Source organism: Furipterus horrens, unplaced genomic scaffold (genome assembly GCF_987537825.1).
Source record: "Furipterus horrens unplaced genomic scaffold, mFurHor1.1.pri manual_scaffold_17, whole genome shotgun sequence".
NCBI classification, from domain to species: domain Eukaryota; kingdom Metazoa; phylum Chordata; class Mammalia; order Chiroptera; family Furipteridae; genus Furipterus; species Furipterus horrens.
Window position 1 is genome coordinate 39,765,717 of NW_028327187.1, and position 265,220 is coordinate 40,030,936.

At 41.6% G+C, this 265,220-nt stretch overlaps 2 protein-coding genes, 1 non-coding gene and 6 pseudogenes across 7 annotated transcripts; 5 read left to right on the plus strand and 4 right to left on the minus strand.

Annotated features, from left to right (window-relative positions):
- The first annotated feature begins 41,483 nt into the window (after window positions 1-41,483).
- KIAA1210 (KIAA1210 ortholog) lies at window positions 41,484-70,717 on the plus strand. The gene is made up of 12 exons (XM_090264044.1): window positions 41,484-41,517; window positions 46,555-46,723; window positions 52,499-52,625; window positions 52,925-53,056; window positions 54,284-54,433; window positions 58,673-58,873; window positions 61,400-61,505; window positions 63,485-64,383; window positions 64,465-67,033; window positions 67,965-68,128; window positions 69,028-69,133; window positions 70,551-70,717. The coding sequence occupies exons 1-12, from the start codon at window positions 41,484-41,486 to the stop codon at window positions 70,715-70,717; spliced, it is 4,824 nt and encodes a 1,607-aa protein (XP_090120170.1).
- A 3,682-nt stretch (window positions 70,718-74,399) lies between these two features.
- Window positions 74,400-150,802, minus strand: LONRF3 (LON peptidase N-terminal domain and ring finger 3). 4 transcript variants are annotated; one of them, XM_090264785.1, is made up of 12 exons: window positions 149,863-150,802; window positions 147,057-147,175; window positions 142,849-142,971; window positions 136,076-136,337; window positions 135,194-135,284; window positions 126,791-126,905; window positions 124,284-124,405; window positions 122,299-122,457; window positions 121,475-121,637; window positions 120,379-120,528; window positions 76,118-76,259; window positions 74,400-74,704 (listed from the first exon to the last, which is right to left on the minus strand). In XM_090264785.1, exons 1-12 carry the CDS (start codon window positions 150,659-150,661, stop codon window positions 74,637-74,639), a joined length of 2,313 nt encoding a protein of 770 aa, XP_090120911.1. In that variant the 5' UTR covers window positions 150,662-150,802; the 3' UTR covers window positions 74,400-74,636. The 4 variants fall into 4 exon arrangements, with proteins under 4 accessions (XP_090120911.1, XP_090120913.1, XP_090120914.1 ...); XM_090264787.1 differs by lacking the exons at window positions 74,400-74,704; window positions 76,118-76,259 and adding an exon at window positions 108,967-109,342; XM_090264788.1 differs by lacking the exons at window positions 74,400-74,704; window positions 76,118-76,259 and adding an exon at window positions 110,912-113,182.
- On the plus strand, window positions 78,227-84,274 carry LOC149990872 (60 kDa heat shock protein, mitochondrial pseudogene; annotated as a pseudogene).
- Window positions 85,637-86,880, minus strand: LOC149990873 (hsc70-interacting protein pseudogene; annotated as a pseudogene).
- An 18,724-nt stretch (window positions 150,803-169,526) lies between the features above and the next one.
- Window positions 169,527-170,260, plus strand: LOC149990874 (peptidyl-tRNA hydrolase 2, mitochondrial-like; annotated as a pseudogene).
- A 31,056-nt stretch (window positions 170,261-201,316) lies between these two features.
- LOC149990875 (U6 spliceosomal RNA) lies at window positions 201,317-201,420 on the minus strand. The gene has a single exon (XR_016508717.1). It is a non-coding gene; the product is annotated as a U6 spliceosomal RNA (small nuclear RNA).
- A 12,468-nt stretch (window positions 201,421-213,888) lies between these two features.
- Window positions 213,889-214,690, plus strand: LOC149990876 (polyadenylate-binding protein 2 pseudogene; annotated as a pseudogene).
- Window positions 214,691-225,736: 11,046 nt separating this feature from the next.
- Window positions 225,737-225,927, plus strand: LOC149990877 (translation machinery-associated protein 7 pseudogene; annotated as a pseudogene).
- Window positions 225,928-246,662: 20,735 nt separating this feature from the next.
- LOC149990878 (ubiquitin-ribosomal protein eL40 fusion protein pseudogene) lies at window positions 246,663-252,378 on the minus strand (annotated as a pseudogene). Its single transcript, XR_016508568.1, has 2 exons — window positions 252,313-252,378; window positions 246,663-247,184 (listed from the first exon to the last, which is right to left on the minus strand). The product of XR_016508568.1 is annotated as a ubiquitin-ribosomal protein eL40 fusion protein pseudogene (transcript).
- Between the last annotated feature and the right edge of the window lie 12,842 nt (window positions 252,379-265,220).

Sequence of the window (265,220 nt, forward strand, 5' to 3'; positions counted from 1 at the left end):
ATTAATGAAGATAACTAACATTTTCAAAGTGTTCAACCTGTGCCCAGGCCCTGTTCTGAAGGCTTTGAGTAGTTAATCTCACTTAAACCTCACATTCAGCCTCTGAGGTAGGAACCATTGTCAGCCCCACTTTCCAAAGAAGCTACAGTAGCAAAAGGACATATGCTGTAAAAAAAAAAAAAAAAAATGAAGGTATAGTTAAGCCAACTCTGCAAATTTCTGTAGGTAAGTAAGAGCCACAACACTTGGGGGATCCAAGGGAGGGAGCCCCTTCAGGCATCACTGGCACCTGGAGGGAAGAGGGGACTCTTTGCAGATGTTTACATACAGGCAGTAATGTCACTCCTCACCCCACCCCCATAACCTCCTGTATAGAAAACTTGTTGGTGATTATTCTGATCTCTGTGTTGTTAACAAACCTCATCACCAATTGCCAGCGTTAAGAACTTTTAAAATCCATTCAGGAAACCTCTTTCTTATTCTAAGCTTTAGACAGCAGGGAAGTTGGCTTGTTAATGGTTGGCTGCTATTTTTTTTTTTTTTTTTTTTTGCCTCTTGCGAGAGTATTGGTTATTCTCAGTTAAGTTTCTCTTTGTAAAGTGCTCTAAACATCGAATGTAAGTGATAATTATGATTATTATGCTCATTATTAGCAGAGTAATGCCTATTAGTTGAGGCAATTAGGTATCCTGCTTGTGGCCGTTCTTATGCAGCAACTAGTCTTCCCAACCCCCAAAGTGGTCTGCTTATTAGCAAAGTATTCCTGCTAGCTTAGCAAGACCAAGATGTTTTAACGAGCTGTTAATGCAACCTGAAGGATCAGAACGCAGAAAAGTAAGTGGGTCTCACTTGGTCCTTAGTGAATCCATTGGCAGTGTTAGGCAGCTCCAGAACTGGAGGTTAATTAAAAAACAGCTTTGTTGAGAATATAATTCACGCGTCATGCAATTCAACCTAATTTGTATAGCGTCTTATCATGGACATTTCTAAACAGGCATAAAAATAGACAGAAAAAGAGAAAACCTAATGAACCCATCTCTCAATTTCAGCAATGAACAACTCATGGCTATCTTGTTATATATCTAGCCTTTCACTCTCCGTGTCCTCACCCCCACATGCCTGGAGCATTTTAAAACAAACCCCAGACAACGTATCATCTCACCTGTCATACTTCAGTGTGCATCTCCAACACAGAGAGCATTAGAAAAAAAACATAACCCCAGGACCTAGTCTGTATTCAGATTTCTAGATCAGAAGTTTCTGTAATATGGGGTCCTGGGGCTGGATGGACTCTTGTCTTATGAGGGAGCTTAAGGGAATCTACATACCCCCCTGAAACTATGCAGAGGATTGTGTATGTGAATATTTTGTGAGGGGGCCACCAAAGGAGTGCAGGCCTCCGTGTGTGGCTGTGTCAAGGGGATGAGGGGGAATGAAGGGGAAAATCCAGAGCATTGGACAAATTCTCAAAGAGATGTGTGACCCCATAAAGATGTAGAGTCCCTGGTCTAGGTCAAGGGGCTAAATTATGCTGGTCTGACTAACAGAGTCCTGGTTTTTAGTGATCAGTATTGGGCAACCAATGTGCTGGGAAAATCGCTAAGCAGTCAGGCCTGGCATGGAGGCTTTAGCGTTCTAACCTTCTCTGTGTGCCAGATCAAGAGGCAGAGTGTCAGCCAGCACTCTGAAACTTCCCAGTGCCTCAGAATCCTGTGGTGTGGTTCAAAATATGGAGATTCCTGGGTCCACTCCTAGGATTCTGAGACAATAGATCTGCGGTGGGGCCCCGAGAATCCACTCATGTTAACTATGCTCCTGCTTTGGGAAACAGTGGCTAAGAGCCTAGGCTTTGGAGTTCCATAGCCCTGGGTTTGAATCTTAGCTGTGCCTCATATTAGCTGTGTGGCCTTGGGTAAGTCATTAAACCTTTCTGTGAAGTGGACCTACTTATAGCACCTCTGCTCTAAGGTTGTAGTAAGAATTAGGTTAGATAATATATGTAATGCACACACATAGAGCCCTGTAGGAAGAACAATGCCCAAATGGATGGTAGTTCTTTTTATTTGTGTTTAAAATGTCCCAGAGAAACAGAACTTGGAACTGTTCTCCTTCCTTCTCCCAGCATTATAACGGTTTATTGTCCTTCTTATAGGATTGTAGAGATTTAAAAAGTATCGGAAGATTGACCTGATTCATGAGTCTTCTGGGTTCAGTGACTTCAGCTGGCAATATAAAGCCCAGAAAACAAAAGGGCTCAGATGGTATTTTAATCAAGCTGCATGGGCCTGGGGGAAAATGGCATGTTTCTTTTCTAGGTACTTTCTGGGCACTGTCAGTTGTTTGTAACATGAGGCATCAGTCAGAAAACGCTTGAAGCCACCCTGATTTGGTAAATATGCTTCCTGAGCCACACTGAAGATGTAAGGATAGACTGTGGTGACTCAGGGACAGATCATCTTACTGTAGGAACACAACTCAAAACTCATATGCAGTTAATGGGGGAGTCATGAGCACTCACAGGCACGAGGGCTCACTCTAATGCCTATGACCTTTTCCAGCTTCAAAACTGTGGTGGCTTGGGGAGAACAGGGCTGGGAAGCACTGTTGTTTGGTCTGAATTTCTTTCTCTGAGGCAAAAGCCCTGCTAGACGTCCAACTCCATGAGGGCAAGTCCACTTGAGAAAACTAGCATCCACCCTTTAATTTAGGATGATCTGCCCATGAACCCACGCCTAGGATTATGCTCACCTACCCTGCTTCCAACCTTCTGCAATGTAATTGGATTTTCTGCCCTTATTTTCCAATCCTACCTCCATCCTAGTGTCTACCTGCTGTCTGACTTTTCAGGTCTCATTTCTTGTTTCTACCTCTGCACTACCCCTCGGAAATGAATAACTGAACATGGCCTTCCCCATGCAGACGCTCTGGTCTCCCAGGATACAGCTAATACTTTCTTAGAGACTTAACTAATTGTCCTGCTGCTTGGCCTCCTGCTCAGGAGAACTTGCCTGGTTCTTTCCATCACCAGAGGGTTGACTGGCAAGTTGTGGATACAAATGAGTAGTAATGGGCTCCAGAGAACACTTCTTGTCTATGCTGCTGCAAGTGGATGACTAGTCAAATGAGTGAGGGGGTGAGCAACCCTTCCTTTCTCTACCCAGTGCTCCCACCTGTCCAACTGTGCTCAAAGATCCAGGCACAGGTCAGTGAACTTTTGGTACTAGAAGAAACTTTGTGGGCCATGCTGAGGCTGGTCTTGTGTCTGTTCATGACGGCTGACAAGCATGTAGGCCATTTTTTTCCCCAGGGGCCTCTGGTTGCAGGATCATTGGAGCCAGTGGGGAACTAGGCCTGACGTATCTTACCTTCTCAGCCAACTGAAACCTCGACTGTCAGAATCTTGGGGAAGGGGCTGAGTAGGAAAGTCTGTAAAACTGAGGCTTGAGCAGAAAACCTATTTTGCCATCCTCCTTGCTGGAGAAGTTACCATAGTGTCTGAGGCTACTTTCCTGCCTTAAGAGCTCATCCTCATGACTGCAGTGAGCCTTTGTGTGGTGATTAACCATTTCACCTGAGATCACTGCCCAGGCCGGGGATAGACTCCAACGGAGTGTGAGATTGTGATCCGAGTGGATGCATTTATGTGTATATTTTAGAAAGTTGATTTTTCTCCAAAAAGGAGAGTTAAGAAAAATGTCTGATGGAGGTCCAAGTAATTAACCCTCTATCCTCCTAGGAAATAGAATTTTCCAACCTGAAATCATTTTGCTCAGGAATGACCATGGCACGTTGAAAACTAGACAGAAAGCAGAGTTTGGGGAGGGTTGCAAACATGACTTCTTCCTTGGTATCCTCAGCTAGACTAACCTCAAGTTGAGTTTCTTTGTTCATCTAAGTTTTCTCATGGGGAAGCACTCCATGGGATAAACACTGAAAAAAAAAACTTTATAGGGCACTGCTGTACTGAGTGTTGTGGGGGACACAGAGAGCTAGAAAAAAAGACTCCCTACCGTCAGGTAGCCTCTGGTGAGCCAGTTGAGGACAGACAATATAGATGTAGTACAGGGTAGTTTGCGGTTTCTCAAATGATATCCCCTGTATCCTTATTTCAGATTTCATGGATCTAGGATGGGGCCCAGAAATCTATATCATCCCAATCCCTAGGAGACTTGGGATATATGGTAAGCGACTTCTCCTTCAAAGCTGCAGGGCCCTTGGCACAATGAGACAGTCAGACAAGATCATCTTCGAGGGCTGCTCTTGCTCTGACATTCTGAGGTTATCTGGAAAGCCAACTAAACTAACTGAACAAGGTGGTCTATAATGGGTGCCAGACTTGCCCAGGCAAATAACCTTTCAAACTAGGCCTCTGGGAATGGGGTGGGGGAGATTGGGACAGAGCGGAGGAATTATGTGACCAAAGTCTCAAAGACATGTGGACTGCTTCTTTCTGTTTCTCACTGTGCTTCTTATATGGGGGGGGGGGATGGATATGGAGGAGTTGAGTTGGCGATAAGGAGTCACTCTGAGTACCAGCTGAGGCCAGAACTCAAATTCCTTGACATTTCTCAGATCTTGTTCTGATCAAAGTCAAAGACCTCTTTTTAGGCATTGACCTGTTGGTATTGGGTATAGAGACTCAGTAAGGCCATTAATTCATTCCACAAACTTTTATTGAATGGCTCCTTTGGCTAGGTGTGTTGAGTGCTAAATATACAGACGTGAATAAGATAGTATTCCTATCTTGGAGAGACCTCAGCTTGAGCAAACAATTAGTGTGACAGGTGTGTTTAGGGCCTTATATGGGACACTAGTGTGCAAAAGAAAGGCTGTACTGGAGAGGGAGAGGACAGGGCAGACCTCACAGAGAAGGTAGGTAAGATTCATCAAGTTGGAGGAGGAAGAAGGGGCATACTTTCTGAGTAGAGATGGTATAGAAGTAGAAAATAGTATGGCACACTAATAATGAATTAGGACAGTTAATAGGCCTATAATATGTCCCTCTAATTGGTGTACAGTAGTCCCTCTCTATATCGCGGTTCACTTATCGCTGCCTCACTGCATCGCGTGATTTAAAAAAATATTATATTTAATTATTTATCGTGGATTTTTAGCTATATCACGGGATTTTGCAGTATCGTACAGTAAATACTAAAATAAATGTAAGGTTCCTATTTCTCGGATTTTCACCTATCGCAGGGTGGGGTCTAGAACGTAATACCCTCGACAGGTGAGTAAACACTGTAAACAGTGTGAGGCCCCCAAGGGAAGAGGGAGTGATAGGAACAATTTAGCTGGGGTCAATGCTTATATGTCACTAAGTGTTTCCACTTTACCTTTAAGGCTCCAAGGAGATAAGGAAGAGTTTTGAAGGCAGGAGTTAACTTGGGCAGATTTAAGTTTTAGACTTCCCTTTGGAAGTTTTATAGATGGTGGAGATAATGAGTTGAGTAATAGCAAAAGAAATATTGAGAAGACTATTTCTGTGGTCTAAGGAGAGTTGATGAATTGGGGATGTGCAGTGGAGAGGATGAGCTATGGTTGGATTGGATAGCTATTTAAGAGTTCAAATCTACAGTTTGTTGATTAGTTGACAGTAAAGTGTTTAGGGAGAAGGTATAGCTGAGGATGACTTCCCAGTTTTTGACTTGAAAAATTTGGTGGAGGAGAAGGTTTAGAGGACGTAGATTAAGGAGAGAAAATTAGTTCTGTTTTAGAGAAGATGAGTTAAATTGCCCATGGGATATCCAGGTGGAGATGTCCAACAAGCAACTAGATAACAAGAGAGATGCCCAGCTTAGAGTCTTTCTGAGGAGGGACTTATGGATCCTGTATATTCCCTTCTTATGCATTTCTTTGTGCTCTAAATATACTTCCAAGAACAGATTTTGGTGCTATACAAGGTTCTATACTTTCTCCTTCCAAACACCCCTGTATCCACCAATTATAACATTCATAACACATCATACATTCACTCATGAATTCCCATCGTGCCTAAAGACATTTTCATAAATCATTAGGGCAATTAGAAGATCTTAGACCATCACTTCCTGATCCTTTATAGTGAAGTGTAGATATTCTAGAAGTCACTTGCAATGTTTTGAGAAGGGGAAGGAAGTAACAGTGGGTCAAATCTATGGACATTCTGCCTTGAAGCCTGGCCTCCTGGGATGGGTTGACGTAATTTTTATCATCAACATCACCATCATTATCATCATCACTAAAGAGCTAATAGCTTATAGCACTTTTTATATGCAAGACACTGTGCTGAGGACTTTTTATGCATCATCTCACTGAAACTTGGTCATAGCCCCAAGGTAGTACTATTGCTATGCCTATTTTCATAGATGAGAAAACTGAGGTTAGGAGTATGAATGACTTGCTTACAAACCCAGTTAGTACTCAATAGAGCTGGGTTTTGAACCCCTGTCTACCACCATCTGACTCCAGAATCTTTGTTCATTTTAAAATTTATTTTTATTAATTGATTTTTACAAAGAGAGGGAAGGAGGGAGGGAGAGAGAGAGAAACATCAATTTGTTGCTCAATTCATTCATGTATTCACCAGTTGAATCCTATATGTGTCCTGATCAGAGATGGAACCTGCAACCGTGGCATATTGGGACAGTGCTCTAACCAACTGAGCTACCTGGGCAGGGCCAGAGTCCTTATTTTTAACCATACTTGGCGTACTTAGGAAGACTATTTAACTGTAACCACTGTTGTTCTTTCAGAAAGTCTTCTAGTTTTCTTTAATCTTGAGTAGGTAACCACATGCTTAGTCACCTAGCCAATCAACAGCTTGGATCGCATACCAGTTTTAAAAGGAGAACTATATAACTTGCTGAGGGTGGACTGTGAGACAGAAGAACTAGAAAACACAGTTCCTGTACTCTGTCAAGGACCTAGCTAGCGAAAGAAACCCAGGAGGTGACTTGAATGAGATGATGCAATCTGGGGTTAGGGTTGGGTGGAATCCATAATAAGCCAAAGCTTCCTGGAGGAAATGAATGCTGGCTGTTTCTCCACATAGAAGGAAGAAATAGACAAATGGGGCATGGCATTCTCGGTTTATCTGAGGAGAATTCAGAAGTCATCAGAGCTTGGGGGGACCAGAGAAAACATCTGGTTAGTAGATTCTGGCCAAACTTCTCACTTCCTAGATGAAGAAATACAGCGAGAAGGGAGTGGGGACCTGCTAGTTTTGGGGTCCCTGATACCCCAGCCAATGTTTTCTTTCTGGGTCAGGGGAGATGGGAGACCAGCAGGAACAAAGTCCTAGAGGTGCTAAGAGGTCACCTGCAGGTAAGAATCAGGCCAGGAGCAGCCACAAAGCCTCTTTGTTCAGAACACATTTCAGCAAAGTCTGGGAAGTTAAGTTTTGCTTTGATTTCCACCTACTCTATGGGCTTCCCTCAACTCTGGAGAAAGTGTATAGCTTGCTCTTGCCACGTGCCTCCAAAGTCCAGTGTGACAGTGTACGTTTCATTGACCTTTCCATGTCAAAGCTCTACTGTCAGTGGAACATGCTTATAGCTTCTGTTTACCTAGCACAGAACATTTCCAAAAAGAAACTAAAGCTTCTTTATTCCCACACCTTACATATTCTCAAACAAAAGAACCATAGAGTCTTAATTTATAAACTTCTGGCTGCCCTGGTGTTTGGTCAGGAAATACCACTTTTTTACATGGTGTCAAAAATTGACTTCCATCTCCTCCTGCAAAAATGTTGCTCCTTAGACATAAATAAAGACATGGGAGTTGGAATCCCAACTCTCTTGGCTCCCAGACTACCTTGTCATAAATCAGAAGGCAACCCTTTCTGTTAGGTTGTATTTATCTTTGCAGATAAACAGAGGTGCCAAGTTATGGAGGAAAAAACTTCTCTTTCTGACTCCCATCTGGAATCTTCCAGCATTTCCCACCTTCCTCCAGTTAAGCAAGTCTTAAGGGCTGCATGGATAGCAGAGGACTTGTATTCCTTGACTCCAGAGTAAGGATTCTGGGTGCATCTTCCCATCTCCCCAGTCCCGAGGCTTTGCCCCTCACCTGAGCTTTTTGCATTCCAGGTGCACAGGATTTAACCATCTATCCTTGTCCTTTTAGCCTTTTGGCCCTGCGTGGGGAGCTCAAAGGAACTGGCATCTTCTTGTAGTAGCTGCAATGATTCTGGATCCTGCGTTGTTTACTGGGCTAAAGGGTTGCCCTCCTCTGGATGAGTATCAGCAGAATGCACCTCTGACATGGGGGGAAGTGACAACAAGGGCCATAGGACTGGAGAGCAAGTTGGGATATGGAAGGAGGAAAGTAGATTTAGTTTTTGTGAACCTGTTCCACCTAATCAGAATGTAGTCATCTTAGGAGAAATGATTTTGAAGAACTTTAAGACCTGGGGAAACATGCCACTGCTTTTATTTTGGCATCCTTAAAATCAGAAATTTGTATTTTAGAAACCTGGTTGTATACTATTTTAATGTTCTTTTGAATTTTATTTTATTTGTTTATTTTTAGAGAGAGGGGAAGGGAGGGAGAATGAGAAGGAGAGAACCATCAACGTGTGGCTGCCTCTCACATGCCCCTAACTGGGGCCCTGATCAAAAACCCAGACATATGCCCTGACCAGAAATTGAACCTGCAACCTTCCAGTTTGCAGACCAGTGTTCAATTCACTGAGCCACACCAGCCAGGGCAATTTTAATTTTTAAAAATATTTTATTTTGAACTTTCATTCAATCAATGCATATTTGTTAAGCTCTCTTCTATGGCCAAGGCCTGTGCTGGCTATAGTGAAGAGCAAAACCACATATGGTCCCAGCCCTTGTGCAACTTATAGTCTAGTTGGCGAGCGAGACATTAATTACATAATCAGAGAACTGAATGTTAAAATACAGTTGTGAAAAGTTCTGGAAACGAGACTTATATGTTATGAAAGCATACAATAAGGAGGTTCTGATTTGTTGCGAAATCAGGGAGGGCTTCCTGGAGGCAGTGATAATTTTTACCGAGACCTGAGGGATGAGTAGACTTTAACTAGGTTAAAAGTAGAAGGAAGAGTAATGGGAGCAGTATATGCAAGAAAGCCAGTGTGCTAGAGTAGAGAGATGATCAAGGGGAAGTATGGTAGCAGTTGAGGCTGCAAAGTGAGCAGGTTACCAAGGCCAAGCCATCCAAGGCTTTGAAGGCCTTACTAAAGAGTTTGTTATCTTTTAAGCGCCATGGGAGGTTATTGATCACGTAGTTTTTTGAAGTGTTAGCCTGTTGGAGGGGTAACTTACTACTCAGGAAAGAAAAGAGTTGTTTTCTTTTTTGAACCCATGTGGGTATATTAACATGTAAATAAATTTCATTTCTTACTGTCTTGATTTCCAAGGGAAAAGTTCTCCTGAAATAGAGGAGAAGTGTTTAGGCTTGGAGGAGCCTAACAAAAATGATGAGACCTATGGCATGCTGGGCATGGTGACTTGTGGCTGTTCTTTTAACAGCACTTTCCCAAGTGTGCTCTTTCTTTTATACTCTGGCCCACGTCTCTATCTCCCCTCCAGCCACTGCTCTCATTACATTTTTAAAAAGTGGTGTTACAATACACATAACATAAAGTTTACCATCTTAACCATTTGTAAGTGTACAGTTCAGTGGCATTATCCCGGTTCACTTATCGCAACCTCACTGTATCGCGGGATTTTAAAAAATATATTTAATTACTTATCGCGGATTTTTCACTATATTGTGGGAGTTTGCAGTACTGTATACGTATGTTGTTAAAGTTATGTAGGTTTAAGAGTGTAGAATATGTTTAAGAACAAAGGTAGGTTTATAAAAGTGTGGAAAAGGTTAATAAGGGAGTGAAAAAGGTTAATAAGGGTCTGGGAACGGTTTATAAGTGTGTGGAAGGGTTTATAAAGCCTTAAAATATATACAAATACTAAAATAAATGTGAAGTTCCTACTTTGTGGATTTTCACCTATCGCAGGGGGTCTAGAACGTAATACCTGTGATAAGTGAGGGAATACTGTACATTTGTATTGCTGGGCTACCATCACCACCATCCATCCATTCACAGAACTTGCATCTTAGAAAACAAACACAATACCCATTAAACGATAACTCTCCATTCTCCCCACCCTGAGAGTCCCCAGTAACCTTACCATTCTGATTTTTGTCTCTATGAATTTGACTGCTCTAGGTACCTTGTATAAGCAGGATCTTAGAGTATTTCTCTATTTGTAACTTACTTCGCTGAACAAAATGTCTTAAATGTTCATCCATGTTGCAACATGTGTCAGAAATTTCCTTTTTTTTAAGGCTGAGTGATATTCCATTGTATGTACATACCACACTTTCTTTATCCAATATGCCAATGGACTTTTGGATTGCTTCTAGCTTTTAGCTATTGCAAATAATGCTGCTATGAACGTAGGTGTACACAACTCTTCTCAAGTCCCTGTTTTCAGTTCTTTTGGGTATATACCCAGTACACTTGCTGGATCATATGCTAATTCTAGGTTTTTTTGAGGAACCACCATACTGTTTTTCATATGCTGCACCATGTTACATTCCTACCAACAGTGCACATCCTCAGAAACCTTTGTTACTTGCTATTTTTGATAGTAACCATCCTAATAAGTGTGAGGTGGTATCTCATTGCTATTTTTTTTTCATTGCTGTTTTGATTTACATTTCCCTGATAATTAGTGCTGTTGAACATCTTTTTATGTGCATGGTAGCCATTTGTACATCTTCTTTGGAGAAATGTCTAGTCAAGTACTTTTCCCATTTTTAATTGGGTTTGGTTTTTATTGTTGATTTGTACAAGTTCTTCATATATTCTGGATATTAATTCCTTATCAGATATGGGATTTGCAAATGTCTCTTTCCCATTCCATGGGTACATTCATTTTATAGAGTGGCTTTTCTTAGAACAAGGTTCTCAGTTCTGCTTCCAATTCTACAGGTGACTAAAATGGTAATAACACAACTCCCAAACCCAGTATCCTTTGAACATATACCCAGAAATGGGATTGCTGGATCATATGGTAGTTCTCTTTTTATTTTTGAGGAACCTCTGTGCTGTTTTCCATAGTGGCTGTACCAATTCTGTATGATTTTATTTATATAACGTTCTTGAAATGACACAGTTATAGAAATGGAGAATAGATTAGTGGTTGTCAGGGGTTGAGAAGGGATTAGGAATGGGAGGAAAGTAGATATAACTATAAAAGGGCAACGTGAGGGGTCATTGTAGAGATGGAAATGTTCTCTGATTGTATTGATGTCAATACCTGGGTTGTGATAGTGTGCTATAGTTTTGCAAGCTGTTACCATTGGGAGAAACTGGGTAAAGGGCACATGGAATGTCTGTATTATTTCTTGCAACTCCATGTAAATCTAGCTCAAATTTAAAAAATTAATTAAAAAAGAACAACTCTTCTTCCCCTGTGTTTATCCCCTTCTTCTGGGTCCTTGTTTGGGTCAGCACTGAGGTGTAAAAGCTGAGTCAACTTGTCTTGAGGCTTGTGGTCATTCACCAGAGCAGCTAAATTCAGCAGTCAAGTAGGTGGCATATAGGAAGTGGCATGAACAGCTACATGTTTTCCCCATTCTGCTTCAACTCAGATAGCGTCTGCGTTGGACCTGCCACGATACCTGAATCTCCCAACATTAACACCGCTCTTCGGGACCCTCTTAGTAGGCCTATGCTCTTCGTTACTTGAGACAAGTAACATGTTGGTATGTTGGTATGATTACTACTACCAGCTATTGTCATCTGGCACAGAGAAAACAGCACAGAGACTTTGGGGGTGAGTATAAGAGAGAGGTCAGTGTAGCAGTCCTCACATTTTCATTCCCGATGGTCTGTTGATGTGCAGTTGCAAAGAATGAGGGACACCTTCCTGGCTCGGGAGAGACTGTGTGAAGATAAGATTATTAGGTAGAACAAAAGCAAATGAAAAAGCAGTGTAGAGTATAATTTGGGGTATTTTTTGGTTTGGTTGGTTGGCTTTTGTTTTTGTAAATAAAAAAGAAGCAAAAATATATATGAATACAACTTTTTGTTTCCTGGAAGGGACCCAAGACGTAGAGTATGGACTTGCTGGGGATGAAGAGTAGAGAGGGGCTTTCATGTTTCGTCATTTTATAACTTTGTGTGACTTTAGAATTTTTTCGAACATCTTTTTCTTTCTTTTGGGGAAGTTCTTGGAGGCCAGCTGCCCTGGATGCATGCCTTTACTTGTCGCACTGACCAGTCATTCAACTCAGGATGCCAGTGGCCTGGGAGGAAGGACTAGGAACTCCTCCAGGATGTTAGGTAATGAAGGAAATAAAATGACAGCAGGGGGTTGTTTGGGTAGGCCGGTGTGAATCACTAATTCCAGACCCAGGGGGTCGCTTCCCTCTCAGCTGCCTGGCCAAGGAAGCCAGTACACTTCTGCCTGGCTAGGTGGTTTAAACCCCATTTACTGTATAAAACAAGTCTCCCTTCTTCAGCGGGGGTGGCATCCCTGACTAGACTTTTGCTCCCTGGTTGCTGGTTGGGAGAAGGAGGGCACAGAGGCTTTGGACAGTGCTGATTGTAGGGGAAGTGCAGCTTGGCAGTGCTTCTGACTCCGGAGATGGCAGCTGTGGGGCCCCAGCCGCCTCACACCTCTAAGCTATGGGCTAAGTGAAGTGTAATAAATGTGTGTGCTTCTCTTTCCTGGTGATTTTCAGGTTGGGGATCATTATTTTGGTCATGACTGGAGGTGAGGGAAAAAAATGGGATTCCTCCTGTTTCCTGAGCACTGTTACATTCTCAGGATCTTGAGGGCTAGGAAACTAGGGGGAGTGAAGGGAATTAGTTTTGTAGTTTTCACATAGACAAGGAAAGAAAATGAATGCATCCAAGCGAAACTGGCAAGGATCTTCCACATCCTTGCACCTTTGCTCCCAACACCATTGGCCCCATCTGAGCTCCAGTTTTTACTTAAGAGAGGGAAAATCTCAAACAAGGGCAAATTAACCAGGTAGAAGGATAGAAGGACATGCATTTAGAAACATTTCAGGATGTTGGCTTACAAATGCTTGTCATCTCTGTTCAGTCAGGCATGTCCCCTAGGACCACACCTGGAGCCAAGTTTGTGTTATTGGATATATAGCCTGAGAGTAATAAAACGACATTCTAAACATTCTGTATAAGACAGACTACCTCCAAATCTGGTTGCTCTGCTCTACCACAATCATAAGAATGCAGTGTGGCTAGTGAAGGTGACTTTCCTGCTGTCCCCTCCCCCAATCCAAGGTGTCCATGCAGGAGATGCTGAATGACACTGAAGTCTGCCTGGTGGAGAAAGAGGATTGGGAAGAGGATTTGAAGGAAGAAGTCGTCTGGACTGGGCACTACAATTAGCAAATAAATGCCTTTGTAAGAGGCATTATGTAAGCATTCCTTCCTTTAATCCTTCCAGTCCCAGGGAGGCATCCTCTCCCCCCCCCACCTTAGGATTTACTGGCTTTCTCCTCCCCATTCCTATCTCCTCCATCCTTAATGTTAATTTGCATCAGACTTAACCTGTTTACAAATGTTGGGGGTTGGGAAAGGTCCCTGTCCCACCTCGCTTGTAGTGTTCCCTAGTCCAGCTCCCTTAGAGATGGTTCTGGCTCTGTTGGTCTTTAGTTCCTGAATGTCAGTCGCCCCCCCCCCCAGAGTCCCTGGGGCGCAGTTAGGACAGATATTCTGAAGGCACTCTGAGATATCTGGATGAATGACCCCATAGAAGCCATAACTCAGCTCTCTAGCTTATCCTCCCAGGCTTTGTGAGATGTCACTCCATGTGGGATGCTGTGATCAGCATGGTCACAAGGATTTCGACACTAAACTGCTTTGTCTATCTCATTCCTAACCCCTAAAACCATTGTTTCTTTGTCATACTTTAGTGGGAAGTGGTTGAGTTAGCCTCAGGAGGTAGACTGATGGAATAGGGAAATAGGAAAGAGGGAGACAGAAACCAGAAGGAAAGGGAGGAGAGACAGGGACCGAGAAGAACCTTCTGGAATGGCTTGCATCTGCTCTGAATGGAGTCTTGCCATTCTCCATTTCAGGCCCTAGTGATTACAGTGATTTTTTTTTTTTTTTTGAGAGCCAGATGTTTAGAAGTCCTGGCAAAGGTTTTTGAGTCTATCCTGGAAGTTTTAGTCAAATTTACCTCGAATGTTTCAGAACTGGAATTATCGATTAAAGCCAGGAAGATCGGATTCCCTCCAAAAGCAAAAAAGGCATTTATCCAAGATGTGGGGGTCACTCACAGTGTTTGCACTTTTCCTTTTGTTGCAGCAGTTGAAATCTTGCCCTGAAATCTTGGAAATCTGCCTTATTGTACGGGCATTTAAGGAATGCCTAACTTGCTTAGTAATGGCCATCCCTATCCTGAAAGCCAAGTAATGAAATGTATGCCCTCTTGGAACTTACAAAAGGAGGACACTTTTTCCCAAAAGTCTAGCTGTGTGTGAAGGTATCTACCTTCAATTTTAAAAGGTAAAAAAAAATTCTATTCCCAAAACAGATGTTTTTGCAGTGCTATCTTTTTACCCAGATCCCACCATGCTATGATAACATTCTCTTCTACTGGTCTGTCATAAATAATGACTGGCCTTTGGGCATGTGATCATTTTCAAGTCAATGCTATGACCAAAGACCTCACAAAACTGTAGCCTCAAAGTCAGCTCAACAAGGTATACTATTGACTATGGCTCACAAACTGCTGTACCAGATACTATGGTAGGTACAAGAAAAAATGTAACAAATGTGTCTTGCCCTCTAGAAGCTTAAAGTCCAAGTTCAGAAGACAAGATATATGCATTTGAAATACTTTGAGAACAATAAAAGACAGTGTGCAATCAAATATTAAATGACAATGGCATGATAATAGCGATTCCTATCAGTTATTGAGGCTTTTCTAAGCAACAGGCATCATGCTGAGGGCATTACATATGTTGTCTCATTTTTATCCTCATAACAACCCTATGGGGATAGGTTCTATTAATATCTCTGTTTTAGAGCCAAAGGAATTCAGATTTGCAAGGAATAAATAATTCACTGTTACACAGTTGATAAGGCAGGCAGAGCTAAGATTTTATTTCTGATTTTTAATTTTGAAAACACTTCAAAACTACAAGAAAGTTGAAAGAATAGTATAATGAACACCCATATAAGCTTCACTTAGATGCACCAACTGTTAATACTTTACCACATCTGCTTTATCTCTCTTCCTCTTTCTCTTTTTCTCACTCTCTCTCTCTCCATACACACACGTTTTTCTCACCTATTTGAACATGCATTGCAGACATCATTACACTTCACCTCTAAATACCTCAGCACGTATTATCTCGTAAGGATAAAGACATTTTCCCACAAAATGCCAACGCAGATATCACACCTCTTACACTTAGTAAAAATTTGAACCCAGCTCTGACTCCGTAGCCCTGACTATAAGTGCTGTGAGAGTTCAGGAGAAGGAGCCATCGGTATAGTTTGGAAATTGCAGACTGGGTTTTCTGTGGACCTTCTACTCCTGATTATTCACAGCAATGAAAGAAAGGAGGCCAAGTAAACACAACGCATGCATAATCAAAAAACAAAATTCCATGTGTGTTCTATTTGGGTGGGAAGGGGATGACACAGATTTGCCTTCCGAATTAGTTTCTTCTCCAGCCAATATTAAAATTGGTCTTTCCTAACCACCCTCTGGGGTAGGTACCCTATAAGTTATTTTTTGATTAAAATGTAATTGTAAAAAAAATCCACTAAATGAGTAAATGACATACAAATAGAGAAATGACCATGAATTCTAGCTAGGAAGGAATTAGAGCTAGAAATTTAAGCCACAGTTAAGAATTCAATATCTATAATGTAAATCTAGTCCTCGGTCTACTCACCCAATGGAATTCCAGAAGCAGGGTGTTGCCTATTGCCCACTAAAGAAGGAAAACAGGTCCTCTGCTACAGACTGGCCAAGACTACCCCCAGAAGGGGTCCCGACCTGTCTTTTTTCCTTCTTTGTATTAAGGGAAGTCAGACTTAGATCAGGTCCAGTCCCACTGTATTTAATGACTGCTCCCCACTCCCTGGCCTGCTCAGGAAAAATCTTGACCTTTTTAAATTCTTGATTTCTCTCAGTAATTAAAAGAAGCCAAAAACCTGCATCTGTATTTGCTTTGCTTTTGCACATTCTTACTAGACACTTTAAAAATCACTATATTGTAAATCTCTGCATCTCAGATGCTAGGGCAGGGACTGGGGTTGGGAAAGGTGCCTATTGGATCTTCCAGGCAGCCTTTTGTTCACATTAGGTCACACTTCTGTTCTCTCTCCCGTTCTTGTGGTTTTCTGCAGAGACAATGTGATCAGCAATATCTCTGAATCCATGTCATGTAAGCCATGTTATAACTGGGATCCACTGTGTTTATATGATCTTTGGTGGGGACTGGCATCTCAAGGAAATTAAAATTTCTTTCACAGCTTTAAGGACATTCTTGGTGTCCCCTTCCCCACTTGCTTAGGGAGTAAATTGGTTTCCTTGGGATTAAACAAAACAATTTAGATGGGTCAAAAATAGTGTTCAGATTGAGGTGGGAATGCTTGCAGCTTTGCTATTTAAATTCCCTTTCGGGCTTTCCCAACCCCCACTCCCCATGCCCCCCCCTCCTGCAGAATCAAAAGTCCCAGAAAGCGACTAATTTACATTTGCTTCCCAAAGCTGTGGAGTGCCCCTCTCTGCTTGGGTAAAAGTCTCTACTAATTCATTAGGACTTCTTCCCCTCCAAACTCCTCCTCACACTCCGTGGCCTGCAGGGATACAGAGAGCCTAAAAAAGAGCATCTGGTATTTTGCACTGAGGATACTGTGGTCGCTGGAAATTGGAGGCAGGGGGAAAAGGGGAGTTGGCTGTTCTAACTATGTAAGGAGCAAGCCCAGCCTTCTTTAGACCTAGTTCAGAAGACAGCAGGAAGCCACGGAAAAGAAACTTCATCTGGCTGGTTGCTGCATCGACTGACTACTTTGGAGCGGCGTGCGCGTGAGCTCTGGTCCTTCAGGTCTCCCGGCACGCGGCAGCCCCACCCATCCGCCCGAAGTGCCCGCTCCTATAACTCCAGCAATCGAGGCTCGCGACCGGCCGCCAGCTCCGTCGGAAGCAGGATGGCTGGGTTCTATGGCTGTCTAAAGACTCCAGAGTAAGTGGCGGGTGCCTTAAGGGCTTCAACTGAACTTCATGGAAAGGATGGTGGCAGAGCGCTGGCCTTGGGTGCAGGGGCCTCCACCTGTCCAAGTGGGGCGCTCGACGGCAAGAGGGACATCTGGGAGTCACCTGAGGCTGGGCGGCGGGCATGGAGAGGATCCGGGGTTCGAATTCCCTACATCGCACCCGCGGGTTGGAGGCGGGACGCTCTGGGAGGGCTCCAACAGGTGTGCGTGCGTGTGCATGGGGAAGCGGCGGGGCACGGGGCGCGACGCGCAGGCTTCCAGGATTCTGTGGCCAGGAAAGCTGTGCGGGGAGTCTGGACGCCAAGCAGCTCCTGACTTTCATGCTTTCTCCTTCCCACCGCCGTCCCTACCTGGCTCACCTGTGTCCTAGAAACTAAGGAACCGGGTCGGGCAGGCGGGACAGGCGGGACAACCGGGACATTTTCCCAAGCCTGCTGCGGTTAACTTACTTGCCAAGGCAAGGAGGGAAACACCAAAGGCAAAATTTAGCCGAGACTCAGTGATTGACATGAAAATACGCAGTCATTCCTGGGCTTTTCTTTCCTGTGCATGGTGATTCCCGACCTCTCGGTGTAAGGCGTCCTTTGTGGCACCCCTCCGCCTTCCTTGAGTTTGTAAGGAATGGCTCAAGGGTCTGAGAAGGGAGAGTTGCACAGAGGAAGGAGGGTGTTCATATAACCAGATGGGCTAGGGAGAGAGACTGGGACAAAGCTATAGTTTCCAACTTGCACGTGTCCTAGCCCACGTCGTCTTAAAATAAAGCATCCCACAAACTGGGATTATACGAGGCTAATTTCATTGACTAGTAACACTATTAAAACAACGTCCTCAGTAACAACTCAGTTAAAAATGTATTTCGGTTACACCGAGACATTTTGCTCTGGCATCAGTCAGCAACCAGTGTGATTGAAAATAAAGATATAAGGGGGTGGTTGGGCGCTGAGGGCAAGAGATGGGAGAGAGGAGAGCAAGGAGGAGAGAAGAATAGAAAGAGGGAGGGAAATTTGAATGAGTAGAGAAAATCACCTTAAATTTTTTTGACTTAATTTTCTAAATTTGTCCCAAGCTGTACAATGTGCAGTATCCCAGTTATTTCATGTGGTGTTAGGTCCTCTTTTCTGAGCTTTTCTCCTAGGCTGGGAGGGGGAGAGGGTAGGGGGAGAGGAAGACCGGAAAGGAAATCTTACTGCCCAAACATTCACTGCTCCCCATGCAAGCCTTTGTTTTTTTTCCATCCTCCATCCTCTCCAACACCCTCCAACGAGGGGGTGGTCCTAGAATCACAACTTAGCCATATCAAGAGGATGGCACCCTTTCAAGGAACTCCAGTGGGCCTTGAAATTTGAATTTAGGTGGAAACACAGGATTGGGTCACAGTTTCCTCTCCAGATCACAATTACATTCTAATATATATAGGTGTATATGTTTGGTATATGAGTTGGAGATGTTTGGTCAATGGTGGAAACTGGTATACAGAATTCTCTCCCCTTATCCTTGAAGGATATGTTCCAAGACCCCAGTGAACCCAGCCTAATAGGTTTTTCCCTTTACATACATACCTATGACAAAGTCTCATTTATAATGGGCACAGTAAGAGATTAACAACAATAACTAAAAATAAAATAGAACAATTACAACAATATACTGTATTAAAAGTTATGTGAATGGTTTGGGGGTCATTATTAATTAAAATACAGCTTACTTTAACACAACCATGACAGTCAATCTGATAACCAAGATGGCTGAGTGACTAAATGGGCAGGTTGTGTATGCAGTGAGGATATACTGGACAAAGGGAAGATTCATGTCCCAGGTGGGATGAAGCAGGACAACGTGAGATTTTATCATGGTACTGAGAACAGCAAGCAATTTAAAACTTATGAATTGCTTATTTCTGGATTTTTTCAATTAATATTTTCAGACTACAGTTGACTGCAGGTAAGTAAAACTACGAAAAGAAAAGCCACAGATAAGGGGGTACTAATAACACGTGTGGTATTCAGAGTCATACATATCCTTGTTGGACTCAACTCCATTTCACTAGCCTCATTGGCACCTTGCTCTAATCAAGTAAATTGCTAGGGTACCAGTTTTGGTGTTTAAATTCTCAACTGGTTATTGTATATATAGCTCTGGCTTCAGATAACTAGCTATTAAGTTCTGCTATTTTCATAGACATAGAATGACAGCAGGTGACAGAATCATCATGGGATCAGTGAATATGCTTTTTTGTAGAAGGGAAAAAATAGCAGTAGTCTTGAATTATGTGATACTATTTTAAGCGAGCATATGAGGAGATGAAGGAAAAGCAAAATAACTTTCTTAACCAGACAAGATCCTGTAATGGTGGGATGGGAGAAAATGCCTTCATTTTAAGGGTGTGGAAACTAGATCAATGATGTTAAGTGATTCTCTGTATGTCACAGTCAATGATAATTCCAGGATTAAAATCTTGAGTACTCTGCCTTCCAGTGTAGAGTTGTATAGCTTGGGATAGAGGAAAGACCATCCTCTGAGTAAAGGACCAAAAGCCTGCATCCCTGAATACTGTGGCTGGGACTGCTGCAGAAGTGGATTTGGCCCAAGGCAAAATAGTGACCTAGGGCAGCTTTACTTTTGGGAACTCCAAAATTTCCTGTTATAACCCCCTTCACATTTCAAGCATCCTTTCCACTCCAGGTGTCCTGGACACTTCTGTCCAAGCCTCTCTTCTCAAGCCTCTGACATCCTAGGCTGTGGATGTCCCTTTGGTTAACACATTGCCATCCTGTGGTCCAGGGTCTAACTCTTAGTTAAACTGACCTGTGATGATAGGTTAGTGGGCATGAATGAATTACTCCTGACAATGTGCATTTCAATAATACCTGGATGCTTTTATGTCACTGTGATGCTTGGTCATCTGGGGGAGCTTGCTAAGTTGGTTGGGCCCCTCACATCATGCTAGTCAGTTTTTTTCCTACTCTTTTAAAAAAAGTTTTTAAAGATATTTTATTTATTAACCTATAGAGAGAGTGAGGAAGGGAGAGAGAAAGCGAGGGAGAAACATTGATGTGTGAGAGAAACATCAACTGGCTGCCAACCAGGAACCTGACCTGTAACCCAGGCACATGCCCTGACTGGAATCAAACCAGTAACCCTTCGGTTCACAGGATGGCACTCAATCCAGTGAGCCACAGCAGCCATGGCTTTCCTATTCTTAAGAACAGGTTTCAGGAAGGTGAGGCTGAGCACTTATGCAACAGGCTGCTGACATTTTACAAGGGAAGAACTACTGCTCCCCTTGGCTGCAAAACTTCCCTGATGCCCCCCTCAAAAAAAGCAGTGTGGACTGCTGTTTGAGATTAGAGGCCACAAGTACTGACTTTTTTTTAATAAAAAGATTTTATTTATTTTTAGAGAGAGAAGGGAGGGAGGGAGAAAGGGAGAGAAAGATCAATCAGTTGCCTCTCGTATGTGCCCACCAAGCCTGCAACCCAGGCATGTGCCTAGATTGGGAATCAAACCAGAGACCTTTCACTTTGTGGGACAATGCTCAACCAACTGAGCCACACCAATCAGGGCCAAATACTGTCTTTTTATGAGTTCCAGTTGCTGGTGCTCAGGGGCCCATGCATTCTTTCTTGGTCCTGGGTAGCCCCTGGTACTCAGACGCTTGAGGAGAGCCAATCCTGTAGGTCCCTCCAATGGCTGACAGTCTCACCACCCTATCTGCAACCTGTTCTCCTGAACCCAAGGCCTATCTGCACCCGGGGAGCAATGATGAATGTGAAGCCTGGCCCTATGTGAGCTTCCAGTTGGGGAAGGCAAATACAAGCTAGTGAAAAGCACCGGATATATGTAGCTGCATCTATTCAGCTTGCCAGCTCAGACCCAACTTCTTTCTACTCCTCACTGTAGTTGATAGTGTTTAATGTAGTCATTAGAGATCCCTGTGGTACTTCACTTAGTTTTCTCCTTCCCATCTTCCATTACATTTTTTTTTCCATTCTAGTTTTAGAAGAAAGAGTGTTAACTCCAGCTCCCTGGACAGAGGCTCACAGTGGGTATTGCATTTTGATAACCTGCATTCACTCTGTGGAGTCTGCCAGAAGTACTTTCTTTCCATTCTATTAGCGCACTCTAGGAGAGCTGATGAAGTGGCAGGTGTCCACCAGGGGGCGACACTGTTCCAGGCCCCCAGCTTCACTTTCTGCAGGGTACGTTAGTAGCGTGAGGGTGGGGTTGTAAAGCCCACACTTGGCAAAGTTCTTGAGAAAACTACTTGCTATATTTATCAGTTTACCAAAAGTTTGTCTCTTTTGATATTTATAACATAGTTAAAATAGTTAACTCTGTAAAAATTGATTTAGGGGCAATGGTTTTAAAATCTTTTGGAAATTTCTCTAAAGATGTAGCTGGCAGGTTTCATTTGGTCTTTACCAGCATTAGAAAAAGTGTTCCATATGTTGTGGGGAGGTTTAGTTTCCTTGGGAATATATTCCAAATGTGGAGAAGTATATCATTTCATAAGTAACCAAAATTTTAGCATTTTATATGGGAATGTTTCCACTAGTTTGTCTTGAATCCTTTAAGAGCTTATTTTTTTGTTGGGCCAACTTTAGCATTTTGGGAATTCTTTCCCCAATTTAAGAAGTAGCATAATTGTTTTGAGTTTTTAAAATTAATTAATTAATTTGTTTAATTTGGGTGGACCCCTGCTCTGTAACAATTCCCACCTCTCAGACTTAAGACTCTTTATAATCTTATAAGGGACAATGGACTAAGGTCTCGTGCTCCTCTAGCTGCTTCAAGCTGGACATGGTGGTCGTCCTATCTACCCTTGGGTCCAGAAATCTGTAATAAGAGTAGGGGTGTGTGGCTTAGTGGATTGAGTGTCAACCTGCGAGACAGGTGTTGCTGGTTTGATTTCCAGTCAGGGCACATGACTAGGTTGCACGTCAGGTCCCCAGTTGGGGGCTCGAGTGAGAGACAACCACACAGTGATGTTTCTCTCCCTCTCTTTCTCCTTTCCCCTCTCTCTAAAAATAAATAAATAAACAAACAAATAAATAACTAAATTATAAAAAAAAGAGTAGAGGTGGAGAGGGGAGGGTGGCCTTCCCACATGGAGAAGGATCTTGAAGACTCCAGGTCAGTTGGCTGGCATCCTTGTTGTATTTCCTCTGCCATCTTGGATCTCTTGCATAACTTTTTGTTGTTTGTTATTTCTGGAAATTAGTAGCCAAAATGTAGTATGCGATTTGGTTGCTCCTGTCGTTTTACTAATTGATTTTCTACTTTAACATTCAATAAAGCAGTTCATTTCTTTTTAAAAAAATATTTTATGTATTTATTTTTAGAGAGAGGAGAGTGGAGGAAGAAAGAGAGGGAGAGAAACATCCATGTGTGGTCGCTTCTCACACGCCCCCATCTGGGGACCTGGCCTGCAACCCAAGCATGTGTCCTGACCAGGAACCGAACTGGTGACCCTTTGGTTTGCAGGCTGGCACTCAATCCACCAAACCACACCAGCCAAGGGAAAACCAGTTCATTTCTTATCTTTCCTTCACAATTTCATAGTTATGGGTAATGGATAGGAAATTTGGGCGGCTAATTGTATAGTACATTAAAGTAATTCGTCATTTGCATCTCTACTCTCATTCTGCTGCTTCATATTTATATTTTTTATTGATTGATTTTTAGAGAGAGAAAGGGAGGAAAGGAGGGAAAGATGGTGGGAGAGAGAGAGAGAGAGAGAGAGAGAGAGAGAGAGAGAGAGAGAGAGAGAGAGAGATTTGTTGTTCTACTTATTTGTGCATTCATTGGTTGATTCTTGAATGTGCCCTGACTGGGAATGAAACCCACAACCTTGGCATATCAGGGCAATACTCTTAACCAACTGAGCTACCTGGCCCGGGCTCCTTCTGCTGCTTTAAATGGTTTTTACTCTTTCATAAAATCTTCAATAGCTATTAAAACCACCCATACAGCCTTGACTGGTGTGGACTGACCGCAAGCCTGCAAACCAAAGTGTCACCGGTTCGAATCTCAGTCAGGGCACATGCCTGGGTTACGGGTCAGGTCCCCAGTAGGGGGCGCGCAAGAGGCAACCACACATGGATGTTTCTCTCCCTCTCTTTCTCCCTCCTTTCGCCCCTCTCTAAAGATAAACAAATAAAATCTTTAAAAAACGAACCACCCATTCAATACTAATTGCTGTAAACTATGATTGACTAGAAGAAATGAGTTGTTTTCAAAAGGCCAATCTAGGCAGTAAAAGGATTTGCTGTTTGATTACTTTGAATACAAACACTAACTTTAATCCCGCCCCACCCCGCCCCCCACCCCTGGTTCTCAGCAGTGATGTGGGATCAGAACTAGAGGGAAGGTGTACTACTGACATCTAGTGGGTAGAGGCCAGGGATGATGCTCAACATGTGGGCTCTTTAAACAATGCACAGGAACGGTCAACAACCAAGAATTTTCCACTGCAAATGTCAATAATGTCAAGAGTGAGAAACTCCACCTTAAACTAATAACACTTTACTAAAGTAGAAGTTTGAGGAGGACCACCCTTAAGTATTTTAGATCAGCACTATCCAAAAGAAGTTTTTGTGGTGATGGAAGTTTTTGTGTTCCTGAGAACCACTAGCCATGTGTGGCTATTGAGCACTTGCAATGCAGCTAGTGTGACTGAGGAGCTGGCTTTTAATTTTAATTAATTTAAATTAATTTAAAGTTAAGTAGCTATAAGTGCCTAGTGGCTTCTCTGTTGGACTCAACTTTAGAGGTACTGCAGTCTAGTGGAACATGGTTCTGGAATCAGACAGTCCTAGGTCTGTGTCCATGGTCTGCCACTTCTAGCTTTAGTCTTGAGTATGTCATCTAAGCCTTCTCAGCTTCAGTTTCCGCATCTGTAAGATGGGAGTAATAATGGTACTTACCCCTTGGAGGATTATGAATATTTAATGATTTGTTGCATGAAAAATAAAGCATGTAGCACAGTGGCCAGCACAGTAAGTATTTGAAAGATGGTAATAATTATTGCCAGAGATTTGTGATTAACATAGTAATTGTCATCATGTAAATGTAAATAAAGCTTCAGCAGGGCTTACAGAAGAGACCTCACACGGGATATTATTTAAAGGCTACTTCAGAGGTAGAACCCTAACTCTCAGCCTTCATAGTATTAACATAGGCATGTCCCCATGCCTCTTTGTGAGCCTTGGTTTTCTCATCTGTAAAATGGGAATAATAAAAAGGATAACCATAGTAATGCAACTTCCCTAACTGTCTATATCACAGAATTCTTAGGAGGGTCAAATGGCTGCAGAAGAGCTTTGAAGAGGCCAAAGCTCTCCGTAAGTGTAAGGTTTATGTTATGAATTGGAACACAAGAGTGCATTTTAGATTCAGTGCTAAAGTTCTGTCTTGGTAGAACTATCTTAAATTCAGAATGAGAGTACCTGAATTGAGAAGGTTATGTTACAGAACAGGAGAAAGCCAGGAGCTCTTCATAATGTCAGGTCTACCCCTGTTATCATTCAGCCAGTAGCGTGGCAGGAAAGCCCGGGCACCATTTTAAGGATGCATGGAAGCTTGGCATTTGGGGTTGGGGAACCAGAGCAGTATATGAACCAGTTTGGCTACCAGGATTCCCATGCCATCTAATGTTGATAATTAAACAAAAAGCAACTTTTAACTGATTAATTAGTCATAATCCCATTTCTGTTCCTCTAGGATCAAAAAAGGAAGTGAAAATTTATGCTGATGGTGTGGGAAAACTACATAATTCTTTCTAGAGAAGAGGAAAAGGAGAAAATGATCCTCCTTGCTGTGCCACTACCATGTCTAGAAAAGCAGTCTGCTGTTTATGGATAGACTAGGATGGAAGGCAAAGCACAGGGTTCTGAGTTAGTCACAAATAGAGTGTTAATGAGGAGTCTGAACAGCCTTATCTGCACTTGGGAGTTCCCTATAAGAATTCATCATATTCTGTGTACCCAGGGAGAGATTTTCTGGAGACAGTGGGTTTCCCAGGCACCTGTAATTTAAATTCAAGCCATATCTGTGGCTGGTTAATCCACTGGCAGCTAAGAAACAAAGGGCACAGACTGGTTCCAGTTGCCTTTGCCCTCACAACCATGGACCCCAGTCCTCAATGCAAATAGCCATTTACAAAGCTGCTGGTCACCAGGGCCTGCTGGAGAGAATATGGATAACTGGAGGAAGTCTCATCCCCTACTTTTGAGAAACCGATATGAAAAGCAGGGGATATATATAGGTCATTAACAACATGGGAGAGTAGTAATGATATTAGCTAACATGTATTGAATGCTTTCAATGTGTTGCATTCCATGCCAATAACTTTATATGAGTTAGTTCACAAAATTCTTAGTGAGAACTGGGCCCTTCTCTTTTTGAGCACTCTTCTGATATCAGCACACAGTAGGTACTCAATAAATAGTCAATAAGTGAATGAGTCTTCACAGTTAGCCTATGTTGAGGTACTACTCTTAGCCTCACTTAACTGATAAGGAAATTTAGAATTTGAACATTTATTGACTTGCCCAAGATCACAGGCTAGTAATTGACAAGAACCAGGAGTCAAACCTAGATTTGTATAACTCCATAGCCTAACCCTTTTGCAACTATCTTTCCTCCTCAGGAGGTCAAGGTGCCAGATTTCTCTTTCTGTGACAAAGGAACATCTACTCAGAAACTACTAAACAGAGAATAAAAGCCACTGCAAAAGGACTTGATATTGTAACATTCATAGCTCCTTCATCCTTGGGAGGAGAGAGGAGGTTCATTTTATGGCTAAGGAAATGAGGCATAAAAAAATCACATGACTTGTGCAAAGTCACACAGCTTGTGATGATCTTCATTAGAGGTTCCAGTTCTCACAAAACTCAGCCTGAATTAGAAGAGGGAAGAAAATCTTTTGGATGAGGTAATTAGCTTTCTGATAGGGATGAACTCCTGATTTGAAGAATTTTTAAAAATTGCTTTCAAAGGGAAAGAAAGAATGAGTTGAGAATTTTAAGTCAAATCTCCTGAAACGCTGTGCATTTATTAAAAGGGAAAAATAGCTTAGGTTTCTAAATCTGAAAGCAGGAGAGTTTTCTAAAACTACTGTCAGGCTTCTGAAGAGCTGATCTGAAGGCTGGTCCCCTGTTGGCCAATTCAAGCATAGCTTATAGTGGTCCTCTGCAAAGTCTGGCCTCTCTGGGGATGAACTGATAACAGAATCTTAGAATGCCTTAACTAAAAGGAACCTTGGGCTCCAAGTCTAGTTCAATCCCTTAGGTCTTAGGTGAGGACACTGAGGCTTAGAGAAAGGACTTGATGCGCCTGAGGCCTCACAGCTAATTAATAGCATAACTGGGGTGTCAAGTCAATGGTTGAATTGGTCTCGTTGAAGGCTCAAGTCTTAGAGATGTTTATTAACAAAACAAAATACCTTCTTTTGAAGTCACAATTCTCTCTAGATATCAATCAGTCAAGTTTTTTCTTTACCACCCTTGCCCTGCCATCCATTAAATTTTTTTCAACACTTTATTCTGAAAAATCTCATGCCCTGGTCAGTTGGTTAGAGTGTTATCCCACAGACCAAAAGTTTGTGGGTTTGATTCCCAGTCAGAGCATATACCCAGGTTGCAGGTTCAATCCCCGGTCGAGGTATGTACAAATAAGAAGGCAACCAATCAATGTTCCTCTCTAATCTCTCTTTCTCTCTTTCTTTCTTTCTCTTCCCCCTTTTCTCTCTCCCTTACTCTCTTTCTAAAAGCAATGAAAAAATGTCCTTGTGTGAGAATTAAAGAGAAAATCTAATATATGGAAAAGTTTAAAGAATTGTATCTTGTACAATGTTGTATAATTGTACATCAAACACTCCTAACCCACCATTTCATTTCAACAATTCAAATTTAGTTTCATAAACTTAAATGCAGAATCTTTTAGGCTAAGTTCTTTGCATTTTTAACCCTGCCCAGGATCTAGAGTGTTAACGCAGCATGAGTTGAGTCTTTCTGAGTTTCTACGGGTTTATTCCAGGGATGAGGTGCCATGAGGAGAAAGGGAAAGCAAAGCTGTAGTCAAAGCTAAACGCCTTTTAACTGGAAGCACTGAAGGAGGAAAAGGAAAAAGAATCATAACAGGAGGAAAAGGAGAAGAGGCAGTTACTGTGGCTATTGTAGCAGCATCTCTAAAGAGTAACTCTTCCTTTTGCTCTCTTCTGATAATGGGATGCATCACCACTGCAATTTTAAGCAGTCTTCCAGTCAAGACAACCTATCCTTTTGAGGTTACCTCCAGCCTCCAGGACAAGGCTATGCTCCCTGGATGACAATCAGGTTGTTAAGAGGTATTCTTGAAAAGGGCTTCCCTATGGTGGGAAAGTGGAGAGTGGTAGCTTTTTCTTTTCTTCTGGCCTCCTAGAGTGGAAGAAAAGCCTGGGTGACAATTACTCTAGAGCAGGCAGCTGAAGCAGAAACCCCTACAATGTGTTTGCATGTTTGGGCATCTGCTTGATGTTTTAGGCAGTCAGATGGCCATTGTGAGAGAATGGAGTGTAAAAAAGTGCCTTTCTATCCCTTGTATGTCTTCCTACTGACACCCATGGGCATTTGGGGGGTTGGTGTTGCATAAGTTGCTGAAAATGTCTTTTAAAAATATCTTATTTATTTATTTATTTTCCTTTTTAATTTTATTTTATTGATTCTGCTATTACAGTTGTCTTATTTTTTTCCTTTTCCCCCTTCCACCCAACACTCCCACTCCCTCAGGCAATCACTCCACCATTGTTCATGTCCATAGGTCATGCATATAAGTTCTTTGGCTGCTCCATTTTCTATACTGTACTTTACATCCCCATGGCTGTTCTGTAGCTACCTATTTGTACTTCTTAATCCCTTCACCTTTTCATCCATTCCCCCACACCTCCCATCTCGCAGCCATCAAAACAGTCTCTGTATCTATGATTCTGTCTCTGTTCTTCTTGTTTGCTTAGTTTGATTTTTAGACTCAATTGTTAATAGACATGTATTTATTGCCATTTTATTGTTCATAGCTTTGATCTTTTTCTTAAATAAGTCCCTTTGACATTTCATATAATAATGGTTTGGTGATGATGAAGTTCTTTAGTTTTTTCTCATCTGGGAAACTCTTTACTTGCCCTTTGATTCTAAATGATAGCTTTGCTGCATAGAGCAATCTTGGCTGTAGGTTCCTGCTTTTCATGACTTTCAATATTTCTTGACAATTGCTTCTAGCCTGCAAACTTTCTTCTGAGAAATTAGTTGACAGTCTTATGCGGACTCCCCTGTAGGTAACTAACTTTTCTTGCTGCTTTTAAGATTCTCTTTTAATTTTTTACCTTTGGCATTTTTTTAATTAATTTTTTAACAAGGTTACTTTATTTTATTTTTATTATTTTATTTATCTGTTTTTAGAGAGAGGAGAAAGGAGAAAGAGAGGGAGAGAAACATCAATGTGCAGTTGACTCTTACGTGCCCCCAACTGGGGACCTGGCCTGCAACCTAGTCTTGTACCCTGACTGGGAACTGAACCAACGACACTTGGCTTGCAGGCCGACGGTCAATCCACTGAGCCACAGCAGACAGGCTACCTTTGGCATTTTAATGATGATGTGTCTTGGAGTGGGCTCTTTGCATCCATCTTCTTTGGGACTCTGTGCTTCCTGGACTTGTATGTTTATTTCCTCCACCAAATTAGGGAAGTTTTCTTTCATTGTTTTTTCAAACAAGTTTTCAATTTCTTGCTCTTCTGCTTCTCCTTCTGGCGTCCCTATGATTCAGATGTTGACACTTTTGGAGGTGTTCTAGAGTCTTCTTATTCTCATATTTTTGAATTCTTGTTTCTTTATTCTGTGCTGGTTGACTGTATTTCTTCTGTATGTTACAATTCATTGATTTGAACTCCAGTTTTTTTCCCTTCACTATTAAAAATTTTTTTCCACTTAGTGTAGCTTTCATTTCTTCCCTTAGACATTTGCCATACTCAATCATTTCTCTGAGCATCGTTTATCACCAGTGTTTTGAACTCTTCACCTGATAGGTTGGCTGTCTCCTCCTTGCTTAGTTCTTTTTCTGGAGTTTTGATCTCTTCTTTCATTTGGGCCATATTAATTGTCTCCTCAATTTGTCAGCCTCCGTATATTAGTTTATGTGTATTACGTAGAAGTTCTTTGATTCCCTGTCTCAGTGCACCTGTTACGTTGTAAGGGCAGTACCTTGGGTATTTGTCAGTGTGGGGCAACCCGTTTCGCCTTTGTGGATCTGTATGTGGAGGAAGGGTTAGAGAGGGAATAATGCTGCTTGCTAGGCACTTACCCCTTTTCCAGTCACTTCACCCACTTCCTATATGCAACTGGCACTCCTCTAGCTAATGCCCTGGTGATGTTCCCAGAGGGAGTGAGTTTGTGTAAGTTCTAAGACCCTAGGGGCCCTCTAAATGGACTCTCTTGAGGGGTGGGCACTTTCTTCTGCCACTCCAACCCTCAATGATGTGAGACTTTATTTTCCCAGGGCTGGAACCCTAGCCTGCACAATCTGGCCTGTGGCTGGGATTGCTCTCAAGGTGTCCCTCCTGGCTTATATCTACCATGGGTGAATGTGGGACTGCCTGTCTGCTGGTCGCTGCTGCTGCCTTGGTGCCACTGCCTTGCTGCCTCCACAGTGTGTCCTCTCCACCCCAGGTCCTCATCTCTGCCCCTCCTATCCATCTGGACGAATATTTCTCCTTTAAATCTTTGGTTGTTGGACTTTCATACAGTTTTATTTTTTGGTAGTTCTGGTTGTTTTTTGTTTTGAGATTAATTGTGATCCTTCTTATGGCTGAATGAGGAGGCAAAGCGTCTCTCTCTCTCTCTCTCTCTCTCTCTCTCTCTCTCCCTCCCTCTCTCTCTCTCCCTCCCTCCCTCCCTCCATCCCCCTCGCCCAAAAAATTAAGAAATATTTTTTTAAAGAGCCAAGGCAAAAGTGTTTTTGGCAGGGTGAGCTGGGCCAAGGGAGCCAACAATAATATCCTCATTGGCTTCTAACTGCGTTCTGTATTGTAGCTTTCATGGTTCCAAACCTACCCCACTTTTTCCTTCTTCCTCAATTATAGGCAGGGCCTGGAGGACTTGCATTTGTTTTCCATTGCTGTGTAAAAAATGTCAAAAATTTTAGTGTCTTACAACAACACAAATTATCTCTTAGTTTTTATAAGTCAGGAGTCCAGCTGAGTTCTCTGCTCAGGGTCTCACAAGGCTGTATTCAGTGTATCAGCCAGAAATGGGGGTTCATCAGAGGTTCCATGGTGTCTTCCAAACTGATTGGTTGTTGTCAGAATTCAGATTTTTGAGGTTGTAAGATTGAGATCTCTCTTTTTTTTAAAAAAAATGACTTGTAAAAGTGATTTGGGGGTGCAGAGAGAGACAGACATTGATTTGTTGTTCCACTTATTTATGAATTCATTTGTTGATTCTTGCATGTGCACTGACGGGAGGATCAAACTTGAAACCTTGTCATATTGGGACGATGCTCTGACCAACTGAGCTACCCGGGCAGGGTGTGGTCTCTGCTTTTTTTATAGCTATCGACCAAGTGTTGCCCTCAGCTACTAGGGGCCACCTGCCATTCCCTGTCACTTGATCCTCTACAGCCTGGAAGTTTGATCATTTAAGGCCAACAGGAGAGTATCTGCTGTAGTTTCAAATCTCTCTGATGTCTATGTCTGACCTCTAGATACTCTTTTAAAAGAGCTCACCTGATTAGGAAAGACCCACTTACACTCAAGGTGTGAGGATTGATAAGACATACACAGCGGGGGGGGGGCAATAATCCTGGGGGGCCATCTTAGAATTCTGCTTACCACAGACTCTGAAAAGTATTTCAGCCTATCAGTTTTTTTTTAAATGAGGCCAGCTGTTCTTTTCCTTGTCATTCTTTTATTCCCATTTTTTTCAATTTTTTTTTAGTAACCTTTTAAAATTTGTGCTGTTGTGTTTTGAATTTCTAAGAATTATTTCTCATCCTCTAAAGCATTCCCCACTCTGGGAAGGTAGCAAAGTTGTCAAACAGTCTTCTAAATCTTTAACTTGAACAAGACCATGGTCAGAAAATGTCAACAAACTTGGAAGATAGGCCTTTCCCTTTTCTTCTCTCTCCTTCTCTCTTTTCCCCTAGAGCCCTTAAGTCAGACAGTCTGAGAAGGAAAAGGCAACTCTGGGACTTAAGCATCTGGGTTTGGCCCAGAGAGAGTGAGTAAGTAAGCATTTAAACAAATTAACTTTAAACTTTCATTAACCATAATGAGACAGATGAAAGATATGCAATGATGAATAACGAAACTTTATATATCTGCTGGGCCAGACTTTCTGATGACCATTATTACATGACTTTAATGCTCCTTGGAAGTGGTTCTGAAGGCCTCTCATCATTTACTGGATAAAAACCTGCATTAATTCCTCTTTCTTTACTCAGCTTGCCATCTTTTTCATAGGACTTAATGCAGAAGGGTCCTTTACTGAAAGTGTGTCTCAAGTTGTCCCCATATGTTTTAAAAAGGGGACTACTTTTCCGACTGATTCTAACTTGTCACTTCAACCCCCTCTCCCACTCCTGCATTCATCCACCAATAAAACACCTAGTGAGCACCTTCTGTGTGCCTGGTTTCAGGATAGGTGCCGATGATATATCCTCATAAGCAAAATGTGTCCCCTGTCTTCAAGGTGGTGTCAGCTATGACAGAGACATATGCAAATGGCTGAAAGCTTGGAGCATGGGTGGTAACTTTTGAGGTGGGTCTCGAAGAATGTGTAGGATTTCAAGGGCATGGGGATTAGGGGGTGGTATTACAGACCAAGTGGACAGCCTGTGCAGAGCCTGAAGAATGTGAAGGAGCGTGGTATATTTAGGGAATTACTGGTGATTTTGGGAGACCAGAACATGGGGGTGTGAGAGTGGGTGGACTGCTGGTAGAATGGAGTGGGGCAGGAAACACCAGATTGCAGAGGGCCTTGAGAACTTGGCTTTCATCCTGTAGGGAGCAGGAACATGGTGAGCTAGTTCAAGCAGGGAGGCTCATGGTCAGATTGGTATTTTGGAGAGAACATTGTTATTTTTTTGAGATACCAGTGGGGCGACAGTAGTTTTTGCTAAATAGCATAAATAAAATTATAGACTAAAGGAGGCAAATCCAAGGCCACTGTTAAAAATCCCTGGTACAGTTAAAAAACAAATTAACTTTAAACTTTTCTTTGCTATAAGGAGACGCCTGACAGAAATAACAATGATCCATCTATGAGGGGATACTGGTAATACAGAGCTCCAGTTAGTAAAGTCATTCTGAGGGTGAACGGAAACAGGTTTTGCCAGTGATGGTGGCTGTAAAGTAGGAGGGGGAAGGGTGTCTGTTCCTGAAACCTCCTCCATGAGGGTCAGGGCCTAGCTCAGTTGAGTGGGGCTCCACTCCAAGGGGTTTTGTGGCTTGTACACCTAAGAATAGACTCTATGCACCAAGGACAAGAGGGGCCCAAGAATACTTGGTTCTGCACAGGTGAATAATCTTGGGGTGAGGTCCACCTTGCTGGGAGGGAAGGCAGATCCTGCTAAGTTGGGAAATAAGAAGGTTCCTCTCTCAGGACAAGTCTTCCTCTGCCTCTCATAGTACGCCTCTACTTCTAAGAAATTGCTGACCACAAGATGGTGTTTGCATTACCGCCCCCCCTTTTTTTTTTACTGAATTTAGGTATGCAACAAACATTTATTGAGTGCCTGCTATGTGCCAAGTACCACTGTAGGTGCTAGGAGATCAGTGATGAACAAAATAGGGCAAGGTCCTTTCCCTTAGGGAATTTACCTTCTGGTAGAAGAGACAGACAAGAAACCAGTAATGAAATTAATATAGAATATACCTTCAGGTAGTGACGTGTGGTATGAAGACGTTATAGAGGATGATGTGATGGAGACAGACTGGGAGGGCTTTAACTAGGATGATCATGAAGGTCCTCTCTGGAAGGTAGCATTTGAGCTGACTTGAATGCTACAAAAGAATCAGCCATGCAACTAACTAGGGAAAGAACTCTCCAGGCAGCAGGAGCAGCAAATGCAAAGACCCTGAGATTGATAGGGGTGAGTGTATTGGGCATTAGTAAGAAGGCCAGTGAGTTTGAAGAGAAGGGAGAAAGTAAGAGGGTAGCAGGATCAATGTGTAGTGGGATATTGGCATGGGGTCAGATCACATAAGGCCCAATGTAAGGAGTTGGGATTTGCTCTGAATGTGATGGCAAACCACTGGGAGGATTTGAGCATAGGGCTCACATAACTGATGCGGTTGCTGTGTGGAGAATAGGCTCACAAAGATGGAACCGGGGAGACCAGTTATTGCAGTGATCCAGCAACAAGATAATGGCAGTTCAAACAAGGCAAGAAATGGTTGGATTATAGAAATATATTGAAGGAAGAGTCATAGGATTTACTATTGGATTAGATGTGGTATGGAAAACAAAATATAGGAATCAATGATTCCTAGATTTTAGTTGGAGCATCTGGTTAGTGGCATTTCCTGAGATGAGGAAAACTGGAGGAAGATTGAGTGTAAGAGAAACCAAGAGTTTGCTATGCACCATGAGGTGGAGATGGTGGCTGGGCAATTGGTTAGAGGAATATGGATTTCCGCAAAGAGGTCCAGTTTAGATACAGAGATTTTGGAGTCCAGAATGTAGATAGCATTTAAAGCCTGAATGAGATAATCTAGGATATGGTAGCCACATGCCACATGTGTCTATTGAGCACTTTTGAAATGAGGCTAGCCCAAATCGAGATGTGCTATATGTTTAAAATACAAATCAGATTTCAAATGCTTAGTGTAAAAAAATATAAAATATCTCATTGATATTATTTTTGTAATGATTACATGTTGAAATGAAAATAATTAGGTTCTATGAGTTAAATAAAATATTATTAAAAGTAACATCACCTGCTTCTTTTTGCTTTTTAAAATGTAGCTACTAGAAAATTAAAAATTGCATATGTGGCTCATAGTACCAGTCTCAGAAATGCTTGTACATAAATAAGAGGGTGGAGGACAGAACCCTTGAGTGCTACATTTCAAATTCAGTGAGGAGAAACAGGAGGTTGAGAAGTAACAGCCAATGAGAAAAATTGTAGGTGGTGTTGGTGATAAAGGCAAGTGATAAAGTTATTCAGAAAGAAGGAGTTGTCAGATGCTGCTGGGAAGTCCAGTGTGCTTGCTGACTTTCACAGGAGCCGTTTTGGTGGGGTGGTTTGGAAGTCATTCGATTTGGAAGTCTGATTTGAGAGCTCAGGAGAATGAAAAATGAAGACATAAAGGCAGTAAGTATAGATAACTCTTGAATTTTGCTTTAAAGAGATGCATAGAAATGTAGTGGTAGCAGGAAGAAGATTCCCACTAAAGGGAGGTTTGTGCGTTTTGCTGTGGTCATTGGTTTGTTTATTTAGAAGGGAAGACAACTCGGCTGATGGTGGTGCCGTCCTCAGGGCCTTAGGATTCAGTTGGGGAAATAAGGTAAGTATACCAGACAGAATTTGAGACAATCTGAACTCAAGAGCTAGTTAAATGGAATGATAGTTAAATTGAATAATTCTGTTAGTGCGCCAGGGATTCGGATGCTGCCAAGATGCTCCCTTTCTTTGTTCTCCCATTAGTCTTTCATACTGGGTGGGGAAAAAGCAAGTTTACAGTTGTGAGTACAGGAAACAGAGTTTATTCTTGTATTATTATTTATTCATTATTGTATTTTTTTTCCTTATGAAAAATTATTTTTTAAAAGATTTTATTTATTTATTTTTTGAGAGAGGGGAAGGGAGGGAGAAAGAGAACGGGGAGAAACATCGATGTGCAAGAGAAACATTGATCAGTTGCCTCTCGCACACCCCTAGCTGGGGGCCTGTCCCGCTACCCAGTCATGTAACCTGACTGGGAATCAAGCCAGCGAACTTTTGGTTCATGGGATGATGGCAAACTCACTGAGCCATACCAGTCAGGGCTATATTTCTGGTTCTATAAACAAACTGCTTGTTGTATCCTTTGCTCCCTTTTATAATGGATTGTTTGTTTTTTATTGGATAGTGTATGCTCTTGAAAAATTAAGAAAATTGAGCCCTATATCTATATCTATTTCAAGTATTGTTTCCTAGTTTGATAACCTTCTGTAACTGTTTTTATGGTGGAAGTTTTAAATTTTGATGTAGTCAAATGCCTTTATATTTTGTGCCTTATCAATACAATTTTGTCTCCCTGGGTGCACCCTGCAAAAGGAGTGGGCCCCAACACAAGGTAATAGAGCAAGAATTTTACATTTGGGGGGGGTGGGGCTAGGTAACAGCTTTATTGAGATATAATTTACATACTGTACAATTAATCCATTTAAAGTATAAAATTCAATGCATTTTAATGTATTCAAAGATTTGTATGACCATCACCACAATTAATTTTTGAACATTTTCATTACCTCAGAAAGAAACCCTGTAGTGTCACTCAACTGCCCCCGCCCCAAGAAATCCTATCTCCTCAGCCAAAAGTAGGACACTTTCTGTGACTGTCGTCGTCGTCGGCAGCCGTCCGTCTCGAGAGACGATGGCGTAGCTTCTTGAGAGTCTATCTGCACCGCCGAGAATGGCTGTGCAGTCCGACTCGGGAGTGATAATCCCTGCCGCACTTGTTACAGGTGAAGGCAGATGGCTGTTGTTGCTGCTGTTGACGCTGCTTCCGCCTCGATCTTTTCTGGACCGCCTCCTCATTGCGCGCAGCCTCCGCGCGTGACGTACCTTGCCTGACCGCGAGCCTGCAGGCTAGGCGGTCGTCTGCTTGAACTTCCCATGTGTTGAGATTGATGGAGCATTGTGTCATATCCTTTTTGCAGATGTCTTTGAACCGCAGTTTTGGGCGCCCTGTCATCCTCTGGCCTTCTGCTAGCTCGCCGTAGAGGAGGTCTTTGGGAATACGGCCTGCATCCATTCTTTTGACATGGCCGAGCCACCTGAGGCGTCTCTCACTAAGAACTGCATGCAAACTGCTCATGTTGGCTCGCTTCAGCACCTTGGTGTTGGGGACCTTATCCTGCCAGGCGACATGCAGGACGCGTCGCAGGCACCTCATGTGGAAGCTGTTGAGTTTCCTTTCGTGCCTTGCGTAGGTGGTCCACGACTCGCTGCCATAGAGGAGAGTGCTGAGTACGCAGGCTTGGTAGATGCGCAGTCTGGTTTTCTCAGTGAGGCTGGAATTGTTCCACGCTCGCCGGTTCAGTTTGGCCATAACTGTGGCTGCCCTGGCGATTCTCCGGTTGACCTCCAAGTCGACTGACAGAGAGCTCGAGATTGTGGACCCGAGGTAAGTGAAGTCGTTGACAACCTCCAGGGTGTATCCGTCGATGGTGATGCATGGGGGAGTCCCCGTGCCTTGAGCCATAACGTTCGTCTTCGTCAGGCTGATGGCTAGTCCGAACTCCTTGCATGCGTGGGAAAGGCAAGTGAGTAGCTGCTGGAGTCCCTCTTCGGAGTGTGATGTCAAGGCTACGTTGTCGGCAAAGAGCATCTCACGGATGAGCACCTCTTTGACTTTGGTGTTGGCTCGTAGACGGGCCAGGTTGTAGAGCTCGCCATCGGATCTGGTGTGAATGAAGACACCCTCGCTGCAGTCCTTAAAGGCGTAGTGGAGGAGCATGGAGAAGAAGATTCCGAACAGCGTAGGCGCGAGGACGCAGCCCTGCTTTACTCCGCTGCTGACTGGGAAGGCCTCAGAGGTTGCGCCGTTGTAGGACACCGTGCTGTGCATGTTGTCGTGAAAGGACATGACCACAGCAAGCAGATGTGGTGGACAGCCAATCTTCCGTAGCAAGCCGAAGAGTCCGCTTTGACTGACCAGATCAAACGCCTTCGTGAGGTCGATAAAGGCGAGGTAGAGTGGTTTATGCTGCTCGTGACACTTCTCCTGCAGCTGGTGTAGGGAGAAGATCATGTCCACTGTTGATCGGCCAGCTCTGAAGCCACACTGGGACTCTGGGTAGACGCGGGAAGCAAGGGTCTGCAGGCGGGCAAGAGCGACCCGGGCGAATACTTTGCCGACGACGCTGAGGAGAGAGATGCCCCGGTAGTTGTTGCAGTCGCTGCGGTCTCCTTTGTTCTTGTACATGGTGATAATGTTGGCGTCTCTCATATCCTGAGGGATGTAACCCTCCTTCCAGCAGAGACAGAGTAGATGGTGGAGCGGCTGTAGCAGGACTGGTTTCCCGCTCTTTAGGATTTCTGGAGGGATTCCGTCGCTTCCTGGTGCTTTCCCGCAAGCGAGGCGGTCGATGGCTTTGCCGAGCTCTGCCGCAGTAGGTGGGGTGTCTAGCTCCTCCATGACTGGTAGGTCTGGGATGGCGTTAAGAGCAGTGTCTGTTACGGTGTTCCTCGTCGCGTACAGCTCGAGGTAGTGCTCGGTCTACCGCCGCATTTGCTGTTCCTGGTCAGTGATGACCTCACCTGTCTTGGACTTAAGGGGGGCGATCTTGGAGGGGATTAGGCCTGTTGCCTTCTTGATACCCTCATACATTCCTCGTGCATTGCCTATATCGGCGGCTTCCTGGATGCTTCTGCACAGGTTTAGCCAATAGGTGTTGGCACAGTGGCGGGCGGTCTTCTGGACTTTGTTCCTGGCAGCCTGTAGAGCTTGAAGTGTACTGGGAGTGGGCGTGGCCTTGTAAGCCAGTAGGGCCTTCCTCTTAGCCTCGATCACGGGTTCCATTTCTTCCCAGTGAGCCTCGTACCAGTCAGCGTTCTTCCGCTCTTTCTTCCCGTAAGCAATAATGGCGGAGTTGTATATGGCGTCGCGGAGACGTGACCAATTGGATTCGATAATGTCGTCTGCCGCCATTCCCTCGCCAAGTGCATCTTCCATCCTGTTGATGAATTGCTGGGTCTTAACTGGGTTGCTGGCACAACTGGTGTTGATGCGTGGGCGACCCTTCATCTTGGAGTGGTGCAACCTCTTCGGCGTTATGCGCACCTTGCTTACCACGAGGGCATGGTCCGTGTCGCAGTCTGCACTGTGGTAGCTGCGGGTGAGGAGGGTGCTGCCAATATCCGTTCTTCTGGTGATGACGAGGTCAAGCTGGTGCCAGTGGCGGGAGTGGGGGTGCCTCCATGACACCTGGTGGATCTCTTTGCACTTGAAGAATGTGTTTGTCACGCACAGGCCGTGGTGACACGAAAGCTCAAGCAGTCGCTGACCATTCTCATTGATCTTTCCTCTCCCAAAGTTTCCGAGGCAGGTAGGCCAGGCCATGTGGTCGGCTCCTACTCTTGCGTTGAAGTCTCCAAGGAGATAAAGAGCGTTACTTCTGGGGATCTTGGATAACGCTTCGTCCAGTGCATGGTAGAACTGTTCTTTCTCTTCGGTGGTGGCGCAGAGGGTTGGGGCATACGCGCTAAGAATGCTGACTGGGCCGAAAGTTGTTGACAATCGGAGGGTAAGTAATCTCTCTGTGCCTCCTGTGGGTGGCTCTATGGAGTTAACAAGCGTGTTCTTCACAGCGAACCCAACACCGTGCTGTCTTGGTTGGTTCGGAGACTTCCCTTGCCAGTAGAAGGTGTAGTTGGTTTCTCTGATAGTTCCGTTGTCGGCCAACCGGGTCTCCTGTAGAGCCGCAATGTCGATGTTTAGTCGTGCCAGTTCCCTGTCGATGACGGCGGTTTTCCTGGCACCATTGACCCACGGAAGGTCTGCAGTAAGTCCAGGACACATGGTCCTGATGTTCCAGCTAGCGAGGCGAAGAGCTGGAGGCTTCTTTCTTGTTGTTTGCTTGGAATTGCCTGGTGCGAGTGTTTTGTGGCCCACTTTTCGAGAGATGCCTCTCTGATCCCCACGCACCCAGTGGGGCAGGTGAGCCATGGCGAGACGGCACCTAATTGGCTGGGGGCTGCCCAGCTTGAGGCGGGCGGTAGCTGTCCAGTGAGGTGTGATGACCTCTCCCACCGTCAGAGGAGACCCCTGGCGCTCGTTTCCTTCGCCAATCGGATGAGCTTATAACCGGTATCTGTCTCCTCCCGTGTTGAGTGGACATCTTGCGATGATGCTGGAGTGTCCTCTCCAGTGAAGCTACAAAGCCCGGGCAGGGTGATATGGAGGGCCAGCTGTTGCCCATGCAGCAGACCCCCCCTCTCTTCGCAGCTGAAGGATCCAAGGGGAAAGACAGAGTCAATACAGCTTGGCTTCAGGTGCGACTATGTATTTGTCTATTCTGGACATTTTATTTCAATGGACTCATTGTCTTTTTTTAAAGGAAAGATAATTCTCTTTGTATACTTTGTACACAGTACTTTTCTTCTTGAATAATTTGAGGCTCTAACTCAGCGCTTTTCAACATTTTTTTATCTCATGGCGCACATAAACGAATCACTAAAATTTTGTGGCACACCAAAAAATATATTTTTGCCCATCTGACAAAAAGTAGGTATAATTTTGATTGATTTACAAAAAAATAATAATAGTAATTACCTACCCTTGTTGTTCCGCAGTGAATTCCAAAAAAAAATCAGGTGCCTTTACTTGTATATAAGGATTTCTGCTACTAAGAATTAACCAATCAGATGCAACCTTATTATGTGATGTGACCAGTACAATGCAAGTCTATTATATATGACTTATATATGGTTCAAGACAGGGCAGTCACACCATATAGCTATTGTTGTGTTGGCTGTTGTCATTTTTTTGTTTTACAGTCTAAGGGAAAACAGGTCAGTGTCCCTCACTAAATAGTCCGGTATTGAATATTTTAAAAATTCTTGTCGTATACCGGTTGAGAACTGCTGCTCTAAATGAAGGATAATGAGTAGCGTAAAATGATTGTGCTACATTCTGGATATCAAAAGCTGATCTTTTTCTTTTCCGTTGTATATTTTACTTTAGCGATCCTACTGTGACTGAATCAATAGACGATACTTTTGATACCTTGGAAGTTCTGGAAGCTAGTGACGAGGGTAAGTAACCCAATAAAATCTTTCTCTTAAAGATATTTTTACAATTTTATTTATTTGTTTATTTTCAGAGAGAGAGGGGAAGGAAGGGAGAGAGACATTGATGTGTCAGAGAAACATCAGTTGGTTGTCTCTCACATGCCTCCAGCCAGGGACCTGGCCCATAACCCAGGCTGCCCTGACTGGGAATCAAACCAGCAACCTTTTAGTCCACAGGCCTGCACTCAATCCAGTGAGCCACACCAGCCAGGGCCCAATAAAATCTTGATAACTGGAACTAGATTCGTTTACTGTATTTAACAACCAAGAATTAACCAATCAAGAAAGATAATCCAGTCACAAGCAAATAAGTTCATACCAAATTTCTAACAACATTAAGCTCAGTCCACATTTACTTTTTAGCCTTCTATACTCTTCACTTTCCTTTCCAATCTAATAGTCAAAAGGTTTGTCTGAGGCCCTGCAATCTTCTCTGGGTATGATTATCAGGTTCAACTTACTAAGGCAGGGGAAGTATTTCTGCTTACTCAGAAAAATCAGAGCAGCCCATGATCGGAAAGATTCAACTGAGGTTTTACTGTAGTTAGTAATCTAAATTTAACCAACAATAAAGAGGGGATAGAAACAAAAAAATGCCATCATAGGCTTCTGCTACGTAGGATTCCACTTACAAAAATTTCCTTCTTGGAAAACTTACTCAGATGGGTATCTATTGCCTGTATTATGGTGCCAACTATATGTGTAATAGGTGCCCATGAGTGATAGAAAGGGAGGCCAAAATCACTAAACAATGATAAGCTTTATTGACATCAAAAAATGGATAAAAAGAACCTAAGACTTAAAATGAAATATTGAACTTAAAGACAGAACTGCATTTAACAGTTCACTGGGTTGTTCTTCAATTTTCGCTGAGTTTTTTCAGTAGTATATGCTGAAGAAGATTTGCTATGGAAAGACAGAAATAAGGGAACCTTTTTGTGGCTTCCTGGAGGCCTGACCTCACTGATCATATAGGGCAAGGGAGAGTGAGTCTGGTGCATGGATCTTTTAGGAGGAGAATTGGGTCTTCATCTGTGTCACCATTGTTTAGTATTAGGCCTCAGAGAGAATGATTAGACACTCAAAATTACTTAATTAGTGAGTGAGTAAATAAATAAATAAATAAATAAATGATAAGCCTCCTCACCTAGGCAACCCCAACCACTAAACCAACTACCTATCTTTCTGAATATGAGTTAGATAGGTGCCTACAAAAGAAGATGCCAATGCAGTGCAGCTTGGCGAAGAATGGAGGTAAGAAAATGCCTTTCTTCTGTTCCCAAGATTTTTTAAAAAGTCCAAACATGTGAGTAATTTTTAGTATTACTTATTGTTAGCCAGACACTAAGGTGACTGTTTGGAGGTCGAAAAGAAGAAGAGCTCGTTAGAAATGTTTTCCTTCCAAGCAGGAGTGCAAGAGAACAAGGTCATCATTATGTGACACATTTTTAAAGCTCAGTTCAGCTTATGTGGGCTGCTTGTGTGCATGGCGGATAAGCAAATGTACAACCCAGCAGCAATGATTCCATCATTGGATTTAACAATGTTTTCTTCTCTGGGGGGAAACCTGCCTGCCATGAGCCATTTTCTGGCACGTGACACACTACAGGCCCTGATTGGATGAAGATGTTGAAAGCTACTTCCTGTTTGGGAATACATAGTCCTTGGGTTTGGACCCAGAAATGAATGGCTTTGTTATAGGAGAAGTCTAGACAGCTGTCAGCTCACTGACCACCACTGCTGTACCTTATGGGACATAAGGTATCCAGTGTATAGGTGACCTACATAGACATCACTGGACACAACTGTGGGTTTTCACCCAAAACTGCTGTATAGGTCTATCTGCCCATTATACTTTTAGCAGCTCTTTAAACCAGCCCACTCAGGACTCAGCTGCTGGCAATTTAAAGGTACTCCTTTACAAAGAAAGCTTGAAAGATCAATTTGTACATTTGAATACATGGCAAATCTCTTGGATTCCATTAGGGTTCAAAAGTAATACAGCATGTGGACAGCTCCCAGCTTTGTAACTCACTCTCGGTTCATCTCCATAGATGGTGTCTGATGTGGTAAGGGATGGGGAGGTCTAATCTAGAGTAGGCTGAAGACTTGGAATCTTGCAGCTGACATTGACTGTCTGGCAATGGTAAGGTCATCCGTCTCAAGCTTCTAAGTCACTGACCTAGATCAATGAGCATCCCACCCACCATGTGTAATCATTACTATCTCTTGGTGCTCCCCCAACTCCCCACTGACAAAGCTATACCACCACCATAACCAGAGCTATGCTACAGGGAAGATGGAAACATTCTTTTCCGTCTAGTGCCCATAAACGAAAGAGACACACATTGCTTAAGGCACTTTGAATCCTCATGGAAAAATAAGTTGTTTTGCCCAGTAAAAATGGAAAATTGGGGGGAAATTGGAATGCATGCATACTTAATTTTACAGTTCTACAGTTACTAGTAATTTTGTTAGTTTAGGAACGTAAAAATGTGTTAATGCATACTTTTGTTTGGTCATATAATGGTAATGGCAGGTACATTCAGTTTTGCAGCCTGAAAAGTTTCTTTGAAGTGCTTTGATTCAGTTATGAAGTGTTTATAAATTGTGTGACAAATATCTCTGCTGGGTTATGAGAAGCAGGCTTGCAACTCCAAATCCTCCAGCTTCGCCCTCGTCTCTTCCGTTCTGGCATTTTGAAGCAAGAGAGGCAATAATCACTGTTTCCAAAGACTCTGAACATAAAATTTCTCCCCTTTCCAAAGGCCAGAAAGAGATCCATCTGTCAAGAATTAATCAATCATATTAATTCTGTTTGAAAAAATGGCAATGCCTGCAAAGGCTAAAATACAGGATGCTCCTTCCTGTTTGTGAAGGGACACTTCCCAATTCATCCTCACTGGGTGGGAATTACTTACTGGCTCACAGTAGCTTGAGAGACTGTGCATCTCTCTTCCCAAATGTCATGTTGGTGGCTTGAAATTGACTGAGGTGAGTATTTACACCACAAAAATAGGAAAATACTCAAGAGCATGTTCCCCAGAGATCCACTTGGTAAAAATTTTTCAGTAAAAAAACTAATTATAGCCCTGGCTGGTGTGGCTGAGTGGACTGAGCACCACCCTGCAAATAAAAAGGTCACTGGTTGGATTCCCAGTCAGGGCAAATGCCTGGGTTGTGGGCCAGGTCCCTGGTCCCTGGCTGGGGGTATGGGAGAGGCAACCAACTGATGTTTCTCTCAAACATCGATGTTTCCTTCCTCTCTCCCTCCCTTCTTTTCTCTTTAAAAATAAATAAATAAAATATTTTATAAAGCTAATTATAATAATTAGTATAGTATAGTAATGAGGATTTTACATAAAAATCTCACTATTTCATAGATTTTAGAAATCACTTTGGGGTGGGGAGATTAAGAGAAGGCAAGATAACAAAATGTCGATTACTTTAGAGCCAACATTTTCACATTGAATCCTCATAGTAGTTCTCTGAGGTCAAAGATTTTAAATATTTTCATTTTATTGTCATAGAAATTAGTTTAATTTTTCTTGTAGAAAATTAAAGAAAGGAACTTGGAAAATATGTGTTTTCTATTGTATCTTCATGTTTTATTTTTTATATCTCTAGGTAGAATTACCAAGTATGTCCCAACCATGACTCTATATAAACACTTCTTAGTAGATGAGAATGGCCCAAATCATACAAAACTGAAATTACTTAAGAAACGATTACCAAGCAAACAGTCCTACAGTTTGTCTTTTTCAAATCCTCACCCAAGGACATTTTGTCCCATTGCTTTTAGAGAGAGAGGAAGGGGCAGGGAGAGAGAAACATTAATGTGAGACAGAAACATTGTTCGGTTGCCTTCTACTATGTGCTCTGACCAGGAATTGAACCCACAACCTGAGTATGTACCCTGACAGGGGATCGAACCCATGACCTTTAGGTCTGTGGGATGATGCTTCAACCAACTGAGCCATACCAGCCAGGGCTACAGTCTTTTTTTTATTTTTTATTGCCCTTTCCATGCTAGCTTCTTTTTCTCTAATCATGTATATTTTAGAGCTCACTATTGACTTAGAGATGTGGGGCTGCTTCCCTTTATCTATAGATTAGATAGATAGAATTGAATCTGGTCTTAATAAACAACTAATTATTGATTACCTAATACAAGCTCAAATTTACTAACACTTGCTACACACTGGATATTATGCTAAGCTCTTTACCTACATTATTTGCAATTTACATCAACCCCAATAAAAGCCAGTGTTTTTAAATTATAGGATGTTTAAGGATGACTGCTCAGTGATCTCAATGTAAGGGAAGTGACAAACTGTTGGTAGTCTGTGCCCCTCAATGGACTCAGTTGTCTCTTGAATGTCACAGCTTGCCTTGCATTGTGTTAGTTGCTAAAGGGATGCTAATGAGGGCCTACCTACAGCTTTGATGGGGGGGATAATACCTAAGATGTATAATTATATCTTCTTATTTTCTCATGACACCTAAAATGTAGTACTTGATCTTAATGAATATTTATTGAATGGATGAATCAATGTGCAGACTAGAGAGCATTCAGACACAAAACTTTTGGTGCCAACACTCAAGTTTTAGATGTACAGAGAGAAACATGAATTATAATAATTGGTCGGCAACTGGACTTTAGGCAGGCCTTGAAGTTTAGAAACCTCTCTAATAGGCAGGCCCAGTAGTAATCAATACATGAATAGGTCATACCATTTCAGAACTAGAAAAAGCTCTAGCATTTCCCAAGTATATTTTTCCAGACATTCTGCCAACGTGTATTTGGGAGACAATATTGTTGTCCAGTTTCTTGGAGCTTCACTATACACGTAGGGATGTTGGAAGTTTCAGGAAACTTGCTGGAAAGCAGACCCCTAAACTTTGTCTAATCCAGTGTCTCCCGGGTTGAATGAACTGCAGATCCATTTTCCAGGCAACAGATCCATGTGTAGCCCTCTGAACATATTTTGGGAGAGGCTGATTAGTGTGATCCCCTCATGTTTCTGCTGAGTGCCAGAGGCTGAGTGATTTACCCAAGGTCACAGAGTTAATTGACAGCAGATCCAAACCAAAAACTCTAGAGTTTTCTGACTTTTGGGTGGTGCTTTCCATTATATCACTAAGCCTTTGTAATACCAGCCCTGTTGGCAACTCCCTTGCTGGGTCCATCACTGCCAGCAACATGGTTGTGCTGGCAAGAGTACTTCCAGAGACCAGATTGTTGGGAATGGCAACGAGACACCTCAGTTGGTAAATAAATCACTGCATGTGACAGAAATAAGAGCTAATTCCTTCCTTCTGAAGAATGTAGTGCTAACTTTCCCCCTCTTTCCTCTTCTATGGAGCCCCGATAAAGACATATGCGCTTACTAGGAAACTAAAGAAAGCCCAATCAGAGCCTTAGGAACAGTTAAAGCTCACATTCCTCACTACTGTCCTGGTAGTTATTATATTATATATAAAGCAACCTTTCAATTATCTACATGTGCAGAGGGCAGCAGCCCTGTAGATAATCCAAACCAATCAGCAGTGATTGAAGAAGACATATAATGCACGTAATACACATGCATGCACACACATGCCTGCCCCTTGTAAAACCCTGTGGTATCCAATTTTGTCATGCCTTTTGCACAGATGGCTTTTCTTCTTTTTGATTCTCAGCCTTCTCCCTTGTTCATAAATTCCTTCCTCAAGAAACTCTTCCCTGAATGTATCAACTGACTGCATTGACTCTTTGGGTCTGCATTCTTTCAGCACACAGGCTGGGCAATATCAACTCACATACAGGGTACTGAAGCCTTGGGTAGTACCAGCTCCTGCTTGGATTCCACATGTGGGAGCTTAGCTCCCCGACTGGATTGTGATGACTCCAGCCACCAGGGTGGAGTTTGGGGGGTAACAAGTGCTTATGTTGGCTCAATAATTGCTGCATATGAGTTAACTTCTTAGGGCCAGAAAACAGGTGTATATTAAGAGTCGACATTGAGAGAAAAGTGAATGCCTGGTGAGTTGGGCCTGAATCGAGGCTGCCCAAACACCATACACAAGCTGGGGACTGAGCTTCTGCTCTCACCAGCAACTCAGATACTTTATCATTGAGTATTAAGAAGAGAACAAACCAAATGAATTGTGCTGTGGCCCCTGGGAGCAAGGGCCAAGGTCTACAGGACACTTGTGATCATGGTCCTCCTTCGTGTCACGAAGACCCTGTTTTCTCTTCTCTCCTCCCTTCCACCATCACACTGTTTCACTTTCATTTATAACTTTCAGGAAAGAAGAAATCCAAGTTTAAAACCTTGAGGGACTTCTTTGCTAAGAAGAAGAAGAAAGAGCCTGAATATATCTACAGAGGGAGGAGCCTGAAACCAAGCTTGTCCATCAGCAGTGTTAACAGCTCTTCTCTGGATCTGGTTCAAGAAGGTCAAGAATATCAGTCTAGGTAAACTTGGGGGCATCACGTGAAGGGGTTGAAGGGGGATAGGGACAAGGTAAGGGCAGGTAGCTAGATCTGGATCCCCCTTTGGCAACTAATCACCGGTGGACCTTTGGTTCCAGGGACTCTTGGCTTCCATGCTTATGGGGGCAGGGTCAGTGGCCACTGCCAATAAAGCCATTTTCCTGTGGCCTTTCTCTGTGCTCATGTGTAGATTTGTCATCTGGGCCACACAGCTCAGTGGGTTGGAACGTGGTAAGTGCACATCCATTCCCCAGGAGGTTTTGGTGGAGAGTGAAGTAGATCAAAGAAATCCTTCCCTGTCATAGCTATGAGAACTTGAGAAATAGGGCCTACAACTAAAGAGGAGCTGGAGACCTCTGTTTCGTAAGGTAAGGATAGCCTATTTTATTCAGGAGCTTGGTCTGGTTTGCTTGCCTGGCCCTCAAACTGCAGTTCTGTGATTACTGGGCAAGGGAAGCTAGATCTCAGAATGTGTGATTAAAGTCTCAGTGAAGCCATCTCACTGTGTTGGGGCATAAGTGTGAAGTCACTGTGTTAATGTAAAAATGAATAAATAAATAAGCGGAGAACCCAAATCTAGTTTCCCCTCCATCTCAGGAGACTAGGGGAAATGCTGCAGCTGGTCACAGAAGGGATGGGGAAGTCATACCATTCCTGCCACTGCCACCCCTATTCCAAATTCATCTGTGATGCCCCAATTTCCACATCCTATTGTGGAAAGTCTGGATACCCAGTACCCCCAGCTCTTCCTGGCTCAATTGGATCCCCTTCTATGGAATTCCACTTGAACATATTCTCTTGACCTTAAACTCGACTTATCTGGACTTTCCACACAGCTCACCTGTGCTTCTCCCCTTTCCCTCAAGGCTTTGCTTGGTGGTGATTGGACAGTTAGAAAACATGTTAAATTGCCCCTTAACAGTTAGCACATAGGTCGCCTCAAGGAGGACCTTAATGAGTGCATTGAATGTGAGGAATTTCAGATAGCTTTTCTAGTGGGAGAGATGGTTTTGGACAGAGGGGCTTGTTTCATACCTCACAGGTCATACTGTTATAGACCATTGCCTTATAGCTCTAAGTAAGGTTAAGACTAGCCATTCTAAAAACTGCAGGCTGGGATGGGGAGGGAAGGGGCATTTGGATTTACTCTACATTGTCTCTACAAATTGGTAAGAGTTGTCTCTACTAAACTTGTACATTTCCCCTTCTTACTTACTTGTCCCCCTCAAAAGTGGTCCATTTAGTCTGATGAATTTTCAATACAGAGAAGGTTTGTGCATGCACAGCTCTGTGAAGTGGGTGGTGAAAGGAAGGAAGAACAAAGAATGAGAATGAGAGGCAGAGGGAGTGCGTACAAGTGCGTAAGCAAACTCTTATATATGTGGAAGGGTGCTTTTCTAAGGACCTGAAATAGGTCTTTGTTCTGCAAGGAACATCAATTAATAGTTATAATTTAGGAGGCCTGAAGGTCACCCCTGATCTCAGTCTCTTGCTTAATGTGCTAGGGGACAAACCCTGGAGAATGTTATTGAGTTAAGAAGGGAGATCAGCTCCTTTGTAATTAATTGAAGCAATCAATCATTTAAAAAAGCTGAGACTCAGCCGTCCCCTGAGCTGTACAGTGGGTAGGAGTAGTATCTATTTTCAAGACTGTATTAAGCTATATCTGGTTGACGGGCGAATTCAATTCCTCCATTGGATTTTTTTAATGGCTGCTGATGTAATGTGCTTTATTGCCTTTAACTAAGGTGAAGCTTTTATTTTGAGTTTTGGATGTGTTTCTTATTTTTGCCAGTAGAGGGAAGATCGATAAGCACTAGATATGTCCTGTAGACAGGAGGTTTCGTTTCTGATGAACTTGGCCACAGCTGGTGCTGATGTAATTCTTTCACCAGGGATAGCCAATTCAACAGCTGTACTCTGGTGCATGCACAGCCTGGAAATGACAAGTTTCTAAGCCTACTAATGGCTTAAGAATTCCTTGCAGTTTTTCTGCACAAAACAGGGAGGCAAGGTAGTCACAGATGCTGCACTGGTCCCAGCCTGATGTGAGCCAGCAAGTTACAGAGAAACAATGAGTGAAAGTGTTTTTGTCAGCAAATGTCTGTATATAGAGATGTCTGGAAATATTGCTCTCAATGCTGACTCAGTCCTATAGGCTCATTAAGTGTTTATCTGCAGTCACACTAATTTCCTACTAGACTGCTATTTTACTAAAGCAGAGCATGTTGCCTTCACCTCCAGGGCCACTGAGTAGCAGAGTTTTACAGGGAAAAGGTGAGTAGGAGTTGAGTACAAAAGACATCTGCCTCTTCACCTCTCTTGCTGGCCCACAAGCCACATTAACTTGGTGTCATTTTAATCTTCATAACACCAGATTGTCCTCAGGGTGTGTCATGATCAAATGTACCCATGTGCATGTCCAGTAACCAGATAGGCTCACAATGACAGGGTCAGTGTTAGCCCTACAGTGCTTGAGCTGCTACTTTAGTTACCATTGTTTTTAAAGTGCCAACTTAATGTGCACTGTTTTATAATAAAGGTGATAAGTGCAAAAAATCTTTGACATTTAAAATTTTATTTTATCCAATTTTATGACAATTCAATCCCTCCCTAAAAGAAACTATACTCATTAGCATTCAATCCCCACTCTATCTTTACTCCCACTCCAGCCCTAGGTGACCACTTACCTACTTTCTGACTGGCTTATTTCCCTTAGCATGTTTTCAAGGATCATCCACAATGTAGCATGTATTCCTTTATACTCCCCAATAGTAGTATTCCATTGCATGGATATATACCACATTTTATCTATTTTTCGGTTGACAGATATTTGGGCTGTTTCCACCTTTTGGCTATTTTAAAGAATGCTGTGATGAATATTTGTGTAGAAGTTTGTTGTGGGATATATATTTTTATTTCTCTTTTTTAAAGTATATTTTATTGATTATGCTCTAACAGTTGTCATAATTTTTTCCCCTTGCCCCCTTCCTTCTGGTATCCCCCTTCCCTCTAGCAATCCCATCTCTTGGTTCATGTCCATGGGTTGTGCATATAAGTTCTTTGGCTTCTCCATTTCCTATGCTGTTCTTAATATCGCCCTGTCTATTTTGTACCTACCAATTATGCTTCTTAATCCCTGCACATCTTCCCCATTTCTCCCCTTTCCCCCTCCCAGCTGATAACCCTCCAAATGATCCCCATAGTTATGAGTCTGTTCCTGTTCTGCTTGTTTGCTTAGTTTGCTTTTGTTTTTATTTTTTAGGTTCAGTTGTGAGTTTGTTACCATTTTTTATTGTTTTTATTATTGTCTTTTTCTATTACAGTTGTCCCACATTTTCCTCCATTACTCCCCCCAACTCTGCCCACCCCTTCTCCCACAGTCCATCTCCACCTCATTACCCCATTGTCCATGTCCATGGGTCATTTATACTAGTTCCTTGACTAAGCCCTTCACCTTATTTCCCTGCTTCTCCTGCCCTCCTCCCCTCTGGTCACTTTCAGTCTGCTCCTTGATACGTGCCTCTGGTTCTACTTTGCTCATTTGTTTGTGTTGTTCATTAGTGTCCTGTATTAGGTAATATCATATGGTATTTGTCTTTCGTTGCCTGACTTATTTCACTAAGCATAATACTCTCCAGTTCCATCCATGTTGTTGCAAATGGTAGGAGTTCCTTCTTTCTTTCTGCTGCATAGTATTCCATTATGTAAATTTACCCAACTTTCTTAATCCACTCATCTACAGATGGGCACTTAAACTGTTTCCAGCACTTGGCTATTGTAAATAGCACTGCTATGAACATAGGGGTGCATAAGTTCTTCTGAATTCGTGTTTCAGGATTCTTCAGGTAAAATCCTAACAGTAAAATCAATGGATCAAAAGGCAGCTCCATTTTTAGTTTTTTTGAGGAAGTTCCATACTGTTTTCCACAGTGGCTGCACCAGTCTGCATTCCCACCAACAGTGCACTAGGGCTCCCTTTTCTCCACATCCTCACCAGCACTTGTTTGTTGATTTGTTGATGATGGCCATTCTGACTGGTATGAAGTGGTATTGCATCTCTCTGATGGCTAGTGATGTTGAGCATTCTTTCATATGCCTATGGGCCCTCTGTATGTCCTCTTTGGAGAAGTGTTTGTTCAGGTCCTTTGCCCATTTGTTACTATTTTAATGTTAAATTTATTCCTAAGTATTTTATTCTTTTTAAACTATTGTAAATAAAAGTTTTCTTTCTTTTATTTTCCAAAGTAACCTTTTGGATTATTCATTTTGAATATATAGAAATAAAATCAATTTTTGTGTAATGATGTTGTATTTTGCAGCCGTGCGGAACTCATTTATTAGTTCTAGTAGTTTTAATGGATTCCTTAGCAGTTTTATACAGAAGATTAACTTACGTGATTAGAGATCATTTTAATTCTTCTGTCTAATATGGATGCATTTTATTTCATTTTCTTACCTAACTTCCCTGGTTAGAATTTCCAGGACAATGTTAAATAGAAGTGATAAGAACAGACACCCTTATCTTGTTCCTGATCTGAGGGAGAAAGCATCCATTCTTTCATTATTAAGTATGATATGAGCTGTGGGCTTCTCACAGATGTCTTCAGTCAAGGTTGAGTGTCTTGAAACATGAAAGGGTATTGGATTCTACAAATGCTTTTTCTGCATCTATTGAAATGACTGTGTGGTTTTTGCTTTTATTGTATTGATATGATATATTTCATTAATTGATTTGCATATAGTAAAGCATCTTTGCATTCCTTGTAAATCCTACTTAGTCATAATGTATAATTCTCTTTGTATGTTGTCAGATTCAGATTGCTAGTATTATATTGAGGATTTATGCATCTACATTTATAAGAGATATGGGTATGTAGTTTTTTCCCCGATGATGTCTTTGGTTGAATTTTTAAAAGATAAAATATAACTCCAAGTCCCAAAGGGAGTTTTTTTGTGCCTTTGGCCTTTCATTTTTTATAACTTGCCTCTGATTTGTCTTAATACATAGTTGTCATTAACCTGGCCCTGTTCCCAATTGGAAGGTATTTCCACCAGGGTTTAGCAAGCTCTGTGGGTGTGTATTGGGGAGTGGTGGGTTCATAAGAAGACTTTAAAAATAGGATAGATGTATTACAGAACCTTGGAGTGAAAGAAAAAAAAAACCTGGTGAATGAAAGTCCCCAGCACCTGGGCAGATACCTGATATTTTATAACAAATCAAAACAAAATCACTAGAGAGAAATTTGGGTATGAAAGGTCTTTTGTAACTCTCAGCTTAATAACAGCAAGATTCAATGTCTTCCCTCCCATTTCACAGGGTTGGCACTATTGAATTTTACACTTTAAATGGCTGAATTGTATGGTATGTAAACCATATCTCAATGAAACTATTATGTAAAAAATATATGTGCTAATAATTTTAAAAATCAAAATTATATGAAAGTACATAAAGTAGAAAATTAAAATCCCCTTCCTATCCTTAGTTACATTCCTCAGAGGGAACCATCACTAAGAATTTGGTGACTACCTTTCCACACATTTTTCTATTAGCATAAATGATATGTATGTAATTATAGGTATATATTAAATGAGATGATACTATTTTTGTCCTTAATATCTCATGAACAACTTCCTGTGTTAGCACATATGCATCTCCACTTTCTTCTGTGATATCTTTGATAGGCCATATTATAGATATACATGTGTCTTTGGTTTCTATGGCTGCTTTTACAACACCTTTTGCTTCATTTCCAGGATTAAGGGAAGCATGGTGACCAAATCCCTGTCTCATGAGAGCATCTTCATGTTGGATTCTGAACCTGAAATACAAGAAACTAAAAAATACCCTTCTCCAGAACTCCAAAGAGGCAGAACTCTGGAGGTAATAATGAATTTGAACATCAGTGCCTTATTGGACTACTCCTATTCCATTTCCTATTCCTAAGCCACCAAAAAAAATGGGGGGTGGTATTTGGCCCTACATCTCAGCTGATTCTACCTCCACAGGGCTGCTGTAAACATTGAATGAGGGAATGGACAAATAAATGATGTGCTCACCTAGTGTCTGGCACATATTCACTTCTTTAGACACACCTAAGAATGCTTTAAGTATTATGACAGTGAGAGTCCATTGTTAATGTGCATGCATTCCAGCCCCCATGTTTTTTCTTTCTTCCACAGAGAGGTCATGTTTCCAGAGCTCTGGCTGGCTTTGGTACTATGCAAAGAGCTGTTTCTGGCGCTCTGTTGGAAGTAGCGCCACATTATGTGTCCAGAAGTGGAATCTGGGTTGCAGACTCCAGGGTCACTGAGGTAATGGAATGTAATTGTTTAAAATATGGGAGCTGAATCATACATACAGACATATGCTTGAAATCTTTCTCTGCTACTTACTGGCTCTGTAACCTTGGATTGATTGCTTAAATTTCTGAGCCTTCTTTTCATTATCTACCTTAAAGGGTTGCTTGTGAGGATTGATTAAAGACTCATAGAAGTTAAAGAAATTGCTCAAACTCACCCAGATAGTAAGTGATAGACCTGGAAAACTGACCCACTTGTGTTGACTTTAAAACCCATGGTCTTTCCATTATCATAGCATTCCTCTTAAGAACAGGAAAAAGACAGAGATGTCTGCTTTCATCATTGTTATTCAACATAGTACCGGAGGTCTTAGCCACAGCAATCATAAAAGTTGAAGTAATAAAAGGCACCCAAATTGGAAAGGAGAAAGTCAAACTGTCATTATTTGTAGATGACATGAATCATATTGCATATAGAAAACCCTAAAGACTCTACCAAAGGTTACTAGATCTAATAAGTGAATTCAGCAAAGTAGAGGGATACAAAATTAAGATTCAGAAATAGATGGCATTTGTATACACCAATAATGAACTATCAGAAAAAGAAGTAAAGAAAACAATCCCTGCCTTGGCTGGTGTGGCTCAGTGGGTTAAGTGCCAGCCTGCGAACTGAAAGGTCACCTGTTGGATTCCCAGTCAGGGCACATGCCTGGGTTGCAGGCCAGGTCCCCAGTTGGGAGCCTATGAGAGGCAATCAATTGATGTCTCTCTTTCTCTCTCCATCCCTTTCCCACTCTATAACTAACTAAATAAATAAATAAATAAATGAAAACAATCCTGGTTACTATAGCAACAACAACAACAAAAACAAAAAACAATAAGGTACCTAGGCATAACTTTCACCAAAGGTGTAAAAGACCTATACTTGGAGAATTACAAGATGATGAAGAAAGAACCTAAAGAAGATACAAATAAGTGGAAGTACATACCATGTTCATGGATAGGAAGAATTAACATCACTAAAATGTCCATACCACCCAAAGCAATCTATAGATTCAATCCATTTCCTATTAAAATAACAATGACATATCTCACAGATCTAGAACAAATATTCCAAAAATTTATAAGGAACCACAAAAGATCCCTAATAACCACATCTCACAAGCAACAAGAGATCACTTGTAATTTGGAGGAAAGCTCACAAGTTTTAACTTTCTCCTTTTATACTCCTCCTTAACAGATCCCACCACTGCGCCCACACCAGCCCAGTCTCAGTCAGCCTCATATACAATCTGGCACAATCTCTAAGGACTTTGAAGGACTCTCTGTTGAACCACGGTTACCCAGGGCCCCACAAAAGGCTGAATCACAGAAGATCTTGGCATTGAAGGTGAGTGTCAGCCCCATCCTAAATGGCAAGTTGCTAGGGGCAGGGGTGGAGAGGGTTCGGTGAAGCACAAGTCAGGCACAGTTTCCTGAACTTTCTTTTCTCTTGCTGTAACTTAATACTAGGGAGATGTTTGGGGAAGGAGATGCTTTTGATTTGCATTGTGGTTTACAGTTTTTGTCAAATTCTAAAAGTCAAATAATTAGCCTTCAATTTGTAAGCAATGGAAGGCGACATCTGAACAAAAAATACTTTTCAGTTGTTTTCAGTTATTTCAGGAAGAAAACAATGGAGATTTGTATGCAAGTACAGCCTCTATAGTTTTAAATGCCAAAACCTCAAATGTTAGGGCATGAGGTATTGTTTGATAGACACGTATCTATATGAAGAAATCATTTGATACGTGAGGGCATGCATGTGTACTCATACATCTAAATTTGTCAACCAAAAATATGCATCAACAATTGGAATATGGATATATTGTGCCCATATCAACATTTTGAGTCTCAAACTAATGTTTAGTTAATCTAATTGGTTGTTATTGAACTTGAGAGGGCTTTTAGAGTGAAGTAGAATTTTGAACAATTAACATTAGGAATTAAAGAGTAAACAGAAATGTAATTTATAATGAAGATAATTGGCCAGTCAGTAAAAAACTGTTCAGATGTTAAAATATTGTAGGGAGGGGAAGAAGCCTTCAGTTAGAAATGTCAACTGAAACAAACAAACAAACAATTAAATTAGGACCAAAGGTAAGCACAGGCTGACAATAGGGGGATGGATGCTCACTGATTTATAGATTTAGTCTATGACTGTAAGTATTTTCTGCAGGATACCACTAAAGCAGATTAATTGGGACAGGCAGTGCGAATTGGTGGAAGGATTGAATTAGGTAACATTTTTATTGTGGTAAAAATTCATGTAATATATACTTTTGCATATTAAAGTATATGATTCAACTCACAACTATCAACAACTGAATCTAAAAAATAAAAACAAAATCCAACTAAGCAAACCAGAATAGGAACAGAATCATAGGTATGGAGATCATTTGGAGGGTTATCAGCTGGGAGGGGGTAGGGGGAGAAATGGAGAAATGGTGCAGGGACTAAGAAGCATAATCGGTTGGTACAAAATAGACAGGGGGATATTAACAATAGTATAGGAAAGGGTGAAGCCAAAGAACTTATATGCACGACCTATGGACATGAACCTAAGGGTGGTGGGATTGCTGGAGGGAAGCAGGGTACTGTGCAGAGGGGAGCAAAGGGGAAAACAATTGGGACTACTGTAACAACATAACAAAATATACTTAAAAAATAAATAAAATATATCATTCAGTGGCTTTAAGTACATTCACAATATTGTGCAACCACCATCACTATCTAGTTCCAAAATAGTTTTGTTTCCCCCAAATGGAAGCCACATACTTATTAAGCAGACCCTCATCTTTCTTCTTTTCTGCATACTTCATATAAATGTAATCATACAGTATATGGCCTTTTGTGTCTGGCTTGTTTCACTTAGCATAATGTGTTGTTTAATCCTCACCTGACCAATACAGCTGAGGGAAGAAAATGTAGGGCCTTCAAAAGAGCCCCACTTCCCAGAGGGAATCCAGATATTGCTGGTTCCTGTTTTAAGGCAACTGATAGGATTATTTAGAAATTTTCTGTACTTCTATTTGGAAATGGGATACTTTCTCTTCATGCCAGAAGACTAGACAGTGGTTTGCAATGCTAGTCCCCAGAAGACTAATTTAGAGAACCTGTGAAGCCTGTAGCAAGGCCTCTCCTATGATAATCTTATTCATCAGGTCTTGATATGTCCTTAAATGTGGTTTTTCAACACCCACTTCAGGGGATTCTGATGCTGGGAGGTTCTCAGACCACACTTTGAGACACGGTCCAGTGATCCAGAGAGTTTAATTGAATGTAAGGGAAGTTATAAAATATACAAAATATATACATACTCTGTACTCATACAACATACTCTAAACTCAACAACAGAGATCCTCTTAGTGCCGTTTTGAATTACATGCCTGAGCTTGAGTGACACAGTCAGATGGGAATAATGGTTGATGGTTTGGAATGCCAACTGAATTGAAAATGTTTCTTTATTAAGTGGGTATTTATTTGCTGTCTAGGCATCATAAATTAGTTTTCGTGCAAAGCAAGTTGTTTCTTGTCCTTTTATGGTTCTAGATCTAGACCTCCTTGACTTTTTCCATTTATCTTTTGCTGGAGCTAATGAGGTCTCAGAAAAAATAACTAAAATGATACAGAGAACAGAGATGAGTTTTCTTTGATAGTTTCTCAGGAAGGCAGCTTCTGGTGGGAGTTTTAACATAATTAACTCAGCAGTTCAACAAACATTTATTGAGCAATTACTGTGGAGCAAGCATAGTTCTAGGTGTTAGGGATACAGTAGTAAATAAAACAGATGAAAACCATTTGTCATTGACTTTATATTTGTAGTGGGGAATATGGACAATAAACAAGATAAATAAAATATACAGAATTTTAGTGATAAAAGTACCAAGGAGAAAAAATTAACATAGGAAAGGGGATTATGAAATGTCAGGGTGGAGAGGGCAAATTGCTTGGTCAGCAAGATGTCATTAGAAGGTGGCTTTTGTATTAAGATCTGAAGGAAGTGAGGGAGCTAGCTACACAGACATGGGGCGGGTGGTGGAGGAACAGCATGTCTAGCACAGGGAACAGCAAGTGCAAATGCCCTAAGGGAAAAGCACACATAGGATATTTGAGGAATAGCAAACCAGAAGTATGTCTGGAACATAAAGTGGTAAGGAGTATGGTCAGAGAGGCAATGGGGAGACATCAGTCTAGGTCAGAACTACAGGAACACCCTGAACCATGAAAAGTTTTGAGAGCAGTAAAACAAGACATAGTACTCCGTACATTAAGTATTAAATGCATAATTCCAAGAGATAACATAGCCAAATATATAGTACCAATAAGCAGTATTAGATAAATCAATGGACAACAGTTGCAGAAAGAAATCAGGAAAGGTTTAGGACCACTCCTCATTTTGTGTGATTGACTCCACAAAGTGTAACTACTATTCCTCTCCCTTTTCCTAGAATCCAAAACAGAGTGTTGAACTGGCTGTATCATCAGCCTGATATCATTAGCACTGCATTAAATTCCAAGGCATTGGACTCACAGGCTAAAAAAAGAACTATATTTGGAACCAAGATAGTAGCAAAGGTTATCACTGGATCAACATACAATGGTGGTGGGGAACTGTGAAGGGATGTGAGAGCTGCAAATACCAGAGAAGTCCCTGGTTCTGCATAGAGCTGGTTTGAAAAGAAGCAGTGAGTAAACACAAATGGGAATTCTATCCGCCTGCTAAACTACATCATTTGCCACTGGTGTCCAGGAGAGAGATGGCTTATCACCTAGCCTTCAAAGGGGTTTCTGCTAACACAAATACCTGGAGATTCTTAGGAATGAGAGGTGCTCTGGGGTGTCTCTTTGAGGTGTAAAAATGCTATGTCAGGGATCCCAGAGGAGACTGTTTTGAAATGCCTACAGAGGAACCCAACTAGGAGCTCTCCAGGATCAGATAGTTTGAGAAGGTGGAAGCCAGCCATAATGAGGACAAGGTAACATTCTCCATCCCCACACCACTGGGGGTGGCAGCACTCGGTTCCTCAGGGTTCTCCCATCAGCATCACACCCATGAACAGTAGTATAAGTAAAGGCTGTGTGCTGCCTTTGTAAACTCAGTTTGTACACAAGACTTTTTTCTAACCCGATTTTCTTCCCTCTACTGAGCCCTCCTATGGAGAAATCCCAGAACCCTGATGGGTTTTATGATGCAGATAGTTCCTCTCACCCCAATCAGCCTTTCCTGTTAACAAAACAAGGGTATAGGACAAGAGGACATGGTAACCCTCTGACTTTGTAAATTCTATTAAATGGTTGGGCTCCTATCCTGAGGGCAAAGGGGAGCCCCTGAATGCTTCCTAAGCAAGGGAGCAACCTGAATTTCTTGTTTTGTGTTTTCACCCGCCAGGGAACAAGTAGAAAGTGTGTACCTTGCCACTAATGAGCCTATTGATGTGAAGTGTCAAATTGCTTTATAAAGAGGGACAATGGTTCGTGAAGGATTTCTGTTTAAGGAACTCTTAAGCCAGAAGAGTGTCCAACTTTGGAGACCAGTGCAGTGATAGCATGCAGAGTTGAGTCATTTCTTTTCTTCTACTTTCTCCAGAGCTCCTTTGAGCCCTCATCTCAACCCATTCGCTCACAGTCCTTGACCACGTTTGGCACGCTCACCTCTCCCAGCAGCACCCAGCTGCCTATTGGTTTCAGCACCCCAGCTATCATGCACACCCTTTTGGATTCTTCAGCTGCTCGACATAAGATGGCTTTAAACCCCCGAAAGCAAAGAAAGAGGAACCCTCAAGCGACTGTAAGTTCTTAAAGAGGCCTGGGAATAAACTCATCTATAATAAAAGATGAGTTCCAAGCTTTGCAAAATGCACCTAGGGAAGTGGTATGGTCTGGGGGATCTTAAGTAGGGATGGTAACATCAAAATCACTGTGCCAGCCCTGGCTGGCGTGGTTCAGTGGATTGAGTGCCAGCTTGCAAACCAAAGGGTCACTGGTTCAATTCCCAGTCATGGCACATGCCTGGGTTGCAGGCCAGGTCTCCAGTTGGGGGCACATGAGAGGCAACCACACATTGAGGTTTCTCTCCCTCTCTTCCTCCCTTCTTTCTCTAAAAATAAATAAAACCTTTTAAAAAAATGCACTGTGCCAGGCTTGACACTCCCAGAGAGGTGAGCAAACATGCATCTAGTGATTGGGATGTCTTATATATGTGGAACTTACATAAAAGGGATTGAAGAAAGTAGAAATAACCTCTAAACTCTCAGAAACTGTTTAGCATCAGGGAACTCACTCAACCTTCTTTGTAGAGTATATTCAACCATAGCCCAAATCAGTATTCTCTTAATTATTAACCAGGTAAGACCCATACATTATAAATTCTAGCACTGTTCCATTCATTTGGGACAATTCCAAGCACTCAAAATTCAGCTATTGACACCTCCAAAGATCACCCAGTATCACATTGATGTCACAAATTCCTGTCACATGACTTTCTTGAGGTAGAGCTGCATATAGTGAGCCAATTCTGTTAAAAACATGACCACAGATCAGACTCAGATCTGACAGCAAAGAGAAGTTATAGTTGATAGCAGAGACAGGTCATTTAGTATAGGAATTGAGAACCTTGCCCATCTTTAAAGTCCCTCAGGGCTGGCTACACTGTATCATAGTCCAATGTAATAGGTAATGTTCATTATTTGCCTGAGTCATCAAGGAAAGTTAAACTATGTTCCCTGGTCTCTGGTTAGAAAGGCAGGGAAGTAATGCCTTTGGAAAACATTTTTACTAAAAACTAAGAATTAAAATATATTGATGCTTATAAGGATGTGTCACTTAGTTGGAATATGGATTCACTTTTGTCAGACACCTAATTTCTCAGTAACTATGGGCTATAAATAAAGGGCTGTAAATCTGAACTGAAAGAGACTAAATGATTTCATAGTTACAGCATTGTATAGGGAAGGAAATAAAAGCACAAATAGTTGGCCAAGGTCAGACATTCCTGTGGTTGTAGAGCAAGGGCCAGAACCCATTCTTCTAACTTCCAACCCGGTACTCTTTCACCCCACCATGTTGCTTCTCACTTAAATATCTCAATTTAGCTTTAGAGAAATAACAGATACAAGTTGAAAGAACAGTAGGTAGGGCAGCAGGCCTGGGGGGCCCTCTGGTGGCCCTGAGAGAATTTCCTTGGCTCTGTGTCACGCAGAGGGTGACCAATTACTATGTACTAAACCCTATATATGCATTATCGCCTGGACACTTCATCACAACCTGGGAGACAGGGAATGTTGGCTAAGGGAAGCTTAGTGTGACCCTTACTGAGTTCCTTCTGCATAGCCTAATTGAGGAAGGGCACTCTCTAAGAAGGCTGGGGTAGCTGCTTCTTCCTTGTGACACTCAAATGAGTATGAAAGGGTCTAGGATCACATGAAACAAAAGCTGCTGCCACTTGCTCCCTGCTTCAGAATTTCTTAGGTCTTCAAGTACCACGGGAGGTTCCCCTTATCCCTAATTTATAGATGTGAACATGGAGATTTAGAAAATAATCTGCCCAGGGATCTACAGAGAGTAAATGATGGAGCAGAGCTTTGAACCCAGGTCTATCTGACCTCATTTGCTCAGAAATAATTTTGAGCTGAGTGTTTGCAGAGGTACATCAAATGGGAGCATAAAAAATTGTATGTTTGTCTTTAGATGCAAGTCATAAAGGCTTTTGTTAAGCAAATTCTGGACACTGTTCAATATGGTGCTACCCTGACATGTCTAAAGCTGCACTGTAGTTATCTGAAAACCTTGTTTATTCTAAACCAATTTCAGCCCCTTCAGTATAAAGGCTAAACCTTTTCCTCTCTTTCTTCCCCAAAACCCTGATCCTCTTTCTTCTTTTAAGCTGGAAAGACATAATTCATGTTCTCGCTAAATTCCTGGAAAAAAGTCAAGCAGGATTTGAATTTGGCTCCCAGGTCTGATGAAGCAAATTTTGTAATTCCAGTGTTGCCAAGAATATGATTGTTGTCAGGCCCAACACACCATTTTCAGATTTATTGCCTTGCAGTGCGTTTCAGTGTTTTAGAGAGTTCCTTTAAGCATATCACTCAGAGATTAGAAACTTCAAATATAGGTGAATCACTTCCAATAGGTAAAATGATCACCAGGTGATGGGTGCCCTTGGAAATACTTTTAATTATTAATGGTATTGTTGTGCTTCCAGCAGAACCATTTGTATATCAGGGATGTTTTTCTGATTTTTTCCCCTTTGGAAACCATGCAGGGGTGCATGAGCACTATAGTCTTATTCAAGCTCTTTCTTTCCCTCTTTTAGGTGAAGCCAAAGCAGGAGGAGGCGAGCCTTCTGCTGGTTTCTGAAGAGAAGAGTAAAACCAAACCAAAAGCAGCTGACCAAAAGAAGCCCAAAAAAGACAGTGCAGGTTGGCATATCTTCACCCTCACCCAAAAGCATGTACTACAAGCTTAACTGCACAGTGCTATGTGACAGGAGCTATATAATGATAATTCGCCAGACTTGTTGTCCTTGGTTTTCAGAGAGATTTCAATTTAAGATGCATACTAATGTGAAATAGGTTTCTCCACTAAACTACTTAATGAATACAATTGTCACTTGCGTGGGATTTAGGTAAAGGTTCGTAACTGAATCCCTAGTTTGTCTAAATGAATTTCCAACCAGAGGTATATTGTGTTTTTCAGTTTCTTTAATATTCTCTAAATCTAATGTACATGCTAAGTTACTTAGTGAGCCCAGATACCTGAGGGCAGCCAATGATTCCCACTTCAGCATTCCCCCTCAGCAACAGAACCAGACAATAATAACAGAATTGGCACAAAACTAGTTTTTTAAAGTTGTTTTTTTCTTCCATTAGAGAAAAAAGGTGGTCATACATGAATAGTGAGACCAGTTCTAATATTCATGGGCAAAGAGGGCTGGGGCAGCTGCAGACAAATGTCCTTGGCAGGCAACATTCATCAGATCCCCAAACAATACCACAGGAGTGAGAATTTCTCTGTGTGTATACATGGATGTTGGCTCCAGCTGATAGAAACCTAATTTCAAACAATACTCGATAAAACAAAATTCTAGTTCCACAAATTAAGTCAAACAGTTATTTCATACTTTTTCCATAAAGGATTTCACATGTGTGTTCACAGATAGGATATTCCTAAACAAAATTTCCCCTGAAAACTAACAATACTGTTGTCAGAGAAGGAGGGAGGGAGAGAGAAAGGGAGAGAGGGAGAGGAAGAGGGAGAAAGACAGAAGAAAAGAAAAAGAGACTGTGGCTCAGTGGATTGAGCATCGGCCTGCGAGCCAAGTGTCACTGGTTCGATTCCCAGTCAGGGCACATTACTAGGTTACACGTCAGGTCCCCAGTTAGGGGCACAAGTGAGAGACAACCATACAGTGATGTTTCTCTCCCTCTCTCCTTTCCCCTCTCTCTAAAAAATAAAAACAAACAAGAAAAAATAAATTATTTTTAAAAAATGTGTTTAAAAAAAGAAAAAGAGAGATGAGTAATCTCTTTTACTTTCTTTTTATCTTTTCTCATATTTATTTTTAATAGTTGTCCCTGTTATGCAGAAGATAGAACTTATTCAGTGTCCATGGGGGCAGATACTGATTGGTTTTCCATATAATGGGAATGGTTTTGAGTGCATCCAGCTATGCTCAGTGCTGCATGTTGTATTTGAAGCCACTAGGTGGAACTAGGGATGCAGTGGAGGATGGGGGAGGGTAAGCAGCTGGGCATTAGGCTGAGTTCCTTCCTAAAAGTATGGAGAGAAGAGGAACATCTAGATAACTGTTGCCTTGTGCTTGACTTGAAGCTTATGGACCACCAAAACAATGCGCTCTTTCTACGAGTTTATTTGTATGCGTGTTACATCAGCTTATTTTAATACAGGAGAGTAGAAAGCAGAAGAAAAGGGGACCATAATTTTACCTCCCAGATAACCTCTGTTGACACCTTGCTACAAAAATAAACCAACACTTGCACATGATATGAAAATTAAGTAGAATTAAGTAGAAAATATAAATACTAATCAGAAAGTAAAGTTTCCCTTTGCCCTGCCTCACTTGGTTTCCTAAGATAAGCATTGCTGCAAGTATAAAAAATGTCTTGATGTTTCTCACCCTAGTAGTGCACCCAGATATTGATATAATGGTGATAAGTCAACCTTGGAACTAGTTTATAAAACTGTATTTCACTAGGATTTTAAAATTTTCAACTGCAGAAAGCTAATAGTGACCAAGTTGCTCTCTGTCTTCTGAATAGCTACTTCATACTAGGGAATACAGTAGCATGTGGGTACCCATTAGTTTGAGGTAAATTGTTCTTATTTAGGAATTCAAAAGCACACATATTTTTCCTTTCCTTATTTCTGTTTGGTACAGGTCCCTTGAGTCAGGAACAGAGCAACGACACTGAGATTTCAAAGACAACAGATGAGGCTTCAAAGACAGATGTTGCTAAGAGTCAGGACTACTCATGGCCAGCATCATATGGAAAAAGAAGTGGCAAAAAAGAATCAAGTGCTTTAGGAAAGAGGGAGAGTAGACCCAGAGGAAAGAGCTCTAAACAATCTAGTGGAGGGCATGGCTTAGGTAGCAGAGCTAGGTCCCCATCTATCGATAATACTGCCAGGAATAGTCGTTTGTGGTGGTTGTCCTTGGAGAAGCAAGTTATGGAGCAGGCCATAGCTCCACGAGCAGAAGCCGCTATTCCTCTGGAGTTGCTTTTGGTTAAAAATGACAAGGAAAGGAGAAAGGGCCGTTTAGACTTTGAAACCAGAAAAGCATCGGTATCACATCCCATACCTAAAGACAAGAAAGAGTCCATGATTAGGCATCCATCACAATACCGTAAAGGTGGGGCTTCTGGAACTAAGTCAGAACCCAGAGCTTCTCTTTTACCAGTGGTGGAAAGCCCCTCTATAACCCAAGAAGATGTCACGTTCTCAATGGCAGGGCAGGTTCAGGGTTGTATGGATCCTTCTCATATCCAGTCAGAAGAGGAAGATGCTTCTAGTTGTGATTCACAAAGTATCAAATTTAAAATGGAGTCAGCTCAAGATATGTCAACTGTCTGCAAAGAGAAGCCTCCTGGAGATGGCCTCCAGGCCTTTACAGCAAACATTTTGGATATGGCAAGTAATTTACCAGAGGGAGGCATTTCTGTAGAGAGGCTGCCTCCCAGAAGCCTTTCCCAGTACTTGGGGAAGCCGAAAGCTGAGAAAGACTCCTCAGATTCAGACAGTACTTCAGAGATGGAAAGGGGTTCTAAGCAGCAGCTGGCTCCTGGATACTATTTCCAGTCCTCAGGGGAGCCCAAAGATAAAAAAGTCTTTTCAGACTCAGAGAGTGCTTCAGAGGAGGGCAATTATTCTTTCCAGTCCTTGGGGAATCTGAAAGGTGATCAAGAAGGCTTCACAGAATCAAGCAGTTTTGTTGGGAAGCTGAGCAGTTCTCATGAGCAGTGGGCTCCTGGTTGTGCATCCCAAGCTTTGGGGGAGCCTAAAGACGAAGTGTCCACAGAATCAAATAGTTATTTTGAAAAATACAGTGATGCTAAGGATTGGAGCAGCTCTGAGGAAGATCTGCCTCTCAGATACCCTTCCCTGGCCTTGGGGAAGCCCAAAGATCGAAAGAAAGTCTCCTCAGTTTCAAAGAACATACCCGAGAAGTGGGATGTTTCTGTGAAGCAGGTTTCTCCCAGACGTCTTCCTCAGCCCTTACTGAGGCCATTTGTTCAGCAACAACTATCTACAGGTTCAATGAATACTTCTTCAGAATGGGTGCCTATGCCTTCCAGGCACCTTTATCAGCCTTGGGTGAAACCTAAATCTAAGCAACAAGCCTCTGCTGGTCCAGAGAGCACTGCTATTGAAGGGAGAAGTTCTATGGGACCTCTGCCTCCTAAACAGTTTGCCCACCCCTTGGTGAACCTGGAAGTTGAACAGAATGTGTTCTTAGGTTCAGAGGGTGCTGAGAAGGTCATTTCAGTGGAGCCACCGGAATATTGTCCCCAATGCTTGACAAGTCCTCAAGCCTCAGAGAACACTACTGGGAATGAAAGCATGTTTTTGGAGCTGCTGCCTCCAAAAACCACTTGCCAGCCCTCAGCGAAGCTTAAATTCCAGCCACAGACTGTTACCCACCACTCAAGGAGCGCTTCTACAGGATGGAGCAGTTCTGCGGAGGTGATGCCTCCAAGATACATCTTCCGCACCAGTGTGAGCAGCGTCTTTAAACAACAACCCTCTGCAGGTCCAAAGAGCATTGCTGTGGAGTGGGGCATTCCTCTGGAGCCACTGCCTCCCAGCATGCCTTCTCAGCCTCTGATGAAACCAGTTGCCCAGCAAAATGTCTCACATTCATTTAGTGATCCTGCAGAGTGGAGCGGTCTTGTGGAGCCAATGCCTCCCACGTCCACTTTCCAGTCCTTGGTGAGCCCTGAATTCGAGCAACAAGCCTCTGCTGGTCCAGAGAGCACTGTGGCTGAGAAGAGCATTTTGGTGGAGCCTCTGCCTTCCAAATTGCCTTCTCAGTCTCTGAGAAAACCAATCTCTGCAGGTCCAGAGAGTGTTGCCATTGAGAAGGACACTTCTACAGAGCCGCTGCCTCCCAAGCATTGGTCCATTGTTAGACATAAAGTTCAGAAAATGTCACCGCGTTTTGAGAATGCTGCCGAGAGGGTCATTTCTGGGACAGCAAAGCCTACTGAGTATCCCATCCACTTCTTACGGTCTAAAGTTCAGGGAACATACTCACATCTAGAGAGCACTGCTGTTGAAGGAGGCACGTCTAAGAAATCGCTACTTCCCAGCTCTCCTTCCAAGTCATTTGTGAAGTATTTGGCACAGCATATCTTTTCAGAGAGCCCTAATAGAGAGCAGCATGTTTATGTGGATCCTCTGGCTTTAAATCAACCTTCCAAATCTTTGCTGAAGCCTAAAGTTGAGCACCAGGTCTCAGGTTGGGAGAGTGCTGATATTGAGAAAGGCATTTCTTTGAAAGTACTGCCTACAAAATGCCCTTTACAGCCCTTGGGAAAGTCTGAAGACCTGAAAGAAGAGAGCACTCCTGTGAAGTGGAGCCATCCTCAAGAGCAACTGCCTCCTAGATACCTTTCCCAGACACGGGGGAAGCTTGAGCACCAGCAAGAAGTCTCAGTTTCTGAGAGGTCTCTTGAAGAATGGAAGTATTCTGAAGAGCAGCTGCCTTCAACATGCCCTTTCCAAGCTGAGGGTGGGGCTGAATTCCAGCCACAGATTTTGTCAACAGGCTCAGTCAGTGTACCTGTAGAGTGGGGCAGTGCTGAGGATCGCCTGCCTCCCAAACACCCTTTTCAGGCTTTTGCAGACCCTGAATATCAGCAACCAATTTATTCAAGTTCCATGAGTGATGCTACTAAGGGAACCATTTTTGAGAGCAATCCTAGCAGCTGTTCCTTACCAAGAGGTCCAGCTTCTCCAAATGAAACTGGAAAACACAGCCAAGGCTCTGAAGAGCTCATTAAGAACATCCCGACTCCTGCTACCAAATCTGTGAAGTTCACTATCACTTCTGCCTTGCCAACATCCATTTCTGGAGACAGTTATCCTCAGGAGGAAGATATTGAGAGTAATGATCAAAAGGCTGGCTATTCAAAGTTATCGACCCGTGAGGCTAATGTTGAAAACCTTTTTGGAGTCCGACTGAAGAGGATCTCTTCCTTGCAGAAGTACAAGAGCAAGGAAGAAGAGCATTTTACCAAGCTTCCTTCAGTCTCCTTGGGCCCAATTTCATCTCCTGTAGGTAGAGAACCACAAATTAGAGGTGCTTCCGAGGGGCTCCTTGGCATCGCAGAGAACCTCACCACAATATCTGATTTTGAAAAGAAGCAACAGAGCGAGCCCAAATCTGACAGCATACTCAAGAAGCAACCTGCTTACAAGATCCCAGGTAAGACTACCTTTAGATACCAAATGGAGGGAAGAACTGGAAATCTGTCTTTAATAGGAAGAAGTCTGTTCTAGCCTTGCCTGCTGAATTGTTCCTTTGATATGGCTGGCTTGTTGATTTAGGGGCAAGATAGTGCTCCATTCTATCTATATTAATGGATTCTCTAATGGACACATGATCATTTTCCCATTACCTCTTCCCACCTGTACACCTTACATTTAAGTGGAATTTTATGCTTTTCTCAAAAACACTTGTACATGTATAACATTATACTTCTCCCAACACCATGTGGATTTTTAAAGCCAGCTCACTAATAGAGCACTATGTTCAGACTCTCAGTTTGAAAGCTTCATTTTCTGTGTTTGTTCTTCCATAGCTTCTTCGCTCAAATGAAATGTTTAAGAATCCAGAGCTAGGTGATCTTTTGAGCACTAATCTCTTACAAAAGTCTTTGCAATTTTCACACCACCACATAGTCTTGTATATGCCTATAACCACACCCATGCACCCCCATACTTGCACGAGGAACTATGAAGTAATGTACTGTAAGCATTTCCTTGGAGTTAGAGGAATGACATCAATTGCCTGAGCCTCTGGCTTCCTAAGAAATTTTCCAGCCCACCTGGAAACTATTGTCCTATAATTATTTGGAGATAGAAGAGGGATGGACAAGGGAGGGAAAGGGACCAGTAAGAGGACAGTATGCGAACTTTGAAATACAACTTCTTATCTACCCAGGGAACTCCTGCATTGCCAGGTTGTGGGGACGGCACAAAAGAAGGAGGCCCTTCCTTCTCTATGTGATATCTATTTATTTTTATTTGACAATTCACAAGGATCCCATTGGGACTATATTGTGGGTTTGGCCCCAGCCAGGCTCAAGACTCTGCCTGCTTTGCTTCAGTTCTAACTCCTTGAATTCTTTTCTCAGGAAAGGCTCCTGGTCAACAGTCAGATTACATCACCCCAGAGCCAGCTTGGATAACCATGGCAAAGCTGAAGCAGAGGAATTTCCAGATTGTGCTTCCTATGAGAAAGCCGAGAACCAGACATAGACCTGGACCAAAGATTGACACTATATTGGTTGGATGTGAGGTAGGACCTGGGGTAGCCCACAAAATGCTCCAAAAAGTTTCTGGAAGGAATTGATTAAGCTTGTATTAGGAACTTTGCCAGACATGTAGCTCCCCACTTCTTTGGCTGCATTAATCAAAGCAGGGGGACTCTTCAGGGGAAGACTTCCTTTGTACTGAAACAAACGTGTCCCACTTTGTGCTCTTAAAGGGTGTGTGAAAGTAATGATTATGAGAGGATTCTGTAAATCAAATCCTGTCCTAAATATTCTAGAAGAGGATTCCATGAAATTGGTTATGAAATAAGGATTAAGTCATAAAAACCCTTAAAGGTAACCACTGGGATGACAGTTGAGTAACTATCCTTAACAGAATTTTATGCCTATAAGCATATGTATGTATAAACTCTTAATTTATACCAGTTGTGGAGAGATTAATCTTGAAAAGCTTAAACTGTACAATTTTGAAAAGACCTATAGTTATAGTATTTTCTAATGCCAGGAGTGCAAGTCAGATGTCAACAAGTTTTGCTAAGTAGAAATCCTATGGAACTCCAATTAATTGATAAGATTTCTTTGTAACTACCACATTCTGTTAGCTTGCAGTTAATTGCTAGGTGAAAGGTTGTTCTCAAGTTAAGTAATTCTCATGTTAACTTGTTTACACTATTCATATGATTAGGCAACCTTTTCTTCCAGATCTGAAAAGTGGTAAACTTGAACCAGCTTAGGTTTTGTGAACCTAAATTCTGAACTAGGGTGCTCTTGGTGCCATTTCTTTCATTTTCTATCTCTTTCCTTTTGATTAATGTTGAACCATAATACCCAGGACAGGGTTTACACCTTGTGATCTTATGAGTAAGTAATTTGCTATTTTCATGTTAGGACTTACAAACTTCCTGTTTTCATTGCTGTATTAAAGGGAGAAGGCTGTCTACCTCAAAACCAACAAAGAGAGATTGTCACTTCCAATGCCAATAGAGAGGAGGAGATTGCACAGATGGCACTGCCGACATCTACCAGTGCAGGTAAAAAAACCAAACAAACAAAAACCACACCCCAGCAGTCACCCCCAAATAGCCCTGGCAGAATGCTGTGAAACTTTTGCAAATTTCAAGCCCAGACAATATGTCTTCCCCTGACTCCAAATCAGCTTCATGGTTCTCTCATGGCTCTTCCATTAGATACAGATATTAGCTTGTTTTAGGAAAATCAAATCATCATGACTACTATAAGTCCAGTGCATAACTTCCAGATTAGCTTCCAGTCTTTTACCCCATCGAGGTAGGTGCAATTGTGTAGGCACAAAATTGTGATCATTTACTAAAGCGTTCCTGAGGCTAGTATTCAAGAGGAAAGAATCAAGCTACTTTCCAGTTCATAGTGAAGCAGTGTTTTCTCACCTTCCATATTCGCAATGAAACTGTTAAGAATAATCCACTATAAAGACCCAATGGTATTGAATTTTTTAAAACTATTTAAAAGACTTGTTTCAGCCCCTATGTATTCTGAGCAGGGTCATGAGAGATGGGAAAATGTTGAAAGCTGAAAAAAAAATTATACTGGCATAGAATAGGACATGATTTCATCAGTGGTTATATGCCAGAGGGATTTTTTTTTCCAGCAGGAGCAGGGGGCAGGGAGGATGGATTTATAATGAACCATCTTTGTCCTTTCCCTCAGTCCCCCTAACGAAGAAATTAGGCCATGAAATAGCAGCCCCTGACCTGCTCATAGCTCTTGATAGTCTCATGGGCACTATACTCTTGTCAAGTGGTTCTCAACTCACTGTGCATTAGAATCAGCTGGTGAGCTTTCAAAAAATTACAGGTGGTCCTGGATCCATGGCTAGATATCCTAATTCAGTTAATTTAGGAAATTGCAAGGGACTTGATATTTTAACAAAGAACTCTAGGTAATTCTAATGTGTAACCAGGGTTGAGAACCACTGGTTGAATCTAAGCTACTAAGTCAATCAGCCATAAAACAGGAGGTGGGAAGGAGTAGAATTGGGGAATAGGGAGGTAGTCTGCTTGGTCAGAGTAGTTGGTACAGTTATTTAGCATAGACTTTGACTGGATGGAGTTATGTTGTCAGCATTCATGTCACACATCATCATGGATTACCAAAACAAAAATAATAAGTTATTTGAAATTTTAAAAAGTGAATCGATACCATACAATATGATTTCTCAATTCAGTAATAACCACCCAACATTGGCAGTTATAGCTGTAAGCATTTTCTCTCAGACCTTCTCTTGTCCAGGTCCCTGTGGCCATAGCCATACCACTCATGGCATTGTCCATGCACTGAGTTTTAGAAACCAGAATAAACATGAAAGAAGGAAAATTTTTATTGCATTCCAAAAACATGGCTCAGTACCTCTAAGGCTTCTCCACCTCTTCTGGGGCTTTTTACTCATTGTGTCATTTTCTGTGGTTCCAGTAGAATATGAAAATGAGAAGATACTGCAAGTGCCTGCCATGAGAAAAGAAACCAGACAATCTTCAGCTCAACCAGCCATGTTCCAAGAGCCAGTCGAGCCAGTCTGGCTCTCCATGGCCAAGAAGAAAGCCAAAGCATGGAGCCATATAACAGAAACCATGAATTAAATAGATCCTTGGTGGAACATCAGCATTTCAAATGATATTTTCTAAGAGCTGTTTTAATTCCATGTACTGCTTTATTTGCTGTTAACTATTTGTAGTAAGCAAAAGAGCCTTAAAATGCAAAGTGTCTTCAGTATACCTTTCACTGTGTCTGTCTCTGCCACCTTGGGGTTACTTTTCTTAAACAGAAATGCAGAGAAAGACATAACTGTGCCTTTTAAGTTCTGAGTGGAGTGTTGCTTCATGCAAAAAAGAATTAGAGGAGCCAGAGCTAATTAAAACACTAGTTTAGTTTTGCTGATGCTATAACATTACATTGTATAATCATATGCTGGATTTTGCATTTTGTCTATATAACATCTTTTGCTCTCAATACTGTATCTTTCCTTTTTTGATAATGCTAGGTTTTTTATTGATTGCATTTGATTTCCTTTGTATTCTTATAGTGAATAGTTAATTAAGGTAGGTGCCCTTTACCCAGGTAACCCTGTAGATTAGTTGATATACCTTTTTCCCCTTTTCCTCTGAGTGAACCACTATTATGTTATTCTCAATCTAAGAACTCTCCATTGACAATTTCTTTTCCAGTTAATAACAAAACTTTGTTTTTAAGTAGAGGTTAAGTTTTTTAATGCTTAGAAGCACATTTTGACAAGTTTTCAGCTTTTTGCATTCTTGATTTTGGCTGTATGCAAAGCAAATAAACTCAATAAAGCATGTTCTGTAGTCCGTCTCTGTCTGTCCCATGGGGGTGGAAATCAAGTATAATATCAACAGTTCAGACAGGAGAAGCAAAATTATCTTTAAGAGCTTGTGTGCAGCATGAATAAGTTGTGCCTGACTGAGCTGATGGCCTCCAGTTGGGTGTTTGTACAGGGGAGAGTGGAATTAAAGAGGAGGTTCTCATCTGTGTAAACACATGGGGAGCAAAGAGACTGGTAGGAGAGAATGCTGATGGGGATGAGTAGGGGAGGCAAGATGGTGGTTGTTATATTCTAGCCTGGCCCAGGAACTGGGTCCAAGCTCTATAGCAATATGGGCTATTGAAACAAACCATTATCAAAAGGAAAGGGCTCTGTGCTTAGTTAACAAAGCGTAACATGGAGTGAGCAAGGGGAAGTGGTGATAGATCAGATATTTAACCTGACCCTCCTGTAGCATTTGTAAAATTTGTGGGGTTCAGAAAGAGTTCAATTAGGGAGCCACATATCCATGTGTATAAAAATATTTGAAATATTTGAAACTAATAAACCATTAAATAAGGGTAAGGTATATATTCTTTCATGAGAAACATACTTTCGCAACTACCTGAAAGTCCAGGTTGGGATTTAGAATTGTCAGTCTTCTAAATTCTGCTCCAACAGTGAGGGAAGAGCTGTTCCCCTCTCACCACCACCCCGCCCAGTTCCTGGACAAGGCCCCATCCCCTGTCCCATCCCTCAGGCCTGGGCGTACAGACCCCAGCCGTGTAGTCAGCCCTCCCAAGGAGAGCCCCAGCAGGAGCACACAGGCCCTGGCAGCAGGCTTGGGGGCTGCTCAGGGGTGCTAGGCACCTGGAGCATGGGCTAGCAGGGGCACACGCCTTGTCCGGCGGGCTAGGCTCCTCCTGGCCCCTTAGGGATGGGCATGGCTGGAAGAGAACAAAGTGGGGCCTGTAACGCCTGGAGCTCAGGACAGGGATCCCTTTTGCCTGGGTCTAAAAGCAAAACTATAGTATCAACTTTTACAATGTAAACACTGAAAAATCGGAACCATTTGAAGGTGCTCAAATCATACAACTTGGCCTGCTCTTTCAGTTCAAATAATGGTGAAAAGGAGCCTTTTTGTCTCTGTCTCACCATGTGATTCTAGTCATGTGATGCTACATGAAGTACATTTTAAAATGTCAACATTGGTGACCAAAAAAGGAATGTGGGAGTGTTGAGCTTCCTTCACTTTAATAAACAGTAAGTACCTACTAAGGAAAACTTGTTGCCTAGGGGTGTAGGAAAGAAAGATATATAAATAAAACCCTTCAAGTTTCCAACCGTTCAGACGTTCAAGCCAGGGGTTGGTGTTATGGACATTACATATACGTGTGTGTGTGTGTGTGTAATATTCATAAGGATATGAGATGTGCTACCACAGAATACCGCATGAGGGAAGGTATCAGTGCTACCAAGGAGGCACTTAGGAAGCCTTAACTAAATGCAGAAATGAGGCTGTCTAGTCTCAAACCCCTTTCCCCTTATTTGATCCTTTCCTCAGGTCACCTATGACTTTATCTTTTTTTCCTTGAGCAGATTTCAGAGATTAAGTTCATTCTCTCCTTTTCCTCTTATTTTCCTAATCACTTATGTTTCAGATCTATACAAAATTATAGAGAATACTGTTATAAACATCAATTTACCCACCACCCAGCATATGAAATGTAACATTACACATGCGAGCCAAGTGTCACTGGTTCGATTCCCAGTCAGGGTACATGACTAGGTTGCACGTCAGGTCCCCAGTTGGGGGCACGAGTGAGAGGCAACCACACAGTGATATTTCTCTCCCTCTCTTTCTCCTTTCCCGTCTCTCTAAAAATAAACAAACAAACAAATAAATTATTTTTAAAAAATTATCTTATTAGAAAAAAAAAGAAATGTAACATTACAAATATAGCTGAAAGCCACAGTGGAGCCCTCCCCAATAAAATTCCCCTTCTCTTTCTTTTCCCAAAAGGTAACCACCATCCTAAATGTGTTTCTCTATCCAAGCATGTGTTTCTGTATGGTACCTTTGTATATACACTTTTACATGCATGGCTTATTCTATTTGTATCTACAGCCAACAGACGGTGATCATTTTGCATGTTTTTTAGACTTCATACATGTGGTATTGTCTGCATCCTTCTGGAACAAGAGTTTTCCCTTATGCATTTTTTTTGCTTCCATCACCCACTCTAAGCCCCTGTGCCTCTCAGCCCCTGTGAGTTCTGGTCTCCTCCCCAGTCCAGACATTGCCATCCTGTTCAGTTTACCTGCAACAGTCCCAAGCCATTGAGTTAAGCCTGGTCCTAACATGGGTGAGTCTCAGCTTCCTTCCCTGTGGCTTTACACTAGTGCTTCTCAAACCTGAGCTGCATCAGAATCCCCTTGAGGGTTTGTTAAAATACAGGTTGCTGGGCCCACCCTCAGAGCTTCTGACTGAGTAGGTCTTGGTGGAGCCTAAGAATACCTGGGTGATTATGCTGATGATGCTGTTTTAGGGACCGAACTTTGAGAACCACTGCTCCAAATCAATGGCAGCCCAGGATCAGCAGCACCATCTGGCATCCAGGCAAGCTGGGCCTATGAGGTTTCCTTTGAAACTGTGCTCTAGAGCCTCTCTGTCTAGCAGACATACAATGCAAGTCACGGAGTAAGTTTGTTTTCTAGTAGCTACATCAAAAAAGACACAGGCAAAATTAATTTTAATAGTATATTTTAACTCAATATATTGTCATCTAAACAGGCAATCAGTATACACTTTATTAGTGAGACAGGTAACATTTTTTATAATTACAGCACATCTCAAATCAGACTGTATTTCAAGTGGCTAGTGACTAACAGGGGACAGTGCAGCTCTAAATGCTTAATGTCCATCTGTAATTTACAAAAAATTGTTAAAATTGACACTTTATTTTGGGCTGCCATAAAATAATTTAAAATAGGCTTACAAAATGGTGGAAAATGATACTTTTCAAAACAAAGAGGTAAGAGAGAGATTTGAGTCAGGATTATTTATCTAAATAAAATCTGCCTGCATTTCAGTTTATTAATGAAAACAAACTTATTTTTAACTAAAACAAATGCTGTCAAACATATCTATAAAAAGAAGCTAGATATCATTGGGTAACATTTTTTGGGTGATGAACTTTGGAATGATATCAGTGTTTAATAAAACCCCCATGGACTTCTTACAAGCATAGAAAGAGTGAACAACGGGGTCTTTCTTCTTTCTCCATCTTTTTTCTATTCTTCCAAGCTGCAGGATGAAATGAGAGAATATTAGCAATTGCACAGCATTAAGCAGCTCCAATGACTTTCTAAATCTAGGGAAATAGTCCTATGTGTATCTGCTGCATTTGTGTGCTGTATCTCAGCAAGCAGAAAAGAACAACATGTTTCCCTCTTGTAACCTGCTGTGCAGAACATCAGGCCTGTCTGAAAGATCCATTGAGACATTTGGTCCACACTAAAAGGTCCTTGATATTTGGTCCTATGCAAAATGTCCATGCTTACAAAACATGCTGGGTTCAAATAACCCATAATGTTTATTTACACTTCTGGTTTACAGGATTTATACATAAAAAATACCATCATGTTTTACTGGTCCAATAATTATATTGTGGCTGTACTGCCAGTAATAACCCTTCTTGCCTTGGTAGCCTACCTGGCAATGGCACATGGGGTTAGGTAGGTGAGCCAGGGTTCAAATCTTGCAGAAGAGCGGAATTTAAATATCAAGGACCTTTTGGCGTGGACCAGATGTCTCCATGGATGTTTCGGACAGAACCAAATGTCTGCTCATCATAACCTGCACCCTCGGATATAGGGTGCTCCTGTAACCCATGGCTGCAATCATGTGATCAGACCATCCTTGTCTGTTGCCTAACACCATAAATTTTTACTTCTTGGGAGACCATCCTGGGATTTAAATTAATCTCTCGACCTTAAAAGCCTGTGCTCACTCCAAAAATGATACTCCCTTACCCTCCCAAGCCCTCAGTTTCTATACCTCTCATACGAGAGGTTGTTATGATAAAATACACAGTTGTGAAAGAGCAAAAAAAGAGAAAATGTTAATCACTGAAATATACTCAAAGATGAACCTTGAGACTTAATCACCAATTCAGTGATAAACAATAATTATACTATGACTACGTTTCTTTTGACTGTCACATAAAATACAGAAATCTACAACTAAACCAATGTTTAGGCATTTGTCATTAAATGTGGTCCTTCTTGAAATTCCTAACTTTTTGCTATCTGTAAGTAGTCCTTGTCTCCTTCCTAGCTGGTACAGGAGACCGCATTTCTGCGGCCAAGTAATGAAGACCCAGACAGTGCACAGCCCAGCTACTTCAGCTGCTGCGTCTAGTAACTTTTCTAAATGAATACTGGTCTTAGGTACTGATGCAGTTACCATTTGTTAGTGGTCTTTAGAGCTAGAGCACAGAAGATCTCATAAGACTGATGAGGTGCCATGAAGTGCATTTCAGTATGCAATGCATTTTAGATGAACATGAGTACTCTATTAACATTCTAAGTAAATAAAATGGCATCTTAAAACTAATTTTGAACACATTTCTTCCCTAATTAATTTACTGGGAGAATTAAAAAAAAAAAAAAAAAAAGCTATCAGTAACCGGTGATATTCAAAGCTGCACGCAGATACCTGGATTCTCCGGGCCCGCTCTCCGCTGGATCCTCATCCCCTTCTGGTCCTTCTTGTTTCTTGTTAAACTCCTCCTTTTCTCCCTTAGTCTCAGCATCTTGGGCCTCTTCCTCGGAGTTTTCATACTGGTATTTAGTTGTTTCTTTATTAAGGAATAAGACAGTCTTTAGGACCAGACATTCACAGAAAAAAATCCCAATTCATGACGAATGGGGACAAGTAGCACTCCAGCCTCTGGCCACGCAGGAGGATGGAAGTAACTAGGAATAGCAGCCAGGCACCTTCCTACCGGTTGATACAACACTCCCACGGCCCTCACATTTCTGCTACTTGATCGTTTTTACAGTGACATTATTCTTCCAGTTCAGCTGTGCTGCTGGTGACTTCTGGCCCTTCAGAGAAGATGGGATCAGAATCATCACGGTTTAGGTCAGAGGTTCTCAACCTGTGGGTCGTGACCCCTTTGGGGGTCAAACGACCCTTTCACAGGGGTCGCCTAAGGCCATCGGGAGACACATATATAATTACATATTGTTTTTGTGATTAATCACTATGCTTTATGTTCAATTTGTAACAATGAAAATGCATCCTGCATATCAGATATTTACATTATGATTCATAATAGTAGCAAAATTACAGTTATGAAGTAGCAATGAAAATAATTTTGTGGTTGGGGGTCACCACAACATGAGGAACTGTATTAAAGGGTCGCGGCATTAGCAAGCTTGAGAACCACTGGTCTAGGGCATTCTGTACGTTTTGGTCAGATTCAGAACTTTTTGTGAAAATATTTTTGCTTCCGCTATAAATCCTATGGTGAAGCTCATTAGTTCTCAACCCCCTGAACCCTTCATTTTTATAATGTCCTCCTGCATAGTTCTAATGTTTGGGGACCCACATTCAAGACTCTTGACACTTTCAAAGCCATGAACCAAGCATGAGATACACCATTTGTTATTCTTAGCCTTCAGATTCTCCTTCCATGTCACCCCCCCCTCCGCCTCCGCTCCCACTTGCTCTGGAACATCTGCCTCCCCAGGACACTTGGACATTTCGGCTATGGACCATGAACTGGAATAAGGAGCTCCAATCTCTTAGCAGAAATCGGGAGAGGGTAATGTATCATTTTTCAAAGTGGGGAAAACCAATATGCTGTAGCGTTTCTCCTCAGGCCCACCTGGCCTGCTGTGTGTTGAGGGCCCCGACCCACATGACTGAGTGTGACCAGCCAGAGTTCCTGCTGTGCTCAACCACCAGCTGAGAGGCTGCCCGCCCACCTTGGGGCCTCCTCAGCCCTTGGGTCTCGCCACCCCAGCGCCCACTCCGCCCAATCCTCACCCTCCAGAGTTTCAGCCTTCTGCTCAGGCTCCTCTTCGACTTCGACCTCGATCTCGGCCTCAGGCTGGTCCTTGGGCGCTATGGCTGGGGCCCCCTCTCCGGAGCCCTGGGGCACCACGGCTGCGGCTCCCTCTCCGGAGCCTGGGGGCAAAATGGCTGCCGCCCCCTCTCTGGAGCCCCAGGACTCCATGACTGGAGCCCTCTCTCCGGACCTCCCGGGCACCGAGAGCACGCGGACGCGGCCCTCGGGCGTGGGCATCCGATACCGGGGCTGAACTACTCCTACGCCACCGTGGGGAGGCCAGAACAGGTGGTCATTCTGGTACACGCGGTGCAGCATTGATCGCACCACATCCATGAACATAAAGCGAAGGCCCGGCACAGGGGTCCAGGGGCCACCCCGTGCCACCGGTCTGGGCACCCCGCGCCACTGGCCTGGGCCCTGCTCTATCATCTCCTCCCCCTCTTCTGCCGGCCCGGTTTCAGAATCCTCCTCGCTGGTACTTCCCCCCGGGCCTCTGGTTTCCATGGCCTCCTCACCCAGACCGCCCACGGCGCCTGCAACTCCCACCGCCCCGGCTTCGTCATCACCATGGGGCTCGGTGTCGTGCATCACCACGGCCTCAGCTTCCTCCTCCCACACTCCGGCTTCCGCCTCGGCCAAGGGTTCCCCCTGGCCCCGCAGGGCAGGGTTTTCATCACCAGTGTCAGACATGGCACCAGGCAGTACTTCAACCGAGCAGCGACGAGGCTGTGGTGTCAACCGTCAAGATGGTGGCCACCGACAGGAAGTGGAAGACCTTGCGGCGGAAGACCTTGCGGCGGATGACCCCGCGGCGGAAGACCAGGCCCTCCAGGGGAGAGCAGTCTCCGTTGGTGCCTGAAAAGTCCTCACAACCGGAAACGCAGGGAGCAGGTATCCATGGGAGGCGGTGCCAGAGAACTGAACGAAGGGCCATCGTCTCCTCACAAACATTGAGTTCATTGGCTGAGAAGCGAGGATTGACATGCCATGTGCCCAATGAATGGCTAAGGCTTTTAGATTCTAAGGTGGGTCTACAATCACCTCTTTCCTTTGAGGCCTTGGGGTCCTGAGCTACATTTAGGTCCACGCAAGTCCTGCCTACTTTTAATTATGCAGTTGTCTGAAAAACTAGCAGCCTGACGTGGAGACACCCTGGGTTGGTGACACTTATTCTATAAAGCAGTGATTTTCAACTGGTGTGCAGCAGGTATTTTTAAAACATGCAATACCTGATTAGTCAGGGGCACTGGACTCTTTTCCCTTAGATTGTCAAATATAGAAAAGACAACAGCCAACACAACAATAGCTGTCCAGTGTGAGTGAATCAAAACTACCTATCTTTTGGTCAGAGCAGCCAAAAGTACATGTTTTTGCTATGCTGCGGAATTTTAGTAATTAGTTTATGTGTGGCAGGAGATGAAAAAGGTTGAAAATTGCTGCTGTAAAGGGCAGACAGTACACATGTTGGGTTTGGAAAAACTCAGGTACATTTGAAACCACTATGTACATACATAATTATACAACAAGAGGGAAAATTTTTTGATAAATATTTTATTGTTGAAACTAAAAATATATACTAATTGCATACAATTTTTTTATGATAAAGGTCTATTAATGAAAAGAGTGGACTTCTTTTGAGAGTAACATTTTTGCTTAATTGGGGTTCAAAGTTAGTGTTCTCTGTCAAAATTGATTGCATATGTTGATCTGTTGACCTGTAATGATTTGTTTTTAGTTTGTTGTCATTTTGATGTTCATAATTTTGATTTTCTTTTTCTTAAGTAAATCCCTTTAACATTTCATATAGTAATAGCTTGGTGGTGAAGAACTCCTTTAGCTTTACTTTGTCTGGGAAGCACTTCAGCTGTTCTTCCATTCTAAATGATAGCTTTGCTGGATAGAGTAATCTTGGTTGTAAGTCCTTGCTTTTCATAACCTTGAATACTTGTTGCCAGCCCCTTCTTGCCTGCAAAGTTTCTTCTGAGAAATCAGTTGATAGTCATGTAGGTACCCCTTTGTAAGTGACTCTCTGCTTTTCTCTTGTTGCTCTTAAGTTTCTCTCTTTATGTTTAACTTTTGGCATTTTAATTATAATGTGTCTTGGTGTGGTCCTCTTTGGGTCTAGCTTGTTTGGGACTCTCTGTGCTTCCAAGACTTGTATGTCTATTACCCTCGCCAAGTTTGGGGAGTTATTCTTTATTATTTTCTAAGATAAGTTCAATTTCTTGCGTTTCCTCTTTTCCTTCTGGCACCCCTATAGTTGGGATGTTGGCACAATTAAAGTTGTCCCAGAGATTCTTAAGCTTCTCCTCATTTTAAAAATTTCTTGTTTCCTCGTTCTGTACTGGTTAACTGTTTTTTTCTTCCTTATGTTCCAAATTATTGATTTGAACCCTGGTTGCCTTCCCTTCACCATTGGTTTTGTGTGTATTTTCCTTTATTTCATTTAGCATAGCTTTCACTTCTTCCCTTATGTGTTTGCTGTACTTAAGCATATCTGTCAAGCCTGTGAGCATTTTTATCACCAGTGTTTTGAACTGTACATCTGTTAGGTTGGCTATCTCCTCAACGCTTAATTCTCCCACTGGAACCTTGATCCGTTCTCCCTTTTGGGCCATACTTCTCTGTCTCCTCATCTAGACAGGCTCCTCTGTTTGTTTGCCTCTGTGTCTTAGGTAGAGCTGTCACTCCTGTTACATTGTAAGGGGTGGAACCTTAGGTATTTGTCAGTACAGGGTGACCTGTTTCACCACATTGTGGCATTATATGTGGGGGATGGGTCTGAGAAGGAACAATGTCACTTGCTCAGCACTTGCCCATTTTCCAGGCACTTCTTCCACTTCCATATGGGATTTGCATCTCTCTAGCTGTTGCCCTGGCTGTTGTTCCCAGAGTGGGTGGGTCTTCAGATGTTCTAGGACCATGGGGGCCCTCTAAACAAGCAGACTTTGCTTAGAGACTGGCAGATTCTTCCTCTACCCCAACCCCACTGGTTTGCACAATCAGAAGCAATGAGGCTTGATTTTCCCCGCTGCTGGGACTATGAGTTGCATGGTCTGGTCTGGTATGGTGCTGGGAGCGCTGCCCAGGTGTCCCTCCCAACTTTTTAAAACATGTGACTGAGCTTTCCACCAGCCTTCTGCTGCCACAACTGCTGCTGCCACCACACCGTGTCCTCTCTGCCCTGGCTCCTCCCCTCCTACCTGTCTGGATGAGTATTTCTTTTTTATATCTTTGTTGGACTTCCATGCAGTTCAATTTTCTGGGACTTCTGGTTGTCTCTAGTTTTTAGGTAGTTGTATTCCTTCTTAGTTGTGGAGGGAGATGCAGCGTGTCTGTCTAGGCCTCCATCTTGGCCGGAAGTTCAAGTTTTTACGTAGTTTATCTTTTAAAAGAATATTCTGAGTATTTTTAAAGGATTTAAAAAGCACTCTCAATTAGCATACAGCTTTTCTTATTTATGTAACAGATGCATCTTCATCTGCTTGAGTATAGCAAAGGGTTATTTATAATCTGAATCAACTTATGAATTCAGAAATGTGCTATTTCAGAATTGTATTTTATAGAATGTACTTCACTGCTTCTACCACTGATCCTTTCAATATGCAAAGTACAGATAGTATCCCTTGAAATTGCTTTAAAACACTAGCATTTTAATTGAAATACAGTTAAAAACCTAGAACTTCCTACTATGGTGCCTGGACTTAGTATTAATGAATATAGAAGTTGAACTATACAGCAAAAATTTTGCCATTTCTTTTTCCTTGAAGCAGAAGAAAGGAGAGAAAGGGGATGTGAAAACTTTTACGTATTTCCTGTCTCAATAATTGCCTGAGATACAACTGTAGTATCTCCTCATGATAGGAGTCATGAGGTAGGGCACCTGCATGGCCAATCTGCGGGCCAGGAGCATCCATTACCTTTGCACCTGCCACCATCCATATCCTTTACTTTGGAGGATGCTGGGGCCATCACCTCTTTTGTGTCCAGGGATAGAAATCTGTGTTATTCTTTGTCTCATATACTTCAAATAAATTTTCTTCTGTTTCAGAAAAAATTATTGAGACAGGAAATATTTAAAAACTGAATAGGATAACAATGAATCTTTCATAATACCAACAACTGCACAATGACGAACAACCATGTAGCTCATCAATTTTATAATTTATGTTGGATTCAGTATCTCTTCTATGTATCTCAACTAATTCAAACCACATACCCCCCAAATACAAAGATAAACTTATCCTTCATTGTCGCTATATGTATTATATATTAAACCAAACCCAGCATCGAATATGCTTGCATAATTATGCTGTGAAAGATGATAGCAGTGATGATGATAGTGAAAAAGGACTGTCTTTAGCCCAAGAAGAATGAGGGGAAAAATGTGAAAACAAGTAGAAAGCTGACAAAGAGTTGGTCATCTTCTAACCAGGGAAGGTCATTTTAAACATAGGAATATAAAAATAAAAATATTTCCTTATTCCCGCTGTGTGGCAATATTATGAAATATTTATTTTATATATCAAATAAGAACAGGACTAAGTAATCCAACTCTACTGCAGCATTATAAAAATCATCCTACCTCCTCACTCATCACTGAAGGCCTGCTTTGTTGCTGGCACACCCTGCCACTGCCCTGCAGAAATCCTTAGATTACACAAAGTCCTTCACCAGATTAGGCCAATGTCCAGGGCACTGACTCCTCATTTCACTCAGGCTTATGCAAAAGATGTAAAATTTGGTGCAGATGCTTGAGCCTCAATGCATCAAGGTCATAGACCTTTTTTTAGCTGGCACTGTAGCCGTAACTATGGGGATCATGGGGATAACACTGATTATTGAACAGAGTTTGGGAAGTCACTAAGTAACAAAATGTGGTACGATCATTGCAAAGTCCACTGACTTAGATAAATATAAAAATATTAGCACCGAACTGTTCAAGATGTTGTCAACAATACAAATAAAGAAGCTGGGGATGGCATTGTGCTGGCACACTCTTTTGCCAAGGAAGGTTTTGAGATTAGCAAAGGTGTTAATCCAATGGAAATCAGGAGAGGTGTGATGTTACCTGGTGATCCTGTCATTTCTGAACTTAAGAAGCAATCTAAATCTATGACAACCCCTGAAGAAATAGCTCAGCTTGCTACAATTTCTGCAAATGGAGACAAGGAAATTAGCAACATCATTTCCAATGTGATAGAAATGGTTGGAAGAAAGGACGTCATCACAGTAAAGGATGGAAAAACACTGAATGACAAATTAGAAATTATTGAAGGCATGAAGTTTGAGGTTATATTTCTCCATACTTTATTAATACAGAAAAAGGTCAGAAATGTAAATTTCAAAATACCCATGTCCTGTTGAGTAAAAATAAAATTTCTGGTGTTCAGTTCATTGACCCTACTTTTGAAATTGCCAGTGCTCACCATAAGCCCTTGATCATAATTGCTGAAGATGTTGATGGAGAAGCTCTAAGTACAGTTGGTCTGATTAATAGGATAAAAGTTGGTTTTAGCAGTCAAAGCTCTAGGTTTTGGTGACAATTGGAAGAAACACCTTAAAGATACGGCTATTGCTACTGGTGGTGCAGTGTTTGGAGAAAAAGGATTGACTCTAGAGGTTGAAGATGTTCAGCCTCCTTTTAGGGAAATTTAGAGAGGTCATTGTGACCAAAAATGATGCCATGCTTTTGAGGGGAAAAGGTGACAAGGCTCAAGTTGAAAAAAATGCATTCAAGAAATCACTGAGCAGTTAGATACCACAACTGGTGAATATGAAAAGGAAAACTAAATTAACATCTGGCAACACTTTCTCTTTTTTTTGGTTTTGGCCAAACTTTTTATTTAGTATTCTGTAGTTGCTTAACACACACTTAAATGGTCTTATTGGGGGAAGGGGAAAGGGGAGGTTCTTGTAGATTCCCAAGGAAATGTCAGAAAGGCAAAATATGGCCAGCACTATCCATTTGTTTTGGGTTTACTGGGTGAATAGCACTTTCTTTACATAAGCATCCGATCTCAGGTTTTTCATACTGAGAACATTTGAGATTTGTTTGATGACAGTATGATATCCTAAGAGTAGCAAACCCCAACCACCCTCTAATAACCAGCTTATTTGCATAGGTAGAGGGGTTCATCTTTCCATTTTAAGATGGCTAGATGTTTGTAGAAAATCTTAGAATTGCTTGGCAGTAAATGTACTGGGAAAAATGTTAGAAAGTGGCCTTTAGGGACACTTTTACTTGGAAAATTACAACACTAGTACACTCTCAGACGGAGTAGCTACGCTGAAGGTTGGTGCGACAAGTGATGTTGAGGTGAATAAAAAGAAAGACAGAGTAACAAATGCCCTCAGTGCTACATGAGCTGCTGTTGAGGAAGATACTGTTCTGGGAGGGAGTTGTGCCCTGCTTTGGTGCTTTCCAGCCTTGACTCATTAACTCCAGCTAATGAAAATAAAAAAAAATTGGTATAGGAATTATTTAAAAAAACACTCAGAATTCCTGCAATGACCATTGCAAGGAATGCAGGGGTTGAGGGATCATTGATAGTTGAGAAAATTACGCCAAGTTCCTCAAAGTTGGTTATGACGCTATGATTGGAGATTTTGTGAATATGGTGGAAAAAGGAACCTTTGATCCAACTAAGGTTGTAAGAACTGTTTTATTTGATGATCCTGGAGTGGCCTCTTTGTTAACAACAGCAGAAGTTGTAATCACAGAAATTCCTAAAGAAGAGAAAGACCTTGGGGTGGGTGGAATGGGAGGTGGTATGGGAGGTGGCATGTTCTAATCCTGGAATAGTGCTTTACCATCGTTAATGAGAACTGTGAGAGGAAGCTCAAGGCAGTGCTCCTCATCTAGAATTTCAGAGAAGTCAGTTGAAGGGAAAGACTGAAGAAAATGCTGGCTTATGTTTAAGAAAATCACTATAACCAAAAATCACTATAACCATCAGTTACTGGTTTCAATTGACAGCATACAATGGTTTACTGCTGTCGTTGCCCATGCCTACAAGTAATTTATTTTATATTTTTGAGTAAAAATACATTTTTACATTCCTGATAACTAAGTGGAAGAGCCATATACCAATGTACTGCTTTCAACTTAAATCACTGAGTCATTTTTACTACTATTCTGTTAAAATCAGGATTTTAGTGCTTGTTAAGAAACAGCCTTTCTGTGGAGAGTAAGAATAATTGTATACAAAGTAGACAAATATCCAGTTATGTGATCTTTGTGTAATAAAGTTTGTTCAAAGTTAAAAAAATATAAATCATCCCTTCACCTCAGTGTAAAATTTAAATGCATCTAACACAAGGGTACATGCTATTTAAAATGTAGTAATACTGCTGCTGCGCTGCCAAGTAGTTCCAGTCTCTACCTAGGTCCCACTGCAATACTGGTAGTCTTAGTAGTTTTATCAAAATAAGTTACTTTAAAAATAAAACATTTTATTTTATTTTCAATTTTTGATTTATTTATTGTCTTTCTGTTACAGTTGCCCCACTTCCCTCATCTCCCCTCCCAGCCCACCCTTTCTCCCACAGTCAATACCCACCTTGTTGTACATGTCCATGGGTTATTTATACTAGTTCCCTTACTAAACCCTTCCCCTACTTACCCTCCTCCTCCCCCATCTCCCCTGGTAACTATTAGTCTGTTCCTTGTTTACATGCCTCTGGTTAAATTTTGCTCATTTGTTTGTGTTGTCCATTAGTTTCCTGTATTAGATGATATTATATGCTATTTGTCTTTCATTGCCTAGCTTATTTCGCTAATCATAATTCTCTCTAGTTCCATCCATGTTATCGCAAAAATAAAACATTTTAAAAAATCAAATGCTACAGTAACTATAAATTCAAGTAAAATTTATTTATTTAAATATTATATTTGCTTCCCGCTAATAAACCTTTATTTATTTCACTCAAACCAAACAATAAATATTCTATGCTGAAGTATCTTCTTTGCCCAATTAATTCAAAGCAAAACACCAAAATGATTAGTAAAGACAAATGTAGGGTTTAACATACCCTTTTAATTTGTGTTTAAATATCCTGAAAGTTTAGAAGTGTTTTAAGTTTGTAATTCCTAATAGGAAAACATTATATGAATGAGTACCTTAACGGAAAACCACTATAAAATGTTACAGCTGCATTTGGCAGAGGGGTAGGGATTTTCTTCAAAGCATTCTTCATGAGAAGGTCAGAGATAAACTGGTTTGTATTTTGCAACATCCATTGCGTGGCCTAAGTTGCTTTTCCTCCAGCAATGGTTTTATTTGTCAGAAGGGCATTATGCTTGACCTCTATATTTGGCTGACAAGTTACTGATGAGATTCATAACCTTCGGGTTGCTCTGATTTTTGACATATTTGCTGGGTTTTGGGCCACATCCTGGAAGGCCATCATAACTTCTGGATCCTGCATGGATTCAAGAATCTTGGGATCACTAAGAATTTCATGAAGCCCAGGCATTCCTGCCATTTAGGTATGTCCCCTCCCATTCCATCCATTCTTCCAGGAAAACTACCAGTCATTCCCCCAGGAAAGCCATCTAGAAAAGAGCTATACTGAACTCCTGATTGTCCTGTTTTTTTCCTCTCTCTTGGCTCTCTTGTGTTGTTCAGAATCTTCTTAACTCTTTCCATTCTTTGATCTCTTGCTCTTCTCATTTCTGCTTATACTTTCTCTGATGTTCTGCAATTTTCTGGGTCCTTGGTTGAACTTCTTTCATTATTGCACTACTATCTTCATTATAATCCAATTTACATGCAAGGTCAAGATCATGGGCTGCTTCTTCCCAATGGCCCAGAAGTCTGTATGTTTTCCCTTGTCACTTGTTAGGCTGAGTTGAATCAGAATTTATTTTAACAGCTCTTTCACAGTCTCTAATGGCAGGATTTGGTTTCTGTGATTTGATGAAGACACTGGCTCTCTTGGCAAACAGAATGGCCAAGCGAGGATTCAGCTTGATGGCATTCATGAACAAGTCAATGGCTTCTGTAGTTCACTATAATTTAGGGCATCAACAGCAGCCACTTTTTAAACAAATTATTTGCCTGACCCATCATATCTTCTGTTATCTCTACATTTTCACCTCCCATTTTTTGAAGGACATCTGTGTCTGGTTCAATCACAGTTTCACCGTCGATTTCTAGATCACTCCTCACTTAATGGTTCCTCTTTATGTTTTCCTCCATCTTCTTACTCTTTGTTTTTTCTTCTCTGATATTTTCTTCTGATTTAGTTTTATGAGTAGCAGGTGGTATTTTACACCACTTCCCCATGCTCTTCACCCACTTTCTCAGGAAAACATTTCCTCAGTGTGCAGAATACTTGGATTCTGTCTACTCATTTTCACCAATGCCCAAAGTTCCCTCACTCTGTGAGGGCCCATGGTCATGAAGCTGGGGAAGGCCGCGAGTGCAACTGAGGCTTCGGCCTGTTTCCAGGCCATGGCGCTAGCTTTACATCATCATGTAGAAGGGGCTTACATAGTTTATTTTGAAAATGTCTTTTCACACAGACATTGGCAAATATTGATATCAATCCATGAGATAGGTACTTCCAAATGCTGACATCAATCCACATGCATATGTTTTTTAAATTTTATTTTTCAGTTACAGTTTATATTCAGTATTATTTTTTATTAGTTTCAGGTGCACAGCATAGTGGTTAGATCATGTAAAATATACTTTAAAAAGTGTTCCAATATTTCCAGTACCCACCTGGCAACATACATAGTTATTACAATACTACTGACTATATTCCCTGTGCTGTACTTTACATCCCTGTGACTATTTTGTAACTACCAATCTTAATCCCTTCACCTTTTTCACTCAGCCTCTCAAAACCCTTGCCTCTGGCAACCATCAGTTTATTCTCTATATCTGTGGGTCTGTTTCTGCTTTGTTTATTTTGTACTTTAGATTCCACATGTAAATGAAATCATATGGTATTTGTCTTTCTCTGACTGACTTATTTCACTTAACATGAGCATATGATTTTTAAAGCTAATGCAGGTTTTTAAAGAGATTTTATTTATTTATTTTTAGAGAGAGGGAAGGGAGGGAGAATGAGAAGGAGAGAAACATCAATCGGTTGCCTCTTGCATGTCCCCAATTAGGGATCTGGCCTGCAACCCAGGCATGTGCCCTGACTGGGAATTGAACCCATGACCTTTTGACATGCAGGATGACACCCAACCCATTGAACCACACCAGTCAGGGCATGCATATGATTTTAACTGAGCTTATTCATGTCTTGCATGTCATTTATAGAATTCTGTTAGATTTTCCTCCTGATATTTGCCTTTTAACAGGTCATTACCTTATAGATTAATCACTTCCAATTGAAGTTTATGTGGAAGCTCCTCAATTGCATGGTTAGTCTGTGTGAAATATGGAAACTTCCTTTGTACTTTCATAGAGGTCAGAAAAACTGCTGGAACTATTGTCTGAACTTGTATCTATATTCACTGAAAATCTGTGTGGGAATAGAGATCTTGCTCCTTATTTTAACAAATGACATCATGAGAAGCATATAAAGCAGGCAGACAGTACTTTAATTTGAATGATTTTTTGTTGCTATTGAAATTACCACACTATAAGTTTTGTATATAACCATAGTTGCATTGTAGTTGTAGGTTGAAATGATTAAGAAATATTATCAAACCTACAATAAAAGCTTATTTTTAAAGCCATTCAGTGTTGAATGATAACATTTGAGGGAGATTTTGTCAGTCAAAATAATTTGGTGTCCACCTTGAGCTCAAAAAATCACACACATACACACGCACGCACACACACACACACACCTTTACCACTGTGAAGCAATAGAATTGCTCTGCGGTAGAGGAAGTGAGAATATCCAGCTTCTATTTCTGACAAAAGCTCACAGAACTGTGATAGTTAAGTTCATGAGAGTGAATGAATTTCCCCATTGATACTATTGAATGAATAGCACATGAGAGATTCAAATATTGTCTGAAATGCAACTGCTGATAAATAATATAATGAATAATCATAATAGTTAAGTACTTTACATTTTCACAAGTTTTGTATATATGTTCACAAACCCTTTTTCTGCTTCACACGTATTTTTACCACCTCTTACAGATTCTACTTCAGGTTATAATAAGTGTTTTTTTCAACTTCTTCCAAATATTCTCCCCAAAGTAGTTCCATGCAAACTGTTCATAGATGCTAAGTATTCAGTCACTTTAAACTCATCAGTCACTAACTTTTCAGTCCTGGTCTTCTTATTCCTGTCATTATCAAATTCCTGGTATGACAAGTATGGAATTTTTGATGTGTTTTGTTAGTACAAGTATTACTAGGACATTCTCAGACAAGTATTGAGATTCGAAGTTCTCCCAAGTAAATAAAAGTTCCAATTGGCTACCTGATTACATCTCTCAAATCTCTTGAAGAAAACCCATAGACCTGCCACTTGGCATCCCAAGAAAGAGCTTATTAGGAAGCTGCCAATGAAAAATATGGCTATGACTTAAGTGACACACCAGATCAGATGGATTTAACTGATAACTTCAGAGCAATCCACTCCAAAACAGCAGAACATACATTCTTTTCAGGTGCACATAGAAAAATTTCTAGGATAGAACACAGGTTAGGACACAAAACAAGTCTCAATAAACTACAGAAGATTTAAATAATATCAAGCATCTTATCTGACCATAATGATATGAAACTAGAAATTAATAACAAGAAAAAAACTGAGAAACACACAAAGACATGGAGGCTAAATAACATGTTATTAAAAAATGAGTGGGAGACAACTAAGAAGGAATACAATGATCTCAGAACTAGAGACAACCAGAAGTTCCAGAGCAGCATGGAAATCCAACAACAAAGATATAAAAAAGAAATACTCATCAGACTTCAGGCCAAGATGGAGGCCCAGACAGACACACTGTGTCTCCCTCCACAACTAAGAAGGAATACAACTACATCAAAACTAGAGACAACCAGAAGTTCCAGAAAAATGAGCTGCATGGAAGCCAAAAAACAAAGATATAAAAAAGAAATAATCATCCATACAGGTAGAAGGGGCAGAGCCCAGGCGGAGAGGATGTGGTGTGGTGGCAGCAACAGTGGTGGCGGCAGCAGCAGGCCAGCAGAAAGCAGTCGCACATTTTAAAAAGTCAGGAGGGACACTGGGGAGAACTCCCAGCACCAGACCAGGTCACGCATCACCATCCCAGCGCCAGGGAAAATCAAGCCTCATTGCTTCTGACTGTGCAGACCAGTGGAAGTTGGGGGGGGGGGGAGGCAGAAGCTGCCAGTCTCAGCAGAGTCCGCTTGTTCAAAGGGCTCCCACAGTCCTAGAACATCCGCAGACCCAGCCACTCTGGGAAGGACAGCCAGGGCAGCAGCTAGAGAGACGCCAGTCCCATACAAAAGTGGGAGAAGAGCATAGAAAAGGGGCAAGTGCTGAGCAAGCAGCATTGTTCCCTCTCAGACTCCTCCTCCACATACAGTGCTACAACGTGGTGAAACAGGTCACCCTGTACCAACAAGAAAACCTAAGGCTCCGCCCCTTATAACATAACAGGAGGAATAGCTCTACTTAAGACACAGAGGCAAACAAACACAGGAGCCTGTCAAGATGAGGAGACAGAGAAGTATGGCTCAGAAAAGGGAACGGATCAAGGTTCCAGGGGGAGAACTAAGCGATGAGGAGATAGCCAACCTGACAAATGAGGAGATAGCCAACCTAAGAGACGCAGAGTTCCAAATACTGGTGATAAAGATGCTCACAGGCTTGACAGATATGCTTAAGTACGGTAAATGCATAAGGGAAGAAGTGAAGGCTATGCTAAATGAAACAAAGTAAAATTCACACAAAACCAATGGTGAAGGGAAGGAAACAGGGATTCAAATCAAGGATTTGGAATATAAGGAGAGCTGCGCTCTCAGGCTTCTGAGACCCGTCTGTAGTTTGGACTAATTGCAGACAGAACATCTCAGTGAGCAGCTGGACACTGGCAGGAGTCGAGCCTTGGCACTGCTGGATTAGAGAAAAACCATCTGGGAACAACCTGTTTAGTGAGGATAGTGGAAGAAAAAGGGACAAAACAGGATTCCTGACTGGGGTGGCTGCCCAAGCTGCAGCTAGAAGTATACAAAGGCTTTTTGGCGACCACAGGCTTCCCCAGAGAGGAGTCGGGAGGAGAGCAGATCTCTGCCTGTTGGCAGAGATGGGACTCGACCAAGTGGCATTGGCGCTGAAGGACAGGAGACAGCATGCTGCTGGGCAAGTGAGAACATAATTTACTTTTATATTTTTCTCTTGGACTGCGGAGAGGGGTGGAAAGTTTGGGGATGGTAGGACATTCTTGAGGAGTACAGGCGCAGAGGGGCGCTCGTCCACTCCTCAACCCTCCCCTTGGGTCACGCAGGCGAGCATAGGGAAGTGCCTTCATTCACTGGCCCAGGTTTGCGGGGCCGTGAGTCCAGGTGCCCCTCGGACACGCCCCAACAAACATAAGTTCAGTGCCCCAATGGGCACAGGGAGGGCCCACTGAACACGCAGAAGACCGTGCGCAGACACCCCTAGCCAGGTCCAGTGGGCGCCAGGCCCCTGGCCGGAATGCAGACCACTTGCTCAGGCTCTGCTCATGCCCGCCCAGATGGGTACGGGAAGGCAGGCGGCTGAGGCATGGGAATAGCGGGTGGCAGCGACTCACAGACGCTCACTTCCACTGTGCACAGGTGTCCGGGGCCCTGCCTGGGAGGCGAGAGACCAGCTCCCGGAGTGCAGCGCGGCTGGGCAGGACCCAGGCAAGCTCTCGGGCCGCCCCGCACATGCAGGGGCGCATGCGCAAGGGCACCTCAGCTGGCTCCAGTGGGCAGCAAGGGAGCGCGCCGTGCCGGCAGCCGTGGGCGCACACCATTGTGGCAACCGCGGGCGCACACCAGTGCTGCAAGAAACAAGAACCTCTGAACCACCACACTAGACCAGCTGTGGACGCAGAAAAAGAAGACGACACACCAAGGCTGAACTGAGTAAAAACATTCCTTTTTTTTTTTTTTCCTTCTTCTCTTTTTTTCTTTTTCTTTCTTTCTTTTCTCTTTTTTCTTTTTCCTTTTTCTTTTTCTTTCTTTTTTCTTTCTTTCTTCTTTCTTCTCTTCTTTCTTTTCTTCTTTCATTCTTTCTTCTTTTCTTTCTACTTTTTTCTTTTTCTTTCTTTTCTTTCTTTTTTTCCCTTCCTTAAAAAAAAAAAAAGGAGAAGAAGAGAGGAGGGGAGGAAAAAACAAAAGAAAAACAAACTATATCTCTAATGCATTTCATATAATCTCTCCTTCTCATCCTTTCTCTTTAATCATTGTTTATTTGTTTGTGTGTCTAGTTTAGCCCCCCTTTCACTCTAAATAGAATATAATTACTATATAAACCCAATATAATACAATCCCACTTTCTTACTATATTCTGCATTTTCCATCCTTTTCTTCTATTTTTATTAACATACAATGTAAATATTACCTACTGGCTTGCATAGTCTCAACTATTATTAATCTATCATCCCCTATATCAAAAATCATATTTTTCCTCCCTAAAAACAACTCTTATCTATTCTTCTTATAGTATAAGAGCTCTAATCTCTTTACATTTATATTAATACTGGCTTGTTGGCTGACAATAGCGGGATAGAGGGTGGGGGATATTTTTGAGGGTGTGGGTCTCCTACCTGGGCTGTGTGTTTATGTTTTTAACAGCATCTCCACAAAAGAACTCAAGACAAAGTGGATAAAGTAACTCTCAATCAACTAGCCAGAAGGAAGATCCTACCAAAGGACATCTGAAATATAACCAGACAACATAAACAAACGACATAAAGGGTATCCCAAGATCATCAGGCTCAGGAGATCAAAGAGACTGTACCACTGAAAACCCCAGATCTCCTATAAAGAATCTCACACCACAAAGGTGGGAAGTCAAAGCAGACCATCCCCCAAAAATAAAAACAAACAAGAAGAATCCAACATGGTAAGACGCAGAAATAACCTCTCAATGAAAAGAAAAGAGGAATCCCCAGAAAGAGAGGTAGATGGAATAGACATAGCCCAAATGCCAGACATAGAATTCAAAACAATGGTGGTGAAGAAGCTCAATATACTCGACAACCTTAAAAACAACTATGACAACCTCCAAAGAAGTTACCAGCAGCCCCAATAAAATTACAGGGAACTTACAGAGAACTACACCAGCATAAAAAAAGACATAGAAACTATTAACAAGTACCAGGAATAAATGAAGAATTCAATCTCTGAACTGAGAAACACAGTAGAATCAGTCAAAAGCAGACTAAATGAAGCAGAGGATCGGATTAGTGAGTTAGAAGATAATGTAGAGAAAAACTCCCAGATAATACAGCAAAATGAAAAAAGATTGAAAAAAATTAACAAGATGTAAGGGAATTACAGGATAGCATGAGAAAAAATAATATCAGGATCATCAGAATAAGAGAGGGAGAAGAAAAGGAGCATGGAATTGAAAAACTGATAGGAGAAATAGTGATAGAAAATTTTCCCAACCTGATGAGAGAAAAGGTTATACAAGTTCAGGAAGCACAGAGAGTTCCAATGAAGAGGAACCCGCAAAAACCCACTCCAAGTCACGTCATAATTAAAATGGCAACATTCCACGACAAAGAGAGAATCCTAAAAGCAGCAAGAGAAAAATAGCAAGTAACATACAAGGGAGCTCCGATAAGGCTATCGACCGATTTCTCAACAGAAACATTACAAGCCAGAAGGGAATGGTCAAAAACATTTCAAGCAATGAAAAACAAAGTCCTACAACCAAGAATACTCTACCCAGCAAGGCTCTCATTCAAAATAGAAGGTAAAATAAGGAGTTTCTCAAACAAAGGAAGACTAAAAGAATACATCTCCACCAAACCAGCATTGCAAGAGATGCTAAAGGGAGTGTTCTAAGAAAAAAGAAGAGAAGAAAAAAGAAAAAGAAAAAAGAGGAGAGGAACAGAGGTACAAAGGGAAATGAATAAATACACATCAATAATAGCCTTAAATGTAAATGGATTAAATGCTCCAATTAAAAGACATAGGGTAATGGGATGGATAAGAAAACAGGACCCACATACTTGCTGTCTACAAGAAACACACCTCAAAACAAAAGATTTACATAGACTGAAAGTAAAGGGATATAAAAAAATATTCCAAGCAAACAGACCTAAAAAAAAAGCTAGGGTAGCAGTCCTCATATCAGACAAAACGGATTTCAAAGCAAGGGCAACATAAACAGACAAAGAAGGACATTTCGTAATACTTAAAGGAACAATCCGTCAAAAAGATATAACACTGATAAATATATATGCACCCAACATAGGAGCACCCAAATACATAAAGTAAATACTAAAAGACCACAAAGGATATTAACAACAACACACTCATAGTAGGGGACTTCAAAACCCCATTATCAACAATAGACAGATCATCGAAGCAAAGAAACACCGAGGATATACAGGCATTGAACAACACACTAAACCACATGGACTTAACTGACATATAGAGAACTTTCCACCCCAAAGAAGCAAAATATACATTCTTTTCAAATGCACATGGGACATTTTCAAAGATAGACCACATGATAGGACAGAATACAAGCTTCAACAAATTGAAGAAAATTGAAATTATATCAAGCATCTTTTCAGACCACAATGCCTTGAAACTAAAAATCAACCTCAAAGAAAAAAATCAAAGACACCCAAACTCATGGAGAATGAATAACATGCTATTAAATAATGAATGGGTTAACAATGACATCAAAGAAGAAATCAAGAATTTTCTAGAAACTAATAACAATGAACACACAACAGCCCAAAACCTATGGGACACAGCAAAAGCAGTCCTAAGAGGGAAGTTCATAGCAATACAGGCATATCTGAAAAGGATAGAAGAACCTCAAATAAAAAATCTAATCCTAAAGCTACAAGAACTAGAACAACAACAACAAACAAAGCCTAGGGCAAAAAGAAGAAAGGAAATCATCAAGATCAAAGCAGAATTAAATGACATAGAGACTAAACAAACAATTCAAAAGAGCAACAAAACTAGGAGCTGGTTGTTCGAAAAAATAAACAAAATCGACAAGCCTCTAGCCAGGCTCATCAAGAAAAAAAGAGAGAAGACCCAAATAAACAAAATCAGAAATGAAAGATGAGAAATCACTACTGATACCTCAGAAATACAAATGATAGTAAGAAATTACTACAGACAACTGTATGGCAAGAAATTTGACAAAGTAGAAGAAATGGACAAATTTCTAGAAGCATACAACCTTCCAAAACTGAAGCAAGAAGAAGTGGAAAGTCTCAACAGACCAATAACAAAGAAGGAAATTGAAACAGTAATCAAAAATCTTCCGGGACACAAAAGCCCTGGACCGAATGGCTTCACAGGTGAATTTTACAAAACATTTAGGGAAGAACTAACTCCTACCCTCCTCAAACTATTCCAAAAAATCCAAGAAGAGGGAAAAATCCCAAACTCTTTCTATGAAACCAGTATTACCCTAATCCCAAAACCAGGTCAAGACACAACAAAGAAAGAAAACTACAGGCCAATATCACTGATATACATAGATGCAAAAATCCTCAATAAAGTATTGGCAAACAGGATCCAGCAATACATCAAAAAGATCATACTTAACGATCAAGTGGGATTCATCCCAGGGATGCAAGGATGGTTTAATATTCACAAATCAATAAATAAAATACATCACCTAAACAAAATGAAAGACAAAAATCACATGATCATATCTATAGACGCAGAAAAAGCATTTGATAAAGTACAACACCCATTTATGATGAAAACACTCAGCAAAATGGGAATAGAGGGAGCATATCTTAACATAATCAAGGCTATATATGAGAAGCCTCAGGCCAACATCATACTCAATGGTCAAAACCTAAAAGCATTCCCCCTGAATTCAGGAACTAGACAAGGTTGTCCACTCTCCCCACTTCTATTCAACATAGTGTTGGAAGTCCTAGCCACAGCAATCACACAAGAAAAAGTAATAAAAGACATCCAAATTGGGAAAGAAGAAATAAAACTATCATTATATGCAGATGACATGATAGTATACCTAGAAAATCCTATAAACTCCACTAAAAGACTACTCGATATAATAAGTGAATTTGGCAAAATAGCAGGGTACAAAATAAATATACAGAAATCTAAGGCATTTCTGTACACCAACAATAAAATATCAGTGACAGAGGCAAAAAAAAAAAAAAAAAGCCATTTACTATAGCAACAAGAAAAATAAAGTACCTAAGAGTAAACTTAACCAAAGAGATAAAAGACCTGTACTCTGAAAATTACATAACATTTAAGAAAGAAATTAATGAAGATACAAATAAATGAAAGCAAATACCATGTTCTTGGATGAGAAGAATCAACATCATCAAAATGGCCATACTACCCAAAGCAATTTACAGATTCAATGCAATCCCTATTAAAATACCAATGACATATTTCACAGACCTAGAACAAATACTCCAAAAATTCATATGGAACCAAAAAAGACCCCGAATAGCCAAAGCAATCTTGAGACAGAAGAATACAGCAGGAGGAGTCACAACACCAGATATCAAACAATACTACAAAGCCACTGTGATCAAAACAGTCTGGTACTGGTGAAAGAACAGACATATAGATCAGTGGAACAGAATAGAGAGTCCAGAAATAAACCCAGGCCTCTATGGTCAACTAATATTTGATAAAGGAGGAAGGAACATAAAATGGAGTGAGAAGAGCCTCTTTAACAAATGGTACTGGGAGAACTGGATAGGGACTTGCAAAAAAATGAAACTAGACCACCAACTTACACCACACATGAGAATAAACTCAAGATGGATCAAAGACTTAAATGTAAGCCATGACACCATAAAAGTCCTAGAGGAAAACATAGGCAGGAAAATTTCAGGTATCTCATGTAACAATATCTTCACGGATACATCTCCTAAGGCAAGTGAAGTAAAGGAAAAAAAATAAATGGGATTACATCAAACTAAAGAGTTTCTGCTCAGTAAAAGAAAACATCAGCAAGATGAAAAGGAAACCTACCATATGGGAAAACATATTTGCCAATGACATCACAGACAGGGGACTGATTTCCAAAATATATAAAGAGCTGTTACGACTCAACATCAAGAAAACAAACAACGCAATTAAAAAATGGGCAAAGGACCTGAACAAACACTTCTCCGAAGAGGACATACAGAAGGTCCATAGACACATGAAAAAATGCTCAACATCATTAGCCATCAGGGAGATGCAAATAAAAACTACAATGCGATACCATTTTACACCTGTAAGAATGGCCATCATCAACAAATCAACAAACAACAAGTGCTGGCGAGGATGTGGAGAAATGGGAACCGTACTGCACTGTTGGTGGGAATGCAGACTGGTGCAGCCACTATGGAGAACAGTATGGAATTACTTCAAAAAACTAAAAATGGAACTGCCTTTTGAACCAGCGGTTCCACTACTAGGATTATACCCAAGGAATCTTGAAACACCAATTCAAAAGAACTTATGCACACTTATGTTCATTGTAGCACTGTTTGAAATAGCTAAGTGCTGGAAACAACCTAAGTGCCCATCTGTAGATGAGTGGATCAAGAAACGGTGGTGCATTTACATAATGGAATGGTATGTAGCAGAAAGAAAGAAGGAACTCCTGCCATTTACAACAACATGGATGGAACTAGAGAGAATTATGCTTAGTGAAATAAGCCAGGCAAAGAAAGAAAAATACCATATGATATCACCTAATACAGGAAACTAAAGAACAACACAAACAAAATAACTAAATATAACAAAGAGCAGAATAGCAGTCAATAGGGGGGAGGGGAGTGGGAGAGAAGGGGGATAAGTAAGGGAAGGGTTTAGTCAAAGAATGTGTATAAATGACTCATGGACATGGGCAACGGGGAGGGATATGATTACGGGAGGAGGGGTCGGTTGGGTGGGGGAGAGAAATGGGGAAAAAGTGGGACAACTGTAATTGAAAAACCAAAAATAAAAAATAAAAAAATAAAAAAATAAAAAAAATAAAATTCCGAAGGTTCAAGATAAAGAGAGAATCTCAAAAGCAGGAAGAGAAAAGCAGAGAGTTACTTACAAAGGGGTGCCTATAAGACTATGAGTTGATTTCTCTAAAGAAACTTTGTGAGCAAGAAGAGACTGGCAAGAAGTATTTGAAGTGATGAAAAGCAAGGACTTACAACCAAGACTACTCTATCCAGCAAAGCTATCATTTAGAATAGAAGGGCAGATAAAGTGCTTCCCAGTCAAGGTAAAGCTAAAGGAGTTTATCATCACCAAGCCATTATTATATGAAATGTCAAAGGGACTTAAGAAAAAGAAGATCAGGACTATGAACATTCAAATGACAACAAACTCACAACTATCAATAACTAAATCTAAAAAATAAAAACAAAATCTAACTAAGCAAACCAGAATAGGAATAGAATCATGGGTATGGGAATCATTTGGAGGGTTATCAGCTGGGAAGTGGAAGGGGGAGAAATGGGGAAATGGTGCAGGGCATAAGAGGTGTGATTGGTTGGTACAAAATAGACAAGGGGAAGTTAAGAATAATATAGGAAAGGTGAAGCCGAAGAACTTATATACATGACCCATGAACATGAGCTACGGGGCGTGGGATTGCTGGAAGGAAGGGGGCACTGGGCAGAAGGAAGGAAAGGGAAAAGAAATTGGGACAACTGTAACAACATAACAATAAAATATACTTAAGAAAAAAGAACGAATGGGTCAAAAATGAGATTAAGGATGAAATCAAGAGTTACTTTGAAGCAAATGAAAACAAGAACACAAGGACCCAAAATCTATGGAAAGTGAAAGTTGTCTCCCCCCCAAAAAATTCATAGCATTACAGGTCTACCTCAAGAAACAAGAAAAATCTCAAATAAACAATCTAACTTTACATTCAAAGGTACTAGAAAAAGAATAACAAACAAAGCCAAAAGTGAATACAAGAAAGCAAATAGTAAAGGTCAGAGAAGAAATAAATAAAATAGAGTCTAAAAAAATACAAAAGATCAATGAAACCAAGAGCTGGTTCTTTGAAAAGGTGAACAATACTGACAAATCTTTAATGAAACTCATCAAGAAAAAGAGGAAGGACCCAAATAAATAAAACCGGAAGTGAAAGAGGTAAAGTAACAACTGAGAGCACAGAAACACAAAAAAAAGTTGTAAGGAAATATTATGAAGAACTGTATGCCAACAAATTAGACAATCTGGATGAAATGGGCAAATTCCTAAAAACACACAATCTTCCAAAACTGAATTGGGAAGAATCAGAGGATCTGAATAGAGAGATTACAACTAATGAAATTGAAGCAGCAATAAGAAAATCTCCCAACATCCCTGACCAGATGGCTCAGTTGGTTGGAGTGTCATCCCACACACCAAAAGTTGCATGTTTGCTTATTTCATTAGGTATAACGTCTTCAAGATATATTATGTTGGAGCGTGTATCAGATTTTCCTTTCTTCTTAAGGCTGAATAATATTACATTGTACAGATGTACCACATAGTTTATCTTTTCGTTAATTGATACACACCTGGTTGTTTCCACTTTCTAGCTATTGTGAGTAATACTGCAGTGAGCACTGGTGTGCGAGACTCTGCTTGAGTTTCTGTTTTTAATTCTCTTGGGTTTAGACCCAGAAGTGGACTTGCTGAATCATATGATTATCACATGTTTAACTTTTTAAAGAAAACACCATAGTGTTATATATATTTTACCACAATAAAAAATAACAAAAAATGATGTTAACAGTTACATGGTTTCTTTCAGGGAACCATTCCTTGTGGTTCAGGGAATTGTAACCCCGGCCATAAGCCTGACTTTCCCCCCTGGCTTGTCTTTAAGTCTCAACAAAAGGCTGCATGGGAGACATAACCAAAAATCATTCAGAGGATTTCCATGGGAATTGGATTTAGAAAATGCTTATAATGCTTTGGAGCTTGCTCTGCCTTTCTTATCTCTTAGTTAACTATAAACAATCTCTAGCAAAGAATATACAAAACCTTACACCTAATACCAGTGTGGCATCAAGATGTTTGATAGACCCTGACACAGACTGGTCACTGTGCCCTTTATACTGGTGCTTGTAATCTGTTATTGTAAACTGTAATCCAGGTGCCTTAAAGCTATTGATGATTTATTAATTTTGACCTTGTTTCTTCCATGCATACCCTTCTCAATAAAAAACATGAGGAACAGAGGTCTTGCACTTTCTCCACTAGAGGAAATAGCTGCCTCCCTTTCCCCCCAGACAAAATACAGTGTCCTGGATAGATTTGTTCTGCCATGGTCATGAAACCTCTGTTGGACAGAGTAGTTTCCAGCAGAGCCGGGGCATTGGCTGCAGCTCAGCCTCAGTTTCCCCCATACTCTGAGTAAAATGGACATTCCAAAAATGGGCACCTATACCCTCCAATACTCTCTGGTACTCTGCCAGGCTGCTCATATAACTCTTTGAAAAGCATGGCTATCATTCATTCATTCATTCATTCATTCAATGAATACATATTGGACAGGTACATACCATGTGTCAGGAACTTCATTGATGCTGGAGATATGATGATCAAAACTGGAGAAAATCCCAGCCTCCAGAGGCTTACAGCCTGAGGGGAAGCAGGCGTCCATCATGGGATCTCTATCCTATGGCATTAAAGGCCCAGAGCCATTCTCAGAGCCCAAACCAAGAGGTAATATCTCAGCCCAAAGCAAAGGTGCTTCTTGGTGGGCTAGCCAAGACCCTGGGGCCTGTTCTCTCCCCGGACCTTGTATTTCTCATCTGTGACCTGGGGGGTGATCACAGTCTCCTCCTACCTCTGATGTGGCAGGATGAGGCTTTTGATTTCTCTCCCTCTCTTTTTATTTCTCACTTAGTAAGTTCAGCAAAGAAGAATTATCATGCCCATTTTGATGACAAGCAGACTGAGGCTCAGTGAGGCAGGGCTGGTAGTATGCTTGCTCTGTCTGCTGAGTCCTCTATGATTCCATTTATATGAGGTACCTAGAGTGGTCAAATTCACAGAGACAGAAAATAGCATGGTGGTTATACTAAGGGCTGGGGGAGGGAAGGAATGGGGGCACTTGTCTGATGAGTATAGAGTTTCTATTCCAAAAGATGAATAAGTTCTGGAGATGGATAAAACATGCCAAGGGGCTTCCGGCCAAGATGGAGGCATAGACAGACATGCTGTGTCTCCCTCCACAACTAAGAAGGAATACAACTACCTCAAAACTATAAACAGCCACAAGTTCCAGAAAATCAAGCTGCATGGAAGTCCAGCAAACAAAGATATAAAGAAGAAATATTCATCCACACAGGTAGGAGGGGTGGAGCTGGGGTGGAGAGGACACGGTGTGGTGGCGGCAGCAGCGGTGGCATCTGCAGGCCAGCGGAAAGCACAGTCTCACGTTTTAAAAAGTCAGTAGGAACACCTGGGGAGCGTTCCCAGCTCCTCACCGGACCTAGCAGCTCACGGTCCCAGCACCAGGGAAAATCAAGCCTCATTGCTTCTGACTGCACAGACCAGTGGGGGTTGGGGTGGAGGCAGAAACTGCCGGTTTCAGCAGAGTCCACTTGTTTAAAGGGCCCCCAAAGTCCTAGAACGTCCACAGACCCAACCACTCTGGGAACAACGGTCAGGGCAGCAGCTAGAGGGGCGCCAGTCCAGTGCAGAAGTGGGAGAGGTGCCTGGAAAAGGGGCAAGTGCTGGGAAGGTGGCATAGTTCCCTCTCAGACCCCTCCCCCACATACAGCGCCACAACATGGTGAAACAGGTCGCCCTGCACTGACGAATCCCTAAGGCTCCACCCCTTACAATGTAACAGGTGCAATAGCTCTACCTAAGACACAGAGGCAAACAAACACAGGAGCGTGTCAGAATGAGGAGACAGAGAAGTATGGCCCAAAAAGGGGAACGGATCAAGGTTCCAGTGGGAGGACTAAGTGACAAGGAGATAGCCAACCTAACAGATGAGGAGATAGATAACCTAACAGATGCAGAATTCAAAATACTGGTGATAAAGATGCTCACAGACTTGATATATATGCTTGAGTATGGCAAACGCATAAGAGAAGTGAAGGCTATGCTAAGTGAAATGAAGGAAAATCCACACAAAACCAATGGTGAAGGGAAGGAAACTGGGGTTCAAATTAAGGATTTGGAACATAAGGAAGAAAAAAACAGTCAACTAGTGCAGAATGAGGAAGCAAGAATTGAAAAAAATGAGGAAAACTTCTCAAATTTTGTGAAGGAGATGGATATACAGGTCCGGGAAGAATAGAGGGTCCCGGGTGAGCTGGACCCAGAGGGGACCACACCAGGATACATCATTATTGAGATGCCAAAGGTGAAAGATAAAGAGAGAGTCCTGGGAGCAGCAAGAGAGAGACAGAGAGTTGCCTACAGGGAGTGCCTATAGGACTATCAGCTGATTTCTCAGAGGATGTTTTGCAGGCAGGAAGGGACTGGCAAGCAGTATTCAATGTGATGAAAAGCAACCTACAATCAAGATTACTCTATCCAGCAAAGCTATAATTTAGAATGGAAGGGCAGATGAAGTGCTTCCCAGACAAGGTGAAGCTAAAGGAGTTCATCATCACCAAGCCATTATTATATGAAATGTCAAAGGGACTTATTTAAGAAAAACAAGATCAAGAATATGAACACCAAAATGACAACAAACTCACAACTATCAATAACTGAATCTAAAAAAACAAAAAATCCAACTAAGGAAACGAGAATAGGAGCAGAATCATAGGTATGGGGATCATTTGGAGGGTTATCAGCTGGGAGGGGAAAGGGGGAGAATGGGGATATGGTGTAGGGACTAAGAAGCATAATCGGTTGGTACAAAATAGACAGGAGGATGTTAAGAATAATATAGGAAAGGGTGAAGCCAAAGAACTTATATGCACGACCTATGGACATGAACTAAGGGCAGTGGGATTGCTGGAGGGAAGTGGGGTATTGGGCAGAGGGGAGCAAAGGGGGAAAAATGGGAACTTCTGTAACAATATAATTAATACATATATATATATATATATATATATATATATATATATATATATATATATATATATATATATATATATAAATGAGGGAGTCAGGCCTACTTCCGGATCACGAGTTCCGGTTAGCTGTTTCAGCATGAGTTGTGTAATCACATTGCCAGAAGCCACCTTTGTTCACCTAGCATATATAAACTTGCTGCACTGTGCAGCGGGTGTGAGTGTATATCGCCAGCACTCTTTGCCATGCTGCACCAATAAAACATGCAAAACCTCCCAATCATTCCGTGGAAGTTTTTCTTTACCACAGGACCAGAGCCCACCTCACTATTCGGGGATCTCATACTCAACAAAAGCACAGCCCTTTCCTCAAGTAACTAGGAAGAATATGGGGAGGGGATAAGGAAGAAGGCTTATGAGCAGAAAACACCTGTCTCTCTCTGTTTGTCTATGACTCAGCTGCAGCTGTAACTCATAGAAGACTGAAGGTCACTCAGCAAGTTGGAAATGACCTTGGGCTTGTATTAGAGCCAGCGCACGAGTGTTGTAGCTCTGGTTGTTATCCCAAACTGACCTCTCTCACCACCACTCCCTCGAAGTTAAACATTCTTCAGTCTTCCACTCCTACCTTCTCTCAGGTAAATGTGATCAAAGACAACAAATAAGGTGCCTGAGCATGTTGTTTAAGAGGTGGGGAGGGCAGAGGTGGGTTCTGAGTCACAAGGGAGGTTGACAAAGAAGCAATTCCCAGAGTCTGGGAATTGGACAGCATCCCAGCATTTGTGTGGTTGGTGAGAATGGGGACTTGGGACCCTCTGATGGGAATGATGTTAACAAGGTGACAGACTTTCCTTCCACAAGATACAGAGGAAATAGAATGAATCTCTCTCTATCTCTTTCCTTTATTGTATGACCCAGACTAGAAACTTCTCTATGTCAAACGCCATTCTCATTAGCATGTGCAAAATAAAATGGCTGCCTTATATAACGATCTGCAATTCTCCACATTAAATGAAAGTATGGTAATTAATTTATTTACATGTGGTTTGCAGAGGTGGTGCCAAGATAGAAAAAAAAGAAACTAATGATGGATTTTTATTTCCAGCAGTCTCTGTATTAATTATCAATTTTCTACCTGATGCTTGGAGGCTTATATAGGAATTTATGGTTGTTGTCATAAGTTGTGGGATGAGAGAAAATGGTGACTGCAGAGGATGTATCTATGGGGTAGTTTAGCCCTTTATAACCTTGGTAAGCCCTCAGATTCTCAGGCCTAGGTTTTTTTGGGGGGTGGGGGTGGGGGGGCTGCCTGCCAGCATGCCCATTCTTGTCTTCCCACACATGGCTTTACTTTCAAATATGTCTGGCTTGTACTTATCTGCCCATACCCCCTGCCAAAAAAGAGGCCTGCCCATTCTTGCCAGGGTAGCAGACCAGCAGGGATCACCCAGTCTAACTAGTGCTAAGCTTTTCAGACTTAAGCCTTAGGCTTTCTGTTTTCTCAGGTTTTGTCCTTCCATTCCTTAGGGCACCTCCCTCATCCTGAAGACATATACACAACACTCCACTCCCCATCACCAGTTGAAGGCCCTCCTAACAAAGGGCAGTATGAGGCAGTTTCAGACATTTTTAATACCTGCTTCTCTCCTCCTTGATGAGTAGGTTGTAACCTTCGCATATTCTAGTTATATAACCACTGGGCAGCCAATTCCCATAAGGCTCTTCTCTGACCTACTTGCACCTCAGAATTTAATGATTTCATAGGTTACAAGAGGTGTGGCTGCCAAGTTGCTATAGAAACCTTTGCTTTACTGACCTTTATTTTTTTAGCCTAACAAAAAGTTAAAACAAAGTTAAATATTCAATGAGGGATTGGGCATATTAAGTATAATGTGCTCTTTCACACTGGAAAATGTTTGAAACCCTTCTACCTCAGAGAAATTCAATTTGTCTCCTGAGTTTTTTTGTTTTGTATGGTAGTTTGACATTTTCAAATCAAGTATTCCTATTGAGTTTCCAAAAAGAAAGGAATTACCCCTTAGTTGTGCATGCTGTTGTTAAAGGACCAGCTTCCTTGTCATGCCTAGACTCTGTAGGCTGGAAAGGAATCAGGGGAGACTGGAGAGTTGATAAGTAATGGCAAAGGAAGAGTTGGTGGTACCAGAAGTCTGGCAAGCCTGAGGTCACATTACAAAATGATCAGCTATCACAGTCACTTCTGAAGCCCTTTAACTTCCTGCCAGATGATGTTAGAACCTCAGGGAAAACCTTCTTGACTTGAATCAGGATCTCTCCTTGCTTCTGGGGAGGCCTGGCTGTAGACTGTGGGATGAATCATTAGTATGGCCAAGATGCCCTCTGCCAGAATCTAAGGGATGACCATCTTTTCTACTCTGATGGAGTGTTTATGGGAACTGCAGATGGTGGCAAGATCTTCCAGACCATAAATCGCCGAAACTTTACAGCTGAAAGTGGCCTCAGGAAGCCTCAGGTTGTGCATTATCCAAATCCTTCCTGCATGCTATTCTGTTTGTCCCACAATGGGCCCCATATTTGAAAGCCCGCTGAATATCTAAGTGAATTTATTAAATTATGTTAAATTGAAAAAAAAAATCAGCTAAGAGCTGTGCTCTAGGCCCAAACGGTGAGGCCACAAAAGCTCTGAATCCTGTGCTTGGGAGAACAGTGAGTAGACTTAGCATAAGTCCTTAAGAGCAAAAACTGAACTCGGAACTGAACAACTGCCTTCTGATAAGATTGTGGCCCTAGATGCCTCCTGTCCAGGAGTGGTGGCACCAAGGAAGAGCTTAAAGGAGATACATAGACCTCCTTGTATCTATCTGTCTCTCAAAGTTACCCTCAAATAAAAATTATAAAAGTGTTCTTTAATAAGGACAACTTAACATCTTTAATATTAAGTAAAAAGTGAAAAAGGGTATATTTAGAGATGTTTGGTATTTCTTCTCTTCTACCACATACAACCTAAATAGAAACAATGTGCTTGCTATGTTAACTCAGCTTCAAGATAGCCCCCTGGTCACACACAGTGGCCCTTCTTCTTGGCCCATCTCCCCACCTCCCACTAGTAACTATTTGCTGCCCTTAATAGATATATCGATATTATAGAGCTGCCACTGTGTCTCAGGGTGAACCTTGGTTTCCAAGTAATGGAGAATCAAAGTTTACACAGACATATTATGGTATTATCTCCAGTCTTCATGGCTGAGTACAAAAAGGCCTGAGATAGGGTAGTAGGGGATGAATTCTAAGTTGTCTTTCATTTCCAAGAGAGTCCTAATTAACTAGGGCTCACAGAGGTACATTACTCTCAAGGGCCCCACTTAGGGCTGAACAATGTCTGTGGAGGCTAGTGGCTTAGCCAAGACATTGGCCAAGGATGAGGATCAAAAAGGAAGGACAAAAGAAGGAGAAGGAGGAGGAGCAAGAAGAAGGAGGAGAAGGAGGAGGAGGGGAGGAGGGAACAAAAACAAACACTTGAGGTCAGGTCTTCCTCTTCCCAGCATCTCTGATGGCTAGAGCACTGCTCCAAATTGCCTGACTACTGAGAATCCTGAGGCCTTTCTGCATCCAACTTTGAATGCCTCTGATACCTAGTAACATCTGCAGTTGAGTTACTCTCAGGATACAGATGTAGACCTGAATCATACCAGTCAGTGGCCTTAATTATAAGCCATAGAAATGATCTCTAATTGATTTAGGGAGTAAATGTATTTACGTAAAGGTTTTTGGTAGCTCACAATGTCCCTGGGAGAGCTAGTGAGCCTAGCCTAGGCCTACGAAAGCCACAATAATGACCATTACATTGCATTACTAGCCATTTCAGGATACAACTACAGTTGTCATCAATGAATACTAGACATGACAGCCTGCCTCCTAACACCATTGATATTGAACCAGGAACTCCATCTTGATGCAACTATTGCTGCTGTTAGAGTGGCTCTGCCTCCCACCAATACTCATCAATGGGGACTTCCCCAAATATTGGAAAGGAATTTAAAGCCTAGGATGTATAAAAGAAGAGCTGCATTCACTTGCTAGAGCTGCCATAACGAAATAACACATACTGGTGGCTTAAACAAAAGAAAAGTATTTTCTCACAGTTCTGGAGGCTAGAAGCCCAAGATCAAGGTGTGGCAGGTCTGGTTTCTCCTGATGCCTCTCTTCGTGCCTTGTAGATGGTCACTCTCTCATTGTGTCCTCATGTGGTCCTTTATCTTCTTCTTTTTAAGTATATGTTATTATGTTGTTACAGCAGTCCCAATTTTTCCCCTTTGCTCCCCTCCACCCAGCACCCACCCTCCCTCCAGCAATCCCACCCCCCCTTAGTTCATGTCCATGGGTCATGCATGTAAGTTCTTTGGCTTCACCCTTTCCTATATTATTTTTAACTTCCCCCTATTTTGTACCAACCAATTATGCTTCTTAATCCCTGCACCATTTCCCCATTTCTTCCCCTTCCCCCTCCTAGCAGATAACCCTGCAAATGATCCCCATACCTATGATTCTGTTCCTATTCTGATTTGCTTAGTTGGATTTTGTTTTTATTTTTAGTTTCAGTTGTTGATAGTTGTGAGTTTGTTGTCATTTCTTTCTCTTCTTATAAGGACACCAGTCATTTGGGATGGGGGCTCACCTTAATGACCTCATTTGAAGTTAATTACTTCTTTAAAGACCATGTGTTCAAATACAGTCACATTTAAGGTTCTTGGGTGCAAGTGGTTAGGGCTTCAACATATGAATTTTTCAGGGAACACAATTCAGCTCACAACAAGGACAAATGTTTATTTCTTCAAGTTTGCCACCCTGCCTTGGGCACTACTCACTTGGGATGGCTTACTACTTCATTCACTCTACTCTTCTACGGTCAAACCAGGCTAACTGCACCCCTTAATGTTATCTAATATCAACTACTTCCTTTTCTCTACCAGTCCTCTATTGAAGCCCCAACATGCTTTGTGGCTGCACTTATCCAAATTAAAACATCTGGAGTTCTTAAACCTCTTGATCTGTTATTCTTCTAGATGAAATATTAGACTTAAGATTGGCTCATCTAATGGCAGCTAGTTCTGGTACAAGTATCAACTCATGTTCCAATGACCACATGGGTGGCGACATCTAGAAACATTTGACTATCATGTTCCTCAAGCTAAGCTCTGCAGAAAATTATTTAGAATGTGGTTCCACCGCCATTATAAAGATTATATACACCACTGTTAATCTAAAAAGACTATGAGGTTATGTCCTCACTATCAGAAATACACTATTTTCTTTTTGCCATGTAGTTTTAGGTCAATTAAAAGTGTTACCCCAAGAGTTCATCTACCTAGCTCTCATTTTGAAAATTTCCAAATCCTGTTTTTTAAATTGATAGTCATTAATTTTTTCCCTAATAAAATGGCTGTTAGTAGAAGTGACCTAACTAAAATTCTGTTTGAAAACAGTAAAACAAAGTTGTTCTGTTTATGAGCTCCCACATATACATTTCTGAGCTCAATCTGATGACCTCTTTTTTTAAGTCAAATAGAATCTTCTATTCTTTAGTCACACAGCTAAGGGAAGAGAGGGGTGGGGAGAGATACAATGCTACTCCTTAGAAAACAGCAGTTTTGATTGCTGGAAACCAATGGAAGATAAAAGGATAGTCAGAATTAGACTTTTGAAAAATATGTATCAACATGGCTTTCTGAGCTGTGGGGTTTGATTTGTTTTTGTGTTTGCAAAGCTGAAGTCTATGGGAAATGTAATTTTAAGAATGGAGTCGCTCAGAGAACCATCAAGAATCAGTGAGCAGAAAAAAAGAAGTTTATTGAGGGAATTAACAAGCAGGGAGGAAGCCGTGCCACCAATGGCTCCAACTCTGGGCTCCTAAGGAAGGAGGGGGTTATATTATAGGAGGAAGAAAAAAGGCACTATTGAATTTAGTTGTTTATCTCCCAGCTGGCTGATCAAGGCCAATCGCGGTTCGGTTTGGCACATTCTGTGATCACGGGAAACTCCCAGACAGCTGCAGGTGGGCGGGGGGTGGGGGAGGGCATGGGAACTGAGGCTGTCAATAATAAAAATGCAAATTTATATTGGGAAGCCATAATGAAACTCTTTAGGAGAATAAGGCAAAGCTCATTTGTAGGAGATGCTGGAACCTTTCAGCGGGGCCAGGCAGAGGATGAACAGGCAGGTGGTGTTCAGAAGCTATTGGGGAAAAGGGTAAGCCAAGACCAAAAGAACAAAACAGTGTCATGCAAGGCTCAAGAGAGTAAGAGTTGAAAGAGGGAAAGAAGGAAACCTTTAATAAACATAACTATGGTCCAAGATGGGAGAGCTCAAGTGTGATGAGGCAACAGAGACAGATGAATAAAACCAGGTACAAAATGGAAGTGAATGTCCATTTGGCTTTAGTAGACTCTAGAGTCAGAGAAAAACTATTACTAAGAAAGGCCCAGGTCAGAAACCAGAGAGAAAATAGAGCAGGATGGTCCATGGAGGTATGTCAGGATTCTAAGAGCCCCATGATATACATGCCTGTGTACATGGCTTTTAGCTGATTCTCAAAGGCAGAAAAACTTAGATGCATTCCCTGTTTATACAGAATGGCACCACAATTCAATTAAATACTTACATTTTCTTGGTTGCTGGGTCAATTCAAGGCTGTAGCTCAGTAGCCACCACTTTAGGGAAATTAAGTCAGAGGAAGGTGTGGGGAGAAGTTCTCAAACTTGTCAGACTGGAAAAGTTAGGACTTTTAATCAAGCCTAAATTTAGTATATTGCCCTTATACACTAAACCACCACCAAATTGCTGAAACATTAACCTTGGTTACCTCAAACAATTATGGCTTAGAACTTTCTATTGAAGATCGTGGATGTTAGTGTGTAGAGAGTTCTTATACAGAGTACCTGAATGACCTTCATTGATTCAGAGGAGGTCTGTAAACTGTATGAAAAGTGTATTCAATATTGTGTGTATGTGTGTGCATGTGTTTTTCTAGAAAACAGATACATAAAGTCCCATGTTTGTATGTGACACAATAATGGTGATAATCACTGAGATACAGAGATAAAAAGAACAATGAAAAAAGGTTAAGCTATTTAGACAACAAAAAATGTCAGGACAAGGTTGTCTTGGCCTGGAGCTTTCAAGCTTGTGCTGCTCCTCTGGAAGCTACAGTGATTGAGAGCTGTGAAACCAAGTGTCACTGAATGTACTTGTGAGGGGCCCTCTGCTGCCAGAAGTCTCCCGCCAGGTCCAGACTTGGATGGGCAGCTTGGAAAGCCATTTGATGAAAGCCTTACATTCATGAAGGGCATCTGTGTTTGAGGTTATAAGACTATTTTTCATATATTCACAGTTTTGCTAGTAAGACTGGACAGAGACATTTGTCATACAACTTATAGCTTGTGTTTCATTTGAAGACCACACTGTATATAACGCAGTACAAATTAACTTGCATCTAAATCCTAGATTTATCTTGTGAATGGCCAACCCATACTGTGTTAAGTTGCTCCTTAGTTAAATGTGTGAATGTGTTATCACAAATTTTCTAACCTTATCTTCGGCATTTGTTTGTTTTGGTTTGTTTTAAGACATTCGAAGGATCATAAAATGGAAATTACTTCATGTCTCTAAATTTCAGTTTCCATATGTGTGAAATGATGGTAATAAGAATATTTACCCTATAAGATTGTTGTATGGATTATGAGTTGAGGCTTCTCAAGCTCTGGCTCACAGTGAGCACTTAGTAAGTACTAGCTTCCTAACTATTAGTCACCTGCTAGATGCCAAGTTTCTTCTTATCACTGTGATTTGTCAAAATACGGCCCTCTCCAGCAGGCCATAAAAACATATTCAGCCTTGCTTTTCAAAGGACAGATCATCAAAAGACTTCCTATAATCCCCTCGCCAAAACAGAATGTGGGCCTAGGGCATTTTTACTTCCCTTCTCTTGATCCTATATAAGGAACAAGGTCCAGCCCAAGTGGAATTTCCTATCTTTTAATTTTTCATTGTCTGACTCCCATGTCATTGTTTCTTCAGTGGTAAAATAGAACTTGAATAAAGTCCTCAGTGGCACAAGACTAAAATGGATCCCGTAAAGAAGATGAGCTGTTGTTGAAGTTCTCTTGCTAGAGTCAGCTTGGTCAATATCATTCATTGTCCCAGTCAATGTTACTGATTTTACTGTCAAAAGGTTCACGCCCTAGCTTTAGTCTATTGTTGAGAAACTGTTTAATTGAAATAAAAATGTGTAATTCACTTTCATAAGCATTTCATAACACCAAAAGAAACAGTAGGTAGTGCGCTCTGTTTTAAGCAAACCCAATATATGAACAGATTTACAAATAAACTGGGGTGGATTACTGGCAAAATGCCTCAACATAACTCTTTAAAAAACAAGTTTTTCTGGTACATTTTTAAAACAATTAATTTATGGCCAGGTTTTCAGAACATATATCACATTAATTGGTTCACACCTGCCTCACTGTCACATACTTAAGAGCTTGCTGAGTGCAGGTTTATTTCCTTGAAAGATCTTCTGGTCAAATGTATTACAACCAATAGAAATGCGAACAAAATAGATGTTCTAACAGCTTTCCTTTCTATTCAACTTTTAACAAAACACTTCCAGCAAAATGAGAGTATTTGGATAATTCTTGACCTCAAGTATAGGCTGAGCTGGGTTAGATACAAAGTAAGACAATAGAAAACATTTTTTAATGAAACAAATAGCTTTCACAGAGACTATCTATATTACATTGTTATTACAACATACATGAGCTGAAACTTTTCTTTGTACAGATTTGAAGGAAAGAAAATCCTAAATAGAAATCAAGCATATAGAGGTAGTTGAATAGCAATATGGGAGAGAAAAACATTATCGTAATTCCCCTCTCTGTTTATTACAGTATGAGAGTGAAATGGTTACTTAATAAACAACTGGAATAATAAACACAGACACACTTGCTGCTGTTTAAATGGGTTGCTTAATATTTCACTCCTGGCATTACTGAGAACTGCATGAAATGATGGAACTAGTTTATCTAAGATAAGCTTATGATGCCACATTGATTTGCTCTCCTTTTATTTTGTTTACTGTTGTTGTTTTGACAATACACTCATGTTAAGCAACTTTTGAAATGATGTATAACCTGCAGTGTTGCTTTGTAAACTTTTGTTAATCACATTTGCTGCGACAAATTTTTAAAAGGCTACAAAGTCATGAAGCAAAGCTTTAAAATGACCAGGAACAGAGATTACAGGCACTTCTCTCTCAAGGTTAATTTAGCGCATTTGCAAATACCCATTTTAAGTAAAAATTTCATTTTACCTCTGGATGTAACCCAGATTATTAAACAGTTGAACAACAGGAGCTATCATTCTTTGAGGAATTGAATGAATAGATTTTAATTGTTTTTTTATCCTCACCTGAGGGCATTTTTTTCATTGCTTTTTTAGAGAGAGGAAGGGAGAGAAAGAAACGTTGATGTAAGAAAGAACCATTGATTGCTTGCCTCCCTCATGCACCCAGACCATGGATCATACGGGCCCGGAATGGGGAATGAACCCGCAACCTAAGTATGTGCTCTGCCTGGCAATCAAATCCGAAATACTTTGGCTATGGGACAATGCTCCAACCGAGTCACACTGGCCAGGGTGAATGCATACATTCATTTTACATGGCTCCTTTTCCTTCTTCCTCTCTGCATTCAGGAAGGGCCACACATTGGAGCCCATGCAGCTGACTACTTTTCCAAACTGTCTTTGATCGTAAATCAAAACCTCAATCCACAAGCTTGAGAATGGGCTCAAACATCTGTCCTTTTCCATTATTTCAGCTGCTTTCCATTTGCATCTTTATTACACACCTCTGCTATGATTCTGCCTGGCAAATGAAAATGGATACAAAGTCAACATGTTGGAAACTCAAGGAATGAGTTCCTGAATAAAACGCCATCTGGGTAATGGAGTTGGCATGGGGGAACACAGTGCCTGATAGGTTTCCAATCCATCAACAGTATGCAATCTGTTGACAGTAAGAGACCTCTGGGGACTGTGAACCACTGAGGAGCTCCACTGCTCCAATGGCTAACCACAGGGGATTATCTGAGCCCAGGAAAGCTCCACAGGCAGAGCTGGAAGTGCCACATGGGCAGTGACTCGACTATCAGTCAGCCTTCAAAAAAGGCAAATTATTAAAATAATCAGTTCCTTGCCCCCTCTCTCAAGTCAGGGGCAAGCATTTTTTTCTCTTAAGTTGTCTACAGAAAATTAGTTTTATCATTTTCCATTTTCTATATTTTGCTGGTTGTTAGCTAGCAGCAGTAGTACAATACAAAGCAGAAAGGTATAATGTCTGCTTTGTACCATATATATAATACAAACACACAAATGGGTGCACGCAAACACACACATTCACAGAAAATAGTCTACTAGGAAAAAATTGGGTCCTGATAGACAGGATAACTAACCATTTATTATGGCACAGTATACCGAGGAGAAGTCTTGTCCTTCAAGCCTAGATTTAGCTTTATGTCTTTCCTCTGTATACTCTTCATTCCAAGCTTTGCTGCAAAATCAATTTTAGAGGTAAAAATGGTCATGTATAACCGATTACCCCACTCAAGGACATCCCGCAGAAAGCCAAGGCTTAGCCTTGCATCCTGCCTCCCACTACTACTAAAGCAAAAGCTCACTGCAAAACCACCCAAATGTGTATCTAGGCTACTGAGAGCAAAGTGCAATTCTGCTTCATCAAGATCTAAATTTGCAGCAATGAAAGAAAAATACCATATGATATCACCTGATACAGGAAACTAATGAATAACACAAACGAACAAAATTTAACAAGGAACAGAGTAACAGTTATCAGGGGTGAGGTGGGAAGGAGAGAAGGGGGGTAAAGTAGGAGAAGGGTTTAGTAAAGGAACTAGTATAAATGACCCATAGACATGGACAATGGGGTGGGGACTGACTGTGGGAGGCGGGGTGGGCTGGGTGGGGGGAAGCAATGGGGGAAAAAGTGGGACAACTGTAATAGAAAAACAATAAATAAATCAAAAAAATTTTAAAAAGATCTACATTTGCTGGAGTTAAGTACTCACTTAACAGGAAGCATTCTATGATATGGAATTTTATTTTAAAGAATCAAGCTTCCCTTTCTACCTAGATTAAGTAGAGATGTGTTGGGTAATTTAATTTTATTTAGCCTGCAACTTCCCATTGCGAGTTTCTGGGGTGCTTTTGTGATTTGTTATGCCTATTTAATAAAATTATGTATAACACAAACTATTTTAAATGTTAAAACTGCAAAATAATGGGTTCAAAAACAAACCTAGCTACTTACTGGCTGACTGTGTTAGTTAGGTAAAGTATTTAACATTACAGAGCCTCAGCTTTCTCATTCAATAATATGGGGATAATAAGTGATCTCACAGGGTGGATGTGAGAAATAAAATAATTTAACAGGCTCATATATGTGAAATCATCTGGCTCAGCATCTGGTATGTAGTAGGTCCACAATACAGTTTTGTTGGGGGAGCATAAAGAAATACCACAAACTAAGCAAAAAAGTCATAGACTGTAAAATTCGCTCACCCCTGGCATCGCCAAGATTTCCAATACATTTTGAAGAGCAGGGAGTGATGAGTTGGTTATTCTAATGGAGCTAGAACTTAAGGCTTCCATTTTATCAGAAATTCTAGACCTCTAAACAAGACAGCATTCCCTCACTTATCACGGGTATTATGTTCTAGACCCCCTGCGATAGGTGAAAATCCACGAAGTAGGAACCTTACATTTATTTTAGTATTTATATCTATTTTAAGGCTTTATAAACCCTTCCACACAATTATAAACCATTCCCAGTCCCTTAGTAACCTTTCCCACTCCCTTATTAACCTTTTCCACACTTTTATAAACACTACTTATGTTCTTAAACATATTCTACACTCTTAAACCTACATAACTTTAACAACATACATATACAGTACCGCAAAATCCGACAATATAGCGAAAAATCTGCGATGAGTAATTAAATATAATATTTTTTAAAATCCCGCGATACAGTGAGGCTGCGATAAGTGAACCGCGATATAGAGAGGGATTACTGTACTATTTTTTAGCCCTATAGAAATAAGAAAAATTTGCTGACACAGAGTTCTCCCTTCTCTCTCACCCTTACTTGTTTTCTAGTCTTTTCACTTTCCCAAACATGTAAAATTTTCCCTTTTCACTTTCCCTTCATGTAAAACATGAAGTTATGGTCCCAAACTCAGTGGTGTGGATTCTCCCAACTGAATTTAAAGGAATTAATAATGGATGTTGTGCATAGAGGCAGCATATTATGCAAATGTAGGCCCCTGGTGATATTCCATAGCAATGAATAAACTAATCACAGCTATTATTTATTTAATGTTTCCTATATTCTTGGTTCTGTGCTGATTTGCATATATTATCTCATTTAATGTGCATAACAACCCTATCATTGCTATTTGCCAGAGGAGGAAACAGGTTTCAGAAAAAAGTTAAATCACAAAAGTAACACATCTAGCAAGCAGAGATGCTTATGACCTTTTGAGGGAGTGCAGTTACACTAGATAACAGGACACTATTAAACTAGGACTGTGTTATGACCACATTTTTGTGCACCAAGAAGGAGTTGGAGCCTGTACTTTCATGCTCCCTGAGTTTTGTGGAGTTTGCTTGGGCAGTAACCATGCCTATCCTGACATTCTTCACCGGGCCAGTCTGGTTCCAAACATCAAACCTGGTAACATGATGCTCTGACAACATAGCATCCATTATGAAAGTGCAGATCATCTCATTCTGCCTTTTCTGTTTCTGGCCACAAGCGAAGATGGAAGAAGTCAGAATGATTATTTGAGGCATCAATCTCTCGCCTTAACAGAGTGGACGGGCTCCAAGTAAATAGTCTACTGCAGCCATCCAGAATCACAGGGCAGGGTGGGGTGGGGGATCATCTGTGTAGAAGTATGAATGGCACTCACAATTCACTTCTCCTTGCCCTAATCTTTTAACTCTGTCATAATACTCCCATACTCACACTATTTTTCAGGTTTGCCTGTCACTAAAGGAATCACACTACCTCTATGCAAGCTAAAACAAGGTTCACTTCTTACCCACCATTCTTCCTCTAGATTGAAATTTTTGGCCCACTGCAACTATGAGGAAAAGCAGTGTTCAGATAAAATCAGATTAACTTTCTGGTTATTTTTAAGATTCTAAAAACCAAAATGATAGTTTGTTTTCTTTAAAGCCGTCTACCTTTTCTACTAGGTTTCTTACACTTTTCATAATGAACAGTTCTCCATCAAGTGTGTCCACACATCCTGGCCAGAATCCTGAGAAGAAGTGGGGTATGGATGCTAGTTGGACCTAGCTGTGATGTGCTGAACTGAAAACCATGCCCTATGAAGGGTTAAATATTATGTTGCTTAAAAATCTCATTCCTAACTGAACTGGGGAGAAATTAGAAACACTTAGAATAAGATTGCTAGGATAAATGCCTATAGAGTGTAATAAAGGACACTCTGATTCACCGCTTCCTTCCAGAAGAATAACTCCTTCAGCCTTGCTCTGTATAACAGATAGAAAATGAATTATTTTACTTTATCCTGGTTTACTCTACAGTTTATACCAAATCCCTTAAGTATTTTATGTTGTTGAATTCAAACTGAAAACAAAATGGAATCTGTGAAGATAAGATGATCTTAGCATAATTCTGAACTTCCTTTAAGTATCCAATTGGAGAGATACAAAAATGGTTCAAGAACTGGGATCGAACATAGTAAAAAATGGTTAAAGCAAAAATGGCACATTTGTAGTTCTGAGACTTCCCCTTAGTTACATGGCAAAATACATCAATAAATAAAACAACCGACTTCAGTAATGTACACTTAAATAGGTACAAACATACATGTAGAAAAAGGATACTGTGGTGCAAAAAAATAAATTAGAAAAACAGAAAGAAGTATAAACATTATTTTACACAATGCTTTATAAAACCTAAACCATTTGGAAAAGGACCTCAAGCCAGTGAAACAATGCAGCAACATTATTAGTATCTCTGTTTCACATTTCAATCACACAGTCATTCACCAATGAAGAAAATTAAAGCAAAACCACTTTAAACTTTCAGAAAATTGTATGTTAAAAGCAAAAATTTTTTTCCTGGGCTTTTGACAACCTCTGCTTGCATGTAGTTGTGCAGCATGTCAAGAAATATCTTAAGACAAAGCTTTTAACAGCTCAGGGTCTTTGGTCTTTCTACTCAAGTTCTCTCTGTGATCACCAGCAGGTAATACCTCTGTTTGATACTTCCTTCTGTTAAGATGTTATTGCAATTAGATGTATTTACAGAACAACTCCCCTAGGCAGTGGGGAGGGTGGCAGTTTCTCTTCAGCAGTCCACTCTGACTAGTTTTGGTTTCGAGCTATAAAGGCCAGGATGCGCCGAATACCATTCAGTCTATCCTTTAAGGACTTCATTGCTAGGAATGGGAGCTGAGCTCGGCTTTCCAATGGAAGAACTGCTAATATCCACCAGCACCAGGCTGGACCATTTGGGTTAATCTGCAACAGAGAGGGAAAAAGGGTTCATCCTCTCCCCACAGAAGTGATATCAGTGTGCAGGTTTCTAAATTAGCAAGGTAAACATCCCAGGTGAAATTGCTTTTGTGTGTGGCAGAGACTGGTAATTGCTCCTTTATCTGTTTCCCCTTGTCTTAGCTGGGCATATAGCCATCCAGGAAAAGATTACATTTCTCAGCCTCCATTGCAGCTAGCTAGGTGAGGCCATGAGACAAAGTTCTGGCTACTAAGATGTAAAGGGAAGTGCTATGAATGACTTCTGGCTCATGCCCTGGAAGACCGGCACATGCCCTCTACCTTCCTTCCTCTTTCTCCCTCTCCCCTGGATAGAACGTGGGCATATGGTACTAACTGGCCTATTTCAATCAGGAGGACAAGGGCAACAGTCAAAGGATGGTAGAGCTTTGTGGGGAAAGAACGGGGGTCTCTGAACGATATCATGGAACAGAGCTGCCCTAGACCTGCAAGACATATCTGCACACTATCTTGTTTAAGCTAGTTATTTTCATAGCTGTTAAAGGAAGCAAATCAATATCTTAACAGATTCTCTATACTTCCTAGCCAGTGTGATTTTACAAGCTGGAATATCCACTACTCAGTCTCTTCCATTTCTGAGATTCGATTTCAGGTGCTTCAGACTGATGCATACAACTTAATGGGCCTTCCATTCCCACGAGCCTTTAGGCTTTGCATGTCTCTTAAGTCCATTCATTTCCTTGATTCTGGCTAAGTACTGTAGTCCACGTATGCTATGTCACTATATAGGGCCACAACTAACTTCTGCCCTGAAACCAAACCTATGATTCATAGCCCCAAAGCCCAGTAATTCCACTTTGCAAAAATTCCAATTAGAGGACACATTCACATGAGAAATGCATTCTGTCCTCAGGTTTCCTTTCACTAAAGAGCTTTCTCATCCCACACAAACCCTTCACCAAAATTGTTTGTCTGCAGCTGCCCAGACGCATATTTCAAACATTGGTGACTTATTGTTTACTAAGTCCGAAATGGGCTTTTGGCCTCCAATTTCCTGAACGTTGGTTTTAGGACTGTGGAGAACCAGATTCTGCTCAACTCACCTACCCATGGGATTATCTGAGTCCAAATTGGTTCACCTAATTCTGCCCCAAACATCACTGCTCCCTTGGCTTCTCTTTCTCCAGCTTCATTTGGATTAGTTTTTGTCCCTCACTGCAGTCTGTAATATGTTATCCCTCATATTATCAGTTTTGAGTATTAGATAGATATACTCTGAACTTTCCCAGGAAAATTAACAAAGGTATTTAAGCTGATGTCAATATCTCTGGCTGTTTCCAAGAAGCCTCCTCCTGAGGTTTAGAACATTCTTATTAATGGGACCACTGGGGCTGCAGCATTGACCAGGTCAAACTGGATGGAATTTTAGTTGTTTGTTTGTTTGTTTGTTTGCTAGTGTTGCTGCTCCTGCCAAAACAACATATAACAGCCATAATAAGAAAGGGTATAAAACCCAAGTTTCGACTTTCTGTCACTGAGCCCTTATGCATCACTGTGTGGCATCTGTGTTTTTTTGTTTTTTGTTTTTTTTTATGGAAAATTCTATTATCATTGCTGATCGCCATCTTCTGCTCAACTGGGGGAGAATGCTTTACAGAAGGTGAAGGGGAACATTAAGCTTGATTGTGAGCTTGCTCAGAGCTCTGCTGTAGTCCTGAGTCACAGTGGCAGAGAACCAGGAGCTGGATTATTGGGAAGCACTAACTGGCCTTTCTCCCTTCAACATTCACGATGCTTTTGCATGGGGGAAAGGAGCCACCTCTGTGGTCTAGAGACAGCAAGACATTTCAGCCCAGTAGTGTTTTAAAGCCTCAGAAAGCAAAAGGAATATGAGGAGACTTTAGAGACCTATCTGTCTCATTTCAGAGATGGGAGGTAAGTAGAGAAAGGGGAAGGGACTTATCCAAGGTCATACAGCTAGAGAGGTAAGCAGGACCAGTCTTTTGGCAGGGAAGTGAGAATATACATATTCTAGTTTACTCTGGTGACAGTCAGGAATGAGTGTAAGTAAAGTATCTGTGAAGTTCTGAAGGTGATGATGTAGGACAGCCAGCTCAGAATGTGGGGACAGTGATTGTGGGAAAATATTTGGTTAGTGTATCTCCAGCCTTGTTCTAGAAAGAGTGTTCTCTGATTTATACCAGGCAAGCAAAGCGTGGTTAAACTTAACTATCTCCACTTGCCTGGAGAGCTTCTGATCTGCAGTTTGGTCTCTCAAAGGGACCTGTCTGTCTAGGAAATAGACTGACCTAGTAGAAACCACTGAACTATTTTCTAGTATAATTCAGCCAACAGTAAATGTAACTATTTTTTAAAAGATTTTATCTATTTGTTTGCTAGAGAGATGAGAAGGGAGGGAGAGAGAGAAACACTGATGTGCCAGAGAAACATCAATTGATTGCCTCTCGGACACCTCCAACTGGGAACCTGGCCCACAACCCAGGCATGTACTCTGACTGGGAATCGAACCGGTGACCTTTCAGTCTGCAAGATGATGCCCAGTCCACTGAGCCACATCAGTCAGAGCTAGTAAATTTAACTATTGGTTCAGTTTTCTCAGGTCCTGCTCAGTCCTGGTGAGGACAATGACAAGGGTCTAGGCCTGCAGCACTAAGCATGGAAGAACCAGGGTGTGAAAAGTTGCTGTGGCCTTGCAGTTGGGATCCTTTAAAGTAGCTGGCCTTATTTCTTAGCCCCTGCAGCAATGGGGGAGAGAGTTATGAAGCTCCTTGGAAGTGGCAGCCTGTGGTCTCTGTTGCAAGGATACTCTTCTCTTAAGCCTGGCCTTTGTGTGAATCTTGTCACCCTAACACATTACCATGGTGTGAACCTGGACTCCTGTTGTTGATGATGTCTACATTCCCACCTCTCACTTGACTAATCTCTCAAAACTTGTCTTGGATCCAAGTCACTACTACTATACTTTAGTTCCTCCAATTCTGACCTGAGGTCCTTTCTGTCTTACCCGTGATGCCCACTGCCCAGCCACATAATACCAGATTACATCCATCTTGCTCTCTGCATTTGATTTGCTAGACGACCACACATCCATCTAATTATAAACCCTAGGCTCTCATCTGCTGGGGGCAACTGATTACAAAGAGACACTTTACATACCTGGGGATCTGCATCTTTCTCTGGCATTGGACCAAAGTGACTGAGGATCCGATTCTTCAGAGATGATTTGAGTGAATGAAACCATGATGATGCTTGCTCATAGACACAGTTATGTAATCCCATGAGCTCAACACAATCCTCTCCTTGAACCTGAAAGTATCAAAGTGGAAGTGAAACATTCTGTACCTTCTCTATCATTTCGAGAGCTGCTGTTGGCACCTGACTCTCTTGAACATCCATCCTGTCCTCCTATGGGAAGGCTCACCCACCCAGCCTTCTCTTGTATGGCATGTCAAGGGCTCCTCAGCTAGGTGATGGGCTGTGTGTAAATGCTGCTGATAGTAGAGGAAGGAGAAAGATTCAGCTGGTGAAATTGGCTGAAACAGCAACACATATGGAAAACCAGAAATGCAAATTGGCCTGAGTGGAGGCGTGCCCTTAAACTAGGTTATGCTTGTTTATGTCTCTTTCCTTTTCATTCTTTACATCTGCTTTCTCATTGCTCACTGTGAAGAGAGACATGGTGTCCGTGTCTCACTGTATAACTCTATCTTCCAAGTTGGATACATTTACCTACTCTTCTGCCCATTAGTCCAGAAAACAAAGGAGTAATGGGACATGCCATCTTTCTGCCTTATGGGATGATGTATTATTGGAAAGCGCTCTTAGCCAGGTTGCCCATTTAAAAATACAAATGCATGTGTGAATCTCCAATTATACCAAAAGAAAGAACTTCTAAAATGTAAATAAATCTATACAAGCAATACACATATGTAGGCCCCTCTTGAGATCTATCCCCTGGTACCTCTGTAAGAGATCTAACTCCTAGATAAGTGGGCATCAAGCTTGGTCTGGCTTGGCATTTCTTAACCATGAATATAACTCAGCAAGTAAGCAAGAAGAGCCAGAACAGGGGGAGCTCTCACTGCCATTCTACAATGCAGTAGCAATCCGGCAGCGTTCAAGGTTGCTGCACCAATTTGATGAGAAATCCCAAGGTCCCCAACAGTGCTGAGAAATCTTTTTGCAGCCATCTCTGTCTGCCAAGCCACAGGAATAGCCTGGTTTTGGAATTCTTGGCACTGGCCACTCTTACCTTTTGGTCTTCAATATATTCAATGTCAGCTGTGTTGTAACCATCCCTCTGGCCCTGATGGAGGACCTTGAAGCGTCTCTTGCCTATGCTGTCGACAACTGAGCGACCATCAGTGAAGAATTGAACATTTCTGATCTCTAGGATGCAGCCATATTCTGCAAACCTGTTTATTGGACATAAAGTCAAGAAAGTGAAATCTTCATGAGTTGTTTCTCTGGCCTCCCCAAGCCATTTCTATAACCCCACGCTGTGTATCAAGGGACTTCTGCCTATTCACCTGCCCCAGGATCTACATCTACAGCTATACAACAGGCAGTACATGTGTGAGAAAAGAAAACTTAATGTATTAGTATAACTGCTATTTATTGAGCACATACTATGTGCTAGATATTATGCCCAGTGCTTTGTGTTAATTATGAACTCACCAGTCCTTCCAACAAACCCAGTGATGTAAGCATTCTTATTGTACCCACTTTACAGATAAGGAAACTGAGTCATGGAAAGGTTAAGTAACTTCCCCAAAGTCAAACTTGTTCCAAGGCTGAAGCCAGAATGTGAATTCAGGCAGCATGACTCCAGAGCCCACATGCTTATAAAAGAAGTTTTATAACTTCTTTTAACAAAAGAGTAACCCTGAGGTGCCTTTAAATAGGCAGCCTCTCACATGATAAACTAGGGGCTTGAGGGACCCTGATCCTTACAAAGGCACATGGCCATGAGCTGGCTAAGTCTCATGAGCTGTGCCTCCCAATCTCCTGGGAGAGCCCCAAGGTAAATCAAAAACCTTCACCCACCGCGCTTGACTTGCATAGCTCCTTGCTTACCCTTTGATGGGATCTCCAAGGCACATGCCGAACTGTCTTGTGCCTGTCTCAATGCATCTACGAATCATCAGACGGTAACAAGGCTCAAAGATGTGCAGGGGACAAGGAACGGTGGGATAGGCCATAGTACACACGAAAATAGGCACGTTCTTATTTAAGCTGTCAGGAAGAGCAAATGACATGGTTCTCGATGCAGTGGAGCACAACACAGAAAGGTTGGTCAAACACCTGTGGTTTCCCACAGGAAGGCAAGGAGGCATCAAGTTTTGATGGCTGATAAAAAATACTGAAGTGCAACTGATGCTGTGCACTGAGTTCCCTGATGGGGTTAGCCTAAGGGCTCAGAGAGGAAAATGTTCTCTAGTACATTAACATGATAGGTGACAGTTGTACTTCTTTCTTTTTTTCTTTTTTTCTTTCTTTCATGCTTTCTACTCAAATAATTTCTCCAGGTGCCTTGCTGGCAGTATGGGGAATGGTAGTGGTGGTATAAGTGGGCCCAGATCTACAGAGGCAGGCTGGGAAATTCTCTGCAAAGTCACCATGAGCACCTCAAATTTACAAAGCCCCTCCCTACAAGATCTGCATGGCAGGTCCAGCTGGGAGGAGGAGGGAGCAATGGAGAGGCAAGAGTAATTTAGCCTAGTAATACTCAAATACACCTGTGCATCAGAACCACCGGGGACCCCTGAATCCTGACAACAGGGTCCAGCACCCCCAGAGACCCTGGTGCATTAGCTCTGGAATCAGGACCCAGGAGTCTGCCCTTCAACAAGTGCTCATGAAGATTCAGACACACAGTCTGAGGGGTACCACCAACCGGGCCAGCTCCTCTTGGATCCCTAGTAAGTCCAATTCAGGAACAGCTGAACCTATCAATAGATATTAAGAGCATTTGCCCAAATCCCAAAAAGATTAAGTTTACAATGTCTTTAAATAGAAATTCCTCTACTATATTCCAGTGTTTATTAATAAGACATTAAATAATATTTAAGAGGAGGGCTCAGAGATTGAAGGCAAACTTAAGAATCAGAAATAAGATAACGATGCCCTGAGTAGATCTAATGTAAGTCAATGAGAAACAAAGGATTTAATTTCTATCCTCCCAGGAAAACATGTTGACAGGGACATTCAGACAAACTGGTGGCAGTTTAGAAATGCTTCTCTACAGGGCGGGCATAAAACCAGGACAGCCTTTGCCATTGGGAACCTCCGTCCCCAGAATGCTGTGAGGATTCCACTGGGGTGGAGACAAGAGGGGCAGCAGTACGAGAGGCAGAAATTAGTGAGGGGTCTCTTGCTTTGTCTGCTAAGAGAGCTCTTCTTCCATCCAGGCAGAGAGCTTGGAGCCCTACGTACATCCTCGTCCCTACGCTTCACCTCTCACAAGACCTGTACGTGGCAGAGGAAGCAGCATTCTTACTATTACCATTTAAGTGCTTAGTGGACACTAGCTCATTTGATCTTCACAACAAGTCTATGAAGGAAGAACTATTATTATCCCCAAACCACAGAAGAGGAAATGAAGGCCCAGAGAGGTGAAGTGACGTGCTTAGGGTCATGAAGTACATTTACTTTGTGGCAAAACTGGGTTATAAGCCCATGTCTGGCCGACACCACAGTTCTTAACCTCACAGCACTTCCTTATGTATTTGAAAATAGTCTCCTGGACACTTCTAAACATTTTAGCTATTCCAACTTACTCCTGCCAGTGACACTTAGTCACTAGTGCCAAGATCTGACCTGATCAGTGGTTTAAGGTTTAAATGCTTCTTCAATGGTGTGCTGATAAATGCTTTTTCTAGGGGGAAAAAAATCCCTGGTTTATAGCATTTGCCAATTTCCATGGTGTAAATTTTCTCACCACAGCCAATTTCAAGCTACCGACATGACCTCGCTTAATGAGGAGTTAGGAAAAAATGTGCATATTCAGTTCTATGAGCTGGTATGAGTGAAACTGAAAATAGAAACATGTATTTACATACTTAGAAAGTTCTTCCATTTCTTCTTCATGAAGCTTCCTTCGTTCCTTGAGTTCTTCTGGAAGGAACTTAGCTATTAGCTCTTCCATTATGACATTTTTGCTGTATTTTCTCGATGCCAAGCACTATATGAGGAACGAGGCAATTAGATATTTTATGCAGTCATTAGAAAAGCACAAAGGACTTCTGATGCATTCAGTACAACAGTCAAATGAACCACATATTGGAGTAATTTAGACCCACATATTAGCAGCTGATACTATCATAATGTATGTATTCTCTGAATGTTACAGTTAAAAGAAACAGATTACAGTATGGCGATTACCTGAGAAAAAGGGGGGTGGGGTGGGGGGAGATAGAAGAGGGTAAAGAGGGGATAAATGGTGATGGAAGGAGACTTGACTTGGGGTGGTGAACACACAATACAGTGTACAGATGATTTACTATATAATTGTACACTTGAAATCTATAAATTTTATTAACCAACATTACCCCAATAAATTCAATAAAAAATTTAAAGTACATGCATTTGATTATTCTAATTAGAAAAGTATTCTAACAAGGGGGAAAGATTTGCATTTATGTTTTTAAAATTTCATTACTTTTCCTAAACACTGAAATTGAGATCATGTTCTTGTTTTAGAAAAAGAGGGGGATCCTCCCCTTTCCCATTTCTCATTATTGTGTTTACAAGCTCACAGAAATGGTCTCCATCTGGGACATGCTGAATGTTCCTGGTCAAAAGGCTCAGGGAACTAAAAAGCAATTCCTGCCCTGTCCCACCCTCACACCATCCCAATACTTGTCTTCTGGATATGTCAAGTCTAAGTATTTTTCTTCCCTATTTAAAAAAAAAACAGCTGGTTATTTTGTTTGTCTATTTCTTTTTTTAAAAATATACCATCTAGGTATCACTGAAATTATATTATAAACCATGATTCCAGAACTGAACTCAGTTTCAATTGTCACTATTAACTCTCCTCCCAAACACCCCTACCCCATGCATATCCAAGCATCTGCAAGTAGGGGACATTTAGCCATGTGGACCAGGCCAGTAAATCATCTGCAAAAAGCTGCTCACTATGGAAGCTATACCCACACAGGCCCAGCAGGGGGAGCTCCTGAGTATAAAATTGCTGGCTTCAGATAATTTTTCCTTTCCCAGTATGGGCTATGCCTGTCTATTCTGCAGTGAATATGACTGGTGTTAAGATATTTATCTCTCTGGGCAGTGGTATAAGTGTGACCTTGTGTGACTACAAAGAGATAAATGAGAATATCTTGTAGCCCCTAAGTCTGGGACCCCACAGCACCTGCCTCCAGGATACCTTATCAGCCACTGCCATTGCGTGGCTGCAGGAAAACCAACTGCTTTGTCCAGTCCCAGTCTTGGGGAAAAACAATGACTCAGGAGGTAGTTAACACAAGAAGGAGGTGAGTCTTCTGCTGACACTAAAACCAAAACCCAGCAAAGGCACATACTGAATGGTTAACTGTTGTTTTCTGCAGGTGATGAGCATAATGGTAGACTTCTTTTTCCTGTTTATTTGAATGTTGCAGTGTTATCATAATAAAAATGTATTATTTAAGTATAGGGACCATGGGCTTCTCACCTACAATAGGTGCAGCAAATACCACCCCTTTACCTAGACAAGGTATGACACTGACCCTGCCTGCAACCCAATACGAACCCTCAGGGTTATCCTGAGTGATTATTTCACTCCACCCCCTTAGTCTAAATGTTGTGGTGTTGGGAAAGCTCAAAATAGGACTTCTCCCTACCTATATTCACCTAGAGATAGTTGTGTGTCTCCAAACTCTCCTCAGGGATGACAGGGGTCAAAGCAACATTAATACTGATGGTTAAATGTGGCACACAACAAGCTCCTGAGGAAGGGAAAACAAGGTGGACTCCTGAGTCTTCCTGTGCTGAAGAAAATTCCATTGGGTCCACTAGGGAAACCAAGGTGGTAATTTGTGTGATTCATTTTAGAGGACCTGGAAGCCCCAGAGCTTTCCAAGAAGCTAAGGATCTGCTAATAAATACAGTGGCTTCTGAGGGGCAGAACAAGGACCACATTGAAGGTCCATGAGGTTTGTGCACCCTTAGGAATGATCACTTCAAACCACAGAATTAACATGGATGATGAGGGGACGTCAGAGCTTATCTAGCCCAGGCCGGGAGAGGACACAAGATTCACTCCACATTACAGTGAATCAGGTGCCATAATGGGATTAGAACCAGGATCAACGTTTATCATCATTGAATACTTTTGTTTCCAAGACTAATTAATTTCATTACCAACAGTTCATAAAAAGCTAGATGTTGCTTCATTTTTCTGAAGGACTTTGTGGAGATGGGAGGGGTAGCTATAAGACAAGAGAAAGAGACAGGTGGTCTGAGCAGGTATTTTACCCTAGCACAGTGTGGCTTGGGATCCAATAAGACACTCTCTGAAGTACCCAATTTCAAATAAGCTAACCCAACCATGAAAGAAACAATGTTTTACCTGTGAAAGACCATCTTTGCACAATGGACACTTCGCGTTGTGATCTAGGCATCTTTCAAGGCATTTTAAGCAAAATGTGTGTCCACAAGGTGTTGTAATTGGCTCATAGAATAATCTGAAATTTAGGAATAAAAATGGAATAAAATTGCAATAAGACCAAAAATAAGACAGAGCTACCAAATGTTAAGGTTTTATAGTATTATTTGGAAAATTATGTGTTTTTTTGGGTGGCAGGGCTGTTCTTTTTTTCTTAATCCATGTTGTTGTTGCATTTCAGAAAAGTATTTGCTTTTTATTTCTGAGCTAAATTGTAAAAGAATGCATTTATTAAAGTTTAGGACATTGCTAAATCACTTTTTAACATTAGTTCTAGTTAGTCTCTTCTGGGGCATCCAGATTTTTTTTTTTCATTGTCTAGAGATAAACAAAATACCCGTGTGTCTGAATAGATTCTTCTATTCTAAAATATTTAGCCAACCTATTCACCTGAGTATATGTAAATATACAGATAGATAAACATACAGACATCCATATGTTTACCTTTTTAAGTACTTTAAATCACATTACAATGGAAAAAGACTTGGTTTCTTTATTAACTTTGACTTTATTTTACCTAACCAATGTTTACTCCCTATAGATTCTTTTTTATTATTTATTTATTTATTTATTTTTAGAGAGAGGGGAAAGGAGAAAGAGAGAGAGAGAAACATTACTGTGTGGTTGCCTCTTACTCGCGCCCCCAACTGGGGACCTGACATGCAACCTAGTCATGTGCCCTGACTGGGAATCGAACCAGCAACACTTGGCTCGCAGGCTGATGCTCAATCCACTGAGCCACAGGAGCCAGGGCCTCCCCTATAGATTCTTGAAATTTCACCTGTAACAAACATATAGCTATAACTGCCTTTTATATGGATGAATCATTGTCCTAGGGGTGGTGGAGTAATATTGTTAACATGCTTACTGATAGCTACATACATACATATGTATACATATATGTACTTCAATTAAATTCCATTTTAATTGTTTTGTGGGAGCTGGATATTTTTTTAAAGCAACCTGGAGGTCTTTTTAAAAGCTGTTCTGTACATTGAGAGACCCATGGATTTACTTTGCTTAAAGAAAGGCTCACCTGTAGCAGAACCATTGGGTTGGGGCAGCTGAAAATGATGGTTTAGAAGGGGGGTTCCCACTTACCAAGAGGACAGAAAGAAGGGAAAGACCCTCATCAGATTATTTTGACCTCACAAGAGTGTCAGTTGAGAGAAGAGGCTGCCAGCTGCACAGCCCACTCATGTGGCTTTGGCTGAGAGGTGCATCAGCAGCCTGGCCCACACTGCCAGGCTGAGCAGAAGTATCAAAATGTCAGAGCTGAAAAGTACTTGAGAAAAAAATTAGACCCACCAACCAGAATGAAACTGAGGTCTAAGAGGGATTCAGCCGCTTATCTATGTGTACATAGCCAACTGTTGGCTGATGAAAGGATCACCAACTTCTACTTCTAGTCATGTGTTCTTTCTATTATAACAATGATACTTAACCATTGCTGTGCGAGAGAATCAACTGGAGAGCTTCTTCTTTAAACAGCTTTATTGATGTATAATTGATGCGCAATAAACTGCACATACTTAAAGTGTACAGTTTGATAAACTGTAACATATCCACACACCTATGAAACCATCTCCACAATCAAGATTGTGAACATATCTGTCACCCTCAGACATCTCCTCATGATCTTTTGTAAACCCTGCCTCCTGCTCCTCCCTATACTCCCCTTCCCATCACCTGGGGGACTTTAAAAAACTATACATGCCTGGGACCACACCTGCAGAGATTCAGATCAGTTGGTTCAGGGTAAGGGCCAGGCATCAGGACTTTTTAAAGCTCCTTGGGTGGTTTTAATGTGTAACCAGAGTTGAGAATCACTGTATTACACACTTCTACTTATCTCTGCAGAGGTGTATCTTCTGTCACCTGTGGAGTTTGTCATTCAGCAGGTCAAGGGAGGGACAGAGATTTGATATTATTAACAAGCCAATGAAGGTCTGGAGTAGAAACTAGACTTTCCATGTACTTACCTTTTCTTACTTTCTGAATGTTATAAAAGTAACTGACCTAACAGAATCAATACATTTTAGTTAATAAATTGGCCAAAAAATTATTATTAATTTAAAAAATAAAAACCTCTTTATGATGGAGGTCCTAACCAGTTCACTGAGGCAAGAAGAAAAATAAAGTTTGAGGAATGGGAAGAAAAAAAAAATCAAATCTGTCATTATTCACAAATAGTATGATGGTGAAGTTAGAAAAATCTAGGAGTCTATCTAATGATTATTAGAATTTATAAGAATTGATAGAATTAGCAAGGATGCTAGAAAACTACGCACACAAATGTGTTCCACATATCAGCAACAAACATGAGAAAACAGATTTTAAAGATGACATTTATAATTGCTTTTTAAAATCAAGTACCCAGGAATATATCTAACAAAAGTTGTACAAGACTTCTATTGGGAAAAGACTATAAACACTTCATTGAAAGAAAATAAACAAGATATAATTAGGAACGATACAAATCACAACAGGTTATTTCACTTGTTTGTTTTTGTGGAAATTGTCAAGTTGATTTCTACGCTTTATAAAGCCAGGCAAAGGACCAAGAAGAGTGGAGACTCTTCTGAAGAGCAACAACGTGGGAGGACTTGCTCTACCAGACACAGAACTTATAAAGCTGTAATGATTACAACAGTACAGGAGTAGCACAAGGACACATAAATCTGTGGAATAGAATAGAGCCCAGAAATAGATCCAGACACAGATTCTTGATTTATGACAAATGGGGGATTTCAAAACAGAAGGGGAAATTTTTAGTACAAAAATAGCATTCTCAATAAATGCTAGTTGGTATAGGTGCTGCTGAAGTGAGCACAATAAATGCTATTTGGGATAGCTGGTTAGCCACAGAAGGGAATGGAGTTAAACTGTCTCTCACACCATACACAAAAAAATTAAAAAATCAGTTCTATGTGAGCTGTAAAAATAAGTGCGAAAGGCAAGCAGTAAAGTTTTTAGAAGATAAGTAGAATATCTTTATGACCTCAAGATTAAAAAAAATTTCTTAAACAAGATACATACCAGAACACATTAACTATAATGAGAAGATTGATAATTTTTACTTCATTAAAATTAAGAACTTGTAAGTTCATGAAAAGACACCATTAAGGGAGCAAAAAGGCAAGCCACAGAGTGAGAGAGGGTGCTTGCAGCACCAATGACTAACAAAAGACTTGTATCTAGAACATACACAGACTTCCTGCAAGTCAGTAAGAAAAAGAGAGATAACCTAAGAGAAAATGGGCAAAGACTTATCTGTACCGATATACACAAAAACTGGCAAAAGCAGTGTTCTTCACAATAGCCCCAAACTAGAAACTACCCAAATATCCATATATAATAGAACTAATAAATTGTGGTAGATTCATACATTGGAACGATATATGAACACTAATGAAAATGAACAAACTTCAACTATCCGCAATAACATGGATAAATCTTAATACTGAGAGAAAGAAGCCAGACAAAACAAAAGAATATATTCTAGATAATCCCATTTACATAAAGGATTTTTTAAAATAGCTAAAACTAAATCACACTGTTTAGAGATGCATGCACGGGTGGTAAAACTATTTTTTTAAAAGAAGAGATAAAAGTTAAGGTAGTGGTTTCAAGAGAAGGGTGAGGGAGTCGTGATTTGAAAGTGGCATCTGGACAGCTGGGGTGCTGACACTTTTATTTCTTGAACTGAGAGGGGTTGCATGAGTATCCTCTTTACAATATTTTGCTAAGAGAATACATTCATATTTTGTGTACTTTTCCATTGTGTATATTCACAATTAAAATGTTGTTCAAAAGTGTGATTTGTAGGCTGATTGGGGAACCGCGCTGTGATCTAAGTACTAGAGAAGCCAAACCAGAATATCTCACTTCCTCAGTAACGTCAGTCTCATGAATCTGAATGCTTTACATTATTCAATGAGGCTAATGATGAAGATGATTGATGAATCTGTATCTGCAAAACTATTTTGCCTGAGAATTTCAGAACTGGGTCTTTAGTTAATTTAACAATGTAATCCACATAAAATGACAATGATATAGCTGGTTAATTAATTGCAATGAATACTGACATTTAATGAGCAGATTAGAGAAACAGACACAAAGGGTACAGCAACTCTTTGTAAGACTTATGATTAAAATGCCCCTGATCTGAGTGGTCACAAACAAAAGTGCTGCCACAGATGGTGCATAATTATTGCTTTGAAATAGTTCAAAGTTCAAATGCTTAGAAGACATCACCTTTCAATACTCAATTCACTTCTATATTCAGGGTGACTGTACTACAAAAGCTGAGTAAGTAAAGTAATTAGGAATAGATGAAATATATTTCTCTTGCTATTCCAGGTGTATGTAATACTGTTTTTCACATAAATTAGGTTTATATATTAATAGGCAGTAATTATTATTAGCTTCATTTTACTACTGAGGAAATTAAGACCCAGACAGGTTAAATAACTTGCCTAAGGTCACACAGCTAGCTAGGGCTTGGATTTGACATCACATCTGATGCCCAGCCCTATCTTCCTTCTCCACCATATGGCACGGCCATGACTATGTGTACATCTGTCTCTAGAACAGACATCATCCATGTATGTGTAGAAGCACACACTCACACACATACTTTTCTCTCTCTGTCTCTGCTTCTTTCCCTCCCTTCTCCCCTTCCCCAAGAGAAAACTCTGGACACATAGATGGATGAATAGATAGATAGATAGATAGATAGATAGATAGATAGATAGATAGACAGACAGACAGAGCTAGGTATAGATATACTCTCTAATTCTTCTACCTTTTTAAAAACTATTTAATTTTTTTTATTTTCAGAGAGAGGGGAAGGGAGGAAGAGGGAGAGAAACATTGATGTATGAGAGAGACATTGACTGGCTGCCTCTCACACGCTTCCAAGTGGTGACCTGGTCCACAGCCCAGGCATGTGTCCTGACTGGGAACCAAACTGGTGACCTTTCGGTTCACAGGTTGGCACTCAATCCACTGAGAAATACCAGCCGGGGCTCTTCTACCTTTTATTTACCACTTTTGACAATGATTTCAGGAAACACTTCAGGGAGACATTTATAAATCAGAGTAGGGTCAGATTTTCCCACAAGAAAACATTTTACTTTGTCACATGATGGACTAAACAATAGTAATAACAAATAGTTTCAGTTAGATGTCAGTCTGGATAAAATATTTAGCTTATCTGAAAACAGTTATCTTCTCCCACCAGTTACATCCTTGTATTGTGTTCCCCTGCTGCTATCAAATGACTGCAAAGAGGGACAGAGAAGGAGGGGGGAGATAGAGAGAGGGAGAGAGAAAAGAAAGGAATAGAATGAACTGACTCCCTGACACTGAGGTAGTTGAGTAGCTAAACCTAGGTTAAATATAAAGCTTTTTGTTTCAATTGACAAAGAGGTCACTGGGTTATTAGGTAACTGGTTCAGATATCAAACATTCTTGCTCCATATCTCAAAATACCCTTGTCACCCCAAAGGTGCTTTTCCACAGCAGCCCCAGAGATGACCCTCAATGGCTAGGGTATCTGTATCAGGTAAATCTCAAGGGAGGGTTTTCTGTCACTAAAGACTGAAGGGCAGAGCTCTGAGGTGTTGGAATTAGGAAGAAACTTCCCCCAGCAGAGGGAGAGCTGGAGACTGGAAACTTCCTCATGAATGCAGCTGCCAATTATTGCTCCATTCATTCTTTCCACCCTTTCTCATGGACTTTATAAGCTGCTCCTTATTTTCTCTCTAGACTGAGAACAGATAAATTTGAACTCTAACTTGTCTTCTACCAATGCAGTGCCACAGGACTGTAGTTCATTCTAGAAACTTGCACAGGAGATACAAATGTCTAGTTTATGACCCAGCAGATTGTTTTCAAATATCTGTACCCTTAGACCTCCTCCCCCAAAGACACAAAGGTCATAATAGAACCTAATGATAATCCTAACAACAATAAAAAGAAGAAAAACACTAGAGAGAAGTGAAAACAGGAGCCTTTTTAAGACTACAATAATTCAAGCTAAAGTATGTATATGAAATAGCCCATATCCACATCTGATTTCTGACTTAGTGACAAACCTTGTTGGAAGGGGAACTACACACTTCTAACCAAGGGCTGCAGTTTGAAGAGCCCTGAGATCAGAAATGCTCTCTGAACTTGGCAGGTTTCTTTTTGCCATAAAGCAGCTAGAGTCCCCCTATAACTTCTTGACCTGTCCAACATCTACTCCAGACAAACATGGCTTTTTGTTTTGAAGTCTCACTTACAGCAGAGAGGCAGGATAAGGGAAATAATGGCTTTTAAAGTCAGAGCAAACAAACTAAAAGGGGTCTTATCTTGGTGTTTACTTCTTGGACCAGATTCTTAATCCTTCTCTGAAGCCCCCTGTTGAGACCAGGGACAAACAAGATTAAAGGGAGAAAACAGGAATGGGAACAAAAGAACTTCAACCTCAGGATTCTTGGTCCTTGGGGAAAATACAAACAGAATGAGTCCGTGTTTTTTTGTCTTGTGTCCCCTGGATCTCGGGAGGAGGAATAAGTACATCAAGGAGCTGGGCTCTCTGAGCAAGCTGGATCAAGTCTCAAAGTTTGACACATGAAAGCCCACAGCTCACATCACAGGCTTAGAGCCACCATGGCATTCCTGTGGAAGCCCATTTCTCCACTGGGGAGCAGTTTCTCTATCCCATACTTTGGCTCTGACATGACCCACCTGCCACTTTGCTGTGGAGGAGAGGGAAGTGGTAAAAGGAAACAAACTGCCAAAGTATATGGAAGGATTTCTTTGAGTGCTTCTACATTCCATCTGTCAAACTGTTCATTATCACATCTGCCTGAGCTCAGGAGTAAATCTGCCAACTCTAATTCTTTTAAGAGAAACAAAAGGTACACATTCAGGTAATGGCTGCCTTACTCATTTTTATTCAGGATGGCAGGAAAAGTCATACTGAATACAAATGGATGTGACTGATATGGAAGGCATATGTGCTTGGAAAGGGCAAGAAAACATCTCAGGATCCTCTGCTGGCTGGATCCTACTGTGTGATGGACCAAAAGATTTTTTTCTTGACATATCTTCTCTTGCCTCAACTATCTGAACAACTTTTGTGCAAATATCTCAGCCTCTTTTTATGCTCTTTTGGATAAAAAGACAGATTTGAGATTTTACTGAAAGCTGTGGACCTTGTCCTGGAATCACATACACATGTGCACACTTTTACATACACCAGGGAATTCATAGATCTCTTAGAATGTATACATGGAACCTCCTTATGGACCTAAAGAGCCTATGGTATAGGAGAAAAACATATTTAACATTTTTTGAGTATTTACTCTGTGTCAGGCACTATGTTAAATGTTTTAAGTAGATTTTTTCAATTAATTATAATCACCCCACAAGATAGGGACTATTGTTCTCTATTTTACTGATGAGTAAACAGTGGCACAGAAAGTCATGTGCTTTAGATCAAACAGCCAGTAAATGGCAGAGCCAGGGTTCAAACCCAGGCCATCTGGCTCTGGAGCACCTCCTCTTAGCTACAGTCACAGCTGTGAAGTAAAACAAATGAAAGTAATTTTTTTTTTCCACACAGACCATGATTCTAGCAGCTTCCTTTGGGGGGTGGGGCAGGGAGGCATTTGGATAATTTACCTCTCAAGAGATCTGAGAAAGTAGAGATGATAATAAGGCACTGGTTGAAGGAAAGATGCTTGGCCAAGAAGTACAGGCTCACTACTAATCTTCTTCATGGCACAAAACAAACACTAGGCAGGGCCTCTACCTTGCTTCCAAACAATAGACCCACAGCTCGCACATTAGGCCTTGAGCTTTGAGATCTTGATCCATTAGTTTCAGAGTCACAACTTAGATACTTACAAAGGCCAGGGAAGTGATACAAATGTGAGATGCAGACTCATGTAAGGCAGTGGGTGTGGGAGGGACCATGACCCACTGGAGAATGCACATCCTGTCTCAAGACATTCCCATTTAACAACAAAAGCCAGTGAAGACCAAACACAAGACATTCAGCCTGTGGGCCACCAGTCTGTGACCTCTGAGTAGACTGTTTCCTTCCTATTCTCTAAGTATTTCCAAGTCAGGAATACAGGGAATGCAATGTGTGAACAGAAGATACAAGCTAGTCCACATGACAATCGATGTAACTTCCATTTCGCTAGAACCATGTTTTTATGTGCTAACCAGTGGAGCAGTAGGTCACTATCAGAAAGATCCACTCACCAGAGAAGAAGACTGCTCAGAGTGCCAGCACACATCACATACCTCATACATAGGGAGCATTCAAGGTCAGACGCGTCAAAAGATGCAAGGGGAACACCGAGAGCAGGTTTGGCCCTCACATCGGCTGAAGAATCTGTGAATTAGAATGCAGTAAGTCAGAGTTGGCCCAACCTCGGTTTCATAAACAGTACTTCTGAGGCTAAAGAACCCAATTACTTTCAATTACTTTTTCAGTTTCCACATTTTCACCCCCTTCTAGAGAGTTGATTTAGTGGCCACCCGATGCACTGAGGATGGGATAGCCTGAAGTAGACTCTCAAGGTGTCCAGAAGCCCCACAGAAAGAGAAATGCAAGTCAGGGAATGTCCAGGAGCCCTGGGGACTTCATTTAAGCACAATAGGCACCTCCTACAGCAGGAGCAGCAGCAGCAATTCCATGGACTGAGCCAAGCCTTCAAAGCTGATACTGAATCTTGGCCCAGCCCACCTCTCTTGGAAAGCTATGGAGCTGCAGCTGCTGCTTCTCAGATGCCTACTTACAGAATCACAACTGGGAATGAGCAGAGTGTGGCCTGATCACATGGCTGGTCCTTTATTCCTGGAACAGGGATTGGGGGTAAGGAGAGGCTGGCCTGGCAGGAAGTGACACCATCACAAGCATTGGATATCATTACTTGAGACTGTGCTTGACCTTATGCCTTGGCTTACCATTAGAATTATTCTTGAGCTCTGGCACTATGCTGGGAACTATGCATGCTCTCACAGAAACTTCACAGCAACCCCTGATGTGCCATATCTAAGTGTCAGAGCTAGGCTCCACACCCAGAGCCTCAGGAGCCCTCATATGGAGAGCAAGTAATATGTACATATTGGGAAATCCAGGCATCTCCTCCAAGCTCCTAGCCCCCTGGGTAGAGTCCATACCTGGCTTAGAGGCTTTATTAGGCTCTCCTGTGTCTTGGGGTTCAACTTGACAATGTTTCCTTTTCTTTCCCTGGCATTTGCCAGTCTTGATGGAGGCAGCTTCTGGAAAGGCAGAGTCCCCCTTCTCCTCTTCTTCTTCTTGGTCTTTCATTTCACCTTGTTGCCCATGCCTCTTTACTCTCACTGGGTTCATCAGGCTCTTACAGTCCCCACTGGCTGCTGTTTCCTCCTGACTAGAACAATGTGGGAGCTCCAGATTTTTCTGGAGGAAGAAAGAGCCAAACATCAGAATCTACTAAGGACCAACACTGTGTTCTGATATTCATACCACAAGGGACAAAGAAAGAACTACACAGCTCTGACCACTTAGTGGACACATAGCTTAACTGGGGAGGGCAGTCATAAGGCATATCTCCCACTTCTGCTCACATAGCATCAATTACAAATGCATGCCCAGCTTGGGTGGAGTGTGGGGAGTTTCCTGGGCAAGGACAGAAAGGCATGTAGGGGACAGATTCCTTGGACAGTGGTGAAGGGGAGAAATGTAAGATGTATCACCAGTCCCCTCTCTTATCCAGATCATACCCCAGTTACTAACATTAGGGAAAGCAAGGCATGCAATGAGGGTAGGCCCTGTCATTAGAGCTTCCTCTCACCTCACTGCTATTCTACGCTAGCTGCAAGCCTCACAGCCCAGCTCCAAAAGGACTTTCAGTAAGGCTTGGGTACAGGTGTGTCCGTAGGCCTGCAGTTACATCATGCTCCAGAGCTATATCTTACACTGGTCAAATGAACTAGGGCTAAACTATTCCCTTTACTAGGTTTCAGGACAGGGGGATCTGAAAAAGAGACAAAATCATTGGGCAAAACTATCAGTAATGTCTTTAGCCTTGTAAGAAATGTTTGTTCAGGAGAGGGATATTTGAAAATGGATCGAGAAATAAATCCAATAACAAGGAGTTTATGCAGATTTACCTGGAGAACCCCTCTCTATTCTAAATCCATAGTCTACAGGTCCAAATGCCCATGCTCTTGTTTCCCTTCCAACCCCTGCCAAAAAAAAAATTGGTAAACAGATGAAAAATTAAAGCCATAAGGTTGGGAGAAAACAATGAGGTGAGGAGAAAAAGAATCTGGGTTTTCTCAGTCACTAACCTGGGGAGTTCAGGGTTTTCTTTTTTCCCCCCAGCACTATAACAATGCTGTGTCCTCAACTTTCCATTAGCCCCAGGTATTGTCTACACAGGAGTACACTGCTTTGCAAAGCACAGTTGGGGTGGAAACCCTGTCCCAATTCTCCCCCAGCTGTTCTCACTGAAAAGCCAGGGGTGCTCTTTTCCTTCCTTTAGGATTGAGCTACAATTAGAAGTCACTCCTGCCACTTCGCTTCAGTGTTAGTTTTCTCAGTCATGGAATTATGATTAACTCAAATAATTGAAATGCACTAGGGCTTCTCTGACATTAGGAGATAAGATACTCTTTGAGTTCTGCCTCCCCCCTTTTGGGGTTGGACACACCTGCATTTTATTCCTTCTCCTGAGCAGGGAGAGAAGCTGGGACAACGTAAAGTTTCCACCTGCCAGAGAGTTCAAGAAGTCGCAGAGATCCCAGGGCTTACACATATAGGGGAAGCACAGGTCACAAGTGGAGTGGGGACTGTGGTCCCAAGGAGTCGAGGTAGTCAGCACTATACTCTGCCTTCAAGTCTGTACCCCAGCTGCTGCCTACTTGCCTTCTGCTGAGAAGCCAGGGCCTGGAGTCCATCTCTCTGTGGTTCTGTTCCTTTGTTTTCAAAGAAAGACACAAATACCTGTCTTCCTCCCAGGAACTTATTAAGCCTTCCCAAATGGCATTCCTCTTCTCAGCCTCAAATATGTACTGGAAGTCTACTTATGGGTAAGACATGTTGCAGGCATAGGAAATTATCTCCACTTGGGAATCAAATGGAGTTGTCTTTATGCAAGGAACTAAGCTGGTGCTCAAAGACCAACAGGTTGAACAAACAAAAAGCAGGAAAGGAGGAGCTGTCAGGCTCTCTTCCCAGGCTCTGCCCCTAGGCTGATAAAGCCACCTCACTGAATGGCTCCAGTGGAAGTGAACGAATTCTTTTCTAGTCCTGTCAAATCTCTCTCAGCTGGATCTAACCAAGAACTGAAAAATAAATGTAACAAATCATAAGCCCTGGGTCCCTACCTGATATACAGTTTTATCTTTAAGAAGTAACCTTCTTCCTTGGCTGATGTGGCTCAGTGGATTGAGCGTTGGCCTGAGAACCAAAGGGTTGCCGATTCAATTCCCAGTCATAGCACATGCCTGGGTTGCGGGCCAGGTCCTCAGTTGCAGGTGTGTGAGAGGCAACCACACACTGATGTCTCTCTCCCTCTCATTCTCTCCCCCTTCTCCTCACTCTAAAAATAAATAAATAAATCTTTAAAAAAAAAGGAAGCAACCTTCTAACAAAGAACATAACCACTAGCAACTCCATTTCTTCTTTCTCAGGAATCGAAGTAGGAGAGGTAGGGCTCACTCCCCCAGTTTGCCCACAAAACAGCCAAACGAAGCGTCACAAAGGAGCTGGGTGAGTTGAATTTTACCTGTGACAACCTTGGTAGATTATGGCTGGCGCCTTCAGTAGCCATTGACTCTACGTGTTCCTTTAATCTAGGGTGAGGTGCGAACAGCTTCAGGATATCGGGAGAATGTTCCTGAGAATCCCCTGGGACTGATGGTGAAAAGAAACTAAGGAGAAGCTGTGACATAAAACAGAAGACTTCACTACTTAAGTTTCTACAGATGCTCAGGTGAAGGGAGGGGGGAGGAAGGGACAGGGGGCAGAGCTTGCCGGACAAAGCTTGCAGGGCAAAACTCCAAGGGGGAAGCCTTGGATCAGACAGACCAGGGCAGACCAAGGCAGACCAGGGCAGGAGGCCTCACTTCAACGTGCATCAGAATCACTCAGGAGCTTATTAAAAGTCCAGGTTCTGAGTTCCCAGGCTTGGCTCCCCAGGTCTCAAGTGTGGCCTAGGAATCTGCATTTTTAAAAGTCATCACAGATGCCTCTGTCACCCTAGTCAAATTTAAGAACTATCACTTCAGTGCTACCATTACATAGAAATATCTGTATAATATTTAAAAAACCTATGTAGGAGAGAAGAGACAAAGAGGTGAAGGCAGGAGACAAACATCACCTGAGGGACCTAGAGTCACAGTTGGAATACCCCAGTAGGGAAAAGTTGACAATTGTCTTCCAGGCCCCAACATTTCTTTCCTTCGCCCATTTTGCTCTCTCTTTCTCCAACCATCATCCTGGATCTTTAATCCTTTCCGCACTGAAGTGTTAGAAAAAATAGAAGCCGACCTTCCTCCCTCTTTTTCCAGGCTCTCTTCCTCTATTCTGACCTTTACTTTCCAGAGAAAGTTAAGCAGCTTCAAACACTAGTACTGGGGAAGACAAGTTCCAGTGTACAGCTGGTTCCCTTGTGATGGGATAAGCCTGTTGGGTGAGAAGATCCAGAAGGGACTAGGAGTCAACAATGGGTGTTCTAGTGCAGGCCGCATCACTGGCTGCCCATATTCTTGCCTCAGTTCACCCCTGTGCCAACAGGGATTGTGAATATTTGTGTATATATTGTATATGACATGTAAGACAGGACAGGTCACTTGGGTTCCTAAACATTCAAGTGTTTACCACTGAGAGGCCCCTGTAGTATTTGGAGACTCACTAAAGGATGCTTCACCCCCTTGTTCCCTCAGGGTACATAGTCAGGGTATTAACTGATCAAGGGATCCTGGCAGAAACTCCGACCAAACTCTCTCCAGTTTGATTTGGTCCCTTGCTGGTCTCCTGCAGTTCCTTCACGATGTCCCTTCAGATGCCAGTACTTACCACATAGCCGAACTCTGCTCATCCTTCAAGGCTCAGTTCCAGTGCTGCCTTCCCCTACTACTCCAGCCTCCCTGATGTCACCTGTCCTTTTGTGTTCTCCTCTGAACCAAAATATAGTACCTTACACTACATAGTCTTGTGTCAGCCTCAAATTGTATCACAGATGTCAGACTTTCTCTCTAACCAGATGGGCAGCTTCTAGAGGTCGTATGACAGATATCCAATAGATACTCATCACACTGCATGGAATTGAATTAAGACACTTATCCATCCCAGGGCCCAGGGAGAGGCCTTGAGCCCAAAGTCCTCAGACAGATATATTTCCTTTCATTTCTGAGAAACCCACTTCCTAGGTCTAAACTGGTGAAAGAGTGAGATGGCAAGGCACTCACCATGCCCAGGGCCATAAATGCCAGTTCCCAAGGCCTCTCTTCCACAGAAGCCAACGTTGGCTCTCAGAAGCCTTCCTGAGTGGCCCAACAGGATCAACCTATTTCAAAAGCAATTTCCCTTGCATCCTCCCCAAAACAGCATGATGCTCTTCAATGGTGGCCACACAGCATCATAAGGTATGAGGATAAAAAAGGGCAGAGTGTGGTGAGAGGGAGCTGAGGCAGAAGGGAGAAATTCAAGGAAACAAGGCAGAAACAATAGAAGGACTTCGCTTCTTCCCTTTACTACCTAAGATCTCATTCTAGGCCTTCCCAACGGCTTTGGAAAACAAAAGTTGTGGTCAACTGTCATTGAGAATAATCATTCCATATAAGTGAAAGTCAAATCCACTTCAGTGTCAGCCCTAAAATGGACCAAGAAGAGGGAAAAAAAAAAGAATATGAGGTCTGTGAGTGTCTAAAGTAACTAATTAATGCCAAGTAAACCTGGACCATCCCCGTCAAATACAAAAATGGAACAATCCAGTAAATAAGTACTGCTGAGGGCCCTTAGTGCTCTTCAATGGCTGCCATGCCCTTGTCACACTCAGTGGACATTTGCCTCTAAATTACTGCCCCAGCCTCAGAACTCCAACACACTCATTACAGGCATGTACTCATATTATCTGGCATTGATATTGCATGGGTAGCACATTCAGGACTGTAAGGTCCTTGAGGACTAACACTGTGGCTTATGCCTCTCATCCTTGGACCTGACACCTGCCTCTGTTGGCCCTTGCACACTCTGTCCCCAAAGTCAAGATTCTTCTAACTGCTTCTGTCCAGCCACTCCAAACTGGATGGTCCCATTGTTACTTTCCACCCAGCCCCCGTAATGCATGCTGAGACTCCTGGCATGCCCTCCCAGAACAGCAGGATGATGAAGCGGCTAGAAGGTGGACTCTGGAAGCAGGTGGAGTTGTGTTTGAATGCTCTTCCACCAATTACTAGCTGCATGGCCTTGGGAAAGTCACCAAGCCTCAGCATCCTCATCCATGTCATCTGTAACATGGGGATAAATAGTACCTACCTCCATAGAGATGCTGTGGGAATTAAATTATATCTTCCATAGAGATATATATGCACAGTGCCTGGTGTATAGGAAATGCTAAATAAATGTTAGCTATTATTATTACTATTATCCACATACCATGGACTACACTCAAGATCTGGGGAAGAGTCCACAGCTTGGAGGATCCACCAGTGCCTTTTTTAAGAACACCTTGTCCACATTCCCAAACCAGGTCAAAACAACTCCCCAGAAAATAAACCTGTCAGAGGCAGAACCTCCACAGCTATGCTTTCCTTTGTTCATTGATTTTGCTAAAGATTAATTTCTGGAGCCTTTAGGAAACCAGTCCTATCTCTTGCTGCCTTTCTTCATCTGCTGCTCTGCCAAACCACACTGGAACAGAAGCACTTGGGGTGTGGTGGTGAATTGGAGGTGGGGCACAAGGAGAGCAGGGGCTGCCACTGACTGTCAGCATCCAAGTTCAGAAGGCCAATTAGCTGGACGCACTGAGAGCACAGTGAAGAAGAGTAAGCAACAAAGTCTGAAGTGAGGATGTTTGAGCCTTCACTAATACCCTCAGTATTTCATGCAGCTTTTTTAAATAACCACATTCTCCTAGGACTCAAGAGTTGGAATGACTGGATTACAATCATACCTCAGTACTCATCAGCTTCAGAACTCGTCAAATCCTATACTTGTCGCATTTTGACAAGAAAAATATGTTTCAGCATTTGGCACTTGCTCGGGACTTGTCACACTTGTATGAGTCATGACACCATCCCGCAAGAGAAAATGCTTCTTCGTTTGGCACTCATCAATTTTGGCACTTGCCACAAATTCCAGAACAAATTAATGACAAGTACCAAGGTACCACTGTCTACTGTAATGGTCCCTAACTTAGATTTGTGAACTAGTGTATATGTTTTATTTCTAGCAAAGGAGCTGAAGGTTGAGGTTGTGCATATGGCAAGGGAGATAGGGACCAGCATCCTTTCTGAGGAGCTCGCTTCCCAGTGTGGCTGGTGAAGCTGACTTGGTCAAAGTAAAGTTCTACAAATGCAGACAGCCCCATACCCCTGTCCTCCTGTAAACAGCCGGAATCTCCTCAGTGAACCTCCATACCCATGTTTACTGGTTTGGGTTGATTTTGTCTTGTTTTTTTGTCCCACTGACAACCCAAACCTTGAGTCAAAGAGGCAAGAACATTCCACAGAGGCTCCTACAAAAATGCAACAACTACTCAATCTGATTGTACACACCAAAAGGAGGGTGATTTGGGAGCAATCAATTGGCACTTGTGTCTCCCTTCTGTCACCATAACCCAGGGAGCCACCCACTCAAGACCCCAAATGCCCTGGAAGGCAGTTCTCTCACTCCCCTTCCTGGAGAAGACAGTGAGGTGGAAGCCCACCAGGCAGCTGCCCCTGATGTCATCTCAACTTACCCTCTGGGCTTCAGATCTTGCTTGTTTGTTCTTTCCATCCAGGGACACACAGTATAGAAATTCCCTTAGTGCTTCCTCCACCTTGCCTAGGGTGGCTAAGGCTTGCGCTTTTCTGAAGTGCGCCTGGAAGAAAACGTTAGCGTTTCATTCCACTCTTATTCACCTTATTGATACTGCTTCTCTTAACACTAGCTAAAGACTTCATGAGTATTCACTATGGTCTAAAGCATTTCAAAGGATTATCTTCTATACAGCCTACAATATAGGCAACTGTTCTAAAGCCCATTTTAAAGAAAAAAAACAACAACAACTAAGGACCAGAAAAATGACTTGCCCAAAGTAATACAGCTGATAAATTCTGGAATCAGGGTTTGAGTCTGGGAATGACTGATACCGAAGTCCAAAATTTTAACCACTGGAAAATACTAGCCCCCACCCCAACCCTGTGGCCCCACCATTGTACTGGAGGGATCAGCCGGTAGCAAGAACAAGCATTCCAACACATACTAAGCAGCTATCAGGATCTGCCCACATATGTCTTCCTACTAACTAGTCTGTCAAGCAGAGGCCTAGTCCACATCACTGACTTGAATGACCACCTACACTTACAGATCATTTTTCAGAACAGGCCCAAGGGAAGGAATGCCACCTCTCCAAGATGTCAACAACAAAAGTGGGACTAAAACTGTAGTCTAGGACTCCCAGACAGTTCTATCAAACTGAGCAAATTGCCCTTGAGAGGACTAACCAGGGGCAGAGAGGTGAGCCTCTTCACTTGCCTGTGGGGAACTGAAACTCCTGTTTAATACTTCCATCAACTCTTCCTCTATTGAGGAAGTTACTTTTCCCAGTTTATCCAAAAGGGTCCACTGTTTACTCAGCCCTGTTTCCCACTGCACTATCAAGGCCCCAACCCTCAGACCCTAAGTCAAGGGCAAGAGTAGAAAAAATCACAAGAGAAGTTCTCTTACACCTGGGCAGCTCCCTGACCTGCACTGCTACAAGGCCTGAAATGCTCCCACTGGAGTTCCTTTGGTTTACTTTTAGTAACCTGTAAATGTGTTCCTTGGCAAAGAGAACATACTAATCCATCATCCATAAAAACCTTCTCATGAAAGAACATGTAAGATTCACTTTGACATTAATGGCACGATATGCTTTATTTGAAGTGCCCAGATTAAAAAAAAAAAAAAAGTCTGATAATCCGATACTTTCGTAAGTTTGACATCAAAAGTCATGAGGTGACTTCCGGCCAAGATGGAGGCTTAGACGGACGCGCTCGGTCTCCCTCTACAACTAGAGAGGAATACAACTACTTCAAAACAAAGGATAACTAGAAATTCCAGAAAATAAAACTACACGGAAGCCCAACATATGAAGTTATAAACCAGCGGTGCCATTTGGGCAGGTAAGAGTTAAAGAGGGCAGTGCTGTTTGCGGTCGCACCCGGAGCGGCGGGCGGCGAGGAATCCCGGCTGCGGCCAAGCCCCTGCCGGTGCGCGACCCCGGCGCTGGGGAGAGCGACCGCCGCATCGCCTTGAACAGTGAGGCCCAGGGGGGCGGGAGGACGGATCCCGGTCTCCTAGCGGAATAACTGTGTGAATCCATCTTGGACCCCCGCCCCCAAAGAAAGCACCACAGGGCTGCGAAATAGGTCGCGGACAGGCAGGCGCCGGTCGCTGGGTCATTACGAGTACACAGGCACTGCCCCGGACAGCCGGCCCAAGAAAACAAAACGCATCTGTCAAAATGAGGCAGACAACTATAGAAATCCCGGTGACACAACTCACCAGACAGCAGATAGAGAACCTGACAGATGAACAGATAAGAAACCTGTCAGAGGCTCAGTTCTGGGCCATTGTTATCAGGTGGCTTACAGAATTCACAAAAGAGCAGGAAAAAGATAAGAAAGAAGTGAAAAACTTTCATAACGAAAGGAACAAAACCGCATACGAGATAGAAGGTGAGAAAAAATCCAGAGTTCATTTCAACAAACTGGAATATGGAGAAGGAACAAGCAGTCAACCAATGCAGCGAGAGGAAATGGGAAGCAACAATGAGAGGATCAGAAACCTCTGGGACAGCTATAAAAGGCCCAACATAAGAATCATTGGTTTGCCAGAGAATGAGGAAGATGAACTAGAACTTGAAAAATTGAGTGAAAATATAATAAAGGAGAACTTCCCAGACTTGGGGAAGGGAATAGACTTGCAGGTCCAGGAAGCAAGGAGAGTTCCCAAGAGACTGGACCCAGGGAGAACCACTCCAAGACACATTATAATCAAAATGTCAAAAATTAAAGATAAAGAGAGAATCTTAAAAGCAGCAAGAGAGAAGAAAAGAATTATGTACAAAGGGGTCCCAATCAGACTATCAGCTGACTTCTCAAGGGAAACCCTACAGGCAAGAAGGGACTGGCAAGAAATATTCAAAGTAATGAAAATCCAAAACCTACAACCACGAATACTCTATCCAGCGAAATTGGCATTCAGAATAGAAGGACAGAGAAAGTGTTTCCAGGACAAAATAAAACTGAAAGAGTTCATTAGATCCAAACCACTGTTATATGAGATGTTAAAGGGACTGGTTTAAAAAAACAGAAGCTAGGGAGATGAAACAAAGGCAAACTAAATAGGCAACGAGAGTGGAAAAGGAACTGTGGGTATGGGAAGCATATTGGGGGGAGGTCAACAGGGAGGGGGAATGGGGAAAGGGAGGGAGATGATATAGGAATTGGGGATCAAGGTAGGAGGGAATGGAATAGACGGAGAGAGGTTGGGAGGAACTGTATGCACAACTAATGGACATAATCTAAAAGGGGGGGACAACTGGAGGGAGGGGGGCCACCGGGTGGAGGGGAGCAGAGGGAAGGGAAATTGGCACAAATGTAATATTTTAATCAATAAAACACATTAAATCTGAAAAAAAAAAAGAACACTGAAATTGGCTTATTTTTGTGTTGAAATAAATTTAAGCTTGTTTGCAAAAAAAAAAAAAAAAAAAAAAGTCATGAGGTGGCAAAACCTGATCTAAAATGATATAAAGTATATTATATTCTTTATCCCACTTAGTGTGAATTGTCAGGTAATACACCGCAGAAATGTTAGTGTTTGATTATGGAGCACTGTCTAAAAGTCTGAGGGTGTTACTTCACATAAAGTCTTTCTGAAATTGGAAACATTACTGATTCTGAACACATCTGGTCCCATGAAATTCATAATGGGATCATGGAACTGGACTTAGATAAACTGAGTGTCCAAGGAAGGCATCCTGGATTGTATACGCAGAGCACTACACCGACTTAGCAAGTGTTATAGCTCACAGAATGGACCTTTGTCCATGCTCATTGTGACCTTCACTGTATCCCTGTGAGGTGATAACGACAAATAGCTATAGCTTCATTTTGCAAACAAGGACACCTGGGGCCCAAAGAGTAAAGTGACTTCCCCATGGCCACTTAGTTGGGAAGAAGTAGAGCCCAGGCTCAAATCTTATCTTCTAAACCAAATATTGACATGTGGCTGAGGGCCAGTTCCTGAGGCCATAAAGAGATGCAAAAAGTGACACTTTGCATCCTGGCATCCTGAGAGATGCTTAAACTGTCTTTTCCTGAACCCTTCCATGTGACCTAGATATTTGTGGATACTGGTAGGCTGACTGACTATATTAAGGACCCGAAATGGCACAACCAGCCAGCAATACTTCTCTTACTCTCCTTTCTACTGTCCCTGGAAAATAATGGTGATGATGATGAGAGCAAACACTTACACAATGCTATGTGCCAGGCATTGTTCTAAGCATCTAACATGTTTTAGCTGATATAATCCCCAAGACAAACCCTGTGAAGTAGGCACTTTGAATATCCCCATTTTATGGATGATAAGATAAGGCACAGGAAGGTTAAGTAATTTTCCCAAGGCCACACAGCTTATAAAAGTAGCAGAGCTGGGACATAAACTCAGGCAGTCAGGCTTCCAAGTCCATGCTGCTGTGCAGGTCATCAATTGAAGATAAAATTGGGGAAGAATCCAGTTCCCTGGAAGACCCCTAAGTCATCCTTTGTCAGAGGACCCCCAGCTCTTTTGCAAAGCCTTCTCCCAACTCTGCTTAGTCTCTAGTGCCCCTACCCCCTACCCAGGGCAGCAGGCCTTCCTGCCAATTCCTGTCTACAATATAACCGCTTCCCATCCCTCCCACCCCACACTCACCTTGAAACCCATTGGGCGGAGCTTACATGCTATTTCTGCATCATGTAGTGCGTCCTCATGAGACTCCAAGGTGAAATAAATTTGAGACCGGTTGCTATAAAGCAAGTGATCATTCGGAGCTGCCAAATGAGGGAAAAGAAAGTCTTCATTAATGGCCCCCAGCAGAAACACGTAATAAGTCCTGTATAAGGATAGATCTTGAGCAAATGGCAAGTTTTCTAGGAGTTCTCTACTGGATATCCAAAGGGTTAGACTTGGTTTCTACCCCTAAAATTGTTCTGCTGACCACATGTCCCAAGCCACTCTGGGTCTGAGATGTCCCAGCTATAAAGAAATAATTTCTGCCCCTCTCTCAAGCAGTTCCTTAGAGAGCCTTTGGTGTCATTGATGCATCAGCAACTTTGACATAGAGAAAAAGCTGGCACCCTGCTTTGTAGCTATGCAGGGCTAGCAGCTGGCAGCCTGGCATCTGAGTGAAGCATCACCTGTAAGGAAACAGGCCAGGAGTGGGGAGAGGGAGGTGGCCAGATGTGACCTGCATCCTGGCAATGAGGAAGACAAGTTCAAGTTAATTTTCTGGTGGCAACAGTAACGTCTCTGTCTAGAAACCCAGAATTTAGAAACCCAGAATATAGGATGTTTGTCTAAGAAAATGGAAATGTATTTGCAAGGCTCTGTCCTCTCACTACAACGGCCAAATATGAATGAACCCGAGTAAGGTTTCTGAGGATAAAGTGAGGTTGGTTGTCCCAACACTCTGAATCACTAGATGCCAGGGCTGGTTAGGCCTTTAGAAATCATCTGGCTTACCCAACCCATTCTTCAGATGAGGAAAATCAAGCCCATAGAGGGGAAGGCATCTGCTGAAAGTCACACAGTTAGCTGGTCAGACTCATTGCTAACTGGCCAGACTTAGAATCTCGGGTTGGGGACAGGTTTCTTTTTTCTGAAGCGGGGTATAGTGTTTAGAATAATGAGGAGGAGAGCCTGGCCATCTTCTAGCACAAAGATACTCTTTATTGGGGAGGCTCCTTCCTCCTAGAAGGGTGAAGTGGTCTTGACTGCTCTTTTCATCCTGACTGCTCTGGCTATGCAAGGAAAAACCTCAGGGAAAACTGGCCCTGCAGGAATGGCTGAAAGGAATGAAACCTCCCTTGGAGATCTGGGCTTAAGTAGCCTCCACCTGTCTCCATCACATTGCCCTACTCTTCCAGAGGGACCTGGCATGAGCTTATGTTGAGGAAACGGGCCTTGTTGGTTTTTTTCCCAGCTGTGTGCTGAGGGTTTGCTTGGGTGTCTATTCCTTGCTCTAAAGACATTAGCAAAGAGTTTACAGTGTTCTCTGTCCCTTCTTTTCTGCAGCACATGCCAGCCCAGTGGCAGCTCACAGTGTGTGTGTGTGTGTGTGTGTGTGTGTGTGTGTAGGGAGTGCCCATCTCCCTCAGGTGCTAGTCGTGATCAGTCATCCTTAGTTCCTCTTCTTACCCCAATACCTGCTGCCAGTTCTGGTGGAGGATCAACACGTGGAGGCTCCAGCCCACGCCCTCCCTCCTCCACCCATCAGAGTCAGGCTCAGGGCACCCTCAGTCCCAGAGCCCTGTCTTCCCAGCCTTGCTGCTCCCTTCCTCCCAGCACTCTTTGCCAGACACCGCACCCCACGGGCTATCAGAGCTTCTGGCAGCCAGCCCAAACTGGGCAATACAGGCCAGAGGCTCAGTGGCAGCTCCCTGAGTCCAGATGTGCGAAGGGGGAGTTGAGGGAGCCTCTCTCTGCAGGAACTCTGGCACCCTAGTCCAGCCGCAGGCATAGGGCTACCCATGTTGTCCTTGAACCCACAAAGCCCACCCATCCATCTCCAGGCAGCACAGGAAACCGGGAGAGATGTCTGTCCCAGTAGCCTACCGGGCCAACGAGGTAAGGGTTCTAGGTGAGGGCACAGGCAGCGGACTTCAGAGGGAAGGGGGCGGGGGTGGGGGAGCATCTATTTCAGCGGAGGATCGTGTGATAGGAAGCGGTGACAATGAGTCACAGGGCAGCGGGGCACGAGCGCTCCCCCCTCCATGCTCGCGGGATGGTTTCCGAGGCGAGAGTGGCCCACTTTGGTTACCTCAGGTATTACACAATCCTGCTCGCTGGCCCGCCAGCCCGTCCGCCCGCGTGAAGGAGGGGCCGCCCTGCCTGGGCCGTTCGCGGCCCTTATGCAACCAGTGCTCTCCTGACCTAATTCCACGCCAGACCCACCGCACCCGGAGCCGCGGCCCCGGAAGGGGCACCTCCTGGCTGAAAGGGCAGCCTGGGCCAGGCGGGACAGCAGAAGAAGGCGCTTATCGAACACCTCGGGCTAGCAGAAACTCAGCGTAGCAGACGCGAAGGTGGGAGGGGTGAGAAGTTCCCCTCTCAGCAGGGAAGGTGGAGGCAAGTGTAAGAGGGGGCCCAGGCGTGCAGAGGCAGAGGGAGGAAGAAACACAGCGGAACAGTCGGTGACACCGAGCAACAAACGGAGTCACAAATGTGGGAAAGACAGAGAAAAGGAGAAACAGAAACAGAATGTCACAAACAGAAAGAGAGATACAGAAACACAGAACCTAACTGGAGATAAGAAAATGACAGAGCAACAGGAACAGAGAGGTAGAAACAAAGAGAAAGAAAGAGAAATTCGTAGGGACAGAGAAAAAAGTCAGGCTCAACTCCATTAACCCCTCCCCCACTCCGGTCCCGGTACGTCCCACGGTCTCCCCGCGCGCTCCTCGACCCGGTCCATCCCACCTCCCTGCGGGTTCGTTACAAGGAGGCGCGGTGGGCTCACCTAGTCTCACTGCCTCATTGTACTTGAGCAGCGCAGCTTCCACCTGGCGCTCGCGGTACAGTCGGTTGCCCTCGTGCCGGAGTTGCGACGCCCGTGCCGGACCAGGGAATAACTTGCCGAGGAGACCGCTGAGCACCACGTTGACCCGCAACGGTGGCGGCGCCTGCTGCCCAGCCCGCCAGGCTCCGCGCGCCCGCCCGGTGGCCACCATCAACGCAGAGAGCTTGACACCACACAACGCACAGCGCCGGTCGGCTGCTCGCCCGCGTTCCAGGCACAGTTTACAAAAGGTGTGGCCGCACGACAAGGACACGGGATCTGATAGAAATCCATGGCACTTCCGGCACTTGAAGCCGTCCCACACCTCAGTGGCCTCGGCGGCCGTCGCCACTCCCTCACCGCTGGCCACGCTGTTCTGGTCCTCGGGCACCGGAGCCAGTGCCTCTGCTCTCGGGATGTTCTCGGCCAGGCAGCGCACCAGCTGCTCCAATTGTTGGGCCACCAGCTGTTGACGCTCCGACAGCTGTCTGTACACTTCGAGAGCTTCCCGGAGGCGTCCCCCGGACGCCAGGGCGTCGGCCTGCGTGAGCAGGACTTTGCACTCTGGCGTCGAGGCCATAGGAGCCTGCTCTTGCTCTGTCTCCCGCGTTGGTAGAGGTGCGGAGCCTTCCGTAGCCGCCTCCGGATGGGGGCCCGTATCTACACGGGTCACTGATGCCGCCGGCTCTGCTAGCTCTAAGTTCTTGCTGCTGAGCTCGGAGGGCAAGCTCAGCATCATTTCAGTCTTCGGCGAAACCATAGAGGGAGGGACACACGCGGGAAGAGGCGTCTAGGGGCCGGGGACCCAGAGCACAGAGCAGCAGCTGGAGGGAATTGAGGCTGCCACCGCGGCCGCGCGACCGCACACCGGTCTGTGCCGCGCCTCCCAGAGCTCCATGCCGGCCGCCTCACGCAGGCTAATAACTGTCTTGTCTCAGCAAAGTGTTATATAAAACGACACCACGTGACTCGCCGCCAAGCTGCTCATTGGCGGGCGGCGGGGAAATTGTTACAAAACCAGACAGTTTTGTAACAGCGTTGTGCTTGCTTCTTTTGGCTTCACTTTTCTTGGCTTCTTTTTGAGGTTGTTTGTGTTTACACTCCGCCTTATTTCCCCTGGCAATGTGGTTCCTTATCGGACGAAGGAGAGAGAAAAAAATTCCAGTGTCTTCTCTCGGGCTCTTCCGTCTCCAAACCCTACCCCATCCCACCGTCAAACCAGCCAGCAAACAAGTCCTCTCTGCCAGCCATTCACTAGCAGCCCTCTCCCTACCCCACGCGGAGAGGCTGGTACCTCGAGGTACTGCCACATCTTTCGGGACGCCCCAGTCTCGTCCTTCTAGGGACGACCACTGCTGTCTGCGAAGGGAAGTGGGTTGGGAGGATCCCTGGGAAGCCCCCCACCCTGGTCCTGGCCCCAGATCCTGCCTGAAAGTTCTGGAAGCTCGGCCCCACCTCCTCATACTCTGAACCCTGCTCACCTACCCCGGGAGTCCTCCAAAAGTAGTGAATGCAATTATCCGAGGGCGCTGCATCTCCCGTTCTAGTAGTAACACAGAGCAGCAGCCCGCCCGGTGTAGAGGTTGGGCAACGCGGGCTAAGAGGTGGGGTAAGCGCCTAAAAGAAATGCTCGCCAGCTCTGGCCCTGGGGTGGCGCCACGTGTACCCTGCTCTTCATCTCCCCCGCCCCCAATGCCAGAACCTTCGCTGGCTGGGGCGCCAAACGGGAGAAGCACCCGTCGCGGGGGGCCACAAGCCGGGTGGGCAGGGCCACGAGATCTGCCTGCAGGGCTCTGTGGGTTCTCTGGGGGCCATGGGAGAACTACGGGTGGAGAAGGGCTCGAGAGCGATACTCTGGAGAAAGTCTGAGAATCCTGGCGCACTACAGCGGTGGTCCAAGCTGTCTTCAGGTTCCTTGCTCCAGAGCCCTGAGTTGACACATTCTCTAACCACAGTCGGGGGTTGTGCTCCAGGAGTAGGGCTGTGCAAATGCTGCAGGAGCTTGGCTCACAATTGCTAGGGACCCTGGAGGGTGATCCGATTACTTCCAGAAGGCTAGTGTGAACCGCCCACACTGTCTCCTTCCAGCCCTCACACTTCAGAGGGGAGACACAATCACAAATGCTTAGAGACCTAAAGGAATAACGCACCCTCCCCCACACACACGTCTCCCCCCACCGTGTCGCGCGGCAGGGAGCAGGTAGGCGGGGTCTGGGCTTGCCTCTAGTTCAGTCAGCATCCAGATCTGCGGGCTCTAGGCAGTGCCTGGAGCAGTGCCCAGAGCAGTGCCCAGGGCAGAGAGCCTCCCCTGGGACCCGAGGACCTACAGTTGGTTCCTGCTGTGGCTACTTAGCTGACTGACTTTGGGCAAGTGACCTACATTCTGGGAGCCGTGATCTGGGCTTCCAAACCAATATAAGCGATGATCTTATGTTGGGTCAAGTCATGTTTCAGAGTTGGGGAACACAGGTTCTGTCCGGGCTCTGTGTTGCTTTAGGTGGTTAATCCAACATGAAGGTCACAGAGAACAGGTACTGTGCAGCAATCCCTAGCGACTCATGGCTGAGACCAGAAGGTGGAGGGCGATGTCAGAGGGGAGAAGGCAAGATTGGGCACATAGGGGAACGAGACCAAGAAAAGCAATAGAGGAACTCCAGATATAGCCAGGAAGCATAAGGCACACATAGGAAAAACCTGAGCAAGACCTCTGGGGAAGCTTTAGTGTCTTCTAATCTCCACAGTTCCCTCTAGCCCTAACCTTGAAGGGCTTCTATCCTAATAATGGGGGACTCAAGTGCTGGAAAATTTTAGTTTCAGGTAACAGCTAATAAGCTTAGTAATCAATGTGTGTAAAAAGCTATTGTTTCAGGAACTGGAGGTATGACCCACCTTGACTCCAGGAGACCAGAAGCAGGTCCGCCTTTGTGCCTCAGGAGGACTGCAGGCAACCAAGACGGTATCTGAGCCATTGTATTCCAGGGTGAGACAACCACTGCCCAGGACACAGATGAAGGAATGTTGCAACTTTTATCTACACTTTTACCTACACTTTTCTTCTTCTTATAAAAAGGGCCCATTTATAATGGAATTTAAGACAGTCTGTTAGGGTACAAACCCGTTGTCTTCTCAGATCGCTGACCATATGAATAAAGCGCCCATAAAGATTCAATCCTTGTCTCTGCTTATTGGGTCTGGTACATGACATGCAGCATGAACACCAGCTTTTCTGGTTTCACTAAGACCAGATTTAATAATACCAACTCAACTACTTAAGTATAAAAGACCAGTTTAGATGCTGTGGGTGGGAGGTTTGGATGCACAGAGTGGGGGGTAGTCTGCAGTAGTGGTGGAAGGGCAGCGGGAGGTAGATGGGTCACATCTAAGCTAGATTTTGAAGTTAAGGAAGTCATGGTACTGGCCAGCAGGTGGAAGAGGTGGAGCTATACCATGCAGCAGGGGAGAAGCTGGTGCTCTTGGTGACTTGCTGTTTAAAGTGAGCTCCTTTTACCCTTCAGTTTCCCTTGCTATTTAATGAAATGTTTCAGTACATTCAGGTTGCTATAACAAAATACCATAGGCTAGATGGCTTGTAGAAAACAGGTTTATTTCTCAGAGAAATTTATTTCTGGATACTGGGAAGTTCAAGATCTAGGCTCTGGCATATTCGGTGTCTGGTCTGAACCTACTTTCTGGTTCACAGATGGCTGTCTTTTTGCTACAACCTCACATGGCAGAAAGGGGCAAGGGATCTCTCTCAGGTCTCTTTTATAAGGACACAAATGTTATTCATGAGGGAGCCCTAATCACCTCCCAGATGTCCTACCTCCAGATATAATCTCACTGGAGATTAGCTTTCAACTTATGAATTTTGGCATGACACATTCAGTCTCTCCAGGGTCCCTAGCATTGTCTGTCTGTCCCTTCTAGCACCTGTATTGAGGGGCAGTTTGTGGCACAGGTAAAGAGATATACATGAAAGGGCTGTTGTGACAGACAGGGGGAGGGATCCCCAAAGTCACCACAGCCCATGGTTTGGGGGATGGGAGAAGGAGATAATATAGCTTTTAAGGTACTTTGCATATCTATGGCAAGCTGATAGCTAGACAATAACTGTGCTGCCTTCTGGGCAAAAGGGCTTAAGAGGGAGCCATGAGGAAGAGGTCTATGCAGTTTGAAAGGATGTAGAAGCCACCCCCCATCTGCTGTGAGGTCTGGTTTGAAAGAAGGTGCCATGTGGTTTTGGACTGAGCTGGAGTAAGAAGGAGGACCATTGGGAGAGAAGCATGAAAGAAGTGTGCCATGATGGAGGAGCAGGTTGTAGTAGCCATGTGAGAGAAAGTAGCTATGCGGTTTGTAGTCAGGATTTGGCCATGCGACCTGGGCTAGTAGGAAAATTGACATGCTGCTTTGTTCACGCCCACTCTAGCTGACTCTGAAGCCACCAAGGACTCTGCCTTGCAGACCCAGACTCTCTCTGGATTCTTGGAATGGGGGACATATGGAGAGGACACTCTCTTAGGACTTGCGCCTTTCCTGGTCCTGTACTTCACGATGATCAAGTGTAACACGGCACATGCTTTGCTGGACTACTTATATGGAGGCTGATGACACCATACCCCAGATCCTGAAGGAGAGAGCTGACAGATAATGAATGGGGAAGTATTGGGCTTGGTTTTGGTTTATAGCCTTTTGGGGACCAAGGGAAGTGCTGGGTGTTGTGGGAGAACAGGGCTCCAAGCTGAAGTGCTCCCAGCCCCCACCCCAAGGTTGGAATATTGTAAATAAAGACCTGTTTTTCTCAATGCTAATTGTTGGGTCATACACCAAGGTGCCACATGAACAAGCCCTGCTCTGCTTGGTAACATCATGAGATAGATAATGATGAAAACCTCTTAATTCAAGAGCTTTATCCATTTGACAAATTTTTTAAAAATTGATGTTGGTCACTCAAAATTGTCTTCCAGGTGCAGATCTGGGATGTGTCTTTCCCTCTGGATCACCTTGACAAGTATGCATCCTCTGGGTTGGTTTCCCTCGCTGTTCATGGGTGGATACCCAAGGAGAAGGCCAAGTTGGGGCCATGGGTCTCAGTTCTTCAGAAATGAAGTAGAGATTATCTCATTAGGTAGCCCCTCTAGCAGCTGCATGTGCCCAAGACTGACTATGAACTTGGTCAGAAATGTTAGTAGCTACCATGGTAGTGCAGGGTGCACTGTGCAAAACCGTCTATTCACCAAACAGACTTCACAACAGTTTTACATTGTATTTTCAAATCAGGACTGCTTGTACAATAACACCAAAAGGGTTTCTATTGAATACTGGAAAACATTACCGTTGTAGTTTTCTTTCCTTCTTTATTTAAAGTAAACAGGCATTACATTGTTATACATTTGGTAGACCAACTCAAAGTCCCCTACTCAAAACTTCTGCTCCTCTGCCCTTACTAATTGAAGCTCCTTAGGAGGAGAGAAGAGAGATTGACACTTTTTCAAATGCGAACATTCCTCTGGGGGGCCAGATTCTTCAAACCTTCACTTATTCTACTAAGGTTAACCTGGAAAAAGAGCAAGTTGATCTTCAACTCCTTTCCCACTGACTGCAGTAAGTGACTGGGCACTGAGGAACCTCTCTGGAGCCCAGATGATTCCACCCTAGCTCCTCTTACCACGGCAGCCTTGCATCCCATTTCACTGAAGAAAGCCTTTCCCTTCTAAACTAAAAAGCTTGAAAACCATGGTAATTTTCACCTACTTTTATGTATTTGTTGAGCATCTTCTATGAATCAGGCACTGTTTTAGGTGTCCTAGGTATTAGAGATGTATCAAAGCAGCTCCTGACTCCCAGGTCCTCCCTTCCATACGGCAGCACAGTTTCCCCCACAGGCTCTTGTCCCCATTTCCTGGGCAGACTGGAAGTTCCATGAAGACAAGGATTAGTGTCTTATGTCTCTCATCTTCTTCTCAGAAGACAGTATTTTTTCTCTCTTTTTAAAAAGTACATTTTATTGATTATGTCGTTATAGTAGTTCCAATTTTTTTCCCCCTTTGCTCCCCTATGCCCAATATCCTCCTTCCCTCCAGCAATCCCACCCCACATAGTTCATGTCCATGGATCGTGCATATAACTTCTTTGGCTTCACCCTTTCCTATATTATTCTTAATTTCCCTTGTCTATTTTGTACCTACTGATTATGCTTCTTAATCCCTGCCCCATTTGTCCATTTATACCCCTCCCCCCTCCCAGCTGATAACCCTCCAAATGATCCCCATACCTATGATTCTGTTGCTATTCTGGTTTGCTTAGTTGGATTTTGTTTTTAATTTTTAATTTTTTATTATTGTTTTTCAATTACAGTTGTCCCATTTTCCCCCCATTGCTCCCACACACCCAGCCCACTCCATCTCCCACAGTCATATCCCACCCCGTTGTCCATGTCCATGAGTCATTTATACATGTTCTTTGACTAGACCCTTCCCTTACTTATCCCACTTCTCTCCCTCCCCCTCCCCCTCCCCCCTGATAACTGTTATTCTGTTCCTTGTTCAATTTTGTTAATTTGTTTGTGTTGTTCCTTAGTCTCCTGTATTAGGTGATATCATATGGTATTTTTCCTTCATTGCCTGGCTTATTTCACTAAGCATAATTCTCTCTAGTTTCATCCATGTTGTCATTTACACAATGGAGTACTATGCAGCAGAAAGAAGGAAGGAACTTCTGTTTTTATTTTTTAGATTCAGTTGTTGATAGTTGTGAGTTTGTTGTCATTTTAGTGTTCATAGTTTTAATCTTCTTTTTTTTAAGTAAGTCCCTATAACATTTCATATAATAATGCCTTGGTGATGGTGAACTCTTTTAGCTTTACCTTGTCTTGGAAGCACTTCATCTGCCCTTCCATTCTAAATGATAGCTTTGCTGGATAGAGTAATCTTGGTTGTAGGTTGCTTTTCATCACATTGAATACTGTTTGCCAGTCCCTGCTTGCCTGTAAAGTGTCTTTTGAGAAATCAGTTGATAGTCTTACAGGCACCCTTTTGTAGGTAACGCTCCACTTTCCTCTTGCTGCTTTTAGGATTCTCTCTTTATCTTTCACTTTTGGCATTTTAATCATGATGTGTCTTGGTGTGGTCTCCTCTGGGTCCAGCTCGGCCAGAACTCTCCATGCTTCCTGGACTTGTATGTCTATTACCTTCGCCAAATTTGGGAAGTTTTCCTTCATTATTTTTTCACATAAGTTTTCAATTTCTTGCTCTTTCTCTTCTCCTTCTGGCACCCCCATGATTTGGATGCTGGCACATTTAAAGTTGTCCCAGAGGTTCCCAAGCCTGTCCTAATATTTTCCAATTTTTGTTTCTTCATTCTGTACTGGTTGACTGTTTTTTTCTTCCTCATGTTCCAAATCATTGATTTGAACCCTAGTTTTCTTCCTTTCACCATTGGTTTTATGTGGATTTTCCTTCATTTCATTTAGCATAGCCTTCACTTCTTCCTTTATGCATCTGCCACACTTATACATATCTGTCAAGCCTGTGAGCATCTTTATCACCAGTCTTTTGAATTCTGTGTCTGTTAGGTTGGCTATCTCCTTGTCACTTAGTTCTCCCAATGAAACCTTGATCCGTTCCCTCTTTTGGCCATACTTCTCTGTCTCCTCATCTTGACAGGCTCTTTTGTTTGTTTGCCTCTGTTTCTGAGGTAGAGCTGTCGCTCCTGTTAAGTTGTAAGGGGCAGAGCCTTAGGGATTCATCAGTACAGGGCGACCTGTTGCACCACTTTGTGGTGCTGTATGTGGGGGTCAGGTCTGAGAGGAAACAATGCTGATTGCCCGGCACTCGCCCCTTTTCCAGGCACTTCTCCCACTTCCATATGGGACTAGCACCCCTCTAGCTGTTGCCCTGGCTTTTGTTCCCACAGTGGGTAGGTCTGTAGATGTTCTAGGACTAAACAAGCAGACTCTGCTGAGAGATGGGCAGTTTCTGCTTCCACCCCAACCCCCACTGCTTTGCAGAGTCAGAAGCAATGAGGCTTGATTTTCCCTGGTTCTGGGACCATGAGCTGTGAGGTCTGGTGAGGAGCTGGGAATGCTCCCCAGGTGTCCCTCCTGACTTTTTAAAATGTGTGACTGCGCTTCTGCTGGCCTTCCGCTGCCACCGCCGCTGCCACCACCACACTGCATTCTCTCTGCCCCGGCTATGCCCCTCCTACCTGTCTGGATGGGTGTTTCTTCTTTATATCTTCGTTTGCTGGACTTCCATGCAGTTTGATTTTCTGGAACTTGTGGTTGTTTCTAGTTTTGAGGTAGTTGTATTCCTTCTTAGTTGTGGAGGGAGACGCAGCGTGTCTGTCTACGCCTTCATCTTGGCTGGAGGTTTCTCAGAGAACAGTATTTGAGGAAATTGTACTGAACATGACAATGGACATGATGATCCTGGATGGGAATGTGCAGAGTAACAAAAGCAATGCCATAACTTTCCCCTGTGTCAGTCACAGAGGAGACAGTGTGAATGTACATATTTAAGGGTTGACAGTCCTGTGCTTGGGAAGGGCTGCTAAACAGCTCTGGGTTGGAAGAATCCAGTCAAAGCCAGGTGCCTGGGGTGAGGAATAAGCCACCCACACATACACATTCACACATGCTATGCATGGAAGCTTGGCTAAAGTACTTACTTTCTCTTGAGTTTCTCATTTTATATACTGGAGGAGGGGAATCCATCAATTAGGTATTCCTTACAGCCAAAAAGTCATCATGGGCATTAAAGGCACTGACATGAAAAAGGCTGCCCCTTGCTATCTAGAGTAAATAGCCAAAATCCAGAGCTAAAGAAACTTTACAGATGACAAATGAGGGAACTGATGGCAAGAGAAGCAAGCGATTTGCTGCAGGTCACAACAGGAGTTTGTGACACATCCAGCATTGGAAGTTAAGGCTCCTGTTTCTTTGTTTAAAGTTGTTTCCATGTGATCGGTAAGATCCCAAATAACACCTCCCCTAGTAATTAAGAAATTATTCGAGATTTCCTAATCACAGGATTTGCAAGTCAACAAATATTCATTAAACATGTATTATGGGCTAACAGAGTTGACATTTGTGGGGGACAATAACAGAAGGGTATGAAATAGTTCCTATCCTTCAGTAGCTAACTGAGGACACAAGAGGTAAAGACTTGAAAGAGTTAAGTAAAAATAACAGGCGGTATGTGAGAAATGCCAAAATTGTTGAACAGTGAGTCCAAGTGAGAACTCAAAGGAGACAGACTTCAATGCTTCCTATCTCGTAGAGAAGGTGCCTTTGAATGAGGTTGGAGAGGTTTTAAACAGAAAACTGAAAGACTACCCTGCTTGTGAACTCAAGCGGCTTCCCTTCATATCAGTGGCCATGTAGCTGGAATAATGGATGAGGAACCCAAATAAGCTGGGTTGATCAAGACCCAAGGATTTGTAGGGTTTTTTTAAGGCTACCCATGTGATAGTGATGTTCTGTCAGGTTTGGAATTCACTCGTGTAAAGGATAATGCAGAATAGATTGAATATGTGTGCCCCAATCCTTCTCTCTCTAGCTCATGCACAGTTTCTCTGGGTATGGACATCAATAATTCTTGTCCACATTTTACTGAAGGAAAAACTGATCCAGAGACGTTCAATGGTGCGTTCAAGGTCATTCAGCAAGAAGTGGGGACTTTGGTTTCATGCCAACCAGTAGAAACAAAAAGATCAGAAGATACCATCGCAAGGAAGATTTTTGCTTTATTTCTCTGCAAGACAAGTCAGACCCATTTGCTTAGCCAGAGAGTTTGTTGCACAGAGTACAAAAAGCAGCAAGTCTCTGGAGCTGCCAGGTGTGGGACAGAGCCTGGGGTGAGGTTAGTCATTGGGAGCTAACTTCGCTGTGTGACTCAGTCAAAGCCACTTCCCCTTTCTTTTTGTCCGTCCTTGGCCTATTAATAATGATGCTCAACGTTACTGTTGAGATTAGCTACCAATGATGGAAAATGCACTGTGCAATTAGTCCCGATGTGATTCCTGGGAACAGAAAGCATCCACGGCCATCTGTCCACTGTTGTGAGTAAAATATGTGCTGACTACCTTTGGAATAGAGGCATTGTCTTCCCAGGAGGAGAGTGAGCCAGAGCCTTAGGCTGGGTCCTGCCCTCATCAGGGGCACTGACCAATGTGGAGGCTCTAGAGATCCTGGCAGAGACCAGTCTGGTCTTAGGAGGGAAAAGAAATAAATTACAAGTTACCTGGAGGAAAAGCAGCAAACTTTCATCAGAGGAAATTACCTGGAAACTGGTAAGACTGGGAAATAGTTAAAATCTTGGATCTTTAATAAATTTTGGTAAAATACACAAAACATAAAATTTACCTTTTTAACCATTTTTAACGTACGCTTTAGTGATATTAAGTGCAGTCACATTATCATGCAACCACTACGACATTCATTTCCAGAACTTTTTTTCATCTTGCAAACTCAAAACTCTGTACCCACACAACAACTCCCCATTCTCCCCTTCCTCCAGCCCCTGAAAACCACCATTCTACTTTCTGTCTCTAAAATTTGACAACCCTAGGTACTTCAAATAAGTGGAATTATACAGTATTTGTCTTTTTGTGACTGACTTATTTCACTTAGTATAATGTCCTCAGTGTTCATTCATGTAGCATGTGTCAGAATTTCCTTCCTTTAAAAGGCTGAATAATATTCCATTGTACAATATGTATGAGGGGAGACTAAAAAAATGGAATTATTGTCTGGATGGCAGGCCTCTTGTAGTACAGGTTTCCCCACTAGGTGAGTGTCCTAGGAATCCATCTGTATCATTGTACCAGCTGGCGTTGTTGTGAGAGACTGTGCTGGGCTTCAGTGAATTTTTTTGAAGACTCTTTCAACACGTTTGCCCATTTCATGATGGGTGATTTATGAGTGCACTTGTTCATACTTCACTGAGTGTTCAGCAGTTTTTGACCAAAAGTAGTATGACCCCCGTGCCCTCCCTTCCCCATTCACCCGATCTCACCCTGAGCAACTTTTTTTTGCTTGTTTCCTCCAGAGGGACATATTTTGCTGATGTGGAAGAGGTGGAACAAAAAACAGCAGAAGCACTAAAAGGCATCAAAATCAACAAGTTCAAAAACTGTTCTGAGCAGTGGAAAAATGTCTCAATAGGTGTATTGCATCAAATGGAGAGCACTTTGAAGGTGAGCGAAGTTTAAATATGTAAGAATACACAACTTTTTATAAATAAATTCCAGGGTTTTTTGGGTCCTCCCTCCTATATACATTTTGTTTATACATTCACCCATTAATGAACACTTGGGTTGCTTCCACATTTTAGCTACTGTAAATAATACTGCTATAAACATGCACACAAATAACTCTTCCAGACACTGTTTTCACTTCTTTTGAGTATATACCCCAAAGTGAAATTGCTGGATTATACTGTAATTCTAACTTAATTTTTTTGAGGAACTGCCATTCTGTTTTCCCCAGTGGCTGCACCGTTTTACATTCCTACCAGCAATGTATAAGAGTTCCAATTTCTCTATATCATTGCCAACTTCGTTATTTTATGTTGTTTTCTTTTTATAATTGCCATCATAATTGGTATGAGGTGGCTTTGATTTCCATATCCCTAATGATTAGTGAAGTTGAGCATCTTTTCATGTGCACATTGTCATTTGTATATCTTCTTTTGGAGAAAATTCTATTCAAGTCCTTTGCTCATTTTAAAAATCATGTTTTTTTGGTTGTTGCTGTTGAATTTTAAGAGTTCTTTATATATGCTGGATATTAATATCTTATTAGGTATGTGATTTGTGAATATTTTTCTCCCGTGCTGTGAAGTTACTGTTCACTCTCTTAATAGTGCCCTTATCTGAAGACTGTCAGAACTGGGAGATGGTTAGAATCGAGGTTTGGATCATTTTTGTTAAAGAAAGGAGTTATTTATTTATTTATTTTTAGAGAAAGGGGAAGGGAGGAAGAAAGAGAGGGAGAGAAACACCAATGTGAGGGCAAAACATTTGTCTCTCATTCCCGCCCCTGACCAGGGACTGAACCCGCAACCTAGGCATGTGCCCGGCCAAACTGACTGAGCCACTCTGGCCAGGGCAAGGTTTAGATCTTGAACTCAAAGTATCTGGATTCAAAATATAACTATTTGATGTTGTACAAACTACTTAATCTATTTAAACCTGCTTTAGGGTTTTTTTATCTGAAAAATGGGGACAATGCTTATAATAGGGCTTAGCTCATAAGATTGCCATGATGATCGGTAAATAAGATCATAAACCTAAAAATCTTACCACAGAACCTAGCCTAATTCAAATGCTTACTAAGTGGTAGTCTTTATCAGCACTGGGCTTAAGAAGGAACCGGAATTATATAATTGAAATGTGATGTTAGTTGTCAAATGGGTGAGTAGACCAACAATATTTAATAATCAACTGGAACACAGTAATATACATAATATTTAACACTTGTGTAGCAAGTTGCAATTTACCAAGTATTTAAGAATTCATTGTTCATTCAACATGAGTAAGACACAGTCCTGCAAAATTGAGTGGGATAAACCTACAAGGCAGAAGGCAGTTTCAATAAGGGTGATGAGGGCTAAGAAGAAAAGAAGAATCGGGTGCTGGAGGGGTCTGAGCACAGAGGAGCAGTTCAAACTGGGAGAGGGTTTCCCAGGTGGGTAATATAGACACATAATTCTGCAGGATTACAGGGTTAGGGGGAGAAAAGGAGGTGTTGTAAGGGGCTGAGTGTTCTAGGTAGAGGAATAAGCTACTGCAAAGGCTGGAGGTGAAAAAGTTTGGCTCACTGGGAAATGGCTACTAGTTTATTAAGTCTGGAGCCGGAACTTGAAAGGAGCAGTGTGAGATGAACCTAGAGAGGCAGACAGGTGCCCAGCCATGAAGGGCCTTGTAGACCAAGGTAAGGAGTTGAGATTTTATCTTGAGAGTAATAAGAAGCTATTGAAGGGTTTTAAGCAGATTTACAACATGACCACGTGTACCTTTTAGAAAGATCTCTTTGGCTGCAATGTGAAGAGTAGAGTGAAAATAATGCAGCCTGGGGGAGACCAGGAGAAAAGATGAACTAAAGAAAGAAGAGTGAAGATAGAGAAAAGTGGAGGGTTCAAAAGACATTTAGGATAAAACAGAGCAGATATGGGGACTGATTAGATTATCTCAGTTGACTCTTTGGGAATAACTTGGGTATTGGCATCGTTCTATGGTTTGAGATGAGAAATGGGGGCTGAAGAAAGTTAAATGATTCGTAAGAGTTTCCAGAACCAGAAAGAATTCAAATACGAGTCTGGCTTTCCACACTGACAGCTCCTGTTCACTTCTCCAGAACATACTGTTAGATGAGTTTCTAGACGTTTATGTGTAAATCTTCTTTAAGGAAGTGAAGTCCTATTTCCACTTTGACTGCTTTGCAGCATATAATCATTTCAGAAGTACTTTATCTGAGTTTAGTTGCTTGTTAATATACTATGGCTTTGCACCCTTGATCTTCAAGGCTTTTTTTCCCTTCCATTCTGTTTAGTGAGTAGCGTGGACAAAAACACTTCCATCACAGGGAGACTCAGATAACGACTTCAGGGCTCAGGAAGAGTAGCCCCAAGTCCTAGGCTTGGCCACTAATTAGCTTTGGGATAGAATGAGTCTCTTTCTTTCTATAAACTTCTATTTGAAAACCCAGAGAAAGTGAACAAATACATACTCAGATTCAGCAACTTTATGAATGTCTTTCAAAATAAGTATACCTTCATGATTCGTTTGGTAAATTGCGTTTCTGACTCCATAATACACTCATAGATGTTAAGGATTTTCCCTGAAACTCTACTTTTGGCTCACTAAGGTGTATGTTCCTGCTTTGTGAATACTGAATATGGTCTTATCAGACTTAAACTGTCAACCAAGATGCTTGAGTACGTTTGGTTGTTTTCTCAGACACTTGTCCTGCTAAGACTATTTTTGGTGGGAGGATTGCAATTCACTGAGTGATAAGACTAGCAGGACAGGAAAAATGAAGGAGAAAGAAGGTGAATTTACAGTTTATGAAAAACCTACCTAATACGGCTATACTGAGGCATCAATGAGATGCTGAAGAAGTATCTCTGTGAATGGCAAGGTCCTGCACAAACACAGGGTGATACAGTAGTACTATTCTTGTTTCAAACCCCACAAGCTGGGCAAGCCTGTAAGTGCAAAGGGGCCTTTGTTGGTGTTAACTCGCCCAGGATCAGGGCCCAGCAGGGCTGCAGTTCCTGCTCAACAGGAAGGATGGAGCCCTGACATTGCACTCCATTCTCCAGGGCTGGGCTCCAGGTCACAGGCCCTGTACAGTGACCCCCTGAGACATGGGAGGCAAGGTCAAATTCTGAGAGATGGCCCCCTGCCCCTCCTGTGGCTTCCACAAACAGTAGGAGGTGCTCAGCTTAAGAACCCTGTGCTGTTGACCCCAGGGTCTCAGCTCCTGTGGGGAGATGGCACTTCTGTGTGGGTGCTTCTTTTTGGGGAGCACCCACAGCCCAGCCAGCAACAAGCCTAGTCACTCCCAGTGATGGGCTGTCAGGGAAGAGTCTCACGGCAGGTGGGGGCAGGGATGTGCAATTTTTCAGCATCCTGGGCATCCCAACACCACAAGCATCACAACTGGCCACGAGAGCAGAAACCTCAGTGGAGGCCAGCCACACAGAGGATCCAGAAAGGAAAAGAAAGCAGGGCTGCAAAGGCCCTTTGTAGACAGTATGCCCTACACAGGCAGGAGAGAAACACCAGGTCTGGATGTCTTGCCTCAAAGGCCTGTGCTTTTTTAGGAGAACTAAACAATGTCCGCACATATGACTGTAATTCAGGAGGGCTGCTGCAGGTGGGAGGAGCGGGTACAGAAAAGAAAGCTTCCCAAAGACTTTGAGTTGGGGGTCAAGTTGTAAGGAAAGTTCTGGATTAATCTTTAGAGAGTGTCCCCTGCCATGCTGATGGTAAATGAAAAGCCTTTTCAGGTTGTTGTGGCCTTGCATCCCTTCCCATAGCCTGCCCTGACCCTGATGATAGGTCTACAAAAGGAAAGGAAAGGGCGTGGCCACTTCTGTTGACTGACAGAGGGAGTAGGGTGGGGAAAAGCGCCTTTCCCCAAGGAAATCTGTCATCATGGATAGTTTAAAATTGAGGGACCATAAAGGACGGACAATGATTGGAAAGTGGGAACAGTTCCTGGAATGGAGAGGCTTAGGTGTGGCATTTCAACATGAAAAGGAGCTGGGTAGCCTTGAGGTAACATCCCTGGGGACCCAGGGGAAAGTAAGGAGGGAGTCAAGAGGCTCACAAGGATAAGAGATCAGAATGCCCTGAAATATTATGAAAGAACAACATAATTGAAATTGACATGGAAGTCTATCTTGGATTTTTTTTTTTAATCATTTAAAAAAATTTTAAGTCCATTTTATTATGTTGTTACAGTAGTTCCAATTTTTCCCCTTTGCTCCCTTCTGCCTAGTATCCCACTTCCCTCCAGCAATCCCACCTCCCTTAGTTCATGTCCATGGGTCGGGCACATAAGTTCTTTGGCTTCCCCCTGTCTACTGTATACCAACTAATTAAGCTTCTTAATCCCTGCACCATATCCCCATTTCTTCCCCTACCCCTTCCCAGCTGATAACCCTCCAAGTGATCCCCATACCTATGATTCTGTTCCTATTCTGGTTTGCTTAGTTGGATTTTGTTTTTATTTTTTAGATTCAGTTGTTGATAGTTGTGAGTTTGTTGTCGTTTTAGCGTTCATGGCTTTGATCTTTTTTTTAAGTAAGTCCCTTTGACATTTCATATAATAATGGCTTGGTGATGATGAACTCCTTTAGCTTTACCTTGCCTGGAAAGCACTTCATCTGCCCTTCCATTCCAAATGATAGCCTTGGTGGATAGAGTAATCTTGGTAGCAAGTTGCCTTTCATCACATTGAATACTGCTTGCCAGTCTCTTCCTGCCTGCAAAGTGTCCTCTGAGGAATCAGCTGATAGTCCTATAGGCACTCCCTGTAGGCAACTCTCCGCCTCTCTCTTGCTGCCCCCAGGATTCTGTCTTTATCTTTCACCTTTGGCATCTCAATCATGATGTGCCCTGGTGTGGTCCCCTCTGGGTCCAGCTCACCTTGGACCCTCCGTGCTTCCCAGATCTATATGTCAATCTCCTTCACAAAATTTGGGAAGTTTTCCTCATTTTTATCAATTCTTGCTTCCTTATTCTGCACTGGTTGACTGTTTTTTTTCTTCCTGATGTTCCAAATTATTGATTTGAACCCCGGTTTCCTTCCCTTCACCATTGGTTTTGTGTGGATTTTCCTTCATTTCACTTAGCATAGCCTTCACTTCTCTTATGCGTTTGCCATACTCAAGCTTATCTGTCAAGCCTGTGAGCATCTTTATCACCAGTGTTTTGAATTCTGCATCTGTTAGATTGTCTGTCTCCTCATCTGTTAGGTTGGCTATCTCCTTGTCACTTAGTTCTCCCACTGGAACCTTGATCCGTTCCCCCTTTTGGGCCATACTTCTGTCTCCTCATTCTGATAGGCTCCTGTGTTTGTTTGCCTCCGCATCCCAGGTAGAGCTGTCACTCCTGCTATATTGCAAGGGGCGGAGACTCAGGTATTCGTCAGTACAGGGCGACCTGTTTCACCATGTTGTGGTGCTGTATGTGAGGGAGGGGTCTGAGAGGGAAAATTCCACCCGCCCAGCACTCGCCCCTTTTCCAGGCACGTCTCCCATTTCTGCACTGGACTGGGGCCCCCCTAGCTGCTGCCCTGGCCGTCGTTCCCAGAGTGGGTGGATCCTCGGATGTTCTAGGACCATGGCAGCCTTTTAAATAAATGGACTCTGCTGAGACCGGCAGTTTCTGCCTCCACCCCAACCCCCACTGGTCTGCACAGTCAGAAGCAATGAGGCTTGATTTTCCCCGGTGCTGGGACTGTGAACTACTAGGTCCAATGAGGAGCTGGGAACGCTCCCCAGGTGTCCCTCCTGACTTTAAAAGGTGTGACTGCGCTTTCTGCCAGCCTTCCACTGCCACCGCTGCTGCTGCCACCACACTGCATCCTCTCCACCCCGGCTTTACCCCTCCTACCTGTCGGGAAGAACACTTCTTCTTTATATCTTTGATTTGCTGGATTTCCATGCAGTTTGATTTTCTGGAACTTCTTGTTGTTTCTAGTTTTGATGTAGTTGTATTCCTTCTTAGTTGTGGAGGGAGACGCAGCGTGTCTGTCTACGCCTTCATCTTGGCCGGAAGTTTTTTTTTTTAATCTTGATGTTAGAAGTGAAACACAGACTATACTTGCTGTAGTTGGTGAAATTTCATTTTCAGAACCTTTAGGAAGTTCCAGATGAGGTTGGAAACTCTAGGCATCATTATTAGTATCCAGAAAGGATGCTAATCATACACATGTGCAGAATGTAGATTTTCCTCCTAATATTGACATAATCATGATTGCTCTACTCATGACCCATGTAGCAGAATAAAATCCTTCTCTTTAGGACAAACTGTTAATAGCCTTTGGGGGGAAATGAAGATGACAGTTGTGTGCTCATTCTGTACAATTCAGAATGGTATGTTGCCCATCCCCAAAGTAGTAATTACAAAATTTTAGCAGAAAATTCAGTTCAACTAAGCAAATCTGGAACAAATGCCAAATACAGCACATGGCTCCAGTTATCACTGCCATATTATCTTTCCCTTTCTTAAAACAACAACAAAAACAAACAAACAAAAATCCAAAAAAACAAAAAGCAATCCCACATTTGTGGCGTCATCACTGGTCTCTTCTTAAAAATTCTTATGGGGCCCAGAGGTCTGAGAGGGGGGAAACATAAACTATTTCCCTCAGCCCAAATTAAGTATGGTGGGCAAAAGGGTTTTGGACAGGCGAGATGTGCCTAGCACACCTTCCTCCAAAGAAGCCCCCCTTTTTTTTCTCCCCTTATGTGGAACATTGAAAAATTAATCCCTGCCTTTTGTCATCTAGTAGTTATGGATTGAATGATGTCTTTTAACCCTTTTCGCCAAATCTGTTGCCCCCAGAACACAACAATGATGCCAGCCTGTTAAACCAAGCATGCCGTTGTCCGGGGACAGCCAACCGACCTGGAGTCTGCACAATCCTTCCCCATGTGGGAAGACCACCCTTCCCTCCACACCCCCACTATTATTAGGGATTTCTGGACCCAAGGGTAGGTAGGACGACGACCATGTTCAGCTTGAAGCAGCTAGAGGAGCTTGAGACCTTCGCCCATTGTCCTTTACAAGATTACAAAGGGTCTTAATATCTGAGAGGGAGGGATAGTTATTTTTTACAAACCATGGGTATGGACTTGGGGGGGGGATTGCTGGGGGAGGGAGATGCTGGGTGGAGGGGAGTAAAGGGGAGAAAATTGGAACTATTGTAACAATATAATCAATAAAGAAAAGTTGGGAAAAAAATTCTTATGGTAAACTCACTCACTTTCTTCTCTTGTAAAAGAGAAACATTTCAATACACACCCTACCCCCTGCTTGGCCCTGCTCTTGGACCCAGAAGCACAAAACATACCATATTGGAAGGCTTACAGGCCTGTGCTGTTTCTCTTTGCAATTATGTTAATTCCCCAAAATCATTCCTTGACTTCTTTGACCTTCTCAGAAGAGAAATTGAAAAGCTGTGGAGAGAGCAGGAACACATATGTAACCTATTGTCTCAGCCCCTTTTCCTCACAAAGGGAAGCTTTTGCGGAATTCATAAAGGAGGGCCTTAAACAAGCTCAGAAAGGGTTTTAAAATACTTAAAAGTTCACATAAATAGGGTTTACCAAGTGTTCAAAAATAATTATGATGAATCACAATTGTGAATAAACAGTTTTCTGTTTTTATAACGAAGTTATTTTTAAACTGTTTCTCTATGAATCATACAAAATAACTGATGGAACATAAATTGTCATCTTCGTAATTTTTTCTGAGAGAGGGAAATTTTAATCTTAAAAAGGCAACAACATTTTAATTGAAAAATCTATTTTCTGTGAATTAAAATGAAACAGTAATGAAATAATGTATTCCCCAAATGTAAACTATATCATTTAACATTATTATTCTTAAATTTTGATGAAATTTTAATCCATAGTAAAGCTCTAAATTTTCTTGGTAAAATGGCAAGTCCTTCTATACTATCCCATTTGTTCAGGATCAGAGCAACATCAAATCTTAGATTTTGAAATTGGAACGAATTTTTTAAAAAAGAGAGACAATTTGATGATAGGGTCTATGAATTCTCTATCCAGACTGGTTTTTATTCAAAGTGAAGTGAGGAACATTGAATAGTTTCATAGGCATTAATACCACATACCATTCCTTTGTTGAAAAAAAGAAATATTTTAGTAAAAGAGTGTTATCTCTAGTCTCAGTGCCTTCTGTTCTCATCACTCCCATGAATATCAAGCATCTGGTTGTACTGACACTTATATTCTCAAGACACAATGTTCTGAACTGAGTGGAAGCCATTCAGTACTTATGGGAACTATAATGAGGATAGAAACTTGTTTGTTACTCAGAAGTAAAGAACCTAAAGACACAAGTGAGGTGGAAGAGAGGTGCTCTAGATGCTCTCCAAATCCTTTGTTATGGAATGTTTGGCTCATCCTGGTGCACTCAGCTTGGCTTCCAGAGTAGCTTGTGGTACGTGCCTGGGCTTGGACCTCTGTGTATGCCTTGAGACGATCCTCAAAAGCTCAGTGAATGAGACAGACATAGAGACTGAAACTGAAGCACTGCATCTTAGGAAAGAGTTGGGAGCACAAAATAACTCTTGTGGTTCAAAATGACTTAAAGACAGAAAAAGAGAAAGTGGCTGCACATGTTCTCACGATGCTGTTTCTGCCTACAAGCAGACAAAGGAGAAATTCTGAATTGCTCAAACAATGGGAATACTGTGGCCCTCAAAGTGGTGGTCAAGGCCCCTGACAAAAACTCCTGAGTGCACTGTTGACCCATGGACTGACTGTAAGTTTTATTATTTTAAAGATTTTATTTATTTATTTTTAGAGAGAGGGGAAATGAGGGAGAAAGAGAGGGAGAGAAAGAGTGATCATTGGTGGCCTCTTGCATGCCCCCAACTGGGACCTGGCCCACAACAAAGTAATGTGCCCTGACTGGGAATCGAACTAGTGACCTTTTGGTTCCTGGCGCTTAGCCACACCAGCCAGGACTGACTGTAAATTTAATCCAAGATCCTGGACATACTCAGGTTGTACCAGGCTCTCAAACTGTCCTACGAATTGGGCCAAAATAAGCAGACTTAACTGACAAAGTCACTGGTCACCTAAAATTTTACTAACTGGAATTTTGTATGATGATTGTCCCCCTACCACAAGTGTTTAAAACTATGAAATTCTAACAATAAAAGCTGAATTTCTCCTCCCCTAAAAGAAAGAACTGAACAGTGCTTCTCCCACAATGACAGTTGGCATTTCTAAAGGCACCCATCAAGTTGTATTATAACATAAATTATATGTCTATGTTTCCAATTAGACTGTAAATTTCCTGAGGATAAGAAAGTGCCTTTTTTGTATATTTAGTGTTATCTAGCCCAGTGCCTCAAACATCATTATGGTGATGAAGGTAATCATGGTAATAATTCTTATTGTACATTTACTATGTATTAGTCTCTCTTCTCTAAGCACTTTATGTGATTAATACAATTAATTTTTACAATGACTTTATTTGGAAGGTACTATTTATCCCTATTTTACAAATGAGGAAACTGAGATACCAACAGGTTGAATAACTAGTCCAAGGCTATACAACTAAGGTAGCTGCAGAGCCAGGATTTGAACGCAGCAATCCAGTTCCAGAGTAATGCTCTTCAGCTCTAAAAAGTACGTTTTGCTCCTAGGGTATGTGTTCTACAACTTTCAAGACAAATATTTGTTTGTTTGATTTTTCTCTAAACATGCATTGGTCCTTAAACATATAAACAAATGCAGTCTTTCAAAGATATTGCCCTGGGAAGCTTCTATTGTTCAAAACATTTTGTAATTCCTTCTTTGAAATTGTTTTCAGAGCCAGTTTATGAATCATAGAAGAAAAGTAGTCAATATATTGTAATAACAGCTCATTTAAAAGTAAAGACAGAGTTATTAAGTTTGATGAATACTTTATTTGCCCAATATGTTTCTGAATACCATCTGTTCTCCAAAAAATCACATTCTCTATTAAAAGAACAATATGCTATCATTGAAGGTGGTCCAAAAATATGACGCAGAGATATTTTTTCAGTCAACTAACAAATCAACTTACTGAGTACATGTGTGGCCCCATGAATACAAAATCATACAACATCCCTTCCTTCAGAGGGCATTTAGCCATGTGAAGGGGACAGGCAATCCAGTGTGATAAGTTCTTTGATAGATGTAAGTCCAGGATGCCCAGGGATCCGAGAAGAGGAGCATCATACCTAAACTACAACTAATTTTAATCCCCAAATATGAGTAGTGGCTGCATCAATAGAAAAAGGGCACTGGCTCTGGCTGGTGTGGCTCAGTGGATTGAGTGCCAGCCTGTGAACCAAACTGTTGCCAGTTTGATTCCCAGTCAGGGCACATGTCTGGGTTGCAGGCCAGGTCCCCAATTGGGGGCATGCAAGAGACAACCACACATTGACATCTTTCTCCCTCTCTTTCTCCCTCCCTTCTCCTCTCTCTACAAAATAAATAAGTAAAATCTTTTAAAAAGAAAAGAAAAAGGGCACAGAGTCTCAAGGTGGCTATGCTAACTAGGAGATTTTGTCTTTGAATGGGTACACCCTCTCAGGTTTATTTTTAGAAGAAAATAATCATATTATTTTATGTTTACATGTGGTACTCAAGTTGTTTTTGCCTTTAAATGAAACCTGGAAACATTTGCCCATAATAGTTTAAAAGTTTAATTTTAAGTACCTTTGATTGTTGTTTGCTTCTGCTATTGAAACATTTCCAGTTCTTATGTTTCTCTGAAAATTTTGCTGATGAAATAAACAGAGAACGAATCAATATACTAAGGAGGTCATTTTTTATCAGAATCTACTCGTACATACTGGATACATGATGACTGACAAAGGAAGAAGTAAATCCTTAATACTGATTCTCTGTAATGTAAACAACAAAATGGTTTGTTTCCTTCACTTCCTGTGAGCCAAAGTATGACAGAATAACCCACACATGGAAAGAAATGGCTGCTCTGGCAGAGGCTTATATTTTTCTCCATATATCAATTTGGAGGACAGTAATTTTGAACCATGAGCAATGGGACATATGGTGAACCAAGAAGGGGTTGCTGTGTTTTTGTGGCTTACCTCTCCATAAAAGCAAACAACCCTTGCATCACAGTGAACTGTCTTTTGAGAGCAAAAAAGTGCTTGGGAAGTGGGTAAGTATTGTCCAGCATGGGTGGGCTCAGTGCTTAGATATGATAAGAGGTGATGGAAAGTTTGTGCCTTAGTTGTATGCTGAGGCCTGACCCTAACGCTGTGAAATTGTTATAGAGATCAAGAAATAGGGCATATACCAAGGAGGCTTAGATGAGGCTTTGGAGAGATCTCCAGCATGGGATGTTACCTGGGAAGAACAGGACATTTTGGAACTTAAGAGTGAAATGATCTTGGGTAGGAGGAAACACTGGGCACTTGAGTGAAGGGAACACCTGGTAGCCGAAGGGCACCAAAGACAAACCAGATCTGCTTCACAAGTCTGTCCAGAGCTGGACAGAGTAAGGAACAAGAGACAGTAGGAAGGATACCTGCCTACTTGTTTATATTGACTCATTTAACCTGAGGAGTGTTTAAAAAATTGTACTAGGGAGCTAAAGGAGCTACAAAAAAAAAAAAAAGTAATATAGTTTTTTTCTCTCAAGTATTTTATATTCCCAAATGATTCTGAGGCTATGCAAAAGTTATTTCTCATTTCTAAGACATAGAACAGTGAGAGAAATATGAAAATGTCCTTACACGGAACTACCACACATCTTCTCTAGAACTACCATCTTTAAAGGCAGAAGGCAAGATTACTCTTCTCCAGAAAGCTACCTTTCAGTCTTTTAACCACTTCTTTTGAGAGGCTGCAGAATCATAGTTTCCAAGCACTAGTCTGGGAATCCTTTCATTATAGAGTCAGCTCCAAGGACTGGGAGGCTTGTGATGAGCACTTCCCCAAATCTTGATATCAATAGGACCTAAAAGGTTATTAATTCCCTCCACCCTTAGTTATCCCAGACTTATGAAAATCTATAGGTGTTGATTTTATAAAGAATGCAGAAATATTCTTTCAAAATATTTCCCTATGTTCTTCTAGTACATAAAAAATAAATTTATATTCACATTTTCAATAACTTACTGTGATAGTTAATTTCATGTGCCAACTTGACTGGGCCAAGGGATGCTCAGATTAAATGTTATCTGAGTGTGTCTGTGAACCTGCTTCAAGATGAGATTAGCATTAAAATCGGTGGACTCAGTAAAGTAGATAGCCTACTCCAATGTGGGTGGACAGCACTCAACCCATTGAAGGCCTGAATGAACACAAAGGCAGAGGAAGGAGGAACTTTCCCCTTTTGCTACCTGTCCACCTGCTTGAGCTGGGACATTGACCTTCTTCTGCCCTTGGAATGGAATTACACCACTGGCTCTCTTGAGTCTCCAGTTTGCTAACTGTGGATCTTGGGACTTCTCAGCCTCTATAATCATGTGAGCCAGTTCCTCATAATAAATCAATCACTCTCTATATTTAAATAGATAGGTAGATATGTATATATTACATATATATGGTGAAACCTTGAACTTAATTCATTCTGGAAAGCTGCTCGAGAAATGATTTGTTTGAAAACCATATCTCCTTTGTTGCCTGAGAGACATGTGACTGATCATACAGGTATCAGCATGAAAGGGTTGTCATGTCAAGAATCACGACCTGAATTTTTGTTAGACAACCAAGACATTTTCTTTTTCATGAACAACTTTGTCAAGAACCAAATTGTTCAAGAACCAAGACATTTGAGAACCAGAGTTTGACTGTGTGTGCATGTGTGTATACATATATATATATATATATGAGTACACACACACACACATCTGTTTCTCTGGAGAACACTGACTAATATACTTGCTTATTATATACAGTGTTATTCAAACTTTTTTAGTAATTGAATTCTTTTTTCAAACAAATCTCAGAGAATACTTACACAAAATATAAAATAAAGCAACTCTGATTGAGGTAGGGTGTGAGACAAAGGTCTGACTTCTCAGCTCTTTCATCCATTCTCTAAGGAGACTCATGAAACACCTCATTCTGCAAAACACAATCTGACAACCACCAATGTAAAATTTTTTTATAGAAAAATTGATTTATCAGATTATCAGAAAAAAAAGTAAGAACCTAAACACACCCTGTTTCTCTGAGTAACATTGAAGAGTATTTACATGACATAGCCAATCTTCAATTTTCCACCCCAAAAAGGAAACAAAAGCACATGAAATCCAAAAATAAACAGTATTGAGTTCTGGAGCAGCACAACAAATTTACATTTATCTTTGAGCTCAGATTAGAATAGGGATTCTCAATCACAGCACTAATGACAGTTTATGACATAATTTTTTGTTGTGCAGGCATTGTAGGATGTTTAGTAACATCGCTGGCCTCCACCCACTAGATGCCAGTAGCACACTCCCCCAAGTTGTGACAACCAAAAATATCTCCAGACATGGCCAACTGTCCTCTGGAAGGCAAACATAGTTGAGAACCATTGATAAAAACTGACTAACAATTGTAATAATAGTAATAATAATTAATAAACAATTAAAAAGTAAAGCAATCTGAGACAACTAAAAAAAGTTTCTAGTATTATAGGTGACATAAGTAATACAGGTGGTATTTAAATTGTGATGAGGATAACTTATACCCAAATAACTAAAAAGTTTACCATATTAAGTATCAGATCTGATAAGGTTTTCATGACACCAAGAGAGTCCATTTAGACCTCCTTCAACTTGAGTTCCATGCAAAGATTGCTCTGTGGGCTAGGCTGAGGCAAACAAAAGTTGTCCTCTGTCACTAATATCTCCTTTATTGACCTTACCATAGGACTTAAAATGGATCAATTACTTTTTCTCGTTGGGAACACACTAAGCTACCATAATTCATTAACACTGAGCTTTGATTACGTTTTAAGATAAGCATTTGCTGAAAAAGAATCCCAATAAGAAGTGGCATATCACAGTGTGGTATTGACAGAAAGACAGAGGAAGAACTACTGTGCCAGGCTATTGCTGAGACAGATAGTTCTACATGCTTAGAGGATGATGATAAAGAGGTAAATAAAAGGCAATAATAGCTTTTGAGCACCTATTATGTGTCAGGTGTTCTCAGATGTCTTCATAAATAACTGGGAAGTAGGTATTACTCTCTCCATTTTTCCCTGGTAATATTGTGAGGATTGGAGTGATTAAATAATTTGCATGTACAGCCAGTAAGGGACAGCTGAATCCAGGTCATTAGGATCCAAGTACTATCAGCATTCTGCCTTGATAATGAAACTGTTTGAATAAATGTATCAACCAGGGTCTAATCAGGAGAAAAAAACTGTGTGAGCTATTTGATCAGATAAAATTTATATGAATACAAATACTGTATGATTCTACTTATGTCAGGTAATAGAGTAGTCAAATTTAAAAGGATAGAAAGTAGAATGGTGATTGCCAGAGGATGGAGAGATGAAAGACTGGGGAGTTATTTACTGGGTACAGAGTTTCAGTTCTGCAGGATGAAGAGTTCTGGGGGCAGATGGTGGTGATGGCTGCACAATAGCATGGATGCACTTAATACCACTTCAAATGGTTTAGATGGCAAATTTTATGTTATGTGTATTTTATCACAACTTTTAAAAGCAAAGATAAAATAAATACATCTTAAACATAAAATTTTAAAACCATCACCAGAAGACTTAATTATAATAAATGTTGGAGGACATCCTTTAAGCAGGTGAAAAATGACACCAGATGGAAATATGTGTCTACACAAAGTAATAAAGGATATTAAAAACAGAAACTTCATGAGTAAATATATTTTTCTTATTTATTAAATTTCTTTAAAAGAGAATTGACTACTCAAAAATAATAAAACTGTATTGTGGGCTTTATAATTTATGTTTAAATAAATACATGAAAACCATAGTATAAGAGCCAAGAGATAAACAGACAACAAGAGCGGGAACAGAATCATAGGTATGGGGGGCATGTGGGGAGAGGTCAGCTGGGAGGGGGAAGGGGAAGAGGTGGGGAAATGGTGCAGGAATTAAGAAGCATAGTAGAAGGGTGCAGAATAGACAGGGGGATGTTGAGAAGAGCTTATATGCATGACCCATGGACATGGACTAAGGGGGTGGGGACTGTTGGAGGAAGGGTGTTACTACATGGAGGGGAGCAAAGGGAAAAGAAATTGGGACAATGTAACAGCATAATCAATAAAACATACAAAAAAAAAAAAGAGCCAAGAGAGGGGAAATAGAAGTGCATTATTACATGTTTTTGTATTATTTGATAAGTGATAGAATATCACTTGAAGGTAGACTATGATAAGTTAAAGATCTATATTATAAACCCTAAAGCAACCATTATAATAAGAAAACAAAGAATTATAGCTAAAAATTCAATGAAAGAGATAAAATAAAAACTAAAACATATTCAATTAATCCAACAGAAGGCAGAAAAGAAAAAAGGGAAGAACCACAAATAGCAAAATAAAAGATTTACACCTAATTATATCAATTATCACATTAAATATAAATGATGTAAACACCTTGTATTAGTTTACTATGGCTGGCGTAATGAATTACCACAAACTTAGTGGCTTAAAACAACACAAATTTATTACTTTACAGTCTGTAGGTCAAAAATCTGACACAGGTCTCAATGAGCTAAAATCAAGGTATCAGCAGGGCTATGTTCTGGAGGTTCTAGGGGAAAATCCACTTTCTTACTTTTCCAGCTTCTAGAAAATGTCTGTATTCCTTAGTTCATGGCCCCTTCCTCAATATCCAAACCATATCACTCAAACCTCTGTTCTGTCAGTATATCTTCTCATTTGGACCTTCATGCCTTCATACTTTTTGACTTTTGTGATTACATTGAACCTACCCTGATAACCCTGGATAATTTTCCCGTATCAAAATCCTTAATTTATCACATCTGTAATGTTCCTTTTGCCATGTAAGGTAACATATGTATAGGTTTACAGAATTAGAATGTGAAATCTTTGGAGGTCCATTATATTCCATACACTTCAATTAAAAGGGAAAGGTTGCCCTGGCTGGTGTGGCTCAGTGGATTGAGCACTGGCCTGAGAGAGGCAACCACAGATTGATGTTTCTTTCTCTTTCTTTCTCCCTTCTTTCCCCTCTCCCTAAAAATAAATAAATACAACCTTTAAAAAAAAAAAAAAAGGAAAGGTTGTCAGACTGGATTTAAAAAGCAAGAACTAAGTGCATGTTTTTTCCAGTAAACATTCTTTAAATATAAATGCACAAATAAGTTAAAAATTAAAGTATAGGAAAATATATACCATGTGCAATAGGCGTAAGGGTGGCCCCAAAGATATGTCCGTGTTTTAATCCTCAGAACCTGTGAATATAAGGATTTTGAGAGGAAGAACCCTAAATGCAATCACATGTATTCCTTTTTTTTTATTTTAAGTATATTTTATTGATTATGCTATTGCAAAAGTTGCATTAACTGAAAGGGTTTACTTGTACCCCATAAAAAGGGACTGAGCCCTGGCTGGTGTGGTTCAGTGGATTGAGTGCTGGCCTATGGACTGAAGGGTTGCCGGTTCAATTCCCTGTCAGAGCACATGCCTGGGTTGTAGGCTAGGTCCCTAGCTGGAGGTGTGTGAGAGGCATCCAATCAATGTGTCTCTCTCACATCGATGTTTCTCTCCCTCTCTTTCTCTTTCCCTTCCTCTCTCTGTAAAAATAAATAAATAAAATATTTTCAAATAATGATAAAGGGACCAATTCATCAAGAGGATATAACAATCCTAAATGTTTATACAACTAATAATGAAGCTTTGAAATACATGAAGCAAAAAGTGTACCATCATACAAAGTATGTACTCTGACATCAATGGAATTAAATGAGATTCTAATACCAGAAATATATCTAGGAAAATACCCAAATATTTGGAAACTAAATAACATATTTATAAATAACACATGTCAAAAATAATAATAAAAAGGGAAATTGTAAAGTATTTTTAACCAAGTGAAAATGAAAACACAACATATCAAATGTGTAAGATGCCATAAAGCAATAGAAGAAAATTTATAGCACTAAATGCATATGTAAGAAAAGAAAAAATAATTCAGGTCAATGATATTAGCTTTTACCTTTAAAAACTAGAAAAGTAGATTAAAATTAAGCAGAAATCAGTAAAATAGAAAACAGAAAACTAATAGGGAAATTCACTGATCCTAAAACCTGATTCTTTCAGATAATAAGCAAAGTTGATAAAACTCTGGATATATTGATCGGAAAAAGGGAAGACAAAAATGACCAATGTTAGAAATGAGACAGAAGGCAGCACCGTGGATTCTACAAATAGTAAAAGAAATAATAAGGGAACAATTTGAACAAATTTGTGTCAATAAATTTGAAGACAGATGAAATGGACTAATTGCTTCAAACACATGAACTAGTAAAGCTCATTCAAAAACATATTTAGCCCTGGCTGGTGTGGCTCAGTTGGTTGGGGTCGGGGGATTGTCCCACAGTGGAAAGGTTGCAGGTTCAATTCCTGGTTAGGGCACATACCTAGGTTGCAGTTTTGATATTCGATCCCGGATCCCCAGTCCAGGTTCAGGAGTACAATCTCCGGTCAGCATGTACTGGAGTCAACCAATCAATGCTTCTCTCTCTCTCTCTCTCTCACACACACACATCTATGTTTCTCTCTCTCCCTTCCTCTTTTTCTACAAATCAATGAAAAATGTCCTCAGGTGAGGAGTAAATAAATAAATAAATACACATATATAATATGAATAGTCCTAAACCTATCATAGAAATTGAATTTTCAGTTAGAAAGCTTCTCACAAAGTAAACTTCAGGCCCAGAGATTTTCATTGGTGATGTCTACCAAAATATAAAGTAGAAATAATATCACTTTTACTCAGAGTGCTCCAGAAAATGGAAAGAAGGGAATAAGTCCTAACTATATTAATTCCATGAAGACAGTAATACCCTGATACTGAAATGGGGCAAATAAAACTATAAATCAGTATCCCTCATGAACACAGATGCAAAAACCAAAAATAAAGTTTTAACAAATTGAATCCAGCAAGGTATAAAAGAAATTATATCATGTGCAACTGTGATTATGTCAGGAATGCAAAGGTGGTTTATATTTGAAAATAAATCAATATACTTCACTATATTAGCAAATAAATAAAAGCCAACTTCCATTACTGACAATAACTGAGCAAAGTAGGAATAGGAGGTAATTTAATCAACCAGAAAAAGAGTATTAATGAAAGACCTATAACTAACATCATACTTAATAGTGAAAGACTGAGTGCTTTCCCTATAAGATCAGTAACAAGTCAAGGATGTCTGTTCTCATCTCTTTTATTCAGCACTGCACCAGAGGCTCTTTATGGAGCAATTAGGGGGAAAAAATCAATAGAAGGGCCCAATCTGTAAAGAAAGAAATCTAATTTTCTTTACTTGCAGATAACCTGTTTGTATGTAGAAATTGGTTGGACTCTAAAAAAAAGTTTCTATAACTAATATGTGAGTTTAGTAAAGTTGTAGGCTATATCATTAATATATAGTTTGTACACAGTAAAAAAGAAGGGGAAGGGTCTAGTAAAGGAACAGGTATAAAGGACCCATGGACATGGACAACAGGGTGTGGATTGACTGTGGAAGTGGCGTAGGGTAGGGCAGGGGAGAGCAGTGGGGGGGGGAAATTGGGACAACTGTAATTGAACAACAATAAAATAAAAAAATAAAAAAAGAAACAAATATAATGAACAATTGAAGCAATGAACAATTCACATTTTAAACTAAAATTTATAATAGCATTAACATATTAAACAATTAGAGATAAATCAGACAAATGATGTGCAAAACTTCTATGCCAAAAACTATAAAGCATTACTGGGAGAACCTAAAGAAAATCTAAATGGAGATTTATATTGTGCCTTATTCATGGGTCAGACAACTCAATATTGTTAAGATAACAATTCTTCCCAAATTGATTTATAGATTCAAATAACCCCCTTCAAGTATCCAGCACAATTGTAAAAATTGACAAGCTGATTCTGAAATTCATATGGAAATGCAAAGGACCTGGAATTGCTAAAGCAACTTTGAAAAAAAAACACATTTGGAAGGTTAACACTACCTGATCTTAAGACAAATTATAAAGCTACAGTATAATCAAGACAGTGTGGTATTGGTATCAGACATGTATCAATGCAACAAAATAGAGAGTTCAGAAATATAACCACACAAATATAGACAACTGATATTTTTACAGAAGTACAAATACAATTCATTGGAAAAGCAATAACTTTTTAAATAAATTGTGCTAGAACCATTGTAAATTCATCTGAAAAAATTACTTGAATTCTCACCTTGCACCATACATAAAATTAACTCAAAATAGATCATAGAATTAAATATAAAAATTAAAACTTCTTGAAGAAAACATAGGAGAAAAATCTTTATGACCTTGGGTTAGACAATGATTTTTTAAGATATGACACCAAAACCACAATCCATTAAAAATGTTGATAAATTAGTCTTCATGAAAATTAAAAATTTTGTTCTTTGAAAAACACCCTTAAGACAATGAGAAGGAAATTCACAGACTGGGAGAAAATATGTGCATTGCATATATCTGATAAAAGACTTGTATCCAGAATATACAAAATACTGTAAAAACTTGGTAAGAAGAAAATAAACAAGCCAATCAATACGAAATGAGCAAAATATTTGAATAGACACCTCCAAAGAAGACATACGGATGGCACATAAGTACATGAAAAGAAACATCACTGGTCATTAGGTAAATGCAAATTAAAACCACAATGACATAACACTATAAAACAATTAAGATGACTAAAATTAAAAAGAAAGGCCATACCAAGCATTGCTAAGGATTCCAATAAACTGGAACTTTCTTACAGAGTTGGTGGTAATGTAAATAGCACCATTTTGTATAACACTTTGGTAGTTTTTAAAAAGTCGCCCTGACTGTTGTTGTTCAGTGGGTTGGGTGTCATCCCACAAAGCAAAAGATCACAGGTTCAATTCCTGGTCAGGGCACATGCCTGGGTTGCGGACCAGGTCCCCAGTTGGGGGCATATGAGAGGCAACTGATTGATGTTTCTCTCACACATTGATGTTCCTCTTCCTCTCTTTCTCCCTCCCTTCCCCAACCCTCTTTAAAAATAAATAAATAAAATCTTTAAAAATAATAAAAATAAAAAGTTAAACATACACCTATAAAATGATTCAGCCATTTTTCTTAAATACTTACGCAAGAGAAAAGAAAGCATATATACATAGAAAGGCTTGTAAATGAATATTCATAGAAGCTTTATTTGTAATAGCTAAAAACTGGAAAGAAACTCAAACCTCCATCAACAGGTGACTAGATATACAATTTGTTGTATATCCATACAGTGAAGTACTAAGGAAAAAAAAGAGAAGAAACTATTGATGCATGTAACAACATGGGTGAATCTCAAAATAACTATGCTCAACGAAAGAAGCCAGAAAAAAGATGTATGGTCCAATGTATGATTCAAAATATATGAACTAACCTAAAGTGACAGAAAGCAGATCAGTGATTATTTGGAGATAGAGGGGAAAGAGGGATTACTTGATGGTTTTATTGGTGTATATAAATTTCACATATAAGTGAAATTTTATGGTACTTGTTTTTCTCTGACTGGCTTATTTACACGATGGAATACTACTTGGCCATAAAAAAGAAAGAAACTTTACCCTTTGGGACGGCATAGATAAACCGGAAGAGCATTTTTAAAAAAAATTACAGTTTACATCAATATTATTTTGTATTATTATTTTTTTTTGGTTTTTCAATTACAGTTGTCCCATTTTTCCCCCATTACTCTCCCCCACCCAGCCCACCCCCTCTCCCGCAATCATATCCCTCCCCGTTGTCCGTATCCATGAATCACTTATACACGTTCTTTGACTAAACCCTTCCTTCACTTATCCCCCTTCTCTCCCTCCCCACTCCCCCCCTATTGACTGCTATTCTGCTCTTTGTTCTATTTAGTTCTTTTGTTTGTGTTGTTCTTTAGTTTCCTGTATTAGGTGATATCATATGGTATTTTTCTTTCTTTGCCTGGCTTATTTCGCTAAGCATAATGTAAGCCATGACACCATAAAAGTCCTAGAGGAAAACATAGGCAAGAAAATTTCAGATATCTCACGTAACAATTTCTTCACGGATACATCTCCTAAAGCAAGAGAAATAAAGGAAAAAATAGACAAATGGGATTACATCAAACTAAAGAGTTTCTGCTCAGCAAAAGAAAACATCAGCAAGATGAAAAGGAAACCAACCATATGGGAAAACATATTTGCCAATGACATCACAGACAGGGAACTGATTTCCAGAATATATAAAGAGCTTATACGACTCAACATCAAGAAAACAAACAACCCACTTAAAAAATGGGCAAAGGACCTGAACAAACACTTCTCCGAAGAGGACATACAGAAGGTCCATAGACACATGAAAAAATGCTCAGCATCATTAGCCATCAGGGAGATGCAAATAAAAACCACAATGAGATACCACCTCACACCTGTCAGAATGGCCATCATCAACAAATCAACAAGCAACAAGTGCTGGCGAGGATGCGGAGAAACGGGAACCCTACTGCACTGTTGGTGGGAATGCAGACTGGTGCAGCCACTATGGAGAACAGTATGGAATTACCTCAAAAGATTAAAAATGGAACTGCCCTTTGAACCAGCGATTCCACTACTGGGATTATACCCGAAGAATCCTGAAACACCAATTGAAAAGAACTTATGCACCCCTATGTTCATAGCAGCCCTGTTTACAATAGCTAAGTGCTGGAAACAGCCTAAGTGCCCATCTGTAGATGAGTGGGTTAAAACACCGTGGTACATTTACACAATGGAAAACTATGCAGCAGAAAGAAAGAAGGAACTCCTGCCATTTGCGACAACATGGATGGAACTAGAGAGAATCATGCTTAGTGAAATACATCAATATTATTTTGTATTAGTTTGAGGTGTGCAGCATAGTGGTTGGACAATCATGCACTTTACAGAGTGATTTCCCTGATATTTCCAGCACCCAGGTGGCACCACACATAGTTATTACAGTGTAATTGACTATTTCCTATGCTGCTTGGATCCATGACTATTTTGTAACTACCAATAAATATCATACTGTTTATTTTAAGGTCATAATTTATCTTGTTTATTTAGTTAAATAAATTTTGATGATTATATGTACCCATAAAAATACCAAAAAGACATGATACCTAAAAAATCAATATTCTGAGTTCTATCAGCACAGATTGATTGTTCTTCAATTTCATATAAGTGGAATTATACAGAGTGTGCTTTTTTGTGTGTCTGGCTAATTTTACTCAAAATAATGTTTCTGAGATTCAACTATGTTGTTCAATTTATCAGTAAGTTATTTTTTATTGCTAAGTAATATGCCATTATTTGAATAGTCTATAATTCATTTGTTAATTATTTGATGTATATTTTGATTATTTCAGTTTTCAGCTGTTACTAATAAGATTGCTGTATAGAGAATATAGTCAGTAATATTGTCGCAACTATGTATGATGTCAGATGGGTATTAGACTTGTTGGGGTGATCACTTCATAAGTAATATAAATGTCTAATCACTATGTTGTACATATGTAACTAATATTGTGTGTTAAATGTAATTAAAATATAGAAAATACTTTTGAAAGGCTGCTATAAATATTCTTGCACAATTTATTTTTAAACATGTTTTAAATTTTGGGAAATAACTAAGAACAGAATTGTTTAGTGAGATGTATAATTGATTTTATTTAAAAAAAAAAAACTGTCAAAATATTGGCCAGAGCGAGTGTCTTATTTTATACCCCTCCCCCCAGCTATGCAGGAAAGTTCTAGTTACTTCACACCTTTCACAGTGTTTAATAGTGTTATATTTTAAAACAATTATTGATTCTTATGAGTTGGAGATGTTATCTAATTCCAGTTTCAATTTACTGATATATAATTATGCTGAACATTATTTTATGTTTGTTGGTATTCATGTGTCTTCTGTGAAATACCTTTTAAAATTTTTCCTCATTTTAAATTGAGATTTTTTTTTTTTGGTGAATTGATTGTTGAATTGTAAACAAATAATGACTCTCCCTATTTTACATCTACATATCTCTATATTTATCTATCTATATAATATTTTCCAAATTTCAACTCGTCTATTTGTTTTTAATATTTTAAATAAGCAGACACATTTAATAAAAATAAAGTTAATATTTTTGGTTGTCTTTGCTGACAAGAAGTTAATATCCAAAGTATTTAAGAAACACCTTCAACTCAATAGCAGAAACAAAACAAAACAACCCACTTAAAATAGGGATAAAACATGAATGGTCATTTCTGCAAAGAAGTTATACCAATAGCCAATGGTATGTGAAAAAATGCTCAACATTACTAATCATCAGGGGGAATTTATTCAAAATCACAATGAGATATCTCCTCATACCTGTTAGAATGACTATCATTAAGAAAAGAAAGATAACAGGTATGAATGAGGATGTGGAGAAATTGGAATCCCTGTGCACTGATGGTGGGAATGTAAAATGGTGCAGCCACTGCAGAAAACAGCATGGAAGTTTCTCAAAACAACAACAACAAACAAACAAACAAATAACAGTATATAATACTGATGTCCCACTTAAGAATATTTATCTCCCACACTTATCACAGTATTATTCACAATAATCAAAGAGTGGGAATAATCTAAATGGCTGTAGAGAGATAAGTAGATAAAGAAAATGAGTATATAATGCAATGAAATATTATTCAGCCCCTGAAAAGAAGAAAACCCTGCCATGTGCAACATCATGGACAACATTGAGGTCATTTGTGTTAGTTTGCTAAGGCTACCATTATAAAGTACCACAGATGGGTGGCTTCAACAACAGAAATTAATTTTTTCACAGTCTGGAGGCTGGAAGTTCAAGACCAAAGTGCCAGCATGATCAGGTTCTGTATGGAGTTCTGCTGCTGGTGGAATTGGCTTTATATCAAATGCAGAAATAAGCCTCGAAGAACAATCTATTCTTCTAAGTACTTTAAGAATAAGATGTTTGGTTTAATACTAAAATGCCCCTGGTAACCTTTCTGACACCTACCAAAGCAAGTGGCGAAGAGGCCTTGGGCACAGAACCTCAGGCAGGCCAAGTGGTGTTACCTCCACCTAGGAGGAAGCAGTGTCTAAGCTAATACCCCGGACGGGAAATGTGTGCCCAGAAGATTAGCTCTATTGTATGGGGCTGGATCCTTTCCACTGACTTTGTTTATGGGACAGATTGTTTTTGTGAAGTTGTTTGCTCCGGTTATGCTTGTGGGGTCTGCAGTTGTGGTCTCCTAGCCAGTTGGTTGTCACCTCAGTCCACTCAAGGCACCTCCCAGCTGACCAGCCCTATCTCAGCTCTCTCTGATGCCGAAGTTCCCTCTGGGGTCTGGCCACCACACCCATCTTTCTCCGAGTCACCTGGGGCCACCTTGTAGCTCTCTGTCTTGGGGCTACTTCACCTGCCCACGGCAGAAGCTCACCCACTGGCACCAGCAGCTATTTTCTGTATCCCTCCACAGGGCACATGGAACCTTCTAGATGCAGAATTGAAGCCCGCCTTCTGCCTCACCATACCATGTAGTGGTTTTATTTTGATGTCTCTTCCTAGAATCCCATATGGGAAATGATGCAACGGTTTCTCTGCTGTTGGCTTTGGCCACACCCTAACAATCTTCTAGGAGGGCTGCCCAGGACATCCTAACACAGCTGACCGCTTCCCTGCATCTCTTCCTCTTCTCCTACACTCTCCACTACTCTAGTCCAAGAGTGGGGAGGAAAGTGGTTCGAGGAAGGAAGCTAGCTCACGATTAGGGGCGTATATCGGCTGGTATTTGAAAATCAGACCTGTTCCAAGACTTCACTAAGGGATGGATACATTACCTTCTGTACGCATGAGAACAGACCAAAAGAATAGAAAGAGTATAGGTCCGGAAATCAAACCACCTGGTTTCACATTCAACCTCCACCATCTAGAAACTGTCTGACCTTTGGCAAATCATTTAAACTCTCTGAACCTCGGTTTGCTCAGTTATACAATGGGGATGGTATGACCCTTTACCTCATTGACTCATGAGAGAGAAATGAAATAATGCCCCTGTGTTCATTAGGATGTGTGCTTGGTTGCTAATAATAAAAATCAGGTGCCAGTTTTTTGGGGAGGATAGTGTTCTTTGATGTCACCTGAATGAAAGTGAGGTTTCTTGTTATTAAGGAAGGAGGAAATGGATGTTGGGCATGTTCCTAGCAAATGGTTTCTGCCATGCTGGTAATGTGTTCTCAACACAGTACCTAGTAGAGATTTCCTGGCTGGTTTGGCTCAGTGGATTGAGCGTCGACCTGCGAGCTAAGTGTCGCTGGTTCGATCTTCCAGTCAGGGCACATCAGAGAAGGAAAACTCTGACTCCAAAAAACCTCCGCTGCCTTGCGGCATACCTCTTCAGGGGAAAGGCTAAGGGAGTAAACCCCAACAGAAAATCCGGAGCCGGAGTTCATAAGGCGGTTTGACGTTGTAGTCAACACCGGCAACTCCTGCAGCGCACCTGAAGCCAAGCTGTATTGACTCTGTCTTTCCCCTTGGATCCTTCAGCTGCGAAGAGAGGGGGGGTCTGCTGCATGGGCAACAGCTGGCCCTCCATATCACCCTGCCCAGGCTTTGTAGCTTCACTGGAGAGGACACTCCAGCGTCATCGCAAGATGTCGACTCAACACGGGAGGAGACAGATACCGGTTATAAGCTCATCCGATTGGCGAAGGAAACGAGCGCCAGGGGTCTCCTCTGATGGTGGGAGAGGTCATCGCACCTCACTGGACAGCTACCGCCCGCCTCAAGCTGGGCAGCCCCCAGCCAATTAGGTGCCGTCTCGCCATGGCTCGCCTGCCCCACTGGGTGCGTGGGGATCAGAGAGGCGTCTCTTGAAAAGTGGGCCACAAAACACTCGCACCAGGCAATTCCAAGCAAACAACAAGAAAGAAGCCTCCAGCTCTTCGCCTCGCTAGCTGGAACATCAGGACCATGTGTCCTGGACTTACTGCAGACCTTCCGTGGATCAATGGTGCCAGGAAAACCGCCGTCATTGACAGGGATCTGGCACGACTAAACATCGACATTGCGGCTCTACAGGAGACCCGGTTGGCCGACAACGGAAGTATCAGAGAAACCAACTACACCTTCTACTGGCAAGGGAAGTCTCCGGACCAACCAAGACAGCACGGTGTTGGGTTCGCTGTGAAGAACACGCTTGTTAACTCCATAGAGCCACCCACAGGAGGCACAGAGAGATTACTTACCCTCCGATTGTCAACAACTTTCGGCCCAGTCAGCATTCTTAGCGCGTACGCCCCAACCCTCTGCGCCACCACCGAAGAGAAAGAACAGTTCTACCATGCACTGGACGAAGCGTTATCCAAGATCCCCAGAAGTAACGCTCTTTATCTCCTTGGAGACTTCAACGCAAGAGTAGGAGCCGACCACATGGCCTGGCCCACCTGCCTCGGAAACTTTGGGAGAGGAAAGATCAATGAGAATGGTCAGCGACTGCTTGAGCTTTCGTGTCACCACGGCCTGTGCGTGACAAACACATTCTTCAAGTGCAAAGAGATCCACCAGGTGTCATGGAGGCACCCCCGCTCCCGCCACTGGCACCAGCTTGACCTCGTCATCACCAGAAGAATGGATATTGGCAGCACCCTCCTCACCTGCAGCTACCACAGTACAGACTGCGACACGGACCATGCCCTCGTGGTAAGCAAGGTGCGCATAACGCCGAAGAGGTTGCACCACTCCAAGATGAAGGGTCGCCCACGCATCAACACCAGTTGTGCCAGCAACCCAGTTAAGACCCAGCAATTCATCAACAGGATGGAAGATGCACTCGGCGAGGGAATGGCGGCAGATGACATTATCGAATCTAATTGGCCACGTCTTCGCGACACCATATACAACTCCGCCATTATTGCTTACGGGAAGAAAGAGCGGAAGAACGCTGACTGGTACGAGGCTCACTGGGAAGAAATGGAACCCGTGATCGAGGCTAAGAGGAAGGCCCTACTGGCTTACAAGGCCACGCCCACTCCCAGTACACTTCAAGCTCTACGGGCTGCCAGGAACAAAGTCCAGAAGACCGCCCGCCACTGTGCCAACACCTATTGGCTAAACCTGTGCAGAAGCATCCAGGAAGCCGCCGATATAGGCAACGCACGAGGAATGTATGAGGGTATCAAGAAGGCAACAGGCCCAATCCCCTCCAAGATCGCCCCCCTTAAGTCCAAGACAGGTGAGGTCATCACTGACCAGGAACAGCAAATGCGGCGGTGGACCGAGCACTACCTCGAGCTGTACGCGACGAGGAACACCGTAACAGACACTGCTCTTAACGCCATCCCAGACCTACCAGTCATGGAGGAGCTAGACACCCCACCTACTGCGGCAGAGCTCGGCAAAGCCATCGACCGCCTCGCTTGCGGGAAAGCACCAGGAAGCGACGGAATCCCTCCAGAAATCCTAAAGAGCGGGAAACCAGTCCTGCTACAGCCGCTCCACCATCTACTCTGTCTCTGTTGGAAGGAGGGTTACATCCCTCAGGATATGAGAGACGCCAACATTATCACCATGTACAAGAACAAAGGAGACCGCAGCGACTGCAACAACTACCGGGGCATCTCTCTCCTCAGCGTCGTCGGCAAAGTATTCGCCCGGGTCGCTCTTGCCCGCCTGCAGACCCTTGCTTCCTGTGTCTACCCAGAGTCCCAGTGTGGCTTCAGAGCTGGCCGATCAACAGTGGATATGATCTTCTCCCTATGCCAGCTGCAGGAGAAGTGTCACGAGCAGCATAAACCACTCTACCTCGCCTTTATCGACCTCACGAAGGCGTTTGATCTGGTCAGTTGAAGCGGACTCTTCAGCTTGCTATGGAAGATTGACTGTCCACCACATCTGCTTGCTGTGGTCATGTCCTTTCACGACAACATGCACAGCACGGTGTCCTACAACGGCGCAACCTCTGAGGCCTTCCCAGTCACCAGCGGAGTAAAGCAGGGCTGCGTCCTCGCGCCTACGCTGTTTGGAATCTTCTTCTCCATGCTCCTCCAATACGCCTTTAAGGACTGCAGCGAGGGTTTCTTCATTCACACCAGATCCGATGGCAAGCTCTACAACCTGGCCCGTCTACGAGCCAGGACCAAAGTCAAAGAGGTGCTCATCCGTGAGATGCTCTTTGCTGACGACGTAGCCTTGACATCACACTCCGAAGAGGGACTCCAGCAGCTAGTCACTTGCCTTTCCCACGCATGCAAGGAGTTCGGACTAGCCATCAGCCTGACGAAGACGAACGTTATGGCTCAAGGCACGGGGACTCCCCCATGCATCACCATCGACGGATACACCCTGGAGGTTGTCAACGACTTCACTTACCTCGGGTCCACCATCTCGAGCTCTCTGTCAGTTGACTTGGAGGTCAACCGGAGAATCGCCAGGGCAGCCACAGTTATGGCCAAACTGAACTGGCGAGCGTGGAACAATTCCAGCCTCACTGAGAAAACCAGACTGCGCATCTACCAAGCCTGCGTACTCAGCACTCTCCTCTATGGCAGCGAGACGTGGACCACCTACGCAAGGCACGAAAGGAAACTCAACAGCTTCCACATGAGGTGCCTGCGATGCGTCCTACATGTCGCCTGGCAGGATAAGGTCCCCAACACCGAGGTGCTGAAGCGAGCCAATATGAGCAGTTTGCATGCAGTTCTTAGTGAGAGACGCCTCAGGTGGCTCGGCCATGTCAGAAGAATGGATGCAGGCCGTATTCCCAAAGACCTCCTCTACAGCGAATTAGCAGAAGGTCAGAGGATGACAGGGCACCCAAAACTGCGGTTTAAAGACATCTGCAAAAAGGACATGACACAATGCTCCATCAATCTCAACACATGGGAAGTTCAAGCAGACGACCGCCTAGCCTGGAGGTTTGCGGTCAGGCAAGGTACGTCACGCGCAGAAGCTGTGCGCAACGAGGAGGCGGTCCAGAAAAGATCGAGGCGGAAGCAGCATCAACAGCAGCAACAACAGCCATCTGCCTTCACCTGTAAGAAGTGCGGCAGGGATTGTCACTCCCGAGTCGGACTGCACAGCCATTCTTGGCGGTGCAGATAGACTCTCAAGAAGCTACGCCATCGTCTCTCGAGACGGACGGCTGCCAACGATGACGACGACATATGTCAAAATTTAAATACGTGAATTTATTATATGTCAATTATTACCCCAATAAAGCTGTCAAGAAGAACTGACTCACACAAATATACCCAACTGATTTTTGATAAAGATGAAAGAGCACTTCAGCACAGTGTGAGAAATAGCTAGGGTTTGACAGATTAAGCCAGTAAAAACACAATGAGCCCTTTTTAGATTCAGACAGTTTATTACTCACATGGAGAGTGAAAGAAAGAGCAGCCAAAGGTACCAGCAACCTGTGTTCCTTTGTCCAACACACTAAAAAGGATGATTCCAAAACAGAAAGTGTCTCCCATCTTCTTGTGTTCTGAGTGGGTCACAAGGAGTTCTACTAACACACAGATAAAGTGCAGGTCAAGCCTTTGTCTACGTGTCCTATCACCAGAATGCCATGACAGAGCTGTTCCTGTACACATAAAAGTCTCAGATCCTGGGAGTTGACCAGGTTTCCCAGGGTAAAATCATTCTGCACATGTCCCCGTTTCACTGCTAGAGAGAAGGCACATCCTGTGTGGCTTCAGATGGGGAAGTCCATGCCTGACCTCTCTAAACTCTGCCCAATGCATATATTTTCCCTATTGCTTTCAGTCTATATCCTTCCTTTGTTGTAATAAACCTTAGCTGTGAGTAAGGCCTGCTATTGAGTCTTGTGAGTCCATCCAGTGAACCATCAAACCTGGGCGGTTGTGAGACCACAGAAATATGGGTTGGTTGGTTTTTTCAATAAATGGTGCTGGTGAAATTGGGTATCCATAGGCAAAAAAATAATAATAAACTTAGATCTAAACTTCAGACCTTACATAATAATTAACTCAAATTGGATCATAGATTTAAATGTAAAATTATAAAACTTTCAGAAGAAAACATAGGAGAAAATATTCACGACCTAGGGTTAGGTGAATTCTTAGAAGTGACACCATAAGCACGTGACATAAAAGAAAAAAATAATCAATAAACTGAACTTCATCAAAATGAAAAACTTTTGCTCTGTGAAAAATCCTCTTAAGAGGATAAAAAGACAAGCCACAGACTGGGAGACTGTTTTTGCAAATCATATCTATAGCAAAGGATTTATATTCAGAATACATGAAGAACCCTCAAAACTCAACTGTAAAAAACCAACCACCCAATTTTCCCCCAGAAATAAACCCATGCCTACATGGTAAATTAATATTTGGCAGAGGGCACAAGAATAAATAATGGGGTAAAGACAGTCTATTCAATAAATGATGTTGGGCAAATTGGACAGAAACATGCAAAAAAAAAAAAATGAAGCTAGACCACCTTCTTACACCATACACAAGAATCAATTCAAAATGGATTAAAGACTTAAATGTAAGCCTCAAAACCATAAAACTCTTAGAAGTAATAATCAGCAGTAAAAACATCTGACATTTCCCATAGCAATATTTTTTCTGATATACATCCTTGGGCAAGGGAAAAAAAGAAAAAAGAAACAAATGGAACTACATCAAACTAAAAATGTTTTGCACAGCAAAGGAAACCACCAACAAAATGAAAAGACAACCTACTGAATGGGAGAACATATCCACCAATGATACATCTGATAAGGGGTAATATCCAAAGTTTATTATAAAAAGACTCATACAACTCAACACCCAAAACACAAACAATCCAATTTTTAAAAGTGGGCAGAGGACCTAAATAGACACTTTTCTGAACAGGACATATAGATGGCCAATAGACATATGAAAAGATGCTCAACATCACTAATCATCAGAGAAATGCCAATTAAAACCACAATGAGATACCACCTCACACCTGTAAGAATGGCCATCATCAATATTATCAACATATTAAAAGTGTTGGCGAGGATGTGGAGAAAAGGGAATCCTTGTGCAAAAATAAACAAACAAAATTGAAACAGACTCAGACACAGACAACAGACTGATGGTTGCCAGAGGGAAGGGGATTTGGGGGCTGGGTGAAATAGGTGAAGGGATTAAGCAGTACAGATTGGCAGTTACAGAACGGTCTCAGGATGTAAAGTATAGCACAGGAAATATAGTCAATAATGTAACTATGTATGGTGCCTGGTGGGTACTGGAAATTTGGGGGAGCACTTTGTAAAGTATATGATTGTCTAACCACTATGCTGTACACCTCAATTTAATACAAAATAATATTGAATGTAAACTGTAATTGAAAAATAAAAATTCTTAAAAAATAAACTGATCACCTAATTTTTTTAATGGGCAAAGACTTGAACACACTTCACTGAAGATCATATACAGATGGTAAATAAATGCATTAAAACTTGTTTAACATCATTAGCCAGTCAGCAAATGCAAATTAGAATCACAATGAGATGCTACTACATACCTATTTGAAAGGTTAAAGAAAAAAACATTGGAAAAAACACATTGATAACACCAAATGCTAATGAGGATGCCAATAAACTAGATCTGTCACTCACTATTGGCTAGAATGTAAAATGGTACAGCCACTCTGGAAGTCATTTGACAAGTAAACATAGAGTTACCATGTGACCCACCAATCACATTTCTGGTGAAAGACCTGCAGTCAAGTTAATCATATCATGCCAATTAATTTTCAGGTTTTGACCATGAACTATAGTTATAGAAGATGTCACCAATGGGGGAAGCTGGGTGGTGGGGTATGTGGAACCTCTCTGAAGTATTTTTTTCAACTTTTATGTGTGTATAATTATTACAAAATAAAATGTTACAAATTTATATTCAATTCAATTATTGAAAAATTTTAAGTATGTTTGGAACAACTTGAGTATATAAATCCACCTTTTTAGCTGTAAATTTTTAAGAAATCTAAATACAGATCTAAATTTTCTAGTGAAAATTTATCATTCATATTGAAATATTCTGTGAGTTTAAAATACACACCTGATTTCAAAGACTTCATATAAAAGTGTCTCATTAATAATTTTATAGTATTGTATTTTGAAATGAAGCAGATCAGATATGTTGGGATAAACACATATTATTAAAATTAATTTGACCCTTTTTTTTAGTTTTTAAATGTGGTTACTAGAAAATAAAAAATTAGTATGGGATTCACATTATAGTTCTATTGGACAGTGCTGCTCTAAAGCATCACAAAAGTAAAAACTGCACGAAGTACTTCCGGCTGAGATGGAGGCCTAGACAGACACGCTGCATCTCCCTCCACAACTAAGAAGAAATACAACTACCTCAAAACTAGAGACAACCAGAAGTCCCAGAAAATTGAGCTGCATGAAAGTCCAACAAACAAAGATATAAAGAAGAAATACTCATCCAGACAGGTAGGAGGGGTGGAGCCTGGGTGGAGAGGACACGGTGTGGTGGTGGCAGCAGCAGAGGCAGCGGCAGGCTGGTGGAAATTGCAGTCACACATTTTATTTTTTTTTATTTTTATTTTTTAAGTATATTTTATTGATTATATTGTTACAATAGTTCCAATTTTTTCCCTTTTGCTCCCCTCCGCCCAGCACGCCCCTTCCCCGACAATCCCCTCCCCAAGTCCATGCCCATGGCTCACCCTTTCATATATTCTTCTTCTTTTTTTAAAAAATAATTAATTAATTAGTTAAATATTTTAACAATAAAAAATAACAATCCCTCCCTCTCAGACTTAAGACCCTTTAAAATCTTATAAAGGACAATGGGCGAAGGTCTCGAGCTCCTCTAGCTGCTTCAAGCTGGACGTGGTCGTCGTCCTACCTACCCTTGGGTCAAGAAATCCCTAATAAGAGTGGGGGTGTGGGGGAGAAACAAGATGGCGGAGGAGTAAGTGGAAGCTACACTAACTTCCTCCCAGAACTAGTCTGGATTTACAACGTAATTTTGGAGAAATCATCTGGAATAACCAACCGAACACCAGCTGGAGAGAAGTCTTATAACCACGGAGAGACAGAAAAGGCCGCTACATCACAACGTGACCGGTAGGGAGTGTGGAGACGCGGAAAGGCTGGCTGGGCTCACACGGGTGGCAGCTGAAGGGACTGAGAAACAGATCAGCAGCTAGGGATTCCCCCTGAGAAGGGCAAGGTCTAAACCCCCAGCTGGGCTTCCCAGCCTACAGCAACAAAGTGGAAAGTAAAATAGTATCCAGCTGAGAAAAGCGAAAAGCCACAGGGTTTCTTGCTAGCCGGAGAGAAACAGCTGGAGAAAAAGAGCTCTTAAGCGGATCACATACAAAAATATTTTGGCCCCCACTTACCCTGGGCACAGGCAGAGGGAAGACAGAGAGGACTGGAAATGCTTGGGGAGAGTTTGGTGTGGTGGCTTTGAGGGGAGAGCTGGGGAAGCGGCCGGCCGGGTCCCAGTGCTGACTCATCCCCAGTGCTGCAGGCAGACCATTCCCAGCTAAGTGGCGTCAGCCTGAGGGGAAGCAAAGGCCCTGCCTACAGGAATTAAGCTGCCACACCCATGGTCCTTGAGCCTGGCAGCTAATCACAGATTGAATAGATTAACAACTAAAGGAGTCAGACAAAGGCAGTAGATCCCTGGAAGTCTCCAACAGGCTGCCTAGGCCCACATTGGTACAGGATCTGACGCCACCAGGGGCAGATCCAGGAAGTGCAGATCATTCTAAGAAGCACCAACAAACAATAGGAGTCACAAAAATGGGGAGACAGAGAAACAACCCCCCATCGAAAGGAAAGGTAGAGTCCCCAGAAAGAGTGCTAAATGAAATAGAGGGGAGCCAACTATCAGATATGGAATTGAAAGCATGTATTATGGAGAAGCTCAATGAGCTCAGCGGAAACTACAAAGAACTCCAGAAAAACTACAGTGAACTCCAGAAGAACTATAAGGAACTTACTGAGAATTATACCAGCATCAAAAGGGACATGGAAGCTATCAATAAGAGCCAGGAGGAAATGAAGAATGCGATCTCTGAATTGAAGAACACAGTAGAAGGAATTAAAAGCAGGCTAGAGGAAGCAGAAGATCGGATCAGCGAGCTGGAGGACAATGTAGACAAAAACTCACAGACAGTGCAACAAAATGAAAAAAGGCTGAACAAGACTGAAGAGGCTCTAAGACAGCTGCAGGACAATATGAAACGTAATAATATCCGTATCATAGGAATTCCAGAAGGAGAAGAAGAAGAGCAAGGAATAGAAAACCTCTTTGAAAACCTAATGACAGAAAACTTCCCTAACATGAAGAGAGAAAGAATCATGCAAGTCCAGGAAGCACAGAGGGTCCCAATGAAGATGAACCCCAACAGGCCCACTTCAAGACACATCATAATTAAAATGCCAACATTCAAAGACAAAGAGAGAATCCTAAAAGCAGCAAGAGAGAAACAACTAACAACATACAAGGGAGCTCCAATAAGGCTATCATCAGATTTCTCAGCAGAAACACTACAAGCCAAAACGGAATGGCAAAATATATTCCAAGTAATGAAAAACAAAGGCCTACAACCAAGAATACTCTACCCAGCAAGACTCTCATTCAAAATGGAAGGTGAAATAAGGAGTTTCCAAGACAAAAGAAGGTTAAAAGAACACATCTCCACCAAACCAGTATTGCAAGAGAAGCTAAAGGGTCTGCTTTAAGAAGATGGAGAAACAGAGAGAGACAGAGAGGAACACGAGTACAAAGGGGGAAAATGACAATGAATAAGTACTGAAAGAAAGAAGGAACTTCTACCATTTGCAACAACATGATTGGAACTAGAGAGAATTACGCTTAGCGAAATAAGCCAGGCAACAAAAGAAAATTACCTTATGATATCACCTGTTAAAGGAAACTAATGAACAACACAAATAAATGAGCAAAATAGAACCAGAGGTATGTAAACGAGGAATAAACTAACAGTAACAAAGGGGGAGATGGGAGGGAGAGAAGTGGTAAGAAGGGGAATGGTCTAGTCAAAGAACATGTATAAATGATCCATGGACATGGACAGCTGGGTGGGGACTGAATGTGGGAGAAGGGAGGGACAGGGTGCAGAGAAGCAAGAGGGGGAAAAAAGTGAGACAACTGTAATGGAAAAACAAACAAACAGAAAAATTTTTAGTGGGGGGAAAAATAAAAATATAAAGAATAGAAATCCAAGTTCAGTGAATATTAGAAGGACAAGGATTTTCCTTCACACTGTATATATTTTCTCCCTATCTGATCCCTCCAGAATTTCGCATTCTAAAGAAGTAAGTAATGACCTAAGTTTCTTTGCATAAAACTAATAAGACCAGTTGTTAATAACGATTTTTTTGACTAAGACTTTGACTGGAATGTCATGCCTAAAGGAGACATGATTGGGCTTTGGTTGTTACCAAAAAGCCCTGAGCAACTGGGACTGACCTTCAAAGGTAATAAAAGTCCATGAGATAAAAGGCCTGGTACCTTGGATGGATGAGCGGTCCATAGCAATCTTTCCAGGGGAGGAACGAAGGTTGTTTTCCTGAAAGATGGCTAGAAGGGACCTTTAAGGCACAATGGAAAAGCAGGAGGACCTGGAAAAGACAGGTGTTTACAGACAAGGCTGAATGCCAGGTATGTGGCTCAGCTTCTGTGCCCTGAAGGGCAGACTGAAGGTCACCCTAAATGTTCCTTGCGTAAGTTCCAGCAAAGCAGAACTAAAGATCATAAGTGATCATTTGCTGCTCTTGTTGTGTTTATGCAAATGAACAGGATAAATTAAAAATGGACTTAATGCAGTCCCTTTAATGACAAGGAGGGTAATCTTAGGGAGAAAAATCAAGATTCAAGGAAGATCACAATGCCCAGTGGTAGACTATAAAGTAGTGCAGCTAACCGTCTTTAAAGTTTCTTTTCATTTAAAATTTGTTTTCATTTGAAAGTTAAACTATGTCTGTGGCATTATCAAAGATGTTTAATTTACAGGCAAGAAGAATGTCAAATGCCTTGCAACTGGATGTCTTTCCGATAAGACAGTCCTACAGATCTATAAACTTGTGTGGGGGTTATGTTACATAAATTAACATGTGTTTTCTGTTTTCAAAGGGCATAAGCCTACGATCTCATTACCTGAGTGATTGTCTGTACGTATAGGCCTCACTTAATCCTGTCTGCATTGCTGCCTCCTGAGACTCAATGGTTTGGCTGAACTAAGTGGCTGGGTTGGTGAAGAACGGGGTGGTCTGTGGGCTTGACTTTAAAACTGGTTTCTCTTTTCTATCCTAATGGCTTGGACAGAAAGGGCCCAGAGGTCTGACAAGGGAGAAACCTAAAATATTTCCTTCAGCCCAAACTAAGTATAAAGGGTAAAATGGTTTTGGACAGGTGAGACATGCCTGGCACACCTTCCTCCAAAGAAGCCCTTTTTTTCCCTAATCCCCTCCACACCCCCACTCTTATTAGGGATTTCTTGACCCAAGGGTAGGTAGGACGACGACCATATTCAGCTTGAAGCAGCTAGAGGAGCTCGAGACCTTCGTCCATTGTCCTTTATAAGATTGTAAAGGGTCTCAAGTCTGAGAGGGAGGGATTGTTTTTTTAATTGTTAAAATATTTAACTAATTAATTAATTATTTAAAAAAAAAGAAGAATATACGAAAGGGTGAGCCATGGGCATGGACTTGGGGAGGGGATTGTCGGGGAAGGGGGGTGCTGGGCGGAGGGGAGCAAAGGGGAAAAAATTGGAACTATTGTAACAATATAATCAATAAAATATACTTAAAAAAAAAAGAGTGGGGGTGTGGAGGGGAGGGTGGCCTTCCCACAAGGGGAAGGATCGTGCAGACTCCAGGTTGGTTGGCTGTCTCTGGACAACGGCATGCTTGGTTTAACAGGCTGGCATCCTTGTTGTATTCTGGGGGCAACAGTGTTAAAGGACATCATTCAATCCGTAACCACTAGATGACAAAAGACAGGTATTAATTTTTCAATGTCTAACATTAGGGAAAAGAAGGGCTTCTTTAGAGGAAGGTATACCAGGTACATCTCTCCTGTCCAAAACCCTTTTGCCCATTATACTTAGTTTGGACTGAGGGAAATATTTTAGGTTTCCCCCCTCTCAGGCCTCTGGGCTCTTTCTGTCCAAGCCATTAAGATAGAAAAGAGAAACCAGTTTTAAGGTGAAGCCCACAGACCACCCCGTTCTTCACCAACCCAGCCACTTAGTTCAGCCAAACCATTGAGTCTCAGGAGGCAGCAATGCAGACAGGATTAAGTGAGGCCTATACGTACAGACAATCACTCAGGTAATGAGATCGTAGGCTTATGCCCTTTGAAAACAGAAAACACATGTTAATTTATGTAACATAACCCCCACACAAGTTTATAGATCTGTAGGACTGTCTTATCGGAAAGACATCCAGTTGCAAGGCATTTGACATTCTTCTTGCCTGTAAATTAAACATCTTTGATAATGCCACAGACATAGTTTAACTTTCAAATGAAAACAAATTTTAAATGAAAAGAAACTTTAAAGACGGTTAGCTGCACTACTTTATAGTCTACCACTGGGTATTGTGATCTTCCTTGAATCGTGATTTTTCTCCCTGAGATTACCCTCCTTGTCATTAAAGGGACTGCATTAAGTTCATTTTTAATTTACCCTGTTCATTTGCATAAACACAACAAGAGCAGCAAATGATCTCTTATGATCTTTAGTTCTGCTTTGCTGGAACTTACGCAAGGAACATTTAGGGTGACCTTCAGTCTGCCCTTCAGGGCACAGAAGCTGAGCCACATACCTGGCATTCAGCCTTGTCTGTAAACACCTGTCTTTTCCAGGTCCTCCTGGTTTTCCATTGTGCCTTAAGGTCCCTTCTAGCCATCTTTCAGGAAAACAACCTTCGTTCCTTCCCTGGAAAGATTGCTATGGACCGCTCATCCATCCAAGGTACCAGGCCTTTTATCTCGTGGACTTTTATTACCTTTGAAAGTCAGTCCCAGTTGCTCAGGGCTTTTTGGTAACAACCAAAGCCCAATCATGTCTCCTTTAGGCATGACATTCCAGTCAAAGTCTTAGTTAAATAAATCGTTATTAACAACTGGTCTTATTGGTTTTATGCAAAGAAACTTAGGTCATTACTTACTTCTTTAGAATGCGAAATTCTAGAGGGATCAGATAGGGAGAAAATATATACAGTGTGAAGGAAAATCCTTGTCCTTCTAATATTCACTGAACTTGGATTTCTATTCTTTATATTTTTATTTTTCCCCCCACTAAAAATTTTTCTGTTTGTTTGTTTTTCCATTACAGTTGTCTCACTTTTTTCCCCCTCTTGCTTCTCTGCACCCTGTCCCTCCCTTCTCCCACATTCAGTCCCCACCCAGCTGTCCATGTCCATGGATCATTTATACATGTTCTTTGACTAGACCCTTCCCCTTCTTACCACTTTTCTCCCTCCCATCTCCCCCTTTGTTACTGTTAGTTTATTCCTCGTTTACATACCTCTGGTTCAATTTTGCTCATTTGTTTGTGTTGTTCAGTAGTTTCCTTTAACAAGTGATAGCATAAGGTAATTTTCTTTTGTTGCCTGGCTTATTTTGCTAAGCATAATTCTCTCTAGTTCCAATCATGTTGTTGCAAATGGTAGAAGTTCCTTCTTTCTTTCAGTACTTATTCATTGTCATTTTCCCCCTTTGTACTCGTGTTCCTTTCTGTCTCTCTCTGTTTCTTCATCTTCTTAAAGCAGACACTTTAGCATCTCTTGCAATACTGGTTTGGTGGAGATGTATTCTTTTAACCTTCTTTTGTCTTGGAAACTCCTTATTTCACCTTCCATTTTGAATGAGAGCCTTGCTGGGTAGAGTATTCTTGGTTGTAGGCCTTTGTTTTTCATTACTTGGAATATATTTTGCCATTCCGTTCTGGCTTGTAGTGTTTCTGCTGAGAAATCTGATGATAGCCTTATTGGAGCTCCCTTGTATGTTATTAGTTGTTTCTCTCTTGCTGCTTTTAGGATTCTCTCTTTGTCTTTGAATGTTGGCATTTTAATTATGATGTGTCTTGAAATGGGCCTGTTGGGGTTCATCTTCATTGGGACCCTCTGTGCTTCCTGGACTTGCATGATTCTTTCTCTCTTCATGTTAGGGAAGTTTTCTGTCATTAGGTTTTCAAAGAGGTTTTCTATCCCTTGTTCTTCTTCTTCTCCTTCTGGAATTCCTATGATACGGATATTATTACGTCTCATGTTGTCCTGCAGCTGTCTTAGAGCCTCTTCAGTCTTGTTCAGCCTTTTTTCATTTTGTTGCACTGTCTGTGAGTTTTTGTCTACATTGTCCTCCAGCTCGTTGATCCGATTTTCTGCTTCCTCTAGCCTACTTTTAATTCCTTCTACTGTGTTCTTCAATTCAAAGATCATATTCTTCATTTCCTCCTGGCTCTTATTGATAGCTTCCATGTCCTTTTTGATGCTGGTCGTAGGCAGCCGTCCGTCTCGAGAGACGATTGTGTAGCTTCTTAAGAGTCTATCTGCACCGCTGAGAATGGCTGTGCAGTCCGACTCGGGAGTGACACGGTATCTGTCTCCTCCCGTGTTAAATCGACATCTTGCAATGATGCTGGAGTGTCCTCTCCAGTGAAGCTGAAGCTACAGAGCCTGGGCAGGATGATATGGAGGGTCTGCTGTTGCCCATGCCCGTCCATCTCGAGAGACGATGGTGTAGCTTCTTAAAAGTCTATCTGCACCGCCGAGAATGGCTGTGCAGTCCGACTCGGGAGTGACACGGTATCTGTCTCCTCCCGTGTTGAATCGACATCTTGCGATGACGCTGGAGTGTCCTCTCCAGTGAAGCTGAAGCTACAGAGCCTGGGCAGGGTGATATGGAGGGTCTGCTGTTGCCCATGCAGCAGACCAAATATGGAACGCTTCATGAATTTGCGTGTCATCCTTGCGCAGGGGCCATGCTAATCTTCTCTGTATCGTTCCAATTTTAGTGATGCTGGTATAATTCTCAGTAAGTTCCTTATAGTTCTTCTAGAGTTCACTGTAGTTTTTCTGGAGTTCTTTGTAGTTTCCGCTGAGCTCATTGAGCTTCTCCATAATACATGCTTTCAATTCCATATCTGATAGTTGGCTCCCCTCTATTTCATTTAGCACTCTTTCTGGGGACTCTGCCTTTCCTTTCGAGGGGGGGTTGTTTCTCTGTCTCCCCATTTTTGTGACTCCTATTGTTTGTTGGTGCTTCTTAGAATGATCTGCACTTCCTGGATCCGCCCCTGGTGGCGTCAGATCCTGTACCAGTCTGGGCCTAGGCAGCCTGTTGGAGACTTCCAGGGATCTACTGCCTTTGTCTGTCTCCTTTAGTTGATAATCTATTCAATCTGTGATTAGCCATCAGGCTTAAGGACCGTGGGTGTGGCAGCTTAATTCCTGTAGGCAGGGCCTTTGCTTCCCCTCAGGCTGACGCCACTTAGCTGGGAATGGTCTGCCTGCAGCACTGGGGATGAGTCAGCACTGGGACCCGGCCGGCCGCTTCCCCAGCTCTCCCCTCAAAGCCACCACACCAAACTCTCCCCAAGCATTTCCTGTCCTCTCTGCCTTCCCTCTGCTTGTGCCCAGTGTAAGTGGGGGCAAAACATTTTTGTTTGTGATCCGCTTAAGAGCTCTTTTTCTCCAGCTGTTTCTCTCCGGCTAGCAAGAAACCCTGTGGCTTTTCGCTTTTCTCAGCTGGATACTATTTTACTTTCCACTCTGTTGCTGTAGGCTGGGAAGCTCAGTTGGGTGTTTAGACCCCGCCCTTCTCAGGGGGAATCCCTGGCTGCTGAGCTGTTTCTCAGTCCCTTCAGCTGCCACCCATGTGAGCCCAGCCAGCCCTTCCGCGTCTCCGCACTCCCTACTGGTCACGTTGTGATGTAGTGGCCTTTTCTGTCTCTCCGTGGTTATAAGACTTCTCTCCAGGTGGTGTTCAGTTGGTTATTCCAGATGATTTCTCCAAAATTGCGTTGTAAATCCAGACTAGTTCTGGGAGGAAGTTAGTGTAGCTTCCACTTACTCCTCCACCATCTTGTTTCATCTGCAGTCACACATTTTAAAAAGTACAGAGGGACACCTGGGGAGCACTCCCAGCACCAGACCAGACTGCACAGTTCACATTTCCAGCGCCAGGGAGAATAAAACTTCATTGCTTCTGACTGTGCAAACTAGGGGTGGTAGGGGCAGAAGAAGAAATTGCCACTCTCTCAGTAGAATCCAGTTGTTTAAAGGGCCCCCACAGTCCCTGAATGTCCATAGACCCACCCACTCTGGGAATGACAGCCAGGGCAACAGCTAGAGAGGCGCCAGTTCCATATGGGAAGCAGGAGAAGTGTCTGGAAAAGGGGCAAGTGCTAAGAAAGCAGCACTGTTCCCCCTTATACCCCTCCCCCCTACACAGAGCCACAACGTGGTGAAACAGGTTGCCCTGTACTGATGAATACCTAAGGTTCCGCCCCTTAAATGTAACAGGTGCAACAGTTCTACCTAAGAGACAGTCAAACAAACACAGGAGCCTGTCAAGATGAGCAGACAGAGAGATTTGGCCCAAAAGAAGGAATGGATCAAGGTTCCAGTGGGAGAACTAAGTGACGAGGAAATAGCCAACCTAAAAGACATACAGTTCAAAACACTGGTGATAAAGATGCTCACAGGCTTGACAGATATGCTTAAGTATGGCAAACGCATAAGGGAAGAAGTGAAGGCTATGCTAAATGAAACGAAGGAAAATCCACACAAAACCAATGGTAAAGGGAAGGAAACAAGACTCCGAGACATCTCCAAACCTGCCAACATCTGAATCATAGGGATGTCAGAAGGAGAATAAGAAGAGCAAGAAATTGAAAACTTATGTGAAAAAATAATTACGAAAAACTTCCCAAATTTGGTGAAGGAAATAAACATACAAGTCCAGGAAGCACAGAGAGTCCCAAACAAGCTGGAACCAAGGAGGACCACACCAAGACACGTCACCATTAAAATGCCAAAGATTGAAGACAAAGAGAGAATCTTAAAAGCAGCAAGAGAAAAGCAGAGAGTTATCTATAAAGGAGTGCCTATAAAACTATCAGCTGATTTCTCAAAGGAAACTTTGCAGGCAAGAAGGGAGTGGCAAGAAGTATTCAATGTGATGAAGAGCAAGGATCCACAACCAAGATTACTCTATCCAGAAAAACTATCATTTAGAATGGAAGGGCAGATGAAGTGCTCCCCAGACAAGGTAAAGCTAAAGGAGTTACACATCCCTAAGCAATTATTATATGAAATGTTAAAGGGACTTACTTAAGAAAAAGATCAAAATTATGATAATTAAAATGACAACAAACTCACAACTATCAACAACTGAATCTAAAAAATAAAAACAAAATTCAACTAAGCAAACCAGAATAGGAACAGAATCATAGGTATGGGTGTCATTTGGAGGGTTATTAGCTGGGAGGGGGAAGGGGGAGAAATGGGGATATGGTGCAGGTACTAAGAAGCATAATTGGTAGGTACAAAATAGACAGGGGGCTGTTAAGAATAATATAAGAAAGGGTGAAGCCAAAGAACTTATATGCACGACCCATGGACATGAAATAAGGGGGGTGGGATTACTGGAGGGAAGGGGCGTACTGGGCAGAGGGGAGCAAAGGGAAAGTAATTGGGACTACTGTAACCACATGATCAATAAAATATACTAAAAAAAAAAAAAAAAAAAAAGCAGGATGTAGCTATCACCCCTAGGCTCGGGGAAAAAGAGAGGAAGTTTTAATTTAAAACCTGTGGGAGGAACTCCATGGAGCTAAAACTCAGACTTCTGAATAGGGGGCACTTATCAGCTAGTGCTGGGATCTATGAACTTGGAGAAGGGTCCCTGTTCTGCTGGGACCCAGACTTTCTGAGAAGTGGTACAGACCATTGGTGTTGTTTCTGAGCAAAGCACGAGGAAGCTGGTTCTTCCAAGTGACAGAAAAACTGCAGAGGATCTGGCCAAGATGGTGACATAGGCAGATGTGGCTTGCATCTCTGCAGAACTACGTCAAAATTACAACTAAAATATAGAACAACCATCAGCCAGAACCATCAGAAATCGAGTTGAATGGAAGTAGGACAACTACAGAATTAAAGAAACCACATTCATCGAGATGGGTAGGAGGGGAATAGATGTGGAACAGGCTGGTTCCACACCCACATGTGGTGGACAAAAATTCACGAGGGATATCTCAGGTGCAAGGAGTCCCAGCCCCACACCAGGGCCTCCAGTGCAGGGTCCCAGTGCCAGGAAGATAAGTTCCCACAACTTTTGGCTGCAAAGCCAGCAGGGATTGAGTCTGTGGAAGAAGCTGCTGGAGCCCCAAGCAGTTCATCTTAAAGAATCCACAAACGGATTCACCTGCTCAGACTCGCTCTCTCTGGGCTCTGGTACTGATTGGCAGCTTGAGATACCATCGGTATACAGGGAGAAACTGAAGTGTCTGCCATTGGGGCAAGCAGAGGCCATTGTTTCTTTTCTGGGCCCTCCCCCCACAGAGCTGGTGGGTTGGTACTGTGTCTGATACTCCATCAACTTGGCTAACACCGTTTGACCTGCCTTGGAGATCCCCAGAGTCTCCGCCCTATCCAACTTATGGGCCCATCCAAGCTACTTTTCCACAAGAATGGCTGGTCTTGGCTCATGCTTCACAACTTTCTAAATCTTATCAAACAAGAAAAAGTTGGCCTCAGTGAGCCCCAGACCCAGCACTACCAGCAACCAGCCTAGATTCACAGCTTGGCTTTGCCTGGGAACTTTCAAATCCAGCACTAGTAGCAGCCATCCCAGATTGCTTTATAGCTCAGGCAGGGTTCTCAGGTAAAACACAAGTGGGAGCTGACCTTGGTCTGCACCACCTTGTAAACCCCAGGGCCAGCGGACCCAGTGGACAGATGCAGACCACATCAGAGCACCACCACCCTGTCCTTGCACAGCTGATCCTTCATGGAAGGTGGAGTTTGGTGGTCAGTGGTCACAGCCAGTCCTTGCAGCTGATTGGCCTGGGTAAATCCCTCCCATTGATCTGCCAACAGCAACCAAGGCTCAACTACCAGAAGAGAGTGTAGTCAGCCCACACAAAGGGCGCACCTCAAGTTCCCAGCTTGGATGATAGGGGAGTCTGTGACACTCAACCCTACAGAACACCTACTACATTAGGCCATACTACCAAGACATGGAATCAAAGAAGCTCTACCCAATACAGAGAAACAAACACAGCGAGGCTGCCAAATTGAGGAGGCAAAGAAATATGGCCTAAACGAAAGAACAGAACAAAACTCAAGAAAAAGAACTAAAGGAAACAGAGATAGCGAACCCATCAGATGCAGAGTTCAAAACACTGGTGATAAGGATGCTCAGAGAAATGATTGAGTACAGCCACACAATAAAGGAATAAGTGAAGGTTATACAAAGTGAAATAAAGAAAAATATACAGGGAACAAACAGTGATAGGAAGGAAGCCAGGATTCAAATCAATGATTTGGAACAAAAGGAAGAAATAAACATCCACCCAAAACAGAAAGAAGAAACAAGAATGGACAAAAACAAGGAGAGGATTAGAAACCTCTGGGATAGCTTCAAATGTATCAACATCTGAATCATAGGGGTGCCAGAAGGAGAAGAGGAAGAGCAAGAAATTGAAAACATATGTGAAAAAGTAATGAAAGAACACTTCCCTAATTTGGCAAAGGAGATAGAAATACAAGCCCAGAAAGCACAGAGATTCCCAAACAAGCTAGACCCAAAGAGGACGACATCAAGACACATCATCATTAAAATGCCAAAGGTTAAAGATAAAGAGAGAATCTCAAAAGCAGCAAGAGAAAAGAAGAGAGGTACCTACAAAGGAATTTCCATAAGACTATCAGCTGATTTCTCAGAAGGAACTTTGCAGGAAAGAAGGGACTGGCAAGAAGTATTCAGTGTGATGAAAATCAAGGCCCTACAACCAAGATTACTCTATCCATCAAAGCTTTCATTTAGAGTGGAAGGGCAGATAAAGTGCTTCCTCAGACAAGGTAAAGCTAAAGGAGTTCATCATCACCAAGCCATTATTATATGTAATGTTAAAGGGACTTATTTAAGAAAAAGAATAAGATCAAGACTATGAACATTAAAATGACAACAAACTCACAACTATCAACAACTGAATCTAAAAAATAAGAACAAAAACAAACTAAGCAAACAACCAGAACAGGAACAAAATCATAGGCATGGAGATCATATGGTGGGTTATCAGCTGGAAGGGTAAAGGGAGAGAAGGAGGGAAAGGTACAGGGATTAAGAAGCATAATTGGTAGGTACAAAATGGACAGGGGTATGTTAAGAATAGTATAGGAAGTGGAGAAGCCAAAGAACTTGTAAGCATGGCCTATGGACATGAACTAAGCGGGGGGGGGGGGCGTGTTGCCAGAGGGAAGGGTGGTACTGGGCAGAGAGGGTCAAAGGAAAAAAAATTGGGACAACTGTAACAGCATAATCAATAAAATACACTTAGAAAAAGAAAAACTGCAAACCAGATTCAGTTATTGCTATAGGAAGGCATTGCTCTTTCCAGGGTGAAGAAGCAAATTGGGGTGATACAGGAAACCATAAGCATACAGGAAACCTACAATGAGCAAGCACGTAGGAGCAAGTCTTTTCCTCCTCCAGCTTTGCAGTCTCCCTCTGCTGTTCCCTATTGGCAGAACCTACCATAGAGCCAATAGACAAAGCAGAAAAGTTATTTGTGTGTCCTAAAGATAGCTTCAGAAAACAGGGTATAGAAGGGCATGAGGATGGTGGGGTTGGAGCTGAGACCAGAACTTAATGACTGGCACAATACAACTGTGACAAAGATGCTTAGCCTCCAAACATCTGTACTATCCTTTCATCATGCTATGTTGTGACTGGGAAGTGGCTCTGCAGACAGGAACTACCACTTCTCAGTTCCCTTTGCATGTAGATGGGGCCTTATGACAAGTCCTCACCAGTGGAATGTCAGTGAAAAGGGTTTGTGTGTGTCATTCCGGCCAATCTAAGAAGCTCACATGCCATCTCCACTGTTTCTTTTTTCCCATCCGTTGGCTGGTTGTCAGCATCCAGAATGACATTGGATGCCATATGTTAAAAATGTCAGAGCTAGTGTTACCTTAATGGATACATGATTATGCAGACCCCTAGCCTCTAGGTGGAAGGGGGCATAGTATCCATAGTTGCGATAAAATCACCAAGGATATTGTTGAATCCGTGAATGGATTACAAATGGTTATCAAAACTACTTCCACATATATGCCACATTTTACATAAGAAGAAATATTCTTGTTAACCTTTTGAACTTGCAAATTATTTAGCTGAGAAAAATCTCTTAAGACTTTCAGAGAATTCATTCATTCTAAATTGGAGAGTATTTAGCATTAATAATGCTTCTTGTATAATATTGCAATTATGTTATAACACATTATTGAAGTTGTTAAGAAAACTTGTCTGTGATTTTATGTAAAATACACATTCATTGGGATGGGAGGGATGAGGATGAATTCTAGTGCCTCTCAACAAGAACAAAAATGTTTTGTTTTTCAAATGATTCATATGCCAAATTATTAACAAGAGATCATCTTCAGATTCTGATTAAAACCATATATTAATAAACAAGTTTGAACTTCCACCAACTCCTTCCTTCATTCAACAAAGAGGATTTTTCTGGGTTGGGAAAAAGAAGTTTCTTTAAAATCTTCCTTTGTTATAAGAGGAAGGCTGTCACCCCCACAACAGTCATAAGATTTACTTAACTTTATTTTTAGATTGTTATGAAGTTTAATTTTTTTACCTTCTGATTTTAAAATATGAAGAAAGAGGTTAAACATGTTTTTAGAAGGGTAACCAGGAACCTCTCATGAAGATGTTGAATGTTGGCTGAAGATGCCAAAGGGAATGGGAGGAAGGGCCAGACTAGTTTCTTAGTGGAACTTCTGGAACTTCACAAATCTACTTCCTAAGGGGAGATACGTTTTGAAAGACGAGAAGAGATATCTTAGAGAGCAATTTGAATGGTTCTTTTGTTTTTAAGTATATTTTATTGATTATGTCGTTACAATAGCTCCAATTTTTTCCCCTTTGCTCCCCTCTGCCCAGTACCCCGCTTCTCTCCAGCAATCCCACCCCCCTTAGTTCATGTCCATGGGTCGGGTATATAAGTTCTTTGGCTTCAGCCTTTCCTATATTATTCTTAACATCCCTCTGATTATGCTTCTTAGTCTCTGAACCATTTCCCCATTTCTCCCCCGCCCCCCTCCCAGCTGATAACCCTCCAAATGATCCCCACACCTAAGATTCTGTTCCTATTCTGGTTTGCTTAGTTGGATCTTGTTTTTATTTTTTAGATTCAGTTGTTGATAGTTGTGAGTTTGTTGTCATTTTAGTGTTCATAGTTTTGATCTTCTTTTTCTTAAGTAAGTCCCTTTGACATTTCATATAATAATGGCTTCATAATGATGAACTCCTTTAGCTTCACCTTGTCTGAGAAGCACTTCATCTTCCCTTCCATTCCAAATGATAGTTTTGCTGGATAGAGTAATCTTGGTTGCAGATTGCCTTTCATCACATTGAATACTTCTTGCCAGTCCCTTCCTGCCTGCAAAGTGTCCTCTGAGAAATCAGCTGATAGTCCTGTAGGAACCCCCCTGTAGGCAACTCTCTGCCTCTCTCTTGCTGCCCCCAGGACTCTGTCTTTATCTTTCACCTTTGGCATCTCAGTCTTGATTCGTCCTGGTGTGGTTCCTTCTGGGTCCAGCTCGCCCAGGCCCCTCTGTGATTCCTGGACCTGTATGTCCATCTCCTTCACAAAATTTGGAAAGTTTTCCTCATTTTTGTTCAATTCTTGCTTCCTTATTCTGCATTGGTTGTCTTTTTTTTTTTTTTTTCCTTATGTTCCAGATCATTGATTTGAACCCCGGTTTCCTTCCCTTCACCATTGGTTTTGTGTGGATTTCTTTTGTTTCACTTAGCATAGTCTTCATTTCTCTGATGCGTTTGCCATACTTAAGCTTATCTGTCAAGCCTGTGAGCATCTTTATCACCAGTGTTTTGAATTCTGCATCTGTTAGGTTGTCTATCTCCTCATCTGTGAGTTTGGCTATATCCTCGTCGCTTAGTTCTCCCACTGGAACCTTGATCCGTTTCCCCTTTCAGGCCATCCTTCTCTGTCTCCTCATTCTGATAGGCTCCTGCGTTTGCTTGTTTCTGTGTCCCAGGTAAAGCTGTCACTCCTGTTATGTTGCAAGGGGCAGAGACTTAGGTATTCATTAGTACAGGGCGACCTGTTTCACCATGTTGTGGTGCTGTATGTGGGGGAGGGGTCCGAGAGGGAAAATTCCACCTGCCCAGCACTCGCCCCTTTTCCAGGCACCTCTCCCATTTCCACACCGGACTGGCGCCCCTCTAGCTGCTGCCCTGGCCATCATTCCCAGAGTGGGTGGGTCTGCAGATGTTCTAGGACCATGGGAGGCCTTTTAAACAAGCGGACTCTGCTGAGACTGGCAGCTTCTGCCTCCACCCAAACCCTCACTTGTCTGCACAGTCAGAAGCAAAGAGGCTTGATTTTCCATGGTGCTGGGACCATGAGCTGCGAGGTCCGGTGAGGAGCTGTAAATGCTCCCGAGGTGTCCCTCCTGACTTTTTAAAATGTGTGACTGCATTTTCCGCTGGCCCGCCGCTGCTGCCACCACCACACTGCATCCTCTCTGCCCTGGCTCCGCTCCTCCTACCTGTCTGGATGAGTATTTCTTCTTTATATCTTTGTTTGCTGGACTTCCATGTAGTTTGATTTTTTGGAACTTCTGGTTGTTTCTAGTTTTGATGTAGTTGTATTCCTTCTTAGTTGTGGAGGGAGATGCAGTGTGTCTTTCTACGCTTCCATCTTGGTTGGAAGTCTGGATGGTTCTTTCTCTTTCTCCTCCTCTTGTTTTCTCTGGTAGCTGAGATGGGTGATGACTAACAAAGAGATCAGGAAGAGGGTGGAAGTGACTATGACGACCAAATACAAACATCAGGAGGGCTGGGAAACAGTCACTAGGGTTCACCCCCCCCAATGCCCAATGACATGTCCTCTTATAGAAGCATGAATTCCCTTTCTCCTCACTGATTCCAGCAGAGTGCAGATATTTGCCATGCTCACTTTCCTTTCACTTGTTTACTCTCTCCTGAGGCATTACTACAGGAATAGTTACTACTTTAAAAGGACATTACCTCCTTTTTCAATGTTATCAAATTCCAGTTCCCTTTTCCAAGTTAGGTTCAAAAGGAATGACATATATTTCATATATACTAGAATTAAAATGTATATGGTTTTATAAAAGTACAAAAAATTATTTTTATTATAATTGTGTATCATTATAAGTGAAAGGGATTACAGGTAGTACCTACTGGTAATTTAAGGGGCTATCAAGTCACTGAGAGATCAGTTTATCTGCCAACCTCCAAAATACTGCTCTCAATAGCTTCCATTATCCATGAAATTTTCATCAATACTATAGGCAATGTTAAAGGGCCTTCTAAAGACATACAAGTAAGTTTCCACATTCTTGGAGCAAAGCAGTGAAGTGGTTTACATTTAGTTTTGGCACTATCCCTGCTCAATAACTAGGGAGTGATTGAAGCTCTGAACTTTGGTTTCTTCATTTGTTAAAAAAAATCCTTTCTCCTCTCTGTACCCAGCACCCATTTCTTGGAGTCCCTGAACAACCTGGTATTTATTATCTAATAGGATACAAACTGATAAGGCCAAAGATGGTCTGTCTTCCAGTGGTATCTACATTTTATTAATAGTATCTCAGCAACTTACTCATATATCCGATGGGTATTTGTAAGCTTTCTCCTAATCTTCTTATTAGTTCTGTGTGGTACTCTGATCATACAATATATCTATCTCTATTTTACTTGACAATAAATGGCCTGAGAGAGATTTACATGACCTACCCACCATTATGGGACAAATAAAGTGGTAGAATCAGGATCAGAAATCATATCTCCTCATTTCTGGCCCAGTACACTTTCCTAGAGGTGAACTTTTCCAACCTCTGCTTCTGGACCCTCTATGGTTTGTTTCTGAACGTCCATATGTACAGAAAAATGGATAGGAACAACAGGCTTTGCCCTGAGCATAAAATCATAAGCCTCACCTCTAGTTTATTATGTGCACTGTGTGTCCTAGCTCATATCCAAGCCTTTTTCCTCAACTCTGGAAGCCCTTGCCATCTAAAGTCTACCAATCCTTCATGGCCTGCCTGGAGACCTTCTTCAGGTAGCTTTTCCTGACCAAAACCACACTATAGTCACTACTCCCTTACATTAAATTCCCTTATCACCCGAGAATCCAGAACTATCAAGTAACTGGACTTTTTAAAATGCATGTAGTGGTGATGGGGTTCTGTACACTAGATTTTAGAGGAAAAAGAGAAAAATAACAACATAAAAATTATTAGAGGTCTAACCAAACTGTCAGATTTTAGATTGTGACCAGGATCCATTTAAGTTCATTTCAATTCATTCCATTTTGTCTCTCTTCCTAAAATTCTGAAAATTGTTTACTAATATTAATCAGATAGGCCTAGGGGCTCTGCAAATTTTTCATGGAAAAGAGAATCGGTGGTCACTAGATGTCCTCTTTTATGAAGGCAAGTGGGTTCAGATATGAAAGTAAGATTGGCCATTTGAACAAAAATGAAGTTTCACCTTAGCCCCAAATTAACCAAAAAATTCTGTTCTTGGAGCTTTCATTCCACTAGTATCCAAGGGGGTTGCATTATTATACCTATGTCTACTTATGCTTTTTAAGTAGTATCTTCTGCTGATCTTGGGTGCCAGAAGATGGGTACTTAATGGATACCTGGGACATATTCTATCACAACAATACTATTCAAAGGTGACCTGGGCATGTCTGATAACTGTATTATGTCATCCATTTGACAAGTGAAATTTATAGCAGATGAGATCAAAGCTCCGAGATGCTTGGGATTGAAATTGCATAGGAATTTCAGAACTAAAAAGGTCAGTGATCTGATCAGAATGGGTAGTCCTTCAGAGTTCTGTAGCCCTTGTTCTAAGAAAAGGAAGTGAAATGGGGTTCTCTTTAATTTTGAAGGATGCTGAGATGAATTATGGATAGCAATACTCACTTCAAAGTGATGAGCTATCCCATTTGAGCTTAAAACTTATGGTTGCAAGGACCAGAATGATATGCTTATTAGTTAGACGACTGGAGATCTACAGGGCTATCTACACTTTGGAGGTAAAACTCTTATGGGTGCCCCAGCAAAATGAGGTAGCACATCCTGTTTAACTACAGCATATATAACTAAAGTTATATATATACTGACATGTACTTCAGATACCTATGACAGTCTAAAGATTTCCATAATAGTTCAGTTCAACAAGTAGTTCTCAAGTGTCTATTTTCCAGGCACTATGCTAATTTCTAGAGATGTACAGATAATACTAATTGCTTATAATAGTCAAGCATTACCAAGAAGTTTTTTGTTTGTTTGTTTGTTTTTACTATGGGAGACTCTGTGCTAGGTGATTTAGATATATCATTTCATTTCATTCTTTTGATTACCCTGAGGTATTCTTAGCCCCACTTTAGAAATGAATAAAAGAATGGATAGAAAGTTTGAATAATCTGCCTAAGTTTACACAGCTAGTACATAGCAGAGGTGGGACTTGACCTCAGGTATGCCTCATTCCAAACTTCACGACTTCACTGCGATACTTCACAGATCATTAAGCTTAAAGACTCTCATGGTGAAGTGGGAGACACATACACAGAGAAATACTTTCAAATTATCATGCTAAATTCTAAGATAGAGGTATGCCTAGTGTGCTGTGAGATACAGAGAAAGGGCCCTTGATCAAAGTAGCATATTGATTTCTCACAGCACAAACTGGAGTCAGACAGCCTGGGTTTGAACTCTGGTTTTGCCATTTACCAGTCATGTGAACTTGGACAGATTAAACCTTTATTGCCTCAGTTTCCTAATCTGAAAAGAGAGATTGTAATAGAACCTATTTCATAGAGTTGTTGTGAGGATTAAAGGTGCTTAGAATAGTTCCTTGCACATAATAAGCACTACCCATATGTTAAATAAAGTATGTAAGCTTAATTCTGAATGAGGTTACAATCAAATCTAGGTTCTCAAACATTCTTTCATCTCAAACAATGCTGTTGTTCATGGAAAAAATGTCTCATTTGTCAAATAAAACTTCGGCTCTTGATGGACAACCCTTTCATGCTGATGAGCCTCCCAGGTGACAAACAAAAGAGATTAGGTTTTTGAACAAACATTTTTCAAACAGCCTTCTGGAAGGAATTAAGTTTGAGAACCTAGGTTCCACTGTATAAGGGAGGGTGGCATTCAGGGCTCTGGTCTGGGATGGTGATGCCATCTTGTTCTCCTGGCCCATGAGCAGGCTGAGGAGGAGGTCCTGGGAGGTTAAGGGACTACAGAATGGCCTGGAGTCTGAGGAACTGGAGCCTGAGGAGCTGCTTCTGGAACCCCAGCCATCCTGAGCCCAAAGAAGAGCCACCCTAGCCCTGCCCACCCTGAGCTCTGGAGGAGCTCCTCAGCAGTCAGGAGGAAAAGAAGGGGCTGGGCTGGTTGAAGGTGACCTAGAGGATGGTCCTGTTGAAAATCTGAGGACCAGGAGCTGGAAATGATCAAAGCTTGAGTCATGAAGATGGAGCAAGAAGCTGAGAAGCTAAAAGAGCTACAGAACAAGGTGGAGCAGCATGAATATGAGACCAGCTCCATGCAATGCTGGCCCAGTGGTCATATCTATTGAGGAGAAGATGGAGGCTATGCTCGTTCTGTCTATGGCAATGTGGACTATGGCACAACAACAAAAGAGATGGAAGCACACTTTCATGGCTGTGGTTCAATCAACGGTGTCCCTATACTCAGTGAAAATTTAGTGGCCATACTAAAGGGTTTGCATATATAGTGCCCAGAAAAAGAGTCAGTGAGAACTTCCCTGGCCTTAGATGAGTCCTTGTTTAGAGAAAGACAAATCAAGATGATCCCAAAATGAACCAAGAGACCAGGCATCAGACAAAAGACTGGAGTTTCCTATGAGCCCTATACCGTGCCTAGACCACCAACTACAATAGTTCTTGCTCTAAAGTCCACATTGGTTTTAACTGCAGGTCCTGAGGTCATATCTACAGGGGCTGGGCTAGAGCGACTTCATGGTATCCCTATAACTAAAAAAGAAGTGCGTATCAGAGCGGAGAGAGGAAAAAAAGAGAAATGAAGGGGATTTTTTTTTCAAAACCAGAAGATAAGTTTGATGGAAAAAAACACATATTAAAAAAAAAATAAGATATACTGTGGAAGTGGGGAGAATCCTGTAACTAACAGCTGACAAGCAACCTGCTTTGGGGACTACGGGAAGGCCCAAGGGCTGTTCATTCACTCTGGGGATTCGCATGAACATATCTCAACTGTGCAAGCTGCTTCCCATTTCCTTGTCCAACTTCACCTCCTTGGGGCTGCTCAAGGGTAGATGGGCATGAATGGTGGGAGGGTTTTGTTTTACCCAAGAACATCAAACTCTTCTGCTTATTTCCCTCCATCTTCTCCCTAACTTTCTCAGTCTCCTCTTGCCTGTTCCTGTCCTTTTTTCTAGTGTCTTGCCCCTCCAGATTGCCTGGTGATCTACTTTGTTTCCCTGTGTGTTTATTTTTTTGTTTTGAGTGTCTTTGCAGGTTTCTGTAGAAAGAAGATCTCCGTTCCACTCACAGTGACTCCAGTAAAAATTCCCCTTCCCCCCTGGGGAGATGTACTACTTCTTTTTATGGGTTTCTGGGGGTGATTTTTGGTTTTCAATTTTGGGGAATTTTTTCCCTTTACCTCCCCCCACCTTTTTTATTTGGAGAGAATGGGAAGAAGTGGGCACAGGGAGGTAGGAGGTGGATTTTATTTTTTTAGCTCATTTCTAGGGGGTGGGAGTTTTTCTTTAAATATGTGTCATGAATAAACTTGTTTTTGAAAGTAAAAAAACATATATAAGGGATGTTAGAAATAAACTTTCATTCATGAAATAAACAGTGCTCTAGATTTATGAATTGACAATTTTATCTGCCCCTGCATGAATGGGGCTTAAGAAACTGGGATGCCAGGGTGGTATTCTAGGTCTAGAAATACATTGGGTCTTGCATCCTGACACTTAAAGGATGATTCTTTTGCCTGATTTGACCATCAGTTTAGCTAAAATGCTACTACTGGGGAATTGCTAAATGTGTTTCAAGTGAACCTTTCCTGCATGTGTTTAATTGATCTTATAAGGACAGGTTACAAGACTATGTCAAACTGCTACTAAGTGCATGCTTGGCAGAATTGGGTCGAAGTCCTGCTTTCACTGGAACATACCACCTGGTAGGGAGATTGTAAAGGATGAAGACTATAATCTGCAGTTATCTCTAGTCATTGGAAGCTATTGATAGCATTGAAAGCTGGCAAGTATGCAGAGAAAAGAGAACCCTAGTGCATTGTTGGTGGGAATGCAGACTGGTGCAACCACTGTGGAAAACAGTATGGAATTTCCTCAAAAAATGAAAAATGGAACTGCCTTTTGATCCAATAATCCCACTGCTGGGATTATACCCTAAGAATCCTGAAACACCAGTTCAAAAGAACCTATGCACCCCTATGTTCACAGCAGTGTTATTTACAATAGCCAAGTTCTGGAAGCAGCCTAAGTGCCTTTTTCTAAATGAGTGGGTCAAAAACACTGTGGTATATTTACACAATGGAATACTATGCAGCAAAAAGGAAGAAGAAACCCCTACCCTTTGTGACAGCATGGATAGAAATAGAGAGTATTGTGCTAAGTGAAATCAGCCAGGTGGTGAAAGACAAATACAATATTATCTCACCTATAAGTGGAACCTAATGAACAAAACAAACAAAGAAGCAAATTAGAACCAGAGACATGGAAACAAGGAACAAACTGACAGTGACCAGAGTGAAGAGGGAGGGGGATATTAGGGGAGAGAAAGGGAAGGGTCTGGTCTAGGAACAAGTATAAAAGATCTATGAACATGGACAACAGTGTAGGGATTGACTGTGGGAGTCGGTGGGGGGGGTGTTGGCGGGGTAGGGGAGAGCAACGGGGGAAAAACTGGGACAACTGTAATTGAACAATGAGAAAATGAAATAATTTTTTTTTTTAAAGTAAAAGAAAAACACCTGAAGAAGCTAAACTGGCTTAGCTCAGTTTGCAATAGGATTAAAGGAGGGCAAATATAGAGGCAAGGAGATAAGACAGGAGGCTGCTGCTGCAAGTGGTTCAATCAATAGATAATGAAGACCTGAACTAGGGCAGTGACAGTGAGTAAGAAGAAAAGAGAATGGAGTCAAGAAGTATTTAAGTGATAAAATCAACAACACTTGGCGATCTATTGGATGGTAAGGTCGCAGAGCAGTTTTGTTATAACTTCCAGGTTTCTTGTTTGAGTGACTGAGTAGGTTGGTGACACTCACTGATGTAGGGAAGAATATAATAACCAGAGGAAGAGCAAGTGTGGGATGGGGGCAGGGGCAAGCATTTTTGGATATGCTGAGCTTCCATCTACATGGAGATGTCCAGCAAGCATTAGGATAATACAAACTTGTAGTTCAAGGGGAAGTCAGGACTGGAAATATAAATGGGAAATCATCAGTACACAGGGGTTAGAGAATACTTTAAGAGAAGATAAATCTTTAGCTACCATAATATAAAGTCAGTAGATGATGTTTAAAGAGCATTTGTCAAGAAATATTAGAACATGGAAAATAGCAAGGTAGTTTCTCAAAAAAGCCAAACATAGAATTACCATATGATCTCGAAATTCCATTTCTAGGGATATACCTAAAAGAAGTGAATGCAGGTTTCACAGTAGCATGTTCATAATAGCCAAAAGGTGGGAAAACCTCAAATGGCCATCAATTAATGAATGAATAAATAAAATATAGTGTGTATATGTGTTCTATTATATATACATGTAATATTCATCTTTAAAAGAATGAAATTATCATATATGTTATAGATGACCCTTGAAGACATTATGCTAAGTGAAAAGGCAGACATCAAAGAACAAATATTGCATTATTCCATTTATATTACTTACCTAGAATAGTCAAATTCATAGCAACTGGAACTAGAATAGTGGTTTCCAGGGCTGGAGGGGATGGGAATGGAAAGTTATTGGTTAATAGGTATAGAATTTCAGTTTGAGATCATGAAAAACTTCAGGAAATGTGTAGTGGTGACATAGTTGTATAGTACTGCTATGTAAAGTGCTTAATGTCACTGAACTGTACACATAAAAATGGTTAAAATAGTAAATTTGTGCTATGTATGTTACCACAATAATAAAATGAATAGCAGGGTTATCATATCCTTTTAAATGACTGAGCTGAACAGCATAAGGAACACTGCAAAGTCTGATTGCTTCCAGGAAGCAGGAAAGAAGTGGGTATAGGAACTTCTGCTTATCATTAAGGCCTTTGGTAGTCTTTTTTAAAACTATATGCATGCATAACATTGATAGAAACAAAAAGTGGATGAGATCACTTAGGCAGAGTTTGAGGAGTTGGTGGAAGAAGAAGTGCCTTAGAGTAAAAGTTACCTTTAAAGAAACAATAACCTGCCCTGACCAGCATGGCTCAGTTGGTTGGGCCTTTTTTCACAAAGTGAAAGGTCGCTGGTTCCATTCCTGGTCAGGACACATGCTTGGATTGCAGGTTCTGTCCCTGGTATGAGAGGCAACCAATTGATGTTTCTCTCTCTCTGTTTCTCCCTCCCTTCCCCTTTCTCTAGAAATAAATAAATAAAATCTTTTTAAAAAAGAACCAATAATCTACTAAAAAGAGAAGTTTATTACAATGTTAAAGGGGAATCACACAGAAATATACTGCAGTAAGCACAGCAGCACCTCACCGGAACTAGAAAGTCATCTGGGTGTGTTTTCCTGTGCTCTCTCATCACTCCTCTGTCTCCCTCTTATTCCTCTCACAATTCTTCCCCTTTCTCCTTCCTGCTACTCCACACCTCTCTCTGGCTCAAGATTTCTTACTTGCTTCTTTAGAAGAGTTGTTTTTATTTCCCCCACCCTGTCCTCTGCCCAGCACTGTCATCTAGTCACTCCTTCACTCTCATGTTTGGCCAAAATTGTAGCTTCAGCCTGGGTCCATGTGACCTCTCAGCCTGATCCCGATCTACAGTCAACTTGCTCTGTGCCACTACATCCCTGGGAGAGAGAATGTACTTGCTCAGGTCAGACATCCACTTCCATTTACATATCCATTCCTAGTCCTCCTATTGGCTGTGTCGTGGGGCTTTACCTTACCTTCCTGTGAGATTATAGGTTGGAAAGTTTTGCAAATGCTGCAGATGCCTTTGGAACTTCCTTATTTCTATCTGCCTGCCTCACTATGAACCTCACATGCCTGGAACCTCACACTGAAGTAGTTTAATCAACTACTTTCACTAAATCGACCATGTCATCTGGTCCACCACCAAGCCGTGTGTAAACATAGGATGGGTCCTAAAACTTCAGTACTGAACATTATAAACAAAGGCTCCAGCTTAAAGAACTAATCAAGTTCTCAGTTTCTGCTTCAGTCTGTGGAGCTGTGTCAGTCCCCTGAGCAGGGTATGGGGGACAACACACTGACTTTCTGTTTCTTGTACCAGGGCAGGTAAAGGGAGGCCCCAAGTTTGGAAGATGGGGATTGCTCAGCTGCCAGCTTTTTCATCTGATGGTACCACCTCCATGAGATGACTAGCATGCAGTCCCACAGGGGAGGGAGACTGGGTAAGGAGAATGAGCAACTGAAATAGAAAATTAGATAAAGAAAAGTGTAGGGGAGAATGATGCCCCACTTGAAAATGTCCATGTCCGAACATGAAAGGCTCCCGACTGCACCAGCTCTAAATATGCATCTCTTTCCAATTTGCATTTGCGTCTCAAATGCCTTACTAGCTTCCTAGGTGTATTTTGTTTCTGCTCTTTCTGAAAAAGCACCTCCTTTGAGACTATTACTTTGCAAAGGTTTGGAATATGTTAATGCTCAAGCCTCTCACTTCCTGGACCATACCTTAGCACACTTGCTTGGAGCACAGGTGCCATTGACAGAGTCCCTCAGGAATCACACTGTGCCTGTCTCACCACTTCTGCTGTCGATTTGTTGCTTTGCTTATTTAACCAAGGGCTGCAGTCATTATGCAGTTTAAATCTGTTAAGAACCAAGGTGATAAATTGTGCTTTTGATTATTCTTTTGTTGTTTTAAACATCCTTTCAATGCACTGAGTCACTTATATGTGAATAAAACAATCAACCACCTGTTTTATGAGCAATTAGATTGAATATGCATCAACTCAAGCACAATCTACCAATTTACTAATTTTGGGGTATTGGCTAATTGACAGAAATTAGCTCCATTATTAGACATACTCAGTCACGCTTTCCTTAATTTTATGTATCTGTGTTGGGGGAAGGTTGTGAAATAATATTGGTGAAAAAGAGCAACGCTCTGGCCTAGGCAGAAAGGGAGCTCACTTCCTGGATGCAGAGTACAAGGACTGTGCTATTGCCCTCAGTTTTAGCATAAATATGGTCACCTGAGACTGAATCCCTTCCCTTATAGAAACTGGCTCAATTCACCCTCTACTTGAAGTCTTTAATACTTGGCAGTTTTGTTCCTTTTACAGATAGCACTTCAAGAGTGGCCTGCCTATTTTGAAAGGGCTACAGTGGGGACAGATTAAGCTATCCTATTTTGATTTCCTAGTGCTGCCCTCTGATATGAAGATTTGTATAGCAAATGCTTGCTTTTTCATAAAAGTGATTTTCATTTAAATATGGTTACTGAGATTTTCCAGGTGAACAATACATCTTTGGATTTTTAGAGGCTCCCTAAGGTGCTGCATACCCAGATTTGAGGAGCCATTGTTTGTTAAAACTATTCAGTCTGATAGCCAGATGGCCAATTAGTATCAAGCCTGCAATGAGTCAGATTCTTTAGCTCAGCTTCTGGCAAAATGTTGAAGGCCCCAGTTGTTTGTCTTCATCTTTTTTTAATTATTTTTTTTTTATTTTGAGATAATAGTAGACCCACATGCAATTGTAAAAATACAGGGGAATATCATGTACCCTTTATCCAGTTTCCCTGTGTGGTAACATCTTGTAAAACTGTAGTGTAAGATCATAACCAAGATATTGACACTGTTATAAACCATTGATCTTGTCCAGATTCCCCAAGCTTTATTTGTAGTCATTTGTTTATATGTGTCTGTGTATTTAGTTACATGCAGTTTTATCACATGTATAATAAGTTCATGTACCCACTGACACAATACGGAACTATATCATCACCACAAGGATCCTTCCTGCTATACTTTGCAGCTACATTCACCTTCCATCTGCCCCATTCCCTTCCCCTTGGCATTCAGTAACCTGTTCCCTATCTCTATACTTTTTGTCATTTCAACAGTATTATATAATCCTATAGTAGGCAACATTTTAAGACAGACTTTTTCGCACTGAATAAAATTCCCAGGAGACTCATTCAAGTTATTGCATGAACTGATATCCATTTCTTTTTATTCCTGAGTAGCATCCCATGGCATGGATGTCCTAATCTGTTGAAGAACACATGTATGAGTGATTAGTTTCTTCACGTCCTTGCCAGTATTTGGTGTTGTCACTATTTTTTATTTTAGCTATTCTGATAAGCGTGTGGTCATATTTCAGCATGATTTTGATTTGCATTTTCCTGATAGCTAATGATGCTGAACATCTTTTCATGTGTTATGTCATGTATATATTCTCCTTAGTGAAATGTCTATATCTTTTTCCTATTTTCTAATGGGAATGTTTGAGTTTTGAGAGTTCTTTATATATTTTTGATATAAATACTTTATTTATGTGGTTTGCAAATATTTTGTCCAGTCTGTAGCTTATCTTTTTTTTTTTTAAGATTTTATTTTTAGAGAGAGGGGAAGGGAAGGAGAATGGGAAACATCAATATACAAGAGATACATTGATTGGTTGCCTCTCGCACACCCACAACTCAGGACCCAGCCTGCAACCCAGGCATGTGCCCTGACTAGGAATCGAACTGGTGACCTTTTGGTTCACAGGCTTGCACTCAATACACTGAGCCACACCAGCCAGGGCTGTAGCTCATCTGAATAGGATCTTTAATACAATAAAACTTTGTGATTTAAAAAATCTAATTAATTTATCTTTCCTTTATGAATCATGCTTATAGTGGCAAGCCTAAGAACCCTTTGATGAGCCCTAGATCGTTAAGATTTTCCCCTGGTTTTTTTTCCTACAAGTTTTATAGGTTTACACTTTAAATCTGTGACCCATTTTGAGTTAATTTTTGTATAGATGTAATATTGGGGTTGAAGTTCACTTATTTTGCCTGTGGATGTTGATTGTTCCTGTACTGTTTATTGAAAAGGCTATCCCTCTTCCACTGAATTACTCTTACACCTTTTTCAAAAACCATTTGAACAGATTTGTGTGGGTTTACATCTGGGTTTCTCTATTCCATTCCATTTATTTATGTTGTTTATGCCCCACTATTACATAGTCTCCTGATCACTGTAGCTATACATAGGGAAGAGTGACACTCCCCCCCCCCCGAGTTTATTCTTCATAGAAATCATTTTAGCTACTCTGGGTCCTTTGTCTTTTCATATAAATTTTATAATAAGGCTAGCTATGTCTGCAGAAATCCTTGCTGGGATTGGGATAGGCATTTCATTAACCTATAGATCAAGTTAGGAGAATGACATCTTTACTATGTTGAATCTTCTAATCCATTAACACAGTCTCTCAAATTATTAATGTCTTCTCTGAGTTCTTCCATCAGTGTTTCATAATTATCATAATACAGATATCATATGTGTTTTGTTAAGTTTATACCTAAGTATTTCATTTTCCTCGGAGTAATTATAAATGGTATTTTTCATTTAGATTCCCATAGTTCTTGTATAAAAACTTAATTATTTTTGTGTGTTGGTCTTGTATCATATGACCTTGCTGAATTTAATTATTAGTGCTAGAAGTGTTTTTTTAGATTCCTTGTGATTTTTATGTAGACAACCAAGTCTTCTGCAAATACAATTTTACTTGATTCTTTCAAACCTGTATGTTTTATTTATTTATTTTTCTGGCCTGTTGTACTTATTAGAACTTCCAGTACAATACTGAGTATAAGTGACAAGAGCAGACACACTTGCCTTTTTCCAATCTTAAGAAGGAAAGCATTAAGTATAATGTTAGCTCTAGGTTTTCTGTAGATGGTTTTTATGAGAGTTATAATAAATAAATGTTGAATTTTTGTCAATATTTTTCTTCTGTTAACTGATATAGTCATATGATGTTTTTTCAGTTTATTGATATGGTGGACTACATTGATTGATTTTAAAATACTGAATCAGTCTTGCATGCCTTGAATAAACCTCACTTGGTCCAGGGTATATAATTCTTTTATATATTGCTTAACTCATTTTTCTAATATTTTACAAAATATTTTTTTGTGTCTAAGTTCATGAGAGATACTGGTCTGTAGTTTCTCTCTCTATCTCTCTCCCATCCCCCTCCTTTCTCTCTCTCTGTACTGCCTTTGTTTGGTTTTGGCATCTTTCTGGGATTCGGATAATATGAATATTGGATTGTTTGTTATTTCCCACAGGTCTCTGAGATTCTTTTTTTAGTCTATTTTCTCTGTTTTTCAGATTGAGTTAATTCTATTGATTTATCCTCAAGTCCATTGATTCTATCCTGTTATCTTCACTATACTATTGAGCTTATTCAGCAAGTTTAAAAAATTTTTTCTGTTACTGTATTTCTCAGTTCTATAATTTGTTTGGTTCTTTTTATAACTTGTATTTCTTTGCTCAGATTTTCTTTTTCTTTTTCCCTCATTTGTTTCAAGAGACTCTGCAACTGCTTATTGAAGCATTTTTTGTCATGGCTGCATTAAAATCTTTGCCAGTTAATTCTAACATTTGATTCATCTCAGTATTATGTCAGTTGATTGTCTTTTCTCATTTGAGTTGTGATTTTCTGGCTCTTGGTATGATGGGTGATTTTTTGTTGTATTCTGAACATTTTGGCTACTATGTTAGACTACTGAAGACTTTTATTTTAGCGGGAGGTCACTGTGTTTAGGTTTAGCACACAGGTCCTGGCCTACTTCTGTAGACTGTGATTTCAATGAAAATTTACTTTTCAGAGCCTTTGTGTTGCTATTTTGGTCTGCTTGGTTAATGTGGTGCTAATGCCCCCCAGCTCTGCTGGGGCAGGGAGTAGAAGGTGTTTCACCAGGCTGAGTTGCCTGATGCCTCTAGGTGAAGGAAGTGAGTCTCTAGCCTGTGAAAACAATGAATCTTCCCTGGCTTAGCTTCCTTGGTGGAACCCCCCATTGCCAGTGCTGTATGCTCTCCTGGTATCTCTTATGGGGAGAAGGGATCCTCATGACCATGGGGACAAAGGATTCCTAAACCAGATTAACTGCTGTGGTGTGGGTTCCCCTTGATGGTGCTCTGGTTGCACAGTGTCTTTTGGCAAGGTGAGGGAGTCTCTGGCCTTAAAAAAAGAGAGCACTTATTCTGGCTGCTTATGGTCAGTGGGGCTCCCTGCTAGATTCCCTTTGCTGGAGTTTCCACACTCACCTGGCATTGTCAGAAGGATTGTCATTTGATCCAGAGGAAGAAGGAGCCTCCCTGAGCCATCTCATTGCTACGCTGGGGGTTAGAAAATGCCTTCTTGTGTTGGGTGGGGAGTCATAAGGCACCCTGCTGCTATGGTATTACTCCAGTCCTGAGGCTCCTAACCATTTTGTCTTCCTCTTTATATCTTTCAGAATTCTCCTTTAGTTGCCTCTTGGATTATTCATAGAATTTATAGTTATACTTAGGTGAAAGGAGCAGAGAGAAATGAGTCTATGCCATCTTGTACAGTCTGAACGCAAAAGATCAATTTTGTATTGGCTTCTGCTGCTACTTCTCCTAGGAATGACTCAGGCTTTCCTGCCACCCTTTTCTGGGCAAAGAAAAGCTCAGGAGGTTTTGCTTTGGGTAATATATTGAGTCCTAGTTTTCTCTGGTTTTTGATTGTGGGTATTATGTTTTTGTTTATTTTTGAGAAGAAAGGCTGTCAGAAATCAGCCCTGAAATAGCAACTGTGTGACAGTGTCACAAACACTCTGATAGGACACTGAGTTAGCTGTGGATTTGTCTTGTCCGTAAGATACTCCTGTGCCACTGTACTCAAAAGATCATATTTTAAGGAGTCAGAACAACCAAATTTTGTATTTCTAGACAGGATAAAGGCAGAAAGAATATTTTAAAATATATTTTTGTATAAAACCTTGGGAGACAGTGTGTGGAATACTCTGTGCAGCAGTGGTCCTCAAGGAAAACAAGCTGCCACTGGAGAAGACTGCCTGTCCTGGTATGCTGAATCATGATCTCTCAAGAATGTCCATGTTGTAATTCCTGGTATCTGTGAATCTGTCAGTTTGGATGATAAAAGGGACTTTGCAGGTGTGATTAAATTAATAATACTGAGATAGGGAAATTACCCTCACTATCGAGGTAGGGCTAATGTAATTACAGAGTCCATATAAGAGAGAGACAGGATAGTCAGAGTCAGAGAAGGCAATGCCACTACAGAAGCAGAGCTCAAAGAGTGAGAGATTTGAAGACATTATGTCCTCGATTTGAAGATGGAAGAAGGGGATTATGAGCTAAGGAATGCAGGTAGCCTCTAGAAACAGGGAAATGGCTAAGCTTAGACTTCTCATCTCCAGAACTCTAAGGTAATAATGTGTGTCTGTTTAAGCCATGAAGTTTGTGGTATTTGTTGTAGCAGAAAAAAAAAAAAAAAAAAAAAAAATCTAATACTCTGACAGAGGGCAAGTGACATGATCAGGGATGGGAGGTCAAGGAGCACTATCGAGTAGTAAGGGCATGGCTGCTGCACAAGGACATGCTAAAAACATGAGACTCCACCTGGAAAGGTGAAACCTGAAGGGAAACTGGCTCAAAGTCTAGACAACTGCTGTCCAATAGAACTTTCTGTGATGATGGAAATGTTCTATATCTGTACTTTCCAATATGGTAGTCACTAACCACATGTGACAACTTGAACTTGAAATGTGACTAAAATTTTAATTTGATTTATTCTATTTATATTTAAAATTTAAAACCCCCATGTAGAGGGTCTGGGGAAGGGGTTGCAGGTGCAATGTCTGGCCACAAAGGTGGCAAGAAGCTCTTGAAGCAGCCCAAGAAGCAGGCCAAGGAGATGGATGAGGAAGATAAAGCATTCAAACAGAAGCAAAAAGAGGAGCAGAAGAAACTTGAGGAGCTAAAAGTGAAGGCCACAGGGAAGGGTCCCTGGCCACAGGTGGAATTAAGATATCTGGCAAAAAGTAAGCTGTTCCTTGTGTCTGGGGCAATGGTGACCCTTAATTACATATTCTTCCTTTAACATCTGGATTCCCTGTCATAACATCTCTTGCCACCTATAGCTAGAATAAAGTGTTTTCTTGGAGACTGTTGTGCATTTAAGGATAAACTTTTGTAAATAATAATATAATAGTCATGAAGTGGCTCATCTCTTTAGTTCTCTTTACTCTGCCATTTCATCCTTAAGTAAGGGGTCAGAGTAAACCCAGCCCAGAATCATGTCAAAGTCTGCTCTTCAGTCTTTACTCTATCCCAAATTAAATAAACCGATTTTGGGGGGAAAAGAGACATGTAGCTAGTGGCTACTACAGATCTCTACACTAAAAAGTACATGGATAAGGTGAATACAAACTTATTCATTAAATTCTTCAATGCTAGAAAACTAGTGTGCCAAAAATAGCTTATATCAAATTAAAGAATCACTAACACTTCTCTGGAAATCAGATTCCTCATAACCTCTGCCAAAATATAATCACAAACCTAGAAGAGAAAAAAACCACACCTAAATAGTATATAAAATTGCTACCAAAAAACCACACCAACTTCATAAGAGGTACATGGCATCAATTCTTGCTCAAACAACTGGACATTAGAAGAACCTATATAGAATACCCTGATCTCAGAATCTGACACCCAAAAATGTAAAGCTACAAGTTGAAGGAGAGAAGTTCAAAAACATAGAACTCTGTAATGCATTTAATAGACAAAGACATATTCATACATGCCTCAGAGGTCCACAGCAAAAGCATACGGTCATAATGGCCAGTTTGAGTCACAAAACAAGGTTATATTACATTCTGAGTCATCTGTTTCATAAGGCAAAGCAGTGAATGATGTAATCTTAAAATAGAAAAAAAATCAGCAGAGGAAACGGGTAAATGCAAAACCAAACTATTTTTCCCATCATGCAAAACCCCTGCTTTCAAGGTTCCAGCAGCAATGCTATCCCATCCACTCCAGCTCCTTGGCACTGTCACTTACGCAGGATTGATATGTACCAGGGCTGGTAACTCCAAGTACTCCTCCCCATTACCATCAACACCATTCTTCTGCCTTATTTGCCACACAACTTCTAAATCTGGATCAATGCCATCATTCACCACTGGTGTTTCTATTTCTACGCTGCTGAGCCCTGAGGAGGAAATAACACAATTGTATAGAGAGGGTCATCTTGAAAAGCACGGCCTCCGTGGAATATGACATAGCAGTTAAATATGCTAGATATCTATATGTGTCAAAATAGAAAAATATTCAGACTTTCAGCCAAGATGGAGACTTAGACAGACATGTTGCATCTCCCTCCAAAACTAAGAAGGAATACAGCTACCTCAAAACTAGAGGCAACCAGAAGTTCCAGAAAATCTAGCTGCATGGAAGTCCAACAAACAAATATATAAAGAAGAAATACTCATCCACACAGGTAGGAGGGGCGGAGCTGAGGCGGAGAGGATGCAGTGTGGTGGCAGCAGGAACAGCAGCAGCTGAAGGCTGGTGGAAAGCTCAGTCACACGTTTTAAAAAGTTGGGATGGACACCTGGCAAGTGCTCTCAGCACCAGACCAGACCCCACAACTCACGGTCCCAGCGCCAGGGAAAATAAAGCCTTATTGCTTTTGACTGTGCAAACCAGTGGCGGTTGGGGTGGAGGAAGAAACTGCTGGTCTCTCAGCAAAGTCCACTTGTTTAAGGGGCCCCAGTGTCCTAGGACGTCCGCAGACCCACCTACCCTGGGAACAACAGCCAGGGCAACAGCTAAAGAGGTGCCAGTCCCATACAAAGTGGGAGAAGTTCCTGGAAAAGGGGCAAGTGCTGAGCAAGTGGCATTGTACCCTCTCACGCCCCTCCCCCTCATACAGCACCACAACGTGATGAAACGGGTCAAATACCTAAGGCTCTGCCCCTTACAATGTAACAGGTGCAACAGCTCTACCTAAGACAGGTAAAGAAACAGAGGAGCCTGTCAACATGAGGAGACAGAGAGGTATGGCTCAAAAGAGGGAACAGATCAAGGTTCCAGTGGGAGAACTAAGTGACGAGGAGATAGCCAACCTAACAGATGAAGACATAGCCAACCTAACAGATGTAGAGTTCAAAACACTGGTGATAAAGATGCTCACAGGCTTGACAGATATACTTAATTACAGCAAATGCATAAGGGAAGAAGTGAAAGCTATGCTAAATGAAATGAAGGAAAATACACACAAAACCAGTGGTGAAGGGAAGGCAACCAGGGTTCAAATCAATGACTTGGAACATAAGGAAGGAAACAACAGTCAACCAGTACAAAATGAAACAAGAATTTTAAAAAATGAGAAGAGGTTTAGGAACCTCTGAGACAACTTTAAACGTGCCAACATCCCAATTGTAGGGGTGCCAGAAGGAGAAGAGGGAGAGCAAGAAACTGAAAGCTTAAATAAAAAATAATGAAGAAAAACTTCCCAAATTTGGTGAAAGAAATAGACACACAGGTCCAGGAAGCACAGGGAGTCCCAAACAAGCTAGACCGAAGGAGGATCACACCAAGACACATCATAATTAAAATGCCAAAGGTTAAAGATAAGGAGAGAATCTTAAAAGCAGCAAGAGGAAAGTGGAGCGTTACCTACAAAGGGGTGCCTGTAAGACTATCAGCTGATTTCTCAAAAGAAACTTTGCAAGCAAGGAGGGACTGGCAAGAAGTATTCAATGTGATGAAAAGCAAGGACCTACAACCAAGATCACTCTATCTAGCAAAGCTATCATTTAGAATGGAAGGGCAGATGAAGTGCTTCCCAGACAAGGTAAAGCTAAAGAATTCACACATCACCAAACCATTATTAATATGAAACGTCAAAGGGGCTTACTCATGAAAAAGAAGGTCAAAACTATGAACATTAAAATGATAACAAACTCACAACTATCAACAACTGAATCTAAAAATAAAAACGAAACCTAACTAAGCAAACCAGAATAGGAGCAGAATCATAGGTATGGGGGTCATTTGGAGGGTTATCAGCTGGGAGAGGGAAGGGGGAGAAATGAGGAAATAATGCAGGGATTAAGAAGCATAATTGGTTGGTACAAAATAGACAGGGGGAAGTTAGAAATAATATAGGAGAGGGTGAAGCCAAAGAACTTATATGCACAACCCATGGACATGAACTAAGGGAGGTGGGATGGCTGGAGGGAAGAGGGGTACTGGGGAGAGAGGAGCAAAGGGGAAAAAAACTGGGACTACTGTAACAACATAACCAATAAAATATACTTTAAAATAAAAAATAAATAAAATGTTTCAGTTAATTAAAAAAAAAGAAAAATATTCAAGGCACATTAAATAAACAGGCAAGTGATATCACACCCCCTAGGATATCTATAATAAAAAAGATAGGTACTAACACATGTTAATGAAGATGTAGCGAAAATATAGCCCTCATAAGCTGCTGGAAGGAATGAAAAACGATATAGCAACTTTGGAAAATAGTCTGACAGTTCCTCAAAATGTTAAACATAGTTTCATGTGACCCACCAATTCTACTCCTAGGTATACACTCAAAAGACACGAAAATATATGTCCACATAAAAACTTGCAATTAAAACTATTATTCATAACAATCAAAAAATAGGAACAACCCAATGTCTACCAACTGATGAATGAAATAGTTATTATTCAGCAATAAATAGAATAATGTACTGACACATGCTACAACATGAATGAATGTTGGAAACATTGTGCTAGTAAAATAAGCCAGTCACAAAAGACCACATATTATTATCTGCTTCCATTTATATGAACAGTCCAGAATAGATAAATCTGTAGGGACAGAAAGTAGATTAGTGGTTGCTTAGGGTTGGGGGTGGGCAAGGGAGGATAAAGGGGTGATAGTTAAAAGGTATAAAGTTTCTTTTGAGGTGACAAAAATGTCCTTAAAGTTTATCATGGTGGTTTCACATATGGGTAAATATGCTAAAAACCACTGAATTGTACACTGTAAATGTTTGAATTGTATGGTATGCAAATCATAGCTCAATAAAGCTGTGTTTTAAAAGCAAGTGATAGAATAATGCATGTACGATGAGCTCATTTTATATAAAAACCGCAACTATATATACATGTAATATAAACATCTGTGAATGTATGTAAATACATAGAAGATGATTTGGAAGAGTACCCACCCATCTGTTAGTATTGCTTACTTCTGGAGAGGGAAGTGGAATTGCCTTCTGTAACATCACACTTTCCTGTTTCTCCTCCTACCACTCTGTTGTTTGTTCAAGTTGCTTTTGTAGGCATTCCTTCCTCTGCTTATCCCTTAAGAATCTCATTTTACTCTCCAGACTATCCTTGAAGTGATCCTAAGTTTACACATTTCCGATGACTTCAACATCCATCCAGATCCTGACTAATTCATTCAACAAATATTCGTTAAGCTCCTATCCTAGACACTGTACTGGATGCTAGAGACTCAGCAGAAATGAGGCAAATAAATTTGCCAGATTATAGCTGGGAGCATAGGAAACAAGGAGAGCAAAATGGGATGAGATGAGATGCAGGCAAGGGCTATATCTTATTCAGTCAAAATAAAGAGCTTCGATGGTATACAAAGTGCAATTGGAAGCCCTTGGAGGGCTGTGAAGCATGGAGAGTGATATGATCTGATTTACACATTTAAAAGTTGGCTGTGACTGTTGTGTGGAAAATGGCCTATGGAAGCAGGAAGAATAGGGAGGAGACTGCCACACTGATCTGGGGGAGAGACAACAGTGGCATGGATTATGGTGGAGGCCAAGGACATGGAGAGAAAAGAGAGAACTTAATGTTTACTGGAGATAGGACCAGTGGGATTTGCTGATACATGAGGGATAGGAGATGAGGGAGAAAGAGGAATCGAAGGATCATGACCCCCAGAATTTTGGCTTAAGCAACTAGCTAGATGGTGGGTGCTATTCACTGAGACCAGGGAGTACCAGGTGGGGATAGGGATTGCTTCCCGAAGTGAGTTTTGAACATGGAAAATTTGAGATGTGTATTAGTCACCCAACTGACGTCCTAAGTGAATGGCTGGTTATAGAAGTCTAAACCTTACTGAGGTGGTCAGGGCTAGAGATGAAAGTTTGGAGATTGAAATTCATCAGCGTAAAGACAGTATTTAAAGCCCAGGAGATGATAACTGAAGAAGAAAGTGGAGAATAAGAAGAGGGCCTGTTATGTTTGTATTGCTAGTCCTAACCACTTTCTCACATGTTTCTGAACCACATATCAAAGTGCCTTACATCAAGCCAAAGACATGCCCCATAATGACTCCATAGACTTTCCAACACTGGTTCTCCTTCTGTATTTTCTATCACTTACACCAGTACTGTTCCCCACCTTTCCATCCCCATGATAGTTACTTTAGTAATTCATGCCTGGATTACTACAATAGCTCTCTCATTGGTGTCCCTGCCTCCAGTCTTGCTCCCCAATGCTGCCAGTGGGGTCCTTCTAAAATGACTTGATCGTGGTAGTTCCCTACTTAAAACCCTTGCATCAGTTCCCAGTGTTCAAGATAAAGTATGATTTCTTAAACTTAACTTAAAAGGCCTTTCAGAATCTGTTTCCTGCTGACCTTTCCAACCTTATCTTCTACCTACTCCCTCTCCCTTATGTCCTAGACATATCAATTTATCAATTTCTTTTAGTTCTGTGTACTTATCATCCTTGTTTAACATGTGCCTGCAATGCTCCCCACCGCAACCTGTTTTACAGTTCTGTAAAAAGTTTCTAGATTGCCCTCTAACCAAGGCAACTTGATCTTTTATTTCTTAATGTCCCCTCAGTATCCTGTGCATGCCTCCATCTTTATTGTCTGTAACACCTTCTTGTATTTATACGGTCATGTATCTTTCTTCTGCTACTAGTGTAAAACCTTAATGAGGTCAGAGATGGTTCTTATATATCTTTGTTTTTCCAGCACCTAATACAGTGGCTAGCATATAGTAATCACATCAGCCAATATTTATCAAGTGTTTATCAGTGCCAAGTAATTCTGCAAGTTTTTTTCACATATATTGGCTCATTTAATCTTTACAACAGCCCTATATAGCCCAATTGAAAAAAATAAGGAAATAGAGACAGAGAGGTTAAGTAACCTGCCCAAGGTCACACAGCTGATAAGAACTGTATACAAGCCTAGGGAGTTTAGCTCCAGAGTCTGTGCTCGTAATCACTAGTCTTGCAGTAAAGATTCAGTAAATGCCTGTTCCATGAATGGGAAATTGGGAATGCAGGCCATGGGATTTTTTCATGTTATTATCCTGACCTTGACTATTTCATCTTTTCTTTCATTTAAAAATCTCATTTCATTCTGAGCTCAGACACAATAAAATTGCAAAATTAAATAATATATCCTTTGCTATGGGGCTCAAAGGAGTCAATAAGGACAAATGTCATTATCCTCACACCTCTAGGCACTAGCACGGCAGGCTGATATATTGGTGCTCAGTGACCAGGGCCAAAGCACAGGAAAGGAAGAGAGGACTGAGCCTCATAGCATCTGAACGCCAAGACATCGTAAGAGCGACCAGTTCCCGAGCGCTCCAGAGATGCCAGACACTTAGTTAGCAGTTTCACATGGATTATCTTGTTTAATCTTTCCAACAGCCTTCTGTGATGTAGGCCCTGTTACAATATTCATCTTACAGGTGGGAAATACGCTCAAGGAAGGTAGGTAACTTATCTAAGGTTCCAACCCAACTGCAGGGTCTGTGCTTTAAACCCCCGTGTTAGACCGCCTCCATTTGCCTGACTCAGCTGTGACTCTAGAGCTGTGCTGCCCTCATGGGATAGTCACTAGCCACATGTGGCTCGGTACATTTAAGTTAATTAAAATGAAATAAAAATTTAAATTCAGTTCCTCAGTCAAACTAGCCACATTTGAAGTGCTCAAAAGCCACATGTGGCTAACGACCCTCATATTAGAGAGCACAGACACAGAATATCTTCCTCATCATAGAAAGTTTTCTAGGACAGTGCTGCACTACAGTGTGCTCTCTAAGACAGGGCAGGCTCCGCAAGTGCTGTACCCTTCTCTCCACTCCGCTAGTCTGGTTCTTCTCACTTTAGAGTCTCAGGGAAACTTTGAGGCATGCATCAAGGTAATAATATTCATTTTTGTCCCTTCTGTCATTCACCTCCTCAGAAATGTCATCCTTTCTATCCAATGTCTGCAATTCATTGTCATACCTCATCCCAGTCACCCCCGCCCCTCTCCAGTACTGGGAATGTAGAGGTCATCCTGTCCATTACTCATTCTCATCCTGCCTCCAACTTAGGTGACTGGGTAGGGGACAGACACTCCACAGCCACAAGTATGGAAGTTCCCCCGGAAGTAGAGGGCCTTGACTGTTGTCTGCAGCTGTGCCCTGTCTCACTACCTGCCGCCTGCTTTGTTCTCCAGAGGGAGGGCTCACCCCTGACCATGGCCCAGCTGGCCTGAGAGCAGCTGAGATGCAGCTTCTTGTGGCTGCTTTGACTCCAATATGATTGTGGAGCTGGTGAAAAGGACCTGGAATTTTTTTTAAGTCCCATGTTATTCAATGTAAATGAAATTTGATAGGATGCTAGAAGGCAGGCTGGTTCTAATCTGCTCTGCACACAGGGACAAGTGGGAGAGAAAGAAGACAAAGCACCCAGGGATAGAAGAGCTAAATAAGATACACTGAATTACTCATAGTCATGGAGAACAGACATGGCAGGATATTAAAGCCAGCAGATAATCCCAAAGGCACTCCAGAATACATTTATATGATCCATGCACACCCTATCTTTGAGCCCGGGCAGATCTATCCCTGTAATTGTCTTTTCTCCAATTGACATTAAAATGAGTGTATGTTTTTCAAGTTTATTCTAGCTGATGGCTAGAGGAAGTGGGAAACAGCATGAAGACTAGGAAGGCAGGGACAGCCTAAAAATGACTGATTAGCCATTTTTACACGCCAGTGTATTAAGTCAAATCAGTGATCTCAAGCTGGATGTCTTTCAGTCCCTAAATGCTGCCAGTCACATGGTATAAGGTGGTCAAAATTGGAGACGCCCTGTTGATTCCAAAAAAATTCTCATGCAGAAGCAACTTCAGTCCAACTCATGCCACTTAACAATGAGCTTGTAGTAGGGAAAGGAAGGCTGGGAGAGCTCTGCCCTCAATCATGTGACATGTGGGACATTCTATTTCAAAAACAGGGCTGCAAAAGGGGGACAGTAAGCATACTCAGGGCTCTGGTTCAGTCAGACTTGAAGTGGTTATAGCAGAGTGATAATGGAGCAAGGAAAGGACTAGGGGCCAGAAGACAGAATCAATGTTCCTGAAAGCAAGAGTCCTCACTGGAGACATTTATTGGTTTCTGTCTTCCCTCTTAAGGGGATAAAGTAGGTCAACACATTCAGAACTGTGATCAGGAACAGTGGGTCTGAGAGGGAGTCATTCACTGAACCCTGCCAAGATGAAGCAGTAAAAGACACGCCTTTCATTTTAGGGCATTTGGCTGAGGTCACTTGGCTTTGGGAAAAATTCAGGCTGTTGATCCCTTGGTGTGTATTCCCTGCAGGCCCTAAGAGCTGGGTGCAGGGGAGGCTTGCATTTTAAAACCACATCTGAATGGTTGGCTGGCATGAGCTGGCAAGCACAGGAATGTTTATGAGCAAACTGTGCCTACTTTGGCTTTTACACAAGGTGGACAAGGCTCGGGGCAGCTTGGCTAAATATAGCCAGCACAGGGAGGCCTAGGAAGCAGGAGAGCTAAGTTTCACTCCCAGGTCTCTGAGTTAACCTTGAGGCAAACTCCCTGAGAGTCTTTCTTTCCTATACTGATCTGTTTTTAGGAAGGTGGGAGCACTGAATGAGTTTTCTCAGGCCTACAGAAGGGTTCACACTGAATCTGCTGCATTTTCTTACCTCATCTCCCTCGAAAGATCCACATTTTGGGAGGAGACTGGTTGAGAATGTAGAGTAGTTGATATACTTATGGAAACAGTACAAAGCTATGATGACCTGCTGAGAGCCATGAGTCCTCCTAGATGAACCAAAGTTGCTGCCCCACCAGAGCCAGAAGGAGGTGACCTGATCCTGGTATGAAGGCAGAGGTGGCATAGAAGCATACAAGAGGTGCCAAATCAGAGCTCCCACTGCATAATATATGGCTATGAGGCAATCAGTGTGAAGTGCAGGAATTTAAGCAGGCAATTTTAGTAGGAAATTCAGAAAGCAGGCAGTTCCTTACCTTTGTCATTGCCCATATGCCATTCTCTTCCTTAGCAACATTCTACTAAGGAACCAAGGAACCAAGGACCCCAAACCAAGGCAGCTGCTTTTCCAGTCTGTAGTTGATTGGCAGTGTTCTTAGGAAAAACCTGGACTAGTCATGGAACAGGGGAAGCTAATCCCAAGGAAACTTGTTAGTATTTCCTGCCTTAAGACCCTTGGCCCTGCTGTCATTTCTGGGCACTTCCACCTGAAGTCAGAGTTTCTTTGTGTGGCAGAAATATGTAGGAGGAGCTACTACTTTTTTCTGATTATAAAAATAAAAGTAGTTATTTCATATAGTTAAGAGCATAAAGAAAAATATAAAGTATAAAATAAAATCACTATAATCCCCTTGCCTAAAAATTACAACTGTTAACAAACAGCCTGTATGTAAATTTGTAGCATGCAGGCCTAGATTCAATCCCTAGCTCTACTGCTTACTTACTGTGTGACCTTGGACAAGTTACTTAACCTTTCTGAGCCTCAGTTTTGTTAGGTGCAAAATGAGAACAACCTTGGCTCAAAATAAGGTTAATTTCATTCTATAAATTTATATTTCGCAGTGTAGGCAACAATTATGATTCTATTTGTACAAAACAAAATATTGTAAAAAAGTGAATCCTAATTTCCATATGAGCTATTGGAAACTGTGTTTTTAAAAATTACTATAGTATCCTTTAATTTGGAGACTTGTTTATGTAATTTTCAAGCCTACATGTAACCACTGTGATATTAATAATTTATTTGTATAATAAACGTGGTGAAAAATAATAAGTAATAGAAAGAATACACTAAAGAAAACCCAGAAGAGGGAAGAAACAAAACAAAAAAGAAGAAACTAACCATAGTATTCACCTTAAAGTGTTGTTGAATGGATGAGATAATTCATGTAAAGAGGTTTAGTAGTTCCTGGCAAACAGTAAGTGGCCATCACCATCATTATGCTATGTGCCTATATTCAAAATCATCCATATTGATGGCTACATAATATTTCATCTTGTGGTTATACTATTTCCCTAGTGTTAAACATGTATGTTGTTCCCAAGATTTCACTATCACACAACTGTTGCAGAATATCTGTGTGTGTGTGTGTGTGTGTGTGTATCTTCTTGAACACCTCTAATAATTTCCTTAACAAAAATTTCCTGGAATTGAGTTTACTGAGGAAAAGGATATGACTAGTTTTTAGGCCCTTGTTACAGATTGCAAAATGGCTTTCTAGAAAATTGTACTCATTTACATTTCTAACACCAGGGCACTTAAGTACCCATCTCTTCACACTTTCACCAAGACTGAGTAATAACATTTCCTTTAAGTGTTTGCCAATTTGATAGGGGAAAATGGTGTCTTGTTTTTGTTTGTATGACTTTGATCATAGGAGATGATAAAGATTTAAGCTAATTTTCTGTTAAACTTATACAGGACCCCATGTGTTCCCAGAGACAAAATCCATAACAAAGTCTTCGGGGATCCTGAAATGAAAACACACAGAAGAAATTTGCAGAATATAACTCACATTTGAGTCATTGCTGTATTTATTTTTAATCATTTTAATAGAAAAGTGCATATCAAGTATTATAAATACCTTTTAATTATCATATAGGTCAAGAAATAGTACTTTGCCAGCTACCTCAGAAGGCTGACACATGTCCCATCCCAATTCTAAAATTAACCACCATGCTGACTTTTATGGTAATCCTTCTTTTTCTTTATAGCTTTATCAGCCAAGTTCCAGCCTTAAACACTATAGTTTAGTTTTGTCTCTAAAATATTTTGTCTATTCCCTTAGTAACTGATATACTTGCAATAAAAGGATTACACTGGATTACAATAGCATATAACTTAAAGAAGCAAATGCTCAAAATGCTCATTTTTAAAAATGATGCTTTATAAACACATAAAAACATACAGTTTTCCCCAGGTATGTGAGTAAATAACTCTGCCTCAAACTTAGCATATCACTTTGATATGGTTATATGTGTTGCCTCCATTTTCAAGTAATTCCTCCAATGTCGGTATAGGATTCTGATTTTCAATCTTTTATTCAACCTGTTGGATAGGTCAGAGTTCTTAGTTGTGAACTACAGAATCCACTCTGACTAGTTTAAGCAGAAAAGGTATTTATTAAACATTAGGCAGTCCTCAGGATCCTTTGATATTCATAAAGCCAGGCTTTGAAGAAGCCAGAAACATGGTGCAACCATACAGTGGGTGTTGCTCTGGCAAAAACACCACTGCCACTACCCTGGAGAAGACAATATCCTACAATCGTTGTCTTCCATTTGTGATTTCCAGTCTGCTGGGATCTCCCTTGAAACAGCCCCTAGAAGTCCATCAAAGACACCACTGGGCTGGGTAGATTCAAGCTGCTTGATGTGGCCCTCCTGCTGCTTGCTGGTTTCCCCTACTCAGAACACTGACATGTCCTATATTGTATATTGGATATATATGGAAGGCACAGAATATATTTTTGTATATTTGGGGTTTTTTTTCTACTCAACCTCTCAGTAGAATGTAAACTTTAAGAGCAGAGACAGGTTCATCACTTTTAAGTAATCAAATGCTTATTATTTGTTATCTACTACATTCATACACAAGTATATTTTGAATGCCTACTCTTAATTTGGCCAAGTGTTAGATACTGGGATATCATCATGGACAAGATAAAAAAGGGTCTTCTCTCATGGACATACATCCTAGTCACTGTTGAGTGAAAACAAATATATAAACAAATACATAACCATGGTTTTAAATGAGGGGAGGGGATGGTCAGAGAAGTCCTCCACGAGGTGCTGACAGTGAAAGTAAAACATAAAAGGTAGGATGGATCCAAGCATTTGAAGAATTAGGGGAGGAACAGTCTTGGAAGAAGAAATATCATGTGAGGAGGAAACAGACCCACTCACTTGTTCTGGCTCCAGAGCATTATGAGTGAGCAGGGGAGTAAAATGCTTGAATTTTAATCCAAGCATGCTGAGAAGCCATTGGAGGTTGTGAAAATCAGGGAGTGGCATAATCTGATATACATTTTGAAGGATTACTCTGGGTGATGACTGGCGAACAGGCCATAGGGGACACAAACAGAAACATTTAGAAGGCAAGAAATCCAGATGAAAGATGATGATTTAGATTAGGGTGCATGAGAGAATGAGAGGTGGTCACATTTGAGATATATTTCAGAGTAAGAATCAGTAGGAGTTACTGATTAGCTGTGGGAGGTGAGGGGAAGAGCAGAATCAATCAATGATAACACCCAGAATTGGGGGCTTGAGCAATAGTGAATGATGCTGACAGTTACTGAGATGGAGAAAAACAGGGTAAGGGGATACAGAATTCAAGTTCAGATTTTGATGTGTTTAAGTGCTGATATCTATGGTGCCAGGACATAGAAAGTAGGAAAGAGGTCAAGTAGTGTGTTATTCCATGCTAAGCACTCTGAGAGGATACATGAAATATGTAAGACAGTTTAGAAGAAAAAGTTAACTCAGAGGGTCTAGTTGATTGGTCCTTTCATGTCTCCGGGGGAGCCTGGAATCATAATTGACCCTAGACCTAGTCCTGGGAACATGGCCCTCAGAAAGTTGTTCATGTCTCTGATTGATGATGTTGTATATATGTCCAGAGCAATGGAATATGTTGCACAAAGTCATAAGGACTTCTCAGGATTTCTTAACAAGATGCATGATATATCTGGTTTCAATGTTGGACTCCTAAGTTTCATTTCATAAAAGCCACAGACCCTGATATCTGAGTGGGTGTCTCTGGGTAGACACAGATCACAAGCATCTCTGTACTTTACTGCCAGTTGTTTCTGTGTGGCCCTGGATAGGGCAGGGCTTGGAAGTCTGCATCTGACCAATGCATATATTTTTCCTGCCGCCTTTCTCTGTATCCTTTGTTGTAATAAACTGTAGCTGTGAGTAAAATCTGTTGTGTGTCTTGTGAGTCCTTCTAGTGAATCACCCAACTTGGAGTGGTTGTAAGACCCCTGAAACATAGACCTTGCCCTCAGGAGCTTAAGTTTTAGCTGGAAAGGAGAAAAGAACATAATGAAGCAATGGTGTTGCAAACAGGACAAAATAGTAGTCAGCCCAAGCATAGGTTCTAAGTCTCTATGCATCTTTGTATTACCCAAAGAGGGCTTGCTACCTGGGAGGTTTTCAATAAATGTCCTCTGAAATTAATAGAAGAGGTGGAACTTGCTGGATAGGTAGAATTTTCAATAAGCTAAGAGAAGAAGGAGGGCATGGCAACTGGAGAAAGCACTTGATGAAGGCCCCAAAACAAGAACAGGCAGGGTTTATTTGTAGAAAGCTGCCCTCTTAGTCTTCCTGCTCCATAATGCCTGGCTCAGTAACCAAACAGTGGGCACAGTTAATAAATTCTGTCACTTGTCTGCTATCCATGTCCAACTTTGTTGCCATGCCCTTTTTAGCCATTTCTCTGCTTCTTCTGGGCAGTGCTAAGGATGAGCAGTGAGGTGAGGACACAGCATATACCTTCTGCACCCACTCAAGTCACTTGGAAGAAAGTAAACCGAGGCCCTAGCTGGTGTGGCTCAGTTGGTTGGAGCATCGTCCTATAACCAAAAGGTTGCAGGTTCGACCCTGGTCGGTCAAAATACACACCTAGGTTGGCGGTTCAATACCCAGTCTAGGTGTGTAAGAGGCAACAAATTGATGCTTTTTTCTTGCATCGATGTTTCTCTGTCTCCCTTCCTCTCTCTCTGAAAGTAATAAAAGACAGAGAGAGAGAGAGAGAGAGAGAGAGAGAGAGAGAGAGAGAGAGAGAGAGAGAGAGAGTAAATTGAGGCTGAGATGTCTAGTTCTAAATCTCACCGTGTCCTAGATGAATGGTTAGCTGGGCTGATCGATCTCGCTGTAATTTGATGATTAAAATACCAGATAGGACTACAATAACTCTATTAATCCTAAATTCCATATGTGAGTTCCAAAATCAAAACTCCCAGAACTTATGCATCTCTAATACAATCTTTTCATATTCTCAGGGCAACTTTCAAAAGAAATAGATTAAAAACCACTTCACCAAAAGAGAGGTTCAGGTGAAGGGAGACATGCATACCAAGGAAAAGAAAAGACACTCTCGAAATGGACCGAAACATTTCTGTCTGATGAATGGAAAATGGAAGGTTTAGTTAGGTCTTAGGCCTTAGAGATCATCTAATGCATCCATCATGCACTTCCCCTCTGGCAGATGAATAAGAGGTTTGTATAAGATCACACAGCATTCCACAGCTGATCTAGAACCAGAACTCAGTTTTCCTAATTCCCTGTCCAGTGCTCTACCACATTTTAGTGCCCTATTTAGTAGTTCTACCACCATAAGAATCATCCCCAAAGAAGGTAGATGCAATAAGTTTCCCAATTAGAAACCATCCCCCAGTGAAGCATGTTAAGGGCCAGAATAGGGAAGGGGGAGGCAAAAGGCAGAACCAAGGCATTACAATTACATGGGCTAAATGAGGCATGTTTCTGACTGTTTTGTGGCCTCTGCAGCCTAATTCCTTCTTTGCTTTGAGCCGAGCCAATCACATTCTGTGTCATGGAGTGGAAGGTCAGGAGGAGTGAACAAAGCAGACCTTTCTACTGGCAGAGGTGCATGGCCAGACTATTAATGGACGAGCAAAAGGAGGGCGGTAGTTGCAGGTGCATATGACAGCAGCAGAAAGCCCTGGCCCAACCAAAATCACCTCCCACCCAAGGCCTGCCAGTTAACAGCAGCTGGTTAGAAAGCTCATGGTCATGAGAACAGGATAGGCTGCCAGAGTGGAATGTGCACACCAGCTTCTGTGCCCTGCCCAGACCTCTGACAGAGGTGGTGACAAATATGCAGGGCTGGTTCGTCAGCACAGTGAACCCAGGTGACAAGCTGGCAGTGACTTCTCTGAGGATTGAAGTCACTTCATGTTTGGGACCCCAAGCCCTAAGCTCAAGCCCACACAGTTTAGGCTTCCATGGAAGATCTCAGGCAGCTCCTGGGCCAATGGAAGAAATGAGAGAAAAAGCCCATGGGCAGTTGAGGGAGCCTCGGAGGAAGTCAGAAACGTGACACCTCTAGGAGGACTAAATCAGAGAATGAATGAATTCAGCCTTCAAATCACATTCTTAATGCCTAAATCATTCAAACAAAATGAGTGTTCGTTTCAGCCCCTCTCAGGGCTTAAAATCCTTACTATAAAGAGGCATTATATTGTCATTGGAGGAAATACTTCATAGTTCTGGTTTAGGTGAGGTTATGGCAGACTTAGAAATAATTGGATTTGTACAGATAGGGGAATCTTATCCTTTAAACACCAAACTTTTAAATAGTGTTTTGATGGCATGAAATATATATGTATAGATTATATGCTTCCCAGATTTTTTTAACCCGCTTGAATGTTTTCCAGCTAACTCAGGATAATCAGAATCAACATCCTTAATTGTGTCATCCTATTTTGTTTTTCTGTCTCTTTTCAGTACTTCAGACCTTCAGCAGGCACTTCCCCTGTCAGTTTGTCTGAGCTTCTCTCCCCTAGCCCCCACTCCAATATCTCTTCCTGTTGCTTCTAATCTGTATGGCTAAGAAAGCAGATTACAAAACTCTTTAGAGCTAGGTTATAAACAAGGCACTAGAAAAGGCCGGGGAAATAAAGTTTGTGGCTTTAGTGCTATATCTGTGTGTTTGAGAGAGTTTGTAGCTATTTTTTCCTTCCAGGTTTGGGGCAAATTTCCAGAGAACAGAAGGTGCCAGAAGTCTGGCTTGGGGTTAACTGTTGTGCTACTCAGTATCTGCTTGGGATCAGGCCACGTCTCAAAATCCCCTGTCTCCACACCAATTCCCTAGCTCAGATAGCTTTGAAAGACACAAAATTGGGAAGAATAACTAAAAATAAACATGAGGCCCTGCCAGGTTCTTCTTTCAGAAAATGAAGTGCTGAAAAAGCAGTGGTAACATCGGCTAGGGGAATTTGCTCCAACCCCCAGCAGAGGAGCATCTCTGCATTGTCCCCAGAACTGCAAAGTGCCAAGAAAATTAAGAAGGTGATTTCTTGTACCTAGGCATATCCTTTGGTAAACCCAATGACATATGATTGCACAAATCAGAATTTAAGTACACAATACCTTACCATTAACTATAGGCACTATGTCATACAGCAGATCTCTGGAATTTACTCATCTTCTTTATATCACTGTAACTTTACACCCATTGAACAACAACCCACCATATCCCCATCCCCCATTCCCTGGTAACCACTATCCTATTACTTTTATACCATTGACTATTTTAGATGCCTCATATAAGAGGAATCAGGAAGAATTTGTCCTTCTGTGACTGACTTATTTCACTTACCATAATGTCTTCTATGTCCATCCATGTGTACAAATTTACCAAATTATATATGTTAATTATTTGCAGTTTTTATATACCAATTATACCTCAGTGAAGCTGGGGGGAAATGATAAAAAGCCATGGGCTGTACTTCCAAGCAGAAAAAATGCACTAATGAGAAGTAAGCCAAATAAGATAAATTTTGAAGTTTCTTAACTGTAGCAATATTTGAGATGTTTGAGGTCTTTCTTAAAAATCGTGGTAGAAAAACAACACAGGCAATTTACAACGTAATAGCACTAGCCACATGTGTTTATAATTTTACAATTTAGAAACCACTTTCATAGACCTTGCTTGATTTGAGAAGCTGCAGAGGCCATTCCCCCTCTCATCCTTAGCCATCAAAACTTTACTTTAAGAAGGAACACTTGGAAATTTCTTTTGTCTACAACATTACTGACAGCTAAATACCTACTGTGTCCACATCCTCTGTAGACAGGAACTACCACTGGGAGAGCTGAGTCAGGCCCCACAGGCCCAGCTATGCAGAGGATATAAAAGGGGGATCGTGTAAAAGCTGGCATCCCTGCCTTCTGCTGGCCTGTAGCCCCAGAGTTCTGCCTCTACCAGACCATTAAACCCCACACAATGCAGAGGGGTCTCCTCAGCCCACCCCAGTATCATTTTAATCCCAGGATGGGGGTACTAATGCAGAATCCACAAGCCATCATTTCATTACTTTGGTCTAGACATTAAAGAACCAGCAGGATGATGATAATGAAAAAGTTATTTATCATTGTTGAAACTTGACTTCACCATTCTTAAAATAGGAGGAGTAAAATCTGCCTCTACCTAGTTGCCAGATATTTGGATATGCTAAACAAAGTACTACATGGAATATTAGCTTTTAAGGTGAATTACTTCGAAGTCTTTGGAGAGACCACATAAGTCTGAGAGATTCTAACTGACTAAAAGTTAAATATATTCTACCACTTAAAATTTTTACTAGAAATCATACACAACACCTCAAACCAAAGATACGGAAAAGAGGAAAATGCTTAGGATTTGATGTGGGGGTGGGGGAAGAAACTTAGTGAGGAAAGTGGCAATTAAGAGCAGAGATATGAAATAGGGAGAGCAAAACATAAAAATATCAAATTAAAGAATCTGAATTTAGTTAATGGGAAATAAAGGAAAAATGTAAACAGCAACCTTCAAATGATGCGTTCCCAACTAGAATTAAAAGATTGTGTAAAGGAGTTTTTAAAAGCGCTTAACCTGCGATAACTGAGAAACAATTAAGGACATATTATATGCATGGATCTAGACAGTATTATGCCATTTAGCATATGTTGGACGGAGAAAAAGACAAATGCCCTATGATTTTACTCTAGAAAACAAAAAAGAGCCCTGGCTGGTATGGCTCAGTGGATTGAGCACTAGCCTGTGAGCCAAAGGGTTGCTGGTTCGATTCCCAGTCAGGGCACATGCCTGGGTTGCGGGCCAGGTCCCCAATTGGGGTGTGCGAGAGACAACCACACATTGATGTTTCTCTCTCTCTCTCTCTTTCTCCCTTCCTTCCCTTCTCTCTAAAAATAAATAAATAAAATCTTAAAGAAAACTAATAAAAAAAACTAAAAAGAAAATAATGAAGAAAACAAAACAGAAACAAACTCATAGATACAGAGCAAATTGATGGTTGCCAGAGCAGAGGTGGGGTAAGGGGGTGTGCGGAAAGGGGAAGGGGATTAAGAAATACAAACTTCCAGTTATAAAATAAGTCATAGGGATGTAATGTACAGCTTAGGGAATAATAACATAATAACTATGTGCAGTGACAGATGGTTACTAGACTTCTGGTGATCACTTCATAAGGTGTATAAATGTTGAATCACTATGTTGTACAGCTAAAACTAATATAAAATTGTAGTGTTATAGTATGTCAACTGTAATTAAAAATAAATGAAAAAAAAAAGATAAAGGAGAAAAAAAGAACACATTTTAAAGGACATAACACTTATATGTGTAAAATAAATTTAAGTGTTAAACTCCAACCAAAGCAAATGCTATATCTGGGTCTTAGAAATTTTTTAACCACAATGAGTTTTGCATTGATTCTATAAGGGGATGTGATTTACATTTAAGAACTGACTGTAGGTGAGTCTCATCTAGAATCAAGATAACAAGATTCACACAGAGTATAACAAGGAAGCCAAAGGAGGAAAAGTGAAAATTAGTCATTGTGACCCCCTTTCAGATGCAGCCCTTCCCAAGCCCTATCTCTTTACATTTATTTCCACCCCTCCCATTATTCTAAGTCAATCAGCTAATCAGCCCACCCACCACTCTGTGAATAAGTTGCATCTGGTTTAGGGCCCACCCTTCAGAAAGGTACGTTTGTCAGGGGCAGGAAGGCTGAGCTGAAATTCTAGCAGATTTGCACTCCTTGGGCTGATTTATACTGACTTTAGCCACTCCTTTAGTATGAAAGACACTAAAGGAAGTTAAGAGTAAATTATTGCTCATGCCTGAGATTCAAAGGGGAAACAACAATGGCAGAAGCAAATTGTTGCAAGTGCCAGGCAACCAAAGTTGCCAAGTACCACGACTTTTACAAACACACACACACATACACACACACACACACACGTATACTCTAGTGTTTATGGTCCAGTTGAACACTATGAGTCAGGTCAGGTGCAACCAATCACTTCTTACCTCAGATCCCTTCTGGAAATTTGGTCTTCACTTCTAGCAAGAATCTGGAAATGGTTCCACTGGTCATTCTCTTCCTGGGAGAAGGACCACTTTAACTACTGAGAATTCAGCTTTGGTAAGGGAGTAAGTTCCTTCCCTCAGAGATACTCATGGACACTAGGGAATTCTACTCACTCACTCTTGTCAGAGGGTTCACCATATGTTGAACCAGCTCTGAGGCATTAGGAGGACCACTACAGACATGGACAGCCTGCCCCTACCTTTTGAGATCAACCTCATAAAGAACAACTCTCACTTTCTTATCAAACACTCCACAGCTCCAGTCAGACCTAGAACCTGAGACTAAAGTGACGAAGGTGTTTAACCTGGGGACAATTTTATGTTCATATGAGTGTGACTCTTGGGCCAGGAGCAGAAGGGAGAATATGTGTTTCATGGTGAGTAATAAGGAGGAAAAAGGAAAAGGACTGCAACTGACAAACTGATGGGTACTGCCTGCACTATCTCCTCTCCTTAGATAAAGCAAGCACTATCTGTCAGACTAAAGAGGTGCTTTGATGTTCACACTCCAGCCTGTTACAGAATTAGAAAATCAGCATAACTCATGTATTTCCCAGGGTAGGGTGGGAAGTTAATGGTCAATTGGTAACCAAGGAATGTAGCAAAGATGGTTAATATCTGCCACATATACCAGGTATGCCTCAACATATCCCAGTCTCCCTTGCAGTTAGATTAGGGCAAACTGATTAGTTCCTGTCACTGAAATGTATGCAGAAGTGATGTGTGTCACTTCTAAGATGTGGGCTTTCTGCTGTCATTTTCTCTGCTATGGTGCCCTTGTGTTCAAGATGGCATTGGTACAAAATAGAAGAGGGCCAACCAACCTGCATCAAAGTTTATGTGAGTAACAAGTAAACCTCTGTTGTTTATTTGTTACTGCATCAGAGTCTAGCTTATCCTGACTAGCACAGGAGCCAAAGCAGTGGCCCATCCATAATGCCACAGATTTTAGTGCAAGAAATTAACCTGGTCACACTCATAGACTCCATGAGAATGATCAGATTTCACGCTTCCCAAGATTTCCTTCAATAAAATGTCTTTGAAGGAGGATGGTTCATCCTAAAACAGCAACTTCAGGTATAAAGGCCACTTCTCCCAACACAGATGTCTTCAAAATACCATAAATCATCTAAAATTCATTCAATCGCTCATAAAATCTCTTCCTAGGCACCTATCACCTCCTGCTACTTCCCATTTTACTAATATTGCTAACTAACAAAAATGCTGACTTACAGCCTCTATAAATAGAACTTCCTCATAAATTCAGGTTCCTATAAAAACCAAATAAGAGAAAAATGTAAAATGAGACACAACTAAGTTTCTCTCTATCATGACCATCTCAATTTCGTTTTTCCCCTCAGTCAGTGAAAGGGAAACTTTATTGAGGCCCCAGGGTCATGGAGGTCAGGCAGAAGGCCACCCTGTGGGCTTGAGAAGGTGGTAGAAGGGCCTTACTGAAGCTTCTTCTTGCAGCGCAGGTTGTTGATGTGGCCACACTCCTTGCAGCAGTTCACAGTTGACAGGTGATCGTGACACTTGCGGCAGATCATCTTGTCATAGTTGCACTTCTGGGCGAACTGGTGGAGGGAGGGCTCCATGGTGCCACCCCACAGACGAAGCACCAAGTGCAGGGTGGAGTCTTTCTGAATGTTGTAGTCTGAGAGAGTATGGCCATCCTCCAGCTGTTTGCCAGCGAAAACCAGACGCTGCTGTTCAGGTGGGATGCCCTCCTTGTCTTGGATTTTAGCTTTTACAATCGCAATGGTGTCACTGGGCTGAACCTCGAGGGTGATGGTCTTGCCAGTCAGGGTCTTGGCAAAAATCTGCATGTCTGCGTCTGCTGCGGAGGCTGCTCCACTGCCTTGTTGAAAAGAAAGAGGACACCATCTCAATTTCTTGAGGGCCCTGGCTCAATCCACTTTTAAAGTTTAGAATAGGAAGAAGAGGAACTTCACTGATTCACTATCTCTAAAATATCTGGATCTCTCTCAGTGAGCCAGCAAGACCAGCACAACACTTTAAAGCCTGAACCACAAGTGCAGGGGACAATTTCTTCTTGGTACTCTTCACAAAGGAAGGGAGACTTCCTGGCTATTTCTCACTGTAACTAGCTGAAAACCCTACCTTGCAGAGCATTTGAGATTATTGAAATGACAGGGACCACCACATATGACTTGTTATTGCAGATGGCCAAAATATATCTTTTAAAACATTTCTTTCAAAAATGGGTCACTTTATCAGTGTAAGTTTGAGAAATTACACATGTTTTTCTTGGGCTAGGACTTAGTGGAAATTTTGATGTACTCATCCCCTAATAAGAAGGCCTGTCTAGTGGTTAGGGGATACATTAAAGGCATGGCCTGGGCCTTCTATGCAAGCTTATCCCTTATTTTGCAGCTGGAACCTGGTTCTGTTGGGAGGAGATAGTCAGAGAAGCCCTTACACTCTGACCCAGAAAGCCTCTTCTGAACGTTGCTCAATGCTCCTGTTATACAACATGCAAAATAAATAATCAACCTTAAAAGTCAGGCAGCCAAAGCTCTACTCAAATAAGCCCTTTTACAAGCTGCTTATCACTTGCCAAAATCGGCTTCAGAGGAACACCAGGAACTTCAAATTCTATTGTTCTCATTAACTACTTGGGGGAGACAGACAAGCTTCAATGGCTTTATTGGTTTTCTAAGAGACAAAAGACATAAAAGTTTTCATTTGCCCACACCCAGCCCTTGATCTCAATAATTTAAATATAGCTCCAGTCACACCATCTCTAAGAGGTCTCTATTACAAGTGTGAGCTATAAAGGAGTCCTGGCCTTTTCTTAGAAAACACACCACTTTCTACTTTCCCTCGACCTGATTGTTGGGGTAAGGAAGGTAAGAACATAAATGTCAACGTTTTCAGAATATTTAGTGGGAGGAAGAGAGAGGGCAGGTCAGAGGTATCTGAAATGCAGCTGTGAAGACTTTGACTTAACTACAAAAGGGAAGAGGAGTTTTGCTCAAGGAAAACTATCCTAAACCATGTTTGGTGCACTTAGGTAGGCCTGATGATACTTTGTTGTTGACCCAGAATGGCTTGTCTGGGTTTAAAATACAGCATGGGGCCTCTTGTTAAAGAAATCTCATGGGAGAAATCTATTATTCAACTCATTTCTGATAAAAACAGGAAAGGGATTTTAATATCTATTTGACATTATTTTCCCAGGACCCTCAACCCACAGATGCAAAACCTTACTACTCTCCGTTTTCCCCTCACTGATCCCTCCTGTAAAATTAGTCCCTTCTTCCGCTAGGCTCTATACATACTGACTTGTTCACACTTGTTTCCTTCACTCTCATGGGTTTCTTAGAACATTATTCATCTCTGCATGCCTATTATCTAGCACAGTCCCTGGAACATTGTATGTGTTCATTAAATCATTTAATTAACAATAAGATTAATAATTATTATAGTTAATATTTGAATGTTCATTAACTCTGTGTTCAACTGCCTATATTTTTTCTCATTTTCCAGATGAGGAAGCTGAGGCAGTAGGAGGTTATCAAGCTAATAAATGGCAAAGCAATGACACAAACGAGGTGATCAGGCTCAAGTGCCTTCATTCTTAAGAATTACATGGAGTGGTACACAGGAATAAATAAGCGAGCTGATAAAAGGGTTATATGCATATGACACCATTAAATATGAACTTAAAAGTGATTTGATTTACATGCCTGGTTTTATTACACAAAAATGTTTCAAGCACCTGGTATTCTGTGCTAAGCCCAGTGCTAATAATTAGAGGTACAAAGATAAAGGTATGGTCTTATTTCTCAAGAAGAGAGATAAAGAGCAAAAGCTTATCAAGTACTTACCATGTGCTAGGCACTGTTCTAAATATTTCACATGTATTCCTTTTTAAATCTTTACAAAACCCCTATGAGAGCAGTACCATCATCATCATCATCATTGACTCAAGATGAGACAGATGAGAAACAGGCCCAAGGAGGTTAAGCAACTTGCCACCATTTCAACCAAAACAGCCTAGCTCCAGAGCCCATGCTCTTATCTACCATACTTTACTGCCTCTTCCATTTACAACCATGCACAACTTTAATATAATATATGCTAGAGGAGAAAAAGTGTTATGGAAATGAAGAGAAAGAAATGATTCATTTTTCCTGAGAGGAGGCTCAAAAAAGTTTCTGCAAAACAATTAATACTTGAACTGGGCCTCAAAGACATGAGGAGGGGAAATTCAAAAACACATAGTACATGAAGACCAGTAAAACTTGTATGTGTTTTCAACACCATCATTACTAAAACACAGAGCTAAGAAGCAAGCCAAGCTCTGCACTGTTTTCTGCTGCTGAGGCCACTTCTCACCAAGGAACAGAAAAATAACTAGTGCAACTGTAGCCTGAATTTTTACATCAGTTCTCCCACTTCGTTCAAACTCTACCTGGGGTTTAGTCATCTTTTCAGTATCTGTAGAAATTGCTTTTTGTTGCCCTGTTATACAACAGATAATGTTTTGGAAGGGGACCATGGGCTCTTTAGGTGTAACTGAGGCCAAATCCCAAGGTTGGCAAAGGAGGCTGGAATCGCTGCAATGTGGGGAAGGGGGACAGCTGGATCTCATGGCCCAAACTTTTTCCACACATGGAGATGCTCTCCATTTGCTAACTGCAGAGGTTCTAAGTCCAGTTTTATTAAAGGCTGTCTATGGGTTTCCTGAGAATTTGTTCCACCCAAACCTGCTGTCAACTTCCCCTCCCTCAAAATATGGCATCTCTGAGAATTACTGGCAATTATGCCCAGAAACACATGAGAAAAAGGACACGTGATCTCAGCAACCAGTGCAAACCTTTGGGGCAAACTTGTGATCATTTCTTACATTCTAAATACTTTAGTTTAACCCCCCACACCATTCCAGTTATTGCCTCATTTCTCTGCTCTTATTTACAGTAAAACTTCAAAAGATTTGTCTATCTCTCACCAGTGTGGCTGAAGTGGTTGGGCATTGTCCGGCAAAGTAAAAGGTTCCCATTTTCAATTTCTGGTTAGGGCACAGGCCTGGGTTGCGGGTTTGGTCCCTGGTCAGGGCACTTATGAGAGGCAACTGATCGATATCTCTCTCTCACGTCAATGTTTCTCTTTCTCTTTTGCTCCCTCCCTCCTCCTCTCTCTACAATTAATACTTTTCAAAAAAGATTTGTCTATATTCCTTATCTATAATTTTTTACCTCCTTTTCTTTCTTGTACCCAGTCAAATGAAGGTTCTATCCACTGAAACAGTTTTTATCAAGGCCACTAGTAATCACTATGCTACTAAAGGCCAGAGAAAAGTACATTTCACAATTGATAATTCCCTCTTTCATGAAGCACCTTTTTCACTTTGCTTCCAGGATACTATTCTCTTCTGGGTTCCCTTCTACTTTATTGGCCACATCTTGTCAGTTTATTTTGCTAGTTCTTCATTGTCTTCCTAACCTCTCAATGTGAGACTGCCCCAGGGCTGGATCCTTAGTCCCTTCTCTTCTCTAACTACTCTCATTTTCTTGGTTATGTCATCCATCTCTTCGCTTTAAAAACTGCCTAGATGCCTCTGACTCAAAAATATTTATCTCCAAACCCTACCACTCTTATGAATGCCAGGCTCATCCCACAGCTTACTCACCATCTCCATTTAGATATCTAACTGGCATCTCAAATTCAACATATCCAAAACTGATCTCCTGATAATACTCTCAACTCCATTCTTCTTACAGTCTTTACGATTACAATCAGTGGCAACTCCATCCTTGCAGCTGCTCAGTATGAAAACCTGGGCATCATCTTGAACAGAAATACTGTGTTGCACAACTCCAGAGGGCACCAGCCACACTTTATTCAATGTATTGGTGTTATGCAGCATGGTGACCTTGTTCTCCTTTATAACTCTTTCTCTCACATTCCACATCTAATCTTTTAGCAAATTCAGTTGCTTCTACCTTGAAAATATATCCAAAAGTCCAACAATTTCTCCCAAATTACCAGTCAGACCCAGGACTGTGTTTTATCCATAAAACAACGAGAATGATCCTTTTAAAATATGTCAGATCACATCACTGCTCTACTTAAATTTCCCCAATGCTTCCCATCTCTTTTAGAGTAAAAGTCAAAGTTCATACAATGGCCTACACCCTGAATTACTTTTCTGCCTTTGGCATTTATCCTTAGTTAATATACTATGTGTTTTATCTATTTATCTCACTTATTTTCTATAGCCCACATATTAAATAAGCTCCATAAAGTCAGGAACTGGGTCAGTTTTCTTCACAGATGAAGCCTCAGTGTCCACAACAACAGCTGACACAAAGGATATGCTCAATATATATTTGTAGATGGAATAAATGAAACAGATTGAGAAGAGGGAAATCTTTACACATGGGCCAAATTCAAACCAACACACAATATAACAAGTGAAATGGCATTTGAGCCAGCTACTTCTGGGGCAAAGTTAGATGCCAGGAGATGTTCAGTTCCTACTTCCTATTGTTTGTTTTTCCATTGCTTTCATATTTTACCTGATGAAATCTCCTTTGCCGCCTAAAGAAAAAGAAATTGACCTGCATATAGTAAAGAGCTCCCCCTGGTGGGAGAACTCCAACAAAGCAATACAAAAGAAAATCCTAGAACACACTTTAAATTACAAAGGAGATCACAAAGCAAGTGACTCCACTATTTCAAAGGAAAAATCCTCAGCAGAAACAAGGGAAACTCAAGATTAGGTTCAAAGTACATGAGGGAATTTATCAATATATTTTACTGTTGATCCTCATTTGCATCTGATGATGAGAAAAAATAGCTCATTTAAAGTTGAGCAATGTAAGTACCTTCTCTCAAGTAATTTAAAATTTGGTAGAGGATATAAGTCATGAATAAAAATAAGTACAAAGCAATGAGTATGACTGTGAAAGAATAAATGGGGGCAAATTAAGAGGAATAAACTAAGAGCTATGACTTACCAGGAAAGAACAGGATTGCCTGGGGCTGAATATGCTTAGGGAAGACAACTTGGATGTTCTTCAGCTGAACCTTGAAAAATAGACAAAATATTTAATAAGAGAGCATTCTAGGTAAAGACCTAAATGTAGAAAAGGGCACATCATGTAGAAACCCAACCTTGCCAAATGAGCTCTGTAAAGGTCACAATTTAGTTGACAACAGAATTCAAACCCCTCCTTGAAAAAAGCAGAGAGAAGTCCTCAAGAAAAAAGTCCTTAGTAGAGGTAAACACAGGAGGGAACCAAAGAAAGCCCCTTTCTTGTTTTCCCTTTATGAGAGAAGAACACTACTAAAACTTATGGGGGGAAAATAAAATACAAACTCCACGATGAACAGTCTAGCTTACATTCTAAATGATTCTGAATCTACAACATCTAATAAAAATACTTACAGGCATGCAGAGCCTATTCTGTTCTAAATTGTATCCGTTAATCCCCAGAGAACCTCCTTTTCAAATGACATTGTTCTCTCCTCCATTCTCTCCTATGCAATATCCTTTCATGAAAGTGTCAAAATGCATCGTGAATCCACCCACCCTTCTCCATCTCCACTGCCATCCCTCTAGCCTGAGCCACCACTATCTCTCCCCAGGTATAGTGCAACAGCTGCCAGACTGATCTGCCCACTTATAGTCTAGCCCCTCTATAAGCCACACTGAACACAGCAGTCAGATCACCCAGGAATATTTTGAGGGGAGGTAAATAACTCGTTTCATTTTCAACTTTTCATTTTGAAATAATTACGCTTACCAAAAAGGTTGAAAAATAGTACAAGGAAATCTCCATATACCCTTTTACCCAGGCTTTCCAAACATCAATATCATACATAACTAGAGTGCAATATTATGAATAAAAATTAACATTCATGCAATACTATAATCAATAAACCATATTCGATTTTCTCCAATTGCCCCATCATTGTCATTTTTCTGGTCCATGTTCACACATGTCTCCTTCACCTCCTTTAATCTGGAACAGTTTTTCAGTCTTTTTTTTTGTTTGTTTTTGGTCTTTCATTACCATGACCCTTTGGAAAAACAATGACCTGTTTCAGAATGAGCTCTAAGATGGTGGCCTAAGTAAACAAGGCACACCTCCTCTCATAACTACATCAAAATCACAACTAAATTATAGAACCATCAGAAATCAAGCTGAGTGGAAGTCATACAACTATGGAATTAAAGAAGATACCATATCCATCAAGACTGGTAGGAGGGGCAGAGACATGGAGATGAAGAACGGGATGGTCCCATGCCCATGTGTGGTGGATAAAAATTGAGAAAGATATATCAGGACGGCGGGGTCCCAGCCCCACACTAGGCTCCCAGCCCAGGGTCCCAGTGCCAAGAAGATAAGTCCTCATAACCTCTGGCTGTAAAAAACAGCAGGGTTTGTGTCAGTGGAAGAAACTGCTAGATTCCCAAGCAGTGCCTCTTAAAGGGCCATACGCAGACGTACTCAGACTCACTGCCTCTGAGCTCCAGCACCTGGATAGCAGCATGAAAGGCACCAGTGGCATATGGGGAGGAAATGAAGTGTCTCACATCAAGGCGAGGGCTAGCGGACTGATTTCTCCCAGATAGAAAGGAGATCAGAGGCGATTGTTCCTTTTCTGAACCCCAGAGTCACAGAGCTGTCAGGCTGGTGCCATATCTGGGATTCCATCAACCTGGCTTGCACTGTTTGCCCCATCCTGGTTATTTCCTGAGAGTCTACCGCACCCAACTTACAGGCCCACCCAAGCTGTTAACAGTGGCTTTTTCATACCAACAGTGGCTTGTCTTGTCCCATGCTTGAGATTTTCCTAAATCCTCTCAAACAAGCATCAGCCAGCCTCAGCAAGCCCTGTACCACTTGCTAAGTGGACCCAGGCCAGCACTAGCAGCAGTTGGCCTTGGTTCACAGTCTGGACACACTTGAATACCTAAAAGCCCAGCACAAGTAGCAGCCACCTGCAGATTGCTTTATAGCCAATTCCAAGTGGTCCAAGATAGAATGCAGGTGGTGGCTTACCTTGGCTTGCATCTCCTGGGAATCCCCAGAGCCTGCACACCTAGTGGACAGTTACAGACCACGTTGGAACACCACCACGTAACCACCTCCCCAAGCGGCACACTCAAGGGGTGAACTCAGCAGGCACCAGAGTTCAGCTAAAGTAAGTCCTGCTCTGTGGAGAGGGCCTTGGCACAGCTTATCCTTCATAGAGGGTGGAGGTTGGTGGTGAGTAGTCACAGCTAGTCCTTGCAGTTGACCAGCCTGGGTAAATCCCTCCCACTAACCTGCCAACAGCAAGCAAGGCTCAACTACAAGAGGAGGGTGTACTCAGCCCACATGAAGGGCACACCTTGAGTGCCCAGCTTGGGTGATAATTGGAAGCTGTGCCACTGGACCCTATAGGACACCGGCTACATTAGGCTACAGTACCAAGACATGGAGTCAAAGCAGCTCTACCTAATACATAGAAACAAACATAGGGATGCTGCCAAAATGAGGAGAAAAAGAAACATGGCCCAAATGAAAGTACAGATCAAAACTCCAGAAAAAGAGCTTAATATGGAGATAAGCAATCTATCAGATTGTAACCAGTTCAAAACACTGGTTACAAGGATGGTCAAGGAACTTAGTGAGGACCTCAACAGCATAAAAAATATTCAGTCAGAAATGAAGGATACACTAATTGAAATAAAGACCAACTTACAGAGGAACAACAATAGAGTGGATGAAGCAGATGAAGCCAAGAATCAAATCAATGATTTGAAACATAAGGAGGCAAAAAACAAAAACAAAACAAAATAACCAATCATAATAACAAAAAGAAGAAAGAATTTTAAAAAAGCAAAGAGGGTGTAAAGAGCCTCTGGGACAACTTTAAACATTCTAACACTTGCATCATAGGGGTGCCAGAACGAAAAGAGAGAAAGCAAGAAACTGGAAACCTAGTTGAAAAACTAATGAAAGAAAACTTCTCTAATTTGGTGAAAGAAATAGACATACAATTCCAGGAAGCACAGAAAGTCTCAAATAGGATGGATATAAAGAGAACCACACCAAGACACATCATAATTAAAATGCCAAAGGTTAAAGAGAAAGGAAGTTAGTTACCTACAGGAGAGTTCCCATAAGACTGTCAACTGATTTCTCAAAAGAAACTTTGCAGGCTAGATGGGTTTGGCAAGAAACATTCAAAGTCATGAAAAGCAAGTACCTACAGCCAAGATTGCTCAACTCAGCAAAGCTATCATTTAGAATGAAAGGGCAGATAAAGTGCTTCCCAAACAAGGTAAAGCTAAAGGAGTTCATCATCACCAAGCCCTTATTATATGAAATGTTAAAGGGACACATTTAAGAAAGAGGAGAAGACCAAAACTATGAACAGTAAAATGACAACAAACTCATAACTATCAACAAATGAATCTGAAAAAAAACAAAACAAAACAAAACTAAGCACACAACTGGAATAGGAACAGAACCATAGATATGGAGATCATATGGAGGATTGTCAGTGGGGAGGGGGAAGAGGGATAATGGGGGAAAAGGTGCAGGGATCAAGAAGCATAACTGGTAGGTACAAAATAAACAGGGAGACAATAAGAATAGTGTAGGAAATGAAGAAACCAAAGAACTTGTATGCATGACCCATGGACATGAACTAAGGGAGCAGGAAGGATTGCTGGAGGGAAGGGAAGTATTGGTCAGAGCAGGGCAAAGGGGAAAAAATTGGGACAACTGTAATGGCATAAGCAATAAAACAGACTTAGAAAAAGATTTTTAAAAATTTATTTTTAGAGAGGGGAAGGGAGGGAGAAAGAAAGGGAGAGAGACATTGATATGAGACAGAAACATTGATTGATTGCCTCTCATATGTGCCCCGACTGGGGACCAAACCCACAAACAAAGTATGTGCCCTAAGGGGAATCAGACCGGTGACTTTTCCCTTTGTGCAACAATGCCCAACCAACTGAGCCATAACAGTCACAGCTAGTATGTGAAATACTAACATCTTTCTAAAAGTCAGAACTATATACAAAAGGTAAACTAAGAAAAATGTCACTTTCCCATCCCTTTTATCCAATTCCCATTCTCCCATCCTTTCTACCCTGTTCCCATCCACCCCTATAAATTACTTAATCTCATTAGTTTGGGGTTTATCTTTACACACAAGGAGTATTGACTCCTGTAACAAATCACCACAAATTCAGCAGCTTAAAATGCCACGGATGTATATTAGAATTCTGAAGGTCAGAATTTCACAATGGGTCTCACAGGCTGAAGTCAAGGTGTCAGCAGGGCTGCATTCTTTATGGAGGCTCTAAAGGTAAATATGTTCCCTTGTATTTTTTTCAGCCTCTAAGGGATGCCTACATTCCTTGGTTTATGGCCCCTTCTTCCATCTTCTAGCCAGAAGCCTAGTATCTTCAAATCTCTATGACCCCTGCTTCCATAATCACATCTCCTTCCTCTGATTCTGGCCCTTCTGTCTTCCTCTTATAAGGAGGACACTTGTAATTATATTGGACCCACCAGGACTATCTCTTGTCATAATCCTTGACTTAATGACATTTTCAAAGTCCCTTTGGTCATGTAAAGTAATATATTTCACAGGTTCTGGGGATTAGTATGTGGACATTTTGGGGGGCGCTATTCTGTCTACCACACAGATTTTTTAAAAGTTTTTAGAAACACAGGAGAGATCATGTCATTCTTAAATTCATTAAATGGCTTCCCTATACTCTTAAAATGAGCCCAGCTCATCACCCTTCTAGCTTATTTGCCTCGTTCCATTTTTGAACATGACAAATCCTGTGTGGCTTCAAGGCCTTTTTATTCACGATTCCCTCTATCTCAAATATTCTTTCCCTAGCACCTCTCATGGTTGACTCATTCTTCCCAGAGCACCAGACATGTAACAGCCTGTCTCAATTACACCAATTTAGCCTATTTATTTTCTTTACCATTGATCAGTCTGTAAAATATTTTCATGTATCACTTCATTATTTATTGACCTTTTTTCCAACTAGAATATAACCTCCATGATGGTGAAGACTGCATTTATTCTGCTGTATCCCAAATGTCTAGCATAGTACCAGTAAACAGCAGGCACTCGGTAAGTGCTGACAGAATAAATGAATGCTGCTGCAGTCAGGGTAAGCAATGTAACATGTGTGTCACTGGTATAAACAAGGTAAACAAAATGACCACTGATTACTATAGGCACTGCTGATGCAGTCTTTCAAAATTTCCAATATAATTCAAGCAATTTTCTACATGTAATTCATTCAACAACTATTCACAGAATAGCTAATTCACACACATTTAATCCTCACAACAACCCTACAAATTTGCTGCTACTATTATTATCCCCATTTCACTAACAAGAAAACTGAAATTCAGAGAAGTATTTGCTGAGTATTATGCTAGATTCAGGGACTATACCACAGAGCAAGCGAACACAGTCAATAGCTCACTGCCCTCTCTAGTGGACAGCCAGAGTATGAATAACTCATGCTTATAGAGTAGTGTTCTAAGTGTTATGATAGAGAGCTACAAATGGTGCTATGGTTGCACCAGGTGTAGGACAGTGAAATCAAGTAGAGTGAGAGGAGGCTTCTGAGAGGAGCAGGCACTTGAACTAAATGTGAAGTATAAGTAGATCTTAGCTATGAATGGAGCACCAATTAGCTAGGGCTCACGGGCTATCATTTACCTTAATGACTTTCCTAGTTTTCTATGATTAGCTTTCACCTAAGCTTCGTAGGATAAAAAATCCAATTTTGTAAGTAACCTGGAGTCATTTGAAATTTGGAATACTGACACACATTAATAGAGCTCAAGAGAGAATAAAGTTTATAAATTAGAACATAAATTTGTTAATTCAACTGTAAAGTGGGCATTCTCCCCCCACAGCATGCCTACTGAGACAGTTTTCTGATAAGCCTAAACAGGGATCCACAAACTACTTCTTTAAGGGCTGATAATAAATATTTTTGGTTTTCTGGTCTCTGTCATAACTACTCAACTGCATTACTGCAGAGCAAATGAAGCCACCCTACAAAGTCCCATTCCATTCTAAAGCCTTGGGTATGAGAAAGCTCTCCTTACCAGTAAAACTACCAGCAGCATCAGTTTATATTCTGCAGCTATTTCACAGAGATTTACCTAGATTTTTTTTTGTCAACTACAGAGGGGAAAGAGCATGCTCCATTCTTACACATATTCCCCCAGGAAAAAGGTTTGGCAATATTAATACTCACAAAAGGCACGAGCACGTAAGCTCCATGAAGAGAGATTTTTAAAATTAGAATCTTATTTTTTACAAAAGCAGTATATGTTCAATGTAGAAAATTATAAAACAAAAATAAGTAAATAGAAACATTATATTCCCACTATACAGAAATTACCACTATTAAACAGCTTAGTACACATCTTTTTCTAAGTATTTGAAATATATATATGCAATTTCTACCAAATGATGTGATACTGTACATAATTTTTTTCAGTTAATGACCTCTACCATTCCATGTTAATAAGTTTTCATCTCATCTAAAAACCATCCATATTCATATTTCCCTACTTTCACCCAAAATGTCCCATAAAGCCACTTCGTTCAAATCAGGATCCAATCTCAGACCCCACTGCAACTTGAAGTCTCTATTCATTTAGAACAATAATCTTTTTCAGGACAGTAATTTTGTTTCTTGCTGATCCCCAATGCCTATAATAGTTGTTCCTACATAGTAATAGCTCAATAAATATTTGCATTAATTAATCAAAAACTTGGGGGATGGGGCGGTTTCACTGTAGAGTTTATCTCATACTCCCATTACTGTTAAGGCCAGAAACCTCACTTTGCCTGCCCTGTAACCTGCCACCTGTGGCCAGCGGTCACTGTGTCCTCAGAAACTATGGCCTGCAGTCACACAGGACCTGAGACATCACCTGTGCTGAAACAAAGGGGGTCTGCACCACCAGTCATGCTCCCGATTACAAGGTTCCCCATTAACAGAGGCGACTAAGGCAGAGCCGCCATGTCTTGCTGAGAACTAATTACAGCCCTGCGGCCCCTTCCCCTCTCCTTTAATCATTTACCACAAGTCTCCTGACAGCCATCCCTAATCAGGGGACATTGTTCTTTCACAAACACCTATGCCCCGGACTACAGAGCTGACCATCAGGGTGACCCATCCCCCTGAGGGTTTGCTCCACACCCTTAAAATTTCCTCTATACCTCCCCTTGGTGCTGTAGTCCACTCAGACTCAGCCGCCTGCTTGAACATCCCTTAATAAAGGTTTCGAACTGGTCCTCTGAACTCCTCCCTTCTTCTGGGCACAAACCTAATAATTATCCCTTATCTCCATTTCATAAATAATTAAAATCAAGACCTGAGAAGTGAAATGACTTCACGAGGTCACACAAGTATGTAGAATTGCTTTTCATTCCTGTTTATTCTATTAAACCAGGAGTTGGCAAACTCTGTGAAGGTCAGATAGTAAATATTCTAGGCTTTCCGGAACAAATAGCAAAATAAAAAATATTATGTAAGTACGACAAAAAATATTTTCCATAAATTTTTTACTGATAAAATTGAAATATAATAATAGTCACCTATAAGGTTCTGTAATACAGGCCTATTAATGAAAAAATGGGAGAGAAGAATAACATTTGGTTTAATTGTGGTTGAAAGTTAAGTGTTCCCTATCATCAAACTGATTATAAATGTTCATCTGAATAAACAGTCTTAGTCCACAGGTCATAGTTTGACAACTTCTGTTCTATACTATGCTGCTTTTGTGTGATATGGCTTTTTCTTTGAAAGTTTGAGTGAAAATACCATTTTTCCTAATTGACAGTTACAATTGGTTTCTGGTTTATTGAAGGTATATAGTACTAAATTAGCAATGAGGAAAAGAAGTCCTTAGCCAGTCCTTTAAAGTTTGTATCTTGTCTTATTTCGGTTACTCGAGTACCTAAATGTTGGTAATGCCTGCCTTCTTCATTTAAATTGCAAGGAAGTAAGTTGCATTGTGACCGTGGATTTCATAATTAACCATGTGTCAATATTTAATGGGGCTGACCAATTTAGAAATCATTGCAAGTGAGGAGGTAATTGTTTGTCCTATGTCAGGGCTGATTGTTTTTCTTTTTCAAATAAAAACATGCTATGCTAGTTAAAGATGTAAAGGTAAATCTCCAAAAAGTTAAAAGAATAGAAAGTGATTGATTTTGAGGGAGAAGGGAATGGGGAGGAAAGCTGGGGACTCCTTTATTACTTTTTAAATAGCACACCTTGTAGAACTCTATGATTTTTTAAACTACGTACATGTATAATTTTAATTAAAAATACACAAAAGAAAAACAGGGCCACATTGAAGCCCCTTATAGAAAAGCCTTCTTTAATACTTTCCTCTGTCCTTCCCCCAACTTAGGTTAGGTGCCCCTCATCTCTGCTCCTCACACCATTTGTGCTGAACTCCATCAGAGCACTTAACACACTGTATTATAATTATCTCTTTGTCTATAATCTGAAGGAGCCATGAGCTCCTTGTGAGGAGGAACCATGTATTATTCATTTCAGCTCCTAGATTCAAGTATTTAAAAAGGTATTCAGTAAAGTGAAGTGAAACTAGCTAAACCAAATACCACTGAGTCTAGCCACACTGACATCACAATGGGATACCAAAGTAAGTGCTGCTGAGGATGTGAAGAAATGGGAACCTTCATACATTTGTCGATGGGAATATTAAATGATACAGCCACTTTGGAAAACAGTCTGAAAGTTCCTTAAAAAGTTAAACATACACTTCCAGCCAAGATGGAAGCCTAGACTGACACGCTCTGTCTCTCTCCACAACTAAGAAGGAATACAACTACCACAAAACCAGAAATAACCAGAAGTTCCAGAAAATAAATGGAAGTCCAACATATGAAGTTATAAAGAAATGGTGCTCGTCCGGACGGGTAGGAGGGGCAAAACCAGGCCAGAGAGGTCAAGCTGTGCTGGCAGTGGCAGCAGGAGCGATGGCGGCAGGACAACAGTAAGCACAGACACCCATATTTAAGGGGAGGAGAGAAGCACCTGTGGAGCATCGCCAGCTGCAGACCAGACCAGACCCATCAGCTCGCAATTCCAACGCCAGGGAAGGAAGACCCCCATTGCCTTGGACTGTGAGGCCAGGAGTGGGTGGAAATGGAGGAGAAGGCTCCTGGTCTCTTAGTGGAGAATGAACAGCAGGAATCCATCATGGACCCCCACCCCCACAGCAAACGCCACAGCGTGGTGAGAAGGGTCGCCTGGTTGTGACAAGTGCACAGGGCTCTGACCCTATAGTGTAGGAGGTGTGACAGCCCCACCCAGGAAGCTAAGGTAAACACAAAACTGTCAGAATGGCACAGATCATGATAGAGATCCCAATCACGCAGCTGACCAGACAACAAATATCTAATCTAATGAAGCAGCGGATAGGAAATCTTTCTGAGGCTCAGTTCAGAGCTTTGGTTATATGAATACTTATGGACCTAACAGCAGATCTTAAACAAGACAGAGAAGGAATGAAGGCTAATCCTGCTGAAATGAACAAAAACACATATGAAACTAGTGGTGAGGGAAAGAAAACCAGGGATCAAATCAACAAATTGGAACATAGGGAAGGAACAAACAGTCAACCAGTGCAGAAAGAGGAAACAAAAAGGGAGGAACATGAGGAGAGGCTCAGAAACTTCTGGGACAGCTATAAGTGAACAAACATTCAAATAATAGGATTGCCAGAGGGCGAAGAAGAAGAACTAGAAACTGAAAAATTATGTGAAAAAAATAATGAAGCAGAACTTCCCTAACTTTGGGAAGGAAGCACAGAGTTCCAGAAAAACGACCCAGGGAGAACCACACCAAGACATATTATAATCAAATTGCCAAAAATGAAAGATAAAGAATCTTAAAAGCAGCAAGAGAGAAGAAAAGAATTATGTACAAAGGGGTCCCAATTAGACTATCAGCTGATTTCTCAAAGTGGACCCTGCAAGCAAGAAGGGACTGGCAAGAAATATTCAAAGTAATAAAAATCAAAAACCTACAGTCACAAATACTCTATCCAGCGAAACTGTCATTCAGAATAGAAGGGCAGAGAAAGTGCTTCCAGGACAAAGTAAAACTGAAGGAGTTCATCACATCCAAACCATTATTATATGATGTTAAAGGGACTGGTTTAGAAGAAGGAGGATCAAAACTATGAATATTAAAATGAAAACTGTATCACAACAACCAACAACAGAAGCTAGGGATTCGAAACAAAGGCAAACTAAGTAGGCAACGAGAGGGGAAAAAGAATTATAGGTATGGGGAACATATTGGGGGGACGTCAGCAGGGACGGGGAAGGGGAAAAGGGAGGGAGATGGTACAGGAATTAAGAAGCATAGCAGGAGGGAATGGAGTAGACAAGAAGAGGTTGAGAAGAACTATATGCACAACCAATGGACATGGACTAAAAGGGGGGAATAAATGGAGGGGGGGTCACTGGGTGGAGGGGAACATGGGGAAAAGAAATTGGGACAACTGTAACAGCATAATCAATAAAAGATATTTAAGAAAAAGAAGAAAAAAGATCAAAACTATGAACACCAAAATGACAACAAACTCACAACTATCAACAACTGAACCTAAAAAATAAAAACAAAAACAAACTAAGCAGATAACCACAGCAGGAACAGAATCATAGGTATGGGGATCATTTGGAGGGTTATCAGCTGGGAGGGGGAGAAATGGGGAAATGGTGCAGGGATTAAGAAGCATAATCGGTTGGTACAAAATAGACAGGGGGAAGTTAAGAATAATATAGGAAAGGGTGAAGCCAAAGAACTTACATGCACAATCCGTGGACATGAACTAAGTGGGGTGGGATTGCTGGAGGGAAGTGGGGTACTGGGCAGAGGGGAGTAAATGGGAAAAAATTGGAACTACTGTAACAACTGGAGGGAGCAGGGCTACTGGGTGGAGGGGAACAAAGGGAAAAGAAATTGGGACAACTGTAACAGCATAATCAACAAAGCATATTTAAAAAAAAAAGTTAAACATACAGTTACCATATGACCCAGAAATCCCACTCTTATACAAGAGAACAAGTGAACATGCTTCTTGCCCTCTCTAGTGGAAAGACAGAAAATGAACCCAAATTCACAGGGCAATGTGCTGAGTGTTTTGACAGAGGTTTGCTAAGGGTGCTAGGGGAGCATCCGCACAGTTCAGTGAAATGAAGAAAACTGAAAACAGATGTCCACACCTATGTTCACAATAGGATTATTTGTAATAACCAAAAAGTGGAAACAACTCAAATGTCCAACTGATAAACGGATAAACAAATATGGTATACAGTATTCCCTCACTTACCGCAGGTATTACGTTCTAAAACCCCCCGCCCCCCGCAATAGGTGAAAATCCGTGAAGTAGGAACCTTATATTTATTTTAATATTTATATATATTTTAAGGCTTTATAAACCCTTCCCACATACTTATAAACCATTCCCAGTCCCTTATTAACCTTTTCCACACTTTTATAACACTACTTATGTTCTTGAACATATTCTATACTCTTAAACCTACGTAACTTTAACAACATACATATACAGTACCACAAAATCCTGCAATATAACGAAAAATCCACAAGAAATAATTAAATATAATATTTTTTAAATTCTTGTGATACATTGAGGCCGCAATTAGTGAACCGCGATATAGAGAAGGACTACTATATCCATACAGGAATATTATTTGGCCATACAGAAGAATGAAGTACTGCTAGATGATACAACTTTGATGGACCTGGAAAACACCAGGCTGAGAGAAGTCAGTCACAAAAGACCACATATCACATTATTTCAGCCATATTAACTGTGCCAAAAAAGCATCTATATAGAGGCAGAAGGCAGATAAGTGGTTGTTAGGGCTAGAAACAGGAGGAGAGAGTAAGTGTAAACAAGCTTAGGAAGTTTGGGGAGGAGGTGATGGAAATGTTCTAAAACTGAATTGTGGTGATGGCTGCACAACTGTGAATTCACTGAAAACAACTGTACACTTAAGATTAGTTAATTGTATGGTATGTGAAGTATAAGGCTCTAAAAAAGTTCATCCATCTGTTATATTATTTAGTTTCTTACCTACCTGCCCAGTTGAACTAGTCCATTACAAGACATGGTAAGAATTGTGGTGAAGTTTTTGAAGCATTTTGGCAGTTGGGGCTTGGGGTTGTACTGACAGAAACCAAAGTCAGCATGTTGCTGTGAAACAGTAAGATACCTTGACGTGTTCACTGTGTTTCAGGTCGGGTGATCCCAGTGTATAATATGGATAACCTGTAGCTTCTCTGCCACTTTAAATGTGGGTATGCCTAGAGCCCCTATTCCAAATAATAAACTAGTCAAGTAACAAACTCACTTCTTGGACCTATCGAGCCCTATTCGTAACCAGGTGAATTGTTCTGATCACAGCATATCTGTGAAAAGGTTGGGGGTGGGGCAACTTGGTCAGTGCTTATTGAGCAAAGACGTCCTGCCAGAACAATCAAAGGTACAAACTCCACCCCCTAGGCCCGCTCCCCCGTGGTAACCCTGGGGAAAGCACACCTTTCCAAGGGAGCTGCGGAGGTGCAACGGGATGTACCGGCACCTCTTAGAGCTAAGCAAAAGGCCGGTACCAAGTCCCTGCTTTTTTGTGTTGAAGGAAGGACACAAACTGCCACCAAATCAGGGTGAAATGTCTCCTCCCAGGACCACCTGCTGCCCCAAAACTCACGCAGTTGTTATGAGAGTCGCTGGGACGCTACTGATAAGTATGCCGGACTTCAGCCTCGTTCGCCACGGCAGCCCCAGCGTTTGGCTCG

Bases quoted from the DNA above. Each gene is read 5' to 3' on its own strand.
- KIAA1210 (XM_090264044.1), top strand. From the start codon at position 41,484: ATGCCAATGCAGTGCAGCTTGGCGAAGAATGGAG. The intron at 54,434-58,672 runs GTGAGTGTCAGC...TACTTTCTCCAG, and splicing joins AGAAGATCTTGGCATTGAAG to AGCTCCTTTGAGCCCTCATC. The intron at 69,134-70,550 runs GTAAAAAAACCA...CTGTGGTTCCAG, and splicing joins GCCGACATCTACCAGTGCAG to TAGAATATGAAAATGAGAAG.
- LONRF3 (XM_090264785.1), bottom strand. From the start codon at position 150,661: ATGGTTTCGCCGAAGACTGAAATGATGCTGAGCTTGCCCTCCGAGCTC. The intron at 122,458-124,283 runs GTATGTAAATAC...TCTTCCTGACAG, and splicing joins GAAATGGAAGAACTTTCTAA to CTTAAATAAGAACGTGCCTA. The intron at 120,529-121,474 runs GTAAGAGTGGCC...TGATACTTTCAG, and splicing joins AATATATTGAAGACCAAAAG to GTTCAAGGAGAGGATTGTGT.